Source organism: Oncorhynchus mykiss, chromosome 7 (assembly GCF_057628025.1).
Source record: "Oncorhynchus mykiss isolate SJ-2025 chromosome 7, ASM5762802v1, whole genome shotgun sequence".
NCBI lineage: Eukaryota > Metazoa > Chordata > Actinopteri > Salmoniformes > Salmonidae > Oncorhynchus > Oncorhynchus mykiss.
In genome coordinates this window covers 20,460,236-20,741,097 of record NC_143028.1, presented here as the reverse complement: position 1 = coordinate 20,741,097, position 280,862 = coordinate 20,460,236, and the positions used below count along the sequence as shown (strand labels likewise).

The window sequence follows — 280,862 nt, the reverse complement described above, 5'->3', positions numbered from 1 at the left end:
TGTGTGTTCTTGTAGTCACAGTAAGGTTTTGACCCGTAAGGCCTCACTAAAAATGGACACCTCTGTCACCTTCATAGAGTAGCTCCTCTTCCCTTAAGTCAGCGTATTCCTCATGCTCAAATGCTTTGCAGAAGCACCCACTTGTTATGATATTTTGTAATATTGCCAAAGCTGGATTTAGCATCCATCTGCTACACAAACACTTCTGCCCTCAGCAAGTAGCACAAGTCAGGGAGGACCATGTCAAAAATATTAGTGGAATGAGCAGGGCATGGATTTGGCTCCTCTGAGTCCTGCCCACGCCATGCCTAGCCTATTGAGTGAATGAACAATGAGCCAGCTAGCGCTAGCATGCACTGTGCTCAAGGCCAAAGGGCCAACATAGTGAAATGTGTGTGAATGCTAGCCTAGCACAGATGAAGGGGGAAGATTGACTCATCTTTAGGGATTGTCAAGGCTATTCTGTACAATTGTATAGTAAAGGCATGCTTTTTATGGTTAAGTAAATAGAATGAATTATATGGGCAAAACACTGAATATTCGTCAATTTAAGTAGGTTATGGAATTGTAGCCGATGGCGACAGTATAATGTCCCATGCGGGTCACGAACCCAGGTCTGATAGAAAACTTACTAACTGTTCCAATAGGGTTAACCCACTTGAGGGAGATCACAACTATCTAACCTAGATAAGGATTGCTACATTATCCCCTCCATTCAGGAGAGCATGTCCCTACATTTCCCTATAGCATGTCCTCCATATACAAGCCCCTCTGATGGCCACACGGCCACCAAATCCCACTTCTGACACCAATGTAGCACATGGTGCCAGTGTAATGCCATTGAAACTATGTGAGGGCCCCATGACGATATTTTAAGTCTTACACAATGTCTGCTCTTAATTTGTTGTGTAAACAAAATTAGAAAAATAATTTTGAGAAAGAGTCATAAGCTGCTTATCAGGCATGCGCTATTGCTTGGCAGACATCTTGTATTGTCCTGAGCATCTTGTCAAAGTTATCTTTGTTATGTTGTTGTCAGTTTGGATTAATTGGCGATACATCGCTATTCGGTTATCAAGCATATCTTAGATAATTAGGCACCACAGCAAGTGACCACAGCAAGTGACCGTCTCTGCCATTTAAGTAAGCCTAATTCACAAATGGGACCTCATTATTTATCAGCTTCTCATTGGAATTTCCTTAGGAAACAGAGCAAGTCAGCAGCTGTGTCCCAAATGGCACCATATTGCCTTTATAGTGAAATACTTTCGCATGGCACCCTATGGGCCCTGGTCAAACGTAGTGCACTACAAAGAGAAAAGGGTGCCATTTGGGACGTACACAGTACACAAAGTCTTTTACAGTAGTGCTAGCGTTTGAGGGTACTGGAGTAAGATGTAGTTTGATTCTGCTGACTGTGACCTCTCCCTTACATACCCTTACATACACAGCCTGTTACTTCTAAGTGTGCACTCTTAGGAAAAAGGGTTCCAAAAGGGTTCTTCAGCTTTCCCCATAGGATAACCCTTTTTCATTCCAGTTGGAACCCTTTTGGGATCTTTGTAGAGCCCGATAAGGAAAGGGTTCTACCTTTAACCAAAAGGGTTCATCTACCTGGAACCAAAAAGGGTTATTCAAAGGGTTCTCCTATGGGGACAGCCAAATAACCCTTTTAGGTTCTAGATAACACCTTTCTTTCTAAGAGTGTGCGTGTATTCAGTGTGTGTGCGTACGTGTGTGCGTACCTGTGTGTACGTGTGTGCGTGCGTGTATGTGTACCTGTGTGTCACAAGTTAAAAGGTTTCACAAATAATGTGCATAGAAACCTTGTCAGTTAAGGATTTCATGGCAGTGGAAAAATTACTTTGGCACAATGTGCTGAATTCACCTCTGAAAACTCAAAATGGGGCTCATGTGCTTTTACTTAAGTGGAAAGTGAAGAATGTCCGACAATGGAAACTAACAAATACACTCCTGACCTTTAACCCCAGAGATTTATGTTAGCACTTAAATGGTTGAATATTTGATATATATATGTTATTGCATGTCAGGTATGCAACTGCAAAGTATCAGCCTATGAGCATGGATAACAACACAACAAAATCCTATGTTTGTGTTCATGAATCCCATCTATACTGTACTTTTCTATTGTGTGTTACAAGAAATAAGTATATGAATGGCCTCATGGTATCATAGCAGGGAGTTATTGTAAGTACTTTGTTAAATTAATTTGAAGGTAGGTTTAAGGGTATCCTCTTCATCTCAGAAAGCCCCCTAGTGACAACTAGACCACCTACTAGGCTACCAGCTAGTGAGAGGAATCCTTTATACTGGAAGGTATACAGTAGATTCATCACAACACCTTCAATATCCATATGTTTGACATTGAAATGAAAGTTTGATCTTCAAATATTATAATGAATATAAACACAACATGTAAAGAGTTGTGTTTCATGAGCTGAAATAAAAGATCCCAGAAATGTTCCATATGCACAAAAAGCTTTTTTCTTTTAAATGTTGTGCACAAATGTATTTACATCCCTGTTAGTGAGCATTTCTCCTTTGCCAAGATAATCCATCCACCTGACAGGTGTGGCATATCAAGAAGCTGATTAAACAGCATGATCATGACACAGGTGCACTTTGTGCTGGGGACACTCTAAAATGTGCAGTTTTGTCACACAACACAATGCCACAGATGTCTCAAGTTTTGAGGGAGTGTGCAATTAGCATGCTGACGGTAGGAATGTCCACCAGAGCTGTTGCAAGAAAATTGAATGTTAATTTCTCTACCAACGTCGTTTTAGAGAATTTGGCAGTACGTCCAACCGGCCTCACAACCACAGACCATGTGTAACCACACAGGCCCAGGACCTCCACATCCGGCTTCTTCACCTGCAGGATCGTCTGAGACCAGCCACCAAGACAGCTGATGAAACTGAGGAGTATTTCTATCTGTAATATAGCCTTTTTGGGGGGAAAAACTCATTCTGATTGTCTGGGCCTGGCACCCCCATTGGGTGGGCCTAAGCCTCCCAGACCCACCCATGGATGTGCCACTGTCCAGTCATGTGAAATCCATAGATCAGGGCATCATTTATTTATTTAAATTGAATGATTTCCTTATATTATGAACTTTAACTCAGTAAACTCATTGAAATTGTAGCATGTTGCGCTAATATTTTTTGTTCAGTATATATTCTATTACAGTACACTCCAAAAATGTTATTTGATTGTCCCCATATGAGAACCCTTTTTGGTTCCAGGTAGAACCATTTTTTATTCCAGGTAGAACCTTCTGTGGAAAGGCTTCTATGTGGAAACCAAATAGGTTCTACCTGGAATCAAAGAGGGGTTTTCAAAGGGGGACAGCCGAATACCCCTTTTAGGTTCTAGATAGTACCTTTCTTTCTAAGAGTGTACTACACAGCATAGAATGTAAAAAAGACTCAAAACACATCGATGAGAGACAAAAACCTCAGGAGTAGTTTTATACTGACAGTGGCAAGACTGTAATAATGATGACGAAAAACTGCCTATGCCTGAGTCACGCTCATCCCTAAGGGTCTCCCGATCGATTTCACTGCAGAGGAGACTTTACCCTAGTTTTGCATATACCCCTCTGCACAGCTATAAGTTTTCAGGTGATTAATTGTAATTGTATGGGTATGGATAGACCATATAAATAAAAAGAACACAGAAGAGGAACATAGACCATATAATTTAAAAGAACACAGAAGAGGAACATAGACCATATAATTTAAAAGAACACAGAAGAGGAACATAGACCATATAATTAAAAAGAACACAGAAGAGGAACATAGACCATATAATTTAAAAGAACACAGAAGAGGAACATAGACCATATAATTAAAAGAACACAGAAGAGGAACATAGACCATATAATTAAAAGAACACAGAAGAGGAACATAGACCATATAATTAAAAAGAACACAGAAGAGGAACATAGACCATATAATTAAAAGAACACAGAAGAGGAACATAGACCATATAATTAAAAGAACACAGAAGAGGAACATAGACCATACAATTTAAAAGAACACAGAAGAGGAACATAGACCATACAATTTAAAAGAACACAGAAGAGGAACATAGACCATACAATTTAAAAGAAAACAGAACAGGAACATAATGTACAGTATCTCAATATCTAAATATCAAAATGAACATCGTATGGTTCTCCATAACTGAAATACAGCACCCGTGAATGATGGGTAGCACCCCTCCCATATGACATCCTGACATACAAGCCTGGACTACACCGGCTCCGACGCTTGTCGAATGTGGCAGGGCTTGCAAACTGTTACAGACCCACTCCAATTTGCATACCGCCCCAACAGATCCACAAATGATGCCATCTCTATTGCACTCAACACTGCTCTTTCACACCTGGACAAAAGGAACACCTATGTAAGAATGCTATTCATTGACTACAGCTCAGCGTTCAACACCATATTGTCCTCAAAGCTCATCACTAAACTAAGGGCCCTGGGACTCAACACCACCCTCTGCAACTGGATCCTGGACTTCCTGACGGGCCGCCCCCAGGTGGTAAGGGTAGGTAATAACACATCCGCCACGCTGATCCTCAATACGGGGCCCCTCAGGGGTATGTGCTCAGTCCCCTCCTGTAATCCCTGTTCACTCATGACTGTACGGCCAGGCACGACTCCAACACCATAATTAAGTTTGCCGATGACACAACAGTGTCACCGACAACGACGAGACAGCCTATAGGGAGGAGGTCAGAGATCTGGCCGTGTGGTGACAGGACAACAACCTCTCCCCCAACGTGATCAAGACAAAGGAAATGATTGTGGACTACAGGAAAAGGAGGACCGAGCACGCCCCCATTCTCATCGACGAGGCTGTAGTGGAGCAGGTTGAGAGCTTCAAGTTCCTTGGTGTCCACATCACCAACAAACTAACATGTTCCAAGCACTCCATGACAGTCGTGCAGAGGGTATGACAAAACCTATTCCCCCTCAGGAGACTGAAAATATCTGAGGCATGGGTCCTCAGATTCTCAAACGGTTTTACAGCTGCACCATCGAGAGCATCCTGACGGGTTGCATCACTGCCTCGTATGGCAACTGCTCTTTCTCCGACAGCAAGGGACTACAGAGGGTACTGCATCCGGCCCAGGACATCACTGGGGCCAAGCTCCCTGGCATCCAGGACCTCCATACCAGGCGGTGTCTAGCTTCAAAAGGCTTCTTAACAGCTTCTACCCCCAAACCATAAGACTCCTGAATAGCTAGTCAAATGCCTACCCAGACTATTTGCTTTGTTCCCCCCACCCCAATTTTTTACGCTGTTGGTAATCTCTATTTATTATCCAAGCATAGTCACTTTACCTCTACCTACGTGTACATATTACCTTAATTACCACAACTAACCGGTGCTCCTGCACATTTACTCTGTTCCGGTACCCCCTGTATATAGCCTCGATATTCTTATTTTACTACTGCTCTTTAATTATTTGTTACTTTTATTTCTTATTTTTTATATATTTTTCTTAAAACTGCATTGTTGGTTAAGGGCTTGTAAGCATTTCACTGTAAGGTCTACACTTGTTGTCTTCGGCGCATGTGACAAATAAAATTTGATTTGATTTGGATTTGATTTGGAGCCATCTTGATCGGTTAACTCAGACCTACCTACATCGCCATTTTTCTGCCCCTCAACAGAATGTTTCCTGCGTAAATTGTAGGCCCTAATCGATAACGTCCTTGTTTCCATGAGGTAAGCGAGGGCGTGGCAACAACGCTGAGTCAACCAGTGCATGCCCAGTGGGTAGGAAGGAGGGTTGTATTTCTGAACTATTCAAACAGGGCCTAACATCAGACAGGAGGATACAGCATTCTATTCTTAAACTCTAGAACCATAATCCAATCTCCTGAACCATAATCCAATCTCCTGAACCATAATCCAATCTCTAGAACCATAATCCAATCTCTAGAACCATAATCCAATCTCTAGAACCATAATCCAATCTCTAGAACCATAATCCCATCTCTAGAACCATAATCCAATCTCTAGAACCATAATCCAATCTCTAGAACCATAATCCAATCTCTAGAACCATAATCCAATCTCTAGAACCATAATCCAATCTCTAGAACCATAATCCAATCTCCTGAACCATAATCCAATCTCTAGAACCATAATCCAATCTCTAGAACCATAATCCAATCTCTAGAACCATAATCCCATCTCTAGAACCATAATCCAATCTCTAGAACCATAATCCAATCTCTAGAACCATAATCCAATCTCTAGAACCATAATCCAATCTCTAGAACCATAAAAAGAAGAAGATGCCAGGCTGAGGAAGCTGCAAACAAAACAACAAGCTACAGATCTCTTATGGCAGGCAACTCAATACAGTATGCATTGTGCTTTACATATGATGCCTGCTATCAAGGGAGGGTTATTGAGGTCATTTGAGGTGTTGAGCAGGATCTAGAACTGCACTCTATCCACATTATTAAACAGTGGGCATAACGTAGATTGGGTCTCTTGTATAGGGTGGTATTCATTGGAAAACGAAAACAAGTGTTTATTACACATTGTCTCTGTACCGGTACACCCTGTATATAGCCTCGCTACTGTTGTTTTACTGCTGCTCTTTAATTATTTGGTATTTCAATTATTTACTTAACATTTGTTTTTCTTGAAACAGCATTGTTGGTTAAGGGATTGTAAGTAAGCATTGTCACTGTCACTATATCCGACGCATGTGACAAATACTATTTGATTTGATTTGATTAGGTTTGGTGAAACGGTTCATGTGTGATATTGTGTGTTGTACTTAGTCAATTGAAAATGTGCTTAAAGTTTTGAAAGTTTAAAGTTTTTGATGATCCGAGTTTTGTAATAAGAATTGTAAAATTTGAACACAAACTTGTGAAAATAGTACCGAAGCGATATTTACCGGAAAGAGTTTAAGGGGGTCATACAGGGCAGAAGTGAGAGGTGTGTGTGTTTGAGTGTGTTTGCATGTGTTATGTGCATTTGTCTGTGCATGCATGCTTGTTTGCATTTGTGTTTGTGTGCATGCGTTTGTGTGCATGCGTATATGCGTTTGAGTGTATATGTGTGTGTGTGTGTGTGTGTGTGTGTGTGTGTGTGTGTGTGTGTGTGTGTGTGTGTGTGTGTGTGTGTGTGTGTGTGTGTGTGTGTGTGTGTGTGTGTGTGTGTGTGTGTGTGTGTGTGTGCGTGTGTGTGTGCGTGTGTGTGTGTGTATGTGTGTGTGTGCGTGTATCTATCCTCTGTCAGTCACTTTGATTGATTGAGCCTAGCTCACCTGGGTATTCCACATCTTAGTTTTGCTATTCATGTACATTCCCCTAATCACAATGTCTAAGTAATGATGGATTTGCGATTTCCCCATAGTCATTCCTTATACTCGAACGATAGCTGATGTGCTGAGTGTTAAATTCTTGTCAAATGGCACCCTATTCTCTATATTAATTGCACTACTTTTGACAACGGCCCATAGATAAAAAAAATATATATATATATATTAAAGGGAGAAAGAAAATGAGCATTTCTTATTAGACATTTCTAGGTTGTCCTTCCCTGCTTCAACACATTTTCTTCCGTCTACTGCGTGCTGACATGACCCTGGTGAATGAATTAAAGAACATAGTGTCACAGCAGACGAGTTTCAAGTATGGCTGCCTTCCTCCAGGCTGTTCTTCATACTTTTTCTAAGACCTCCTCTTCTATGCAGTGTGTGTGTGTGTGTGTGTGTGTGTGTGTGTGTGTGTGTGTGTGTGTGATTGTGTGTGTGTGTGTGTGTGTGTGTGTGTGTGTGTGTGTGTGTGTGTGTGTGTGTGTGTGTGTGTGTGTGTGTGTGTGTGTGTGTGTGTGTGTATGCATTCGTGCCTGTGTGCGTGTGTAATGAGTACTGACATTTACAAGATGCTAGCTGGGCAATTAGACTGGTGTAATTGGAGGAAGACACTCTCTCGCCCCCAAAATGTTAGTGAAAAATGACGCATGCTAATGTCAATAAAGGGAAGTCTGTATTGTTTTTGTCGCAGGGTCGTTAGTGGAGCGAAATGTCTGGTCTCAGTATGGCACCCCTGATGCTGCATGACCACCAAGAAATGTCACAACACACAGCTCAGAATCAGGGCCTACAGTATATTACCGTGAAGGACGTAAATATATCACTAGCCACTTTAAACAATGCTACCTTATATAAATGTTACTTACCCTACATTATTCATCTCATATGCATACGTATATACTGTACTCTATATCATCGACGGTATCCTTATGTAATACATGTATCACTAGCCACTTTATACTATACAATGCCACTTTGTTTACATACTCATCTCATTTGTACATACTGTACTCGATACCATCTACTGTATCTTGCCTATGCTGCTCTGTACCATCACTCATTCATATATCCTTATGTACATATTCTTTATCCCCTTACACTGTGTACAAGACAGTAGTTTTGGAATTGTTAGTTAGATTACTTGTTATTACTGCATTGTCGGAACTAGAAGCACAAGCATTTCGCTACACTCGCACTAACATCTGCTAACCATGTGTATGTGACAAATAAAATTTGATTTGATTTGATTTGAATTCATTTGATTGGGTAAGCACTTTGAGCTCAGGAAAAACAACTTTTAAATCCAAGAAACAGGAACATTTGATTTGATTTGAATTCATTTGATTGGGTAAGCACTTTGAGCTCAGGAAAAACAACTTTTAAATCCAAGAAACAGGCAATATGTGTACTTGTCACCATTATCAGTGCCCACTACTGATAGAACTCAATAGTAAGCTGTACAAGACACAAAGAAATCTATGGCCGTTGTTGAGTTCCCCTCTCTTTTCCCAAAGAGGTTCCATCCACACTTTACAGTAAACCTCTTTATATTATGAGCGTATCAAGGTTGCATTAATCGTTGAGAGCCTGGAAGTAAGAGAATTGGGCTAATTACAATCTGTCGACGTCACGCTCACTCTGCTCAGCCAAACAGCACACTATGATGTAGTACAGTTAGACAGCAAATGCTGACTGGCGACATGGGGTTTTGTGAATGAAAAATGAATGGATGAGTGGCTGAGGTTATGCATAATGAGTGTGTGTGTGTGTGTGTGTGTGTGTGTGTGTGTGTGTGTGTGTGTGTGTGTGTGTGTGTGTGTGTGTGTGTGTGTGTGTGTGTGTGCGTGCGTGCGTGCGTGCGTATGTGTGAGTGAGAGTGCACTTGTATGTGTGTGTTTGAGTGCACGTGTGTGTGCGTGTGTGTGTGTGTGTGTTTGTGCTTGAGTAGATGACTACTTACATGCCATGCACAGTCTGAGACAACAATATACAGTTGAAGTCAGATGTTTACATACACTTAGGTTGGAGTCATTAAAACTATTTTTTCAACCACTCCACTAACTTCTTGTTAACAAACTATAGTTTTGGCAAGTCGGTTAGGATATCTCATTTGTGCTAGACCCAAGTAATTTTTCCGACCATTGTTTACAGACAGATTATTTCACTAATAATTCATTGTATCACAATTCCAGTGGGTCAGACGTTTACATACACTAAGTTGACTGTCCCTTTAAACAGCCTGGAACATTCCAGAAAATGATGTTGTGGCGTCAGAAGCTACTGATGGGCTAATTGACTAAATTTGAGTCAATTGTTGGTGTACCTGTGGATGTATTTCAAGGCATACCTTCAACCTTGCTTGACATCATGGGGAAATCAAAGGAAATCAGCCAAGACCCCAGAAAACAATTGTAGACCTCCACAAGTCTGGTTCATCCTTGGGAGCAATTTCCAAATGCCTGAAGGTACCACGTTCATCTGTACAAACAATAGTATGCAAGTATAAACACCATGGGACCACGCAGCCGTCATACCGCTCAGGAAGGAGACGTGTTCTGTCTCCTAGAGATTAACGTACTTTGGTGCGAAAAGTGCAAATCAATCCCAGAACAGCAGCAAAGGACCTTGTGAAGATGCTGGAGGAAACAGGTACAAACGTATCAATATCCACAGTAAAACGAGTCCTATAGAGCTTGGTCGCAAATGGGTCTTCCAAATGGACAATGACCCCAAGCATACTTCCAAAGTTGTGGCAAAATGGCTTCAGGACAACAATGTCAAGGCATTGGAGTGGCCATCGCAAAGCCCTGACCTCAATCCTATAGAAAATGTGTGGGCAGAACTGAAAAAGTGTGTGCGAGCAAGGAGGCCTACAAACTTGAGTCAGTTACACCAGCTCTGTCAGGAGGAATGGGACAAAATTCACCCAACTTTTTGTAGGAAGCTTGTGGAAGGCTACACAAAACGTTTGACCCAAGTTAAACAATTTAAAGGCAATGCTACCATATACTAATTGAGTGTATGTAAACTTCTGACCCACTGGGAATATGATGAAAGAAATAAAACCTGAAATAAATCATTCTCTCTCCTATTATTCTGACATTTCACATTCTTAAAATAAAGTGGTGATTCTAACTGACCTAAGACAGGGACTTTTTACTAGGATTAAATTTCAGGAACTGTGAAAACGGAGTTGAAACGTACTTGGCTAAGGTGTGTGTAAACGTCCGACTTCAACTGTACTTGTCTCAAGGCGCTCCATCAGTTTGAAATATTAATGGCACTGCGGCTGCAAAGCTGCTGCGATAGGTTACATGGACAGTTACTATGACTAAGGGAATGAGAGAGGCAGCACCAAAGACTATGTGGGATGGACGATGTGCAAGAAATAGACTAGTGACATGAAATATTACAGTAGAGTGACCTTCATCCCTTTAAGAAAAGAAGAAAAAGTCTCAAATCGATCTCTAATGTAAGAGAATAGCTCAGTGAATAGAACCAACACAATTTTTTTGTGTGTGGCTTTACGTATGAAAATAAAATGTGTTCTCACAATCTAGCTCTCTATTCACATTACTGTAATGATTGATGGAGCTGTGCATTTCATTGCTCAGTGAACACAATAAACATGAATGAAATGAAAATAAGGTATGTTCTCTCACATAACTGCATCGATGTCGCTGCGCATTTAAAAGGTCAGTGAATGGAAAAATACAAAACATTTTCACAGTCATTAGTGTGTACTAGTCATCCATCAAGACATCATTAAAGTCCAGAAACTACTGTAGTGTATTACTGTTACTATGGTAATATGTAACAGGTGATGTGGACCAATAAAATGGCTATATTTGATTTAAAGATAAATGTACACCCTTGCGGCCACATAATTCTCTAGTTTTTCAATAGACATAATATGGACACAGTATACAGAAGCTAACGGATACAGTATGTATGTAATGGATATAGTAGCAAGTGTTTGCAGTAGCTAATGATGCATACAGAACCTTCAGAAAGTATTCACACCCCTTGACTTTTTCCACTTTTTGTTGTGTTAATTAAATTCAGATTTTGTGTGACTGGCCTACACTTGCCACATAATGTCAAAGTGGAATTATACTTTTTTGATATGTTTACAAATTAATTAAACATTTAAAGCTGAAATGTCTACAAAACATGCATCCTGTTTGCAATAAGGCACTAAAGTAAAACAGGAAAAAAATGTGGCAAAGAAATTGACTTTATGTCCTGAATACAAAGCGTTATGTTTGGTGCAAATCTATCAAAACACATAAATGAGAACCAGTCTTCATATTTCCAAGCGTGGTGGTTGCTGCATCATGTTATAGATATGCTTGTCATTGGAAAGGAGTAGGGATATTTTTAGGATTAAAAAAAAATGGAACAGAGCCAAGCACAGGCAAAATCCTACAGGAAAACCTGTTTCAGTCTGCTTTCCAACAGACACTGGGAGATTAATTCACCTTTCAGCAGGACAATAATCTAATACACAAGGCCAAAAAAATACACTGGAGTAGCTTACCAAGACGTCATTGAAAGTTCCTGGTGAGGCCTAGTTACAGTTATGACGTAAATCGCCTCAAAAATATATAGTAATACTTGAAATTGGCTGTCTAGCAATGATCAAGAACCAGAGTTTGAAGATCTAAAATAATAATAATATGCAAATATTAAAAATATACTTTAATTTTGCCATTATGGGGAATTGTGTGTAGATGATAAATATATATATATATATATATATATATATATATATATATATATATAAATAATAATAATAATAAAATAAAATAAAAAAATATGTATATATGTATATATACAGTGCCTTGCGAAAGTATTCGGCCCCCTTGAACTTTGCGACCTTTTGCCACATTTCAGGCTTCAAACATAAAGATATAAAACTGTATTTTTTTGTGAAGAATCAACAACAAGTGGGACACAATCATGAAGTGGAACGACATTTATTGGATATTTCAAACTTTTTTAACAAATCAAAAACTGAAAAATTGGGCGTGCAAAATTATTCAGCCCCTTTACTTTCAGTGCAGCAAACTCTCTCCAGAAGTTCAGTGAGGATCTCTGCATGATCCAACGTTGACCTAAATGACTAATGATGATAAATACAATCCACCTGTGTGTAATCAAGTCTCCGTATAAATGCACCTGCACTGTGATAGTCTCAGAGGTCCGTTAAAAGCGCAGAGAGCATCATGAAGAACAAGGAACACACCAGGCAGGTCCGAGATACTGTTGTGAAGAAGTTTAAAGCCGGATTTGGATACAAAAAGATTTCCCAAGCTTTAAACATCCCAAGGAGCACTGTGCAAGCGATAATATTGAAATGGAAGGAGTATCAGACCACTGCAAATCTACCAAGACCTGGCCATCCCTCTAAACTTTCAGCTCATACAAGGAGAAGACTGATCAGAGATGCAGCCAAGAGGCCCATGATCACTCTGGATGAACTGCAGAGATCTACAGCTGAGGTGGGAGACTCTGTCCATAGGACAACAATCAGTTGTATATTGCACCAATCTGGCCTTTATGGAAGAGTGGCAAGAAGAAAGCCATTTCTTAAAGATATCCATAAAAAGTGTCGTTTAAAGTTTGCCACAAGCCACCTGGGAGACACACCAAACATGTGGAAGAAGGTGCTCTGGTCAGATGAAACCAAAATTGAACTTTTTGGCAACAATGCAAAACGTTATGTTTGGCGTAAAAGCAACACAGCTGAACACACCATCCCCACTGTCAAACATGGTGGTGGCAGCATCATGGTTTGGGCCTGTTTTTCTTCAGCAGGGACAGGGAAGATGGTTAAAATTGATGGGAAGATGGATGGAGCCAAATACAGGACCATTCTGGAAGAAAACCTGATGGAGTCTGCAAAAGACCTGAGACTGGGACAGAGATTTGTCTTCCAACAAGACAATGATCCAAAACATAAAGCAAAATCTACAATGGAATGGTTCAAAAATAAACATATCCAGGTGTTAGAATGGCCAAGTCAAAGTCCAGACCTGAATCCAATCGAGAATCTGTGGAAGGAACTGAAAACTGCTGTTCACAAATGCTCTCCATCCAACCTCACTGAGCTCGAGCTGTTTTGCAAGGAGGAATGGGAAAAGATTTCAGTCTCTCGATGTGCAAAATTGATAGAGACATACCCCAAGCGACTTACAGCTGTAATCGCAGCAAAAGGTGGCGCTACAAAGTATTAACTTAAGGGGGCTGAATAATTTTGCACGCCCAATTTTTCAGTTTTTGATTTGTTAAAAAAGTTTGAAATATCCAATAAATGTCGTTCCACTTCATGATTGTGTCCCACTTGTTGTTGATTCTTCACAAAAAAATACAGTTTTATATCTTTATGTTTGAAGCCTGAAATGTGGCAAAAGGTCGCAAAGTTCAAGGGGGGCGAATACTTTCGCAAGGCACTGTATATATTGAATTCAGACTGTAACACAACAAATTGTGGAATAAGTCAAGGGGTATGAATACTTTCTGAAGGCGCTGCATACACATTTAATCAATTGATGTGAAAAATAGAACAGATACTATATGTTGATGTTGTTATTGTTGTCGTGTTTTCCATCTCTCTCTCTCTGGCCAGGCACAACACCAGTGAGGATGGGGTGGTGGGTGGCAGGTCAGTGGGAGAGAGGAGCCAGGAGCGAAACCGCCCACACACCTCCCACAAGCCCTGCCAGACCTGTCAGTCACACACACACAAACACACACACACACGCACACACTTACACACATTGAACTTATATGGTGCCAATGTTTCTGTTGATTTCTGTTGATTTCTGTTGAAAGTAATTAGGAAAAGAGAAGATGGTTTTTGATAGACAGTGAGAGGTAATCAGAGGGGGGGGGGGGGGGGGGGGGGGTGAGCAGAAACTAAAATGAGATGACCTTCCGACAAACAAAAACAATAAGAAACAAAATAGACTACAGTATTAATGCTATAGGTGCATCATAAAATCTACATGCAAAGTTACCATGTTAGCCTGTGGTACCTGGTACATTAATGACAATGTGTTACTTGTGATATGTAGACCTATCACCACTGAAATTAGGCTTATCCGCCTAGTGTTCTTCAAGTTAAGTGTTGTGGGATCAAATATTGAATTGTATCCAATAGTCAAATGTTGCTGTTTAATTTTTGTAATTAGAGTCTATTTAAATATACTGTTTCAGATACACACAATAGTTTAATTCTACTATTGAAAGATGTTTGCAAAATGATACAAAGCTGCAGAAAGTTTCAGTGAACACTTCCATGTTGACTGTTCCCCATCTAGTGGGCAATTCTGGTACTTCTTGTATTATATTGCAAGCGCTCGTTCAGGTGTCCCCAATTACATTCAGACTTGTGACGATTTTTCCTTGAGGGTATGGTTCAGGGGGCCTGAACAGAGTGCAAATTGTACAGTGCAAATGGACTGCCTCTCTATTTATGCGTGGGATTACTTGGGAATCACAGGAGGCTGCTGAGGGGAGGACGGCTCATAATAATGGCCGGAACGGAGTGAGTGGAATGGCATCTAACCCATGGAAACCAGGTGCTTGATGTTTTTGATACCATTCGACTTACTGTGCTCCAGCCTATTCCAAGAGGCCGTCCTCCCAAATTAAGGTGCCACCAACTTCCTGTGTTGGGAACAGATTTCCTAAATTAAAATCTATTTGAGCTAATTTCCTGATGATTTTTACAGTCTTCTAGTCCAAGAACAAAATGACTCCAAGAACGAAAATGTTAATAATATATAATAAAAATGGCACCGGAGGAGATGACTGCCATTTGAACCAATTGTGCTATTTATGTGTTTTTTCACTTTGTAACTTATTTTGTACGTAATGTTTCTGCCACCGTCTCTTATGACCGAAAAGAGCTTCTGGATAACAGGACAGCGAATATTCACCTCGAACTGGACTAAGATCTTTTCTTTAACAAGTTGGATGCGAAAGATTTACTCCAGATACCGGACCAGGCCCAAATGCCTGTCATTCAACATGAAGAAAAGACGCTGATACAGGAGACGCAGGTCCGGGTGCCTAGTGAGAATTTGTTGGCGAGTGGGTAACGCGCTTCTACCATCCGTCCTATTGGCCAACTTGCAATCAGTGGAGAATAAACTGGATAAATGTAAGACTATCCTACCAAAGGTACATTAAAAACTGTAATATCTTATGTTTCATCGATTCGTGGCTGAACGACGACATGGATAACATACAGTTGGCTGGTTTTTCCATGCATCGGCAAGACAGAACAGCTGCCTCCGGTAAGACAAGGGGTGGCAGTCTGTGTGTATTTGTCAATAACAACTGGTGTGTGAAATCAAATATTAAGCAAGTCTTAAGGTTTTGCTCACCTGAGGTAGAATATCTCAAAACCAGATGTAGGCTACACTATTTACAAAAATAATTTGAATCTATATTTTTTGTAGCTAGACCATAATTCTCTTCTCCTGAATCCTGCTTACAAGCAAAAACTAAAGCAGGAAACGGTCAGATGACGCAGACGCTAAGCTACTGGCCTGTTTTGCTAGCACAGACTGGAATATGTTCCAGGACTCATCCGATGGCATTGAGGAGTATATCGCATCAGTCACCAACTTCATCATTAAGTGCTTGATGGTTCATCGGAGGGCATTGCAGAATTTCTTATAAGCTTTCGTGTTAGAGTACAGCTCAGTACTACCCTTTAGCTCAGTGCGGATATTGCCTGTAATACATGGCTTCTGGTTGGGGTATGTATGTACTGTCACTGTAGGGATGACATCATCGATGCACTTATTGAGGAAGCCAGTGACTGATGTGGTGTACTCCTCAATGCCATCGGAGGAATCCCGGAACATATTACAGTCTGTGATAGCAAAACAGTCCTGTAGCTTAGCATCTGCTTCATCTGATCACTTTCTTATTGACCGAGTCACTGGTTATTCCTGCTTTATTTTTTTCTTGTAAGCTGGAATCAGGAGGATAGAATTATGGTCAGATTTGCAAAATGGAGCGTGAAGGAGAGCTTTGTGTGCGTCTCTGTGTGTGGAGTAAAGGTGGTGTAGAGTTTTTTTCCCTCTAGTTGCACAATTAAGATGCTGATAGAAATGAGGTAAAACGGATTTAAGTTTTCATGCATTAAAGTCCCCAACCACTAGGAGCGCCACCTCTGGATGAGCATTTTTCCTGTTTGCTTAAAGCCATATACAGCTCATTGAGTGTGGTCTTAGTACCAGCATTGGTTTGTGGTGGTAAATAGACAACTATGAAGAATATAGTTGAAAACTCTCTTGGTAAAAAGTATGGTCTACAGCTTATCATGACATACTCTACCTCAGGCAAGAAAAACCTTCCTTAGATTTACTTAGATTTGGTGCACCAGCTGTTTTTACAGATATACATAGACCGCCACCCCTTGTCTTACCAGATGCTGCTGTTCTATCCTGACGAAAAAGCGTAAAACCCGCTAGCTGTATGTTATTCATGTTGTCGTTCAGCCATGACTCAGGGCAACATAAGATATTACAGGTTTTAATGTCCCGTTGGTAGGATAATCTTGATCGTAGGTCATTGATTTTATTTTCAAATGATTGCAATAGAACGGATGGCAGTGGGGGTTTACTCGCTCGCTCACAAATTCTCAGAAGGCAGCCCGACCTCCACCCCCTTTTTCTCCATCTTTTCTTCAGCAAATGACGGGGATTTGGGCCCGTTCCCGAGAAAGCAGTATATCCTTCGCGTCGGAAAAAGCTTCTTCCAGTTCGAGGTGAGTAATCGCTGTTCTGATGTCTAGAAGTTTTTTTTTTGGTCATAAGAGATGGTAGCAGCAACATTATATACAAAATACGTTTAAAAAAAAGTTACAACCAACGTAAAAAAAATAAATAAAAATGTCACAGTTGGTTAGGAGCACGTAAAACGTCAGCCATCCTCTCCGGCGCCATTAACATTTGTTATGCCTAAATTCGACCCAAAAACCAACCAAGAAGTCCACTGCAGTGTTGATTGAAAGCAGTCACATGAAATCAACCCGCTCTTCATTTCTGTTCAGTTCGACGAGCCATAAATTTGACATCTGAACTGTGCGTAAGATTACCTTTTTTATATCCATTCCCATGTATAGATATTTCACCTCATGATTGCTGTTTTTGTCTAACTTAACAAAGCAAACATAATTTTATTAACTGAAATACACATTCAAATGAAAGCATTTCAAACGAAAAGAGGTGAACAAAATGCAAGAGCAGAGAACGCAGGAACACTGGTTGAATGACACATCTTTGGGTATTCAACAATGCAATGAATCTTCGTGTCTCCCCCCCCCCATCGCCTGTCCATCTATAGTATCTATATCGATTCTATCACCTTGAAGAGACATATGATATCGGATTCTGTTCTTCATCTTTACTAAGGGGAGAATCTTATCTTCCACTTTGGTAACATTTTTACTTAGTCTCCCATTGACATCAATGCATGACTAAGTGAAAATTCAACTAAAAGTTAGGATTGCGCCCCTAATATTTTTTTTTTAAAAACAGGACAGGTGAAAGCAATATGGAGGATCCCTACCTAGAAAGTGCTGTAACCTGTCCAATTTGTTTCCCATTACTGCAGATGAAGGAAAGTAGTGGAGGAGAGGAAGCCATATGGGGATGCATTCACGGTATGAATTTTGTTTTGAACACATAGTGCTTGAGCTGCAGGGGGCAACATTGCTCTTCTCTACAGATTTCAGTGCACTATCATCCCACACAGTTCTTGAGCTGTGAGGGAACAGTCGAGGTAAATCTGCCTTCACTGTATGGGAGGGATACGTTTCTTCTAGGCTATACCTGGAACTGGAAGAAAGACTGATAACCACTCAAATACAACAACAGAAATACTCATTTAAATATAGTTGACCTTACTCACTCACGTAAAACAGAGAAACACACTTGACAGGTAATCAATTGTGTAGACGAAACACTAAGTGTACAAAACATTAAGAACACCTGCCCTTTCCATGACATAGACTGACCAGGTGAGTACAGGTGAAAGCTATGATCCATTATTGATGTAATTTGTTAAATACACTTCAACCAGTGTAGATGAAGGGGAGGACAATTGAAACAATTGAGGCATGGATTGTGTATGTGTGCCCTTCACCCCAGAGGGTGAATGGGCAAGTCAAAAATAATGTAAGAGCTGTCAAACAGGGTATGGTATTAGGTGCCAGGCATACCGGTTTGTGTCAAGAACAGCAAAGCAGCTGGGTTTGTCACACTCAACAGTTTCTTGTGTGTATTAAGAATGGTCCACCACCCAAAGGACATCCAGCCAACTTGACAAAACTGTGGGAAGCATTGTTTACATAGGCCAGGGGGGGGGGTGCAACTCAATGTAGACTGTTGGAGTGAAAACTGATTATTTCATTTGAATTAGAGCAATCCCCCTACCGAGGGTGCTACAGGACGGTAATCACTGTGTTGTGTGCACATTTGTTTATTTTCTCTATGGAGCAGCGCTGTCTGGCTCTCACTCATCCTCACCGTTTCTCCCCCTCGCCTGAGAGATCGACATGTCCTCCAGCTCGTGTCTCCAGCCAATCGGACAATAGCCATGTGTCTCACTCCTGTGCACTCTCTAGCCATGCAGTCTATCTAGGCCTTGATTGGTTAGTAGCCTAACGCTTTCTCTCCAAGGGAGTAAATATTCCCCATACCGAACGGTCTTTTTCCATTCTGTGAGTGTCGGTGGACTTGTATACATGGGAGGCTTGAGAACATGTACATTTGTATCACCATTGTTATGCCTGTTGGACATGTTACTGGTGTGTTTACTACATACAGTGCCTCCAGAAAGTATTCATATCCCTTGACATATTCCACATGTTGTGTTACAGCCTGAATTGAAAATATATTATATATTTTTTACTCACAGATGACAAAGTGAAAACAACATGTTTTTGGAAATGTTTGCACATTTATTGAAAATGAAATACAGAAATATCTCATTTACACCCCTGAGTCAATAATTTGGAGAAGCACCTTTCTGAGAAAGTCTCAAAGAGCTTTCCACACCTGGATTGTGCAACATTTGCCCATTCATTTTTCAAAATGATTCAAGCTCTGTCACATAGGTTGTTGATCATTGTTAGACAACCATTTTCAGGGCTTGCCATAGATTTTCAAGTACATTTCAGTTCAAACTGTAACTTGGCCACTCAGGAACATTCACTGTCTTCAAAGTAAGCAACTCCAGTGTAGATTTGGCCTTATGTTTTAGGTTTTTGTCCTGCTGAAAGGTGAATTAATCTCTGTGTCTGGTGGAAAGCAGACAGAACAAGGTTTTCCTCTAGGATTTTGCCTTATCCTGAAAATCTCCCCAGTCCTTACAAGCATACGATTACAAGCATACCCATAACATGATGCAGCCACCACTATGCTTGAAAATATGGAAAGTGGTACTCAGTAATGTGTTGTATTGGATTTGCTCCAAACACAACACGGGAACGTCTTGGTGCAATTAAAGCCTTTAAGTCCGGGAAAACTCCAGGGCTGGATGGCATACCAGTTGAGGTATACCAAACATTTTTTAATGTACTCAGAGGACCGTTATTAGTATGTTTTAACCACTCCTATAAAAATGGTAGATTATCAGATACTCAACAAGAAAGTATGATTTCATAATTACTCGAACAGGACCCATGTGGTAAATGTAGAAATCCAGTCCATTAAAAAATGTTGAGTCCCCTTACACTTTAGTGTTGTGATGCAAATATTCTACCAAAATGCAAAGCGCATAGAATTAAAAAGGTATTGTCGGATATTATTCATCCTAATCAGACAGTTTTTGTACATGGAAGATACATTGGAGATGATATAAGACTCTGGGAAGAATCTGGGAAACCAGCCTATTATTCATAGCTTTTGATAAATGGATGGTTTCTCAAATGATTGCCTCGCTTGGTTCACCAACTACTTCTCCGATAGAGTTCAGTATGTCAAATCGGAAGGCCTGTTGTCCGGACCTCTGGCAGTCTCTATGCGGGTGCCACAGGGTTCAATTCTCGGGCCGACTCTCTTCTCTGTACACATCAATGATGTCGCTCTCGCTGTTGGTGATTCTCTGATCCACCTCTACGCAGACGACACCATTCTGTATACCCCTGGTCCTTCGTTGGACACTGTGTTAATTAACTAAACTCCAGATAAGCTTCAATGCCATACAACTCTCCTTCCATGGCCTCCAACTGCTCTTAAATGCAAGTAAAATTAAATGTATGTTCTTTAACTGATCGCTGCCCGCACCTGCCTACCCGTCTAGCATCACTACTCTGGACGTTCTGACTTAGAATATGTGGACAACTACAAATATTGACAGTGGGGAGAACAAGTATTTGATACACTGCCGATTTTGCAGGTTTTCCTACTTACAAAGCATGTATAGGTCTGTAATTTTTATCAAAGGTATTCAACTGTGAGAGATGGATTCTAAAACAAAAATCCAGAAAATCACATTGTATGATTTTTAAGTAATTCATTTGCATTTTATTGCATGACATAAGTATTTGATCACCTACCAACCAGTAAGAATTCCGGCTCTCACAGACCTGTTAGTTTTTCTTTAAGAAGCACTCCTGTTCTCCACTCATTACCTGTATTAACTGCACCTGTTTGAACTCGTTACCTGTATAAAAGACACCTGACACACTCAATCAAACAGACTCCAACCTCTCCACAATGGCCAAGACCAGGGAGCTGTGTAAGGACATAAGGGATTAAATTGTAGACCTGCACAGGGCTGGGATGGACTACAGGACAATAGACAAGCAGCTTGGTGAGCAGGCAACAACTGTTGCCGCAATTATTAGAAAATGGAAGAAGTTCAAGATGACGGTCAATCACCCTCGGTCTGGGGCTCCATGCAAGATCTCACCTCGTGGGGCATCAATGATCATGAGGAAGGTGAGGGATCAGCCCAGAACTACATGGCAGGACCTGGTCAATGACCTGAAGAGAGCTGGGACCACAGTCTCAAAGAAAACCATTAGTAACACACTACGCCGTCATGGATTAAAATCCTGCAGCGCACGCAAGGTCCCCCTGCTCAAGCCAGCACATGTCCAGGCCCGTCTGAAGTTTGCCAATGACTATCTGGATAATCCAGAGGAGGAATGGGAGAAGGTCATGTGGTCTGATGAGACAAAAATAGGGGTTTTTGGTCTAAACTCCACTCGCCGTGTTTGGAGGAAGAAGAAGGATGAGTACAACCCCAAGAACACCATCCCAACCGTTAAGCATGGAGGTGGAAACATCATTCTTTGGGGATGCTTTTCTGCAAAGGTGACAGGACGACTGCACCGCATTGATGGGAGGATGGATGGGGCCATGTATCGCGAGATCTTGGCCAACAACCTCCTTCCCTCAGTAAGAGCATTGAAGATGGGTCGTGGCTGGGTCTTCCAGCATGATAACGATCCAAAACACACAGCCAGTGCAACTAAGGAGTGGCTCCGTAAGAAGCATCTCAAGGTCCTGGAGTGGCCTAGCCAGTCTTCAGACCTGAACCCAATAGAAAATCTTTGGAGGGAGCTGAAAGTCCATATTGCCCAGCGACAGCCCCGAAACCTGAAGGATCTGGAGACGGTCTGTATGGAGGAGTGGGCCAAAATCCCTGCTGCAGTGTGTGCAAACCTGGTCAAGATCTACAGGAAACGTATGATCTCTGTAATTGCAAACAGGTTTCTGTACCAAATATTAAGTTCTGATTTTCTGATGTATCAAATACTTATGTCATGCAATAAAATGCAAATGAATTACTTAAAAATCATACAATGTGATTTTCTGGATTTTTGTTTTAGATTCCGTTACATGCTTTGTAAGTAGGAAACACTGCCGATTTTGCAGGTTATCAAAAAACTTGTTCTCCTCACTGTAGGTGTCTGGTTAGACTGTAAACTCTCTTTCCAGACTCACATCAAACATCTCCAATCCAAAATTAAATCTAGAATTGGCTTCCCATTTCGCAACAAAGCATCCTTCACTCATGCTGCCAAACATACCCTCATAAAACTGACCATCTTACCGATCCTTGACTTCGGCGACGTAATTTACAAAATAGCCTCCAACACTCTACTCAACGAATTGGATGCAGTCAATCACAGTGCCATCCGTTTTGTCACCAAAGCCCCATATATTACCCACCACTGCGACCTGTATGATCTCGTTGGCTGGCCCTCGCTTCATACTCGTCACCAAACCCACTGGCTCCAGGTCATCTACAAGTCTCTGCTAGGTAAAGCCCCGCCTTATCTCAGCTCACTGGGCACCATAGTAGCACCCACCCATATCATGCGCTCCAGCAGGTATTGCTCACTGGTCACCCCCAAAGCCAATTCTTCCTTTGGCCGCTACTCTTTCCAGTTCTCTGCTGCCAATGACTGGAACGAACTGCAAAAATCTCTGAAGCTGGAGACTCTTACCTCGCTCACTAGCTTTAAGCACCAGCTGTCAGAGCAGCTCACAGATCACTGCACCTTTACATAGCTCATCTGTAAATAGCCCATCCAATCTACCTCATCACCACACTGTATTTATGTATTTATTTATCTTGCTCCTTTGCACCCCAGGATCTCAACTTGCACATTCATCTTCTGCACATCCTACCATTCCAGTGTTTAATTGCTATATTGTAATTACTTTGCCACCATGGCCTATTTATTGCCTTACCTCTCTTATCCTACCTCATTTGCACATGCTGTATATAGATGTTTCTACTGTATTATTGATTGTATGTTTGTTTATTCCATGTGTAAATCTGTGTTGTTGTATGTGTCGAACTGCTTTATCTTGGCCAGGTCGCAGTTGCAAATGAGGACTTATTCAATCAATCCTTATCCCAGTCCGCTGTTCCCACATGCTTCAAGAGGGCCACCATTGTTCCTGTTCCCAAGAAAGCTAAGGTAACTGAGCTAAACGACTACCGCCCCGTAGCACTCACGTCCGTCATCATGAAGTGCTTTGAGAGACTAGTCAAGGACCATATCACCTCCACCCTACCTGACACCCTAGACCCACTCCAATTTGCTTACCGCCCCAATAGGTCCACAGACGACGCAATCGCAACCACACTGCACACTGCCCTAACCCATCTGGACAAGAGGAATACCTATGTGAGAATGCTGTTCATCGACTACAGCTCAGCATTTAACACCATAGTACCCTCCAAACTCGTCATCGAGCTCGAGACCCTGGGTCTCGACCCCGCCCTGTGCAACTGGGTCCTGGACTTCCTGACGGGCTATCCCCAGGTGGTGAGGGTAAGTAACAACATCTCCACCCCGCTGATCCTCAACACTGGTGCCCCACAAGTCTGCGTTCTGAGCCCTCTCCTGTACTCCCTGTTCACCCACGACTGCGTGGCCATGCACGCCTCCAACTCAATCATCAAGTTTGCGGACGACACTACAGTGGTAGGCTTGATTACCAACAACGGCGAGACGGCCTACAGGGAGGAGATGAGGGCCCTCGGAGTGTGGTGTCAGGAAAATAACCTCACACTCAACGTCAACAAAACAAAGGAGATGATCGTGGACTTCAGGAAACAGCAGAGGGAGCATCCCCCCTATCCACATCGATGGGACAGTAGTGGAGAGGGTAGTAAGTTTTAAGTTCCTCGGCGTACACATCATGGACAAACTGAGTTGGTCCACCCACACAGACAGCGTTGTGAAGAAGGCGCAACAGCGCCTCTTCAACCTCAGGAGGCTGAAGAAATTTGGCTTGTCACCAAAAGTACTCACAAACTTTTATAGATGCACAATCGAAAGCATCCTGTCGGGCTGTATCACCGCCTGGTACAGCAACTGCTCCGCCCACAACCATAAGGCTCTCCAGAGGGTAGTGAGGTCTGCACAATGCATCACCGGGGGCAAACTACCTGCCCTTCAGGACACCTATACCACCCGATGTCGCGGGAATGCCATAAAGATCACCAAGGACAACAACCACCCGAGCCACTGCCTGTTCACCACGCTATCATCCAGAAGGCGAGGTCAGTACAGGTGCATCAAAGCAGGGATCGAGAGACTGAAAAACAGCTTCTATCTCAAGGCCACCAGACTGTTAAACAGCCACCACTAACATTGAGTGGCTGCTGCCAACATACTGACTCAACTCCAGCTCACTTTAATAATGGAAATGGATGGAAATGTATGTAAAAAATGTATCACTAGCCATTTTAAACAATGCCACTTAATATAATATTTACATACCCTACATTACTCATCTCATATGTATGTACTGTACTCGATACCTTCTACTGCATCTTGCCTATGCCGTTCTGTACCATCACTCATTCATATATTTTTATCTACATATTCTTCATCTCTTTACACTTTTGTGTATAAGGTAGTAGTTGTGAAATTGTTAGGTTAGATTACTCGTTGGTTATTACTGCATTGTCGTAAGCACAAGCATTTCGCTACATCTGCATTAACATCTGCTAACCATGTGTATGTGACAAATAAAATTTTATTTGATTTTGAACTAGACTACCTGGTTAAATAAAGCTGGAATAAAAAATAATTAAATAAATAAAGTATTACTGTAATGTATATACAGTTGGAGTCATTAAAACTCATTTTTCAACCACTCCACAAATTTCTTGTTAGCAAACTATAGTTTGGCAAGTCGGTTAGGACATCTATTTTGTGCATGACACAAATTTTTCCCCAAAAAATTTACAGCCAGATCATTTCACTAATAATTCACTGTATCACAATTCCAGTGGGTCAGAAGTTTACATACACTAACTTAACTGTGCTTTTATACAGCTTGGAAAAGTCCAGAAAATGACGTCATGGCTTTAAAAGCTAATTGACAAAATTTGAGTCAATTGGAGGTGTACATGTAGATATATTTCAAGGCCTACCTTCAAACTCAGTGCCTCTTTGCTTGACATAATGGGAAAATCAACAGAAATCAGCCAAGACCTCAGAAAATAAATTGTAGACCTCCACACGTGCAGCAGTCATACCACTCAGGAAGGTGATGCGTTCTGTCTCATTGAGATGAGCATACTTTGGTGCGAAAAGTGCAAATCAATCCCAGAACAACAGCAAAGGACCTTGTGAAGATGCTGGAGGAAACAGGTCCAAATGTATCTATATCCACAGTAAAACAAGTCCTATTTCGACATAACCTGAAAGGCTGCTTAGCAAGGAAGAAGCCACTGCTCCAAAACCACCATAAAAAAGCCAGACTACGGTTTGTAACTGCACATGGGAACAAAGATCGTACCCTTTGGAAAAATGTCCTCTGGTCTGATGAAACAAAAATAGAACTGTTTGGCCATAATGACCATCGTTATGTTTGGAGGAAAAAGGGGGAGGCTTGCAAGCCAAAGAACACCATCCCAACTGTCAGGCACGGGGTGGCAGCATCATGTTGTGGGGTGCTTTGCTGCAGGATTGACTGGTGCATTTCACAAAATAGATTGCATCATGAAGATTGAAAATTATGTGGATATATTGTAGCAACATCTCAAGACATCAGTCAGGAAGTTAAATCTTGGTCGCAAATGGTTCTTACAAATGGACAATGACCCCAAGCATACTTCAAAAGTTGTCGTAACTGGCCGCGACCGGGAGGTCCGTGGGGTGACGCACAATTGGCCTAGCATCGTCCGGGTTAGGGAGGGATTGGTCGGTAGGGATGTCCTTGTCTCATCGCGCACCAGCGACTCCTGTGGCGGGCCGGGCGCAGTGCGCGCTAGCCAAGGTTGCCAGGGGCACGGTGTAGCCTCCGACACATTGGTGCGGCTGGCTTCCGGGTTGGATGCGCGCTGTGTTAAGAAGCAGTACGGCTGGTTGGGTTGTGTATCGGAGGACGCATGACATTCAGCCTTCGTCTCTCCCGAGCCCGTACGGGAGTTGTAGCAATGAGACAAGATAGTAGCTACTACAACAATTGGATACCACGAAATTGGGGAGAAAAAGGGGTAAAATTCAATCAAAAATAAATAATAAATAAAAAAAAGTTGTGGAAAAATGGCTTAAAACCTGTTAAGGATATGGCAGACATACGCCCCCTTTGGAGAGATTGGGTACCCCTAGTAAACTGGAAAAAAAATCTGTCAAAAATTGCTAATATATGCAAATAAAATTATTGGATAGAAAACACTCTAAAGATTCTAAAACCGTTGGAATTATGTCTGTAAGTATAGCAGAACTCACAGGGCAGGCATTCTTCCAAACTAGTTTTTGTGGCCATGAAAGTTGGAGCAACTTTGACGTCATGGCCCCCACCCTTCCCAACGAGCTATGATTCTGGGGACACTTTCTATCTCTTCCGCTAGATGTCCTCTTTCATTAGAGCTTCAAATCGTTCAAATCCCGCGAGAATTGACCCTATGGGAGTGAAATTAGTGCGTGCCACGAGAGAATAGGCTGTGCGTATGGGCGCGAATTGGTCCCAGCCATTCCTTTGTTTCCAGCACTCAAGAGAAGGGCAGACGATGGCCGATTGAATTGAAGTTTGTTTTGCATGTCTAAAACATCATAAAGCTTGCTTCTGCACTTAGTTTGACCTGTTTAGTCGACATATAATGTGTAATTTTGAAGTTTTGATGCGCAACTTATCCGGACCAGAGGACGTTTTGGGTGCATTTCAGCTGATGTTATTAGCAGTAGCTAATACAAAGACGCAAGACTTGAAACCAAACGATGTATTGGGTAAGTATGAAGCCTTCCAGAACATTCTGAACGAAGACCATCGAAGGTAAGGGAATATTTATGCTTAAATCTGTGTTTCTGTTGACTCCAACATTACGTGGAAATGTAGCTTGGAACTGAGCGCTGTCTCAGCATATGGAATAGTGTGCGATTTCTGTAACGTTAAAAATAAATCTAACACAGCGGTTGCATAAAGAAGCAGTGTATCTTTCTAACTATATGTAGAACATGTATATTTAGTCAAAGTTCATGATGTCTATTTACGTTATCTTGCCGCGCTACATAGATTTCCTGCGGGCATTTTTGAGTAATTTCTGAAGGTGAACTCACTGTAAATGGACATTTATGGATATAAATGGCATATTATTGAAAAAAAAAATATGTACTGTGTAATATGTCATATTACTGTCATCTGATGAAGATTTTCAAAAGGTTAGTGAGCGATTTATTTTTTAATCCTGCGTTTGTTGATTGCATGTTTTGGCTATTGAAATGAGCTGTGTCTGGTGGTGGTTTTACATATATATGTGCTATGTTTTCGCCGTAAAACATTTTAGAAATCTGACTTGCTGGCTAGATGAACAAGATGTTTATCTTTCATTTGAGCTATTGGACTTGTTAATGTGTGGAGGTTAAATATTTTTACGAATATTTTTGCGTTCCATGCGCCACCGTTTCAGCTGAACGTGGGAGGGTTGATCCCCAATTGGGAACCAGTATCGTAGACAGGTTAAGGACAACAAAATCAAGGTTTTGCAACTTCAATCCTATAGAACATTTGTGGGCAGAACTAAAAAAGCGTGTGCGTGCAAGGAGGCCTACAAACCTGACTCAGTTCCACCAGCTCTGCCAGGAGGAATGGACCAAAATTCACTCAACTTATTGTGGGAAGCTTGTGGAAGACTACCCAAAATATTTGACCTAAGTTAAACAATTTAAAGGCAATGCTACCATACACTCAATTAGTATATGTAAACTTCTGACCCACTGGGAATATGATGAAAGAAATAAAAGCTGAAATAAATCATTCTCTCTACTATTATTCTGACACTTCACATTCTTAAAATAAAGTGGTGATCCTAACTGACCTAAAACAGGACATTTTTACTCGGATGAAATGTCAGGGATGATGAAAAACTGGGTTTAAATGTATTTGGCTAAAGTTTATGTAAACCTTTATGTAAACGTCGACTGTGTAAATGCCTGGAATATTTCAATTTTGGAGAATCTCTTATAGTGGGTTAAAGTTATTTATATAAAACATATTTAACCTTTATTTAACTAGGCAAGTCAGTTAATTAAGAACAAATTCTTATTTACAATGACGACCTAGGAACAGTGGGTTAACTGCTTTTATTCAGGGGCAGAACGACAGAGATTTACCTTGTCAGCTCGGGGATTTGATATAGCAACCTTTCGGTTACTGGCACAACGCTCTAACCACTAGGCTACCTGACACCCCATAGTAAACCTAGGTGTAATATAGTAAATAATGGCTACTTCTCAGAAAGTATTAAACTGTCAAGAGGAGTAAAACAAGGTTGTCCACTATCGGTATATGTATTTATTATGGTCATCGAAATGTTAGCTATTGAAATCAGATCCAACAATAATATCAAGGGCCTAGAAATCCAGGGGATAAAAATAAAGGTGTCATTGCACGCTAATTATTCATATTTTCTTTAAATCCATAATTTGGATCCATCTACAGCCTCATAGAGGATCTAGATACATTTTCAAACCTCTCTGGATTACAAACTATTGTAAAGTTTACCAATAAAAAGGTCTGATGGTGAAATGGACATGCTTGATATTCATATCCCGAAAGTGATCTCACTAAAACACATTTTAATAGAAAGTTACCAAAAAATAGACAAGATCTTGCTACCGTGGAAAGAGAAATACCTGTCTATTTGTGGAAAAATTACCCTAATTCAATCTTTAGTCACATCCCAGTATTTGCTCATATCCTTGCCTACACCTAGAGACTTGTTTTTTAAAATTATATTTCATTTTATTTGGAATGGTAAGCCAGACAAAATTAAAATGGCCTATTTATAGAATTAATATGAATTCGGAGGGCAGAAATTATGAAATATTAAAGCATTAGACCTCTCACGAAGGCTTCAGTAATACAGAAGTTATACTTAAATCCAAACTGGTTCTCTAGCAGATTAGTAAAAATGGCTCACCCCATGTCCAAGAATGGCATTCTTCACAAAACTATGAAATAACACATATGGAATCATGTAGTTAAAAAAAAGTGTTAAACTTTATATATTTTATATTTGAGATTCTTCAAAGTAGCCATTTATTTATATAAAACATATTTAACCTTTATTTAACTAGGCAAGTCAGTTAATTAATTGCCTTGATGACAGCTTTGATCACTCTTGGTGTTCACTCAACCAGCTTCATGAGGTACAGTAGTCACCTGGAATACCTTTCAATTAACAGGTGTGCCTTGTTACAAGTTAATTTGTGGAATTTCTTTCCTTCTTAATGCACTTGAGCCAATCAATTGAGTTGTGACAAGGTAGGGGTGGTATACAGAAGATAGCCCTATTTGGTAAAAGACCAAGTCCATATTATGGCAAGAACAGATCAAATAAGCAAAGAGAAATTACATCATTATTTTAAGACATGAGGGTCAGTCAATTCAGGAAAAAAAGTTTATTCAAGTGCAGTTGCCAAAACCATCAAGCGCTATGATGAAACTGTCTCACATGAGGACCACCACAGGAAAGGAAGACCCAGAGTTACCTCTGCTGCAGAGGATAAGTTCATTGGAGTTAACTGCACTTCACATTGCAGCCAAATAAATGCTTCACGGAGTTCAAGTAACAGACACATCTCAACATCACTGTTCAGAGACTGTGAATCAGGCCTTCATGGTCGAATTGCTACAAAGAAACCACTACGAAACGACAGCAATAAGAAGAAGAGACTTGCTTGGGCCAAGAAACACGAGCAATGGGCAAAAGACGGGTGGAAATCTGTTCTTTAATCTGATGAGTCCAAATTAGAGATTTTTGGTTCCAACCGCCATGTCTTTGTGAGACACAGAGTAGGTGAATGGATGATCTCCACATGTGTGGGTCCCACCGAGAAGCATGGAGGAGGAGAGGTGTGATAGTGCTTTGCTGGTGACAGTGATCTATTTAGAATTCAAGGCACACTTAACGAGCATGGCTACCACAGCATTCGGCAGCGATACACCATCCCATCTGGCACTATCATTTGGTACTATCATCTGTTTTAAAACATGACAATGACCCAAAACACACCTCCAGGCTGTGTGAGGGCTAGTTGACCAAATAAGGAGAGTGATGGAGTGCTGTATCAGATGACCTGGCCTCCACAATTACCTGACCTCAACCCAATTGAGATGGTTTGGGATGAGTTGGACCGCATAGTGAAGGAAAAGCCGCCAACAAGTGCTCAGCATAAGTGGGAACTCATTCAAGACTGTTGGAAAATAATTCCAGGTGAAGCTGTTGGAAAAACATTATGAAGCTGGTTGAGAGAATGCCAAGAGTGTGCAAAGCTGTCATCAAGGCAAAGGGTAGTTACTTTGAAGAATCTCAAACACAAAATATGTTTTGATTTCTTTAACACTTCTTTTGTTACTACATGATTCCATATGTGTTAGTTCATAGTTTTGATGTCTTCACTATTATTATACAATGTAGAAAATAGTAAAAAATTAAGAAAAACCCTTTGAAGGAGTAGGTGTGTCCAAACTTTTGACTGGTGCTGTATATTTCCCCAACAAATATATGTGGAGTGGAAATGATGCAGACAACTACATTGATTGAAGCCTATCTGTAATATTAAAGCTGCTCTACCCCCTACAAAAACTAATGCAGGCTGTAACACAACAAAACGTGCGAAAAGTCAAGGGGTGTGAATAGTTTCTGAAGGTACTGTATGTGCTACAAGTCGAAATGAGCCCTTTTTGCCCGTTGATGTTGCCTATTTGGGTGTAGCTTCACTGTCTCCATTGAATGTCATTAGGTAACCTGTGTATTGTTAGCATGAGTGCCGTTTGTGAATTTTGTTACTATGCAATACATGGTTATTAGATACAGTCCTTTGCTCAAGTTGTTCTATTCATTATCGTTCCTTCACGCATAACTTATCCCACTCTATTGCACTCTGCACATATCGATGCAGTGTATTTACATCCTGTGTATTATATTCATCATCTCTGTCTCTGTACGCTTGCAGAACAATCCCCATCTTCATCTTCCTCAGTGTGTTTAAATAAAGTTCCTGTGTGTGTTAACTACTTGATTCCCCTCTCACGCGGGGGGCGGTGTCAGTGGGTCACAAACCAGTAAAACACATAGAGCCAGGGCGCTCTCTTTTGGTCCAGGTCGGGATACTGTAAAGCAATTTGTGACATCTGCTGCTGTAAAAATAATTTGATTATACACTGTATTGATTGATTGACAGATGGAAGTTGTGGTTGTTATGAGGAACAGATTGTTTTAGAAGGTGTAACCAAGGAAAATCCTGTTTTCATACTTGGGTCCTTCAGCAAGGCCGTAGATTTATCAACTGGTGAAAGATATACCAGAAACACAGAAACGGGCATTTCGCTAAAAGGTGACTTTAACGTGGGACTGGACACACACACACACACACACACACGCACACGCACATGCACACGCACGCGCACACTCACGTGTACAAACACTCGCACCAACTCACACACACACACACACACACACACACACACACACACACACACACACACACACACACACACACACACACACACACACACACACACACACACAGAACTCCCTTGGGGCAGTGAACCAGGAAGATGAAGACGGGGCTCAGAGATAGGTTTCCCATCATCTGCCTTCCTCCCATCTCCCCAACACACACTCACTGCAAACACAGAAATACAGTACACGTTTTGTATACGTACACAGACGCGCACACACACATACACTACCGTTCAAAAGTTTGGGGTCACTTAAAAATGTCCTTGTTTTTGAAAGTAAAGCACCTTTTTTTGTCCATTAAAATAACATCAAATTGATCAGAAATACAGTGTAGACATTGTAAATGACTATTGTAGCTGGAAATGGCAGATTTTTTATGGATCATCTACATAGGAGTACAGAGGCCCATTATCAGCAGCCATCACTGGTAGGCTTGTGTTACTGGGTAGCTCCCGGCTGCGCTTCCCTTTGTAGTCTGTAATGGTTTGCAAGCCCTGTCACATCCGAAGAGCGTCAGAGCCGGTGTAGTACAATTCGATCTTAGTCCTGTATTGAAGCTTTGCTTGTTTAATAGTTCATCGGAGGACATAGCGGATTTCTTATATGCTCCCGGGTTAGGGTCCCGCTGCTTGAAAACGTCAGCTCTACCCTTTAGCTCAGTGCGGATGCTGCCTATAATCCATGGCTTCTGGTTGGGGTATGTACGTACGGTCACTGTGGGGACGACGTCATTGGTGCAGTTATTGATGAAGCCAATGACTGATGTGGTGTGCTAGCAAAATAGTCCTGTAGCTTGGCATCTGCTTCATCTGACCACTTTTTTATTGATCTAGTCCCTGATGCTTCCTGCTTTAATTTTTGCTTATCAGCAGGAGGATAGAATGATGGTCAATTTGCCAAATGGAGGGCGAGGGAGAGATTTGTATACGTCTCTGTGTGTGGAGAATGTGTGGAGTATAGGTGGTCCAGAGATCTTTTTCCTCTGGTTGCACATTTAACATGCCGATAGAAATTTGGTGAAACGGATTTAAGTTTCCCTTCATTAAAGTCCCCGGCCACTAGGAGCGCCGCCTCTCGGCGTGAGTTTTCTTGTTTGCTTGTGGCGGAATACAGCTCATTCAATGCTGTCTTAGTGACAGCCTCTGTGGTGGTATGTGTTGGTATGTAAACAGTTACGAAGAACACAATGAAAACTCGGTAGGTAGTGTGGTCTACAACTTATCATGAGATACTCAACCTCAGGCGAGCAATAGCTTGAGACTTCCTTAGATATGTGCACCAGCTGTTATTTACAAAAATACATAGTCCGCTTTCCCTTGTCCTACCTGTACATCGTATAACCAGCCAGCTGTATGTTGATTTTGACGTCGTTCAGCCATGACTCCATGAAGCATAAGATGTTATAGTTTTTACTTTCCCGTTCGTAGTTTAATCCTCCCGTAACTCATCGATTTTATTCTCCAAGGACTGCACGTTTGCTAGCAGAATGGAGGGAAGTGGGGTTTTATTCGATCGCCTACAAATTCTCAGACGGCAGCCCGCCCTTCAGCCCCTCTTTCTCCGCCTCCTCTTCACGCAGATCACGGGGAACGGGGCCTGTTCCCGAGGAAGCAGTATATGCTTCGCGTCGGGCTCGTCAGAGTCGTGAAAGAAAATAAAGTATTCTGCTAGTCCATGGTGAGTAATCACAGTCCTGATGTCTAGAAGTTATTTTTGGTCATAAGACACGGTAGCGGCAACATTATGTACAAAATAAGTTACAAATAACGCAGATAAACGAACAAAAAACACAATCGGCTGGGGGCACGTAAAATGTCTGCCTTCTTACAAAAAAAAGTAATACAGGGTGTTATACGAGATGTTCAGTTTTTTGGCAATTTCTCACATGGACTAGCCTTCATTTCTCATAACAAGAATAGACTGATGAGGTTCAGGACAAGTACATTAGAGTGTCTAGTTTTAGAAAGCCGTTTCCAGCTATAATAGTCATTTACAACGTTAACAATGTCTACACTATTTCTGATATATTTGATGTTATTTTAATGGACAAAAAAATGTGCTTTTCTTTCAAAAACAAGGACATTTCTAAGTGACCCCAAACTTTTGAGCGGCAGTGTACATATATGCACGCACACACACACACACACACACACACCTGGGATCAAAGGAACATTTGCTACACTTCAATCCACCAAAGGAAAAACAATTGTAGACTTTATTGCCCAGTGTTTAATACCACATAAAACCACATTAAAAGTAAGACAAACAGTGCTTTTGGTAGAGGTTCTTCTCATAGCGGATGGAGGCAATGTGCCATGTTTGCTTTGGGATGGATTTCTGCTTTGTCAGAGGAGAAAACCATCTGCTCCAGAGTAAGAGATATCTGTGTTAAGTTCCCTGTTGCAAACAGTTCCTTGGGCCAACCATTTATTTGTATCGTAACGCTGGCTTCGAGGTGAGCGAGAGGCCTCCACCTCATGCTAGCACAGCTGAATATGGGAAAATAGGGAATCATAGGAAAATAGTCTGTCAAGAAAAAGGTTATTCTGTCTTCAGCTGAAGTCTGTGATGATAGATTTACTGCCCAATTGAAACACAAGGAACATATGCATGGCATGTCATCGATAGTCAAAGTAAATGGATAGGCTATTACTTTAACACTTCTCCAGGCATCGGGGGGATCTGATCATATGTGCAGCCCAACTGCAATAAAGACTACCTGGAACATACCCAATAACAAAGATATAAGAAAACTAGCAAGGCTGTAAGCTATAATACTGAGGTTATGTGCTACTGAGGTAGGTTTTATTCACTAAGAGAGTACACTGTGACACGTTGCTCTGGGTTAGAGACTAGAGAGAGAGAGAACAACCTCTGTCAAATGATCTCTTCCGACGATCTCCATCACAGCCCATAATGAACTCCGTTAATTAAGATCCTGGTCAAGGAAGAAAAAGAAAACGGGGTTGATAATGGAGGAAGATTATTTAATTAGCCTCCTCCGATCCAGACTCACAGGACATAATTAAGGATCTCTTATCCTGCCTTAATGGGCTTCAGGGAGCCAGAGCCCCTCATTCATTCCCTTATTTAGTCTTTTGCTAACATGCTGATGACATGCTACCACTAACCTCTTTTAGAGCAACACAACACGGATCGAAATGTGTGTCAGAAGTTGTGGCTAAGTCTATCGGTAGAAAAACGAAAAGGTTAGAAAGAACGGTTTTGAATACATTGAAAGTAGTTCTTCGTGGAGATCACTCTGCAACAATAGGTTCCCCTCAATCGGTCTTTACTGTCATTTCCATATTTGATTCATAATCGTGGGTTGTTTTCAGTTCTTCGTCTGGAGGAAATTGATATTACTGTCTCCAGAATGGAGGGTTTTGTGTGGAGTTAATAGAGGGGTGGCGAGCTATCCTGTCTCCGCATCTTCCAGTAAATCTGTCTGATAATCTCCTGATGTTCTTGTCCCTTTCGCCCATCCATCTGTGTGCGTGTGCGTTCACGTGTATTTGCGTGGTGTGTACGTATGTGTGTGAATGTGTGTGCGTTTGTATGTGTGTGCGTTTGTGTGTGCTTAGGAAGAGAGAAAGGCTGCGGGACAACCTTCGCCTGCTATAAGGTCACTGTCCCTCCCAATGGAAGAAGGAGGGGTGACTGCCCTAAAGAACCATACCTCAACCCCCCCCCCCCCCCCCCCCCCCCCCCCCCCACCACCACTCACTCCAAAACGTCCCCAAAGGGAGCTGCAAGAATTCCTGTGATCTTTTTTTTGTTTTGTACCCTAGGGTCAATTGATGCTATTGTGAGATTTGTTTTCCCACTCATGTTCAAAGCCATCCATGACCACTTGGTGTTAACTATCCTTTGTTTGGAAGAAATCCTTCCTACTGACAGCAACTTGCAGATCCACTTCCTATGTCTCAACCACACTACGCCTCAGGATGACAACTAGGCCTAAAGTGTGGAGAGTAAACATCTCAGGAATCACATTGATGTGCAGCATGACTGCAGTCAGAAGAAGACCTGTAATTACGACAGGTCTTCTTATTTTCACATTTGCCATGGCCATTACCAAACTAGCGCTGTCACAGGGTTAGCCTCGGCTAGCCTGGTTAGTCTTAAAATGGACTGGCGAAGACTAATTCCACTGTTTTTATTAGTGTACGACAATCTAGAGCTAGGATTCCTTTAGAAACCAAAAAAACGACAGTCCAACAAGATGGGTCTTCCTTCTCGCGCCTGGCCTTCTCACCGTACCAGCGGCGGTGAATTCATGAAACCTGGTGCTCATCAGGAACTGTTGCTTACCAGCCTCGGAAGATGAATAGACATGATTAAAAAGACCATTGCAAGCAATACTGTGAGCCTTTATTAGAGTTATAAGTAACGCCCCACCTTCATAGGGTGTTTGCTCCCATGTGCAGGCCTGGCGGCTGTGTGTGTGTGTGTGTGTATGTGTGTTGTGTGCGATACACGCGTGCTTTGTGCCTGCCGGCTGGGTATTTGATTGGTGGGGTAGGGGCCTACAGAGGGCGCTATGGGGTAATGAAAGACATGGTTAATAGAGCGTGGGCAGGCCACATGACAGCAGTTCCCCCACATGACAGAAGTTCCCCCACATGACGTCAGTTTCCCAACATGACGGCAGTTTCCCCACATGACGGCAGTTTCCCCACATGAGGCAGTTTCCCCACATGAGGCAGTTTCCCCACATGACGGCAGTTTCCCCTCATGACAGCAGTTTCCCCACATGACGGCAGTTCCCCCACTTGACGGCAGTTCCCCCACTTGACGGCAGTTCCCCCACATGACGGCAGTTTCCCCACATGACGGCAGTTCCCCCACATGACGGCAGTTCCCCCACATGACGGCAGTTCCCCCACATGACGGCAGTTCCCCCACATGACGGCAGTTCCCCCACATGACGGCAGTTCCCCCACATGACAGCAGTTCCCCCACATGACAGCAGTTTCCCGGATCTCTCTCAACCCGGGAAGTTTCACTGGAACGGGACAAAAGCAGGGCCCGAACGAGACTTTAGATAGTGTGTGTCCTACAACGTTCACCTTTCCAGTCGTTCCATACGTGTGAACACAGACCCTCCTACATCTTCTAAGGCTTAAGCCAAGGAGTGGGCTAGGACCAGGCCAGAGAGAAAAGAGAATTTGAACAATTGAGAATAAATTCAGTGCATCCTTCTACTGTTATTGCCCGAATGTGTTCACAGATGTCTAACTGTTATTGTTTTGTGGGGGCGCAAATTGACAAGTTAAACAGTGAGAGTGTAAGAGTGCGTGTGAGTCTCAATTTGAATGAGTGTGTATCAGCCATTTTGCCTGACAGGATACATGACCCGGAGGGTAGCCACACATCAAACGTAATGGCTGTGTCCCCAGCTACGGAGAGAGGCTTGTCACATGTCTAGCACACAGATCGAGTGTGATGTTGAATATATATTGCTCCATGACATTGGTGTGCAACGGCCATATACACATACTTTCATACCACAGCCGTGTTCGATGACAGCACCGAGCATGAAACATCAGACGGCATGTAATTGTGATGACTGGGATCAGGGCTGGCCTTAGCTTGCTTAAACCAGACTGAATGTTGTTCTCACCATTGAGTGAGTCTGGTTCAGTCAGTGTTAGCCACGCTAGCCAACAGTAGGCAATACTTGGTTCAGAATGTAACCGTTTTGTAATGGTCGTGGCAACTTTGAATACGGTTTATGTCAGTGATTTGGGGAAGTAAATGTTATATTGCGTTCAGGGTTGGGTAGGTTACTTTCTAAAAGTAATCAGTGAGTTACTAGTTACCGGTCAAATTGTAAATCAGTGACGTAACTTTTGGATAACCCAAACGCAGTAGCATATTCAGATTACTTTTAGATTACTTTCCCCTTAATAGGCATTAGAAAACTAAAAAGGATCCATCAAACGGCATTTAGTGTGTCAGTGGTCTCAGGCTTACGGTCAGACTCGCTCAGATGGAACAAACTCAAACTCAATGCTGAAATGAATGTCATTGAGAAAACAGAACAATGTCATAATGTATTTATTTTTGCGAACATCCTTTCTGAATTTAAATGTAATCCATTAAGTAATCTAGTTTCCAAAATGATCTAATTACAATATTTTAACTGGTAATGTAATCAGTTACTCCCCAACCCTGATTGTATTTTATGTGAATAGATAAAACAAATTTAATGGTTGAACGTGTTACCAAGGAGCTGTTACTGCTCACTGGCTCGTTGATTTAGTTTCCGTCACAGAGGGCTGCAGTATATGCTGTTTATTGTTCTCAAATCCCGCCTATTAAATGAGAAACCGAGCCGGACACCACAGCCTCAATTACATTAATTAACCAGATAAATTGGTATTCCAGGTCATCTTCCTAGCGACCGGGCTGCACATCTTGCCACATCATAATAATGGACTTCAATTGTGATCTGATCATCTGCCTCGGCGCAACTACGATAACGATCTGGAACCTACCCTATTCCAAAGATAGTAAATAAGACTGCAGAGAACTGGAGTCAGTTCACAACAGGTTCATTGTCATCTACATGGTTGCTTGCCTGTGGGGTTGGCGTAGCCTCGAATACAGCAATGTCGCCAGTGCAAGTGAGTGAGACCACTGCCACAGCAGCCAGCAGTATCCCCATGAGAGACACGCCTGAGGAAGGAAGTTCAATTATTTCACTCGGAATACCATACAGCGTTATCATAAACCCGAGTAATACAACATTTCTGTCCAAATGTTTACCTACAAGCTCTTGCTTATAGCAGGGTTTTTTTAGCAGTTTCTCAAAGCGTCAGTTAGTGGAAAAGATTTTGAAATAGGGAGGTATCTTAACTTGTCCAATAAGGACGCAGATTTTTACTCACCATTGCTAAATGTTTCCTTAAGGTGTGCCCTTAGTGAACAACTACAGCTAATGCAAAAGTCCTTCACCTGTTGTGCTCTGGTAGTTGACCTCTAGTTGAGACGCCTGCTCCTCAGGGAACTCATTCATCTGTAACCAGTCAGAGTCCTGGACTAAGATGGAACCCGAGAGCAGCCTCCGCCTCCCATCTATCTGTTGTGAAACAGTGATCCGTCAGTGTACAGAATCGGATGGGGAAGAGATGCAAGCTAGACACCACTTGACAGAAAAGCACCACCGGCATAGATCAAAATCATAAACTTCAAAGCTTACTCAGGTGAAATACATTGTCAGGTCAGCAGACTCCTCCCCATTCTCAGGCCACAGGTGGAGCCCCAGCAGCCACACACCAGGTCATCCCGACCTGCTGAAACCCACCTTAGAGGAAAGAAAACAGGACCCCAGTTCAGAAAATGCAAACCAATGAAAACCATGTATAGCTTTGGGTCCTAGCTCTACACAAATCCAATAAAGAAACATCCATGTTTGCAGAATTATAGTTTTGTGCAGTATAAACTCGATCCCCATAGACAAACCGGTTTGCCTCTGTAGTAAACGAGCAAGCCTCGTGTTCTGGGTCAATGGAAGCAGAGGCCGACCTTGCTCTCAGATGACATGCGATGTACATTTATAGGAAGGTAGGAGAGATATGACTTGTACAGGGTTGTGTCCATTAGAGTAAACAACAGAAAGTCAAAGTCAGTGTTTCTTATTGGAAAAGTCCAGGTATTCCCTGTTTGTTTCTTCCATTTAGTGCCTAATGAACATGACAGGTGAGTACAATACATACAGCCTAAAAAATAAAATGGCCTTCAGGTGAATGCGTCGTTACTCACAGAGCTCCTCTCATCTTGGTTGAACCTGAAGGTCTCAAGCTGAAACTGGAGTTTGTCATCCTGGGTTTGCTGCAGGAAGTGGGACTTGGGGCCTGTCTGTCTAGCATCAGTCAGACACCTAATGGGATGAAATAAAAACAACGTTTAATTTACATTCACAATATACAGAAGTATAGTAAGGGGAACGCACACGCACCGCTCACGCACCCATGGTTCTCAATGAAGGAATATCCACTATTTAGAGGCCATTTCAGGGGCCAGCGTAGCCACACAGCTGTCCACGGAGACACAGAGAGTTGTGTGGTGGGCTTGGATAATGGAGGCTTCAACCCTCATGACATACCCCAGAAAGTAGACACTGGAGGGCCTCTCAAATTGCCAGTCATCTGAAAGAGAAGAAAAGCTAAAGCAGCAATAGAGCCCTACAGTGAAGGTGTCATAATACCCATAAAACCTAGCGGTCAAACAGGGAAATGGTTCCAGTTGTTTTTCCACCATTCATTTTTTTTCCCCATAGGGGATTTTAGAAACTCTTAAAACAAGGTCTGTGTGATGTTTTGATGTCCAAGAGAGATTTGCATGGCTACGGTTACTTTTATCAATATGTTCTGCTCTCTTTACTCTCAGATTCTAAAATGCTAATTAGCATCCCTGTCGACATCATGCAAGACTCATGCAAATCCCTGCAAGGTCCTGTATGTCATCTCTAGCTGACGCCTTTGCTAGCAGGTATTGTGTGAATTTCAAACTTGCACAAAACAGTACAGAGAATTGTCAATTTAAGTAGACTTTGCCAATTTATCCATTACTACATTTAGCCATCATTAGATAGTTAATCCAGAGACTCTTACCTTTGCCTTGATTTGGCAGTCTCGTCCAGATCATCATGGAATTTGTAGTGCTTTATGATAGCAACATTAGCATTTCATGCTAATCATCAAACACAGCACTCACTATTTTATATATTTTTTTAAAGCCCAACCTGTTTTGAGCCACAGATTTTTAGCAATAAAAAATACAATTGTATTTTATGGGGCTTGCCTGTTTTGTAAGGGGGGGGGGGTAAATACAGGATAATACATTAATAAAAGTGACGGTCCTAGAGAGATTGACACAGTTATCAAAACATCATGGCAGAGTAAGCCTACCTAACAATGCCCTATGGGGAAAATGAGTGGAACCACTTCCCTGTTTGACTGCTAGGTTATGGGTATTATGACTCTATAGCCCAAAATGGCAGAGGTCAACTTTAAAGGTGTAGCCTCACCTTTATTTCCAGCCAAATATGCGGCCCCTGCGCTTGTTTTCAAAGTTTGAGGGCGGGCCTTGGGGATTAAGAATTTGCTGTGCTTCTTGGCCAAATGTGTTCACAGTATCTCAGGTTTCTACTGGAGTGATGAAAGTTACAGATTCCACCTTTAAACCCTATGTTCTATACCCACCTGTCAAGAGCCTGAGAGATAAGACCAGCTGCTGCTCTGAGACCTTGGTGGAGGCCAAGGGAACCCAGGTAGGCTCCAGAGAATTACTGGTCACATTGTGCTTCCTGATGGATACAAACGTTTTGCAGCCAGAGCCAGGGTTGTGTTCATTAGAGCATGACACGGAAAAAATGTGAAAAGTGAGAATGAAATAAAAGTCCTTAGCTTTGATAATGGCATTCAACTCCAAACTCATTTTTTCTTACAATGGGAGTGCCTTTCCCAAGGAAATCCTGCTTGACCTCCACCCGAACCACGTCCTCCCTGCACTGGACCGCTACACTGGTGGCAGACACTGGATTCTTCCGCTCAAACTTCTCCGGCTCTTTTGCTTCCTCCTTCACCATATGGTTTAGGACTCGGCCATGCACAGGCGGTTTCCCTGGTTGAAACGCCGGTTGCTTTCTGGCAGGCTGTTGAGGTTCATGTTTTACAGGCACCTGGGTTGGTTACTGAACAGGGTTTCTATGTTCAAACTGTACAGGAGATGGTGCAGGTCTCCCGTGCTCAGTTTGCACAGGGACTTGAACAGGTATCCTTTGTTCAAATGGCATAGCGGTCTGAATAGGTATTGGGTGGGTATCCTTGAGTCTGTGCTCACAGGCTCTTCGGCTTGCTGCTGTGGACCATCGCTGGCAAAGTTAGATGTTTCTTGACCACGTAATGACATTGGAAAACAACAACTCTGAACATAACTAAATGACCTGAATGAGACAAGCACAACAAACCCAACCAAATCTACTCGCAGCCCCATTCTGATTTTTTGGACATAGTGTCCATTGTGGATTCAATGACATTTCATTTTAAAGCAGAATCTGTGAGCTTGCTCCCCGACTCCTCCCGCTTGTCGTAAGTGCAACTGCTGCCCGGAGAGTTGCACAAGATTATGGGTGTGTCTCAATACTCTTTCGTGGTTTTCTATCCTTGTCTCCTGTCACTCATAGAGGGTAGGGCATGAAAGGACTCTACACTTCTGAGATGCACCCTCAGTATAACTGACTTTTGCTTATAAGCCGTGTTCGAATTCTCATACTAACCGTACTATTTGTGACGTGAATTGAGTATAAAGTATGCTTATTGGTTATAGTATGGATATAGTTAGCATGCCAAAAGTACCCGGATGTCGTACTAAGTACTTTTTGGGCCCAGAATGCAATTTTTCAGAAAATGGGCGTGGCTTCACAATGTTATCATATTTGATGAAAATGTCGGAAAATATGCAGCCAAAGTCCGACAACGCATTGAAGATTGGGGCAGCAGGTAGCCTAGTGGTTAGAGTGTTGAACTCGTAACTGGAAGGTTGTAATATCAAATCCCCAAACTGACAAGGTAAAAATATGTAATTCTGCCCTTGAACAAGGCACTTGACCCACTGTTCCTAGGCCGTCATTGAAAATAAGAATTTGTTCTTAACTGACTGCCTAGTTAAATGAAGGTAAAATTCTATAACTGAATGATATTTATAGTTTTGGTTATGACAAGAGGACAGATAATTAGGGCTTTCAAAAGATTCAAAATGTAATCAAGTTAATCACAGGATTTGCTGGGATTAAATTCTGAATTTGCTAAAATGAAGTTGTAATTTAGGATTTTTTTTTTTTAGAGCGAGTGCCCTTTTATAAGCCCTATGAGGAAAAGCCATCACACCCTGGGGGTTTGAAGCTTGGCCTCTCTACGGGGATCTTAAACGTCCACGTGAGATTATCAAGTGGCTCCAGTGGCTTGAAGAATGTGGACTGTGGCTGTGTGTGTGTGTGTCAGGTGATTTATGATCGTTCCCAGTGGTGCGTCAGATGGAGGGGAGTGTGAGGGACAGTGAGCAGGCCTCATCTGGAGCCTATATGAGCTGTCAACAGGCCTGTCAATCACACCTAAGGGGCGGGGAGACAGAGGGGCAGGAAGTACATGGCTCCAGTCTTTATGGTTGAATTACAATATGAAAACGTCCTCACTTACTGACCTCTACCCTTGTTGATTTTCTTGTAAAGAAATAGAAAAATGCTTGGATGGGTATCAAGAATGTGGCAATGTAGTAGAAATGCTGTCTAGGCTTCAGTTCAACAGGCTAACCCTCGATGACTCGGGTTTAAACACACACACTCACAGCCACACAAATAGACACACACAGACATCCACCTACTCATCTGTGGAAATTCTGAAAAGAAACATCACATATTAATCTGTAAGGACTATTCTTGGAAGTATCAGCAAACCCATCTCCCGTAACTCATAATACAATACCCTAGCTACCTTTGCGTTGAAATACTGGAATACATTAACTAACTTTCCTCAGCCGTTTTTTTCCGAAATACATCCCACCTGAAAACCCTCCATTGTCAGGAACTGCCTGTTATCTCCCGATCAGCAGTCAAACAAAAGACAGAGGAGAGAATAGAGACTATAGCCCTGAGATGAGTCTGAAGTCGCCCCAAATGGCACCCTGATCCAGTCTGGCAGTGCACTATGTAGGGAATAGGGTGCCATTTAGGATGCAGTCTGAGCCCCGGTCTGTCAGTCAGCTCCCTTGGTCAATTTCTCCATCTAACTTAGTTAACAGGCTTTAATGTGGCCTATGGGGAGCCCTAATTTGGCCCCCGAGGGCCTCCAGATAGGGCCTGGCAACCTCTACGACTCTGTTTCCAATAAGCCTGGCCCATCTGGAGCTGAAGGGGAGCACAGGAAGAAAGGTAGCCATGACAACAACCCCCCTCACACACACACGCACGCTACACATACACTTGACACATACAAACACCCACACTCTGCCACACCAGCAAACCAGCTGCTCATGTGTTTATTAAATGAGAGGGCAGGGACTGGGGAAAGCTGTTGACTATAGGAAGGGCACTGTGCTTTTCACTTGACCCATCTTGTCTGACTTTGCACTCCAAGGGATGCAGTCACCGACACGAAGTTTCAAGTTAAACATTTTTTTTATTAGTTGTATGGCAGACACCGTCCAGCAAAAACGCTTACTTGCAGGTTCCTTCTCGACAAAAATCAATTAAAAAAAAGACAAGAATAAGTTGTGTCTTTGATTGAGATCCTAAAATTCACCTACAGTGTACGGGTTCTGTACTTAACTCTGTTACACCTACTCAGATTTCACATGGACACAGATGAGCACTGTCCTGTTATGAGCCTCGTCAAAAAAGTGTTGTCTGTGTGAGGTAAACGGGATGGAAGCCAGCACAGATGTTCTATAACACCAACACACTGATATAGACCAACACAAATACACACGTATAATACAACCTCGCAGAGTCAGAAATGAGGTGATTTTGACACTGCTCCACAGTGGAACATATCGGTAACGGTTATGATGCTCAATTAGGATGTGTAGGAGACACAGAAGGAGTTATAGCCTTCTGCTTTGGGGAGAGAGAAGTGTTCAAGATTAGCAGGTTTATTGCTTGTTCATCATCATTCCGCAACGGTGATTGCAAAATGTGGATGGCTGTTTGGGACATGGTTGGATTCTGTGAGGATTTTATAACACCATCCTCTCCCAGTGACTGCCTTTGCAGTCTTGGCATCTGTGATTACGTTACTTTACAATCATTAGCATGATTCACATAGCTGCTTGCTTTATGGCCACTGATACAATGTACAGTTGTCTTGTATTGTTTTCCATTGGGGGGCGTTTTTAATTTTGATTTGAATCTGGTGGAGAATGAGAATAGATAGAGGAAGAAAGCTATTGAAGAGAGGGGCGGAGATAAATAGAGAGAGAAGGGAGAGAGAGAGACAGACAGACAGACAGACAGACAGACAGACAGACAGACAGACAGAGGGAAGAAAGAGAAAGAGAAAGAGAAAAAGTGAACAAGAGAAAGAAAGATAGAGAGAAGGGAGAGACTGCACAAACAATGGAGATACAGGAGGGATGTTTTACTCTGGGTGCAGAGAGACACACACACACACACACACACACACACACACACACACACACACACACCCCACCCCTGGTGATATCATACGGAATTATCCACAGAATCCACAGAATGATCCACTGTACACCGAGCGTACAAAACGGTAGGAACACCTTTCCTAATATTGACTTGCACCCCTTTCTGCCCTTCGAACAGCCTCATTTCGACGCAGCCATGCAATCACAACAACAAGGCTCTCTGATTCACGAGCCATCAGACTCAATTTCCAGCAGCTTAGCAGAGAAGATGGTCTGTCTGTTCCACCACAGCTCTAATGTACTGTTATTAAAGATATGCATCTCACCACATCCCCGCAGACCACACCAGGCCACACCAGACCACACACACACGGCCTCAGGCAGGCAGGAGCACACACACACACACACATGTCACACACTAAAATAACACTTTCTCCGGCATAGCTGCTGTATCACGTAGCAAAACGGTGCAATGACGTAACATGGTGCTGTCAGAGGCAGGTTGATAGTTTAGACTTGGTCTGTGTCCCAAACAGCACCATAGTCCCTATGTAGTCAAAGGTACTGTAGTGCACTGTATAGCAAATCGGGTGTCATTTGGTTTGCACCCTTGGTCTACTGTTACACATCTCATTCCTAAATGGTAGCCTATGTACAGTGCATTTGGAAAGAATTCAGACCCCTTCCCTTTTTATACATTTTGTTACATTATAGCCTTATTCTAAAATAGATTCAATTGTTTTTTCCCCCTTATCAATCTACACACAATACCCCATAATGACAAGGCAAAAACAGGTTTTTAGACATTTTTGAAAATTTAGTAAAATAAATTAACTGAAATATCACATTTACATAAGTATTCAGACCCTTTACACAGTGCTTTGTTGAAGCACCTTTGGCAGCGTTTACAGCCTCGAGACTTCTTGGGTATGACGCTACAAGCTTGGCTCCCCTGTATTTGGGGAGTTTCGACACATTCTTCTCTACAGATCCTCTCAAGCTCTGTCAGGTTAAATGGGGAACGTCGCTGCATAGCTATTTTCAGGTCTCTCCAGAGATGTTAGATTGGGTTCAAGTCCGGGCTCTGGCTGGGCCACTCAAGGACATACAGAGACTTCTCCCAAAGCCTGTGTGCTTAGGGTCAATGTCCTGTTGGAAAGTGAACCTTTGCCCCAGTCTGAGGTGCTTGGCTCTCTGGAGCAGGTTTTCATCAAGGATCTCTCTGTACTTTTCTCCGTTCATCTTTCCCTCAACCCTGCCACTAAAAAACATCCCCACAGCATGATGCTGCCACCACCATGCTTCACCGTAGGGATGATATTGGCCAGGTGATGAGCGGTCCCTGGTTTCCTCCAGACGTGACAAATAACATTCAGGCAAAGAGTTCAATCTTGGTTTCATCAGACAAGAGAATCTTGTTTCTCATGGTCTTTGAGTTCTTTTGAAGCCTTTTAGCAAACTCCAAGCGGGCTGTCATGTGCCTTTTACTAATGGGTGTCTTCCGTCTGGCCACTCTTCCATAACGGCCTGATTGGTGGAGCACTGCAGAGATGGTTGTCCTTCTGGAAGGTTCTCCCATCTCCACAGAGGAACTCTGGAGCACTGTCAGTGACCATCGGGTTCTTGGCCATCTCCCTGGCAGAAGGCCCTTCTCCTCCAATTGCTCAGTTTGGCCGGATCGGCCAGCTCTAGGAAGTGTCTTGGTGGTTCCAAACCTCTTCCATTTAATAATGATGGAGGCCACTGTGTTCTTGGGGACCATCAACGCTGCAGAATGTTTTTGGTACCCAGATCTTTGCCTCGACACAATCCTGTCCCGGAGCTCTACGGACAATTCCTTTTGACCTCATGGCTTGGTTTTTGCTTTGATATTATATAGACAGGTGTGTGCCTTTCCAAATCATGTCCAATCAGTTGAATTTCCCACAGGTGGACTCCAATCAAGTTGTAGAAACATCTCAAGGATGATCAATGGAAACAGGATGCACCTGAGCTCAATTTCGAGTCTCATAGCAAAGGGTCTGAATACCTATATAAATTAGGTATTTCAGTTTTTTGTTTTTATGGGGTATTGTGTGTAGATTGAAAGCAGGGTTGTCCTGGTCAAAATTAGTGCACTTCTATAGGGAATAGGGTGCCATTTGCGATGCAGCCTATGCCATTACGAGTGAAAGGTTTTCCGTCTGAACAGGTCATAGGCCAGATGTTATATGGAGCAGTAGACTGAGGTCACATTCTAAAGGTTTTCCATGCGATGACTACAGGTGAAGCAGTGGACAATCGCGTGGTCATACACTTCCTTGTGTGTAGCAGAGAGCTATGGAAAATGTTGTGAAAACCATACAAACCAAAACTTTTGTTGTTAAACGTTATTGTTTTCTCAGCTGTAACCTAGTATTGACAAATGAAAATGTAAATGATTTTACATTTAAAATGCAGGATATCATGAAAAAGATCCATTATATGGGAATTACTTTGATAATACACTATTGTGGTACGGTGCTGTATATAAAAATCCCTTGCCCTGCCTCCCGAGTGGCGCAGCGGTCTAAGGCACTGCATTGCAGTGCTAGAGGTGTCACAACAGACCTGGGTTTGATCCAAGGCCTGGTCGTGATCGGGAGTCCCATAGAGCAGCGCACAATTGGCCCAGCATCGTCCGGGTTAGAGGAGGGTTTGGCCGGAGGGGCTTTACTTGGCTCATCGCGCTCTAGCGACTCCTTGTGGTGGGCCGGGCGCCTGCAGGCTGACTTCCGTAGTCAATTGAACATTGTTTCCTTCAACACATTGGTGCGGCTGGCTTCTGGGTTAAGCGGGCGGGTGTTAAGAAGCCCGGTTTGGGGGGTTATGTTTTGGAGAACGCATGACTTGACCTTCACCTCCTGAGCCCGTTGGGAATTTGCAGCGATGAGACAAGATCGATATTGAGAGAAAAAGGGGTAAAATACCCAAAAATCTAAAAATGAATAAATACGAAAATCCCCTGCACTTACACACACACACACACACACACACACACACACACACACACACACACACACACACACACACACACACACACACACACACACACACACACACACACATCAGAGCAAGGTTTATGCCTCCTCTTGGTTGCTGTCATTTGTACAGCAACCAAACCCCTTTTGTTTAATAAACAATTTGTCAGTGATGTATCGAAAGCCAACTCTAATTTGATTTACCCATGAAACGGGGCAGTGTGCGGATGTGCATGGGACATTTTACTTTCTTTGTGAGAGTAAACATAAATGTTATAGCCAGTGAGTGAGTGAGTGAGTGCGTGTGTGTGTGTGTGTGTGTGAGTGTGTGTGTGTGCGAGCGCGAGCGAGCGAGCGCACACTGCCTGCATATGTGGAGAAGCGATCCTTAGGGGCTTGAAATTACATCTAAATGACATAATCAGTCAAGATGGATGACTGCCTCCCGTCCAGAGTGTTTTGAACTCTCAGCCGATCCAACTTAATCACGTCTGGAGGGAAATGATGGAATGTCTAATGGTTTCCCTCTGTGTTGCTCTTATCCCCTCCCCTTTTCACATAACTTGATTGTTATTGTGGTTTACTGACTCTGCTTACATATCTGAAGGAGGCTGACGTAACTAAAGATGGAATGTGATTTGTGTCTATAGTCTAGGGCAGTGTCTCAAATGTCACCCTGTACCCCTTTATTGTGCAGAACTTTTGACCAGGGCCTATAGGGTTCTGGTCAAAAGTAGTGGATCCTTCTATATAGGGCAGGGATGGGCAACTCTGATGGGGGTGGGGGCCACACAAAAAAATATACACATCCATACCCATACATCTAGTCAGAGCCGGCCCTAGCCTTTTGGGGGCCCTAAGTGAAATTTTGTTTCCCCAACCTTGCGAGTGAAACATTTTAGGGGCCCACCTCTTGACAGCGGAGAGAAAGAATTCAAGTTTTAGAGTTCATTTCCTGCAATTCTACACATTTTACCATGGGGCGTAGAAAACATGTTGAAGTTTTAAGCAAGTTTTTACTGCAAGTATACATGGGGAGGAGTGAAATGTAGAAATTGTATAACTCATTTCATGCAATTCTACTCATTTTGCCATAGGGTGGAGAGCAATATTTGCAGTTTTTAATATGATATATGAGTGAGAGTAACTAACAAAATCAAAGGGGGCCCCCTGGTTGGTAATTGATTACTACAAGTTTAGATAGCTGATAGCTGGCTGATAGCTGGCCGCTAATTTAGCAATCGGGAAAAAAATACTGACAAAAGATCTCTTTCCCAAGAGTAATACTACATAGCAGTGCAGTGAACAGTTAAGATGTCACGACATCCGCCGAAGTTGATCCCACTCCTTGTTCGGGCGACGTTCGGCGGTCGAAGTCACCGACCTTCTAGCCATTGCTGATCCACTTTTCATTTTCCATTGGTTTTGTCTGGTGGCGCCGGTAGTGTGGGACCTGGACACGGACATTGAGCAGGCCTTACGTGCAGAGCCCGCGTCTGTACGTCCCGTCTGCTGTTCGTGACCGGTTGATCGATTGGGCCCACACGTCACCCTACTCTGGTCATCCTGGGATCGGTTGGACATTGCGCTGTTTGAGCGGGAGGTACTGGTGGCCTACCTTGGCTAAGGACGTGAGGGTTTATGGTTCCTCCTGCTCGGTGTGTGCCCAGTGTAAGGCTCCTAGACACCTGCCCAGAGGTAAGCTACACCCCTTACCCGTTCCACAGCGGCCTTGGTCGCACCTGTCGGTGGATTTTCTGACTGATCTCTCACAGGGTAACGCCGCGATCCAGGTCATTGTGGATCGTTTCTCTAAGTCCTGTCGTCTCCTCCCTCTGCCTGGTCTCCCTACGGCCCTACAGACTGCGGAGGCCTTGTTTACGCACGTCTTCCGGCACTACGGGGTGCCTGAGGATATTGTATCTGATCGGGGTCCCCAGTTCACGTCTAGGGTCTGGAAGGCGTTCATGGAACGTCTGGGGGTTTCGATCAGCCTTACTTCAGGGTTTCACCCCGAGAGTAATGGGCAGGTGGAGAGAATGAACCAGGATGTGGGCATTGTTCTGCGGTCCTATTGCCAGGACCGGCCGGGGGAGTGGGCGGCGTTCGTGCCCTGGGCCGAGATGGCACAAAACACGCTTCGCCACTCCTCCACTAACCTCTCTCCCTTCCAGTGCGTACTGGGGTACCAGCCTGTTCTGGCGCCTTGGCATCAGTCAGACCGAGGTTCCTGCGGTGGATGACTGGTTCAGGCGCGCGGAGGAGACATGGGAACCTGTCCGTGTTCACCTTCAGCAGGCCGTGACGTGCCAAAAGGAGAACGCAGATCGCCACCGCAGTGGGGGCCTGATGTGCGCACCGGGGGACCAGGCCTGGCTCTCGACTCGAAACCTGCCCCTCCGCCTGCCCTGCCGGAAGCTGGGTCCGCGGTTTGTGGGGCCATTTCAAGTCCTCAGGAGAGTGAACAAGGTTTGTTACAGATTACAGCTTCCACCCGATTACCGTATTAACCCCTACTTCCATGTGTCTCTCCTCAGGCCGGTGGTGGCTGACCCGCTCCAGGAGTCTGAGGTGCGGGAGGTTCCTCCGCACCTTCTAGCCATCGCTGATCCACTTTTCATTTTCCTTTGGTTTTGTCTTGTCTTCCATCACACCTGGTTCCAATTCCATCAATTCCATGTTGTGTATTTAACCCTCTTGTTCCCCCCCATGTCCTTGTCGGTAATTATTTCTTGTAGTGCTTAAGCAACAGCATGCTGGTATTTACCGGGTTTTGTTTGACCCATTTAGTGTACTGTTCTGTAGACGGTGGTTTATGGATATTAAACGGCACCGTTGTAAATCAGTTTCCGCTCTCCTGCGCCTGACTACTCTGCCAACAGTACGCACCTCACTACATAAGAGCTGTCATCTGAATCTGAAGGGAGCATACAGTAATAATCAACACAGTGCTTCATTTGCAACCCTTGTAGAGACGTCAATAAAACATATTTTTTTTATCAAGGTGTCGCTGTCATATTATTTTCAAATCATAAATTGATCGGTTGAGAAACCTTGCAAAGGCTATAACCATGGTTGCCTTGTTTTTTGGCTTCCGTCCCCCAAAAAAACGTTCAAGCGCGAATTGTTTGTGTCCCCTCCCGACGCTGTGACATCATCAGAACCTCTGGTACAGTGCCACATCCACTTCTCCCATGGGAGCCTCATCATTACCCACAATTCCTGGGCCGGCGAAGAGGAGACCCTCTGCCTGGCGAAGCCGCCGCTGCTGCCTTCCTCGCCCTGTGCCACGCTGTCTGTCACACGGGAGACCAAGACAGATGTTTCAGGTTACGAAAAACAAACATACAACAAACAACTTAAAAATAGACATCTGTGGTAGGAAAAACAAATCTACGTGTCAATGGGTGATACTTGAGATGATATCGAGTGTGATTGGCACATTTCCTCTGATCTTTTGATTACCCTGGAAACGGGATGAAACACTAACGCAAGTACTTTCCCAGTAGATTTTTGTCAATATTTTTTGTTTCCTTATGATCCTGTCAATGGTGAGTACGGGAGGCGAAGTCATGTGCAGGAGAGCAGAGTGTAGTGAACAGGCGCACTTTAATTCCGTTCCACAATGTACAGCACATAAAAACAACAACGTGCCAAAAACACAGAACATGGCAAAAGTAAAGCTCCCGACAATAATCCATATCACAAACAATTACACACAAAGACATGTAGAATGATTAGGGAATGAATACCAGGTGTGTATGGGCTAGAAAGCCGGTGACGTCGATCGCCGAACGCCGCCCGAACAAGGAGAGGAGCCAACTTCGGCGGAAGTTGTGACAGATCCAGGCTAACCTACCTGGGCCAGTTCAAGACCATTTTCACACTACTGTGACGACCCAAACCATTTTTTTCCTTCATATGGTCCTTTCCAGAACTTTCCAGCTTCTATGGTGGATATGTAACCAGGCCACCCCAGCTCGGCTTGATTTGATGGTATAACATACTGGAAATGACCATCTATGCTTATGGCCAGACAAGTTCAAGTTTAAGTTCAAGTTGAATTCTAGTTCCATGTAAGTACAAGCACATACATCAGGGAATGAATTTTAGACTATAACCTAATCCAGGCTTGTCGACCTACCCTATCCCACCTGCCTTACACCAACCTATGGCCTATAGGATGTGTAATAACCACGAGTTGCCTTAGGCATTGCCTATTTTCCGTCCACTGTCTGTGATCTCCACTGCCACATAGTGTTTGTGTGTATTTCAAAGCCTTCTCAAAGCCTCCACAAGCATAACAGTCCTCTCTTGACCTCCTCTCCTGCAACACAACAGTCATTAGAATGCAAACACCCACGCCACAACGCTCAGTGAAAATACGACAGAAACAAATGACTCTGAGAGAAGCACCCATGGCAGAAAAATCATTCATTCCTAATGTCAGCCCCGATCTTGACAATGACAAACAGAGAAAGGACTCAGAGGAGGAAAATAATTTCGGAAACCCTCCAGGTGACATTTGAGAGATATTTACCTTGTGAAGATCTTGACATTTCACTGTGGCTGTCTAATAATATCCTGTATATGAATAACAGTTTGTGGGGAGTGTCTCGGGGTCCGAGGTAGCTGTTGTTGGAAGATATTGATCGTTCCTGCAAGAGTGAAAACCGCCACCAGCATATAGACACCTCCGAGGGGTTTTACCGTGTGTGTGTGTGTGTGTGTGTGTGTGTGTGTGTGTGTGTGCGCCTACCAGACTCAATAGACTAAGCTATTGACATGATGATTTAAAATGCTTCTCTTATAAGTCAGTAACAAAGAATTATACTGTCATATTTTATGATGAATAGGGCATAATGCTCATTAAATCAATGTGTGGCTTTACATACTTTAGTAAACTTTATTCTACTTTCAGAGATGTAATTAAATTGTTTAGATAGATTTTTAAAAATATATACTTTACTGCAGTCAATGAATGTTGCACGGTTTTCTAAAATTGCCGCTATTGATCACTGGTTGTCATTCATTTTAACTCAATTTTAATAGATTTTTTTAAAAGAGGACGGAGGAGAATACTGCCAGGGTTTCTTTGTTGGAGAAAATGTCTTATTGTTCGTTGACTGTACTGCTGGGGGTAAAATGAAGAGGCTTGTCGGGGAAAAAAAAGGCTTGTAAGGAAAACCCAGATCAATCATCCAAGAAAACGATTAAATATGTGTTTGCATCGATTCACTAAGTGGATCCGACTGAGACAGAAATGTTGTGAGTTTGAGTGAAAAGTTCAGCATCTTCAGTGAATTTTCTGTGTAAGTGGCGATGCATTCAAAGATTTTCAAATGTAGTCTGCCAACCAGGCGGTGGAAGAAGAATAAAGGACTATTGCTAGTGTTTTTAGTTGACCAGCAGTGCACTTTCCACCGATATAGAAACAGAATGTTCTTCTATCTTCGAACAGCTCTATTGCCTTCTCCTTATTTGCTCACATACGTACAGTACAGGCTCACCAACACTCCAGTCTTAGTCTGCATTCCAAATGGCATCATATTCCCTTCCCATAGGGCTCTGGTCAAAAGTAGTGCACTATATAGGGCATCATGTGCCATTTGGGATGCAGACGTAGCCTCGAAGAATGGTATTAGACAGGTGTATTATGGTCTGGATGTTGCCATGACTGTTGCCAGGTAATGCACAGGTTATTGATGTGTTGTAATGGAGGCCATACTCCCTCCTCCACACTCCCTCCTTCCTCACACACAAATCCACCCTTTAGGGAGGATAATCCAATGACATACAATTTAGCTGGAGGGATTGACATTATTTTATTCTTTATTTATACATCTCTTTTGTTTTTACAAGGCAATTGTTTTGGTGGCAGATAGGTTATTAATTCTTCCCCCACTCTCTCTATCTTTCCATTACTTTTCCCTTCTCTTCTTCTCCTCCCTTCATCCCCCACCAACCACCACCCCCTTATCCTTTCTAGATCAAGCTGACCAAGAGAAAAAAAAGGCTGTGTCACAGTGTCACATTTCAGCTGTGGAGGAAAGACGGTGAGGTGGGCTTTAGGGTTACAAAGTCTCTCTCTCTCTTACACACACATTCTCTCTCTCTCTCTCTCTCTTGCTCTCTCTAACACACATTCTCTCTCTCTCTCCCCTTTGTGATTAGTCTTGGCGGGGGGGATAATCAGAGACGGCAGTAATGTATACAGTAATCAGAGACGGCAGCAATGTATACAGTAATCAGAGACGGCAGTAATGTATACAGTAATCAGTGAAGACAGTAATCTATACAGTAATCAGTGAAGGCAGTAATGTATACAGTTATCAGAGAAGATAGTAATATGTCCAGAAACCAGAGATGGCAGTAATGTATACAGTAATCAGAGAAGCCAGTAATGTATACAGTAATCAGAGATGGCAGTAATGTATACAGCAACCAGTGAAGGCAATAATGTATACAGTAATCAGAGACGGCAGTAATGTATACAGTAATCAGCAAAGACAGTAATGTATGCAGTAATCAGAGATGGCAGTAATGTGTACAGTAATCAGAGAAGACAGTAATGTAGACAGTAATCAGTGAAGGCAGTAATGTATGCAGTAATCAGAGACGGCAGTAATGTATACAGTAATCAGAGAAGACAGTAATGTAGACAGTAATCAGTGAAGGCAGTAATGTATACAGTAATCAGAGACGGCAGTAATGTATACAGTAATAAGAGACAACAGTAATGAATACAGTAATCAGTGAAGGCAGTAATGTATACAGCAACAAGTGAAGGCAATAATGTATACAGTAATCAGAGACGGCGGTAATGTATACAGTAATCAGCAAAGACAGTAATGTATGCAGTAATCAGCAATGGCAGTAATGTGTACAGTAATCAGAGAAGACAGTAATGTAGACAGTAATCAGTGAAGGCAGTAATGTATACAGTAATCAGAGACGGCAGTAATGTATACAGATATCAGAGACGACAGTAATGTATACAGTAATCAGTGAAGGCAGCAATGTATACAGTAATAAGAGACAACAGTAATGAATACAGTAATCAGTGAAGGCAGTAATGTATACAGTAATCAGTGAAGGCAGTAATGTATACAGTAATCAGAGACGACAGTAATGTATACAGTAATCAGTGAAGGCAGTAATGTATACAGTAATAAGAGACAACAGTAATGAATACAGTAATCAGTGAAGGCAGTAATGTATACAGTAATCAGTGAAGGCAGTAATGTATACAGTAATGAGAGACGACGGTAATGTATACAGTAATCAGAGATGGCAGTAATGTGTACAGTAATCAAAGAAGACAGTAATGTAGACAGTAATCAGTGAAGGCAGTAATGTATACAGTAATCAGAGACGGCAGTAATGTATACAGTAATCAGTGAAGGCAGTAATGTATACAGTAATAAGAGACAACAGTAATGAATACAGTAATCAGTGAAGGCAGTAATGTATACAGTAATCAGTGAAGGCAGTAATGTATACAGTAATCAGAGACGACGGTAATGTATACAGTAATCAGAGACAGCAGTAATGTATACAGTAATAAGAGACAACAGTAATGAATACAGTAATCAGTGAAGGCAGTAATGTATACAGTAATCAGTGTATACAGTAATCAGTGAAGACAGTAATGTATACAGTAATCAGTCAAGACAGTAACGTATACAGTAATCAGAGACGGCAGTAATGTATACAGTAATCAGTGACAACAGTAATGTAGACAGTAATCAGAGACGGCAGAAATGTATACAGTGATCAGTGAAGACAGTAATGTATACAGTAATCAGAGACGGCAGTAATGTATACAGAAATCAGAGATGGCAGTAATGTATACAGAAGTCAGAGATGGCAGTAATGTATACAGTGATCAGTGAAAACAGTCATGTATACAGTAATCATTGACGGCAGTACTGTATCCCTAACCAGTTTGTGGCCAATTACCCAGTCAGAGCCACGGACTCTCACCTCCGCTGTGACTGGCAGGATTAGTGGCTAAGTCCCTTCACCTGTCAATCCAACATCAAAAACCCTTTTGCCTCATGACTTCTTCATGAGTCAATACAGAAATACACTACAGAAAAAGAAGGAACAATATGTCAGAAATCAGCTCAATATAATTGAAGACTCTACTCCACTTCTGGGAAAATTGGAAAACACAAAACAAACAACAACACAAAGAGTTATCTATCCAAAATAGAGATGTGTGGGTAAACCACTTTTTCAATCTTTACAGCCCTATAACAAAGAACAAATAGCAAAAACATAAACATGATCAAATACGAATCTTAGAATCAACTATTAATAACTAGCAGAATCCACGGGATTCTCCAATTACATTGAAAAAACTATAGCACAAAATACAAACCCTCCAACCCAAAAAGGCCTGTGGTTTTGATGGTATCCTCAATTAAATGATAAAATATCCAGACCATAAATTCCAATTGGCTATACTAAAACACTTTAACATCATCCTTAGCTCTGGCATCTTCCCCCATATTTGGAACCAAGGACTCATCACCCCAATCCACAAAAGTGGAGACGAATTTACAAAATAACTACTGTGGGACATGCGTCAACAACAACCTTAGGAAAATCCTCTGCATTATCATTAACAGCAGACTTGTTAATTTCCTCAGTGAAAACAATGTAGTGAGCAAATGTAAAATTGGCTTTTTACAAAATAAACGTACAACAGACCACATATTCACCCTGCACACCCTAACTGACCAACTGGCAGGTGTCTTCACTGACATTTTCAACATGTTTGAGTCTGTAATGCCAACATGTTTCAAGCAGACCACCATAGTCCCTGTGCCCAAGAACACAAAGTCAACCTGCCTGAATGACTACAGACCCGTAGCACTCACGTCCGTAGCCATGAAGTGCTTTGAAAGGTTGGTAATGGCTCACATCAACACCATTATTCCAGAAACCCTAGACCCCCCCTAATTTGCATACCGACCAAACAGATCCACAGATGATGCAATCTCTATTGCACTCCACACTGCCCTTTCCCGCCTGGACAAAAGGAACACTTATGTGAGAATGCTATTCATTGACTACAGCTACTACAGCATTCAACACCATTGTACCCTCAAAGCTCATCACTAAGCTAAGGATCCTGGGACTAAACACCTCCCTCTGCAACTGGATCCTGGACTTCCTGACCGGCTGCACCCAGGTAGTGAGAGTAGGCAGCAACACATCTGCCATGCTGATTCTTAACACTGGAGCTCCCCAGGGGTGCGTGCTCAATTCCCTCCTGTACTCCCTGTTCACTCACGACTGCATGGCCAGGCACGACTCCAACATCATCATTAAGTTTGCTGACGACACAACAGTGGTAGGCCTGATCACCGACAACGACGAGACAGCCTATAGGGAGGAGGTGAGAGACCTGGCCGGGTGGTGCCAGAATAACAACCTATCCCTCAGCGTAACCAAGACTAAGGAGATGATTGTGGACTACAGGAAAAGGAGGACTGAGCACTATCCCATTCTCATCGACGGGGCTGTAGTGGAGCAGGTTGAGAGCTTCAAGTTCCTTGGTGTCCACATCAACAACAAACTAGAATGGTCCATACACACCAAGAAAGTCATGAAGAGGGCACAACAAAGCCTATTCCCCCTCAGGAAACTAAAAAGATTTGGCATGGGTCCTGAGCTTATGCAGCTTAAGCCCCACCCTGCTCAACAAAAATGTCAATGAATTGGCGAGGGCACTAGAACCGTCTGCATGCAGCACATAATGACAATTGAAATGTCTTTATTCTTTTCGAACTTTTGTAAGCGTAATGTTTACTATGTAATGTTTACTGTTAATTTTTATTGTTTATTTCACTTTTTTTTATTATCTATTTCACTTGCTTTGGCGATGTAAACATATGTTTCCCATGCCAATAAAGCACTTAAATTGAAATTGAAATTGAGAGAGAGCGAGAACGAGCGCGAGAGACCGTCTTCAGGTTGAGGAGGGGGAGGAAGAGAGAAAAGGGCAACTAGTGAAGAACAAACACCACCGTAAATACAACCCGTATTTATGTTTATTTATTTTCCTTTTGTATTTGAACTATTTGCGCATCGTTATAACACTGTATATAGACATAATATGACGATGGAAATGTCTCTATTCCTTTGGAACTTTTTTGTGTAATGTTTATAAATTTTTTATTGTTTATTTCACTTTTATTATCTATTTCACTTTCTTTTTTCAATGTAGACATATGTTTCCCATGCCAATAAAGCCTTTTGAATTGAATTGAATTGAGAAAGAGAGGGAGGTCAGTGGCAACTCTCTGTGGCTACTCTCCAAAAAATCATCCCTCCATCTCACAAAAGTATACACATTTTAAACACAAGACTGAGGATCTGCCTCTCACAACAGATTGGTTCAAAGAGCTTGAATTGCTCTTGGCTTAAATCCCTTGTGTATCTCTCTTTCTCATTTCAAATGGCCTTTATTGGCATGGGAAACATGTGTTTACATTGCCAAAGCAAGTGAAATAAACAAGCAAAAGTGAGAAGAGAAGACAACATCAACAAGAAACGATTTGAATTTAACAGTAAATATTGCACTCAAAACGGTTTCAAAACTCTCTCTCTCTTTCTCTCCTTTTGAATTGTTCTCTGAAGTTGAGGGAGGGAGAGTATTGGGTTGAAAGGAAAAGCAGACAGTCCCTGCTCAAAAGTAGTGCACCAGAAAGGGAATTGGGTGCCATTTGGGACGCGCGGAGGAAAAGCAGACAGTCCCTGCTCAAAAGTAGTGCACCAGAAAGGGAATAGGGTGCCATTTTGGACGGACAGAGAACACGTCCTCTGCATTAAGAGGTCTAGCTGGTTGGAGACGCCGAGTCTAGGCCTTTGAACTTTGTGACACGTCCAAACTGAGGAGAGCTTATCCCTATCACTTCAAAGCGGAGGACAGTTTATCCGTATCACTTCAAAGCCTCGAGAGGTGAGGCAATGTTACGTCAGTGTCAGTATCTCCATGGCCTCGTTGAGACCGGCTGCATGCTCTCGGACCAAAAACCGAAAGCTAAGAGAAGTGTCAGACTTTTAATCTTCGTTTACAAAGAGCCTTTCATGTGTGATAGAATGTGTCTCAAATGACACCCTATTCCCTATAGATTGCACTACTAGTGACTTTCTAGGGAGTTTTTCCTAGTCACTGTGCTTCTACATCTGCATTGCTTGCTCTTTGGGGTTTTAGGCTGGGTATCTGTATAGCACTTTGTGACAATTGCTCTTGTAAAATGGGCTTTATAAAGTACATTTAATTTATTGACTAGGGAATAGGGTTCCATTTGGGATGCACACCTAGAGCTGTAAAAGCTTTGGGTCACCTCAGTGTGGGAAGTTTGGGTCATAAATATATTAAATTCATTCTATTTCTATGGTTTGGGTTTTGTTTGCAGTCTGAGTGCTACTGTGACTGTTCAAAATCCTATGGTCTCACACTGTGCAAGTGGGGATTTTCTCCAGAAATTGCAATACGTGTTTTTTGGTGTGTAAGACAATGCATTTATTTTTACCACTGAAATGTCAAGCATCTCAGTCTCTCAAGGCAAAGTTAAGTTTTCCCTTTGTTGGCATCTTTAACACACCAGCCCAATAGCCTGGTTAAAGGTCCAATGCAGATGTTGTTGTTTTTTATCTCAAATCAAATCAAATCAAATGTATTTATATAGCCCTTCGTACATCAGCTGATATCTCAAAGTGCTGTACAGAAACCCAGCCTAAAACCCCAAACAGCAAGCAATGCAGGTGTAGAAGCACGGTGGCTAGGAACAACTCCCTAGAAAGGCCAAAACCTAGGAAGAAACCTAGAGAGGAACCAGGCTATGTGGGGTGGCCAGTCCTCTTCTGGCTGTGCCGGGTGGAGATTATAACAGAACATGGCCAAGATGTTCAAATGTTCATAAATGACCAGCATGGTCTAATAATAATAAGGCAGAACAGTTGAAACTGGAGCAGCAGCACGGCCAGGTTGACTGGGGACAGCAAGGAGTCATCATGTCAGGTAGTCCTGAGGCATGGTCCTAGGGCTCAGGTCCTCCAAGAGAGAGAAAGAAAGAGAGAAAGAGAGAATTAGAGAGAGCACACTTAAATTCACACAGGACACCGAATAGGACAGGAGAAGCACTCCAGATATAACAAACTGGCCCTAGCCCCCCGACACATAAACTACCGCAGCATAAATACTGGAGGCTGAGACAGGAGGGGTCAGGAGACACTGTGGCCCCATCCGAGGACACCCCCGGACAGGACCAAACAGGAAGGATATAACCCCACCCACTTTGCCAAAGCACAGCCCCCACACCACTAGAGGGATATCTTCAACCACCAACTTAGGGGGGCAACCCAGACAGGAAGATCACATCAGTGACTCAACCCACTCAAGTGACGCACCCCTCCCAGGGATGGTATGAAAGAGCCCCAGTAAGCCAGTGACTCAGCCCCTGTAATATGGTTAGAGGCAGAGAATCCCAGTGGAAAGAGGGGAACCGGCCAGGCAGAGACAGCAAGGGCGGTTCGTTGCTCCAGAGCCTTTCCATTCCTGGGCCAGACTACACTCAATCATATGACCCACTGAAGAGATGAGTCTTCAGTAAAGACCTAAAGGTTGAGATCGAGTATGCATCTCTTACATGTGTAGGCAGATCATTCCATAAAAATTGAGCTCTATAGAAGAAAGCCCTGCCTCCAGCTGTTTGCTTAGAAAATCTAGGGACAATTAGGAGGCCTGCGTCTTGTGACCGTAGCGTACGTGTAGGTATGTACGGCAGGACCAAATCAGAGAGATAGGTAGGAGCAAGCCCATGTAATGCTTTGTAGGTTAGCAAAGCAACCTTGAAATCAGCCCTTGCCTTGACAGGAAGCCAGTGTGGAGAGGCTAGCACTGGAGTAATATGATCAAAAAATGTTGGTTCTAGTCAGGATTCTAGCAGCCGTATTTAGCACTAACTGAAGTTTATTTAGTGCTTTATCCGGGTAGCCGGAAAGTAGAGCATTGCAGTAGTCTAACCTAGAAGTGACAAAAGCATGGATTAATGTTACGTAGATGGAAAAAAGCTGTCCTTGAAATGGTCTTGATATGTTCTTCAAAAGAGAGATCAGGGTCCAGAGTAACGCCGAGGTCCTTCACAGTTTTATTTGAGACGACTGTACAACCATTAAGATTAATTGTCAGATTCAACAGAAGATCTCTTTGTTTCTTGGGACCTAGAACAAGCATCTCTGTTTTGTCCGAGTTTAAAAGTAGAAAGTTTGCAGCCATCCACTTCCTTATGTCTGAAACACATGCTTCTAGCGAGGGCAATTTTGGGGCTTCACCATGTTTCCCTGAAATGTACAGCTGTGTGTCATCCGCATAGCAGTGAAAGTTAACATTATGTTTTCGAATGACATCCCCAAGAGGTAAAATATATAGTGAAAACAATAGTGGTCCTAAAACGGAACCTTGAGGAACACCGAAATTTACAGTTGATTTGTCAGAGGACAAACCATTCACAGAGACAAACTGATATCTTTCCGACAGATAAGATCTAAACCAGGCCAGAACTTGTCCGTGTAGACCAATTTGGGTTTCCAATCTCTCCAAAAGAATGTGGTGATTGATGGTATCAAAAGCAGCACTAAGGTCTAGGAGCACGAGGACAGATGCAGAGTCTCGGTCTGATGCCATTAAAAGGTAATTTACCACCTTCACAAGTGCAGTCTCAGTGCTATGATGGGGTCTAAAACCAGACTGAAGTATTTGGTATACATTGTTTGTCTTCAGGAAGGCAGTGAGTTGCTGCGCAACAGCCTTTTCTAAAATGTTTGAGAGGAATGGAAGATTCGATATAGGCCGATAGTTTTTTATATTTTCTGGGTCAAGGTTTGGCTTTTTCAAGAGAGGCTTTATTACTGCCACTTTTAGTGAGTTTGGTACACATCCGGTGGATAGAGAGCCGTTTATTATGTTCAACATAGGAGGGCCAAGCACAGGAAGCAGCTCTTTCAGTAGTTTAGTTGGAATAGGGTCCAGTATGCAGCTTGAAGGTTTAGAGGCCATGATTATTTTCATCATTGTGTCAAGAGATATACTACTAAAACACTTGAGCGTCTCTCTTGATCCTAGGTCCTGGCAGAGTGGTGCAGACTCAGGACAACTGAGCTTCGAAGGAATACGCAGATTTAAAGAGGAGTCCGTAATTTGCTTTCTAATAATCATGATCTTTTCCTCAAAGAAGTTCATGAATTTATCACTACTGAAGTGAAAGCCATCCTCTCTTGGGGAATGCTGCTTTTTAGTTAGCTTTGCGACAGTATCAAAAAGGAATTTCGGATTGTTCTTATTTTCCTCAATTAAGTTAGAAAAATAGGGTGATCGAGCAGCAGTAAGGGCTCTTCGGCACTGCACGGTACTGTCATTCCAAGCTAGTCGGAAGACTTCCAGTTTGGTGTGGCGCCATTTCCGTTCCAATTTTCTGGAAGCTTGAGTACCTTAGTTTTCAAATAAAACTGTAAAAAAGGGAAAAAAAGCTTCTAAGCAAAGAGCAATTTCTCAAGCAAGAATTTTGCTTGGACTGTCTAGGAGTGGTCTGAGTGGGAAGTGGAAAAAAGACAACTAGCTGTTATTGGCAGAGGGGTTTGGAACTCTCTTTCTTATTGGTCTATTAACTCATTTACTGCCTGGTGGTGTCACAAGGCAGGCCAAAGCTCCATCCCACCAAAACAGGCTGAAATGTCAGGCAGTCTTTTCAAACAGCTCTTACACTAAAAGGCATTATCATCATTTTCACAGTATTATTCCAACCTCAAAAGCGTGGAAATATAATAAAACACAGGAAGTCACATTTTTGACTGCACTGATCCTTTAAACCAGACAGTGTTCCACTCACTATTGCACCCATCACCCCAAACCCCTTGTCTGTGTTCTCATATCATTTATTCATGATCCTAAAACTAGAGAGGACCTCCACAATACCCTTGGCTGCTCCTGATCACCATTTATTTATTTTTTACACACCCCTACTCAGTTTCCACATTGAGAAAGACAGACAAGGAGATTGAGTGCAGTAGATCCAACATCGCCTCCACTGGCAGTGAATATGACTCACAGGAACAAGCCCCCAATCTGCAGGTTTCCCTTCACACAGAATAAACGAGAGAGAAAGAAAGAAAGAGTGGATGGAAACGGGGGTTCAGGAACACCCCACCACCTATTGTTTCTCCCCAGCCGACCACTAGCGTGCCATCTCGGGGCAGAGTGTGCCACCGTTCCTTCGCTCCTCCCCCTCTCCTTTCCCCCAGGTTTCCATGGCCCCCCCTGTCCTCTCACCCCCTGGCTCAGAATGAAAGTGCTGGGGTCAGGGAGGAAACGACTACCCCAACTCCTCTGGTTCTCTCAGAGGAAAGACACAGGCAGAATAGGAGACTACAGGAAGTCAAAATTAAATAATAGGAAAGGGAATAAAATGAGTAAAAATGTCACCAAAAAAAGTATTGTTTTTATTTAACCTTTATTTAACTAGGCAAGTCAATTAAGAACACATTCTTATTTACAATGACAGCCTAGACTATGTCTCTGTCATCTAGATAATCAGCATTTTTGTCAGTGAAAGATAGTCTTCATTCCTTCCCAGACTAGCTATTTTTGGGCAATTTCCTTTACCATAATTTTGCAAGAATCAAGCAATATCTTTATCCCCCTCCTCCTCCTTTCTTTTGCTGAGGAAAAACACTGGTATCGATTGAATCACGACAACGGCAGTTTCTCCAAGTGATTAAGTCAATTACAGCCCCAGCATGCTGTGAAGGTTGGGAGTCTATGGATTCACCCCACCGCCCAAATTACAGAGGAGCTGCAGACAGAAATAGCTTGAGCTTTCATCTAAACCTTGAGTTAGAATGCATCTCAAATGGCCCTCTATTACCTATATAGTGCACTACGTTTGACCAGAGCCCTATGAGTTGGTCTTATGGACAGTGGTGTACGGGAGGGTAAATGCATGTAAACGCCGATTATGCACTTTTCCTTTTTATTTTGGCCGAGTGTTCACCCACCTTTTGTGGAAAAGTGCATTGAAAGTATAGGGAGTGTTTCTTCTCTAATCCCGATCAGCATTTACCCATGTATATTTCGACCACTACATCACTGCCTAAGGGCCCTAGTCAAAAGAAGTGCACTATGAAAGTAATATGGGGCCTTTTGGGGTTCAAGCAAGCTGTGTAGACATGGTTTCAGCTCTGTAATCAACACAGCTATCAGGTACGAAGGTACGAAGGTAAGACCCATGTGCAGACGGTGTGAAGTAACAATGCATATTGTAACACCGGGACAGGCAAACGGCAGGTCAAGGCAGGCAGGGGTCGATAATCCAGAGTAGGAGCAAAATACAGGACGACAGGCAGGCTCAGGGTCAGGCAGAGTTCAGTAATCCAGAGGTGGCGCAAAGGTACAGGACAGTGGTCAGGGACAGGCAGAGAGGTCAGGCAGGCAGGTACAGGGTCAGGACAGGCAAAGGTCAAAAACCCGAAGCACGAGAAAACAAGAGGCCGGGAAAAGACAGGAGCAGACAGAACAAACACTGGTAAGCTTGAACAAACAAGACGAACTGGCACAGACAGACAGATAACACAGGTATAAATACACAGGGGATAATGGGTAAGATGAGTGACACCTGGAGGGGGGTGGAGACAAGCAAGAGGACATGTGAAACAGATCAGGGCGTGACAACGGTAAGTAGACAATACTATTGCATGGTTATAGCCTACATATCAGTTGTCTTGAGAAGGGAAAATGCACACCTACAAGAAACACTTAAAGACAAAAAAAATAAGGTAGCCACAAATTACATAATTGGTTAGAGTAGACAATAAAATCACAGTTTTCTAGGATTGTATTCCCTAGCACCAAATGGAAGAAATCAGACGGAAACAGGCAGCGACTACCTAAACTTGTCCAAATGCAGATTGGATTTTTGGTTGCGAAACACTTTGCTACTGTGTGCACAGTAGCGCAGTACATGACTAGGTAGTACCTAGTTGAATGGATCAATGAGAGAAAGGACCACTGAGAACGGGAAGTCATGTGCTGCGTGTAATGAAGAACACACCTTTGGGGGGCAGTGTTCATCCTCTATGAGAAGCGAGAGACTGTTTCCATGATGTGATGACAGAGCGATGCAGCCAAGCTTCCTCTAACAGGTGAAAAGAAAACAGACACATTTTCTTATGTCTTCCCTTGACACCAGTCGGAACTGTTTCTTAAAGGCTTCTGAGAAAAGTAGCAATCAATTGGCAACGTAACCATGTGGCGAGGCAGCGCCTGGGTAGGGTTAGGAAGCAGATCGACAGACGGACAGACAGACTGCACAACCATCTGTTCACACCTCCATGGAGGTAATCAGATATCCTCAGCTGTACAACGTGACTCCGGACAAGCCCCGACTGGTTCCACTTATCCCTCATCGACCAGTGTTCCCCCACCTACCATCTCCACAGACACAGGGGATGTCCGCTCTGCTCCAGTGAACAGTCAGCCTCACCGGTTATTTGTGTGAAAGACCTTTTTAAAAAATATATGTTTTGACTAGGCAAGTCAGTTAAGAACAAATTCTAATTTACAATGACGGCCTAAGAACATTGGGTTAACTGCTTTGTTCAGGTGCAGAACGACAGATTTATTTTTGACCTTGTCAGCTCGGGGATTCAATCTGGCAACCTTTCAGTTAGCGGCCCAGCGCTCTAACCACTAGGCTACCCTGCCTCCCCATTTAACCGGGAAGACAGAGAGCTTAAAGCTCAATAGTGGATGGATGAGACACACTCTACCCCAAGTCATGTCTCTATGAAAAGCTGCCGTGTTCATTACTGCACAACGTAGCTAAACGCCTTGCAACGGACAATGAAAACAAGAGTTCACTTTTTGGACGAGTTTGGGTAGCCCCTCCCTGTGTCCGTTTGTTGTCTTCAGTTTGGTGCCTAGTGAATACGACCCTGGTCCCCGTACAAGGCCTTGTGACAGACTAGCGTCCTGTCCAGGGGACGCCTCAGGCTCCTGCTCTATGGGCCATTCCGGCTCGGACAAGGCTTACCCTCGTTCAAGTCCAAAACAAATCTATTGAGTCCATTTGCTGCTGTCGCATCAATTTCAGTGGCACATCGTTCTCTGACCATCCAGTGTTTGGATCCAGCATAAAAGTCAAAGTCAGGTGAATCCGAGTTGGTCTGATGAACCAATTATACAGTAATTGTTCTGGTCTAGACGAGCGATCCATTATGTGAAAAGGTTGCATTGTGCCTGTCTCCTACAGATTTGGAATGATTATTGTTTTTTGAATGGCAGTAGGGCCATATTGATCTCTGTTATTCTCTTTTCTTACTATTTTCGCTGTCTCCAACCCCCCATCCTTCTCTCCATTCTCTCTCTATTGAATATGGCCATCAATGTGGGGGTGGGGGGGTGGGGGGCGTAATACAGACAGGGAACCAACCGTACTCTTATGCACTCTAAGCTCAGCGTATAGTACCTTTTGGAGGGGGCTATTGCGGTTAAATGATGACGTGTGATGGGTGTGGATTTGTATTTAGTGCATATTTACATGACTTATTTGACTGTGTTTGGTTGAGTTCTGGTACCGCCGTTGACACGTGTGAATGTGGTGTGATGTGATGACGAGTACCACACACACACACACACGTACGAATGCGCTCACGCACACACCAACAAGCTCATCTTGACAGAGAAAACTGCCTTAACCTACAGGGCCTTAAATGAGTTAACACATTTACGTTTACACTCTACCGACGAACTTGACAGATGTTAGCTTGAATGGAGCTTGATCAGTGCATCCAAACTAAACTATCCATTATGCTAATAAGATGGCCTTTTATAAAAGTTACACGTAATTAGTTAGTTGTCGTTAAAGTCACTCTGATCAGGAGTGTCTTTAAATCAGCTTCAATCAGGAAAGTCTCCTGTCACCCATTAGAGATTCCCTGGTACTTTTGTTTGCTTTTTAGCTAGTAGTTTTGAAAGTAGCGCTCCTGAGCCAAAAGTGGCCCCCGAAAATTGCGTATGACCATACACTGAGTGTACAAAACATTATGAAAACCTGCAACCAGGTGGACCGGGGACGGGGACAGCCAGGAGTCATCAGGCCAGGTAGTCCTGAGGCCATGGTCCTTCGGGCTCAGGTGCTTCGGGAGGGAGGAGAGAGGGAGAGAGAGATGGGGAGAGATTAGAGGGAGTATAAGTTCACACAGGACACCAGATAAGACAGTAGAAGTACAGCGGATAGGAAAGACTGATCCTTGCCCCCCCGTCATAGACTATTGCAGCATACATACTGGAGACTAAGACGGGGGGGGGGGGGGGGGGACGACACTGTGGCCCCGTCCGACGATACCCCCGGACAGGGCCAACCCGGCAGGATATAACCCCACCCACTTTGCCAGAGCACAGCCCCCACACCACTAGAGGGATATAAACAGACCACCAACTCACTACCCTGAGACAAGGCTGAGTGTAGCCCACAAAGATCTTCCCCACCGCAAGAGCCCGAGGGAGCGGCAAAACCCGGACACAAAGATGGCAATGAAGCGGAGGAGACCGGTTAAAGAAGGATTGTTAAGCCTTGACACATGGATTGTGCATGTGTGCCATTCAGAGGGTGAATGGGCAAGACAAAATGTTTCAATCCCTATGGTAGTAGGTGCCGGGCTTACCGGTTTGTGTCAAGAACTGCAACGCTGCTGGGTTTTTCACGCTCAACAGTTTCCTGTGTGTATCAAGAATGGTCCACCACCCCAAGGACATCCAGCCAATTTGACACAACTGTGAAAAGAATTGGAGTCAACATGGGCCAGCATCCCTGTGGAATGGTTTCGACAACTCAATATTAGGAAGGTGTCCTTAATCTTTTGTACACTCAGTGTATACGCACTGTATTCTTGACATAGCTCATCCTATACAACCACATATCTTTTTCCTACTTATATTTTGTCCAAATTGTCTATATACACCACATATTTGTATTCTGCGCCAGGGAAAATGGCGGAGAACATCTTCCAGAAAAACAAAGGTTTTCAAAACACAGGAGGTTGGTGAAGAGGTTGGTGGCACCTTAATTAGGGAGGACGGGCTCATGGTAGTGGCTGGAGTGTAATCAGTGGAATGATATCAAATACATCAAACATGGTTTGATGCCATTCTATTCGCCATCCTCCCCTCAGCAGCCGCCATTGCTTTAAAATTAGGGGTTTGGTGACAGTAATTCTGCTCAAAGATTATACATTGACCCATCCAGCTCAAAGCGGAACGTTTAAATAATACTCAGTAGTCACACGTCACAGTGTGACAGGCTCTATCTCAATTCATTTCCTGGGATTCCTTGCATCCTAATTTCTCGCCTTCTTCCCAACCCTATTGGCCTTCTTCTCCAATGGGATTTGAGAAGGAGGCGAGTAAATAAGTTCAAAGGAAATACTGATAGAGCCACTGTGTGTGTGGCATCAATCTCTTCACTCGAGGAAACTATATCTAAGCAAATCTTTGTAGCTACTGTAACAGAAAAGCTCAAGACTGAATGATATCACCAAACGTATCCCTCCGCCCCTTCATAAACTGGACGCATATCAAGATGAAATAGAGAAACCACTTGAATATGTGAACGTATAGTATGACTCTCAAGCTACAGAGGTTTATCTCGACTGTGCAGACAAGCAGGATATTTCGAATGACAAGGAAAAAGGTGCCATTTAGGCTCATTAAAAGTGTGAGATTCACGGCAGCGTCAAGCCAGTTTCCCTCTGTCCCCTTGCTCTTTCATGTCCACCTCGTTTGCTTTTGTTGTAAATACAGCACATACTTGCCCAAATCAATGTTAGACGTCGCTCTCGCCATGATTAGGCAGAAAATGTGGTTATGCTGCAGTCGCCATGGACAATTATATTTTTTTGAAAGATCTCCCGCAAAGAGAGTGCATAGTGGTGAGGGTAGGCAGCAACACATCTGCCATGCAGATCCTCAACACTGGAGCTCCCCAGGGGTGCGTGCTCAGTCCCCTCCTGTACTCCCTGTTCACCCACGACTGCATGGCCAGGCACGACTCCAACACCATCATTAAGTTTGCAGACGACACAACAGTGGTAGGCCTGATCACCGACAACGACGAGACAGCCTATAGGGAGGAGGTGAGAGACCTGGCTGGGTGGTGCCAGAATAACAACCTATCCCTCAACGTAACCAAGACTAAGGAGATGATTGTGGACTACAGGAAAAGGAAGTCCGAGCATGCCCCCATTCTCAGACGGGGCTGTAGTGGAGCAGGTTGAGAGCTTCAAGTTCCTTGGTGTCCACATCAACAACAAACTAGAATGGCCCAAACACACCAAGACAGTCGTGAAGAGGACACAACAAAGCCTATTCCCCCTCAGGAAACTAAAAATATTTGGCATGGGTCCTGAGATTCTCAAAAGGTTCTATAGCTGCAACATCGAGAGCATCCTGACTGGTTGCATCACTGCCTGGTACGACAATTGCTCTGCCTCTGACCGCAAGGCACTACAGAGGGTAGTGCGCATGGCCCAGTACATCACTGGGGCTAAGCTGCCTGCCATCCAGGACCTCTACACCAGGCGGTGTCAGAGGAAGGCCCTAAAAATTGTCAAAGACCCCAGTCACCCCAGTCATAGACTGTTCTCTCTACTACCGCAGTGCCAAGTCTAGGACAAAAAGGCTTCTCAACAGTTTTTCCACCCAAGCCATAAGACTCCTGAACAGGTAATCAAATGGCTACCCGGACTATTTGCATTGTGTGCCCCCCCCAACCCCTCTTTTTACGCTGCTGCTACTCTCTGTTTATCATATATGCATAGTCACTTTAACTATACATTCATGTACACACTACCTCAATTGGGCCAACCAACCAGTGCACCCGCACATTGGCTAATGGGGCTATCTGCATTGTGTCCTGCCACCCACCAACTTTTACTATACTGCTACTCTCTGTTCATCATATATGCATAGTCACTTTAACCATATCTACATGTACATACAGTGCCTTGCGAAAGTATTCGGCCCCCTTGAACTTTGCGACCTTTTGCCACATTTCAGGCTTCAAACAACTGTATTTTTTTGTGAAGAATCAACAACAAGTGGGACACAATCATGAAGTGGAACGACATTTATTGGATATTTCAAACTTTTTTAACAAATCAAAAACTGAAAAATTGGGCGTGCAGAATTATTCAGCCCCCTTAAGTTAATACTTTGTAGCGCCACCTTTTGCTGCGATTACAGCTGTAAGTCGCTTGGGGTATGTCTCTGTCAGTTTTGCACATCGAGAGACTGACATTTTTTCCCATTCCTCCTTGCAAAACAGCTCGAGCTCAGTGAGGTTGGATGGAGAGCATTTGTGAACAGTAGTTTTCAGTTCTTTCCACAGATTCTCGATTGGATTCAGGTCTGGACTTTGACTTGGCCATTCTAACACCTGGATATGTTTATTTTTGAACCATTCCATTGTAGATTTTGCTTTATGTTTTGGATCATTGTCTTGTTGGAAGACAAATCTTCGTCCCAGTCTCAGGTCTTTTGCAGACTCCATCAGGTTTTCTTCCAGAATGGTCCTGTATTTGGCTCCATCCATCTTCCCATCAATTTTAACCATCTTCCCTGTCCCTGCTGAAGAAAAGCAGGCCCAAACCATGATGCTGCCACCACCATGTTTGACAGTGGGGATGGTGTGTTCAGCTGTGTTGCTTTTACGCCAAACATAACGTTTTGCATTGTTGCCAAAAAGTTCAATTTTGGTTTCATCTGACCAGAGCACCTTCTTCCACATGTTTGGTGTGTCTCCCAGGTGGCTTGTGGCAAACTTTAAACAACACTTTTTATGGATATCTTTAAGAAATGTCTTTCTTCTTGCCACTCTTCCATAAAGGCCAGATTTGTGCAATATACGACTGATTGTTGTCCTATGGACAGAGTCTCCCACCTCAGCTGTAGATCTCTGCAGTTCATCCAGAGTGATCATGGGCCTCTTGGCTGCATCTCTGATCAGTCTTCTCCTTGTATGAGCTGAAAGTTTAGAGGGACGGCCAGGTCTTGGTAGATTTGCAGTGGTCTGATACTCCTTCCATTTCAATATTATCGCTTGCACAGTGCTCCTTGGGATGTTTAAAGCTTGGGAAATCTTTTTGTATCCAAATCCGGCTTTAAACTTCTTCACAACAGTATCTCGGACCTGCCTGGTGTGTTCCTTGTTCTTCATGATGCTCTCTGCGCTTTTAACGGACCTCTGAGACTATCACAGTGCAGGTGCATTTATACGGAGACTTGATTACACACAGGTGGATTGTATTTATCATCATTAGTCATTTAGGTCAACATTGGATCATTCAGAGATCCTCACTGAACTTCTGGAGAGAGTTTGCTGCACTGAAAGTAAAGGGGCTGAATAATTTTGCACGCCCAATTTTTCAGTGTTTGATTTGTTAAAAAAGTTTGAAATATCCAATAAATGTTGTTCCACTTCATGATTGTGTCCCACTTGTTGTTGATTCTTCACAAAAAAATACAGTTTTATATCTTTATGTTTGAAGCCTGAAATGTGGCAAAAGGTCGCAAAGTTCAAGGGGGCCGAATACTTTCGCAAGGCACTGTAGTACCTCAATCAGCCTGACTAACTTACCTATTGTTCACCTAATACCTTTTTTGCACTTTTGGTTAGAGCCTGTAAGTAAGCATTTCACTGTAAGGTCTACTACACCTGTTGTATTCGGCGCACGTGACAAATAAACTTTGATCTGGTATAAATGACTTAAATTAAAGCAACTCTCATCAATGTAGTTTTACTATTACCCACTTACTCTTTCCGGCGGCGGCTAGGGCGAGGAGTAAAATACAAAAAAAAGAGGAAGAGAAAGGAGAAGAAAAAAAAAACAGGATGAGAGGAGTAAGAAACACGTTAGAGAATGTGTGCATGTGTGTGTGGGCGTCTGGTACCTATCTGATTTTTACAGCTTCCCATTTACCCATTGAGGTGAATAGAAAATAGGGAACAGGGTGAGAAACTCAGACTTCAATTGTTATACTCTTCTATTCACCACCGTTGCATGGAGATATGACTCTTATTGTGGTAGGCATGTATAGAGTGTTTATTGACCATGTTTACTGGCAAGGAATATATCCGGGCCCTAAAGCCTCATGAAAACCTGATCAGGTCACATGGTAAAGAAAAGCTCCTGACCACATACACCTATTTTCTTTTATAGATTCCCCATAGGAAACAATGAGGAAACGTAATTGCATCCTTGTAATGACGAGACACACACACACATACACAGGCACAGACACGCATACACACACACACACACACGATAACACATGCACTCTACACACGTACACGTGAATTTGGTGTTGTAGATATGTGGTAGTAGAGTAGTGTCCTGAGGGAACACAATGTGTTGTGAAATCTGTTGTGAAATGTAATGTCACATTTTTAATTGTATACACTACCGTTCAAAAGTTTAGGGTCACTTAGAAATGTCCTTGTTTTTGAAAGAAAAGCACATCTTTTGTCCATTAAAATGACATCACATTGATCAGAAATACAGTGTTGTAACGGGTGTCGTCTTCTGAAGAGGAGGAATCGGACCAAAGCGCAGCGTGGTAAGTGTTCATTACTTTTTATTTAAACTGAACACTAAACAAAAATGACAACGTGAATAACCGAAACAGTCCTGTCAGGTGCAAAACAGAAAACAACTACCCACAAAAACCATGTGGGAAAAAGCTACCTAAGTATGGTTCCCAATCCGAGACAACGATAGACAGCTGTCCCTGATTGAGAACCATACCCGGCCAAAACAAAGAAATACAAAAGCATGGAAAAAGAACATAGAATGCCCACCCAAATCACACCCTGACCAGGGCGTGACAAGTGTAGACATTGTTAATGTTGTAAATGACTATTGTAGTTGGAAACGGCTGATTTTTTATGGAATATCTACATAGTCGTACAGAAGCCCATTATCAGCAACCATAACTCCTGTGTACCAAGGGCAGGTTGTGTTAGCTAATCCAAGTTTATCATTTTAAAAGGCTAATTGATTATTAGAAAACCCTTTTGCAATTATGTTAGTACAGCTGAAAACTGTTGTCCTGATTAAAGAAGCAATAAAACTGGCCTTCTTTGGACTAGTTGAGTATCTGGAGTATCAGCATTTGTGGGTTTGATTACAGGCTCAAAATGGCCAGAAACAAATAACTTTCTTCTGAAACTCATCAGTCTATTCTTGTTCTGAGAAATGAAGGCTATTCCATGCGAGAAATTGCCAAGAAACTGAAGATCTCGTAACCCACACAACAGCCTTCCTTCAGGATATGGAGGATGAGAATGGTTCCATATTTTTTTTCATTGTGGAGGTTTTGGGCCTGGAGAGAATAGTTGAATGGAGAGAGAATACTGTACTCAATGCATGTCAACATTACTAAAGCCATTTACCCACGAACCCGCCTCTTGATACATGATCACTCTGGTGCCCTGCCAAAAAAGACGCATTCACATGCACACGCCCATGGATAGACACACACGTGCATGCAAGCACCTATACACACACTATTTAGATCCCAGACAGTGTAAAGTGGCTGACATTAAGAGTAGGTAGACCTTAACCATTGGTCTGGGTTGACATATTCTCCTACCCTTCTATTGGTTAAGGCCAAGATTGGGGACTGGTTAATATAAAGGCTGAAGGTCCTGCATTAGCAGTTAGGGGCAACTTTGGGCCATTATACTTAAAACTTACATTAACACAATGAATTATCAATGACATAAGCGCATGAAATGTGCAGTTACGCCATCCTGTTTCTATCTACCTTGTCTCCACCACAACAGTGGGAGTTCAAGAGATGGCCCGAGGCGGTTCTGACACATAATCCCGCCGTTGTTTGGTTACCAGCTGAAATTGAATTGGGGTTGTTAAAACATTGCTAGCTGCCCGCCGAATCCTCAGCTGAAAATGAAAACAGAAGACCTGGCGCTCCCTCTGTTTGCACAGCTCTATGTGTGTTTGCGTGTGTGTGCAACTCTCTCACTGTGAGTGAGTGAGTGTGTGTGTGTGTGTGTGTTACATTCTGATTCCCGCGGCCTTATCTCCCATAACATTTATGGAGAGAGAATATCCCTGGAAAAACAATACATCCAAGGCAAAGGCATCCTTTGATTTATCGGCACACACACTGTATGCTTAACCTCTAATAACAGTGACGACAGATCAAATGCATTGGATCTATGTCTTCCAGTTGTTGAAAGGAGGATGACAAAACCCTTGAGAAAGAAGGATGTGGATATGTTTCACACACACACACACATGCACACACACACACACACACACACACACACACACACACACACACACACACACACACACACACACACACACACACACACACAAACAAACATGACGGTCCCTCTGTGTGTCTCTTGAGTAATCCGTGTTACTGTTTTAGCCTGTTATTGTAAGTAGGAGGACGGCTATTGACAAAACCTGATCCCACACTGAGCTAAAACACAGGGGTGGTGGCACGACTGCTGAGAACCAGTCGATTCTGCTCTTTAAAAAACTGCCACTGATCGAAATCTGAAAGCAAATCAACAACATTATTGACCGTGACAACTACCCTCAAAATTGCACTCCCAGAAAGTTAGACACAAAACCATCCTGCGATTTTTACTGTGTAATATAGCAGAAGTTCATAAAATTCAAAATGCACCCGCGCACACACACACACACACACACACACACACGCACACACACACACACAACCGCTCTTTCGCATTCTCTGTAGGGATGGATGACAGTGGGAACTATTTTGTGCTGAGCATATTGCCCAACACATACACTAATGTTTTACCTCTACCTGCCAGACCAGTGGGACAGGTGGATCAGCAAACAGCTACACTGGCTGATCAAAAGGGAAGTGACATAAGAGAACAAAGAGTCAACAGGACAAAGGACCTTATGAATGTGCTTTCTATTGTTCTTCCCCTTCTAAAAGGTAGGTATTGTGTGCAAAAAGGATCCATATTGAGAAATAAAGGAACTATGGGTGGAGGACGTTCCTCTTGCGCCCGAAAAGTGTAACAGTAGAATGAGGTATGTGATACTTTGTTTAGCGTTTCAATCAGGATGTATAGACTCCCACTTACCTCTGGTAGCATCTATGACGTCGACTTGCTCCTACTTACCTCATCTCTCCAATTTGGTACTGCCGTATATACCTTCACATACTCTACGGTCACAAGACACAGGCCTCCTTATTGTTCCTAGAATTTCTAAGCAAACAGCAGGAGGCAGGGCTTTCTCCCATAGATCTCCATTTTTTAAGTAATGGTCTGCCGATCCATGTGAGAGACGCAGACACGATGGCGTGAGTCATCCCATCTAAAATGAAATACATCAAAAACAAAGGACATGGTGATTGACTTTCGAAGGAACACTGCCATGCACACACCATCACTGATAAAAGGTGAGCCCATTGAGATAGTGGAGTACAAATACCTTGGGCTTGTCATTGACAACAAGCTGTCCTGGTTGTGTACTGAAGCTATTTTTAAGAAAAACCAACAGACTGTATTTCCTACGGAAACTGCACTTTAAAGAAAATGTTGATCTAACCATCATGGTTCTCTTTTATGAATTATTCATAGAGAGCATTCTGTCCTACTGCTTAACCCGCTGGTTTGGGAATATCAAGGTTGCACAGAAAAATTGGTTGGGCAAGATAGTCAAAACTTGCGGGAAAATCATGGGGCAGCAACAGCAAGAACTGTCATCTCTACCTGGACAGATGGAGAATAAAATAGCGGTTGACTCTTTCCATCCATTCCACCCTGAATTCAAGCTCCTTCCCTCTGGCCACAGGTACAAACTACCTAAGGTTAAAAAAAATAGGGCCAAGTACTCTTTTATTCTGAATGCAATTCTGCAACTTAACAAAATTTTAGACTCATTGCACTTAGCCCTTGCACTATGAAACTGCACTTACCCTGCCCATTTACTTACAAATATCCTTAGCTATTTATTTTTTTATATTTGTGATATGTTTTATGACTGCTGCAAGATGAATTGCCTCTCTGAGGACATTACAGTTTTCTGACTGGCTTGCTCGCACTTACCCATGCAGTTCCTAGGAGGGTCAGGGAGCATCATGTCATGCCAGCTATACTCAAATTGAATGGCTTGAGTCACTGACGTGATCTTCCTGTCTGGTGTTGCGCTCCCTCAGGCTTGTGTGGTGGGGAGATCTTCGTGGGCTATACTCAATCTGGTCTCAGAGTAGTAAATGAGTGGACTTGATATCCCTTTTGTGGTGTGGGGGCTGTGGCAAAGTGGGTGGGATTATATCCGACCTAACTTGGGAGGGGGCCACAGTGTCCCCCGACCCCCTCTGTTTCAGTTCCCAGAATATATGCTGCAATAGTGTCCTATCTGTGTCCTATCTGTCCTATCTGGTGTAATTCAATTCAATTCAAAGGCATGGGAAACATATGTTTACATTGCCAAAGCAAGTGAAATAGATTATAAACAAAAGTGAAATCTCTCTCTCTGTCTCCCCTCCCAGTGGACCTGAGCCATAGGACCATGACTCAGAACGACCTGGCTTGACGACTCCTGGCTGTTCCCGTCCCAAGTCCACCTGGTCGTACTGCTGATTCAGTTTCTGCTGTTCTGCCTGCGGCTATGGAACCCTGACCTGTTCACCAGATCTGCTACCTTGTCCAGGACATGCTGTTTCAAGCCTCCCCACATGAAAAGAATACATTTGATATTATGGCATAAATACTATAGTATTCACGGGCCGGTGTTCCCGTGAATACTATAGTATTTATGCCATAATATCAAATGTATTATTTTCATGTGGGGAGGCTTGAAACAGCATGTCCATCTGCATGTCCTAGCGGCACAGCTAGTACTGCATCGCAGTACTAGCTGTGCCGCTAGAGATCCTGGTTTGAGTCCAGGCTCTGTCGCGACCGGGAGACCCATGGGGTGGCGCACAATTGGCCCAGTGTCATCCAGGTTAGGGGAGGGTTTGGCTGTCAGGGATCTTCTTGTCCCATCACGCTCTAGCGACTCCTGTGGCAGGCCGGGCATAATATATGTTGACACGGTTGCCAGGTGTACGGTGTTTCCTCCGACACATTGGTGCGGCTGGCTTCTTGGTTAAGCGGCATTGTGTCAAGAAGCAGTGCGGCTCGGCTGGGTTGTGTTCCGGAGGACACGCGGCTCTCGACCTTCGCCTCTCCCAAATTGGTACGGGAGTTACAGCGATGGGACAAGACTGTAACTACTAATTGGATAACACAACATTTTGGAGAAAAAAGGGGAAAGAATTTTTTTAAATGCAAAATAAAAACTTGTAGGGAACACAATATGTGGTCTGTACTTGGCATGGAGGATTCTCACTTATGTGTGACACAAATTGAGATATGGGGAGGGTAATGAGCAGGGTATCTGCAAATTAAATACTGTAGTATTTACTATAATAAAAAAAACTGTAGTGTTTCTGCAGACTGTAGTGTTTTTGTGGACATTACTGCAGTATTTAATACAGTTTTTTTTTTGATAATACTGTAATATTTACTATAGACAATATGGGCAACTTTGATTGGCGTGGGGGTCACAGAAAATCTGAACTCATCATGAGGGGCCGCAGTGGATCATAGATCTGTGTACAGAAATGTTTGCAGTGAGAGTGACTAACAAAATCAATTGGGGCCCCCGGTCAGTAACTCAACCAAGATTACTACAAGTTTAATTAGCTGGCTAGACAAATTTACCAATCTACAAAATGTTAGCTGACTAATTGAGTGACAGTCAGTGACTGACATAACAAGAGAAAAACTACTGCTGATACACAACCACATTTCAAAATTGCACCTTGTGTATCCTATTATTCTAACTCTCAACAGTAAGTGGAGACCCTGACTGAGTTCCAAAAATGTATCCGTTTGCCTACAAAAGGGGAGCCGCCAGTTGCCCATCCCTGTACTGCATAGTATTCCATACTGCAAAATGCTATAGTAAGTACTACAAATAATTGAGGGATACTATACAGCGCCTGGTTCCTCTCTAGGTTTCTTCCTAGGTTCCTGCCTTTCTAGTAGGTTTTTTCCTAGCCACTGTGCTTCTACATCTGTATTGCTTTCTCTTGGGGTTTTAGGTTTGGCATCTGAATAAGCACTTTGTGACAACTGCTGATGTAAAATACATGTGATTGATTGATAGAGATAAAGGAAAGGACAGCAAGATTAGTGTGTGTGTGTGTGTGTGTGTGTGTGTGTGTGTGTGTGTGCGTGTGCGTGTGCGTGTGTGTGTGTGTGTGTGTGCCATAGTCAACTGAACCGCTCTCACTGAGACAATAGTGTAGCTCTTTCTTTTGTGTTGAGTCTTAATGCATGACCACACTGAAGCACCAATGTCTGTGTAATGGCTTTCATCCTTCACCTGCCACTGCTCCAGTATGGACATTGACAATACCGCAGCACAATAATGCCCCTACAATGACACTCATTTCATGTAAGTTGAATGGGTTTGACCACTGCCAAGTCCGTGCACAAAAACCAAAGTCCCACAGTACTATACAGTTAGTCCGCCTCCTACTACAATCACATTGTGGGGGAAAACACCAATTGAATCATATTTCTCCTCAATGGCGATGCAAATGCTAGGTGTAACACTGTGTAATCCAACATACATTTTTATTCTGAGTGAGGGTGGGATAGACAGACCACCAGAGAGGAGGAGGACAGGACACAATGCAGGATTGGCTAGCTTGGCCTGGGCTACCTACACAGATGGCTTTTCTCTCTCTCTCTCTCTCTCTCTCTCTCTCTCTCTCTACTGATGAGATGAGCAGAGGGAAGGAGGCATTGTTCAGTATCTAGAGGGGGATTACAATGCCAGAAAAAGTAATTGATTGTTGTGATTATGACTGCGTCCCAAATGACTGCGTCCCAAATGGCACCCTATTCCCTGAATGGGGTGCCATTTGGAACGCACCCTATATGAATCCATCAGTTTGCGCTTTTGGGGTAGATGTGGCCAAAGAAACTCCCTTTAGAAAAAGGAAACAGACAGAATAAGAGGGGGAGTCTGTCTATATGCATTAATGTGCTATTTAAAATGTAAAAGCAATTTACCAGCTGTTTACAGTAGTAATGAGTTGACAGAATAATTCTATGATTATTTTGAGGGTGAGGTATTTATGGGATCTTTTCAGGAATGGGAGGAGGGGATGAGTTGAGTGGATGTGATAGAAGAGACGAGGGTAGTGAGTTATGGGTGCGCTGAAAATGGGGCGAGGGAGTGGACTAATTCTGAATTCCAAATAGACTGCAAACAAGGGAATTGGATAGGTGGAAGCCATTTTTTTATTTCACATTTATTTAACCAGGTAGGCCAGTTGAGAACAAGTTCTCATTTACAACTGCGACCTGGCCAAGAAAAAGCAAAGCAGTGCGACACAAACAACACAGAGTTACACATAAACAAACGTCCAGTCAATAACACAATAAAAAAACCTATATACAGTGTGTGCAAATGTATTAAGGTTAGGGAGGTAAGGCAATAAATAGGCCATAGTGGTGAAATAATTACAAATTAGCAATTAAACAGTGGAGTGATGGATATTGCAGTGCAAGTAGAGATACTGTGGTGGAAAGGAGCAACAAAAATAAATAACAATATGGGGATAAGGTAGTTGGGTGGGCTATTTACAGATGGGCTATGTATAGGTGCAATGATCGGTAAGCTGCCCTGACAGCTGATACTTAAAATTAGTGAGGGAGATATAAGTCTCCAGCTTCAGTGATTGTTGCAATTCGTTCCAGTCATTGGCAGCAGAGAACTGGAGGGAAAGGCGACCAAAGGTCGACTTGGCTTTGGGGGTGACCAGTGAAATATACCTGCTGGAGCGCGTGCTACGGGCAGGTACTGCTATGGTGACCAGTGAGCTGAGATAAAGCGGGGCTTTACCTAGCAAAGACATGTAGATGACCTGGAGCTAGTGGGTTTGGCAATGAATATGTAGCGAGGGCAAGTCAACGAGAGCATACAGGTCACAGTGGTGGGTAGTATAGTGGGCTTTGGTGACAAAACGGATGGCACTGTGATATACTGCATCCAATTTTCTGAGGAGAGTGTTGGAGGCTATTTTGTAAATGACATCGCTGAAGTCAAGGATCGGAAGGATAGTCAGTTTACGAGGGTATGTTTGGCAGCATGAGTGAAGGATGCTTTGCTGCGGAATAGGAAGCCGATTCTAGATTTCATTTTGGATTGGAGATGATTAATGTGAGTCTGTAAGGAGAGTTTACAGTCTAACCAGACACCTAGGTACTTGTAGTTGTCCACATATTCTAAGTCAGAACCATCCAGAGCAGTGATGCTAGACGGGCGGGCAAGTGCGGGCAGTGATCAGTTGCATTTAGTTTTACTGGCATATAAGAGCAGTTGGAGGCCACGGAAGGAGAGTTGTATGGCATTGAAGCCCATTCCGATTAATCGGAATGGCCGATTAATTAGGGCTGATTTCAAGTTTTCATAACAATCGGAAATCGGTCATTTTGGACTATTTAACTAGGCAAGTCAGTTAAGAACATTAAGAACACATTCTTACTTTCAATGACGGCCTAGGAACGGTGGGTTAACTGCCTTGTTCAGGGGAAGAACAACAGATTTTTACCTTGTCAGCTCGGGGATTCAATCTTGCAACCTTATGGTTAACTAGTCCAACGCTCTAACCACCTGCCTCACGAGGAGCCCGCCTGTTACGCCAATGCAGTAAGAAGCCAAGGTAAGTTGCTAGCTAGCAATAAACTTATCTTATAAAAAACCATCAATCAATCAATCATAATCACTAGTTATAACTACACATGGTTGATGATATTACTAGTTTATCTAGCGTGTCCTGCGTTGCATATAATCAATGCAGTGCGCATTCATGAAAAAGGACTGTCGTTGCTCCAAAGTATACCTAACCATAACCACCAATGCCTTTCTTAAAATCAATACACAGAAGTATATACTTTTAAACCTGTATATTTAGCTAAAAGAAATCCAGGTTAGCAGGCAATATTAACCAGGTGAAATTGTGTCACTTCTCTTGCGTTCATTGCATGCAGAGTCAGAGTATATGCAACAGTTTGGGCCGCCTGGCTCATTGCGAACTAATTTGCCAGAATGTTACGTAATTATGACATAACATTGAAGGTTGTGCAATGTAACAAGAATATTTAGACTTATGGATGCCACCCGTTTGATAAAATACGGAACGGTTCCGTGTTTCACTGAAAGAATAAGCGTTTTGTTTTCGAGATTATAGTTTCCGGATTTGATTTGATTTCCGGATTAATGACCTAAGACTCGTATTTCTGTGTGTTATTATGTTATAATTAAGTCTATGATTTGATAGAGCAGTCTGACTAAGCGATGGTAGGCACCAGCAGGCTCGTAAGCATTCATTCAAACAGCACTTTTGTGCGTTTTGCCAGCAGCTCTTCGCAATGCTTCAAGCATTGCGCTGTTTATGACTTCAAGCCTATAAACTCCCGAGATTAGGCCGGTGTAACCAATGTGAAATGACTAGCTAGTTAGCGGGGTATTCATTTGCCTTGGCCAGGTCGATGAATACGGCTGCTGAGTATTGTCCTTTATTGGTGGTGGCTATGATATCGTTTAGGACCTTGAGCGTGGCTGAGATGCACCCATGACCCGCTGGGAAACCAGATTGCATATTGGAGAAGGTACTGTGGTATTCGAAATGGTCAGTGATCTGTTTGTTAACTTGGCTTTCGAAGACTTTAGAAAGGCAGGGTAGGAGAGATATAGGTCTGTAACAGTTTGGGTCTAGGGTGTCTCCCCCTTTGAAGAGGGGGATGACCACGGCAGCTTTCCAATCTTTAGGGATCTTAGACGATAGAACAGGTTAGTTATACGGTTTGCAACAATTGCGGCGGATAATTTTAGAAAGAGAGGGTCCAGATTGTCTAGCCCAGCTGATTTGTAGGGGTCCAGATTTTGCAGCTCTTCCAGAGCATCAGCTATCTGGATTTGGGTGAAGGAGAAACGGGGAGGCTTGGGCAAGTTGCTGTGGGGGGTGCAGAGCTGTTGACCTTGGTAGGGGTAGCCAGGTGGAAAGCATGGCCAGCCATAGAAAAATGCTTCTTGAAATTCTCAATTATAGTAGATTTGCCGGTGGTGACAGTGTTTCCTAGCCTCAGTGCAGTGGGCAGCTGGGAGGAGGTGCTCTTATTCTCCATGGACTTTACAGTGTCCCAGAAATATTTGGAGTTTGTGCTACAGATGCAAATTTCTGTTTGAAAAAGCTAGCCTTTGCTTTCCTAACTACCTGTGTATATTGGTTCCTAACTTCCCTGAAAAGTTGCATATCGCGGGGGCTATTCGATGCTAATGCAGTACGCCACAGGATGTTTTTGTGCTGGTCAAGGGCAGTCAAGTCGAGTGAACCAAGGGCTATTTCTGTTCTTAGTTCTACATTTTTTGAATGGGGCATGCTTATTTAAGATGGCGAGGAAAGCACTTTTAAAGAATAACCAGGCATCCTCTGATGGAATGAGGTCAATATCCTTCCAGGATACTCGGGCCAGGTCGATTAGAAAGGCCTGCTCTTTGAAGTGCTTCTGGGAGCGTTTGACAGTGATGAGGGGTGATTGTTTGACCGCGGACCCATTACGGACGCAGCCAATGAGGCAGTGATTGCTGAGATCCTGGTTGAAGACAGCAGAGGTGTATTTCGTGGGCAAGTTGGTCAGGATGATATCTATGAGGGTGCTCGTGTTTACAGATTTAGGGTTGTACCTGGTAGGTTCCTTGATAATTCACAATATGGCAACATTTCCTACTTAGCAGTTAGAAGATGCAGAAAACCTGAATTTAAGATTAAGTAATAATGTTCCATCTCACAAAATTAAACAGACATTTTCAAGGATTTCAAATTAGCAAAGTTGGCTTGCTTGAGGAATGAATTTCATAACCTAAACAAAAATATTCCTTATCAACAAATCTCTTAGGCGAAGGTTGAGGCTTGAATACCATGGTTTACATGGTGACCACACCACTCGCCCGCGTGTGCCATCACACGTGTAACAGTATAACTTTAATCCGTCCCCTTGCCCCTACCCGGGCGCGAACCAGGGACCCTCTGCACACAGACAACAGTCACCCACGAAGCATCGTTACCCATCGCTCCACAAAAGCCACGGCTCTTGCAGAGCAAGGGGAACCACTACTTCAAGGTCTCAGAGCAAGTGAAGTCACCAATTGAAACGCTATCTAGCATGCACCATCGCTAACTAGCTAGCCGTTTCACATCAGTTACACTCACCCCCCCTTTGACCTCCTCCTTTTCCGCAGCAACCAGTGATCCGGGTCAACAGCATCAATGTAACAGTATAACTTTAATCCGTCCCCTCGCCCCTACCCGGGCGTGAACCAGGGACCCTCTGCACACATACAACAGTCACCCACGAAGCATCGTTACCCATCGCTCCATAAAAGCTACGACTCTTGCAGAGCAAGGGGGACTACTACTTCAAGGTCTCAGAGCAAGTGAAGTCACCAATTGAAGCGCTATTTAGCACACACCACCGCTAACTAGCTAGCCGTTTCATATCCGTTACACAAGCTTGTTGATTTTGTCCACCCCACCAGACATGATCAGGACACACAGGTTAAAATATCAAAACAAACTCTGAACCAACTATATTATTTGGGGACAGGTTGAAAATCATTATACATTTATGGCAATTTAGCTAGCTAGCCTGCTGTTGCTAGCTAATTTGTCCTTGGATAGAAAGGTTGAGTTGTTTTTTTAACCTGAAATGCACAAGGTTATGCCCCCGACAATGAATCCACAGATTAAACCCAGTTCATTTCTAGTAATCTTTCCTCCTTCAGGTTTTTTCTTTGGACTTTATATGGCAGTGGTTAGCATATTAAGCTCTCAATCCCTCGCCATAAATGACGTATTGGCCCTTTAATAAAGTTTAGGCAGTGATTTGCTCGTGGTTGTTTGGTAAGCATGTCGCCGCTTTGAACTTGTATATTTTTAGGGTATAAAATCAAAGCAGGGTTTATGGTAAACTGGCTCTACATAGTTTACAATCATTGTCATGTTAAAAATAAAATGGTTTAAAGTAGGAAAGACGACGAAGTTGAATCTTTGAGAAGATAAATATTCGAAGCAATCGTTGATACGTTTATCAACAGCCTAAAATTGGGTCGTCACTAGTTACCACAGCCACAGTCATAAACCATGCCCATTTCAAAAATGTATCTTCTTAAAATCTGATTTTAGACCTAACCACACTGCTAACCTTTTCCCTAACCTTAAATTCATTTTTATTTTGATACATTTTTACGATAGGACAATAGCCAATTTTGACTTTGTGTTTGTGGTAACTAGTGGAAACCTACCATGACGTGATTTATGTTGATCAACTTCCGGATGTCAGTGCAATGACCAACAGGTATATTTCAGCCGACAAAACAATGAAGGCTACTTCGTTTATTAATTTGACCGATAATTGAGAAAAGCTAATATTTTTTATTATCGTAAATTGTAGTTTTGAGTAGTACTTTTTAATGCACGCGTGTCATTTTGTCATTGTAAATTTGTCCAGTGACTTCTTTGCTCCGGTTTCGGTTGAGGCTTGTGCGGTATCAAGCGCTTCGCAGCCTCTCGCATGTGAAGGAATCACAGAGGAATATACAGATCATCAAAGAAGGCTGTTCTTCAAATAACTTTTTTTCGGATTACAAGGACAACATGAAAGTCACTGTAACTTTTGGAGCAACTGCAGTGGTCGTTCCGTGTAAAGGAGAATGGACAGTTCGGGAGTTGGTAGACCAAGCCAACCAGAGGTATCGAAAGATTCTGGAACAGGTAAGCAAAATGGGCTCTTTTGAAATATATTGACGTATTTTACTTTGGCTGGCATTTGTTTTTATACCCTCCCCTTTAATCCGGTTTGTTTGTCGTTTAAATTATTATTTATTTAATTTTTGAACAATAGTCTACTACATATTTTCCTACATTAGGTCATATTCATTAACTTTTGAAACCGTTTACCATTAACCAAGCGGAAGCAAATGGTACGAAACGGGGAGGGACTTACCTGCATTTGTCCAATAGAAACTTGATTTCGTTGCAAAATAATTTCCAAGCCATAGATACACAGATACTTGAAACCCCCATTTTATTATTCTGGACAGAGTGTATATGCCAGGCTACAAATCAACGGGACACATTGTAAATAACTTTTAATCACTTTCTTTGTACGCACCAGAAAGCCAGGTGTTAGTGGTCTATATGAGTATCATGTGCCCCAGCTAGCATGCAGCTGTCTAGAGATGTTCTATGTGGCTCTGTTGAAACGGTCAGTATCTCCCTGTGCAGGTGGGACTCCGTTTGATGTGCTCTGCATCGTTTCGCCTAGCCTGTGTGGCGGACAACAGCCTTTGTCCTCTGATTGATGGGGGATTAGGGTGGCTGACAGCTCAGTGTTATCAGCTGGTTTTTCCCTGGCGCGATGGCAGGAGGCCGGTGATGGACAGGGTTATGCCAGGCAGGCAGTGGGGATGGATGGCTTCCCATTAGAGCTTCCACCCAGGCACCCACCTGCGTTGGTGGGCTCTCATCTGCCAGGTCTCCCCAGGCCCGGGCTGACTGGGTTTGCGTCCCAAATGGCATCCTTTTCCCTATAAAGTGCACTACTTTTGACAAGGCCCTAAGTTAAAAAAGTAGTGAGCTATAGTAGTGAACTATATAGGAAATAGGGTGCCATTTGGGACGCACACTGGATTTCAGTTGCAGCACAACATCCAGGCAAGTTTTCCCCCTGCCATTGGTTATAGGACCCTGAGTTTGTCCTGATCAGGTCACATGGAAAAAAAAACTCAGGGACTTACAATATGTGGCTGCCTAGCTACCCTTGTCTAAATTATGTTTGGCTTCAATTGGTAGAATTAGTAGAAGCCTCTTTGTGGCCAATTATGTGTGAAACACATCTCACTGACTGAGAAATCCCTCGAACATAATCAAAACAAACCCAGGGTCCCACAAAGTGAAATTACCTGCGTCTAGTGAGATTCATCCTAGGAACAATCAAGGGTTTGGCTGGCGATCCACTCTATCGTAAACCATGAACTTTGCAGCTCTCTAATTGCCTGCCACTGGTGTGACAGAATTCATAGACAGTGTCCAGTGTCCTTGGCTTAAACAGAGATATACTGGGTCTGTGTGGAGAAGGCACACAGAGGAATGTCAGTCACCCTCTCTCAGTGGAAAAGGGAAGGTAGTGTAGCTGCATGGTTTGTCCCTGCCACTCAGGTTACAGCCATAGCCCGTGCCAATATGGTAAGACTCAGACAGCCATGAGTTCTCTGTAGCTGTGTGTCCATTAATGTTATATATTTTTTGAGCAGTGGAGGCTCCTCAGAGGAGAAAGGGGAGGACCATCTTCCTCAGTGAACTTCATGAAAATATAAATTGTGAAACATAAAAAGAATATACTAAATATATTTACTTGTCACCAAATAATTGATTAAAACACACTTTTCTGCAATGAATGTCAATAGTAGCCTCAGCAGCACACACAGCTAGCTTCTGTCCTCCACTGGGTACATTGACTTCAATACAAAACCTCGGAGGCTCATGGTTCTTAACCCGTTCCATAGACTTGCACAGTAATTATGACAACTTCTGGAGGACGTCCTCCTGTCAGAGCTCTTGCAGCATGAATTGACATGTTTTCCACTAAATCAAAGGATCTGAGAATGAATCTAGTACTGAAAGCATAAGCTACAGCTAGCTAGCACTGTAGTGTGTAAATTGTGGTAAGTAGTTGACTCAAAGAGAGAGAGAGAGAGGCAATAGTTGAACAGTTAACAAATGCATTTCTTCCAAAATTAAGGAGAAGCAAGCAAGAGACGGCAAGCTATATATATTCACTTAGCTAGCAAATGCAACTAGCTAGTTTAGCCTACTGAAACACCCGGCACAACACTGGAACTCTTCCTAGTCGGAGGTAAGCTTTTGGTTTTATTAATTTATTGCCATCGTGGCCCGCCTGTGTAACTGCTGAAATGATTTCTGACTGTACACTGTACTTCATGATTGTAGCGGGTTTACTAACGCCTTAGTTCAAGTTGACTATGACATGACGACATTGTAGGCTCTGTGTAGTGGTTAGCTGTCATGATATGAAGGTTTGGCTTGGAAAGGTTTTTTCACCTGTTCACAAACAGCTGATGTGTTGTGCGCTGAAGGTAAAACGTGGAAGGAGGAGAGCGCGTAGAAGGAATTATATATGTGACCGACCGGCTCAATTTGGTCTTATGTAGCAAAATTTGAAATTGTGTTTTCTACATTGGATAAAAGTAGAGACTTGGTATATCATACACTACAGTTGAGGAACAATGGGAAAGTAATTCTGCTTTGAAAGTTGATAAATTTGTAACCTCACTTTTTGAGGAAATGGCCCTTGAATGTTTTGCTACACCGACTAGAGAGCTCTTCTTTGTCTGCACCCATTCAGCATCGTTCACACCCTCTTAAGCCTTAGCCCGCCCATCTCATTAAGGATTCACATGTGAGGCCATGTACTAAACAATCAAAGTTGTCAAGAGTGAAGGTGGGTTTATACTACGGGTGTGTTGTAAGTTCAACAGCAGTCAAGCACCCAAGCTAACTGGCTAGCTTGCTAGCTACTTCCAGACACATGAGGGAACAGCTCACTTTTACCATTTTACTCGCCCTAGCAGAGTTGGTTAGGCTGTTTTTATGTTATCCAGAGCGTTGGTGACTGTACCTGTGCTTCTGGCAACAATTTTATTATGCTTTTTTGCCAACGTTTACTGACCCCGGCCATATTCAATGGGTGTTGAGCATTCGTAAATTCATCAGTTATTCTGCGGTCTGGCACACTCCGACGTGAGCGCTCTGAAATCGGAGTACATAGTCAGAGCAAATTTACCAGCTACATCTATCGACAGTTGTCACATTGACATCATGAACATTCTATTGAAATGGTTACTTGCATAGTGGCGTATATTGTTTAGACATCTAGCTAGCTAAACAATTAACCATAATCCCAACTCATAACGTTACTACCCTGCATGAATCTTTAGGTAGCTAACCAACCAGGTTCAATGTTAGCTAGGTAGCTAATATTAGGCTATAACTAGCAATGCAAATGGCTCTGAGATACGAATAATATTACCACACAGATCATACACGTACCGTTAGCTAGCGAGTCAGCCAACTAATGTTAGCTAGTTAGCTAACAGTACGCTTGAACTTGAACTGAAAAGTTGCAGTGTACTGTGGCACAGCTTGCATGGTGCCACAGAATTCTATGGCACGTTATTTAACTGCCAACCACTGGTACCATTAATGTTAGTTAGTGCTAGAATTACCACCAGAGGGCATCTTTGAGAAGCATTTGATAGCCTTCAATAGTGTCTGTACTAGAGAATTTTAAAAACGTAAAAAAAAATAACATAGTACATGGGACTGATTTTAAGAAATTCTGCTTAATTTGATTAATATTATGGTGTTTCCGTTAGAATGGAACAGAAAATATGGCACTGTACAATGTGATGGTCACGAGTCGGCTACAGTACTTGGTTATTTAGCTAAAGAATCCCTGTGACGTGCGGACACGTGGAGACCAGGGTTCAATTCCCTGACGGGGAGGAAGGAGTAGGCTGTCCTTGTAAATAATAATTTTTTCTTAACTGACTTGACTAGTTAAATTCAGGTTACACTAAGAGCATAGCGTTTCTACACCCTAATTGTATAATTGTAGTCTAACCAATACCCAAATGGAGATTCAGTAGAAATAAACATCTAATTGATATATCAAGACCAAAATAGTGCTAAAATAGTTGTAGGTTATTAAATAAATAAGACCTACACCACTCAACACTAGTGAGACTCATGTCGCCTACGGTTGGCCTACAGAATATAAAAAAATATGACCTGACTCTCCACCAATACAGTGCCTTGCGAAAGTATTCGGCCCCCTTGAACTTTGAGACCTTTTGCCACATTTCAGGCTTCAAACATAAAGATATAAAACTGTATTTTTTTGTGAAGAATCAACAACAAGTGGGATACAATCATGAAGTGGAACGACATTTATTGGATATTTCAAACTTTTTTAACAAATCAAAAACTGAAAAATTGGGCATGCAAAATTATTCAGCCCCCTGAAGTTAATACTTTGTAGCGCCACCTTTTGCTGCGATTACAGCTGTAAGTCGCTTGGGGTATGTCTATCAGTTTTGCACATCGAGAGACTGACATTTTTTCCCTTTCCTCCTTGCAAAACAGCTCGAGCTCAGTGAGGTTGGATGGAGAGCATTTGTGAACAGCAGTTTTCAGTTCTTTCCACAGATTCTCGATTGGATTCAGGTCTGGACTTTGACTTGGCCATTCTAACACCTGGATATGTTTATTTTTGAACCATTCCATTGTAGATTTTGCTTTATGTTTTGGATCATTGTCTTGTTGGAAGACAAATCTCCGTCCCAGTCTCAGGTCTTTTGCAGACTCCATCAGATTCTTCCAGAATGGTCCTGTATTTGGCTCCATCCATCTTCCCATCAATTTTAACCATCTTCCCTGTCCCTGCTGAAGAAAAGCAGGCCCAAACCATGATGCTGCCACCACCATGTTTGACAGTGGGGATGGTGTGTTCAGCTGTGTTGCTTTTACGCCAAACATAACGTTTTGCATTGTTGCCAAAAAGTTCAATTTTGGTTTCATCTGACCAGAGCACCTTCTTCCACATGTTTGGTGTGTCTCCCAGGTGGCTTGTGGCAAACTTTAAACTACACTTTTTATGGATATCTTTAAGAAATGTCTTTCTTCTTGCCACTCTTCCATAAAGGCCAGATTTGTGCAATATACGACTGATTGTTGTCCTATGGACAGAGTCTCCCACCTCAGCTGTAGATCTCTGCAGTTCATCCAGAGTGATCATGGGCCTCTTGGCTGCATCTCTGATCAGTCTTCTCCTTGTATGAGCTGAAAGTTTAGAGGGACGGCCAGGTCTTGGTAGATTTGCAGTGGTCTGATACTCCTTCCAGTTCAATATTATCGCTTGCACAGTGCTCCTTGGGATGTTTAAAGCTTGGGAAATCTTTTTGTATCCAAATCCGGCTTTAAACTTCTTCACAACAGTATCTCGGACCTGCCTGGTGTGTTCCTTGTTCTTCATGATGCTCTTTGCACTTTTAACGGACCTCTGAGACTATCACAGTGCAGGTGCATTTATACGGAGACTTGATTACACACAGGTGGATTGTATTTATCCTCATTAGTCATTTAGGTCAACATTGGATCATTCAGAGATCCTCACTGAACTTCTGGAGAGAGTTTGCTGCACTGAAAGTAAAGGGGCTGAATAATTTTGCACGCCCAATTTTTCAGTTTTTGATTTGTTAAAAAAGTTTGAAATATCCAATAAATGTCGTTCCACTTCATGATTGTGTCCCACTTGTTGTTGATTCTTCACAAAAAAATACAGTTTTATATCTTTATGTTTGAAGCCTGAAATGTGGCAAAAGGTTGCAAAGTTCAAGGGGGCCGAATACTTTCGCAAGGCACTGTAATTACATATAGAGGATTGGAGGATTCTAAATTAAAACCAAAAGCCGCCTCATGGGTCTCCCGGTGGGGGCCGGCACATGTATCAAACCTGCATCTGTAGCAATGCATTTTGCGCTGTGGGAGCCCCCATTCACTCCGGAGCCACCATCCACAAGGTATCAAAATACAGAGGGGTGTTGGTAAAGTTATATTGGTTTCCAGGCATGTCATATTTTTTGATAATACTGTACATGGTGTCCAGGTCAGGATAACCAAAACATTTCTTTATTAAAGACTATCAGAAAGCATGTTGGTACTTATTTATTTTGATACAAATCCATGAATGAGTGAGTCACTCAGCTGTATGTAGGTGCTGGGCTATATGACTGTGCCATCAACTTGATAATATATAATGATATTTTTGAGGTTATTTCATTTAAAAAAAACAAAAGTGAGCGATCGTAATCTGAAATAATGGCCAAAACATTTATTTCTGTTTTTAGAGGGAGTGAAACGCTGGGCCAATTGTGCGCCCCCCTATGGGACTCCCAATCACGGTCAGATGTGATACATAATAATAATAATAATAATTTTTGTTCTATTTTTTGTTTAGTCTTTTCTGGTGGATTAAACTGAAATTGTAACCCATCACTGCCGGTTGTGATACAGCCAACCTAACTAAGAAATACATTTGATGATAGAATTCTCCCCTTCCCTCCTAGGCAAGTCTATTGTCCAGTTACCTGCTAATAAATTTAATGGTGTTGTACAACGTGTGTGGTTGAAAGAGTATTTTCCGGTAAGCAACAATTTGTTTGCCTTCATTAGACAAGTTTGTTCCAATATTTCTGTAATTCAGTGATGTTTATTCCCATAGTAATTCGTTATGTATCCATCACTAAATTAACATTGGCATTTTGAAAGAGTATTTTTATCATTATTTTATTAACGAAAGCATAAAGATGCCATTATCAGTTACATTGTGTTGGTTTGAACGTGCAGACTGGCACTAAGAACAACGGGAACGTTTCCCTAGTCAGCGCCATTATTAGTGCAATGCCCCTTAAAGTGTTGCTCTGTGCTACCCAGTGTGGCGGGGTGGGGGTCCGCCCCTGCTCCCCTTTCCACCTCCTCCCTTCCCCAAGGTCTAGGTCTGTCTTCTCTGCGGCCCATCCCGTGCCCCCTCGCGCCTTGAACCTCACGCACTTTCAGTGGATACAGCTGGAGAACTGCAAGGCAATCCCATTGCGCGCCACTCGGGAGCCATGACCAATATATATTGTCCTGCTAATAACAGGGTTAATAATATATTTGTGAGAATATCCAAGGGGCTTTTATATAATTCTATAATAATATTAGCTTTATTTAAAAAAAATATATATATATATATTTTGGCGATTTTGTTTATAAATAATGTAAAATTAGCGAGGAAAAAGGCCATTCTTAAACATGGGTTGAGACATTGTTACTAATTTGTAAATAAAACCAGTTTGTTATTTAGAATTAGTTATTTCTGTTTTTAGAGAGAGAGAAACACAAAACTTACAGTCAACTCATGGGTCTCCCAGTCGAGGCTGGCACGGGTATTGAACCAGCATCTGTAGCAACACCAGCCTTTCAAAGCAGTTCATGGCTACTGATGTGAGTGCTACGGGGAGGTAATCATTTAGGCATGTTGCCTTCGCTTTCTTGGGCACAAGGACTATGGTGGTCTGTTTGAAACATGTCAGTATTACAGAGTCGGCCAGAGAGAGGTTCAAAATGTCAGCGAAGACACTTGCCAGTTGGTCCGCTCATGCTTTGAGTACACGTCCTGGTAATCAGTCTGTCCAGGTCTCACGTGGAGAATCTGTAATTCTGTCCACAATCATGTTGTTCTGCTGTGATTGTCCCTTGAGCTCATCAGATTTCTCTGTCATTGTTATCATGGATTCACATACAGAACGGATGCCCCTTCTCAATGACTTACAGATTGCTTTCATCTTGCCATTCTCTTGTTTTTAAACTCAACGAGCTGACCCTGGGGGAACTGCAAACTGCTCTTCAGGTTCTGGACCGCTCCGGTTAGTTCATACATTCTTTTATTAGTTGACTCCACCAGTATTTGGCCAAAACACTATTTTCTTGTTGCTTTTTTCTTGTTGTAACAACTGCATCTGTAACACTTTATTATAATTTTTTAAAGATCCTTCACCTTATGATACCACTGTCCTCAACGGTACTCCGGTCGGCTTTGGTCTTCGCCGTGGTAACAATGTAGGTTACGCTCTTACTCCTCGCAGTTCCAAACAGGGCAGGTTGCAGCAGGGGTCTAGACAACCACAATCCTGGGTCAATACGCATTTCCATCCACAATGGCTAACCGCTTCGCGGGCTGTGTTAAAGCCCTCAACAAATCCATGCTTGCTTGATGGGTAGCTAGCTTGCAGCTAGGCTGCCTCCTCAGACCCTGCCTTGGTTGGCAGGATCACTGGACAGATGGTAGTGGTCCCAGCAACTGATCCCAAATGCGTTACGGGATCCAAACTCATAAGGTAGCTAGCTAGAAATGAACTTTTTCAATAGACTTTCAATCCTCACAAAGCAACAAACTGAGCTATCCCTCATTCCGCATTCATCAGGAAGTGATGTTTGTGTCACGGTCTGTCACCTTGATTACTGAAAATGATCTTGACCTGTGCACCTATGTTGTAAGCATTCATTCATAAGCTAGGTTGTAGCAACCTCACGATGGGTGCAAGGAAAATTTGAGTCATGTAGTAGCCTAAGCCTGTTACAGATGTTACATTGAGCTGGGTGAATGGAATATGCTTATAACAGAAATAAGGCCATGCTCATGAAAAAAAAATATTGTCCTCCCTTATCTTAAACGGCACCGAACGCCACTGTTGTCAAAAGTTATGAAGTTTGCATAGAAAATAGATTTGACAATTGCCTGCTATTGTGCATTTCCATTTAACAATCTTGTCCATAAAAACAGCTGGAAGTAATGACGTCACACCTAATTTAAAATACAAAAATAGTCTAGAAAAAAAGTGGTTGAAGTGTTTCCAGGCAAATTCTGCATGATTAAATTGGCAACAGCTTGTATACCCTCCCACCTATCTGTTTCATGTCTCAGGTCGCCCGCAAAAGCCAGCAAGCATAGAATGCAAATTGAGTAATATTTGCCATTATTCTAATAATTGCCATGGTGAAACTTGCACTCCTGGAGATCTGTAATAATTGGATGGTGACCAGAAACGCAAGGCGATGCAATTTAGCATTTCTTGAAAGTCAGTACAAGGATCCGGCAAAGAAACATTCTATTTATAGTTGAAACATTGATTTAGCAGAATGAAATGTGAAGTGGAGCTTCACAGTTATGTGTTGACATCACGTGCCCCGCCTAACAAATTTGAGAATCACAGTTTCCATCATTTGTCGCGATACATAAACAAAATAACTGCACTCCTGTCGAACGGATCCCAAACAATTTGGGGAGACATTGCTTTTGTCGAATAAACCAGAGTCAATTGTAACCTGCCTTGTGTTGACATTTGACAGCGTGGCATTTTCCTCTCTCATAAAGTTGTTGCTGTGCGAAAAGTGGGCATCCAAAGTCTTTTACGGGTTTCTCACAAACTCAAGCATTCTCCAATATCCTTTTGATGTTGTCGTGCCGACACTTCTATAACCATTTTCACTGTCTGTACTGTAGCTAGAGCAAAGCAAGAGCAAAGCACTACTTCCTATGTACAGTAGCTACTGTAGCTAGAGCAAAGCACTACTTCCTATGTACAGTACCTACAGTGGGTAGAGCAAAGCACTACTTCCTATGTACAGTAGCTACTGTAGGTAGAGCAAAGCACTACTTCCTATGTACAGTAGCTACAGTAGGTAGAGCAAAGCACTACTTCCTATGTACAGTACCTACAGTGGGTAGAGCAAAGCACTACTTCCTATGTACAGTAGCTACTGTAGGTAGAGCAAAGCACTACTTCCTATGTACAGTAGGTAGAGCAAAGCACTACTTCCTATGTACAGTAGCTACTGTAGCTAGAGCAAAGCACTACTTCCTATGTACAGTAGCTACTGTAGCTAGAGCAAAGCACTACTTCCTATGTACAGTAGCTACTGTAGCTAGAGCAAAGCACTACTTCCTATGTTGTACAGTAGCTACTGTAGCTAGAGCAAAGCACTACTTCCTATGTTGTACAGTAGCTACTGTAGCTAGAGCAAAGCACTACTTCCTATGTTGTACAGTAGCTACTGTAGCTAGAGCAAAGCACTACTTCCTATGTTGTACAGTAGCTACTGTAGCTAGAGCAAAGCACTACTTCCTATGTTGTACAGTAGCTACTGTAGCTAGAGCAAAGCAATACTTCCTATGTTTTACAGTAACTACTGTAGCTAGAGCAAAGCACTACTTCCTATGCTGCTGTTCCTCTCCCTTCTAATAATACATTGAAGTGCTATGTTCATTACAGTTCCCTTTCTCTTGTACTTCCTCTGAGGTACTCCATAGCTTTCTATTGGCTTGTTCATTAATGCTTTTTCTTCCCTTATGCTAATCCAACACATTTCCCTTCAGCTGTATAATTGTGTTGGGAGGATTAAAGTGTGAAAAACCAGCGCCCCGAATTTAGCGACGAAGCGCTTCACTAATCGTTATGCGCTTCAACGCTCTCGAGATATCGCTTCAAATGGGCGACTTAGCGGTGTAATTTGTCGAAATGTACCCTCTGACTGTCACTGTTAGGCCTAATTCTATTGTGTTGACTGATCCACCATTGCCACATGTCCCGTTGGTTTGAAGGGGACCCAAGAAATGTGAATGTCCATGACACATGGGAATTTATGGAGTTTGACAACAAGAATTTAAGACAGATTTTTCTGTCCCAATTTTGTTTTTCAATGTACTCTCTTGAAGTGTCACGTAATGAGACAGGATTAAGGAAGAGTGGTAGAAACTAGGCAAGATAATAATTCAATTTTTTTTTTAAGTGCCTTGATAATCTACATACTAACCAGATGGGAGTATGCATATATCAAGAGAGCTAGCTGAAATACTGCCAATTAGGCTAAATCCTGATGCGTAGTAATATGCACCGAGTGATTTGAATGAGCAGTCAGGTGCAGTGTCTCTCTAGTGTTATGGGTGTTTCCTTTAATTCCTCTGTCACTAGGAGAGAGCCAATCGGCAGTCTCCATTCCTGAAGGTTGGCTGGTGAGGTTGCCCTCATATGCTGATCTGGGGTCACTTTTGGTATTTTACCCACTAATGGTTAAGGTTTGGATTGGGGGAGGGGAAGGGGATCCTATATCTGTACCTAAGGGAAACTTCACCCTCTTACAACTGCGCCATGCACCTGCTCAGGGAGAAAAATGTGCAGGTCTTCCCACAGGTGAAACCTGTTTTTCAAGGGAGGTATTCGTGCTATGCCTGGAGATTAGATGTGCTACAGTTGGGTTCTTGTTTTGATGTGGGAGAGAGGATCTGTGTAAGCCTAAGTCCGTTTCTCTGCTCCAACAAGGTAACACTGGGTACCCTCGACGACGTGTGTGTGTGTGTGTGTGTGTTGAGCCAAACACACACATAGCTTTTCGTTATAATTCACAATCAATTTAGACTTGTACATTTGATTATCTCTTTCTCAAGTGTTCTATTTTACACCACTATCAAGTGTGGTTGTATCGTTCTGGTACCCATACAGTACCACTCAAGGAAAGTAGAGGCTGGCCCTGTGTCTAGCATTGAGATTACAGCTTGACTATTTGTTTTAAACAAATGGACTTTTTTTTTCTCTGTCATGGGCCATTGTTAAAGCCAGACCCCTATTGATAGTGTAAGCCTGACTTTGATGCAGCAGAGCAAGATGCCCATTCGTAACATGATGATGCTCCACTGACGCCGGGTTACCAGTCTGGTACCCAGGCTAGCTCCACTAATGATCCACTAAAACACTGAGACTGTTGGCCGAGTAGTTGCCGACACACTTGCTATTGTAAATATCATTGAGCTGTTAGCAGGTGAATCTGAGCAGGGTCAATCTGATTTGATCTGTCTTGCATGAAGCTTGATACTTACTCTTTGCGTAACATTAGGGACTCTATTGTAACAAACCTAACACAATGGTAACTCTAAGCGCAGGCGGTAGCACTATAGGTTCAGGGGCGTGTCAAATATTTTTGCTATTTTCACGATCACAATTATTGGCGCATTATTGCTGATGTTGGCGCAAAAGGGATGGGTTTTGATAAATTAACAAGCCAATCAGGACGTGATCCACGGTGAAATATGTGGTTGCTTCAGGTTGTGTATTTATGGTCTTATGTATTGCCTAGGAATGAAATCTATTTCCAATGTTAGTCCATTTATAGTTTAAATGGCTTACAGAAACGAAATAACAAAATGTAGGCCTAACTTGTGTAGGCCTAACTTGAACACATTTGCAGTCCACATTGTTAAGTATGTCTTCAACAGCATTCACACTGATATAGGGGCTAGGCCTACTGTAAATTGCATTATGGCTGAGCATGGACATGCCAAACATTGTCAAACAAGATTAAATTAGTTTTTGATAAGGCCTAACAAATTCTAAACAAAACGAAACCAATAATTTTCTGCCAAGGGTGTATAATATTAAAACAATGCAGACGATGGAGGGTTTTACGCACATCCAAAATGGGGCCTGCTTGGCTAAAATAATGTGGCCCTGCCTACAATGCATAGCTAAAAAGTCGGCTCACTGTTTTACTCCTCTCAAACATTATATATTTTTTATTTTAAATACATTTTACCCCCTTTTCTCCCCAATTTCGTAGTATCCAATTATTAGTAGTTACTATCTTGTCTCATCGCTACAACTCCCGTACGGGCTCGGGAGAGACGAAGGTCGAAAGTCATGCGTCCTCCGAATCACAACCCAACCAAGCCGCACTGCATCCAACCCGGAAGTATAGAATCAGTCTTTAGGATGTTTTTATCATAAATGTTCAATAATGTTCCAACCGGAGAATTCCTATGTCTGTAGAAAAGCAATGGAACGAGAGCTCTCTCGTGACGGCGCCTCAGAGCCTGTGGCACTCTGCCAGACACCTAGCCCAATCAGCTCTCATTCGCCCCACTTCACAGTAGAATCCTCAAACAAAGTTCTAACGACTTGACATCTAGTGGAAGCCTTAGGAAGTGCAATATGTCCCCATTTACACTGTATATTGGAATGGCAAAGAGTTGAAAATTTCCCATTTCTTGGTTGGATTTTTCTCAGGTTTTCACCTGCCATATGAGTTCTGTTATACTCACAGACATCATTCAAACAGTTTTAGAAACTTCAGAGTGTTTTCTATCCAATACTACTAATTATATGCATATATTAGCATCTGGGACAGAGTAGGAGGCAGTTCACTCTGGGCACGCTATTCATCCAAGCTACTCAATACTGCCCCCCTGTCACCAAGAATTGAAACCCTTTACAATGAAGATCTGTGAAGTTATTTGGATTTTTACGAATTATCTTCGTGGTATCCAATTGTTTTAGTAGCTACTGTCTTGTCTCATCGCTACAACTCCTGTAAGGGCTCGGGAGAGACGAAGGTTGAATGTCATGCGTCCTCCGATACACAACCCAACCAAGCCGCACTGCTTCTTAACACAGCGCGCATCCAACCCGGAAGCCAGCCGCACCAATGTGTCGGAGGAAACACCGTGCACCTTGGTTAGGAGCCGCTGGTGCGCGATGAGACAAGGACATCCCTACCGGCCAAGCCCTCCCTAACCCGGACGACGCTGGGCCAATTGTGCGTCGCCCCACGGACCTCCCGGTTGCGGGCGGTTACGTCAGAGCCTGGGCGCAAACCCAGGGTCTCTGGTGGCACAGCTGACCCAGCGCCCTTAACCACTGCGCCAGCGCCCTTAACCACTGCGCCAGCGCCCTTAACCACTGCGCCAGCGCCCTTAACCACTGCGCCAGCGCCCTTAACCACTGCGCCAGCGCCCTGAACCACTGCGCCAGCGCCCTTAACCACTGCGCCAGCGCCCTTAACCACTGCGCCAGCGCCCTGAACCACTGCGCCAGCGCCCTTAACCACTGCGCCAGCGCCCTGAACCACTGCGCCAGCGCCCTTAACCACTGCGCCAGCGCCCTTAACCACTGCGCCAGCGCCCTGAACCACTGCGCCAGCGCCCTTAACCACTGCGCCAGCACCCTTAACCACTGCGCCAGCGCCCTTAACCACTGCGCCAGCACCCTTAACCACTGCGCCAGCGCCCTTAACCACTGCGCCATCGCCCTGAACCACTGCGCCAGCGCCCTGAACCACTGCGCCAGCGCCCTTAACCACTGCGCCATCGCCCTGAACCACTGCGCCAGCGCCCTTAACCACTGCGCCATCGCCCTGAACCACTGCGCCAGCGCCCTTAACCACTGCGCCAGCGCCCTTAACCACTGCGCCATCGCCCTGAACCACTGCGCCATCGCCCTGAACCACTGCGCCATCGCCCTTAACCACTGCGCCAGCGCCCTTAACCACTGCGCCATCGCCCTGAACCACTGCGCCATCGCCCTGAACCACTGCGCCATCGCCCTGAACCACTGCGCCAGCGCCCTTAACCACTGCGCCAGCGCCCTTAACCACTGCGCCAGCGCCCTTAACCACTGCGCCAGCGCCCTTAACCACTGCGCCAGCGCCCTTAACCACTGCGCCAGCGCCCTTAACCACTGCGCCAGCGCCCTTAACCACTGCGCCAGCGCCCTTAACCACTGCGCCAGCGCCCTTAACCACTGCGCCATCGCCCTTAACCACTGCGCCATCGCCCTTAACCACTGCGCCATCGCCCTTAACCACTGCGCCAGCGCCCTTAACCACTGCGCCATCGCCCTGAACCACTGCACCAGCGCCCTTAACCACTGCACCAGCGCCCTTAACCACTGCACCAGCACTTTTCCATTTTTTAAAGATTTTTTTTAAAACCAGTTATTTTTTTCATTTCCCTTCACCAATTTGGACTATTTTTATGTATGTTGATTACATGAAATCCAAATAAAATCCATTTTAAATTCCAGGTTGTAATGCAACACAACAGGAAAAATGCCAAGGGGGATGAGTACTTTTGCAAGGCACTGTACATAATTAAATTGCCTGCTATTGTGCATTTGACGCTAGTGCCACCTTAACGCCAGCCAGAAATAGAGCCCTACATCCTAAACTTCTCCAATTTTTTATTTTTGTGCATTTGACCTGTTGGCCACAAAAAGGGGAAGCTAGAGTTGTGTGGCCACCTCTCAGACAATACTGTTTAGTAGTGTTATTATTATTATTTTTAAACGACTAATTGACCAATGTCAGTTCAATTATTTTGAATTCTATTTTGTTCATGATTTTCTGTGAGCTAGATGCACACATTGCTGAGTTTCTCTAGAGATAAATCAGATCAAGCCTGAACTGTGTGATGTCGTCGGGAGTTGTAGTTTCCAACAGGCCAATATTCGACATAGTTTAGCTCAGAAAAACGTGGTAATTAACTACAATGACCACAACGCATTGCGCACCTACTTGTCCGGTCTGTCTCTTTTACACCTGCTACTGATCTGTAAAAGGGACAGAAGAATGTGCGATCAAGGGGATAGACTTGAAAATACATGAGCGAAGGTTTTGGTAGTTGGCATTCAACAAGTATGCCTTATTTACTTTGAAGAACTACTACGATAGTGATTTTGTCAGACAGCATAGGCAGCAGCTCTATAGAGATGAGATGACTTGGAATAAAATAATAATAAAGTCATCAAATAAAACAAATGTAATAAACACAACTGAAATATTTTAGTAAAGATCTATATGAATAAATGATGGTTAAGTGATAAGCAGTAATGGACAGTCAGTACCGTCACGGGACTTTTTATTAATTGTTTTATTCTGTGTTACAGCATTCAACCCACAATGCATAGGGCATTTACTATAAAAAATAATATTATCGAAACCGTAATCGAACTGAATCCGAACCTTATAAAAGCACTAATCGCTCAGCACTACTGTTCAGTAAAATGGCACAGATTTCAGATAATGTCCTGAACAAAAGATACCAGGAAGATGGTGTCCTATCTGTTCTCAGACCTGTGTTGCTATAGTGACGCTTCAGGAATGTGCCCACCACTCTCACGGAGTGGAGGGGGGGGGGGGGCATTTCTAACCCCCCCCCCAACACCACTTACACAAACACAACTACTCTAATTGGCTATTGTCATACATTGTTAGGAAATAATAATGAGGTAAGTAAACAAAAACAACACACACAATGTGTTATCCTCTTCTCAACCATATTTCTGAATCTGGAAAGATGAAACAGTGCAGCCATTTGGCGCTTCATAACCCAGTTTTGTCTTACGAAGGTTTGAGGAAATTACGCTTTTGCTGCAGTTTACTGTATTCATATTAGCAGGTTGCAAAAGGTACCATTTCAACAATAACTGCTTTTCAGAAGTGTAAATGTATACCATTTAGCGGCTGCTTTGATCCAAAGCGACTCGGTCAGGCGTGCATACATTTTATGCATGGGTGGCCCCGGTAATCGAACCCACAAACCTGTCGTTGCAAGCGCCATGATCTACCAACTGAGCCATACAGGACCATTATAAAGTGTGTTTTTACTCAATAACCACCTGATCAGGTTCTTATCAGGCTCATGTCTCCATGTTTTCTGTGTGCCTACCAGAATGGGGAGGACTTCCTGGTTCGGACCCACCGCATGGAGTACTGTGATGGGGGCATCTTGGACCTGGATGACCTGCTTACTGACCTGGTGGAGGACCGAGACAAGGTAAGGCCCAATGATGTCAACATTAATATACATCATGAAAATATCTACGTTTGGGTGGAGCCTGTGTCTGGGTGGACAGGGGCAGGGTGAACTTGCCCCTAGACCTAGACCTCTGGTCAGTTATGCGTTTTCCCCGCTAATGGTTAAGGTTATGAGTGTGGAAGTTGATCCTGGATCTGTACCTAGGGTACACTTCACCCCAGAGCAGGTGAACAGAGTAGTACAACTCGGTGCCTGGTATTAACACAACACGCATGTAACCTCTCACAGGCGGGATTGGAGAAAGTGGTCATATGTCTCATTGCCTAAACACCTTTATCAAGTGTCATGAAGGGATGACAGCAAGATGCAGAAATTAGTTACTGGCTTTCAAATGAAGGCAAACAACCCATACCATGTACGTACATACAGTCATTTGTGAACTATGACTGTAGTGTGTGCTGACGACTCTGTGGACTTGCTTATCTGGTCTGGCCTGTCTGATAATGGTTGGTTGGTGCATGATGGATTGCGTCATACATCTCACTGAGAGGCAGGGTTTAGTTATAGTCACTTAGTGTTTTGCTGTTAATCTTGTTCACGCTTTTTGTTTTTCCCTCTGAAACAACTGAACCATGAGGGAAGGGAGTTCCTCAGATAGGGAGCAATGGTTCGGTGTGAGAGTCAGTGGATGGGCAACCATTGTTAGTGTATCATGCCTTTACCTGTGTGGTCTCCTTCACCTGCTGTGTACGCACGAACCCACACAAACTGCTCCACTTTCTAGGAAGAAAAAAAGATTTGTCATTATACATTCCTAAAATGTGCTAATAACTGCTTGTAAGCGGGAAGCAGAATAGAATGATAAATTACCAACACTTACTCAGCAAGAACGGAATACAGAATGAAAATGGAATATTCATGATTTATTCGGTGGCGGTGCTGTGTTCTGCGACAACAATTTATATTTAAACTTACTGGGCGAGTGGAACGCGCACTGTGCTTGTCCTGTGCCTCCAGGACTGAAACTAAAAGTATAGTTAGTTCTGAATATTAAAGGGACAAAGGGATAAATAATAGATGCTTGAACTCGGTTGTTAACTTAAAAAAAAAAAAAAAAAATCTTTCTTTTGTGAAATGCTCTGTGGTCATTTTTATCGAGATGTTAAAGTCTCAAGTTTTATTAGTTGTATGTAGGGGATGCACATGGTCTACACCGTCCAAGGAAATGCTTACTTGCAGGTTCCTTCTCGACAATGCAACAACAATAAGAAATAATGAAAGATAAGAATACAAACAATAAAGGAAATGTAAAAGGTAGGGGAAGTGTGTTGCATCATTGTTTTACAAGGCTTTGTTTATGAGTGAGTGGAGGGTTGGTGGCGATTATTACGGCATAACCGAATGCCGGTAAAAGCTTGCATGGCCTGCTATAACATTCTCACAAGAATGATATTTTAAAACAAAATGTAAAACTCTAAACATACTGTTGGTGTTGCATGTGCTTTTACTATTAGTACTAGAGGATATCCATGTGTTAGCCACCTAGGTGATGACTTGAAAGCTTTCTGTTTGCTGTAACCTATTGACTCCTCATCACAACGTTTTTCATTGAGGGATGTTTGTTAAATTGTTTAGCACATTGTAAGCGGGATAGCATAGAAAAGATGCACTTGCTTTTCTGTTAAAAACACTCAAATCCTAATTAAGAATATGAAATTAAGCTTGATTACATATGATTTATTTCTGTGACTATGGATTTGTCCCAAATTGCACCCTATCGGCAAGCCATCAGACTGCTGAACACTTGAACTGACCCCCTGTCTGATTCTCTGCTCCTTAGCATACATGCACTCACTCATACAAACAAGCGCACAGACGTACGCACACATGTATACCGAGTGGACAAAATATTCTGAACATCTTTCTAATATTGAGTTACACTCCCTTTTGCCCCCCGAATTCGCCAGGGCATGGACTCCACAAGATGTTGGACGCGTTCCACAGGGATGCTGGCCGATGTTGACTCAAAGGCTTCCCACCGTTGTGTCAAGGTGGCTGGATGTTCTTTGGGTGGTGGACCATTCTTGATACACACGGGAAACTGTTGAGCATGAAAAATCCAGCAGCGTTGCATTTCTTGACAGACTCAAACCGGTGCGCCCGGCACCTACTACCATGCTGCGTTCAAAGACACTTAAGTCTTTTGTCTTGCTCATTCATTCACTCTCTGAATGGCACACATACACAATCCAGGTCTCAATGCTTAACAATCATTTTTTAACCTGTCTCTACACTGATTTTGAAGTGGATTTAACAAGTGACATCAATAAGGGATCATAGCCTTCACCTGGGGCAATCTAAGTCATGGAAATTGCAGGTGTTCCTAATGTTCAGTAGCAGTACATTCATGCAACACACACATCACAACTGCGGCCACCACACTCCTATTATACGGCTCAATTTATACACTTGCCCCCCCGCCCCCTACCTAATACACGTGTAAATATTGGACTATAAATTCTGCTGCCATTTACTTTGTTTGTATTCTAATCTTTTATTATTTGTTATTGCTGTTACATTGTCGAGAAGGAACCTGCAAGTAAGCATTTCGTTGGACGATGTATACCATCCATATCCCGTGCATATGACTAATAAAACTGGGCCCTGGTCAAAAGTAATGCTCTATAAAGGAAATAGAGTGCAATTTGGAACGCAGCCCATGTCAATGGTTTATTATAACTCCTCTCTGTGATGGGAAAAAGTTTTTATCTTTATTGCTTTTGTCCTCTCGTTCCCAGCAGCACTCCTCTCTCCATCAATGATCTATGAGGCGTCCATTGTGAGATCGTCCACTGCACAGTATGTGTGCCGCGTTAGCCACGGATGTTAATGGTAGATAATGACCGTCTATTTGTCTGCCAGCGTAGCGACTAGCGAGCCCTTCACATCCGAGGCTCTCCTACCTGTGGAGCCGTGGACAAGCAGGTTAGCATGGCGCTGTATGTGTGTAGCGTAGCTCCCGCTCCACTGGTGGGAGATGAGGGGCAGGAGTGATTTGATTACAGCACACACACACACACGCCAGAGGCTCCATTAACCCCCCCAGTCAGGAACACAGGCCAGAAGTCTCCTCATGAATATTCAGGCCTGCCTGATGAATAATGATGGGAATGCAGAAAGATGGAGGGAGGGAGGAGTGCGGCTGTATCTGTAACCCCCTGGAGCAACAAGGGGCTGGGGCCACACCACAGAGGAGAGGGAGCTACCTGCTCAGTCGTTTAAATGCTTACATGTTTATCACCCATCAAACAATGTCCCACAGTTTGTCTCTGTGTCTATAGTAACAGAAGCAGGGCCTTCCTAGGAGGCAGCTGGTGGTACCCATAAAGAATGAAATTCTACATTCATTCTATGTCTATGGTGGTATCAAATTATATTTGTCACATGCGCCGAATACAACAGGTGTACAGTGAAATGCTTACTTACAAACCCTTAATCAACAATGCAGTTTTAAGAAAAATATGTGTTTTAGTGAAAAATAAGAAATAAAAGTAAAAAATAACTAAAGAGCAGCAGTAAAATAACAATATCGAGGATATATACAGGGGGCACCGGTTAGTTGAGGTAATTAAGGTAATATGTACATGTAGGTAGAGGTAAAGTGACTATGCATGGATAATAAACAGAGATTACCAGCAGTGTAAAAATGGGGGTGAGGGGACAATGCAAATAGTCCAGGTAGCCATTTGATTAGCTGTTCAGGAGTCTTATGGCTGTTAAGAAGCCTTTTGGAGCTAGACTTGGTGCTCTGGTACTGCTTGACATGCGGTACCAGAGAGAACAGTCTATGACTAGGGTGGCTGGTGTCTTTGACAATTTTTAGGGCCTTCCGCTGACACCGCCTGGTATAGCAGGAAGCTTGGTGGCCCAGTGATGTACTGGGCCGTACGCACCATCCTCTGTAGTGCCATGCGGTCAGATGCCGAGCAGTTGCCATACCAGGCGGTGATGCAACCAGTCAGGATGGTGCAGCTGTAGAACTTTTTGAGGTTCTGAGGACCCATGCCAGGTTTTGTCCTGCCCTCTTCACGTCTGTCTTGGTGTGCTTGGACCATGATAGTTTGTTGGTGATGTGGACACCAAGGAACTTGAAGCCTCTCAACCTGCTCCACTACAGCCCTGTCGATGAGAATGGGGGCGTGCTTGGTCCTCCTTTTCCTGTAGTCCACAATCATCTCCTTTTGTCTTGATAACGTTGAGGGAGAGGTTATTGTCCTGGCACCACACGGACAGATTTCTGACCTCCCTATATGCTGTCTCGTCATTGTTGTTGATCAGGCCTACCGCTGTTGTGTTACCGGCAAACTTAATGATGGTGTTGGAGTCGTGTCTGGCCATGAAGTCATGAGTGAACAGGGAGTGCAGGAGGGGACTGAGCACGCAGCCCTGAGGGGCCCCCTTGTTGAGGATCAGATTGACAGATGTGTTGTTACCTACCCTTACCACCTGGGGGCGGCCTGTCAGGAAGTCCAGGATCCAGTTGCAGAGGGAGGTGTTTAGTCCCAAGGTCCTTAGCTTAGTGATGAGCTTTGTGGGTACTATGGTGTTGAACGCTAAGCTGTAGTCAGTGAATAGCATTCTCATATAGGTGTTCCTTTTGTCCAGGAGGGAAAGGGCAGTGTGGCGTGCGATTTAAAATTGTATCTGTGGATCTGTTTGGGTGGTATGCAAAGTGGAGTGGGTCTAGGGTTTTTGGGATAATGGTGTTGATGTGGGCAATGACCAGCCTTTCAAAGCACTTCATGGCTACATACGTGAGTGCTACGTGTCAGTAGTCATTTAGGCAGGTTACCGTAGTGTTCTTTGGCATAGGGATTATGGCGGTCTGCTTGAAACATGTAGGTTTTACAGACACCGACAGGGACAGGTTGAAAATGTCAGTGAAGACACTTGCCAGTTGGTCAGCGCATGCTCGGGGTACACGTCCTGGTAATCTGCCTGGCCCTGCTGCCTTGTGAATGTTGACCTGTTTAAATGTCTTACTCACATCAGCTACGTAGAGCGTGATCACACAGTCACCCGGGAACAGCTGATGCTCTCATGCATGTTTCAGTGTTACTTGCCTCGAAGCGATCATAGAGGTAATTTAGCCCGTCTGGTAAGCTCGTGTCACTGGGCAGCTCGTGGCTGTGCTTACCTTTTTGTAGTCTTTAGTTGTCAGCAAGCCCTGCCACATCCGATGAGTGTCGGAGCCGGTGTAGTACGATTTGATCTTAGTCCTGTATTGACGCTTTGCCTGTTTGATGGTTTGTCATAGGTCCTAGCGAGATTTCTTATATGCTCCTGGGTTAGAGTCCCGCTCCTTGAAAGCGTCAGCTCTACCCTTCAGCTCAGTGAGGATGTTGCCTGTAATCCATGGCTTCTGGTTGGGGTAAGCACGTACAGTCACTGTGCGGACTATGTTTTTGATGAAGCCCGTGACTGATGTGGTGTACACCTCAATGCCATTGGAGGAATCCCGGAACATATTCCAGTCTGTGCTAGCAAAACAGTCCTGTAGCTTAGCATCTGCTTCATCTGACCATTTTTTTATAGACCGAGTCACTGGTGCTTCCTGCTTTAGTTTTTGCTTGTAAGCAGGAATCATTAGGATAGAATTATGGTCAGATGTACCAAATGGAGGGTGAGAGAGAGATTGGAGTGCATTTCTGTTTGTTGTATAAAGGTGGTGTAAAGTTATTATTTTTTTAAGTACTCTGGTTGCACATTTAATATTCTGGTAGAATTAGGGAAAATGGATTTAAGTTTCCCTGCAGTGAAGTCCCTGGCCACTAGGAGTGCCGCTTCTGGATGAGCGTTTTCCTGTTTGCTTATGGCGACATACAGTTCATTGAGTGAGGTCTTGGTGCCAGCATTGGTTTGTGGTGGTAAATAGACCACTACGAAGAACATAGTTGAAAACTCTCTTGGTAAAAAGTGTGGTCTATAGCTTATTATTAGGTACTCTACCTCAGGGTAGCAAAACCTCGAGACTTCCTTAGATATAGTGCACCAGCTGTTGTTTACAAATATACATAGTGTCACCCCTTGACTAACCAGAGGCAACTGATCTATTCTGCCGAAAAAGTGTAAATCCGCCAGCTCTGTTATTCATGTCGTCGTTCAGCCCTGACTTGGTGAAACACAAGATATTACCCTTTTTAATGTCCCGTTGGTAGGGTATAAGTTCTTGTAGTTAGTCTTTTTATCATCCAATGATTGAAGAGGACCGATGGTAAAGTCAAATTACCCACTCGCCACCGAATCCTTACAAGGCACACGACCTTCGTTCTCAATATCGCCGTCTCTTTCTCATGCAAATGACGGGAATGAGGGCCTTGTCGATTGTCTGGAGAGCGCCTTGTCCGACTCGTTTAAGAAAAAATTGTCTTTCAATACGAGGTGAGTAATCGCTGTCCTGATTTATAGAAGCTCTTATCGGTCATAAGAGACGGTGGCAGAAACATTATGTACAAATAATGCCAAAAAATACACACAATAGCACAAATGGTTAGGAGACCGTAAAACGGAAGCCATTTTCTCCGGTGCCATCTGATCAATTATGACTGGACTTGATAGTAGGGGGCAGCCAGGTTACTATGATGTGGTCACTGCCAAAGCAGCAGCTGCTCTTCTTGGGGTCCAGCAAAATTAAGGCAGTTTATACAATTTCAAAACATTACCGTAACATTCACAGATTTCACAACACACTGTGTGCCCTCAGGCCCCTACTCCACCACTACCACATATCTACATGACTAAACCCATGTGTATGTATTGTGTGTGCGTGTGTGTGTGTGTGTATGTGTCTGTGCATGTGTCTGTGCAAGTGTTTGTGTTGCTTCACAGTCCCCGCTGTGCTAGTGATTAGCCAGCTAATCTTTATATTTCAAGTTCAGCCAACTTGATCTAAACTAAAAGTATGTGGACACCCCTTCAAATTAGTGGATTTGTCTATTTTAGCAACACCCGTTGCTGACAGGTGTATAAAATCAAGAACACAGTCATCCAATCTCCACAAACATTGGCAGTAGAATGGCCCGTACTGAAGAGCTCAGTGACTTTCAATGTGGCACCGTCCGTTTGGAGGGTGTTGTTTGACAAACAAGTCCATTTGTCAAATTTCTGCCCTGCCCAAGCTTCCCCGCTCAACTGTAAGTGCTGTTATTAAGTGGAAACGTCTTGGAGCAACAACAGCTCAGCCACGAAGTGGTAATCCACACAAGTGTACAGAACGGGACCACCGAGTGCTGAATCACAGCGCGTGAAAAATCGTCTGTATACTGGTCTGAGGCTGTTTTTTGTGGTTCAGGCTAGGCCCCTTAGTTCCAGTGAAGGGACATTTTTAACACTACAGCATACAATGACATTGTAGATGATTCTGTGCTTTCAAATTTGTAGCAACAGTTTGGGGAAGGCCCTTTCCTGTTTCAGCATGACAATGCCCCCGTGCACAAAGCGAGGTCCATACAGAAATGGTTTGTTGAGATAGGTGTGGGAGAACTTGACTGGCCTGCACAGAGCCCTGACCTCAACCACATTTACACCCTTGGGATGAATTGAAATACAAATACTGTGAGCCATGCCTAATAGCCCAACATCAGTGCCTGATCTCACTAATGCTCTTGTTGCTGAATGGAAGCAAGTCCCCCCAGCAATGTTCCAACAACTAGTGGAAAGCCTTCCCAGAAGAGTGGAGGCTGTTACAGCAGCAAATTGGGGACCAACTCCATATTGGTGCCCATTCTTTTGACCATTTAGTGTATTTGCTAGCTAACAAGGTTGAGCAGTTGAATTGTTATGAACATACCCGTAGCATGTTGAAACCGTTTGTCAGAGAGGAAGTTGTGATCTCTTAACTTTGTTTGGGGGGGGGGGGGGCTTAGAAGAAGAGGCTAAGCAAAGTTCTCGCTAAAATTGGTCCAAAATAAGGCCAATGCATTTCTTTGGGCTTATTTTGGACCGAAGCTTGTCACCTGCCTTCCCGCCTTTGGGACAATGACTCCCATTGTTAGGACGGAGACGTACATCTCGTCATTATGCACAGATCTCTGGTGTAAATGGGAAGGTGCACAGAGGAGCGGAGACGACGAGACTAAAAACACACCATGAGTATAAAGCGGACAAGGCATTTGGTATATCGTGCAAAAACATACATTCAAATGAATCGCCCAGCCCTGCTTATAGTATTTGTAGCACACACACACACACACACACACACTCCCCTCTACACACCCACACCGGCACCCTCTCTTGACAGAACCTTTTTGTGCTAATCAGAGCTCCAGCTCTCTACTCTCCCTGTGTGACTAATCCCCATAATCAGCCCTCCGTTCCTGATGAGTGCCCATGATTATGTGAAAGTAGTCCGTTTCTCAATGTAAGGGGATATGCAACGCGTTAGAAGAACATCCCCGGAGAGCCTCTCTACTCCTCGTAATAACTGGTGGCAGCACTTTTTACCTCTCCCCGACAGTCATTTACCCAGGTAGACCTGTCATTCACGGCATTCAACCACCAGAAAGGCTACATTATCACTGCAATTAGCCTACTCTCTAAGTCTCGGGCTCTCCATATTGAAGTCCTGTCATAATCATTTAGCATTGGGATAGTGCATCATTCAAATGGAACTAGATGGTAGCATATGTTTTCTGTAGGCCATTAAGTCTATAGGTAGTTAGGAAGTTGATCATTTTGCTGGTAATAAGTAGGATTTCATAAGTGCACTATGCTTGGTTGCTGTACTATTTTACCAATTCGTATGGATCGACCCATCAGAAATGGCTTGAATTTCTGTGTGTGTGCGTGCGTGTGTGTGCATGTGGTATACTCGCTGTGTATGTGTGTGTTTATGCATGTGTCTTTGTGTGTGTGTGTGTGTGTGTGTGTACACTCACTGTCTTTCCCTTCTCATGTGATGGTCTTGTCAACCAATGTAATTAAACCCAGGGAGCATAGCTGTCCTCATGAATGGACTGTCACTCCTTATTACACATATGCACGCACGCACAACCCCTAACCCATACGGACATCCACTCTTCAAAAAGGAAACACCCCCACACTATCAAACGTGGCCAAATTAGAAATCTAATTTCATGGGAAATGTAATATAAAAAAACAACTAATGATTCAATCCATCTCAACTAATTTGCCTTTTTAATTGCTGAGTGTACAAGTCATCAAGGGCCCCGGCTCTGTTTACACTGTGGTACCCTATTTCCTATTGAGTGCACTACTTTTGATCAGGACCCATACAAATCAAATAACATTTGTCACATACACATGGTTAGCAGATGTTAATGCGAGTGTAGCGAAATGCATGTGCTTCTAGTTCCGACCATGCAGTAATATCTAACAAGTAATCTAACCTAACAATTTCACAACTACCTTATACACACGCGTGTAAAGGAATGAATATGAATATGTACATAAAAATATATGAATGGGTGATGGCCGAACTGCATTGGCAAGCTGCAGTAGAGTATAGAGTACAGTATATACATATGAGATGAGTAATGTAGGGTATGTAAACATGAAATTAAGTGGCATTGTTTAAAGTGGCTAGTGATACATTTATTACATCAATTGTTCCGTTATTAAAGTGGCAAGAGTTGAGTCAGTGTGTTGGCAGCAGCCACTCAATGTTAGTGGTGGCTGTTTAACAGTCTGATGGCCTTGAGATAGAAGCTGTTTTTCAGTCTCTCGCTTTGATGCACCTGTACTGACCTCACCTTCTGGATGATAGCAGGGTGAACAGGCAGTGGCTCGGGTGGTGGTTGTCCTTGATGATGATCTTGGCCTTCCTGTGACATCGGGTGGTGTAGGTGTCCTGGAGGGCAGGTAGTTTGCCCCCGGTGATGCATTGTGCAGATCTCACTACCCTCTGGAGAGCCTTACAGTTATGGGCGGAGCAGCTGCCGTACCAGGCGGTGATACAGCCCGACAGGATGCTCTCGTTTGTGCATCTGTAAAAGTTTGAGTGTTTTTGGTGACAAGCCACATTTTTTCAGCCTCCACGCTGTCTGTGTGGGTGGACCATTTCAGTTTGTCCGTGATGTGTATGCCGAGGAACTTAACTTTCCACCCTCTCCACTACTGTCCCGTCAAAGGAAATAGAGGGCTGCTCCCTCTGTTTCCTGAAGTCCACGATCATCTCTTTTTGTTTTGTTGACATTGAGTGTGAGGTTATTTTCCTGACACCACACTCCGAGGGCCCTCACCTCCTCCCTGTAGGCCATCTTGTGGTTGGTAATCAGGTCTACCACTGTAGTGTCGTCTGCAAACTTGATGATTGAGTTGGAGGCGTGCATGGCCACGCAGTCGTGGGTGAACAGGAAGTACAGGAGAGGGCTCAGAACGCACCCTTGTGGGGCCCCAGTGTTGAGGATCAGCAGGGTGGAGATGTTTTTACCTACCCTCACCACCTGGGGGCGGCCCGTCAGGAAGTCAGGAACAGCATTCTTACATAGGTATTCCTCTTGTCCAGATGGGTTAGGGCAGTGTGCAGTGTGATGGCGATTGCGTCATCAGTGGACCTACCATAAGGCTCTGGTCATTAGTAGTGCACTTTATAGGGAATAGGGTGCCATTTGGGACATGGACTTTGTAAATGGTCCGTGGATGTCTCGACCGATGTCATTCATGCATATATCAATGGTAAAGCATTGGTGCCGGTCAAACGTGATCATATGTATGGGCTCATCTATGGCTGCGTCCCAAATGGCACCATATTGCTTATTTAGTGCACGCATTTTGACCATGGCCAATAGGCATCTGGTTATTAGTAGTGCACTATGTCGGGAATGAGGAGCAATTTGAGATGCAGACTATGAGTAGATGTGAATGTTGGGTTAGGTTTGGAATGGATCTGATAAAGGGAATGGGGAGGTTGAATGGATCTCATTTGGGATTGTGATAACTCAGGAAATGGAGAAGGATATAGGTCTATGTATTATTCCAAGGATAATCATTCGGATGCATCGCTCTGTCCTATGGAAAGATTATTAATAAACCCATTTATTGACATACGTTTATAAAATTCAAAATTCAGATTTGTACATTTCTTTCAACAAAAGCTAAAGCTTTTCAGATTCCATGAAAAGTATAGATTTGTGAGTCACAGAAAAAGTTCACTGAATGAAGACTTCAGGAAATAGGCACCATGCATGACGTGTTGATTAGCCAGTGACGTTGGCTACATTGGGCTTTGAGAGTCATTCAATCCATTCAGTTTGCACAGATGACAGTATTTGACTGGCATCTGATGAGGAATATTCTTCTACACATGTAAAAAATAAGTAGTGATGAATAGGGTTGCACATTTTGGCGGAATATTCAGAGGTGGAAACTTTCCGTGGAATTAACGGGAATATATGAGAACATATGCAAATTAATATTAATACCATTTAAATGTGGATGTGTTTTTGCATTGGATGTATTTACCATATCATATGGAGACAGAAACATTAACCTTTTACCTTGTCATAAGTAGACATAATTGTAAATGATTTAAATCCTTCCTATAAAAAAACTATTTAGTTACAAATGTAACTTTAATTAAATGAGTTGACTCTTCACATGGGATGATTTCACTGAACAGCAAAAGAAAGGGAATATTGAATGATCCCCAATGATCCGTCGCATCTCCCAAAAACGTTTTCAATATACATCTGTAAAATGATGGTTGTCTTCCTCTCAGGCTTCCACATCTTCTCCCTGGACCTCCTCAATGTCCACCTTTTGACCATCAGACTCTGAGGCCTCATCTTCACCGTCACTTTCCAACCTTGTTGATGATGGCTTGTTGTCAGGCTCAAAAAGCCTCACATTTACCCGCATGGCCACCAATTTTTCAACCCTTGTATTGGTCAGCCTGTTGCGTGCTTTGGTGTGTGTTCCCAAACAAGGACCAGTTGCTCTCTGAGGCGGCTGATGTTGGTGGGATTTGGAGGATAATGGAGGCAACAGGGGAAAGAGCCTCAGATCCACAAAGTCCCTTCCACCAGGTGGCTGATGAGATCTGTTGGCACGACTGCCATATTGCATCTCCATCCCAAAACCCTTGCTTGGAAGTGTACTTCACCAGACGGCAGACCTTGGCTCTCTTGTAGAGTGTATCCATTGTTTTCAGTGCCATGATGTCCTTGAGGAGCAGATTCAATACATGAGCAGCACAGCCAATGGGTGTGATGTGAGGGTAGGACTCCTCCATTTTAGACCAAGCAGCCTTCATGTTCGCAGCATTGTCTGTCACCAGTGCAAATACCTTCTGTGGTCCAAGGTTATTGATCCCCAACCAGTAAACAGAAGGGGCAACAGACACACCGGTCTCTACGTTGCAATGTAGAGACCGGTGTGTTGGTTGCCCCTTCTGTTTGTGCTCTTGTAGACTACTGGTTAAGGGGTGAAGATGATGTAGTTAATTATTCCTTGCCCATGAACATTCGACCACCCATCAGAGATGATTACAATACAGTCTGCTTTCTCTATGATTTGCTTGACCTTCACTTGAACTCTGCATCCATGCCTGGTTGGAGGGCTGTATGCTGGGCGAAGAACATTCAGCAATCTCTTCCAATACACATTGCCTTTGCGCATCAGAGGTGAACCAGTTTCATGCACAATTTGTGCAAGACATTCATCAGCATTTCTCTGACTATGTTCCTCCATGGAGTCAAAAAAAACTTCTGATTCCAGGAGGACCATGATCTGTTGCTATCGATAAGGTGTCTGATTCATAATTTTCACCTCAAATAGAAGTAGAGGGACTTTTGTCAGAGGTTACTTGTTGTGAGCGCTGAGAACTTTATGCACTTGGCCAGATGTTTCTGCATCTTTGTTGCATTCTTCACATATGATTTGGCACAGTATTTGCAAATGTACACAGCTTTTCCTTCTTTAGCTGCAGTGAAATGTCTCCACACATCAGATAGTGCTCGTGGCATTTTCCTGTAAAGATTATTAAAAAATTAGTTAAAAAAACTAACAAAAACAATTCCATGTTCAGATAAATAGTTAAGCAGTTAGATTAAACAACTCCAAGCATTTCGCTACACTCGCATTAATAAAATTGGATTTGATTTGGTTATCAAATGAAACATGTATGGAAACAAGTGAATTAACACTCCTCAGTTAGCAGACTCTAGCAAGCTAAATACCCAAATGGTAGCAAAAACTAACTAGCAGAAATTGTTAAATTGTTAAACACACTTTGCTGTAGGCTACTATTTACTAGTTAACAGAAAATAATGTATGTCATATAAAATATATTCACCCACCCTGTATTGTAATCAAAACTTACCACGAAGCATGTACAGTGCCTTGCGAAAGTATTCGGCCCCCTTGAACTTTGCGACCTTTTGCCACATTTCAGGCTTCAAACATAAAGATATAAAACTGTATTTTTTTGTGAAGAATCAACAACAAGTGGGACACAATCATGAAGTGGAACGACATTTATTTGATATTTAAAACTTTTTTAACAAATCAAAAAATGAAAAATTGGGCGTGCAAAATTATTCAGCCCCTTTAGTTTCAGTGCAGCAAACTCTCTCCAGAAGTTCAGTGAGGATCTCTGAATGATCCAATGTTGACCTAAATGACTAATGATGATAAATACAATCCACCTGTGTGTAATCAAATCTCCGTATAAATGCACCTGCACTGTGATAGTCTCAGAGGTCTGTTAAAAGCGCAGAGAGCATCATGAAGAATAAGGAACACACCAGGCAGGTCCGAGATACTGTTGTGAAGAAGTTTAAAGCCGGATTTGGATACAAAAAGATTTCCCAAGCTTTAAACATCCCAAGGAGCACTGTGCAAGCGATAATATTGAAATGGAAGGAGTATCAGACCACTGCAAATCTACCAAGACCTGGCCGTCCCTCTAAACTTTCAGCTCATACAAGGAGAAGACTGATCAGAGATGCAGCCAAGAGGCCCATGATCACTCTGGATGAACTGCAGAGATCTACAGCTGAGGTGGGAGACTCTGTCCATAGGACAACAATCAGTCGTATATTGCACAAATCTGGCCTTTATGGAAGAGTGGCAAGAAGAAAGCCATTTCTTAAAGATATCCATAAAAAGTGTCATTTAAAGTTTGCCACAAGCCACCTGGGAGACACACCAAACATGTGGAAGAAGGTGCTCTGGTCAGATGAAACCAAAATTGAACTTTTTGGCAACAATGCAAAACGTTATGTTTGGCGTAAAAGCAACACAGCTGAAAACACCATCCCCACTGTCAAACATGGTGGTGGCAGCATCATGGTTTGGGCCTGCTTTTCTTCAGCAGGGACAGGGAAGATGGTTAAAATTGATGGGAAGATGGATGGAGCCAAATACAGGACCATTCTGGAAGAAAACCTGATGGAGTCTGCAAAAGACCTGAGACTGGGACGGAGATTTGTCTTCCAACAAGACAATGATCCAAAACATAAAGCAAAATCTACAATGGAATGGTTCAAAAATAAACATATCCAGGTGTTAGAATGGCCAAGTCAAAGTCCAGACCTGAATCCAATCGAGAATCTGTGGAAAGAACTGAAAACTGCTCTTCACAAATGTGCTCCATCCAACCTCACTGAGCTCGAGCTGTTTTGCAAGGAGGAATGGGAAAAAATGTCAGTCTCTCGATGTGCAAAACTGATAGAGACATACCCCAAGCGACTTATAGCTGTAATCGCAGCAAAAGGTGGCGCTACAAAGTATTAACTTAAGGGTGCTGAATAATTTTGCACGCCCAATTTTTCAGTTTTTGATTTGTTAAAAAAGTTTGGAATATCCAATAAATGTCGTTCCACTTCATGATTGTGTCCCACTTGTTGTTGATTCTTCACAAAAAAATACAGTTTTATATCTTTATGTTTGAAGCCTGAAATGTGGCAAAAGGTCTCAAAGTTCAAGGGGGCCGAATACTTTCGCAAGGCACTGTAGTCCTTGGCTTAGACAGTGTTGTAGTGTGGGCTCAATAGCATCTCATTAGTGTGCAAGATCTTTAGAATCAGCTGTACATGTGATGGAAGAGTGCATTGTCCATGTGATAGAAGAAAAGGTTCACTGTTGTAAGCTAACTTTGTTTTTGATGAATTTAAGCAAAATTACCCAAATTCCAGGGTTTAACTTCCCATTAAAATGTTTGGAAATTTACCGGAGTATTTTCGACCCTTTAAAAACCCTAGTGATGAATATGAGCTCAACTTAAGCCAGTATCACAATCGAGACATGTCTGTAACCATTTATTGTGATTCAATTTTCATTGATAAAAAAATGGATTGTGATTTAATAGTGTTTATCAGAATGTCTAGGCTTATGTGAAGTCTAGGCCTTTAAAAAGATCTGTTATTTTTTTCCCCATATTGTTAGAGCCCACCGCGTGACGTCTTTCCTCTCACCGATAACAAAAGCATTCATTTAGCCTACGGTCAGGTTCTGCCCCTACTGTGGAAACCTTTCGACAACAGTTTGGACAAAATTGTGAAGTGGCCATCAGGTTTCGTATGGTCGTGAAACTCCTGGAAAAGTCATGGAATTTTAAAATGGTGTCCTTGAAAAGGATCAAATCCTAAACGTTTTGGAAAGTCATGGACATGTATTTCTGTTAATGTCATTTATTTAGTCTCGGTTTAAAAAAATATTTTATCAGCTGGGATCGGAATGAAGCTTTACCGCGTCACATGACCTGATCACATGACCTGCATATGTGCGGCTGATTCTCAATGAGAGAGAGACAGTCAGACATTGCTGCATCAGGTAGGCATAGGCTATAAAATAGGATAGAGTACAGACTTACTAGGGTACCCTGTAGTTAACTGTTTAGCCATTATTAACATGTAGGCTATTAATGTTTTCTTCATGTCATGTCCCAAAAATCTTATCCCTTGGACACTTGTGAATAAGGCCATACAAAGTCAATTTACTATTTTGAACAATTCGTATGATTTAATTTAAACATTTATTTTTGACCAAACAAACTGTTCACTTAGTTGGTATTCGGTTCAATCGCATTGAAACAAATCATGTGAATCGAAATAGGAATTAGTCAATCGTGAACATTTTAATTTTAGGGGAAAAAAATTGATGTAGCCTTTCTTTTGGATTATGTGGCTTCAAACATTTTTGTAGATTGATTAGGGCATCCAACGTATGTGACATTGCAGGCTGACTAACATCTATTGAGTTGCAAAGTAAACACTTAAGGTAGCTAAGATACATTTGACTAAACTAGAAAATGTACATTTCATGACAAAAAAATTATGTGGGCATGCTTCAGCTGAATAAAAAGATTTGTAGCCTTCCATATTATTTGATTTTTGATATATTGAATGAGTGAATTATTTCAAAAGCCATTAAATGTATTTGGTTGGAATGTTGCAGGGTTTTACATCAAGGGTGGTCCACCATCCTCCCAGGAGAGCTAATGCCTGTGCAGGCTTTTATCCCTGTCCCCCTCTAACAAACCACATTTTAGAAATGAGCTGCTCAACCAGACCTTGATCAACTGGTTTCATCAGACCAGAGAATCTTGTTTCTCTGGTCCTTTTAGGTGCCTTTTAGCAAACTCCAAGCAGGCTGTCATGTGCCTTTTACTAAGGAGTGGCTTCCGTCTGGCCATTCTGCCATAAACGCCTGATTGGTGGAGTTCTGAAGAGGTGGTTTTCCTTCTGGAAGGTTATCCATCTCCACAGAGGACCTCCTTGAGCTCTGTCAGAGTGACCATTGGTTTCTTGGTCACCTCCCTGACCAAGGCCTTTCTTCCCTGATTGCTCAGTTTGGCTGGGCGGCCAGCTCTAGGAAGAGTCTTAGTGGTTCCTAACTTCTTCCATTTAAGAATGATGGAGGCCACTGTGTTCTTGGCAACCTTCAATGCTGCAGACAATTTTTGGTACCCTTCCCCAGATCTGTGCCTCGGCACAATCCTGTCTCGGAGCTCTATGGACAATTCCTTCGACCTCTGACGTGCACTGTCAACTGTGGGACGTTAAATAGAGAGGTGTGTGCCTTTCCAAATCATGTTCAATTAATTTACCACAGTTGGACTCCAATCCAGGATGATCAATGCACCTGATCTCAATTTTGAGTCTCATAGCAAAGGGTCTGAATACTTATGTAAATCAGGTATTTATGTTATTTATTTTTAATGAATGTGCAAATGTAGTTTTTGCTTCGTCATTATGCAGTATTGTGTGCAGAATGAGAATAAACATGTATTTAATCCATTTTAAAGTAAGGCTGTAACGGAACAACATTTGGAAAAAGTCAAATGGTCTGAATACTTTCCGAATACATTGTAATGTACCCTGCTGCGTGTTCCCGCCCCATCCAGCCTCCCAGCTAATTGCTCCAATTAACTTGAAGTCAAACATCTCTATGTGAGACCGGTGAGTGTGAAGGGGTGTGCGTGCTCTGTGCAGCATGTGGACCCGAGCCAGGGGTTGTGGGGTTAACAGAAGGAGGGAGCAAAACACACGGGGGGGGGGGGGGATGCTTTACCGTGTTCCAGCCGCAATTAAACGTCTGAAACTGCACCTGCGTCCTCTCTGACAGGTCATTGGCACCGTCATCATTATTTTTTTAATCATCCGTCACAATCAATTTACACCAGGCGCCACCCGCCCGTACAAATGAATTGATGGTCTTAATGAATGGACATCTCTTGATTAGACGGTAATGCATCTGAATGGCCCGCTTGAGTTGTTATTGTGACTTTCCATAAGCCTGACATGGAAGTGACAGGTAATACCATAGACCTCACAAAATGTAGGAAATTAATGGATTTACATGAAACCCTTGCCAAGGTTTGCCACTACTCTTTAACAGCTGAAAAAAAATAACCATATCTCACCATTTCTAACAGTGATTTTTCTATACGCTCTTCTGTCTTTAAACCCCCCAACATTATCTTTTATATTTTTCTTTTTTTTTTACATGTTCTATTTACATTCTTTGAAGTCTAAACATGACCAACCACCATCCAGGGTACAACATGACACTCTATTCCATAGAGTGCACTACCTTTGCACAGAAAGTAATTAGCAAATAGGGTTTCAGATTTAACCACAGTCTTAGCCATTCATAATTCCCGTTCGACATTCATACTTCCGTCTTGGAGATTCTAGAAGTCTCTAAAATATTTGAAATCCTTAGCCATAGCTGCGAGGGTTAGCTCACCATGGCAACAGTAAGTATGGTGAAGCCAGTCGGCTGAATGTACTGCACGTGACCTTATTATGATATGAATGGACAGAGTGCTTTCTGAGCCTTGGGTCAACACTGTAAGGAATGATGATATTAGCAGGGTTGACAACCAGAGGCTACAGGGAGTATAGTGACTCAACTGTAAGCCTTGATCACATCTGCTATTTGTGACACTTATGAGTGGTGGCAGAAACAGATGGGCCAAAGGGCAGTTTAGGCAAATGCCAGATAGGCTGGTCCATCTTTAGCCCAGTGGGCCAGTCTAAAAAATGTGGGCTAAAAATGGGGTCTTGAGGAAAATAATGGATCGGTACGGGAAATGCGTGTTAGAAATGCAGAGGCCGATTTCTATTCCCTGTCCGTCCTTGAGTCGTGGAATGGAACAATACCTGTGGCATGGAAAAATATTCTGTGCAGCATCAGTCTGATTAAAAAAATGTTTTACTCAACTATATTTGTGTCCCAGGTGTTTCCAACACCCACTAGTATTATTCTGCTGTGAGCTTGAGAGAGCACACCCACTCACTACTGCAGAGGTTGAGATCACCAAGACACTGTCATTGTTCTTATTGCTTATTTGCAAGGTGAGGTTGGAACAAACATTATATGAAGCTGAGCCTGCTTCTCTTTTACTTTCTCCTCCTTTCTCCCCATCTTTCCCTTTTCTGCTGTCTCTCTCCTCCCTCCTATTTCTATCTCCTCCTCTCTCCCCATCTGTCCCTTTTCTGCTCTCTCTCCCCATCTTTCCCTTTTCTGCTCTCTCTCCTCCCTCCTATTTCTCTCCTCATTTCTCCCCATATTTCCCTTTTCTGCTCTCTCTCTCCTCCCTCCTATTTCTCTCTCCTCCTCTCTCCCCATCTTTCCCTTTTCTGCTCTCTCTCTCCTCCCTCCTATTTCTCTCTCCTCCTCTCTCCCCATCTTTCCCTTTTCTGCTCTCTCTCTCCTCCCTCCTATTTCTCTCCTCTCTCCCCATCTTTCCCTTTTCTGCTCTCTCTCTCCTCCCTCCTATTTCTCTCCTCTCTCCCCATCTTTCCCTTTTCTGCTCTCTCTCCTCCCTCCTATTTCTCTCCTCTCTCCCCATCTTTCCCTTTTCTGCTCTCTCTCTCCTTCCTCCTATTTCTCTCTCCTCCTCTCTCCCCATATTTCCCTTTTCTGCTCTCTCTCTCCTCCCTCCTATTTCTCTCTCCTCCTCTCTCCCCATCTTTCCCTTTTCTGCTCTCTCTCTCCTCCCTCCTATTTCTCTCTCCTCTATCCCCATCTTTCCCTTTTCTGCTCTCTCTCTCCTCCCTCCTATTTCTCTCTCCTCCTCTCTCCCCATCTTTCCCTTTTCTGCTCTCTCTCTCCTCCCTCCTATTTCTCTCTCCTCCTCTCTCCCCACATTTCCCTTTTCTGCTCTCTCTCTCCTCCCTCCTATTTCTCTCTCCTCCTCTCTCCCCATCTTTCCCTTTTCTGCTCTCTCTCTCCTCCCTCCTATTTCTCTCTCCTCCTCTCTCCCCATCTTTCCCTTTTCTGCTCTCTCTCCTCCCGCTTTCTCTCTCCTCCTCTCTCCCCATCTTTCCCTTTTCTGCTCTCTCTCTCCTCCTCTCTCCCCATCTTTCCCTTTTCTGCTCTCTCCCCATCTTTCCCTTTTCTGCTCTCTCTCCTCCCTCCTAGTTCTCTCTCCTCCTTTCTCCCCATCTTCCATTTTCTGCTCTCCCTCTCCTCCCTCCTATTTCTCTCTCCTCCTCTCTCCCCATCTTTCCCTTTTCTGCTCTCTCTCTCCTCTCTCCTATTTCTCTCTCCTCCTCTCTCCCCATCTTTCCCTTTTCTGCTCTCTCTCTCCTCCCTCCTATTTCTCTCTCCTCCTCTCCCCATATTTCCCTTTTCTGCTCTCTCTCTCCTCTCTCCTATTTCTCTCTCCTCCTCTCTCCACATCTTTCCCTTTTCTGCTCTCTCTCTCCTCCCTCCTATTTCTCTCTCCTCCTCTCTCCCCATCTTTCCCTTTTCTGCTCTCTCCTCCCTCCTATTTCTCTCTCCTCCTCTCTCCCCATCTTTCCCTTTTCTGCTCTCACTCTCCTCCCTCCTATTTCTCTCTCCTCCTCTCTCCCCATCTTTCCCTTTTCTGCTCTCTCTCTCCTCCCTCCTATTTCTCTCTCCTCCTCTCTCCCCATCTTTCCCTTTTCTGCTCTCTCTCCCCATCTTTCCTTTTTCTGCTCTCTCTCCTCCCTCCTATTTCTCTCTCCTCTCTCCCCATCTTCCCTTTTCTGCTCTCCCTCTCCTCCCTCCTATTTCTCTTCTCCTTTCTCCCCATCTTTCCCTTTTCTGCTCTCTCTCTCCTCCCTCCTATTTCTCTCTTCCTCTCACCGTCTTTTAAAAAATTATATCTTTCCCCCTCCGCTTTCCCTCGTCGCCTTATCTCTTTCCTTTTCTGTCTCTCTTATCCTCTCCTCCTCCCCCTCTCCTCCCTCTGTTCCTCTCATCCAGTCGGCACACATCAGTAACGTAGTTGGCTAGTCCAAGGCTTTGTTAAATGAGGAGTATAGGAGGAGGTGTCTGTTATTAAGTGCCTATTATGAGGTGGTTTAGTGTCTATTAAAAAAAACTAAGCGTGTGCCGGTGGTAATTAATTAAGGAAAGGAAACGTCCTTAATTAAAGAAGAACAATTTAGGAGATGATTAACAGAAGTGGTCTTGATTGACAGCAAACAATGAAGTGATGGGGGAAATATAAAAACAGAGGTGGCGTTATGAAGAGAGAACAAGTGAGTGTGTGACTGGAAGAGTGGGCAGCAGATCTCCACAGGTGTCATGGTTGCTCCAGCCTGCCAGCTTCCAAGTTAATCACTCCTTCCATTTCTCTCCCTGACCCTCGGGGGTGAATGTGGAAAAGGAGGGATGAGGAGGGGAAGGGTGGTTGCGGGGAGCAGCTGGCCTTGTGTTCGCCACAGGGTAAAAAGAACCCGGTTTTATTAGCTTCTCACAAGGACTTTTGGGAGGAGGTGGATGGTGGAAAAGAGCAGGGGAGATAAGTCAGTGTGACCATTAGTGATGTGTTTGCGTTGTTGGGGTGATAAATTCATAAAAAAAAATTTAAAAAATGTCTGACTTTGTGTTGTCACAAATATATGAAGCCTCAGGCCCCCCCCTTTCCTCCCTCCCATCATAAATTGACAAAGACACACACACATACACACTTACCCTCCTGTTCCCCTGGGCACCACGTGATTTATGAAGAGTTTACCCTCTGAGTGTGCATAACTAATAATAAGGCCTGTCACAATGCACAGCTAGCAAACAGTACCTCAGCTGATTGTTTGTGTGTGGGTTTTTTTGTGAATTACAATCATCAGTCAGAAATGAAATGTGTGGGTGGAGTGGGCACACACCAGAGAGAGCACTCCGTCATCACAGTGGTTGATGGACGAGATCAGGCATGGGAGAGGGAGACAGCTTTTACACCTGGAGAGAATGAGACATCCAGAGTAACCCTTCAAATCAACGTTTATATGTCGCGTACACAGATTAGCAGATGTTAAAGCAGGTGCAGCGAAATGCTTGTGTTTCTAGCTCCAGCAATGCAGTACAATGTCTAACAGTACAATACTAATAAACAAGTAATCTCCCCAAAAAAGCAACAACAAAAAAGGAACAAAGAATTATCAGCGTGCGACGTCGGAGTCCGGAATATACATTTTTAATAAAAATTAAAAAAAGAGTTTTATTTCACCTTTATTTAACCAGGTAGGCAAGTTGAGAACAAGTTCTCATTTACAATTGCGACCTGGCCAAGATAAAGCAAAGCAGTTCGACACATACAACGACCCAGAGTTACACATGGAGTAAAACAAACATACAGTTAATAATACAGTAGAAAAATAAGTCTATATACGATGTGAGCAAATGAGGTGAGATAAGGGAGGTAAAGGCAAAAAAAAAAGGCCATGGTGGCAAAGTAAATACAATTTAGCAATTAAACACTGGAATGGTAGATTTGCAGTGGAAGAAAGTGCAAAGTAGAAATAAAAATAATGGGGTGCAAAATAAATAAAATAAAATAAATACAGTAGGGAAAGAGGTAGTTGTTTGGGCTAAATTATAGGTGGGCTATGTACAGGTGCAGTAATCTGTGAGCTGCTCTGACAGCTGGTGCTTAAAGCTAGTGAGGGAGATAAGTGTTTCCAGTTTCAGAGATTTTTGTAGTTTGTTCCAGTCATTGGCAGCAGACAACTGGAAGGAGAGTCGGCCAAAGAAAGAATTGGTTTTGGGGGTGACGAGAGATATGCCTGCTCGAGCGGGTGCTACAGGTGGGTGCTGCTATGGTGACCAGCGAGCTGAGATAAGGGGGAACTTTACCTAGCAGGGTCTTGTAGATGACCTGGAGCCAGTGGGATTGGCGACAAGCATGAAGCGAGGGCCAGCCAACGAGAGCATACAGGTCGCAGTGGTGGGTAGTATATGGGGCTTTGGTGACAAAAAGGATGGCACTGTGATAGACTGCATCCAATTTATTGAGTAGGGTATTGGAGGCTATTTTGTAAATGACATCCCCGAAGTCGAGGATCGATAGGATGGTCAGTTTTACGAGGGTATGTTTGGCAGCATGAGTGAAGGATGCTTTGTTGCGAAATAGGAAGCCGATTTAAGTTTGGATTGGAGATGTTTAATGTGAGTCTGGAAGGAGAGTTTACAGTCTAACCAGACACCTAGGTACGTGTGTGTGTTTGTGTGTGTGTGTGTGTTTGTGTTTGTGTGTGTGTGTGTGTGTGTGTGTATAGACAGTATGGACAATATATACCGTAAATATGGAAAAGCTCTGTACAGCAGTAGTTGTGTAACATGAGCTTACTGTATGTTGAATACAGTATGTACACTGGGTGTACAAAAACTTTAAGGACACCTTCCTAATATTATTTATTTTGTCCTCAGCCTCCATTCATTGGGGCATGGACTCAACAAAGTGTGGAAAGCGTTCCACAGGGATGCTAGCCCATGTTGACTCCAATACTTCCCACAGTTGTGTCAAGTTGGCTGGATGTCCTTTGGGTGGTGGACCATTCTTGATACCGACGGGAAACTGTTGAGCGTTGCAGTTCTTGACACAAACTGGTGCGCCTGGCACCCTACTACCATGCGCCGTTCAAAGGCACTTAGACAAAAAAATATATCTCAAGGCTTGAAAATCCTTCTTTAACATGTCCTCTTCATCTACACTGATTTGAAGTGGATTTAACAAGTGACATCAATAAGAGATCATAGCTGTTTTTCAGTGTCTCGGTCCCAGCTTTGATGCACCTGTACGGACTCTGCCTTCTAGATGGTAGCAGAGTGAATAGGCCAGGGCATAACAGTTTCTATTTGGTCCTCCAGCCACAGTGGTAGGTAGATTTAAAAATCTACCAGCTACTCAGATTTTGTACTAACAAAAATATTTTTTCCCACTAAAATTACAACATCAAAACCAAAAAAGATTAACCTGCTTTATAATGTTTCAAATACAAATGTATAACCAGTAAGAAGTAATGTGGTATATTGTTTAATTACGTTTTTTGTGGCCTGCATCTTTTAACCTAAATATCACAGATGAGACAAACATGGCAGGTGGTTACCGTGGTAGCGGGACTCCAGACGTGTTTGTGCCTGCTGTGAGATTGAGTATGAATAGTAGAAGCATTGTCTTCTCTTCCTTAGCCAGTTGAAACTCAAACATGGAAAAACAACCGAGCATGTGAATAAAACGATGTAGCTAGCCAAGAAACACAAGGACAAATTCTCACTTCAGTAGACTTTCGTTTCAAGTAAATTAGACAGACTTTTATGCTTGTGAGCTCCGCTGCTAAAAAATGAATCTTTCACTCAGCTCTTCACGTATCCACAACCCTCAGCCAGGCAGTGTTGCTGCACCAGGTGAAATAGCCTATATAGGATTCTTAGTTCTTTGACTTTGTATGATTTCATTTACCAGCTATGAAACGAAAAGGCAGAAATACTTTGAAAACACCTTCTGCAGCAATCATTTTACTGTGGTCATATTTGACACTTTTTGTATTCACAAATGCGATTGAAATGCTCCTGTTGAGCCCTGACCACCTTCCAACGTGGCTGGTGAATAGACATCTTACCCACCAATGCCAAAATCTACCAGCGTTTGGCAGGTGGCGGGTGTTCATTTTAGGCCCTGGAACTGGATTTGGCTCGGGTGGCTGAGGTCGTTGATGGTCTTCTTGGCCTTCCTGTGACACCGGGTGCCGTAGATGTCCTGGAGGGCAGGCAGTGTGCCCCCAGTGATGTTGGGCTGACCGCACCATCTCCTCTGGAGAGCCCTGCGGGTAGCGGGCGGTGCAATTGCCGTACAAAGCGGTGATACAGCCCAACAGAATGCTTTCTGGTGCATTCTGTAGAGGTTTGTGAGGGTCTTAGGGGCCATGACCAATTTCTTCAGCCTCCCACCACGGTGTCGGTGTGGAAGGACAATGTCTGGGTATTTACGTCTCCGCCGAGGATCTTGTGGATGTTGTCTCCTGTAGTCCACGATCAGTTATTTTGTTGACGTTCAGGGAGAGGTTATTACACCTCCCTATAGGCTGTCTTGTCGCTGTTGTTAATCAGACCTCCCCAAGACCCATGTAGTAGGGGTGTGTGTGTGTGTGTGTGTGGTTATTCATGGAGTGCGAGAGTTGGGTTGGCTGATGCTCACAGCCATGTCTGTGCGTTAGGAGTGTCTGTGTGTGCGTTTTGTACTATGTATGCATGCATTTGTGTGAGACTGGGGTATGCTGAAACCCAGACGTGTGTTTTCGAGGAGGGCTCCTGAGTAGCGCAGCCGTATAAGGCACTGCATCGCGGCGCTAGTAGGCGTCGCGGCAGACACGGTTTCAATCCTGGGCTGTAATCACAACCGGGCCGTGATCGGGAGTCCAATAGGGCGGCGCACAATTGGCCAAGCCTCATCCGGGTCAGGGGAGGATTTGGCCGTGGAGCTTTACAAGTAGGCCATCATTGTAAATAAGACTTTATTTACCATGTTAAATAAACAAAACGTCTGGATGTATGTTACAGACACACAGGGAAGTAGACGTAGTATACTTAGTCCAGATGGTAATCGGTTCAATTCCCTACTTGCTTTAACAGCATTGTGTGTGAGACTGACCACGTGTGTGTGTGTGTGTGTGTGTGTGTGTGTGTGTGTGTGTGCACAGATGCATAAAGCGTTGCATCATTGGAGTACATTTGGGTATGCATGTACTTTTAGCATTGCACCGCATGAAATGATAACCTGCCTACTGATGTCATGAGTCTTCTTCCATTCATCACATCCTCAGATACCAGAGTCGCCTGACACTGGAATACAAAATGCCAATCAGGCAACGCTCAAATGCCTTCTTTCTTCCTCCCTTCCTTGATGACTTGATTAGTGTAGGGTTAGGAACGGTTCTATCATATCCAGTAAGTAGCCTTTCACCAATCTAGCAATGTCAGATCAGTGATTGCTTCAAGGAAGGAGCAAGGAGGGATGCAATTTTAAGGGCCCAGCACTTTTTTTCTTCGTTCTATTTTTTCACTATTTTGACACGTGATTCCACAGGCATTTCAGTATCTGAAAAGCGTCTTCCATCAGGTTTGACATCTGATTCAACCTATGACTAAGGCTGTGTACCAAATGGCACCCTATTCCGTATGGGTCCTGGTCCAAAGTAGTGTACTACCTAGGAAATATGGTACGCTTTTGGCAAGCAGACTGTGTGCTGACAGAGGTGTAAAGTGTTCTACTTCTGTCAGAGGTTTAGGGGAGACCCTATATTTAAGAGAAGGCCCTCCCACACTAAGCTGAACAGTTTCCTGGCAGTTTGTGCGTATGGGGGGGGGGGGGGGGGGCCGAGATGATTGGATAACTGTATTACCATCAGGATGCGGCCCGCGCCTCGCTTCCCGCATTATGCATGCTAGGAGATTCAAAGGAGAGGAGGGGGGGAAAATAGGGAGAGAGAGGTCGACTCTTAAGATACATGACAGGCAGACGAAAGCACAGCGGCCCCATAGATGTGGCACACACCAACGGAGAGGATGAGGAGAAGAGAAGGAATGGTTGGAGAGAGATTAACTATGTATGTGGGGAGGGGCAGGTGTAGGGTATTGTGGTGCAGTGGTTGTGACTGTGTGGGGGTGTGTGTGATATGTTTGAAAGACGCTGAGCTGTAGTTGCTGTTGCTTCGAGCTAGGTGGCACTGTTCATCTGTTCCCCTGTAGGGTGTGTGCGCAAGCATGTGTTCCAGCAGCTCCTATATGTGAACCTCGAGACTGAAATGAACAATAGTGGAAACTCCTTCCAGCTAATGATTCACCAATCCAATGGTTTTAAGCACATGATGCCCGTCCACACTTTGGGTAACGGGTGGAGAATCGGGATGGTGAGACCGTGTCCCCATCCAACCATCGGGCCAAATAGGACCCGCCTGATTCAGAGACTTTTATATCATTGAGTTGAGATGGCATGGTATGGTTGACACCGCGTGTCACCTGTCAATAGGGTTGGGCGGTATACCGTGTATACCGGGGTATTTGGAAATGCACACTGGATGGTGTCTATACCGTCTATACCGTTGAAAGTATCTTGTTCAGGTTTTTTGAACACATTTGAATATTTGTAACTACTTTTTCAGTAGAAACCTACAGTCAACTTGTCCAATGCGTTAGGAGATGAAAAAACAGACCGCGTTCTTCATTTTTGCCCATCACACAATTTTTGTCGATTGAAGCTTACCATAGTTCCCCAGAACAGCAGCCAGTCGAGTGTTGGTTGTGAAGTGCACAATGGGAGAACGCGGGAGCTGCTGAGTCCACCTGCGTTCTGTATCTATGGCCGAGTCTCTCTCTGCTGTGCGTCGCACAGGAGGTGATGCACTTGTGTGCAATTCACGACTAAATGTCTGCTGTCGGATATCTTCTAACTGTCTAAGATGTGCTACGCTCTCCAACCGGGTTTTCGTTAGTTAACTAAGTAAGTGGCTGAATTAATAAGGAGATGGGGTGTTAGCTTTCTGCTGTGTTTGAGAAGTCAGAGGTCTGGATGAGATATCTGTACAGCTGCCATTTTTCCCCCCCTGTGCTTCCCACTAGCGTTTTTTCCCCTCTCCTCTCTGCTCCGTGTACACATCAAATCAAGCTTTTATTTGTCACGTGCCGAATACAACAAGTGTAGAACTTACCACGGGATGCTTGCTTACTTCGCCCGTAAATAACAGTGCAGTTCAGGAAGTTAAGAAAGTATTTACCAAATAAATAATAAAAAAGTGACACAATAAAATAACAACAACGAGGCTATATACAGGGGGTACCAGTACAGAGTCAGTGTGTGGGGGTACGGGTTAGTCGAGGTAATAATGTACATGTAGGTAGGGGTGAAGTGACTGCATGGATAATTAACAGCGAGTAGCAGCAGTGTACAACACAAATGGAGTGGGGTGGTCAATGTAAATAGTCTGGGTGGACATTTGATTAATTGTTCAGCAGTCTTATGGCTTGGGGGTAGAAGCTGTTAAGGAGCCTTTTGGTCCTAGACTTGGCGCTCCGATACCGCTTACCGTGCGGTAGCAGAGAGAACAGTCTATGACTTGGGTGGCTGGAGTCTCTGACAATTTTTGGGCTTTCCTCTGACACCGCCTTTTAAATAGGTCCTGGATGGCAGGAAGCTTGGCCCCAGTGATGTACTGGGCCGTACGCACTACCCTCTGTAGCGCCTTACGGTCAGATGGCGAGCAGTTGCCATACCAGGCGGTGATGCAACCGGTCAGGATGCTCTCGATGGTGCAGCTGTAGAACCTTTTGAGGATCTGGGGACCCATGCCAAATCTTTTCAGTCTCTTGAGGGGGAATAGGTTTTGTTGTGCCCTCTTCATGACTATCTTGGTGTGTTTGGACCATGATAGTCCATTGGTGATGTGGACACCAAGGAACTTGAAACTCTCGACCCGCTCCACTACAGCCCCGTCGATGTTAATGTTCTTCCATCAGACAAGCATGCATCACAATTTTGTAATCTTTCACTTTCGCTTGTCAATGTCCACGCTCTAGCTATAGCTATACTTGTATAACTTCATGAGCTGGATTTGCCCCTCATTGCATTTAGTGCACTCGTTAGCATTTTAGTTAAAAGCTTCCATAAACATTTGCACCGACTGCCTGTACTTTTGACTCATTTGCTGAGCCGAGCGTTAGATAAACAGTAACACTTACACACACACACACACACACACACACACACACACACACACACAGAAGACTCCAGCGTTTTCCTAACAGAGTATAAAGAGGTTGGGACTATGTTGAAGTCCACTACCTACTGTTCCTACTAAAACATGGCTATTGGCTAGACAACCTGTATAGCCCTCTACTACCAATTTACATGCTACTCTAGGCTATCCTCTGCGCTAGTGCCCAGAGGCAAGACTAATTGAGGGCTGTGTGTGTGACACTGACGACGTTTGTATCAAGGAGTAGAGATGGCTCTCGCTCTCTACAGGTGCTTGTTTTTCAGCTCTTCGTGACACTGTGGGGTTTCTCTGACTCTCTCACCTCATCACATCCACATTGGTCAACTCTCTCTCATCCTCTCTGAGGGACAAGGCCATCTGATTTAGAAAGCGGTAGAGAAGGAAAAGAGCAGGAGAACTGAAGGGACCGAGGCATCCATCAATCACATAGTGGATATGCTTTTCTCTGATGGCCCCTCCCTCCCTCCAGCTGATGCTCTGATGCGGCCAATTTCCTCTGGTTTGGGGCGTGGAGGTGTCAGGGTATTGAATCATGGCAGAAAGGGAGAGTGAGAGGCGTGACATTCACACGGTGATGTATGATTGATTTCTACCCACCGTGTTATTGCTTATTGTTTTCTTCCCCCCCCAGTTATGGGTGCATATGATTTTGAAAAATTCCCCCTCTCCCTCTCTTTCTCTGTGATTCTCTTCCTCTTTCTCACTCATTTCCTCTCACTCACTCCCTCTCGCTCTCACACACACACACACCTCCCTCCGATTCATCTCTGGCTCTCTCTTTCTTCATGCATTAATGTCCCAGTGTTCTTCCTCTCGGTCTTGTTTTCTTCCCCCTGTTCTGATTGTCATTCTCTCTTTCATTAAGTGGTCATTTCCTGTGCTAGCACTGTTTAATGAGAGCGTCACGCCACAGTGCTAATTTGTCAAATGACAAATTCACGGCAGCGTATCGGAGGAGCGCTACCCTCTAATCTCTGTCTCTCGATCTCTCTCATTTTCTCTCTCTGTGTCTCTCTTTCTGTGTCTCTCTCTGTCTCTCTCTCGGTCTCTCTGTCTCTGTCTGTCTCATTTTCTCTCTCTTCACCCTCTGTTCTCCATCCCTGTCTCCATCCAGCTCGTGGAGGCAACTATGTCATTGTGTTTGACAGGTTCTGATTCTCCTGTCAGATTTAATTTGACTATTTATTCCGATGCGTACACACCTCAAATCTTGTGTGTGTGTGTGTGTGTGTGTGTGAGAACACAGTTTACCAGTAGCGATTAACACACGGGAACACAGACAAACAGACACACACTGTGCATATGATTTTGTATGTCTAACTGGGTTTACTGAACTGGCCTCATGGAATGCATTTTGCTGCCACGATAAGACAAATTAGTCCTAACTTCAATGTAGTTTTATTATTTTGGAATGCACAGATCACATTCGTATGCTGCTCTTGTTGGTATACACTCACGCACCGGCTTGGGTTGACAGAGAGCGATAGAGCCATTTTGATCTCTATAAATCACATTATGTGGGAGGGGAGTAACGGTAGAGTTTGGCTGGCATTCACACACACACACACATTATTTTTCTCTCTCTCTCTCGCTCCGCTCTCTCGCCATCCCTCACGCTGTTGATTGATGGTATTTGCGGAGCGCCACGCACTCCTCCTGGCCTCGAGAATGCACAGCCCTCTCCCTACTGTTTGGTAGATAAGTCTGTTTGTGCGTTTGCGTACGCGGAAGCGGGAGACAGTGTGTGTCTGTCAGGCTTATGCTAATGTTAACTGCATTTCCCACCTGTTTTTCTTCCCACAGAGATGAATCGCAGCTGTATGTGCAAAGAGCATGAACATGAGCATTGACTGGTGTGACACCACTACATCCGTAAAAGGGTCTAACTAGACCAGGTTGCCCCCCGCTCTCTCTTTCTCTCTCTCTCTCTCTCTGTTGACGGTCCGAACGCTTTCACACATTCTGACACCCACCCACTCAGGTTTGACTTGCCATCCATTTGGAAATGGGCCATTTGACTGTGTGTGTCCGGTTGGTGTACAGTATTGTATTTAAATGAAGAAAATGCATGTTTTATTGTCACAGACAACGGCTAGGTGCAGTGAAATGTGTTGTTTTACAGGGTCAGCCATAGTAATAGCCCTGGAGCTCAGTTATTCGAACCAGCCGACCTTTCAGTTACTGGCCCAGGCACTCGAACTGCTAAGCAACCATACCGCCCTATTGTTTCTCCTCCTGTATGATTCCAGTCCCGTTGTGCGTCTGTGATTGTATTTCAGCTGGTGGCAGTGTTCGAAGCACAGGAGCTCCAGAGGGGGGCGACAGTGAGCCCAGCGGGCAGCGGCGGAGGCTCCACGGGCCACTCCAGCCCCAGCCCGTACTCCGATCCTGACCCCTACGAACGCCAGCCCCCCTACTTTCAGCCACCAAGAGGAGGAGAGATAGAGGTCAACGCTTACACCCTCAAGGCCAGTACGTACCACAGTACAGCACCACAGACTGATTTTAAAGTTCAGGGCTATATGGCATAAACAGTAAAATAACACCCATGATTTGGTGTTACATGTTGGTTTGGGCCAGTACACAACTCAAATGTTCAACTGCTTGAGTACCGGCACCTCTTATGGAATATTGTCTTTTAAAAATACCTAAATAAAAAGACTAACTGCAGTCAAAATGTGTACTGGCACATAGAGTATTTCAGTCCACTTAAACTATTGGTATAGGATAGGAACACTGTTGGGTGGTAACATAGTAATTCATAAAAAAAAAACATGTATATACTTTTACGCGGTGCCCCCCCCCCCCCCACATTCTGAAAGGATGTTTTTGTCCCCCTCCCCCCAGTTTTATCATTGGAATGCGAAAACAAAACAAGGCAACGATGTGCTTTAGGACCATGCGGATGCATCCGAGCGGTCTGGTAGTCTGTTTGTAGTGTTTATCTGACTGGAGAACTAAATGTATGTATAGGAATTATGTTCCCCCCCACTTCTAAAACCAAAGTTGCTCGCCTGCTTTTACGTGTTCCTTGTATTAGTTAGTGGTGTTGCTCGGCCCTAGCCTATTGGTCGGGGAAACACCACGGCCGTGTCCGAAATTTGTCTTGCCTACTACTTACTAAAACGACATCATCTGCATCATCTGCACTATACATACTATTTAGAGCGTACTGTTTAGTAAAAATGTATGCTGTAAGTAACAAATATCAACATTGTCTGCTCACACACACTGAGAATGTCATATTTTGCTAAATTGTTTAGTAAATTCTCTTCCTCCATAGCCTGCAGTGGATTTGTACTAAATGAGTGTAGCATTCTGGCATTTAAGCATACTCAATTTCACATATTATACATTTCACATACCCATAGTTGCATCCTAAATAGTAGGCCGCTGGGGTATCTGGACACTGCCCACATCTCATGTTTCGTCATATGTCGTTTCACTGGCTGTGTGACAAATATGAGCATCCGACAGCGAAGTATGGCTGTTGAGCCAGAGGCTCTCCCTGTATATCCCAGCTTGGGTCCCTCGTAGACAGCTGAGCCCTTTTTGGAGGCTCTCCAGGGTTAAACAAACACTACGTTTCCCAGGGCTCCCCGGGTGGGTTTCACTTTAACTGACTGCCAAGGCCAGGCTGAATGCAGGCACACGCACACGCACACTCACTAGATGCGGCAGGGTAGCCTAGTGGTTAGAGCATTGGGCTAGTAACCGAAAGGTTGCAAGTTCCAGTCCCTGAACTGACAAGGTACAAATCTGTCGTTCTGCCCCTGAACAAGGCAGTTAACCCACTGTTCCTAGGCCGTCATTGAGCTGACTTGCCTAGTTAAATAAAGGTAAAATAAATAAAAATGGTAAAAACATCAGGGGTCTGTGTGTGTGTGGGAGAATGTGAACGAGTGTGTATGAGACGGCGCAACAATGTATGTTTGTGAGTATACGTGTGCAGTTGTAGGTGAGTGGTTGCATGACTACGCGTACTTGCTTGCATGTTCATTTAACAACCTCACATAATTTGAAACTGCTATGTAAAGCTGAGCTTCTAGCTTTTAATTCACTGCCTTTGAAAGAGGATTTAAGTGCGGCTCTGGCATTCTTTGGGATAAGTCACGTCCTTTAATGTAAACATCTAGGCCAAGGTGTACCGTTACAGAAAAAACGTAACCTCTCACACTTTTCCCTACTCCACTTTTCCCGGCCGCCCCAAGTTCTCTCTTCTCCTTTCCCTATCTTCCCCCCTTTCTCCTCATATTCTATGCTTTCCTTAGTCCCCTTTTTCTCTCTTCCTACTCCCCCTTTCTTTCTCCTCCTCTCCCACCATCCTTTAGATGTTCCATGACCCAGAGCAGAGTGCCAGCCCCTCTGACCCCCCCTCCCCCGTCTTCTTTCTGCCACCCCCTACCACAACATTCACCACCTGCAAGTCACTCACCCCCCCCCCCCCCCCCCCAAATCCCTCTCACCGCGTCCCCCCTAACCCCTGCTGTTCTGGGGCACAGCTCCTCGCTAAACTCCTCCAGCACTCTGGGATGGGGCTCGGCCACTAACTGGATTAGCACTGTAGCCTGTTAGCTTGCCCAGGGTCCAGCCGTGCATGAACACTTTCTTCAATGCCTCTCTTTTTAACCCTTTTTTAAACCTTTTAGGACCCCTTCCTGCCACCCCTCAACCCCTTACTAACCAAGTTAAGACGTGACCCTGTGGAGCTCCCCCACATCGACTGAGACTAATTCAATAAGGCTGCTTTTGTCATCTCCACCTACTAACAAAAGCCTGGGTGGAGAATTCACTTAAACAGGCTCAGCCTAAACCCGATCATCCAGCCACTGCTATGACTGTCTGGCGGGGACCACTCTGTATGTGTGCACAGGGGCCTTTTTTTGTTTTCTTTATCACTTAAGTTAAGCAGATTGGCTGTTAGCTGCATATCGTATCACATGCAGCTGGTGGCCGGTGTGGGGGGGAGAGAGAGATGCTGGGAGACGAGAGAGGGGCAGAACACATAGAAATCTGGACTGAAAGTCAGTTGTTCTACCAGTAGCCATTCTACTAGCTCTGTGCGTTATAAGTATGTCCCACTCGTTATATATTCATGTGTTAGGCTACTTCGCCTACACAGTGCTACACTCAGCAAAAATATAAATTCAACATGCAATATACCATAACCCCACCGCCACCATGAGGCACTCTGTTCACAACGTTGACATCTGCGAACCGTTTGCCAGGTACAGTTGAAACCGGCATTCATCCGTGAAGAGAACACTTCTCGAGTGTGCCAGTGGCCATTGAAGGTGAGCATTTGCCCACTGAAGACGATTACGATGCTGAACTGCAGTCAGGTCAAGACCCTGGCGAGGGCCACAAGCACGCAGATGAGCTTCCCTTTGTGCAGAAACCCACAGTTTCATCAGTTGTCCGGGTGGCTGGTCACAGACGGTCCCGCAGGTGAAGAAGCTGGATGTGGAGGCCCTGGGCTGTGATCTGCGGTTGTGAGGCCGGTTGGACGTACTAGGAAATTCTCTAAAACGACGTCGGAGGCGGCTTACGATGGTGAAATTAATATTAAAATCTCTGGCAACCGCTCTGGTGGACATTCCTGCTGTCAGCATGATAAATAAAATAAAATCAGATTGTATTTGTCACTTGCGCGGGATACGGGTAAGGTTTGGACCTTACCTGTGAAATGCTTACTTTCAAGCCCTTAACCAACAATGCACTTAAATAAATAGATTTTCTTGAATTTAGTAAATATTTTATTAACTCTAAGGTAACACAATAAATGTTCATAACAATAACGAGGCTATGTACAAGGGGTGCCGGTACCGAGTCAGTTCGTGGGGTACAGGTTAGTCGAGGTAATTTGTAAAGTGAGTATGCATAAATAATAAACAGCGAGTAGCAGCAGTGGAAAAACAAAGGGGTGGGAGGGTCAATGTCAATAGTCCGGGTGGCCATTTGATTAGTTGTTCAGCAGTCTTATGGCTTGGGGGTAGAAGCTGTTAAGGAGCCTTTTGGTCCTAGACTTGACGCTCCGGTACCTCTTGCCATGCGGTAGCAGAGAGGACAGTCTGACTTGGGTGACTGGAGCCTTGGACAATTGTTTGGTGCCTTTCTCTGAGACCGCCTAGTATATAGGTCCTGGATTGCATGAAGCTTGGCCCCCAGTGATGTACTGGGCCATACGCACTACCCTCTGTATTGCCTTAGTCAGATGCTGAGCAGTTGCCATACCAGGCAGTGCTGCAAATGGTCAGGATTCTCTCAATGGTGCAGCTGTAGAACCTTTTGAGGGTCTGGGGATCCATGCCAAATCTTTTCAGTCTCCTGAGGGGGAAAAGGTTTTGTTGTGCCCTCTTCATGACTATCTTGGTGTGTTTGGACAACAATAGTTTGTTGGTGATGTGGACACCAAGGAACTTGAAGCTGTTAATGAGGGGCCTGTTCGGCCCTCCTTTTCCTATAGTCTACGATCAGCTCCTTTGTCTTGCTCACATTGAGCAAAAGGTTGTTGTCCTGGCACCACACTGCCGTGTCTCTCACCTCCCCCCTATAAGCTGTCTCATCGTTGTCGGTGATCAGGCCTACAGCTGTTGTGTCCTCAGCAAACTTAATGATGGAGTCGTGCTTGGCCACACAGTTGTGGGTGAACAGGCAGCACAGGAGGGGAATAAGCACGCACCCCTGAGGGGCCCCAGTGTTGAGGATAAGCGTGGCAGATGTGTTGTTACCTACCCTTACCACCTGGGGGTGGCCCATCAGGAAGTCCAGGATCCACATAGTGGATGCAGTGGGGATGTTTAGTCCCAGGGTCCTTAGCTTAGTGACAAGCTTCGTGGGCACTATGATGTTGAATGCTGAGCTATAGTCAATGAACAACATTCTCACATAGGTGCTTCTTTTGTCCAGGTGGGAAAGGGCAGTGTGGAGTGCAATAGAAATTGCATCATCTGTTGGGGCGGTGTGCAAATTGGAATGTGTCTAGGGTTTCTGGCATGATGGTGTTGTGAGCCATGACCAGCCTTTCAAAGCACTTCATGGCTACCGGGGCGGTAATCATTAAGGCGGGTTACCTTCGCTTCCTTAAACAAAGGGACTATGGTGGTCTGTTTGAAACATGTAGGTATTACAGACATGAGAGAGGTTGAAAATGTCAGTGAAGACTCGGGCCAGTTTGGCTGCGCATTCTTTGAGTACATGTTCTGGTATTCCGTCTGGCCCTGCGGCTTTGTGAATGTTGACCTGTTTAAAGATCTTGTTCACATTGGCTACAGAGAGCGTGATCACACAGTCCTCCGGAAGAGCAGGTGCTCTCATGCATGCTTCAGTGTTGCTTGCCTCGAAGTGAGCATTAAAGGCATTTAGTTTGTCCTTCTAGGCTCGTGTCACTGGGCAGCTCGCAACTGGGATTCCCTTTGTAGTCCGTAATAGTTTTCAAGCCCTGCCACATCCGATGAGTGTCAGAGCCGGTGTAGTAGGATTCAATCTTAGTCCTGTATTGATGCTTTTCCTGTTTGATGGTGTTCTTATAAGTGTCCGGATTGAAAGCGGCAGCTCTAGCCTTTAGCTCGGTGCGGATGTTGCTTGTAATCCATGGCTTCTTTTTTGGGAAATTTACACACGGTTAATGTTGTGACGACATCGTCGATGCACTTATTGATGAAGCCGATGACTGAGGTGGTATACTCCTCAATGCCATTGGATGAATCCCGGAACATATTCCAGTCTGTGCTAGCAAAACAGTCCTGTAGCATAGCATCCATGTCATCTGACCACTTCCGTATTTAGTGAGTCACTGGTACTTCCTGCTTTAATTTTTGCTTGTAAGCAGGAATCAAGAGGATAGAATTATGGTCATATTTGTCAAACGGAGGGTAGGGGAGAGCTTTATATTTCTCTGTGTGTGGAGTAAAGGTGGTCTAGAGTTTTTTTTTTTTTTTTTTACTTTTTTTTTTTTTTCTCCCCTCTGGTTGCACATGTGACATGCTGGTAGAAATAAGGTAAAACGGTTTTAAGTTTGCCTGCATTAAAGTCCCCGGCCGCTTCTGGGTGAGCATTTACTTGTTTGCTTACGGCCTTGTGCAGGTCGTTGAGTGCGGTCTTAGTGCCGGCATCGGTTTGTGGTGGTAAATAGACGGCTACAAATGATATAGATAAGAACTCTCTTGGTAGATATTGTGATCTACAGCTTATCATGAGTTATTCTACCTCAGATGAGCAATAACTTGAGACTTCTTTAATATTAGACATTGAACACCAGCAGTTATTGACAAATAGACACACGCCCCTCATCTTACCAGACAGTCGTTTAGCCAAGTCTCGGTGAAACATAAGATATTACATTTTACAATGTCCCGTTGGTAGGGTAGTCTTGATTGTAGATTATCCAGTTTGTTTTCCAATGATTGCACGTTGGCCAGTGACTTAGAGGGTATTCTTCCCCCTTTTTCTCTGTCTTTTCTTCACGCTGATGACGGGTTTGGGCCTTGTCTTGATAAAACAATATGTCTTTTGCGTCGAATTCATTGATTTAAAGAAAAAACGTCCAGTTCGAGGTGAGTAATCGCTGTTCTGATGTCCAGATGCTTTTTTTTCGGTCATAAGAGTTGGTAGCAGCAACATTATGTACAAAATGAGTTACAAACAATGCAACAACAAAAAAAATGAATAAAATAGCACAGTTGATTAGGAGCCTGTAGAACGACAGCCCTCCCGGCGTCACGCTCCCTCAAAACATGAGACATCTGTGGCATTGTGCGGTGTGACAAAACTGCACATTTTAGAGTGGCCTTTCATTGTCCCCCAGTTCAAGGTGCCCCTGTGTAATGATCATGCTGTTTAATCAGCTTCTTGATATGCCACACCTGTCAGGTGGATGGGATTGTCTTGGCAATGGAGAAATGATCACTAACAGCGATGTAAACACATTTGTGCCCAGATTTTGAGAGAAATAAGCTTTTTGTGCGTATGGAAACATTTCTGGGATCTATTGTTTCAGCTCATGTTACATGTTGCGTTTATGTTTTTGTTCAGTGTCCATGGTCTTGTGTTATGATCGGTCATGATGTCCTACTTATGTGCCTGAGTGGAGTTTTTTTTTATCTGGTCATAGTTTTTTCCTGTGGTGAGTACGTTTTTCACTTCAGTTTGCTCCTCAATTCATGTACCTTGATTGGAAAGCAAGATAGCGGCAGACAGCAGTGGTTCCTTCGCTAGGCTCTGTGGTGAGGAAATCCGCCCGCCCCTAGTCATTACACTGGGTGTTGTTTTTAATGGTACAATTTGACAGCTGTGTGTGGATGTGCTATAGCGGTGTCGAGCAGGTAGAGGACAGGATTGGAACTTGGTTGTTTTAACAGTGTGATTGAGCCCCACCAGAGCCCCAGTTGGATGATTAGACCTGCATCGATCGCTGTACTGCACTGAGCACACACTGGTGTCTGCGCACTCCCGTCGACACACACACATACTCCTGTCGGCGAGAGGGGAAGACGGTCCTTATCACTGCGTCCCACGAGCACCCTGGGCAGGAGGATTCTATTGATCTGACGAGACAAGATCATTCTGGGCACACACACAGACGTGCCGCACACTCACACACATGACTGCATGCAGCCAAATGGGAATGGTTATTTCATTTGTGGCTGTCCCCTAGTTTAGCCATTTTGAAGAGCAAATTTAATTTCCGATATTATTTTTCTGTTACAGATTGCAAACTGAATTAGCTGTCCATTTAGGATACGTACTCCTCAATGGATTATCATTAAACTAAACATTGTGACAAAGACAGAAGACTGACCAATCTACTGCCCTCCTCTTCTGGGCCATGATCTCCCATGCACGTCTGCGCCTAGGGTCAGAGGTCGAAGACGTTTATCTGTGTGGGGCGGGACCTCTGAGAATTCTACTTAAAAGTGTGTGTTTAGGATTTGGGAGCATTGAAGAGAGACATTTAACTGATCTGTAGTTAACCTCTACCTTGGTGATCAGAGTTTTTCCTGGTCAAGTCAGGTGAGGAAAAACTCGGCCCTAATTATGTGTACTCAGCCTCTTCACATAACCAAAGCATTGGTACTTTTCATGACTGAGCTGGTATTTGGTAAGTCTGGCAATTGCCAGGGACCTCTTGATACGATGTTATCATGATGCTTACTTGCCGATTATGATACTGTGCCTTCAGAAAGAATTCATACCCCTGGACTTAATTCACATGTTGCTGTGTTACAGCCTGAATTCAGAATTCAACTGTGTTTTTTTTTTTTACTCACCATCTACACGTTATAATGACATGTGAAAACATGTTTTTTTTCCAATTTATTGAAAATGGAATACAGAAATAACTCCGTTTACATAAGTATTCACACCCCTGAGTCAATACTTTGTAGAAGCGCCTTTGGCGACGATCTCAGCTGTTTGTCTTTATGGATAAGTCTCTTAAGAGCTTTGCCTGGATTGTACAATATTTACCCATTATTCTTTTAAATGTTCATCAAACTCTGTCAAGTTGATTGTTGATCTTTGCAAGACAGCCATCTTTTCCAAGTCTTGCCATAGATTTTCAAGCCAATATGAGTCCAACTGTAACTCGGCCACTCATGAACATTCAATGTCGTCTTGGTAAGCAACTCCAGTTTTGGCCTTGTGTATTAGGTTAATGTCCTGCTGAAACTATAATTAATCTCCCAGTATTCCGCTTCTTTTTATCCCCCCCCCCCCCCCAAAAAAAAAAAACCCAGCCCTTGCCGATGACAACCAAACCCATAACATGATGCAGCCACCACATGCTTGAAAATATGAGGAGTGGTACTCAGTGAATTGTTGTGTTGGATTTGCCACAAACAACCCTTTTCCCCCAGTATTACTTTAGTGCCTTGTTACAAACAGGATGCATGGTTTGGAATATTTATATTCTGAACAGGCTCTCTTCTTTTCAATCTGCCATTGAAGTTACTACATTATGTTAACCTAAATGTTGTTGATCCGTCCTCTGTTTTCTCCTCTCACAACCATTAAACTCTTAACTGTTTTATAATCACCATTGGCCTCATTGTACCGGTCTTTTATATGCACCGCAGAAGAACCAAGAAATGAAGAGCGGCACCATGGCTGTCTTTTTGGCATTTTATGTCGATCTGCAAATGGTATTATGAAAAGTCAGTTTAGGAACACATCAGTATTCAATGCACCATCCGACAAGTTGTTCTTTCTGTTTTCACGGACCCACACAATCACATTTATAGCTAAAGCAATAATGTATAGAATACAATAATGAGCAAATTTCAATACAAAGACTGTATAACAGTTATTCTTAGACAAGATCCCCATACCTGCAATGGTATTATGAAAAGTCAGGACAGGAGGAACACATCATTCTTCAATGCACCATCTGACAAGTTGTTCTTATAGAGGAGCATGAAGGAAAGTAAAACGCATATCCTCTCTCACATCTCCATGCATTTGTGTGCTTAATTTAACACGATGGACTTCGACACAGGAGTAATCAGCGACACATACATTTCTCTGTGTGTTTTCACGGACTGAGGAGAACGGGAGCTACGGGTAGTACCAGGGTGTTAGTAGGTGACGTAAGCGCCCAGATGAAATAAAAATAAAAACCGAATATGTTAATATCATCCTTCTATTATAGCTAGCACCTTAACATCAACAGGCAGTGCTAGTAGTGCAACAAATGAAAATATAAATCAAAAGTATGACTCCTAGCGATCTGATTCCCCCTTCTGTCTGTACTTGGAACATTCTTGTTCGCGAGCTTGGGCCCTCTGAACCTTAACCTGGATGTTCCGTTCTGTTTTGTGTACTATTCTAAGGCACTGCATCTCCGTGCTAGAGGCGTCACTACAGACCCTGGTTCGATTCCAGGCTGTATCGCAACCGGCCGTGATTGGGAGTCCCATAGGGGGTGCGCACAATTGGCCCAGTGATGTCCGGGTTAGCGTTTGGCCGGGATAGGCTGTTATTATAATAAGAATTTGTTCTTAACTGACTTGCCTGGTTAAATTAAATACTAATAAAACATATCCAGGTGTGTGTGTGTGTGTGTGTGTGTGTTAATTCATATGTGTTTTAGTTTGTGTTTAAATCATATTGAGATGTCATGCAGGTAGGTCCACCAGTAAGAGACACTGGGCCAATATTGCTTGTACAGCCCATCCATTAAGGTTTTACTAGGATACTGCTTCTATATACAGAACCCTTTTTAAATCTACCCTAAGTGTACAAATGGAAATCTGGGTTTGGGGTGTACCTAGAGTTGTTGCCTGGTCTCAGCGTCTAGATGTCATAAGACACTTTGAGACATTCTGAAGTATTTAAAAAATATATATAATGTTTAGTTAATTTAAGCATCAGTCACGGAACCTAGAGTAATTGAGAGAGAAAGACACACACACACACACACACACACACACATGTACAGAGTAACAGACAAAAAGGCTGTGACAGTGAGACAAATGGGACACAGATCCAAGTGACATAGAGAGGATTAAACACAGAGCTTTACCACAGACAGACAATACATCATCCCATAACAGCAGCAGTGTTGGGTTAAACATTGGGGACACTATTCTAAGGTGTCTGTTTCTATGTACATCCTTGGAAAAATGGGCTTCCAGATGGTAGACCTATTATAGGAGCATGGCACTGTAGGGGTTTGGAAAGTGGTCGTTGAGGTGGATGTATTTCTGGATTCCTTTACTTCTGTGAGTGTGTGTGTGTGTGTGTGTGTGTGTGTGTGTGTGTGTGTGTGTGTGTGTGTGTGTGTTTACTCGAGTAGAGAGCACCTCCTGGTAGGTCTGGTCTGAGGTTGTCTGCCCTCTGTCAGACAGCCAGTATGGTTGAGCGTGACTTGCTTTCCTGATGTGGTCAGCAGCCCGGGTGGGTCAGCGTGGTCAGCAGCCCGGGTGGTCAGACATCCTCTGTAGAGGACAGCCGCTACCACCGGGACGGAGCTTCCATCATGGCCCAAACGTCGAAGCAAGGTCTAAGGAGCCAAGTGGGACTGGCCGATACAGTGCCGTAACACTTCTCCCATGAACTGTTTTCGAACCAACCCTCTTTAGGTTACAGTTGTATAAAAAGCTCAGCTGCCCCTACAAACTCTTAGATGTGATTTCACATGATGGCACCCTATTCCCTATGTAGGGCACTACTTATGACCAGGGCCCACCCTGTGCCCTGTATAGTAGTGTACTATATAGGGAATAGGGTGCCATTTGGGAGTTTGCCTGTACAGTCTCGGCTCGGGCCTTTTTGAGGTCTGGCTCTGATGCCGCTTTTAAAAATAGTCAAAACGTTATTCCTCCCCTGTAGGTCAGTGTACCTCTCTGGTACCCCAAGCCGTTTCATGTGGTGTAATTGTCTTGACTGCGTAAGGGGGAGTGGGCTAGATTGCAAGGCATGGGTGGGATGTACTTTCCATTTAAGGAGGGGTTGGGGGCTCTCCCTCCCTCCCTTCTGCCCTCTGTCCCTCCAGTACTTATTTCATCCTCTTGTCAAAAAGCTACTAGGACACCAACAATGCTCCTCTAGGACTCTTTGAAAACTCACGCTACGATTTCAAACAGTCACCAGGTATCTGGACGATTTGAAGTCTTGGGCAGATTTACAGGGGATTTGTGTTGTTGGAGCTTTAATTGGGAAAACAGTGCCTAACTTAATACCAGGCGTAGATCGGTTTACACAAACACAATCAGTGTACTACTGCATGAGGCTCACATTTGCATTGATGGGAAACATTCACCTCCTCTCTGTCTGTCTTTTCCAGACACCCCTCTACTGGTGAGGAGCAGCAGTGACTCTGCCCTGGCTCCGCCACTGGAAATTGTGACGCCTCCCCCTGATGACCTCAATGCCAGACCAGCCGAAACGGTGAGAAAGACTTTGTCTTAAAGTACAACCTGTGCTCAGCTGAGTGAAATACAGCAAGCCTAGAAAATGTAACACAAAGACAAACAAAACAAAAAAGTCCATGAGTCTGTTTGTGTCCAGAGATGTGGTTGGAGTCTAGTGGCCACAAATTCAAATCTGTACCTCAAAGACAGTTCCACTGACTAATCAGGGACTGGTTGGGGACTGATTTAGACCTGGGAAACCAGGTGGGTGCAATTAATTATCAGGTACAACCGAAACCAGCAGTAATTTGGACCTCCTGCAGGGCCTAGAATTTAATTTACTAATTCATTTCTACCGTTTTGTTTAATTTCTAGTAATGCACAAAGAAATCTGACTCCTGCCGTTATAGCTATCCCACCTCGCAAAGCAATACTGCCTGTGAGTGAAGTGCTGAAAGTTGGTTTTCGAAGCAATGCGCACAGGCATAAAAGCTGGTCTAATTTACTCTAAAGTGAGACTTTGTCCTCGCGTTTCTTGGCAATTTACTTTTGTTTTGTTCACATGGTTGTTTTTCTAATGTTTTGATTTTGCTTCCACTGCTCGCAAAAAGAGACATGGTCAGCCTCTACTAGTGAGATTCTCACAGGCACAAGTGATGACTTGAGTGGCCCTCTTACCAAAGTAACCTTAAAGGGTCAGCTGAACATTTTTTCCTCTGTGATATTTTGGTTAACTCAGGTTATAAGAATATTAAATTAAATTGAGCAATATACCACATTTTGAACTAGTAATTCACTTCTTGTTTTAAAAATAATGGTAAGCATTCTCATCTTTTTTTTTTTTTTTGTAATTATGCCAAAAACAGTAGCTTGGCTGGTAAAAAATCTGAGTGGCTGGTAGATTTCTTTATCTTCCTGCCACAGTGGATTTGAACACTCCTGGTCTAGAGGTTAGTTTATTTATTCTCTCTGTTTGAGACTTGACTATGTTTCCACCACCTGACAACTGACGTCCTGTAACCCAGACAAATCACCATGTTGCCCTGTCCCTGCGTTGGAGGACTTGCAGTTTTACTCTTACCCCTATACCTCCTATCTTTACCTCACACCTGTCCCCTCTTCAGAAAGCAGACTCCTACAGTCACTCCTTATAAGAGGCTGCCGAGCGCGTATGTACACAAACAAACAAACAATTGTTCCCTCAGCCTCCCAAACAGTCCTTGACCGGGGCATGGAAGTATGATCTGTCTGGCTTGAAACGTCTGTCTCCATTGTCTTTACCCGTCACCCTCTCTTCCCCTGTTTGGGAACGCTCCCTGTATCACCTATTGTATCCCTGTCCTCTCCTCCTAGTCTGCAGGCTATTGCTACCTGTAACTCCTCCATGCCCCCCCCCCTTCTCCCTCCCTCCTTTTTGTCTCTCCTTCTCTAGCACACCCTCTCCCTCCTCCTTGCGCCCTCTAGCTCATTCTGCCCATCCTTTTCTCCCTTCCGACCTCCTTTCCTCCGAGCAGCCCTGTGGTCTCAGTAATTTCCTCTCTCTGAGGTTGTTTTTAATCCTCAAGGCTAGCAGCACCTGCGGCCCTCTGTGAGACCTTACCACCAAGCCCCCCCCCCCCCCCCTCCAACCACAGAGTTATTTTTGTCTTGGGTCTCACAGCACACTCATAAAATATGTCTCTGTGTGATCATGGGACGTGGCTTGTGTGATTTTATTTATTTATGCCCATTTTCCTCTGAGACAGTGCTTCCCAATGTTTTTTTCCCCCCACATTTTACATTGGTGTAAATGAAGGTACAGTGCCTTGCGAAAGGATTCGGCCCCCTTGAACTTTGCGACCTTTTGCCACATTTCAGGCTTCAAACATAAAGATATAAAACTGTATTTTTTTGTGAAGAATCAACAACAAGTGGGACACAATCATGAAGTGGAACTACATTTATTGGATATTTCAAACTTTTTTAACAAATCAAAAACTGAAAAATTGGGCATGCAAAATTATTCAGCCCCTTTACTTTCAGTGCAGAAAACTCTCTCCAGAAGTTCAGTGAGGATCTCTGAATGATCCAATGTTGACCTAAATGACTAATGATGATAAATACAATCCACCTGTGTGTAATCAAGTCTCCGTATAAATGCACCTGCACTGTGATAGTCTCAGAGGTCCGTTAAAAGCGCAGAGAGCATCATGAAGAACAAGGAACACACCAGGCAGGTCTGAGATACTGTTGTGAAGAAGTTTAAAGCCGGATTTGGATACAAAAAGATTTCCCAAGCTTTAAACATCCCAAGGAGCACTGTGCAAGCGATAATATTGAAATGGAAGGAGTATCAGACCACTGCAAATCTACCAAGACCTGGCAGTCCCTCTAAACTTTCAGCTCATACAAGGAGAAGACTGATCAGAGATGCAGCCAAGAGGCCCATGATCACTCTGGATGAACTGCAGAGATCTACAGCTGAGGTGGGAGACTCTGTCCATAGGACAACAATCAGTTGTATATTGCACAAATCTGGCCTTTATGGAAGAGTGGCAAGAAGAAAGACATTTCTTAAAGATATCCATAAAAAGTGTTGTTTAAAGTTTGCCACAAGCCACCTGGGAGACACACCAAACATGTGGAAGAAGGTGCTCTGGTCAGATGAAACCAACATTTAACTTTTTGGCAACAATGCAAAACGTTATGTTTGGCGTAAAAGCAACACAGCTGAACACACCATCCCCACTGTCAAACATGGTGGTGGCAGCATCATGGTTTGGGCCTGCTTTTCTTCAGCAGGGACAGGGAAGATGGTTAAAATTGATGGGAAGATGGATGGAGCCAAATACAGGACCATTCTGGAAGAAAACCTGATGGAGTCTGCAAAAGACCTGAGACTGGGACGGAGATTTGTCTTCCAACAAGACAATGATCCAAAACATAAAGCAAAATCTACAATGGAATGGTTCAGAAATAAACATATCCAGGTGTTAGAATGGCCAAGTCAAAGTCCAGACCTGAATCCAATCGAGAATCTGTGGAAAGAACTGAAAACTGCTGTTCACAAATGCTCTCCATCCAACCTCACTGAGCTCGAGCTGTTTTGCAAGGAGGAATGGGAAAAAAATTCAGTCTCTCGATGTGCAAAACTGATAGAGACATACCCCAAGCGTCTTACAGCTGTAATCACAGCAAAAGGTGGCGCTACAAAGTATTAACTTAAAGGGGCTGAATAATTTTGCACGCCCAATTTTTCAGTTTTTGATTTGTTAAAAAAGTTTGAAATATCCAATAAATGTCGTTACACTTCATGATTGTGTCCCACTTGTTGTTGATTCTTCACAAAAAAAACAGTTTTATATCTTTATGTTTGAAGCCTGAAATGTGGCAAAAGGTCACAAAGTTCAAGGGGGCCGAATACTTTCGCAAGGCACTGTACATGTGTTACTGGCCTCTGTCCTGTAAAACCTATATGTTTTATACCAATAGTAATAACAGCATTGGACTGGTGGAGGCATGGGCTTTCTTATACCAGTCATGTCCTTTCAAATCAGTGAAGGGATGTGAACAAGAGAACACTTTGGGATGAAGACGAGATAATTTGGACACAATCATGGATAGATAGAGAGAGGGAGAGAAAGGGATGCCGCCCCCTCTCAAAATCAAATCACATTTTATTTGTCTGTCCTTCTCCTGGCTCCTGTATGATGGGATGGGGTTTTTGCATAATATTTGAGTCACTCTCTCTTTCTGATGGATGGGAGAGAGGGACTGCCTCCCTCTCCCCCCCAAATACAGACCCAGAGGCAGGAGTTTGAAAGGGTTCAGCGTTTCAAGAACTCTCTCCTCTTGAAAATAGGGAACCGTTAAGGAAGCCCTCCACTGTCTTTTCTTTTCAGCGGTGGTTTTGGAGAGACAGGTTGAGTGGGGCCAGAGTGTTTTGGCTCATGTGTGCAGGGTTGGGTAGGTTACTTTCTAAATGTAATCAGTTACAGTTACTAGTTACCCCTCCAAAATTGTAATCGGTACTGTAATTTTTGGATTACCCAATCTCAGTAACGGGATATTACTGTTTTCAGTTACTTGTAGATTACTTCTCCCCTGAAGAGGCATTAGAAGAAGACAAAATTGAATATTACCAATTAAACAAGATCTATTGCAAGGTAAATCAATGTTTAGAGTTAGATAGCTGGTCATAAATTGATGTTGCATTTTACGTTATGGGCTGGTTATGTTGGCTTCTTCTAACCCATTGCTTTTAACTATAGATAATAATATGATTAAACTATATCTTTACATTAAAAACCAAAGTCTATCCGAATTCCAGTCATTACAATTCATTTAATACCCCTTGATCTTCAATAACCCCAAAAGGACTTACAGTGCCTTGAGAAAGTATTCAGACCCCTTGACTTTTCCCACATGCTTTGTTACAGCCTGAATTTAAAATGGATTAAATTGACGTTTTGTGTCACTGGCCTACACACAATATCTCATCATGTGAACGTGGAATTATGTTTTAGACGTGGAAATGTTTACTAATTAATAAAAAATAAGTATCCAACCCCTTTTGTTACGACAAGCCTAAATAAATGCAGAAGTAAAGATTTGCTTAACAAGTCACGTAGTGAGTTGCATGGACTCACTGTGTGCAATAATAGTGTTTTAACATGATTTTAGATTTGACTACCCCATCTCTGTACCCCACACATACAATTATATGTAAGGTCCCTCAGTCGAGCAGTGACTTTCAAACACAGATTCAACCACAAAGACCAGGGAGGTTTTCCAATGGCTCGCAAAGAAGGGCACCTACCTACACTTTGGATGGTGTATCAATACACCAAAAGATACAGGTGACCTTCCTAACTCAGTTGATGGAGAGGAAGGAAACCACTCAGGGATTTCACCATTATGCATGCCAATGGTGACTTTTTAAGAGTTTTTAATGGCTGTGATAGGTTAGTATTGTGGAGTAAATCCTAAATGAGTGAAAAGATGGAAGCCTGTACAAAATAGAAATATTTCAAAACATGTATCCTGTTTGCAATATGGCACTAAAGTAAAATGTGGCGAATAAATGAATGGCTGCATCATGGTATGGGTATGCTTGTCGTCAGCAAGGACTAGGGAGTTTCTTTTACAAAAAAAGATCTAGGGAATAGAGCTAAGCACAGGCACAATCGTAGAGGGAAAAACTGGTTCAGTCTACTTTCCAACAGAGACTGGGAGACAAAATCACCTTTCAGCAGGACAACCTGAAACACAATGCCAAATGTACCCTTAAGTTACTTACCAATAATACATTAAATGTTCCTAAGTGGCCAAGTTACAGTTTTGACTTAAATTGGCATGAAATTCTATGGCAAGGCCTAAATGGTTGTCTAGCAATGATCAACAACCAACTTGATAGTTTAGAAGGGAGGAACTCCCTCTGACATGTATTCCATCAGCTGGGATCCGCACCATACAGCTGTTGCAATAGCACATTTTTCACTGGCTGTCCACTGGTCACAAAAACAGCGATTGATAGGCAGCTTAAACTTTTAAATTCAACCATGATTGGGTTAAAATACACATAAACATTTGTGAACAGCCATCCACAGCAATCAAGATCTGTAAAGCGCAAATAGCTAATAGAGAGCAGCAGTGTGAGTCACACCAATGTGGTACAGTATGTAGATATCAATAAAAGTGATCCGTATCGCCCATAGGCTACACCACGGCTGTCGTCCTTACCAGTTGGAATAGCTTGTATCTGGTGGCAACCCTACCTCCCTTACTGTCATGCCCCTAAACCAGATTGAGGCACCAGATTGAGGCTGCAGTCCAAATGGCACCATATTTCCTATGGTGCACATCTTCTGGCCAGAGCCCTATGGGGGACCTTGTCAAAAGTAGTGCGCTATGTAGGGAATAGGGTGCCATTTGGGACAGACTATTTTTTTCCCCAAGGATCGATGCACTACCATCTCATCCATACTCATCTACTGCATCCTTGGCTTCCCTCCTTTTGATCCAGCTCTCTCTCTCTCCCTCTCCTTCCTTCCCTCCCACCCGTCTTCTCCTTCACTCTCTTTCCTTGGGAAGATCTCTATTGCATACTCCTCACGTCATCTCTCCTCATCTCCTTCTCAAAACTCATTGGATGCGAAATCCAGAGGTTCCTCCCATCTGACCTTCTCCTCCAATGGGTTTTGAGGAAGCGAGGAGTGTGCAATTGTTTCTTCCCGCCCTCCCTCCCTCCCTCCCTCCCTCCCTCCCTCCCTCCCTCCCTCCCTCCCTCCCTCCCTCCCTCCCTCCCTCCCTTCTTTCCCTTCCCTCCCTTCTTTCCCTTCCCTCCCTTCTTTCCCTTCCCTCCCTTCTTTCCCTTCCCTCCTCTCTTTCTGAAGAGGGTGAAAGTAAGATTGTGTAATTAAGGTCAGTGCAGCGATAAACATCCCAGTTCGTCCCGTAATACAGTAGATGTGTCTGCCACGGTGACGTTCTGGGACGATGGACAGATTGCGGTATCAAAGTGTGCGATTTTTATGAATTGTTCAGCAGTCTAATGACTTGGGGGTAGAAGCTGTTTAGGAGCCTTTTGGTCCTAGACTTGGCACTCCGGCACCACTTGCCGTGTGGTAGCAGAGAAAACAGTCTATAACATGGGTGACTGGAGTCTCTGACAATTTTCTGGGCTTTCCTCTGACACCACCGAGTATATAGGTTCTGGATGGAAGGAAGCTTGGTCCCAGTGATGTACTGGGCCGTACTCACTTCCCTCTGTAGTGCCTTACGGTTAGATGGCGAGCAGTTGCCATACCAGGCGGTGATGCAACCGGTCAGGATGCTCTCCATGGTGCAGCTGTTAGAAACCCCCCCCCCCCCCCCCCCGAGTTATTACGAAGGTCGAAGCACCATTGTTGCAGCCATTTCAGCTGTGAATCATTTGGAATAAGACACTACCAACTTTACTCTTAGGGCAACATATATCCATTGTTTTTGTCAAAATTGCTCAATCTTATTCAATTTGATTGGGAATCATTAATGGACAGCAATATTCAATTCATGTCTCTGATTTTTAAGCAGATTTAAGTCAGGACTGAGTCTAGACCACTCAGGAACACTCAGCACCTCTTGGAAGGCCATTCTGGTGTGTCTTTTGCATATAAAAATGTGTATAATTGTAAATAAAAAAATAAACGTTTTATCTGGTCTTTGATCCTTTCGTATTTATTTTGATCTGAACAAACTCCCCAGTCCCTGCCGACAATTATACACATAACATGATGCCACCACCACAATACTTGAAAACACAAAGGGATCAACAACATTGCATTCATTCCATTTTACTGGCCTGTATGACAAAGTCATACAGACAAATAGTGACCCAGACAGACAAATAGTGACAAAGTTTAAAAAAGTAAAAAAATCCACTCCAAATAATCCATTCTGTTTGCAACAAGGCTGTTATGTAAATCTGCACGACAACAAAGGAAATAAATTAACTTTTTGACCTAAATTAATAACTACAAGGTTGGGTCAAATCCAATTCAACACGACAGTGTTATTTTCAAATATTGTGGTGGCAGCATCATGTTATCAGTATGCTTGTCATCGGCAGGGACTGGGAGTTTGTCAGGATCAATCTAAATCTAAAAGGAGCAAAGCTTAGGTTAAAAAAAATGAGGAAAACCCAACCCTGGGTTAGTTTTATTTTTCAGCGAGACAATTACACAGATGTATTTTATTTTATTTTTTACCTTTTTATTTAACTAGGCAAGTCGGTTAAGAACAAATTCTTATTTACAATGATGGCCTACCCGGACGAGGCTGGGCCAATTGTGCCCCGCCCTATGGGACTCCCAATCACGGCCGGATGTGATGCAGCCTGGATTCGAACCAGGTACTGCAGTGTCTTAGACCATTGCGCCACTCGGGAGCCCAGATCTTTATGCCAAAGACACACCAGGTTGTCTTTCCAAGAGGTGTTGAGTGTTCCTTAGTGGTCTAGTCAAGGTTTGAATATTGCAGTCCATCACTGATTCCCAACTAAATGTAATGGAGAAATTTTGTCAAAAGAAATGTACACTGAACAAAAATATAATTTTTTTTTACAGTTTCATGAACTGAAATTAAAGATCCCAGAAATCTTCAATATGCACAAAAAGCTTATTTCTCTCTAATTTTGTGCAGACGTTTGTTTACATCCCTGTTAGTGAGCGTTTCTCCTTTGCCGAGATAATCCATCCACCTGACAGGTGTGGCATATCAAGAAGCTGATTAAACAGCATGAACATTACACCGGCACATCTTGTGCTGGCCACGATAAAAGGCCACTCTGAAATGTGCAGTTTGGGACTTGTCCAATTGTGGGAGGGTGGGGACTTGTCCAATTGTTGGAGGGTGGGGACTTGTCCAATTGTGGGGGGGGTGGGGACATGTCCAATTGTGGGGGGGTGGGGACTTATCATATTCTGATATTTCAGTTTTTAGGTTCTCTCTTAATTTGGAACATTTTCTACAACTTTCTTTCACTTTGAAAATGTGGAGTAAGTTGTATAGATCTGTAGGAAAACAATGTCATTGAATCCCTTTTTAGATTACATTTTAAGGCAGCAAAATGTGAAAAAAGTTCCAGGGAGTGTAGACTTTCTATAAGCACTGTATTGGGACGTAAAGCCATATTTCACCTCCAAACACTAAAGCTGACATGTTTTACCCTGCATGTAAAGAAGGGGAGCGAAGAGCGTGAATGTAGTGAAAGATTTAAATGGCGTCAATTTTGGTTTGGTTTTACTGCTCATACCCTGTAATGTTGAGTGAGAACTGTACAGAGGAGGTCACGTCAGTTTTTGTGTGTGTGTGTGTGTGTGTGTGTGTGTGTGTCCTGACCCCTTCCCTTGAGGGGTAATGCTTCAGCTGTGAGTAAGGGGCAAGTCTGTGATGGATATGACAGGGGTCAAGGGTCACAGGAAAGTACACCCAGCCCCACACACATCATTTCTCACCACATCTGACTGGTAGCAGATCACAGTAGCGTTCCCAGAGAGAACACACTCACACCTCATTTCTCATGCGCATGACAACAACCACACAAACACACACACACACCTCATTTGTCATGTACGTTGGCATTTATTTGACCACAGAATACTTAATGCCTCCTGAGGGGAAAAAAAACAGTCACATGAAAATAAAAAAACACAGCAGCATACTATTATATTCTTTACCTTATTAAATTCAAGCCTCAGTGCGTTTTCATTAGAATGTATTAGATACTAATCATGGGAGATAATTAATAACGCAGTTGGATATTTTGGTCAATGGTTCTGAATTTGAGTACCGCAGCAACAAAAAGTTGCCCACATCCTTCCCGCTAATTGGGCAACTTTTGCTAATGTTTTGTTGTCTGAGTGAGGGCAATGCTGTAATTGAAGAGAACTCGATGTGTTTGGAAAGATGAGACCTTGAGAATTATAATAAATATACCGCTTTGATGTCATACAAGCAAGCCAAACAGTCCAAATGTGCATTTCACATTGCCGTTTCAGAAAACTCATGTGTCAACGTTTATGATCACAATGTTTGTTAGTTACAAGATGACATGCCGTCATACCCTGGTTTGCTCTGAACAGAATGAACCGATGTTAGTCTATTGTTGTGAAAATTCGCTGTGGAACACTCACCTGAATGCACTCAAATAACGATCTGTTTCTCTGAATTGCCTTGTGAAAACCTAACACTGTAAGATAGTAGTTTTTTTTAAACGTAGCATGTTGGCAATAGAACAAGCTTTCAAATGATGCCCACCTGACCCAGATAGTGATTTTAAAATGGGCTGTTTTTGGATTGTGGAAACAACAAAAGTAATTGTGGTATGGCGAGGATGCTGGATTTCTGTTCCAAACAAAACAACTACAAGTGTACTTGCTCTAGTTCCTCAATGACACAGCGAGGAGAGCTAAAAATATAATAAATAATATGTATTGTTGACTGTTCTTTGAGTCATAAAACTGCATTGAAATACCTTAGGAACTGTGTACACTTTGGAGGTGTGTGTGTGTGTGTGTGTGTGTGTGTGTGTGTGTGTGGGGCCACTTCTTATGATGTTACTGAATGTATCCAGAGTATTTTCACATTTTGTTATCAAATGTACACAATGTAAAATGCACAAAACCAACAGTGTAATGTTTGGTTTCAGGCTGTTGTGTCCTCGACTTTGGTCTAATAATTTTCCCATATTCTCCAACACGTCCCCTTTCAATTGCTACCATGCTTATGCACATTTCTTCTGTAAGAAACATTTTAATTTTATCCTTTTACATATAGACCAATTCCCACGAGTGTAAAGGTTTAAACCCAATCTTAGCCTGTCGTCATCTCTCTCCCCCTCCTCCTCTCTCACTCGCCCTGTCCCCTTCTTTCTCTGTTTCTCTGTCCATTTCCCCCTGGGCTGTGTGAATATAGCAGAGCTCTTAATGGATGAGATAGAGGAATAGAGGGGCAATGCACAATAACAATGGAGACATGGTAACATGTGGCCCATTGTGGATAACCGCTTAGCGGCCTAATAACTGGGTCACCATTTGTCTATCTGTGCACGGAGCATCATGTGCGTCGTGGTGGTGTGGCGATGTGTGTGTGTGTGTTTAAGGGGAGGAGAAGCAGGGGTTGGACCGAGGGTCCTGGCTGGCCAAGGGCGTAGGGATCGGGGGAGGGGTGAGGTAAGTGGGAGGCCCCCCTGTATGTGTTATTACGAGGGGGTTGAGACAATGGAGGAGGGGGGTGACACAATGAAAGTGACAAGGCAGAAGGACGTAATTGGGACCCTCCTTTTGTATTGGCCTTTTTTTTCCTCATTCAATTATTTTTTTCTTCCGTCAACAGTCTGATTGCCCCATTTTTATTTATTCTTTTCCTCTTTCCTTTACATTTCACCCCGAGGCTGTTGTTGTGGCGCTAGCATGCGTGACTTAAAAATAGCCTCTCTCTCCTGAGAGATACGGTAGGAGAGCAAATCAGAAAGAAGAACCGATAGTTGACGGAGGAGAGAGGGAATCTCACGGAGGAGGTTGGAACCCAGGTCCTTCTGGCCACTGTCTTGTCTTAAAGGTCCTTGACTAGGTGGTTGATATCAACTGAACATCTTGTTTGATTCATTACTTGATTGTTCTCCCTGTTAGTGGACTAATGGAGAGCGAGTGACTGAGATACCAACAGTAGACTTGGCTAACTGTGTGTGTGTGTCTGTGTGTCTGTGTGTCTGTGTGTGTGTCCGCATTTGTGTGTATACACAGGATGCCAGCCATGCACTGACCAACAGAAGAGAACCCAAAGACCGATTGAGGCTTGACATCCCCACTACAGCCAAGATGAGCCGGGTCACACTCAGGTAGGTGTGTGTGTGTGTGTGTGTGTACACGCACACCTACATATTCACATGTGTGCGTGGGTTGATATGTTTACAGGGTTTGTTTGTTTGTTTGTTTCATAAGCATGTTTATGTGTTTGCATATCTGCAACTACTTGTGTCTCTTATGTGTGTGCATCTCGCTCTCTCTGGGCTTGACTGGGCTGGACTGACGATATTGAGAGGGATTACAAATGCCTCCGTTCTTTGTTCTCCTGCCGCGACTAGATTAAACTGCTTTGTGTGTGCACGTGTGTGTGTGTGAGAGTGCCAGTGAGAGAGAGTTTTTAGTCCACCATACCTTTGACTCCTGCCCAGTAGCCGACCAGAGACTTCTCACTCTGCAAGCTTGTAGAGACCTGGCTGGAGAGGGAGGGGGGGTCTCTCTCCATGGCAACCTCGGCTGTCTGTCAGTGCCTCCCATGGCTAGTGCCCCAAGGGACCATAACCACTGATAGACTGGGATATTGTGTGTGTGTGTGTGTGTGTGTGTGTGTGTGTGTGTGTGTGTGTGTGTGTGTGTGTGTGTGTGTGTGTGTGTGTGTGTGTGTGTGTGTCTTCACTCCCTGTAGTTGTCACAGTCCCAGGAGCCAGGATGCACAACCTAAACTGATATACAACAAACCGTGACCAATATATTGACCGTGTGCTCCAGTATTCCTTATAATTTAAGAATGGATTCGATGCGTACAGAGTTTAAAGAGCTTTACTTTGTAAATGGAGAGAACTCACCTAGCTTACTAGCAGTGAAAACACGTTCTACACCAGCAATTGGCTTCGTTTAGCACCAATAATTTGCCGTTGACATGGCGACAAGAGAAAAGGAAAGCAAGTTTGTTAGTAAGGAGATTCATCAGACCAAAGTTGATCTATGACTACTCAGTAAAGAGTGGGTGTTCCATCTCTTTCTCCTCTCGCTCTTTTCATCCCCCCCCCTCCCCCCCTCTCTCTCCCGCTTTGCCTCCCTCCACCACCTCAGAGGATGTTTGTTTGTGTATTCACGGGATGCTAAAAAGGGAGAGGAACGTAAGCATGCATGTATTATAGCCTGGCGCTAACAAGCTCTGGCTTCCTCTGATGAGCTTGTTTGTGCCAGCGTTTGATTTTATGAATGTAAATGTGTTGCAGAGAAGGTTTTTGTGTGTGTGTTCCTGACCCAGGGATGCAGGTGTACTCTATCTATGAACTTCCCCATAAACAAAAAGGACAGAGGAGAAAGGCAGGAAGAGGGGGAAGTAGAATAAATGACAGTGATGAGTTTGAGTCCCTCGTTCACCAGTTTCTCTCCAAAGCAATGAGCTGGGGCTTTCAACCAGAGGTGAACAAGGACAACACGGCCCGATACTGCGAGAGCATGGCCTTTGATGGAGATAGAGGTCCCGTGGATGAGATCAGAGGAAACCGCAGTTTGTATGTGTGTGCGTTTTCACATGTGCGTGTGTGCGTTTGCGCAGTGTGTGGGAGTTTGCACAAGTGTGTGTGTTTGTGTGTGTGCGCGTGTGTTTGTGTGTGTGCGCGCATGCGTGTGTGTAGAGCTCAGGGACAAGACTAATGTATGAGGATCATTATGGTAGTCATTAGTGTGTGCAGTATAATGACTAGTGAAGGGTTGTTGTTCTGAGAAAGGACAGAACAGAAGACAGTCGCTGTGGGAAGTCCGGGGATATGTTAGAATTGACTACCTGTTGTATCTGGGTGGAATGGGTCAGGTTTATTACCTGCATGGCTGGCATCATTTGAGGAGAGGACTCCTCTGTCTCTGTCACACTGTCCTTTTTAACCTCCGCAAGGGTCACACACACACACACAACCAAACTGCATACATACGGTACTGGATTGTACTGTGCACAACCTCAATCAAATGACATTCACACCAATTATGTCCACTATACATTCAGGCGAACACACATTCACACAGCCTTACCTAAATTGTATGCATGCAAACATGCATCCATACTAGTGCATGTACAGTACCTTTAAAATTATAAATATTCACCTACCTACCTTTTAATTTAGTTGTCTAAATGCACAGTTGCTGACAAATCACGCGCGCACACATGCATGCTTTCTCTCTCTCTCTTTTGCTCTCTGTCACTAACGCGCGCACACAAACACACACACCCTTCTTTCCTCCGTTGTTCCTCCTTGGCAGACCTACCTTCAAGCTCATTTGTTTGTCTATTAATGTAGCCCTCAGGAAACAGCAAATGGATCTGAAGTGGATGCTGGGGAGAGGGCGAGTGTGTGCATCTGTGTTTCTCTAGTGTGTGTGTGCCACTGTGTGTGTGTGTGCCACTGTGTGTGTGTGTGTGCCACTGTGTGTGTGTGTGTGTGTGTGTGTGCCACTGTGTGTGTGTGTGTGTGTGTGCCACTGTGTGTGTGTGTGTGTGTGCCACTGTGTGTGTGTGTGTGCCACTGTGTGTGTGCCACTGTGTGTGTGCCACTGTGTGTGTGTGCCACTGTGTGCGACATGTTCTTTCTGCTCTCCACTAACACATGGTCCTATGTTGTTGACCAAGGCTTATACGATAGACAGTTGATTACCTTGCTCATTCAGGTTGATTTGCTTACGTCTAATTTTCCCTCGTCCTCCCTTTCATCCTTTTATTCCTCTTTTGCTGACTTGCCTAATGCTCCTCCCTCCCTCCCTCCCTCTTACTTTTTCTTTGATGCATAACCACTGTAATCAGGCTTCTGTTCTCCTCCTCTCTCTCCCTCTTTCTCCCCCTTCCTTCCCTCCCCCTCTCCTGTCTGTGTGTATGAGTGACAGTCAGTTCTCCTGTGTTCGTAGCAGACCCCCCCCCCCCCCCCCCAGAGCCACACAACTAATTACACTGCCCTAATGAGCACAGTGCAGGACAGGCAGCCAGCCAGCAGGTCATCCCTGGTGTGTGTGTGTGCGCGAGAGAGGGAGAGTGTTTGCGTTTGCGTGATTTGATTGGATTTATTTGTATTATAGTGGCATCCATCTTCAGGATGCCCAGCCCACATGGGCCTATAAGACAATGAGTACGTTTCCATCACACCAGTCATTTGATATTGAACTGATTATGGCTGTAGGCTGAGTATGGTAAGTCATTTAAACACTTTACTCTGCTACACTTCAAAGGTCAAAAAATGTATCAAAGAAAGCATACACTGATTAAAACACCTTGTTGTCTGAGCTAGTTTTCAAATGATTAGGACATGTCAACAGCTTAATCAGCGTTCCAGCTGTGTATTTGATCTGCGCCTGTGCCGGCAATGGTAGCGCAAGCCTCGCTCTTATGTGCGAATGACGAGAGTTAAAATAAGTCGGAAGTTTACATACACTTAGGTCGGAGTCATTAAAACTCGTTTTTCAACCACTCCACAATATCTTGTTAACAAACTATAGTTTTGGAAAGTCGGTTAAGACATCTACTTTGTGCATGACACAAGTCATTTTTCCAACAATTGTTTACAGACAAATTATTTTACTTATAATTCACTGCATCACAATTCCAGTGGGTCAGAAGTTTACATACACTAAGTTGACTGTGCCTTTAAACAGCATGGAAAATTCCAGAAAATTATGTCATGGCTTTAGAAGCTTCTGATAGGCTAATTGACATAATTTGAGTCAATTGGAGGTGTACATCTGGATGTATTTCAAGGCCTACCTTTAAACTCAGTGCCTCTGCTTGACATCATGGGAAAATCTAAAGAAATCAGCCAAGACCTCAGAAAAAAAATTGTAGACCTCCACAAGTTTGGTTCATCCTTGGGAGCAATTTCCAAACGCCTGAAGGTACCACGATCATCTGTTCAAACGATAGTACGCAAGTATAAACACCATGGGACCACGCAGCCGTTATACCACTCAGCAAGGAAGAAGCCACTGCTCCAAAACCGCCATAAAAAAGCCAGACACTACGGTTTGCAACTGCACATGGAGACAAAGACCGTACTTTTTGGAGAAATGTCCTCTGGTCTGATGGAAACAAAAATAGAACTGTTTGGCCATAATGACCATCGTTATGTTTGGAGGAAAAAGGGGGAGGCTTGCAAGCCAAAGAACACCATCCCAACCGTGAAGCACGGGGGTGGCAGCACTTCACAAAATAGATAGCATCATGAGAAAGTCAAATTATGTGGATATATTGAAGCAACATCTCAAGACATCAGTCAGGAAGTTCAAGCTTGGTCTTACATGGGTCTCCAAATGGACAATGACCCTAAGCATACTTCCAAAGTTGCAAAATGGCTTCAGGACAAGTAAGTCAAGGTATTGGAGTGGCCATCACAAAGGTCTGACCTCAATCCCATAGAAAATGTGTGGGCAGAACAGAAAAAGTGTGTGTGAGCAAGGAGGCCTAGAAACCGGACTCAGTTACACCAGCTCTGTCAGGAGGAATGGGCCAAAATTCATCCAACTTATTGTGGGAAGCTTGTGGAAGGCTACCCGAAACGTTTGACCCATGTTTAAGAATTTAAAGGCAATGCTACCAAATACCAATTGAGTGTATGTAAACTTCTGAACCACTGGGAATGTGATGAAAGAAATAAAAGCTGAAATAAATAATTCTCTCTACTATTATTCTGACATTTCACATTCTTAAAATAAAGTGTTGATCCAAACTGACCTAAGCCAGGGACCTTTTACTAGGATTAAATGTCAGGAATTGTGAAAAACGGAGTTTAAATGTATTTGGCTAAGGTATATGTAATCTTCCGACTATGTCCGAACTCCGAATAGGCTTCGCAAAAATAACATTGTCGCTGTGGTCAAATTTAGATTTTGGTTGTTGATTTTCTGCATTTATTTAAGTCCCATCAGTAGCCTGATTTCAGATGCGTCCATGTAAACAGGATTATTAGGGGAATCATTGTTCTTGCAAAGCCTGTAAACGTTTTAAACTATTTAAGTATTTATTTAAGTTCACCTCTGTGTATTAATGTAGTCGTAAGTTTGGTATTTAAAATTGTCATTTTGGAGTCACTTTTATTGTAAATAAGAATTAGAATGTTTTCAACACTTCTACATTAATTTGGATGCTACAATAATTACGGATGATCATTAATTAATTGTGAATAATGAGTGAGAAAGTTGCAGAGGAACCAAGGTCATACCCGCAAAAAAGTTTAACCTCCCCTGGTAATGGTAATGGTGAGAGGTTAACCTCCCCTGGTTCTGGTAATGGTGAGAGGTTAACCTCCCCTGGTTCTGGTAATGGTGAGAGGTTAACCTCCCCTGGTTCTGGTAATGGTGAGAGGTTAACATCTATTGGGGGCATATTTGTGCCTCTAACTTTCTCACTCATCATTATTCACGATTCGTTCAGGATCATCCGTAATCTTTTGATGCACATTTAAGTGTGTACGTGTGTAAATTTGTGGTCAGCCAGATCTAATCATTAGCTCCATACCCTTGCTCAGTGGTGTGTTGGTAAATCTATGCAGGTTCTCTGTGGGAATCCTTCCCCACTTGTCTACTAGGGTCTAATGGCAGCCTGGTGTGTGTGTGTGTGTACCCGATAAAGAGGGTGTGTGTGTATACAGTCTTGGAATGCTTCCCAAATGATACCACATTCCCTCTATAGTACACTACTTTTGAACAAAGTCATAGGGCTCTGGTCAAATGTAGTGCACTATAGAGGGTGCCATTTGGGACACACATTAGGTCTAAGGACAGCCTGCCATGTGGCCTGAAGCCAATCATGTTCGAAAGGCAAGCAGCTAAACCTAGCGTCACACACCTCTCCGCTCCACCACGCTCCAGCGCCGTACTTACACAACCTGACAGGGCAGGTTTCACACGCTTGCATAAACGCAGCTGGACCATGTAAATGGCAGTTAATTCACCTTGACCTTGTCCACTCAACAACTGTCTGTCTCAGAGAGCTAGTGAAGGGGGAGAGAGAGTGACTGTATGTTTCTGTCTTTGTGTCCCAAGGGTTAAAGCTCTGTCACTGAGACGGATATCCATCATATGGATTCTGGAGAGGTCGTTTTTGCGATCTGTGTAGATAAATAAAAATCTCGGGGGGAGGGGGGTCTGGTTTGGAGATGACAGCTTAATACAGGGAAGCATGTCTGTTCTACACAATAAATGCTGTAATAAATGTATTCTCAAACATGTCATTTTTTCTGTTACGCTTTGTGTACTGAACTGACATGCATGATTGTTGCTGACACTGATGTCCAGACGAAGGGAATGAAACGGTCGATAATGTTCCACCACCACCACTGCGGCGCTCAACTAAAACGGTGGTGCGTGGCTCACTGCGACTGCTGGGAAAGTCATTAAGACTCAACTTGATCACTCGGGATTTAACTTTCCAGTGCTGCTATTTTTTTTTGCCATGTAATGTTATGAAAACAAAACCAGACAACCTACTAGTAGAAGAGTTGACCTATTTACCTAGTTGACTTGTTGTGTGTCCTATGAGAGAGAAATAGTCTTCCCAAGGCACGTTGAAGTTGTCAGTGGGAGGAGACATGTATTCTGACAAGCAATCATTATAACAATCAGGATGTTGTGTCCAATGGGGTAAATGCAGATGGACCAACCCCATGTGTCGGCCTATATTTACTGCCACGGTGCTGCATCATTTGGGGTACAGGTGATAATGCTTATGGCTAATGGCACATCTGATAATATAGCCTATCCATATCAGATGTGCTAATGGCTCAAATTTAAACATAATCATTTGTACGTTATTTTTTTTACCAGTATGTTCTTGGGCTAATTTCTGAAGGTGGAAATGATATTTTTTGAATGTGTCAGTATAATTAAATGTTTATTCATTTGGGAGTAGAATGTCCCTTTAAAAACTCACCGGGCCCCCTAAACAATGGGATTGGAATTGGTCTAACGTGCAGGTAAATACATGTACAAAATGATCCTCTTTCCCTAGAAGCATGATGGTCTTTACTTACTGAACGCACTCTAGATAAGTGATGTGGGTGTGTTTGTATTACTGTGTGTGTGCCTATTTGTGTGTTCCTGTTAACATTTTTGTGTGTGAGTGAGAGAGTTTGTGTTTTGTCTCTGCAGCCCCCTGACCGAGACGGTGGAACTCTCTGGAGAACAGGGGCCGCTGGGGATCCACGTCGTCCCTTACTGCTCCTCACTGAGTGGACGGTGAGGAACACACACATTTACTTTCTGTCACTCACTGTAACTCACTCACTTTCTAGCACATTCTCTCCCCATACATTGAAGACTGTTTGTGTGTGTGTTCAAACTGTATTTATCATCCATTCTCAGGACCCTGGGCCTGCACATTAAAGGTATCGAAGCGAACAGTCGTTCCAAGAGAGAGGGCATATTCCAGGAGGATGAGTGCATCGTTCAGATTAACGGCACCGAGCTAATGGACAAGACATTTGCCCAGTACGTACCTCGGCTCTACGCTATCGCAGGAAGAGTCTCAAATGTCTCCGTAATCCCTTTATAGTGCACTCCTTTTGACCAGGCCCGTAAGTCCCTGGTCAAAAGTAGTGCACTATGTAGGGGAATAGGTTGCCATTTGAGACTCATCCTTGTATCATTTTGGATGCAAGCCTGCGCTACACTATCCCACATCTACCATTGTGAGGCCGGTCTGTCACTCAGTTTCCCTTTTCTTAGGAGCCCATAATCCCTGCTCTTACAAATCCTCCGTATTTCTGGATTTATCTCGCACCACATCTCCACAGCAACAAAAGAGTGTGAGAGAGAAAACGAAAGCGAGAAACACTCATTCTCTCGCCTCACTGTTGTCGGGAATAGGTTAATTTGGTACTATCACAACATTGGTTAGGCTTCAAAAAGAGTGGGACAGTAGCTGTGAGGGCTAGTGAGTGTGAAAGATAAGGGAGAGACAAACAGTAAAAAGAGAGAGAATTGGGGGTGTATCAAGGAGGATTGTCTAATGCCCTAACTGAATGAAATGCCCAGTAAAAGAGGTGGACCTTGTTAGGTCTGATAATTTAGCCCAGAAGAGACTTGACAATAGGTCTGACACTGCTAGCCTGGTCCTGGATAACCAGTTGCTACTAGTGACTACTACTATAGATTACTTGTCTAAAGACTACCTGTCTCTAGCAAATTGACTCTTGATGGTCTAGTCTGTGACCGTTAGTCAATGCGGGTGTTGAACATAGTAAGCTTGAGTTTGTACTGGTGTTGATACCTCTGTGGTGTTGAAGCTCTGTGCTTGGTGAACTAGTAACTACTACTAGAGTGACAGTGTGATCTTCCAACACATTTCCATAAATACATAGGGAAAAACTGTACAATCAAGTCTGATGTCACAGTATTCTCAACCTTCAGTCATGTCCTCCGAAGACGGACATTCATGATGTCTCTTCCTCCCACACCCACAGGTCACAGGAAGTGTTCCGTCAGGCCATGTGTTCCCCTCTGGTGCGCCTGGAGATCCTGCCGCTGGACAACAAGCAGCGCTACGAGAAACGCCTCATCGGGCAGCTCTTCACCGACGGTCACGACTCCATCCCCAAAGCTAAGAGCCCCCTCATGATCCACCAAAAAATGGACGCTAAACCAGAAGGGAAACCAGAACAGATCAATCCCAAACTGGAGCCGAGACGTCCAGACCTCCATGTCCTCCGCTCCAAGAACCCCGATCTGCCAGCCTCTCTCACCCCGCTAGGGGAGCACCAGACTGGGCACGTCCCAGAGGAGATGCCCCTCACTGTGTCCCCAGCCCCGGTGGTCAGGGATCGGGATGGGGCCTCCCCTACGGCGGTGGGGGGCAGCGAGAGCCCTCTGCCCCGGGGAAAGAGTCCCACGGGGCTCCCTAACCTGGCCAACCTGACCAACCAGAAGGGAGGCCGGAAGCTGAAGATTGACCTGAAGAAAGGTATGGAGGCACTATGGAAAAGGGGGACACTACAGCTGTGTTCAAATACCCATACTAACATACTACATACTTAATGAGTATATACCATTAGTTAATTTTTTAGTATACAGGAAATGAACAATATCGTATCAGTTGAGTGTAATAGAGCTTCGATTTGGAGTGCCAGAGTGCGCTCTCGACCAGAGTTCAGAGCGCACACTGGACACTCTGGTCGAGGAGTAGGGTTGATCAGAGCGTTCAATGGCAGTCAAGCACCCAAGCTAACTGACTAACGTTGTCTAGCTACTTCCAGACACGAATGAGAGAACACTTCACTGACCATTTTACTCTTCCTAGCAGAACTGGTTAGGCTGCTGCTGCTGGCAACAATTTAATTACACTTTTTTTTTTGCTTAATTACACAGGCCATATTCAACGGGTGTTGAGCTTTCGTAAATTCATCAGTTATTCTGCGCAATAGTGTTCTGAAATTGGAATAGATAGCCATTGAATCGCACGACTATACCACTTAGCAAAGAAGGATGTGAATAATCAAGTCAGTAAATGTTGGTTAGTTAGTTAGATAGCAGGTAGTTAATTTACTACCTGGCAAGTTCGATGTATTAGTAACCAACTAACGTTAAGTAACTAGCTAACATACCGGTACATACTGCTGTAATGCTATGCGGTTTGTAAGGATAGCATAGCTAACAAATATTCATCCAACATAATGTGTAACTTAACTTATTTACTTTATTACATTTTCTGAACATTTGTCATAATTAGTTTATATCCTCTCTCGTCGGACTTCCATTTTCTTCAAATCTGAAAAGTTATGAAGCCATGCCCATTTTCGGAAGAATTGCATTGTGGGGCGACAGGTAGCCTAGTAGTTAGAGTTTTGGACCAGTAACCAAAAGGTTGCAGGATCGAATCCCTGAGCTGAAAAGGTAAACATCTGTCGTTCTGCCCCTGACCAAGGCAGTTAACCCACTGTTCCCCAGTAGGCTGTCATTGTTAATATGTTCTTAACTGACTTGCTTAGTTAAATAAAAATACTACTAATAAAAAAGAAATATGGGCCCTAAATAGTGTCCACTGCATGTATACTTCATCTGGGAACTTTTGGCATACTAACTACAGTGCCTTGCGAAAGTATTCGGCCCCCTTGACCTTTCCGACCTTTTGCCACATTTCAGGCTTCAAACATAAAGATATAAAACTGTATTTTTTTGTGAAGAATCAACAACAAGTGGGACACAATCATGAAGTGGAACGACATTTATTGGATATTTAAAACTTTTTTAACAAATCAAAAACTGAAAAATTAGGCGTGCAAAATTATTCAGCCCCTTTACTTTCAGTGCAGCAAACTCTCTCCAGAAATTCAGTGAGGATCTCTGAATGATCCAATGTTGACCTAAATGACTAATGATGATAAATACAATCCACCTGTGTGTAATCAAGTCTCCGTATAAATGTACCTGCACTGTGATAGTCTCAGAGGTCCGTTAAAAGCGCAGAGAGCATCATGAAGAACAAGGAACACACCAGGCAGGTCCGAGATACTGTTGTGAAGAAGTTTAAAGCCGGATTTGGATACAAAAAGATTTCCCAAGCTTTAAACATCCCAAGGAGCACTGTGCAAGCGATAATATTGAAATGGAAGGAGTATCAGACCACTGCAAATCTACCAAGACCTGGCCGTCCCTCTAAACTTTCAGCTCATACAAGGAGAAGACTGATCAAAGATGCAGCCAAGAGGCCCATGATCACTCTGGATGAACTGCAGAGATCTACAGCTGAGGTGGGAGACTCTGTCCATAGGACAACAATCAGTCGTATATTGCACAAATCTGGCCTTTATGGAAGAGTGGCAAGAAGAAAGCCATTTATTTAAGATATCCATAAAAAGTGTTGTTTAAAGTTTGCCACAAGCCACCTGGGAGACACACCAAACATGTGGAAGAAGGTGCTCTGGTCAGATGAAACCAAAATTGAACTTTTTGGCAACAATGCAAAACGTTATGTTTGGCGTAAAAGCAACACAGCTGAACACACCATCCCCACTGTCAAACATGGTGGTGGCAGCATCATGGTTTGGGCCTGCTTTTCTTCAGCAGGGACAGGGAAGATGGTTAAAATTGATGGGAAGATGGATGGAGCCAAATACAGGACCATTCTGGAAGAAAACCTGATGGAGTCTGCAAAAGACCTGAGACTGGGACGGAGATTTGTCTTCCAACAAGACAATGATCCAAAACATAAAGCAAAATCTACAATGGAATGGTTCAAAAATAAACATATCCAGGCGTTAGAATGGCCAAGTCAAAGTCCAGACCTGAATCCAATCGAGAATCTGTGGAAAGAACTGAAAACTGCTGTTCACAAATGCTCTCCATCCAACCTCACTGAGCTCGAGCTGTTTTGCAAGGAGGAATGGGAAAAAATGTCAGTCTCTCGATGTGCAAAACTGATAGAGACATACCCCAAGCTGTAATCGCAGCAAAAGGTGGCGCTACAAAGTATTAACTTAAGGGGGCTGAATAATTTTGCACGCCCAATTTTTCAGTTTTTGATTTGTTAAAAAAGTTTTAAATATCCAATAAATGTCGTTCCACTTCATGATTGTGTCCCACTTGTTGTTGATTCTTCACAAAAAAATACAGTTTTATATCTTTATGTTTGAAGCCTGAAATGTGGCAAAAGGTCGCAAAGTTCAAGGGGGCCGAATACTTTCGCAAGGCACTGTATATCCATACTATGACTAATAGCATAGTGTATATACTCAATTCACGTCACAAATAGTATAGTTAGTGCTGTTGGTATGAGTATTTAACACAGCTTATGTGTTATAGAGCACACCGAGATGATCCACCACGTTATTGGTTCACAACATTTCGATCAAAACAGATCTTCAACAGGTTTTTGTTCTTTTGTAAAGGTAGTGGGTTGAATTTAGTTTTCAATCCAGTCGATTGAAATTTAAATCATGAATTGAATCATCGTAGAGAACAACGGACAAATCAGAGTTTTTTTAATTTAAACTGAATTCTTAGGCTGCGTTTACCCAAATCTCTTATTTTGTCATAATATCAGATATTTTTTTTTATTTATCTTTTTACCCCTTTTTCTCCCCAATTTCGTGGTATCCAATTGTTGTAGGAGCTTGTATCTTGTCTCATCGCTACAACTCCCGTACGGGCTCGGGAGAGACAAAGGTTGAAAGTCATGCGTCCTCCGATACACAACCCAACCAGCCGTACTGCTTCTTAACACAGCACGCATTGCGCCGGAGGAAACACCAAGCACCTGGCCACCTTGGTTAGCGCACACTGCGCCCAGCCCGCGCTGGTGCGCGATGAGACAAGGACACCCCTACCGACCAAGCCCTCCCTAACCCGGGCGATGCTAGGCCAATTGTGCGTCGCCCCACGGACCTCCCGGTCGCGGCCGGTTATGACAGAGCCTGGGCGCGAACCCAGGGACTCTGATGGCACAGCTGGCATTGCAGTACAGCGCCCTTAACCACTGCGCCACCCGGGAGGCCATAATATCAGATATTTTGCCAAAAGTTCAGAATTGGGCTGCCTGTGTAAACCCAGATTTAGAGATTGTGGTTGTGCTCTTCCATGATTAAAGCGGCACTCAGCTGAAGAAACAATAGCAATTTGGCATGGGGCTGGAGAAATGTAACCACTCTCAAATCGATAGTTTAGGTAGTTTTAACCATGTTTTGAGGCTATGTAGTGTTGTTGTACATTTACTTTGTTTACGAACATTTGAGTACATACATTTAAAAAAAAAAAAACTTTTATTTAACGAGGCAAGTCAGTTAAGAACAAATTCTTATTTACATTGACGGCCTACACCAGCCAACGCTGGGGCAATTGTGCATCGCCCTGTGGGACTCCCAATCACGGTCAGTTGTGATACAGCCTGGATTCGAACCAGGGTCTGTAGTGACACCTCTAGCACTGAGATGAAGTGCCTTAGACCACAGCGCAACTCGGGAGCAAACAAGCTTATATTTTGTGATCTGATGAGGTACGACAGTTGAACTAAGCTCATGAGGCATTTATAAATTATGTTCTTCAAGAATCAATGGGTACATAGCAGTAATTTAGAAGTCCAAAAATGGATGTAGCAACTAATGATTACCCCTTTTAAAGACTTCTCTCCCAGCGTGAGTGACTGCAAGGAGGTTTAGAAGCATTAATGGAAGGTAGGCAGAAGCTTAGCTGCCAGATGAGATTTGATCACTCGCTATCTTTTAGTATGCCTCTTTTGGCTTTTCTCCACCGCTCACCATGGTGGCAGTTTTCACTCATTGCTTGGAGGCACGTACACACACAGGCTTGGAGCTTGGAGCTTGTGAGAGCTTGGACACACACACACACACACACACACACACACACACACACACACACACACTCTTGAAATCACCGTGTCCACAGGGAGAGGAGCCATGGGAGGGAATGATATCTCAGGATACCTCTCTCTCTCCCTCCCCTCTCCTTCTTTCTCTCCCTTCACCTTCCTCCATCAGGCAGTGTGAGGCCTGCTCACACGTGAAATTGAAGGCAGCCCTCCTCTTAATCCACATAAGAAAACAGTTGTCTCTGGCTTTGAGGCTGAGGTCGCGTCCAGAATAGCACCCTATTGTCATTGTAGTGCTATACTTTTGACCAGGGCCCATGTGCACTTTAAAGGGAATAGGGAGGGGAGGGAGCAGAGAGGGCTCCACAGCAGACTGGTGGAAGTTGATCACCAGTTTACTCAGGAGGAACCCACTAAGCCCCGCACAGAATGCAGGGTGAGTGGAGAGATGTCGCCCTCCATTTATTGGCACACCAAGTGACCTTATTGCGACGTGATGGGATGATGTGGGGTCATGATGATGGGGACAGGTCTGTCCGTATTGAAGAAAGGCTCTGCTTTTTTGACTCCACAATGCAAGTCCTGCAGCCTGTAGTTTTATCTGTTCATTTTAGTATACTGTAAACGAACAGTAACCTTTCAGTTGTGCGTACTTGCTCTTCACCTGTCTAGCGAAAGTTGATGCTCTTGCTAGCTAGTTAGCATAACAAATGACTAGTTAGACATTTTGCGAATTTGGGTGTGTTCTTAAATTCAATCTGGATTGCTAGAGTGCACTCGTAAATTCAGAGCGTTTCGCACTCGGAGCGCACACGGGATGCACAGGCCGAGGAGTAGGGTTGATTGGAGTGTTCTGGCCTTATAACGGCAGTCAAGCACCCATGCTAATGTTGGCTAGCTAGCTAGCTACTTCCAGACACTGACCATTTTACTCTTCCGAACAGAGCTGGTTAGACAGTGTTCATGTTATCCAGAGCGTTGGTGACTGTAACTGTGCTGCTGGAAACGATGTAATTATGGTTTTTTTTGCCAACGTTTACTGACACCAGCCATATTCAACCGGTGTTGAGCGCTCGTAAATTCATTATTCTGCGCTCTGGCACACTCAGACGTGAGTGCTCTGAAATCGGAGTAGATAGCCAGGGCGAATTAACGAATGCACCCGAATGTCCATTGAGAGCGCACAATATATACCATTTAGCTACGCTAAGAATGACGGGAATAATCAAGTCGATAAACATTGGGTGGGTAGTTAGTTCGCCTATAGTTAATATACTGGCAAGTTTGATGTATAAGCAGCCAACTAACGTTTGGTATTGTAATGAAACAGGCAGGGAGCAGGTCTCGAACCCTCGACCTTCGAGCCTGAGGTCCGGCGCGCTATCGACTGTGCCGCAAAAGCATGCTCGTGCGGCAGAGTCGATTTCCGCGCTTATAAACCCAGGGTCGCGGACATAATGATGTAACGATCTGTTGTGTGGTTCGTAAGGACAGCGTAGACCTTGAAGTAGTGGTTCCCCTTGCTCTGCAAGGGCCGCGGCTTTTGTGAAGCGATGGGTAACGATGCTTCGTGGGTGACTGTTGTTGATGTGTGCAGAGGGTCCCTGGTTCGCGCCCGGGTATGGGCGAGGGGATGGTTTAAAGTTATACTGTTACACATGGTCTACACACAGCACTGACACACACACACTTACCCCACCAGACATGCCACCAGGGGTATTTTCACCGTCCCCAGGTCCAGAACAAATTCAAGGAAACATACAGTATTATACAGAGCCATGATTCCATGGAACTCCCATCCTTCTCATATAGCGCAAGTAGCACAGCAAACCTGTTTTTTTTTTTGTTTTTTTTTAACGAATAAAGCAACACCTCTCGGCACAACACCCCTCCCCATGTCACCTACTTGTGTATGTACTGACATATGTGTAACTGATAGATGTGCACACACTACATGTGAATATTTTTACATGTATTTAAATTGTGAAGTATTTTGAGTGCAGTCTCTTTTTCATTATGTCGGACCCCAGTAAGACCCCAATGGGGATACTAGTCAATCAACTCAAGGATGGGAAAGATAGTATAGCAAAGACGATCAGGATAACTGATCAAATCCATCTCTGTCCCCCACTCTATCTCTCTCTTGTTTTTTCATCTCTTTTCCTCTCTTCTTCATTCTCTCTTTCTTTCCCTCTCTCTCTGTCCCTCTATCGTTCCTTTAAAAATATATATATATTTCACTCCCTGTTTCTCTCTCCCCTCTCTTTTACTCTCCAGGTACCGAGGGGCTAGGTTTCACCGTGGTGACCCGGGACTCGACGGTCCATGGCCCGGGGCCCATCCTAATCAAGAACATCCTCCCCCGGGGCGCCGCCATCAAAGATGGCCGCCTGCAGCCCGGCGACCGCATCCTGGAGGTGAAACAGTCATTTGACCTTTTGAATTCCTTGAAAGTGCATCCTTCTTTCCTGCCATCCTTGAAGTAATGACTGATTCGGCATGATTCGATAGGTGAACTCAAGTGTTCCACCACATGGCATTCACCTGTCCATTCATTTCTAATCATCAGTGATTGCTTCATGGAATGGAGGAAGGAAGCACCTTTTCAAGTATTCAAACAGTGCCGTCTGTGGCTGATAAACGAGTTGTATTTTTGTTCCCGGAAGGTGGTCATTTTAAACCTTTTAAATATCTAGGTGGAAGTAAGTATTCTATGTATTTATAAGCATTGTGAAGCACATTGTGTATATACTGTACATATTTGAATACTTTCCTGTGATGTGTGTGTCTAGGTGAACGGTGTAGACATGACTGATCGAACTCAGGAGGAGCTGGTGGCCATGCTGCGCAGCACCAAGCAGGGGGACTGTGTCTCTGTGGTGGTGGTCAGACAAGAGGATCTCTTCCTACCCAGAGAGCTGGTGAGAACACACACCTTTTATCTCTCCTAGCCACCTCCAATTGCTCTGGACTCTGCATGATCTTTGATGCAGATAGGTTACCAGGAATTTCCACCTTTCCCCTCTTTGTCTTAAAAATGTTGTTACCCCTCAAAACGCCTTTCTCTTTCTATTACTATTGAAGGGCGTTCAACCTCTTTTGATCTTCCCTTTTGCCCCCTGCATGTCCTCACCTCCAAACAAGCACTGACACCCACACACCCAGCCGCAGCACACGTACCCAGCGCCCCATTCCTCTTCCTGCCCTTATCTGGGTTTGTTGACTCAGAGGCTGACAGGAAGTCACACGCACGTCCCTGCGGCCTCGCAGGAAGTGGTGCGTGTCGACACACACGGGTGTTAAGTGACCGTTTAGATGTGGCCAGAGACCTCTCTGACTCCTCGCCGAGTGGTGTGTTTTTACCCCTTTATCTAAATAAGCTGCCCGTCAGCTGCCCAGGTGGTACCCTACAGCAGCATGTGTGTGTCCTGTGTATAACTGTGTGTGTGTGTGTTGGTCCTCTCCGGAAACAGCGCTCTGTCCTTGTGTGCCACTCACTACTCCTGTGATTATTCACATTATTCCGTTTCCTCAACTTCAAAGCATTCAGGAGGGACAACTCCGCCGCTTTGTAGTGAACGATGCATATTCACATGGAACACGCACACACACGCACACACGCATGCAAGCACACACACAAGCATGCATGCACGCAAACATACACACACATGTGCACACACATGAACACACACACACAGTGCTCACATTAGCCCTCATTAAAATACCCTACATTTCCACAACATCCACACTAAAGTGCTTCTTCAATTCCTCTTTTGTCTTGTTCTTTTGAACTCTGTCTTGATCTGGGCTGTTGAAGTTAGAGGCCCTTAAAGATATACTCCTTATCGTCTCTGCAGGCCTCTTCCTCAAAGATAGTTTCATGTCCCTCAAGCTCATGTACATGTTCACACTCACTCAAGTTCAGCAATGCTCGCACACAGAACTTATGCAGGCAGCCACGTGCGCACACATGCACACACATGCACACGCACACACAATCAACCGCAACTCATTCCAATACCTTAAACTTCCACATTTAGATGCAATGGTGGTCCGTTGTCCAGTTGATGCATACATGTATAACACTTGTCTTCTCTCCTTATTATGCCTCAGTCACAACCCTAATACTGCAGCTGCACTCACAAAGCCCCCAACACAAATACCCATCTATTTAGCCTCAGAACATGACACCAGGCCTGAATACATGTTTATGAAAATTAAATAATCCTCCCCAACCCATTCTAATGTCATTGGGTTAGTATCTCCCAGGGGCCAATTATAGCTGTGTGTGTGCATATGTTTCTATAGGCTATAGTAGTGAAGGCCAAAACACATAAAATAATTCATACCTAAAGGGGACCTACAATTTCAAAATCAAATATCTAAATGATCCATGGTATGCCCCCCAGACGCCTCATGGGTCTCCCAGTCACGGCCGGCTGTGACACAGCCTGGGATCAAACCCAGGGCTGTAGTGACACCAAGTTTTGTTCACTCGGGAGAAAAAAAAAATGTAATTTTTTTTTTATCTGCGTTTCTTTTTTTTTTTGTAGGCCAAAAGCCGCCATTTACTGGCTAGCGAAAAACCTGGTGCGTGTGTGTGTGGACCATACTCAGGAGAATGGCTTCTTCTATGAGCCCAAGATTAAAATATGAAAAGACCAAATGATGAGATTGCAACGCATTTGTGTGAAGATGTGCATGTGATCAGAATTTGACTTTAAAATGCCAGTTAGACTCAACTACATTACATCCCACACTATTGTAATCAAATATCCTATCCACCCAAAGAACTGCGATCTCCGCTTTTGTGTGTGTTTGGTGTAAAATAACATGGCGTAGTGGAGCGACGGATTGACAGCTGCATATCCTGTCATTCACACAGAGACCGAATGACTCCCACTGTGCTGTTGGAAAAGGTTCAAGGCCATATCCTAGGACCTTAGGATATATCCTAGGACCTTAAAAGGCCATTTTAAAGAACAATTTTTAAGCCTTGAGACAATTGAGACATGGATTGTTTATGGGTGCCTTTCAGAGGGTGACAAATATAAGTGCCTTTGAACGGGGTATGGTTGTAGGTGCCAGGCGCAACAGTTTGAGTGTGCTGAGAACTGCAACGCTGGTGGGTTTTTCACGCTCAACAGTTTCCCGTGTGTATCAAGAATGGTCCACCACCCAAAGGACATCCAGCCAACTTGACACAACTGTGAGAAGCATTGGAGTCAACATGACGAACCCTGACAAATTCAGGCCCTTCTGAGGGCAAAAGGGGGGGGGGTTCTTAATGTTTTGAACACTGAGTAAACTGCCATCTAAATTACTGACACTTGCTCATTAATATTGTTAGGGAATATTCAATCAAATCACAAACTGGGCTGTCTGTCAGATGATCTGAGACCCTTGTTTAGAAGTAAAATGATTACAATTTCATTTGACATATGTGCGGAACGGGACTTTGGTTACTTAGACAATAAAAATAGGCGATCGGGTCCCGAAAGCGAAGCCTGGGACTATACTTAGGTGTGATCCTCGCCTTTCCAGAAGAACTTGATGATAAAACCTGATCTGGACTTGATTGTCAGTGTTTAGTTTGTCCCTCGGATTGGATTGGATGTGATGTGGATTTTTGGTTGGGGAGGTGGATGGATGTGCCCCCGGGCAGGATCGAGGGGTCACGTCACACAAGGCTAACCTGGAAGTGTGGTCATGAGACAGGAAGCGTAGTGGCCTTGCATCTAGCCAGACCTGTATGTTTGGTCGTGTTGGAGATAATTAAAACCGTGATGTAGCATGGATAAATTGAGACGGACTGATTTTTACAAATAATACGGAGTAGTAATTTGTGATGCAAGGTGATTTGTAGGACAACCAGTCTGGACTCGCCTTTAAAAGTGGTCCAACGCTCCATTTGTCTTTCTGTCCATCCATCCATCTGTCTACGGACGAGCTCAGCGTGGCGGTCACCTAATACGTCTGCCCACCCATCACGCAAAGACCTGTCAGCTCCCTCTCCCTTCTCCACTCCACTCTGCACTTCTTTTCTCATTGTTGGATTGGCACCAGGATGCTTGTGTCCTGGAACCGTGGTAGCTTACCACTCAAGGTGACAAACGCATCACATGCGCGCGCACACACACTAAAATGATCCCAAACATCAGCAATTTGGCTTTTCTCTCCTCCCCTTACCGAGGCACAGGTACAGAGAACAGAAAAACTCAACATTACTTCCCATAATTGGAGGACTTTATCCGTCTCCAATCGAGCGGTGGCGAGAGATACCTCATCTTAATTGAATGTCGCTCTCGTCGCTAATCTGCATCTTTGAAAGCGTCTATTTAGAAGCCCGGTTGACAAAAGAGTGTGTATTAATCGGTCTCCTTACACCCCCACCTCTTCTTCTTCCCCATGGGTAGAAAGGCTCCTTTTGTCTTCGGCGTTCCTCTGATCAGGGGTGGTCTCCCCTCCTCTTAAAGCCTGTTAACAAGCACTTGAGGAGAGACAATGAGGCGTGTTGTGCGCCAGCGGAGCCACAGGGCTCAGGAATGGAAGGGTCTGGCTCTGCCCCTAAGGAAGGTATTACGAGATATTAGTGCGGGGGGGGGGGGGGGGGGGGGGGGGAGATTGTGTGTGTGTGTGGACCACCAGGGGTGTGTCTCACACCGGGAGATTTAGTTGGCTGTATAAATGTGTTTTAGTCCCTTAAGGACATGTCTGATATTCGGTGGTCATATCTGATGTGTGTGTGTGTTTTGAACTCAGCCCCACCACACAGTGACTGCTCTTTGCATCAACAGATCAAACCAAAGGCATTCATCAAAAAATGTAACGCTTCTTTGGTTACAAAGTGCTGCTGGAAGATCTCTCCCCTCACGCTGACAATGGAATATCCTGCAGCTGTTACGTCTCTTTAGATTCCACCTCTCCTCTTCCCGTCCTCTCCCTTATGGATGTGTGTCAGGGATAGAGATGCCCAACGAGACCTGTCCATCTGTCACGTCTACTGTCAGTGTCAAGCCTGAGCTGGATTGCTGGATCCTTGCGTCTCACTGAGTCCGTTGAATAAAGACTCAATGGCGCCGCAGTCAGAAGGAACGCTTCCCATCTTTACTACTCAGTGTACAATGGAGCTTCCACAATAGCTTGAGGTGATTGAGCCTCATGAGAGTGGAGGCCCAGACTAGACTGCCCATTTGCCTAGGGGCTCTACCCAGGAAAAGAGAGGGTTGAGGGCGTAGGCTGAGGACCCAGGGGAGGGGAGGGGGGGGGACAGTGGGACAGTGGGGCTGGTTCTGTTGGCTAAACAAGGGCATCCTCAGGACTCGGGTGCATGTCACCCAACACCAGTGGGATTATAGTGAGAAGCCAGTAAAGCTACACTGAGCCGCTCTTTCCTGCCTCTGTCACTAGAGCGCTGGCCATATTGTATGGCAACCTGGGAGGTTCAAAATAAATCTGCTTCCAGTAACAGATAAGGTACGAAGGAAAGCAGCTCAATTAGTTTTTTTTTATATTGGGCAGCTGTGAAAAAAAGAAATCACAGACACTTCACATACACACTCTTGTGTGTCCCTTAGTTTAAAACACACACAATTATTGTTAACAAATGTAAACATATACAGTACACACAGTATTTTTTTCCTGACCTGCGTTGTTCGCTCTTCTCCTCACAGGAAAATAGGCCGGCGACGTGAAAGAGCCTCAAAGCACCTCTTTACAGGCCTGTTTCCCTGGTGACAAAACCCCAGCACCACTTTCTCTCTCACCGCTCTGTCATAATGACAGACATTTTTCTTTTGTCTCCATTTCTTTGTCTTCTCTTTCTTTCATTTGGTAGCCAATTCTCGCTCCCCGAACCACCGGGTCATTTTGTTCACGTTAAGAGTAGGAGGAAGGAGGAGAGAGAAAAGAGAGTGAATGGGAGAGTGGGTATCTCCAGGGATGGGTTATTACTTTTAAATGATCCCCCTGTCGCCCTCCCTCCATCGCTCTCAAGAAGGATGTATAAAAAGGTTATTATGTTTCCTTTTGAAATGGCACGCGCTCGGTCTGCCTTTCATGTTCAAATGGAGTTACCTCTCTGCCTCCCCCGTTCTCTCTTTCTCACCACCTGCTCCTTCTCGCTTCCCATCTTCTCCCTCTTTTTTTGTTGTTGTTCTTCCCTCCCCTGTTTTTCACCACCTTCGATCCGTAATGCAAATATCCCTCTTAATTTGTTTTGGTTTCTCTTTCTCCCTCAACCTCTCATCGCCTATTTTCTTTCGTCCTCTCCCCCCCCGTCATCCTCATTGGATGAGTTCTCACATCGATGAGGGGTTTCTCTTTCTGTGTCTGTCTATTTCACTCTCAGCATTGTATTTTTGAATTTGTATTGACTGCACTATGTTTGTTTCAATATCAAAAACAATCCCTCTCTCTGTCCTCCTCTCCATCCTTCTCTATCCCTCGCTCAGAAAGGGGAGGAGGCAAGCCCCCTGGTGCTGGAGGATGGGCGGGAGCAGCTGATGTTCGAGGTGCCCCTGAACGACACGGGCTCGGCCGGCCTGGGCATCAGCCTTAAGGGCAACAAGTCCCGGGAGAAGGGCGAGGACCTGGGCATCTTCATCAAGTCCATCATTCACGGAGGGGCCGCCTACAAGGTACAGGCGCAGGAATGAACTATCTGATGTGCTGTTTTTGCTTCCATCTCACTGTTTCTGTTCTCGGTCTGTCTCCAGTTTCTCTGTTGTCTGTCTTTTCCACTTTCCAATTCTCGCTCAGCTTGCTCTCTCTCGCTCTTTATCTCGTTCTGTCTCCATCTCCACCCTGGTTCCCTTTCTACTGTCTCTTTCCTTCCTTCTTCTGCTCTCTGTGCCATCTGTTTCTCTTTACTCTGTAAACCCCAATACTCAGCAGTCCTGCGCAGTCTGAAGCCCACATCGGTTTCAGTTCCCCCTGACCTTTGACCCCTGGTGACCCCATTGACCTCGTCCCTCTGGCAGTGTGCTCAGACTTTTGTGGATCGGAGTAGGGGCCCTTTCTAGCATCTTCCACTGAAGGGCACACTCCATCTCTGTAGTGACACTTGGAGTGGATAGACACTCTCTGAACTCCCCTGGTTCCCATCTTTTTCCACAGGTGTTGTGTCCCTGTGTAAATATGGTCTGCACTGGGAACAGGGTGATTAGGTACTTAAGCGATACTAGTACATCCGAGCATCGACGGAAGCCTCAAACTGGACTTATAAACTTGTCTCTGAGGTGTTTGGTATTTATGAGGATCTCCATTTCACAGTCCCTTTTGTGCAGCAAGGTATTCTTTTAGCTGTTGTTTAAAATCTGGTTTTATGGCTAGCTTGAGTTACCTGGTTTGGCAGAGAGTTCCGTGTAGTCATGGCTCTATTTAATACTGTGTTTTTCCCCAGCCTTTGTTCTGGACCTGGGGAATGTGAAGAGACCTCTGTTTCCGTGTCTTATGTTGTACCGATGAGTTTCCGAACTGTGTGCCAACTGCTTAAACAGACAGTTCGCTACCTTCAACACATCAATCCCTCGCACCAAGACCAATATTGATGCTGTCAATCTCTCCTTAACTTTGAGCCGGGAGAGATTGACATGCACGTTACTGACAATTGCCATCCGTGTCCATCAAGGCTTGATATGTGCTGCTTTGTTCTGGACCAAATGCAATTCACCTACAGTACCACTCAAAAGATTGGACACACCTACTCAGTCAAAGGAGTTTCTTTATTTGTACTATTTTCAACTTTGTATAATAATAGTGAGGACATAAAAACTATGAAATAACATGCATGGACTCATGTAGAAACCAAAAAAGGGTTAAACAAATAAAAATATATTTATATTTTAGGTTCTTTAAAGTAGCCACCCTTTGCATTGATGACAGCTTTGCACACTCTTGACATTCTCTCAACCAGCTTCATTCTCTCAACCAGCTTCATTATCCAAAAGTCTTGAAGGAGTTCCCACATGCTGAGCACTTGTTGGCTGCTTTTCCCATCTCAAATCTCTAATGAACTTATCCTCTGCAGCAGAGGCAACTTGAAGGAGTAGGTGTGTCCAAACGTTTGACTGTTACTGTATGTCCCTCCACACATCTGGACAGTAATCCAGGTGCGACTGAACTAGGGCCTGCAGAACAACGCCCTATCATGGACAGACCTCTTCCCATTTTATGTTTTGACTATGACAGCTTGGCCGTTACTCCCTCTATCCTCCATATCCTCTTCTGGTTGCCTTCTCAAAGAGTCTCAGTCCAACCCTTTTTTTCAAAAACAATCAACAGGGAAAAGGGAAGATTGAGAGACCGAGAGAGATTTAAGAAAAAAAAGAAAGGCCAACTTGGAGTGAAAGAAAGTAGAGATATTTTAGCATAAATTGAAAGTGCGTATGTGTGGGGGGCCGAGGTGTTGTGTGCGCGTCTCTCTCTCTCTTCTTGTGTGTTGCCTGTTGTCGCAGGCCCCCTCCCTGCGCTGTGTGTGTGTGTGTGTGTGAATGCTAATTAAAAACTCTTAAGAGGCTAGCTAATGAGCGTGTGCAGGGAGGGCTGAGACGCTCTGTCTGTCCCCAGTGTCTCTCTCTCTGGCAGTCACAGTCTCTCTACAGGCAGCCAGGGGAGGAGAAGCCACAGCCTCACACTGAAACTGGGACCTAACCCCAATTCTGACAGTGTTTGTGTGTGTGGAGGTGGGGGTTACTATCCTTGTGGGGACTAGAAGTCATGTAGAAGTCAGTTTCCTTGTGGGGACCAGAAGTGGGGACATTTTCTTAGGGGTTAGGGGTTAATTTATTTATATATATTTTTATTTAACCTTTATTTAACTTTAGGGTTACAATTACGGTTAGGTTTAGAATTGGGGTTACGTTTGGTGTTAAGGTTAGGAAAAATTGGATTTGAAATGGGATTCAATTATTTAACCCCACAAGTATTGTGAAACAAACGTGTGTTTGTGCTTGTCTTTCTAGGTGTGTTTGTGCATGTGCGCTTGCTCGCACACGTGTGATTCTGTGTGTGTGTGGGCTTCTGCTTGCCCATACGTAGTGTGTTTCTTGGGAATTGTGTGTGATCTGATAGGATCAGAAGGTTATTGGCGGTGTGAGAGGTCAGGGCCTGGCGGGGGCTGCTTAATGACTGAGGTCAGAGGTCAGTGGTGACTAATGGCGTGATGGGGCTGGTGGGCACTAAGGACTATTTAGTACCTCTGGCCATGTCTCTGTGTTTCAGTGTCTGTCTCTCCCTCACTCGCTCTCTCAGATCTACAGGTGTGTCTTGGTCTGTAGTAGCTGCTACATACAAATGTTCTCCCTCTCTCTCCAACTCCTTGTCTCTCTCTTTCTCTCTCCTTCTTAATCTCTCCATACCTCTTTCTCTCCCTCTCACTCTATCATTGTTCCTACCCCTCGCTCACTGCTCTCCACCATTTCCCACCGACTTTCCTCTCCAGGACGGCCGCCTGCGGGTCAACGACCAGCTGATTGCGGTGAACGGCGAGGCGCTGCTAGGCCGCTCCAACCACGTCGCCATGGAGACCCTACGCCACTCCATGTCCTTGGAGGGCAATGCCCGCGGCACCATCCAATTGGTGCTCCTCCGCCCCGCCCCCTCATCTGGCTCCGCCCACAACACCAACGCCCAGGTACGCTACCAACGGGACAACGATCACCGTGGTTCACTACTTCGCCGGCGAGCCTCTGACCCGAGGGGTCTCCGATACAGGCACAGATATATGCAGGGGTCAGCGCAAAGCTATACACTTAGTGATACACGCAGGTACACAATGCAAGGGAACTTGCGTAGTCAAACACTCGGTAACATACACGAACACACGCAAGGCGCAGCCCACAGCGAGGTACACAGCAGCACACACAGATACTCTGAAGGCCTGGTGCAGGTATACACACAGGAGAACACACACAGCTACACGGATGACACCATGCAGAAACACACACTCGGCAATGTGCCACACAGCCACACGACAGGCGACGTAAAGAGCAACGCGCACAAGTTTAGGTCCTTAGACGACAATGTCGACAGATACGCGCGGGAATGCACGCGCAGGCACACACCCGACACCATACACAGACCTATACGCAGCCACACACCCGACAACGTACACAGCCACACAAACCGTTCCACACACAGTCAAACGCATGACAACACACGCAGTCACACACGTAGCCACTCACCCGACAACATACACATCAGCAACACACATGCCTATGCAGAGAGCATAAGGGCGCTGACAGGGGCAATGTACGGTGACTTACACAGACACGCCAAAACACACCACTTAGACATAAACAGAAACGCACACGGATCCAACTACACACACAACCAGGACCTGAATCAACATCACCACCACAGGCTCTCGGGACTCTGAGAGAACACATACATGTTTGTGCGTGTATGTATGTATGTGTGTGTGTGTGTGTGTGTGTGTGTGTGTGTGTGTGTGTGTGTGTGTGTGTGTGTGCGTGCATTTATTGACATGTGTATTTCTGTGAGTGTGTGTGTGTGCAGCATTAACTCTTTCCCCTGCCCAAAACTGTTCCCTCTTCCCACAACGACCACCTTCATACAGGCAATGACTGTTAACTAAAACTCAGGAGAAAATGTCTGTGCACTACGTATGAATCTTTAATTGAGTGTTATTGATCATTATTAAAAAGTTACCACTCATTCTGCCGACAATAGTTGGGCACCAAAATGGCCACTGGTTGTTTCACTGTCTTCAAATCTTTGTCCGCAATGCTACTGACAATCTGGCAATATTGCCAATATCCCTGAAATGCTTTTTAAACCTATTCTGTTTCTTGTGTTTTACTAACTTATTTATTTACTTTCATTATTTTTTTTGTATCGTTCACCTGTCACCAGACCAGTCACTCAATGTTGTTGTTTTTAATCTCACAAAAAGTCCTTTGTTGAATAAAGAGTCTTCCTAAAGTCTTCCTCTTGCATGCTGTCTGTCTGTTTCACTGTGGTGGTGGTGGTGGTGATTCCCTGCTTTCTACTGGCTAGTACTCCTGTCCTCTCTCTTTATAAACCGCTCCATCTCTTTTTGGAATGATTTGTTTCTATCTTTCACTCTCTTTCTCTCTCGGGGCTTGTTCTTCTCTCTCTCTCCGCCGGGTATCGTCCCTATCCCCCCCCCCCCCCCCCCCCCCCCATACTGACCCCTAACACACAGTCAAGTGGCTCACTCAAGTCTCATCTAAACAGGCCAAAGAAGTTTGGAAAAAACATTTTTTTCCCCCCCGTTTAGGGATGATCACGTTTTCTACTATGGTAGTTTACTGTGCTGTCCTCGTTCTGTAAGTATATGCACTTCAGAATTCCACAGTCAGAAAAGGAAAAGCATTATATAAATGGTCTATAGCAATGTGACAGCAAAGCAGACTCATGGCAATATAATACAGACAGACTTTCCATACTCGGCTGTTGTTTTTTTGCACTAATACCAATTATTTACAAGGTTTTGTTACTGATTTGTACTCATTCTCAGTTAATAAAGACGTCAACGTTTGTGATGTTCTCTAGTGCAGTGGTTCCCAAACTGTGGGGAAACCTCAGTCTTGTTTTAAACGTGAAATTGTAGTAGTAGAATGCCTCAAAGGTGCAATTTGAAAATTGGGTAGTGTATCATCAGTTCCTCTTGTCATGTCAGTCATTGTATACCTTAGAGCTAGCTACAGTTGAAATTGGAAGTTTACATACACTTAGGTTGGAGTCATTAAAACTTGTTTTTCAACCACTCCACACATTTCTTGTTAACAAACTATAGTTTTGGCAAGTCGGTTAGGACATCTACCTTATGCATGACACAAGTCATTTTTCCAACAATTGTTTACAGATTATTTCACTTGTAATTCACTGTATCACAATTCCAGTGGGTCAGGAGTTTACATACACTAAGTTGACTATGCCTTTATACAGCTTGGAAAAGTCCAGAAAATGATGTCATGGCTTTAGAAGCTCCTGATAGGGTAATTGACATAATTTGAGTCAATTGGAGGTGTACCTGTAAATGTATTTCAAGGCCTACCTTCAAACTCAGTGCCTCTTTGCTTGACATAGGAAAATCAAAAGAAATCAGCCAAGACCTCAGAAAAAAAATGTAGACCTCCAAGTCTGGTTCATCCTTGGGAGCAATTTCCAAACGCCTGAAGGTACCACGTTTATCTGTACAAACAATAGTACGCAAGTATAAACACCATGGGACCACGCAGCCGTCATACCGCTCATGAAGGAGACGCGTTCTGTCTCCTAGACATGAACGTACTTTGGTGTGAAAAGGGCAAATCAATCCCTGAATAACAGCAAAGGACCTTGTGAAGATGCTGGAGGAAACAGGTACAAAAGTATTATATCCACAGTAAAACGAGTCCTATATTGACATAACCTGAAAAGCTGCTCAGCTCCAAAACCGCCATAAAAAATCCAGACTATGGTTTGCAACTGCACATGGGGACAAAGATTGTACTTTTTGGAGAAATGTCCTCTGGTCTGATGAAACAAAAATAGAACTGTTTAGCCATAATGACCATTGTTATGTTTGGAGGAAAAAGGGGGAGGCTTGCAAGCCAAAGCACACCATCCCAACCGTGAAGCACAGGGGTGGCAGCATCATGTTGTGGGGGTGCTTTGCTGCAGGAGGGACTGGTGCACTTCACAAAATAGATGGAATCATGAGGAAGGGAAAATTATGTGGATATACTGAAGCAACATCTCAAGACATCAGTCAGGAAGTTAAAGCTTGGGTCTTCCGAATGGACAAGGACCCCAATACTTCCAAAGTTGTGGCTTAAGGACAATAAAGTCAAGGTATTAGAGTGGCCATCACAAAGCCCTGACATCAATCACATAGAAAATGTATGGGTAGAACTGAAAAAGTGTGTGCGAGCAAGGAGGCCTACAAACCTGACTCAGTTACACCAGCTCTGTCAGGAGGAATGGGCCAAAATTCATCCAACTTATTGTGGGAAGCTTGTGGAAGGCTACCTGAAACGTTTGACCCAAGTTAAGCAATTTAAAGGCAATGCTACCAAATACTAATTGAGTGTATGAAAACTTTTGACCCAATGGAAATGTGATGCAAGAAATAAAAGCTGAAATAAAATTCTCTCTACTATTATTCTGACATTTCACATTCTTAAAATAAAGTGGTGATCCTAACTGACTTAAGACCGGGACATTTTACTGGGATTAAATGTCAGGAATTGTGAGAAACTGAGTTTAAATGTATTTGGCTCAGGTGTATGTAAACTTCCCACTTCAACTGTGTCAGAAATGCCAAGATCAACTAGCCCATGGCACTTTAAAAAAGTTCTGTTTTTTTTAGATAGATTTATTTTTTTATTTTTTTTTTATTTCACCTTTATTTAACCAGGTAGGCTAGTTGAGAACAAGTTCTCATTTGCAACTGCGACCTGGCCAAGATAAGGCATAGCAGTGTGAACAGACAACACAGAGTTACACATGGAGTAAACAATTAACAAGTCAATAACACAGTAGAAAAAAGGGGAGTCTATATATACATTGTGTGCAAAAGGCATGAGAAGGTAGGCAAATAATTACAATTATGCAGATTAACACTGGCGTGATAAATGATCAGATGGTTATGTAAAGGTAGAGATAGAGATATTGGTGTGCAAAAGAGCAGAAAAATAAATAAATAAAAACAGTATGGTGATGAGGTAGGTGAAAATGGGTGGGCTATTTACCAATAGACTATGTACAGCTGCAGCGATCGGTTAGCTGCTCAGATAGCAGATGTTTGAAGTTGGTGAGGGAGATAAAAGTCTCCAACTTCAGCGATTTTTGCAATTCGTTCCAATCACAGGCAGCAGAGAACTGGAACGAAAGGCGGCCAAATGAGGTGTTGGCTTTAGGGATGATCAGTGAGATACACCTGCTGGAGCGCGTGCTACGGATGGGTGTTGCCATCGTAACCAGTGAACTGAGATAAGGCGGAGCTTTACCTAGCATGGACTTGTAGATGACCTGGAGCCAGTGGGTCTGGCGACGAATATGTAGCGAGGGCCAGCCGACTAGAGCATACAAGTCGCAGTGGTGGGTGGTATAAGGTGCTTTAGTGACAAAACGGATGGCACTGTGATAAACTGCATCCAGTTTGCTGAGTAGAGTGTTGGAAGCAATTTTGTAGATGACATCGCCGAAGTCGAGGATCGGTAGGATAGTCAGTTTTACTAGGGTAAGTTTGGCGGCGTGAGTGAAGGAGGCTTTGTTGCGGAATAGAAAGCCGACTCTTGATTTGATTTTCGATTGGAGATGTTTGATATGGGTCTGGAAGGAGAGTTTAGAGTCTAGCCAGACACCTAGGTACTTATAGATGTCCACATATTCAAGGTCGGAACCATCCAGGGTGGTGATGCTGGTCAGGCGTGCGGGTGCAGGCAGCGAACGGTTGAAAAGCATGCATTTGGTTTTACTAGCGTTTAAGAGCAGTTGGAGGCCACGGAAGGAGTGCTGTATGGCATTGAAGCTCGTTTGGAGGTTAGATAGCACAGTGTCCAAGGACGGGCCGGAAGTATATAGAATGGTGTCGTCTGCGTAGAGGTGGATCAGGGAATCGCCCGCAGCATGAGAAACATCATTGATATATACAGAGAAAAGAGTCGGCCCGAGAATTGAACCCTGTGGCACCCCCATAGAGACTGCCAGAGGACCGGACAGCATGCCCTCCGATTTGACACACTGAACTCTGTCTGCAAAGTAATTGGTGAACCAGGCAAGGCAGTCATCCGAAAAACCGAGGCTACTGAGTCTGCCGATAAGAATACGGTGATTGACAGAGTCGAAAGCCTTGGCAAGGTCTATGAAGACGGCTGCACAGTACTGTCTTTTATCGATGGCGGTTATGATATCGTTTAGTACCTTGAGCGTGGCTGAGGTACACCCGTGACCGGCTCGGAAACCAGATTGCACAGCGGAGAAGGTACGGTGGGATTCAAGATGGTCAGTGATCTGTTTGTTGACTTGGCTTTCGAAGACCTTAGATAGGCAGGGCAGGATGGATATTGGTCTGTAACAGTTTGGGTCCAGGGTGTCGCCCCCTTTGAAGAGGGGGATGACTGCGGCAGCTTTCCAATCCTTGGGGATCTCAGACGATATGAAAGAGAGGTTGAACAGGCTGGTAATAGGGGTTGCGACAATGGCGGCGGATAGTTTCAGGAATAGAGGGTCCAGATTGTCAAGCCCAGCTGATTTGTACGGGTCCAGGTTTTGCAGCTCTTTCAGAACATCTGCTATCTGGATTTGGGTAAAGGAGAACCTGGAGAGGCTTGGGCGAGTAGCTGCGGGGGGGGGGGAGCTGTTTGACGAGGTTGGAGTAGCCAGGCGGAAGGCATGGCCAGCCGTTGAGAAATGCTTGTTGAAGTTTTCGATAATCATGGATTTATCGGTGGTGACCGTGTTACCTAGCCTCAGTGCAGTGGGCAGCTGGGAGGAGGTGCTCTTGTTCTCCATGGACTTCACAGTGTCCCAGAACTTTTTGGAGTTGGAGCTACAGGATGCAAACTTCTGCCTGAAGAAGTTGGCTTTAGCTTTCCTGACTGACTGTGTGTATTGGTTCCTGACTTCCCTGAACAGTTGCATATCGCGGGGACTGTTCGATGTTAGTGCAGTCCGCCACAGGATGTTTTTGTGCTGGTCGAGGGCAGTCAGGTCTGGAGTGAACCAGGGGCTATATCTGTTCTTAGTTCTGCATTTTTTGAACGGAGCATGCTTATCTAAAATGGTGAGGAAGTTACTTTTAAAGAAAGACCAGGCATCCTCAACTGACGGGATGAGGTCAATGTCCTTCCAGGATACCCGGGCCAGGTCGATTAGAAAGGCCTGCTCACAGAAGTGTTTTAGGGAGCGTTTGACAGTGATGAGGGGTGGTCGTTTGACTGCGGCTCCATAGCGGATACAGGCAATGAGGCAGTGATCGCTGAGATCCTGGTTGAAGACAGCGGAGGTGTATTTGGAGGGCCAGTTGGTCAGGATGACGTCAATGAGGGTGCCCTTGTTTACAGAGTTAGGGTTGTACCTGGTGGGTTCCTTGATGATTTGAGTGAGATTGAGGGCATCTAGCTTAGATTGTAGGACTGCCGGGGTGTTAAGCATATCCCAGTTTAGGTCACCTAACAGAACAAACTCTGAAGCTAGATGGGGGGCGATCAATTCACAAATGGTGTCCAGGGCACAGCTGGGAGCTGAGGGGGGTCGGTAGCAGGCGGCAACAGTGAGAGACTTATTTCTGGCGAGAGTAATTTTCAAAATTAGTAGTTCGAACTGTTTGGGTATGGACCTGGAAAGTATGACATTACTTTGCAGGCTATCTCTGCAGTAGACTGCAACTCCTCCTCCTTTGGCAGTTCTATCTTGACGGAAGATGTTATAGTTGGGTATGGAAATCTCAGAATTTTTGGTGGCCTTCCTGAGCCAGGATTCAGACACGGCAAGGACATCAGGGTTAGCAGAGTGTGCTAGAGCAGTGAGTAAGACAAACTTAGGGAGGAGGCTTCTGATGTTGACATGCATGAAACCAAGGCTTTTTCGATCACAGAAGTCAACAAATGAGGGTGCCTGGGGACATGCAGGGCCTGGGTTTACCTCCACATCACCCGCGGAACAGAGAAGGAGTAGTATGAGGGTGCGGCTGAAGGCTATCAAAACTGGTCGCCTAGGGCGTTGGGGACAGAGAATAAGAGGAGCAGGTTTCTGGGCATGGTAGAATATATTCAGGGCATAATGCGCAAACAGGGGTATGGTGGGGTGCGGGTACAGCGGAGGTAAGCCCAGGCACTGGGTGATGATGAGAGAGGTTGTATCTCTGGACATGCTGGTTGTAATGGGTGAGGTCACCGCATGTGTGGGGGGTGGGACAAAGGAGGTAACAGGGGTATAAAGAGTGGAACTAGGGGCTCCATTGTAAACTAAAACAATGATAACTAACCTGCACAACAGTATACAAGGCATATTGACATTTGAGAAAGACATACAGCGAGGCATACAGTAATCACAGGTGTTGAATTGGGAGAGCTAGCTAAAACAGTAGGTGAGACAACAGCTAATCAGCTAGTTGTAATACACGTTAGACAATTTCTTTGCACCCCATGACAAAATGTGTAGAATTGCAGGAAATAAACATTAAACCTGCAAAATTATCTCCGCCAACAAGAGGGGTGTGAACAGTTTCTGTCAATCACAGTGCTTGTGCCCATAGACGTAGACGTGTCACGTGCGCACAGGTGGCGCGGGGTGTTCCCCAATGCTGGGAGGGGAGGCCCCCCCCGAGTGAAAACATTGTGAATCCCTGCCCTAGTGGACAGCTGCATCTTGGGTTATCACAACAGCCACTCAGAAGCAGTGTGAACCGTGACGGGGTAGCTATTGGTGAAGGAAGAAAGACTAGAAAAAAATGAACTATTGCGGTGTTAATGTCTGATGGTAGGGTATAATGGAGGGACAGGGTGGAGAATGAGATGAGACAGCAAGGGGTTATGGGATTAAATGGGTGTGACCAATGACCCTCCCCTTTTGTGTCCTCCTGTCAGTCTCTTTGGCCACAGCCCTTCTGGATGTCAGGCCTGAGGAAAGGGCAGTGGTGCAGTCTTAAGAAATTGCCATGGAAAAGTGTGTGTGTGGGTGCTCCCTCAGAGCCTGTAGAAAAATTGTATAACTGCCAGTGCAGTTCTCACTGCATATCGCCGTAGGCCTCAGCCTATGTTCACTCAGCAATCCACACACACACACATACACACACACACACTCACACTAGGTCTAATCTTATCAGACAATGAGACCCCAAGATGAAAGCCCAAAGCGTTGAGGGTAGCTCCAGGACCCCCACCTCTCTCTCTAACCCTACCAACTCAGAGGGGTGTTTCTCATATCCTCATTGTGTTGACCAGCAGGTTCTTATTGTTCTGTGGATTAGGAAGTGAGCTCCTCTCTGGCTGCTTTGATGGCTCTGCCTGGCTGTCAAAAACCCATGAGACAGATGGGTGGATGGATGGAGCGGTACTGTGTGTGTGGGTTGGGTGGGTGTTGAGCCATTCTGACAGACGAAGATGTGTGTGACAGTAATACATGTAAAGAGCCGTGGTTGCCGCTAATGATACCATTGGGAACGTGTGTGTGACTGCACGCAGGAACAAAAGCACAACGGACACCCCTCCCCAAAAGCCGAACTCACACACTGTGCTACCGAACGCACACAATTGAAAATCCCCTTTGATATGAGGATAATGGCTTAATGAAAGGAGTTAGCACATAGAGACTGTGAACGCATTACGCCACTATTGCTCATTACGTATAATGTGACAATGATGCAAAGCCCATAGCCACACACCCACAGAGTTGGAGAGAGACAGGGTGTGGGTGATTTTGTGTCTATCCATTTATCTGTGTGTGTGTGTGTGTGTGTGTGACGGCTGTAGATCCCACCACACCATTGCTCTCAAAGGAGAGGCTTTCATCTTTTATCTACAGTACGTCTCACTCTGCCACCAGCCCTCTCTATCTGTCTGGTTGCATCCCAAATGGCATCCTATTCCCTACGTAGTGCACTACTTTTGACCGAGGCCAATAGGGTGCCATTTGGGATGCCGCCTCTATCTGCTTCTCCATCTGCTCCTCTGTGGCGGTGGAGACTGTCCGATAACATGCCTGTCGTCAGCATGAGGGATTAACGTAATTACTCCATTTCCAACCCTCAACCAATCAGCGAGTCTCAGTGGTGATACTGTCCTCTTACTGATGAAGCACACTCAAAACACAATGTCAGCCAATGGGAAGCTGTCTGTTATGATTTCAATATGAATTAGGTAGAGTTTGTGCACAGTGCATTAGGTCGAGTTTGTGTATAGTGCGTTGATACTGTGCAATAGCCGTTGTTGACGCTGATACTATAAACATGCGAGCCAGTGCATGCTATTGCCAGATAAGCTTGAAAATCGATCGACTCAATAAGTGATTTGATTACTTCCTGAGGTCTCCCATGTGCATGAGGAAGATTCAGGCTGAAGTCAATGGAAGAGTGGCACATTCTTATTCACTGGCGTGTTGAGGGTCTCGGTTTTCAAGCTTCTCTGACGCTAGCCCACTATGGCTCGAACGGAAATAGAACGTTAGTGGGTTAGTCGGCTACTGTGTCTCCGGCTGTAGTCATAGATATAGTGCTCTGATACTCAAAGATATTCTATGATCGTAAGTACACTTCAACACAACATATGGGCATCTATACTATGCACTTATTTTCCCCATAACTTTTCAATTAAGGAGCACGTATATATATTTTTCTCACTCAATGATTTAATGACCAGTGTCATCCTTCACATATTTTACATGCACCTCTCACATGAAAACCTAAAAACACATTTGATGTGCATCCAATGTAGGAAAAACTCTGGGTCATTCCAAATCAAGTGATCAGGAATAAACTCTAGGCCCTAATGCAATTCACTGACCTCTGCTCCTCTCCCCCTGGCTGTGACAGGAGAGCCAAGAGGCGGCTAGCCACCATGTCCTAGACGGCCCCTCCGGAACTCCGGCTCAAGCTGCAGCCCTGGTGTCCCACCACCACAGCAACGGCCCCAGCCCCAAGCCGCCCAGCCAGCCGCACATGGTCCCCAACAACATCTACTCCAGCTTTAGAGGTGCGAGGACACAGTAGGGCCTGAACTAGAGAAGAAATGGACACACTCATAGTGGTGCTTGACTTACACACACACAGATGAATATAGTACACACACACACACACACACACACAAACAAACATTCACACTTGCTTTTTAAAAAAACAAACATTGTACAGCGTCTTAATCACAACTGTTATATACACTGAACAAAAATATAAACACAACGTGTAAAGTGTTGGTCCCATGATTCATGAGCTGAAATGTTCCATACCCACAATTTTTTTTTACATTTTGTGCACAAATTTGTTTACAGGCATGTTAGTGAGCATTTCTCCTTAGCCAAGATAATCCATCCACCTGGCAGGTGTGGCATATCAAGAATCTGATTAAACAGCTTGATCATTGCACAGGTGCACCTTAGGCCTTAGGCCACTCTAAAATGTGCAGTTTTGTCAAAAGTCCTACATATGGATCAAGTTTTGAAGGAGATTGTAATTGGCATAAGCCCCCTCCGTCGTTTTAGAGAATTTGGCAGTAAGTCCAACCGGCCTCACAACACCAGACCACGTGTATGGCATCATGTGGGCGAGCGGTTTGCTGATTTAAACTTTGAACAAGTTGCCCCATAGTGGCAGTGGGGTTATGGGCAGGCATAAACTATGGACAACGAACACACTTGCATTGTATCAATGGCAATTTGAATGCACAGAGATTCCGTGTTTTGTTGTGTATGTATGTGTGTGTTGTGTGTACATTATATATACACTACCATTCAAAAGTTTGGGATCACTTAGAAATATCCTTGTTTTTTTAAGAAAAGCACATTTTATGTCCATTTAACATAAAATTGTTCTGAAATACAGTGTAGACATTGTTATTGTTGTAAATGACTATTGTAGCTGGAAACGGCAGATTTTTAAAATTGAATATCTAAATAGGCGTACAGAGGCCCATTATAAGCAACCATCACTCTTGTGTTCCAATGGCACGTTGTGTTAGCTAATCCAAGTTTATAATTTTAAAAGGCTAATAAATCATTAGAAAACCTTTTTGCATATACGTTAGCGCAGCTGAAAACTGTTGTCCTCATTAAAGAAGCAATAAAACTGGCCTTCTTTAGACTAGTTGAGTCTATGGCGCATCAGCATTTGTGGGTTCGATTACAGGCTCAAAATGGCCAGAAACAAATAACTTTATTCTGAAACTCGTCAGTCTATTCTTGTTCTGAGAAATTAAGGCTAGTCCATGCGAGCAATAGCCAAGAAACTGAAAATCTCGTACAACGCTGTGTACTACTCCCTTCAAATGTATTTATATAGCCCTTCGTACATCAGCTGATATCTCAAAGTGCTGTACAGAAACCCAGCCTAAAACCCCAAACAGCAAGCAATGCAGGTGTAGAAGCATGGTGGCTAGGAAAAACTCAATAGAAAGGCCAAAACCTAGGAAAAACCCTAGAGAGGAACCAGGCTATGAGGGGTGGCCAGTCCTCTTCTGGCTGTGCCGGTGGAGATTATAACAGAACATGGCCAAGATGTTCAAAAGTTCAAAAATGACCAGCATGGTCAAATAATAATAATCACAGTAGCGTGTCGAGGGTGCAACAGGTCAGCACCTCTAATATTCCTGCTGTCTCTAGAGAGTTGAAAACAGCAGGTCTGGGACAGGTAGCACGTACGATGAACAGGTCAGGGTTCCATAGCAGCATGCAGAACAGTTTAAACTGGAGCAGCAGCACGGCCAGGTGGACTGGGGACAGCAAGGAGTCATCATGCCAGGTAGTCCTGAGGCATGGTCCTAGGGCTCGGGTCCTCCGAAAGAGAGTGAGTGAGTGAGTGAACTTAAATTCACACAGCACACCAGATAAGACGGGAGAAATACTCCAGATATAACAGATTGACCCTAGCCCCCCGACACATAAACTACTGCAGCATAAATACTGGAGGCTGAGACACTGTGGCCCCATCGAATATACCCCCGGACAGGGCCAAACAGGCAGGAAATAACCCCACCCACTTTGCCAAAGCACAGCCCCCACACCACTAGAGGTATATCTTCAACCATCAACTTACCACCCTGAGACCAGGCCGAGTATAGCCCATAAAGATCTCCGCCACGGCACAGCCCAAGGGGGGGCGCCAACCCAGACAGGAAGACCACGTCAGTGACTCAACCCACTCAAGTGACGCACCCCTCCTAGGGACGGCATAGAAGAGCACCAATAAGCCAGTGACTCAGCCCCAGTAATAGGGTTAGAGGCAGAGAATCCCAGTGGAGAGAGGGGAACCGGCCACGCTAAACTCAATCATATGACCCACTGAAGAGATGAGTCTTCAGTAAAGACTTAAAGGTTGAGACCGAGTCTGCGTCTCTCACATGGGTAGTCAGACCATTCCATGAAAATGGAGCTCTATAGGAGAAAGCCCTGCCTCCATCTGCTTGCTTAGAAATTCTAGTGACAATTAGGAGGCCTGTGTCTTGTGACCGTAGCGTACGTGTAGGTATGTACGGCAGGACCAATGCTTTGTAGGTTAGCAGTAAAACCTTGAAATCAGCCCTTGCCTTAACAGGAAGCCAGTGTAGGGAGGCTAGCACTGGAGTAATATGATACATTTTTTGGGTTCTAGTCAGGATTCTAGCAGACGTATTTAGCACTAACTGAAGTTTATTTAGTGTTTTATCCGGGTAGCCGGAAAGTAGAGCATTGCAGTAGTCTAACCTAGAAGTAACAAAAGCATGGATGAATTTTTCTGCATAATTTTTGGACAGAAAATTTCTGATTGTTGCAATGTTACGTAGATGGAAAAAAGCTGTCTTGATATGTCTTGTCTTGATATGTTTGTCAAAAGAGAGATCAGGGTCCAGAGTAACGCCGAGGTCCTTCACAGTTTTATTTGAGACAACTGTACAACTATCAAGATTAATTGTCAGATTCAACAGAAGATCTCTTTGTTTCTTGGGACCTAGAACAAGCATCTCTGTTTTGTCCAAGTTTAAAAGTAGAAAGTTTGCAGCCATCCACTTTCTTATGTCTGAAACACAGGCTTCCAGTGAGGGCAATTTTGGGGCTTCACCATGTTTCATTGAAATGTAGAGCTGTGTGTCATCCGCATAGCAGTGAAAGTTAACATGATGTTTTCGAATGACATCCCAAAGAGGTCAAATATATATAGTGAAAACAATAGTGGTCCTAAAACGGAACCTTGAGGAACACCAAAATGTACAGTTGATTTGTCAAAAAACAAACCATCCACAGAGACAAACTGATATCTTTCTGACAGATAAGATCTAAACCAGGCCAGAACTTGTCCGTGTAGACCAATATGGGTTTCCAACCCTTCACAGAACGGTGCAAACTGGCTCTAACCAGAATAGAAAGAGTGGGAGGCACCGGTGCACAACTGAGCAAGAGAACAAGTCTATTAGTGTCTAGTTTGAGAAAAAGACGCCTCACAGCTGGTAGCTTCATTAAATCGTACCTGCAGAACACCAGTTTCAACATCAACAATGAAGAGGCGTCTCCGAGATGCTGGCCTTCTAGGCAGAGTTGCAAAGAAAAAGTCTTACCTCAGACTGGCCAATAAAAAGAAAAGATTAAGATGGGCAAAAGAATACATACACTGAACAGAGGAAGATTGGAAAAAAGTGTAATGGACAGACTAATCTAAGTTTGAGGTGTTCGGACCACAAAGAAGAACATTCGTGAGACTTAGAAAAAATGAAAATATGCTGGAGGGCTGCTTGACGCCATCTGTCAAGCATAGTGGAGGCAATGTGATGGTCTGGGGATGCTTTGGTGTTGGTAAAGTGGGAGATTTGTACAGGGTAAAAAGGATTGTGACGGAAGGCAGGCTATCACTCCATTTTGCAACGCTATGCCATACCCTGTCGACGGCACTTAATTCGAGACAATTTCCTCCAACAGGACAATGACCAAAAACACAGCTCCAAACTATGCAATAACTATTTAGTGAGAAAGCAGTCAGCTGGTATTCTGTCTATAATGGAGTGGCCAGCACAGTCACCGGATCTCAACCCTATTCAGATGTTGTAGGAGCAGCTTGACCGTATGTTACATCAGAAGTGCCCATCAAGCCAATCCAACTTGTGGGATTTTCTATTTGAGATTCTTCAAAGTAGCCACCCTTTGCCTTGATGACAGCTTTGCACACACTCTTGGCAAAATATATTTTGATTTGTTTAACACTTTCTTTTGTCACTACATGATTCCATATGTGTTGTTTCATAGTTTTTGATCTCTTCACTATTATTCTACAATGTAGAAAATAGTACAAATGAAGAAAAACCCTGCAATGAGCAGGTGTGACCAAACTTTTGACTGTGTGTGTGTGTCTGTGTATTTATATCATCACAGCTTTGAACCACCACATCTCCTCATGACCAACCACATACTACAAACATTATGCCTGCTGTTTGCAAATGTACCATTCCATTTCCCTTTTATACTTAACTTCATCTGCGCCTATTTATAGAGGGGGGGGGGGCTCATTAGCCATGTTTTTCCCTGTACGTATCTCCCTCGCTTTCATGTGCAAAGTTCTGACCTTGGAATCATTACGCTGATGAAATGGCTTCTAAGTGGGCCGGATTTGCATACGGACTATTGTGCGAGCAGCAGAAGTGAGGACTGCAAACTGTTTTACATGTATTATTTGGCTTTTTTTCTTTACCTCCCCGGAGAGTGCAGGGAGCCCACACGAAGCCTGTGCTTTCAGAGGAAGCACTTTGGAAATGGAAATACAGAAGTGACTTTTTGCTGTGGCAGTGTGCGAGGTATTGTCGTGTGTAGTCAGTCGTACCTCGTGGAAATGCTCACAACATTATACGGGCTTAACTTTTATCCACTGATATTCACGTACTGCTCAATTTGACACACTTTCGACATATATCGCTGTGGCTTGTCACTCTCCTACTCTAACTGACTTAGGGGGGTGTTTGTGTGCTGTGTTTGTATGTGTTCTGTACATGTTTCATGTGGCGTACAGAGTTGTGTGTGTGTGTGTGTGGGTGCGCACGCAGTTGGAAATCCATCCCTCAATACCGTTTGCCTCTGTCAGATGATTGAGTGTGTGTGTCACTGCATCACTGTCCTAGGCAGGCAGTCTTACAGACAGCTAGCATTGACACAGCTTCCAACGCAATGGCTGTATACCAGAAGTATTGCACTATATAGGAAATAGGGTACCATTTGGGACACATCCAATGCCTCCTGTCTCAGTGGCCCTTCAGGAAGGAAAGACGACTGCTTTAGTTCTAGCCAGAGGAAGATATATTTTCTCTATAACTGGACTATCACTTTGGCCACGTGATCCTGCATTTACATGGCACAGACCTTCTTCGTGTGTCTGAGATTTCATGTGTGCTTGACACGGTAGTATTGGAGTAGAAGTTGCCTGTCAGCTCTGATCTAGGTTCAGCTTAACCGCCCTCAATCCTAACTGTAGTCTTTAGGGCGATAGCCTCAAAACTGACCTTAGATGAAACACTCCGTCCTACTCTATTAAAGGCGCTCGTCACTGGTGGAATTTCTGATTGATGTGTGTCTGCCTGTGCTGTTTGTCCCCATCCTCTCCCAATCCAGCTCCTCCCACGAATGGTGGCCACGCCCATTACGAGGAAGAGGAGGAAATGGAGGAGGATTTCCCCTCGCCGCCTTCGCCTGGCTGCATGGAGGAGATGAACGCTAAACTTCAATACACAACACATCCTCACCGGAGGTAATTACACTGTGGCCCCGTTTTGAATTCCAGACCAGGTCAAAAGTAGTGCACTACATGGGGGATAGATTGCCATTTGGGACGCATTCCTTAAAGGGGTGCGTGCGCAACTCAATATTAGGAAGGTGTTCCTAATGTTTGGAGTAGTCAGCGTATTTAGCTTATGTTGTTGAACGCTGATATTCGGGATCATATTTAGAGTTATTATACCAGTAAATTTGTATTCATGGGGAATGTTGTAAACGCACTCAAAAGTCACATTTGTTGTCAGCCAAGGACGCATTTGTTTTTTACAAAGCTATTTCACTATCATTATGGATAATGAGTTATGAATAATGTTGAGTGAGAAAGTTAGAGGAAAAAAGGGCGGCAGGTAGCCTAGTGGTTAGAGCGTTGGGCCAGTAACCGAAAGGCTATCTTTGTAAATAAGAATTTGTTCTTAACTGACTTGCCTAGTTAAATAAAGGTTGTTTAAATTTCATTTAAATGTTGTGCTAGAGGTGATTACAATCCTCTAACTGCTAGTGTGTTCCGAAGTTAGGTGGTGTCCGATGTTGGGGGGGGGGAATGATCTAATACATTGGAACATGTGTAAGATTAGTATACATGCTTGGAAATATGTTTCCCCTATATTCATTTAGGTGGCCCACTGCTGCTATATGTTTGCCACCGGGACAAAAAATATTTTGTAGATGTTGTATAATAATTTTTGCCAAGACGTGCTTTTAAATGGACTGTCGTTGGCTCAATGACTGGCAGTCTATGGAAACCGCTACAATGGTATTGCTCTAATGCTAGTAGCATGACCATCCTTGCCAACACTGCTGGAAAATAAACAACACCAAGTATATTTACATAAAATACCCTATAAACGAGTTAAACATTAAAATAGGACATAACAAAAGCACAGGCTACAATGTTAGCAGTGTTGATTATAACTTTGTATATTTAATTTTCTCAGCGAGTGGAACAAGGCCCCCACGATTCCTGAGGGTCACCTTCACCCGGACACACAGACGGCACAACAACCCGGGCAGACTGACAACCCTCAGACAAGGAACTCTAAGAGCATGGACCTGGGTGAGTTCACACATGCACACAGTGTTGGACGAGCACACAGTGTTGCACGCGAACACAGTCCAATATGGAGGGATTTCAGTGCCAACAGAGATTGTATTTGAATTCCATAGTTTTTAATTGGTATTAAAAATGTGAATTTGAATTTATATATATATATTTTTTTTATTGGTAATGCACAAATTGAATAATTTCATTCATAAATTCAATATTGTATTTTCTGATTTGAAACTGACTGGAATGAGTATTGCATTCAGTTTAAAAATCACATTTCAAAAAATAGTTGTGTATTGAATTTCAGTATGGTAGATATTGCTTTCATGATCTGTTTCAAGTGTTCAAACTATAATTTCAAGTTTACCAACGTTTCATACAGTGCCTTGCATAAGTATTCACACCCCTTAGATTTCTACACATTTTATACACATTTTACTGTATAAACATATACACTGAACAAAATATTAACTTAACATGTAAAGTATTAGTTTCATGAGCTGAAATTAAAGATCCCAGAAATTATCCATACCCAGAAAAAAATAACTTCTTTCAAATTTTGTGCACAAATGTGTTTACATCCCGGTTAGTGAACATTTCTCATTTGCCAAGATAATCCATCCACCTGACAGGTGTGGCATACTAACAATCTGATTAAACAGCTCGATCATTACACAGGTCCACCTTGTGCTGGGAACAGTAAGAGACCACTATAAAATGTGCGGTTTTGTCACAAAACACAATGCTAAAGATGTCTCAAGTTTTGAGGGAGTGTGCAGTTGGCACGCTGACTGCAGGAATGTCCACCAGAGCTATTGCCAGAGAATGTAATGTTAATTTCTCTACCATAAGCCACCTACAACATCATTTTAGAGAATTTGTCAGTATGTCCAACCGGCCTCACTACCCTAGACCATGTGAATGGCGTGTGGGTGAGCGGTTTGCTGACGTCAATGTTGTGAACAGCGTTCCCGATAGTAGCGGTGGGGTTATGCTATGGGCAAGCAAAACCTACAGACAAGGAGCACAACTGCATTTTATCGATGGCAGTTTGAATGCACAAAAATACCGTGCCGAGATCCTGAGGCCTATATATATATATTTTTTTTTTTAAGGTGTCTGAGATCAACAAATGCATATGTCTTCCCAGTCTTGAAATCCATAGATTAGGGACTATTGAATTTATTTCAAATGACTGATTTCCTCATATGAACACTCACTCAGTAAAATCTATGAAATTGTTACATGTTGTGTTTATTTTCTGTTGGTTAAGGGCTTGTAAGTAAGCATTTCACTGTCAGGTCTACTACACCTGTTGTGTGTCAAATATAATTTTATTTTATTGGAAATACAATTTGATTTGATATACAGTACCAGTCAAAAGTTTGGACACACCTACTCATTCAAGGGTTTTTCTTTATTTTACTATTTTAGTGAAGACCTCAAAACTATGAAATAACACATGGAATCATGTAGTAACCAAAAAAGGGTTCTTCAAAGTAGCCACTTTGCCTTGATAACAGCTTTTCACACTCTTGGCATTCTCTCAACCAGCTTCAGTCTTAAAGTAGTACCTACATATGCTGAGCAGTTGTTGGCTGCTTTTCCTTCACTCTGCAGTCCTCATCCCAAACCATCTAAATGTTCTATATTTTTTTAATAAGAAGAATTCATAATAAGTATATGTATTCAACTTAACAAATCACATAAGTTACATGGACTACCTCTGTATGAAATAATAGAGGTTGACATGACCCTTCCACTGTCCACCGTGCATGCAACATCTGTAAGTTCCCTAGTGAAGTATTGAATTTCAAGCACAGATTCAACATTATTATCACATGGGCCCATTGGAATGGTTTCCTAATGCTATGTTAACACACACACGACCATGAAGGGTTTGCCAATTTAAAAAAAAAATATATATATATATATATATATATATATATATAGTAGTCGGCCCGAAAGTAGTCGGCCCCCTTGAACTTTGCGACCTTTTGCCACATTTCAGGCTTCAAACATAAAGATATAAAACTGTATTTTTTTGTGAAGTATCAACAACAAGTGGGACACAATCATGAAGTGGAACGACATTTATTGGATATTTCAAACTTTTTTAACAAATCAAAAACTGAAAAATTGGGCGTGCAAAATTATTCAGCCCCTTTACTTTCAGTGCAGCAAACTCCCTCCAGAAGTTCAGTGAGGATCTCTGAATGATCCAATGTTGACCTAAATGACTAATGATGATAAATACAATCCACCTGTGTGTAATCAAGTCTCCGTATAAATGCACCTGCACTGTGATAGTCTCAGAGGTCCGTTAAAAGCGCAGAGAGCATCATGAAGAACAAGGAACACACCAGGCAGGTCCGAGATACTGTTGTGAAGAAGTTTAAAGCCGGATTTGGATACAACAAGATTTCCCAAGCTTTAAATATCCCAAGGAGCACTGTGCAAGCGATAATATTGAAATGGAAGGCCTGAAATGTGGCAAAAGGTCGCAAAGTTCAAGGGGGCCGAATACTTTCGCAAGGCACTGTATATTAACTCAGCAAAAAACCGTCCCAGACCATGACGGACCCTTCAAATCGATCCCGCTCCAGAGGACAAGCCTCAGTGTAATGCTCATTCCTTCGACGATAAACGTGAATCCGACCATCACCCCTGGTGAGACAAAACAGTGACTCGCCAGTGGAGAGTACTTTTTGCTAGTCCTGTCTGGTCCAGCAACGGTGGGTTTGTGCCCACAGGTGATATTGTTGCCAGTGATGTGTGGTGAGGACCTGCCTTACAATAGGCCTACAAGACCTCAGTCCAGCCTCTCTCAGCCTATTGCGGACAGTCTGAGCACTGATGGAGGGATTGTGCATTCCTGGTGTAACTCGGCCAATAGTTGTTGCCATCCTGTACCTGTCCCGCAGGTGTGATGTACCGATCCTGTGCAGGTGTTGAGTTTATATATATTTTTTGTGTATTTCTCTCCCAATTTAATTTCTGATCTTGTCTCATCGCTGTAATTTCCCAACGGGCTCGAGAGAGAGAGAGAGAGAGAGAGGCGAAGGTCGAGTTGTTCGTCCTTCGAAACATAACCCGCCAAACTGCGCTCCTTAACACCCGCCCGTTTAACCTGGAAGGCAGCTGCACCAATGTGTTGGAAGAAACACACCGAAGTCAGCCTGCAGGCGCCCGGCATGCCACAAGGAGTCGCTAGAGCGCGATGAGCCAAGTAAAGCAACCCCCTTGCCAAACCCTCCCCTATCCCGGGCGACGCTGGGCCAATTGTGCGCCGCCCTATGGGACTCCCTGTCACGGCCAGTTGTGACACAGCCTGGGATCAAACCCGGATCTGTAGTGACCCCTCAAGCACGGCGACGCAGTGCCTTAGACCGCTGCGCCACTTGGGAGGCCTGACCTTTTCAAGTCAACGGTTCCTGAACGAGACTGTCTAGTCAGTCTAGCACTGCTCTGTGTGCGTGCATATGTGTCCACACTCATACCCAACTTGTTCCCTGAAATGATATTGCTCTAAACAGCTTATTTCCTCATATTAGCACCTGGGTGACCCTGCCAGCCTCTCTCTCTGGTTTTCTTTTCGCTCCCTTCTCTCATTCTTCCCCCATCTCTCTCTTTTCTCAATCCCCCACCCGTCTCCCTCCCTTTCTCCCTCTCCTCTGTTTCAGAGTGAGGTATATCTTACTCTGTTAATTATTTTTTGCCTGTCGCTGGTTTCCAATCCCAGTTCATTAGGGCTGTGGATTGGTTTCCCCCTTCTAAACTAGTCGCACGCCGCTACTGCACATTGATTGGCTTTTGTTAGGAAGAGACCCCCCGCATCCTACTCGCTGCTTCTCTTGTCTTTCTCTTTTTTGGTAATCTCTCTCTTTCCTCCTTGTTCTCTTTCACTCCATTTCCGTCCTTCTTTCTCCTTTTCGCTCTCTCTCTCCATATTTCTCCCTCACTTCACCTTTCTCCTACTCCCCCCCCCCCCCCCCCCGAGGTTGTTATCTGAGGGTGGGGGAGCATTACCAGAGGCATGGGGACTGTATGACACTGTGACCCTGTGCTGTGTGTCACATTTGTAGGGATCATCCACTTTAATAGGGGGTAGTTTCCCATTTCCAAACGGGGGTTAAGCCAGGGTGAGTCAAGTCTGAGGGTTTATTTTTGCACTAAGCAGAAAGTAATAAGCAATATAAGCTCTGGTGCTTAGCAAATGTTTTCCTACGGGGACTGTAGGGTGCGGTGCACAAGCAAAACACGGGCTTGCATCTCAAATGGCACCCTATTCCTTATTCAGGAACTTTTTGACCAGGGCGTGTACTTATACATCAAGCTGCCTCATGCTACAAAGCGATTTATTTGTGTAGGGAATAGGGTGGCATTTAGGACGCACACATGACTTGTTTAGCGTTTCAGAGGTATCCGACGTTGGTTAAATGGGCTTAGCCAAGACTGTGGTCCTACCCGCTCACTCTCAAGTCTGTCTTAATGGCTGCACCTGGACCCGTATTTATAAAGCCTTTCAGAGTAGGAGTGCTGATCTAGGATCAGCTTGGCTTTTGAAATCATAAGCAATATAAGGTGGGAACTAAGTCAGCACATCTACTCTGAGACCCGTTTTGAATTCAGACCCAGGAGTTTTTCCCCCTGACGACATGACCTGATCTGACAATAGTTGAGTCATGTATATGAACGCACACACGTGGAGAAGAAACAATGCGGTTCGCTGAGCTGTAGTCATAATGATCTCACCAACACCAGCAGCAAATTCCTGTCCCAGCTGCAGAACATCTATTTATCTCTGTGTGTGGGTGTGTGTGTGTGTGTGGGTGAGAGATTGTTGATGCTGCTCTCCGTCTCTGTAACAATAGAAGCAGATTCATATGCACATTATTTTTAGCTTCGAGCCACACAGCTCACACACACACACACACACACACACATCCGCCACCACAACCTTTTTGTGGCTACTGTATTTGAGGGAAAATGCAACGCATGAAGCCAGCAAATATAACAGCCAGTCTAATCCATTGTCCCCTCCGTCACAGCTGCATTTTCTCTCCCTCTCTTTTTAATTTTTCTTCTGCTCTCTCGTTTCTCTGCCGGGAGAAAGTTGACCTCATAAAATATGAAAAGGGATTATTTCAGAGAAATTGCGACGTAATGAAAACCTATTATTGTGTCCTGTGGCGCAGTGCCCCTCTGGCAGCTGATGCCGCTCCCTGCCTGCCTCCTCAATCCTGTTGGTGTGGATTAGAGAGAGGGAAAGACTGATGCGGGCGAGAGAGAGGGGGGAAGGTAGGGAAATAGGGGGGGGGGAGAGTACCCTGTTCTTGCCCTCCCCACCCACCCTCTCTCTCCTATACCATATCTCTTTCCCTCTCGCTCTTCTGTCCGTGTCTTGCTCCCTCTCTCTCTCTTTCTCCATCTCTGCTCAGAGAAAACAGACAAAGGCTACCCTTATGGTGTTCCAATATTCACTGTGTGTGTTTTCTGTGTTTCAGTGGCTGATGAGAGCAACATGAGATCCCTGGCAGAGCAGAGGCCAGGTGAAGAAACGTTCTCTTCCCTCTATCTGTATCCCCAACACACAACACACCCACACTCTTCAGACACACACAAACACACACCTTCTCAAACAAAGAAGGTGGGTAAACATTGAAAAAAATGTATGGAAAATAATAATAATTTTAAGTGTGCTGTTACACTGACTTGCACAACACATTACGACCTGTTCAGGACTCCTCTAACTCCTCTAATGGTTAAGGAAAGGATTGAGGGAAGGGGAAGCTGATCCTAGATCTGTACTTGGGGGGGGGGGGACTTCCCCCTGGAACGAACAAACTTCAGCGGGGAGGTGCTTTGTGTCACTGAACCTGATTTATATGTTCTCCTTACTCAGCTGCAAGCAGCAGGAAGTGATTTGTCAAGCTACCTCTTTGCTCCGACAGCCCTAGATTGCATTAGACCGGGATGTTCTTAATTTGTCTTCTTTCACTTAAGTGAGAAAGAGGGTGCAGGGATTGAATGAAAGGCTTGTACGCACGCCCCCCGCAGACACACACACACACACAGAAACACACACACCTTAAATCTACCACAGCATAAACTGTTGCCGCATAACGACGACTCTACAAGTCCCACCCCCACAGTAAAGTACCACACTCAGCCCCCCCCCCCATACACTCAAACCTATTTTTACCCATATGATTTCCCTCAAAGGCCATTTCTGATCGGTAGTCACAATCACCCTTATGGGCTATGATAAATAAATATTCATTTTCTACATCAGCCTCTAACTGATGTGGACGCTAATGCGTATTGACAGGCTGCACTGAGTCCAGTTTGCTGACGGGGCCGTATTTGACGTGGTCCCCGTGCATGATTCTTTAAATGGCCCATGCTTCTTTATAGGCCTTGACATATTTCATTAGTAGGATGGTCTTTAAGAGGGGCTCCGCCTCCGGCTTTAATCTGGCTAAAACCGCTGTGTGTGCGTGTGTGTGTGCGCAAAGAAACACTAACGCGTAGACACATGCACCTGAGGATTACACATGTGCATGTGTGTGACATAGAAAGAGGGATAGCTCCAGTAATCCTCAGGCCCTCTGAATAGACTAGAGTGTGTGTATCAACAGCCAGAGGAGAACATGCTCATTTAGGAGAGGGGGATAAATGGATGTTTGGAGGGAGCCTCTCTCCATCTCCCCACTGTGGTCTCTGTCTCCATCTCTCCATCCTCCTCTGGCTGTCCCCCGGCTCTTAACATCTTTCCCTGGCAGCTCTACTCATACACAGGTCTGGGAACGCTTCCAGCGCGCGCACACACACACACACACCACTTAGTAGCCCTGCGCACACACAGCTTCTAACAAATTTTGTCTCAGCTGTTTCAAGCGTTTGGTGCGTGCGTGCGTGTTGTGTGTGCGTGTTGTGGTGTGTGTGTGTGCGTGTTGTGGTGTGTGTGTGTGCGTGTTGTGGTGTGTGTGTGTGCGTGTTGTGGTGTGTGTGTGTGCGCGTGTTGTGATGTGTGTTGTGATGTGTGTGTGTGTGTGCGTGTTGTGATGTGTGTGTGTGTGTGTGCGTGTTGTGATGTGTGTGTGCATGTTGTGATGTGTATGTGCGTGTTGTGATGTGTGTGTGTGTGCGTGTTGTGGTGTGTTTGTGTTGTGGTGTGTGTGCATGTTTTGCTCCACTGATGCCTGGTTTAGTTTCTGTTGGAGATGGGGGGATATCCACCCACGCTGAAGCCCCGTTAGATGCGGCAAACACTGGCTAGCTTCTGGCCCGCTGGGCAACTGGCAGTGCCCGTTATTTAGTTTTGTCCCCTTCTGCAGTTAGACTTTGAAAACATGTAGCCTTCCCTTTTCCCCTGCCAACACGGAACCCTGCTTTGTTGTAGTTCGTATCGCTCTCTCTCTACCCAGCCCCGCTCTCCCTCATCTCACTGTTGTTGATTCAAGTTGAAAGTCACCATGTTGGGCTGATTTGAATTGATGGATCACTCTGTAGCGGGAAGGGCCATCTGTCTGTGTGTCTGTGTGCTCTGCCCACACTACATGCTTTGTGGTCTATCGCAGTGTAGTAGTGCATTTATTAAACCTAGCTTTAACAAATGATACATGTCCCATCTCTAGTCCCTGCCCCCCCTCTCCCCCTCCCATCCCTCTACGTGACTAATCCACTGAAGGTGAGTCTGTAATTATGAAATGGCCTTTTAAGTCTCTGACCATTATTAGAGCCATACGTCTAACTGAGCAAATATGCAGCCATAGGCTCCATCTATACATCTAAACACGATTACTGCCTTCTGCCTGCATCTGTGTCCCGTCCGGGGATGCATTGTTAGTGATTTATCAGAGTGCACTCGGGGAGCAGATAAGCTATGATTGGTTGCAACGTTAATTGGAACTAAATTGTGATTGGTAGGGACCTTAATTGAACTGTACTTTGATTGGATGGAACTTTTGAGTTAAGTTAATTATTTCACAAAAGTTAGTGGACACTTACAGTTGAAGTCGGAAGTTTACATACACATTAGCCAAGTACTTTTTCCACAATTCCTGACATTTAATCCTAGTAAAAATGCACTGTTTTAGGTCAGTTCAGAACACCACTTTATTTTAAGAATGGGAAATGTCAGAATAATAGTAGAGAGATTTATTTATTTCAGCTTTTATTTCTTTCATCACATTCCCACTGTGTCAGAAGTTTACATACACTCACTCATTAGTATTTGGTAGCATTGCCTTTAAATTGTTTAACTAGGGTCAAACGTTTCAGGTTGCCTTCCACAATCTTCCCAAAAAAAGTTGGGTGAATTGTGGCCCATTCCTCCTGACAGAGCTGGTGTAACTGAGTCAGGTATGTAGGCCTCCTTGCTAGCACACGCTTTTTCAGTTCTGCCCACAAATGTTCTTTGGGATTGAGGTCAGGGCTTTGTGATGGCCACTCCAATACCTTGACTTTGTTGTCCTTAAGCCATTTTGTCACGACTTTGGCGGTATGCTTGGGGTCATTGTCCATTTGGAAGACCCATTTGTGACCAAGCTTTAACCTTAGTTATGATGTCTTGAGATGTTGCTTCAAAATATCCACATAATCTATAATCACATAATCTATTTTGTGAAGTGCACTCCTGCAGCAAAGCACCCCCACAACATGATGCTGCCACCCCCGTGCTTCACGGTTGGGATGGTGTTCTTTGGCTTGCAAGCCTCCCCCTTTTTCCTCCAAACATAATGGGCAAGCAGTTCTATTTTTGTTTCATCAGACCAGAGACCAGAGGACATTTCTCCAAAAAGTACAGTCCCCATGTGCAGTTGCAAACCGTAGTCTGCCTTTTTTTGTGTACGCAGTGTACGCTAGTGGCCAGGTGCACGGTGTTTCCTTCGGCGCATTGGTGCGGCTGGCTTCCAACCCGGAAGCCAGCCGCACCAATGCGCCGAAGGAAACACCGTGCACCTGGCCACTAGCGTACACTGCGTACACTGTGCCCAGCCCGCCACAGGAGTCGCTGGTGCGCGATGAGACAAGGACACCCCTACCGACCAAGCCCTCCCTAACCCGAGCGACGCTAGGCCAATTGTGCGTCGCCCCACGGACCTCCCGGTCGCGGCCGGTTACGACAGAGCCTGGGCGCGAACCCAGGACTCCGATGGCACAGCTGGCGCTGCAGTACAGCGTCCTTAACCACTGCGCCACCCGGGAGGCCCCAGTCTGTCTTTTTTTATGGCGGTTTTGGAGCAGTGGCTTCTTCCTTTCAGGTTATGTTGATATAGGACTTGTTTGACTGTGGATATAATACGTTTGTACCTGTTTCCTCCAGCATCTTTGCAAGGTCCTTTGCTGTTGTTCTGGGATTGATTTGCCCTTTTCGCAACAAAGTACGTTCATCTCTAGGAGAGAGAACGTGTCTCCTTCGTGAGCGGAATGACGGCTGCGTGGTCCCATGGTGTTTATACTTACGTACTTTTGTTTGTACAGATGAACGTGGTACCTTCAGGCGTTTGGAAATTGCTCCCAAGGATAAACCAGACTTGTGGTCTACAATAATTTTTCTGAGGTCTTGGCTGATTTATTTTGATTTTCCCATGATGTCAAGCAAAGAGGCACTGAGTTTGAAGGTAGGCCTTGAAATACAATTGACTCAAATGATGTCAGTTATCCTATCAGAAGCTTCTAAAGCCATGACACCATTTTCTGGAATTTTCCAAGCTGTTTAAAGGTACAGTCAACTTAGTGTATGTAAACTTCTGACCCACTGGAATTGTGATGCGGTGAATTATAAGTGAAAAAATATGTCTGTAGACAATTGTTGAGAAAATGTCTTGTGTCATGCACAAAGTAGATGTCCTAACCGACTTGTCAAAACTATAGTTTGTTAACAAGTCATTTGTGGAGTGGTTGAAAAACAAGTTTTAATGACTCCAACCTAAGTGTATGTAAACTTCCGACTTCAACTGTACATGTGCATTGCTTACTGTACCACTCTGAAACCTGTTTGTTTTGTTGTATCTGCCTCTCCTATACATTGCCCTATGAATACTAAGTTATTCTGTTTTCATCGGGTACAGCTCAAATGTCAACACCCAAAGGTTGTGGTATTAAAATAGGTTTGAAGGTGTCCACCCACCCACATTATATACCTTTTCCATTTATTGGAAAGGGGAAAGTCTAGGTTGTTTTTACTAGTTTGCATCACAGATGGGAGATGGAAAGGTAAACCGATAATGTCTATCCTTCATGATGATGAGAAGAAGAGCGAGGCTCACACACACACACACACACACACACCCCGACACGGACAGAGGTGTCTCCATGACAACTGACCTTTTTAAATCATCCACTGCAGGGAGAGGCTGCTTAAAACGTGGCATTTCTGTCACCGGTGGCGCCCTTGCTCAGTTGAGCTGCAGAAACGCTCGCTCTCGTCAAAGAGGGGAAACGCTCGCTCTAGTCAAAGAGGGGAAACGCTCGCTCTAGTCAAAGAGGGGAAACGCTCGCTCTAGTCAAAGAGGGAAAACGCTCGCTCTAGTCAAAGAGGGGAAATGCTCACGCTTACAAATGCATCAATATCTCAGGTGCCACCTACTGCCAATGTTCCCTTGAGCAAGTAACTTAACCCCCATAATTGCTCGTTGGTCGATGCACTGTGGCTGCCCTCCTGCTCCAGCCTCTCCAATCTAATGTGTGTTTGTGTATGAATATCAAGGGTTGGATTAAAGCAGAAGACAAATGTCCATCTTGCGTAGACTAATAAAGTATATCTTCTCTTAGTCTCTCAATCCTAGCGCTCGGTGTGTTTCTGCTGTCGGTTTGAAACCCTGTACCTTAGTGTGCTGCAGTATTCGAGTCGTGAAGGATTCCGGTGTGTGCTTCTCTGCATCGTACATGTGGTTCTAATGTGTTTTGATTTGTATAACGCAGGTGTGTGTTGCTAGAGGTGGTTGCATAACATTACTCCTATTGCTCAAAGTTGTATTCAGATGGGCAGTATTGGTTTGTGTGGGATCCCTTACAGCGTTCCTGTCTTGCGCTGCACTGTCAGAGGGTTGCACCGGTCACCAATGATTGTTGACCTGACATGATGAGTGAGTGAATGAACGAACCCACATTGAGCATCTGGTCCACAGCAGGCAGTGATCGTAGTCAAACGTTATTCATTTACATCTACATTCACCTATATATCCAGTGTAGGTATGTCAAATTGGTGAACGTATGTATGTGTATACATACATACACACATACATACATACACACACACACACACACACACACACACACACACACAGGTGGTGTTGTGCTTGCAAATGCACACAAGCGTGTACTGCACACACACACTCTGAGCCCAGCGTTCACTGCTGCAACCCAGCAGCAAGCAGCTTAATTCTATCAGGCTGCTAGCCGGACAGCCACAATTACATTTGTGACACAAATCCTGCTTCTCAAATTGAGCATTTTATTCCTGAACGCATCCGCTCTCTATTTATAACCCCTTATTTCACACAAATCCCACTTCTTCCTCAAAGTCAATTTAGGACTTAAAAGCCACTGCTGCAGCAGCCCTGCTCACTTTCCCTCCTTTCCCCTCGACTCTATCGCCCACTCTCCAAAAAATCAATTTCAAGAGGAATATTCTCAAGCTTTGAAGACTGAGTTGACAAAAGAGAGTCTAAAACGAGAACATTTTGAGCGTTTGCCTTCTCCGAGAACGTTTTGAAGAATAAATGTCTTGCAAATCCCTGGTGTGAGTTAGAAATAAACACTTAGAAATAGTCACTTTTTCAGTCGGTTTTAAACTATTTTCTGTACCTTTTTAGCAAAATAGCCAAATGAAGGCCAAATGAAGGATTGGGGAACGATTTGGGACTGACTGTGTGTTTCTGGCCACATCCCCTTTGCTTGTCTTTCTCTGCGGCCTACTTATGCATGCCCTGGTCCGGTGATGGACCTCTGTGACTAACCTACAACACTAGCCATTGGAGCGACCTTTTCTCCTTACAGAGCTATACCGTCCTGCAGGTTTTTTGCTCCAACCCTAATTTAGAACACCTACTGCTCTAGCTGCTCACCAGGACCTTTTTGATGTTTGTTACAGCAGGGTCGAAGCAAAAAACCTGTGTACCCAGGAGCTCCCCATGAAGAGGGTCTGGCCATGTGTTTGACACCTTTTCCGGCATGACCCTTTTTGTTGTTCCTTTTTCTCTTCTTGTTCCACTCCCTTCTTCGCTCCCTCTGTGTCCTCCCGTTTTTGTTTTTTCTGTTGGTTCTCACCCTCCTCACTTCTCTCTCTTTTTGCTCCGTTCTCTTCATTAACTGTGGTCTTCCTCTTGTAGTCTGTCCTATCGTCTTCATGTGCCTCCTCCTCTTGCTTTCTGTCTCTCTTCCTCCTAACTGTGGCCCATGCCTGTGTACTCACGGCAGTCCTTTGGCACTCCTCCACTCCCCTTCATCCTCTTCCTTTGCTTCTACATGAATGCATCCCTCTCTCTCGCCTCGTATCTTTTACACTCCCCAACTCCCCATTTTAAATTAATCCATTTCTCCCCAACCGCTCCTCTTCTCTCCCCCCCTTCCTCTCTTTCCACTTCCCGTCCTCCTTCCTTCTATCCATGCTGACCGGGGTCTCCCTCCCTGTCTCTCCCCTTCTCAGAGTCCTCATCCAGGGGGAGTGACCTGGGTCCCACCTTGGGGCTATGGAAGTCCTGCTCCTTGGAGAGTCTCCAGTCGGCCGTGTCGGAGGCCCGGCAGCTGAGCCAGCAGAGCCAGGTGCCCTTCCACCGCCCCAGGCCCCACATGGTGCGGGGGAGGGGCTGCAACCAGAGCTTCCGCACCGCCATCGACAAGTCCTACGATGGGCCCTCGGAGCCGGAGGACGGTAAGGGAAATCACCATTGTTAATACAACACTGAGCATGACTATGTTCCCTGGGTCCTATGTTCCCTCAGTTCCCACAGCCCAATGTTCCCTCTCCCCTATGTTTCCTTAGCCCTATCTTCTAAACCAGGGGTCGAGGGGGCGGGGTGGACACATACGTATTCCAATTTTTAGTATTTTGTCATTTGTATTTCACTGTCCTGAACTACAATACAATGTATTGTGTAATAAAATACAAATACTTTTCTATACCATTTTTATAGCGGTTCACAATTTTGTGGCCCCAAATTTACTACATTGGTGTCAGAAGTGTGATGGCACTATGTAGTGTGATAAAAGCATCTGCTAAATGACCAAAATGTCAAAAATAGACACTTTCCAAGCACACTGGGTATCATTCTAATTATCCTCATCCCCAAACAAGGCCACATCTCATTACTAAACCAATAATTTGTAAAACAAGCGTTTGTGCCAATTTTGATTGAAATTGGTCATTGGGTGCCGAGGGAACATACGTGGGGCCGAGGGAACGTCCGTGGGGCCGAGGGAACGGCCGAGGGAACGTCCGTGGGGCCGAGGGAACGTCCGTGGGGCCGAGGGAACGTCCGAGGGAACGTCCGTGGGGCCGAGGGAACGGCCGAGGGAACGTCCGTGGGGCCGAGGGAACGTCCGAGGGAACGGCCGAGGGAACGTCCGTGGGTCCGAGGGAACGTCCGAGGGAACGTCCGTGGGGCCGAGGGAACGGCCGAGGGAACGGCCGAGGGAACGGCCGAGGGAACGTCCGTGGGAACGTCCGAGGGAACGTCCGAGGGAACGTCCGAGGGAACGTCCGTGGGAACGTCCGAGGGAACGTCCGAGGGAACGGCCGAGGGAACGTCCGTGGGGCCGAGGGAACGTCCGAGGGAACGTCCGTGGGGCCGAGGGAACGTCCGAGGGAACGTCCGTGGGGCCGAGGGAACGTCCGTGGGGCCGAGGGAACGTCCGAGGGAACGGCCGAGGGAACGTCCGTGGGGCCGAGGGAACGTCCGAGGGAACGTCCGTGGGGCCGAGGGAACGGCCGAGGGAACGGCCGAGGGAACGGCCGAGGGAACGTCCGTGGGAACGTCCGAGGGAACGTCCGAGGGAACGTCCGTGGGAACGTCCGAGGGAACGTCCGAGGGAACGTCCGAGGGAACGTCCGAGGGAACGTCCGAGGGAACGTCCGAGGGAACGTCCGAGGGAACGTCCGTGGGAACGTCCGAGGGAACGTCCGAGGGAACGTCCGAGGGAACGTCCGAGGGAACGTCCGAGGGAACGTCCGTGGGGCCGAGGGAACGGCCGAGGGAACGTCCGTGGGGCCGAGGGAACGGCCGAGGGAACGTCCGTGGGGCCGAGGGAACGTCCGTGGGGCCGAGGGAACGTCCGTGGGGCCGAGGGAACGTCCGTGGGGCCGAGGGAACGTCCGTGGGGCCGTCCTTGGGGCCGAGCACGGCCGAGGGAACGTCCTTGGGGCCGAGGGAACGTCTGTGGGGCAAGTGAATCCAGGTAAAAGCTATGATCCCTTATTGATGTCACTTGTTAAATCCACTTCAATCAGTGAAGATGAAGGGGAGGAGACAGGTTGAAGAAGGATTTTTAAGCTTTGATACAATTGAGACATGGATTGTGTATGTGTGTCATTCAGAGGACGAATGGGCAAGACAAAATATTTAAGTGCCTTTGAATGGGGTATGGTAGTAGGTGCCAGGCGAACTGGTTTGAGTGTCAAGAACTGCAGCGCTGCTGGGTTTTTCACGCTCAACAGTTTCCCGTGTGTATCAAGAATGGTCCACTACCCAAAGGACATCCAGCCAACTTGACACAAAGGTGGGATGCTTTGGCGTGAACATGGGCCAGCATTCCTGTTGAACACTTCTGACACCTTGTAGGGTCCATGCCCTGACGAATTAAGACTTTTCTAGGACAAAAGGATTTGCAACTCAATATTAAAGTGTTCCTAATGTTCTGGACACTCAGTGTATAATTGCCTTTATTCAGAAATATCCACATATGAGTTGTATAAACTTTGGTTTATGAGTCATTTAGCCATTGCGTAACTCGCTGACGTTCGCTGCAAAACGCAGAGGTCGCAAAAGGACACACTGTTTAGCGGCTCAATGTACATGTAGTCAGCGTTTCTGGGCAGAGAACTTTTTTAATCCCACAGCTGCACATTTTTTATATAACATCTTTCATGTGAAGCCAAATATCTGTCTGTGTGTGAGCTGTGTGTGTGTGTGAGCTGTGTGTGTGTGTGAGCTGTGTGTGTGTGTGAGCTGTGTGTGTGTGTGAGCTGTGTGTGTGTGTGAGCTGTGTGTGTGTGTGAGCTGTGTGTGTGTGTGAGCTGTGTGTGTGTGTGTGTGTGAGCTGTGTGTGTGTGTGAGCTGTGTGTGTGTGTGTGTGAGCTGTGCGTGTGTGTGTGTGAGCTGTGCGTGTGTGAGCTGTGCGTGTGTGTGTGTGAGCTGTGCGTGTGTGTGTGAGCTGTGCGTGTGTGTGTGAGCTGTGTGTGTGTGTGTGTGTGAGCTGTGTGTGTGTGTGTGTGAGCTGTGTGTGTGTGAGCTGTGTGTGTGAGCTGTGCGTGTGTGTGTGTGAGCTGTGCGTGTGTGTGTGTGAGCTGTGTGTGTGTGTGTGAGCTGTGTGTGTGTGTGTGAGCTGTGTGTGTGTGTGTGAGCTGTGTGTGTGTGTGTGAGCTGTGTGTGTGTGTGAGCTGTGCGTGTGTGAGCTGTGCGTGTGTGTGTGTGAGCTGTGCGTGTGTGTGTGTGAGCTGTGTGTGTGTGTGTGTGTGAGCTGTGTGTGTGTGTGTGTGTGTGTGTGTGAGCTGTGTGTGTGTGTGTGTGAGCTGTGTGTGTGTGTGTGTGTGTGTGAGCTGTGCGTGTGTGAGCTGTGCGTGTGTGTGTGTGAGCTGTGTGTGTGTGTGTGTGTGAGCTGTGTGTGTGTGTGTGTGAGCTGTGTGTGTGTGTGTGTGTGTGAGCTGTGTGTGTGTGTGTGAGTGAGCTGTGTGTGTGTGACCATCTGAGCATCCAAACTGAACCATAAACCACTAGAATTGCCTCTGACTCATCCTCTGGCCTCACGGAGTGGTTGCCTCAGGCTTAGAGGGGGAACCAGTGATTCTGACTACAAGATCGGAGGCAGCACCCCCCACCTCTCCCACTTTCCCAAAAAGACATGTTGGTGAACCCGGCTGCAAAGTATTGAGTCACTGCAGGTGGGATGGGGAATGTATATGAGTGTGTGTTTGTCTGCCTGTCTACTTCATTGTGTTTATGGCATCTGTGTCGACTTTAAGGCTGTCCCGGCAAAAAAGAAAAATCTTGGTCGACCAAGAGTCGTCCTGTTCTTTAAATGTTGAAACGTTATTTTCCATATATAGACACACACCCAATGTGTTTGAACAAAAGCAACTACATACTACACTGTTTGATTAAATAATTAAGACACACAAATGACTCGAGAAAGAGCCCGATGTTAAAAAAATGACAGCGAGTGCCTGTGTGATTGGCACACGTTGTCTCGCTCTCCTCACAACTGCAGCGTGAAGGCTCCAGAGCACAGCAAGTGTTTATTGCACTGTGTTAGCTGCAACATCATTTCAGTCATTTAGTTTATTACTTGTTTCTGACTGAAAAGTTATGTTACCGAAATCCCTAATTTGTTGAGTAAAAACATTCCCTATTCCCTCAACCGTTGCTCTCTTTACTTGACACATGTAAGCATCTTAAGTATGTGGCCAATAGGGCCTGACCTATAGCTTTACATAATCACAGCAATAAATTGGTTTGAACAATCTCTGAACACAGTAACACGTGACAGCAAAATGGAGGCGGAGGACGTGAAAAACAAACTCGGAAACGGGTGAATGTTTACTGTTTGCTCAGGAGGGAAAGGGAAGTCAGATATGTGGAAGACATTTGACTTAGTTGTGGAAACTACTGGAAAGCCAGGAAAAAGGAGGGCATAGGAGCAAGCGCTGCGTGAGTATTATGTGTGCCAAACAGTTGCTGTTAGATTACAATATTATATAATTTTCTGACCATTTGGAACAGTGTAAACAACACTAAATATGTAAGTGTACCAGAGTCTGTGCTAATTACAGAAAACTAAAAACACTTGCATGCATTGGTGAACTGCCCTTTATTTATCGTTTAGGCTAATTATTCAGAGCTCCCTTTATTACATTATTAAACTAAAATGCTTGATTGCATTTCAAAGTATGACCGTCTCGTATGCTGTGTGATGGCATGAACGAATGAGTGATAAATAGAATATATTGAAATATAGGCCTAAATAAGTTATGGTATTAAGACTAAACTGGATGTGCTCTTAAGCCTACAGCTCCATGGTTGTTACTATACAAAGCCTACTAATGATAACGACATTGCTTATTATTATAATGACAGTGACCGTATCCAACGCAGGATAATTCGCATTTGTTATAAAATAATATTAGATTCATTAGTGTTGCATCGTTATTCTTTACATAATATAACCATATACAATTGTATGTCTTAGAGTGATGGACTGTGCCCTCCCCAATGGATAAGTCCACTGAGAGAGGCACGAAACAGACAGGTGTCTTGTGCACCATGAAATATATTTTTTTTCTTGCGAATGCTCGACTAAAGAAATCTTGGTCGACCATCAGTCTATTGACCAAACAATCGTCCAGTCGACGAAATGGGGTCAGCCCTAGTTGACCTTTTTTAACCTTTGCTACCTCCCTCTCAGATGACCTGTCAGAGCAGAGCTCAGGCCGAGAAACTCCCGTCAGTGGCTCATCCCGCCAGGACCAGATTGAATCAGAGGCAGGGAAGAAGAAGAAGAAGACCAAAGGGAAGAAGAAAGAGAAGAAAAGCAAAGAAAAAGTGAAGAAGAAAACCGAGGATTCTGAGGACCAGGAGAAAAAGGCCAAGAAAAAAGGATTTGGGCTCTTAAGGTAGGCAACCATTTACAATTTTACAATTCCGTAATTTAGCAGATGCTCTTATCCAGAGCATAGATTTTTGTACGGGTCCCCTGTGGGAATCAAGCCCACAACCCTCGCGTTGCAAGCTCCTTGATCTTCCAACTGAGCCACACAATGTTTCCACTCTTTACGTTTCATAATATGTATCTCTGAATTCTAGTTCCACTCTTGCCTCTTTTAGCACTCCCCTTTTCCAACTGTTCAGATCATTCAACCACTGCTTATTCCAGTATGACTGACCCAACGTTTTCACCATCCCAATAAGCACCTAACACAAATCTCACAATTTCTTTCACTAGTACAGGGCATTCCAAACCTGTTCCTGGAGAGCTACCCTCCTGTAGGTTTTCACTGTAAACTCAGTTGTAAACTAACCTGGTTCAGGTTATCAACTAGCTAATTATTAGAATCAGGTGTGCTGGACTAGGATTGGAGAGAGAACATACAGGAAGGTAGCTCTCCGGGAATAGGGTTGGAGAGCCCTGCACTAGTTCTAAGCTAAGAATGATCTTGCTGAGATTTAGGGTAAATGTGGTACTGTATAGTAAAAAGATGGTTATCGATCTAGTCTTGTTATTACACCGTAGAAGTTCAAAGATTTGTCATTCGATTGCGATGCGATCAATGTCTATCGATTTTAGGCCCTCGGATAAGAATCCAATCGTCCAGCATGTCAGTGGTAATGGTGGGGAGATGTACACAGTTAACATCTGGCTTGGTAGCAGGATGGACACACACACACACACACACACACACGCACAACCTTTTACTTGGTTTGTTTCTGGGAGGGTTGTTGGTTGCAGGTGGGAGATGGAGAGGTCACAGGACAGGGCTGTTGTTATTGGACCTCTTATCACACACGCACACAGATATGCATGCACACACATGCACACACACACGTATGAATGCACGCACATTGGCACAGTGTGCATACAAACAATTACAGGAAAGGGCTGTTGAAATCCAATTGGTAGTTACGATCTTGTCTCATTGCTGGAACTCCCCAACGGACTCGGGAGAGGCGATGGTCGAGAGTCATGCATCTTAACTACTTCTTAACACACTGCTCGCTTAGCCCGGGAGCCAGCCACACCAATGGGTCGAAAGAAACAGTCCAACTGAAAACCGAAGTCAACGTGCAGGCGCCGGCCCGCCACAAGGAGTCGCTAGAGCACGATGAGATAAGGAAACCCCCCCCCTGCCAAACCCTCCACTAACCTGGACACTGCGTCGTCCCATGGGGCTCCCGGTCTGTAGTGGCGTCTCAGAACTCCGATGCAGTGCTTTAGTCCTCGACGCCACTCGGGAGACCCTTCACACACACACACACACAGACTTGCAAGTGCACACACACACACATCCATGCTCACACACTCACACACTAACCACACTCACACTTTCTCTCACTCTCACTTACACTCACCACACACACACTCCATCACACACTCTCTCGCTCTCCAGCTTGTTCGAGACATAGCCTAGTGCGCTCTCTGACTACTCACTGGGTTGAAGGCTTTAGCCAGGACATTCTTGAACCGTTTGACTGAATCAAAATTCCGGGAAACATTTACATTGCAATTCAACATCCAGCCAAGTGCAGCCTTAAGCGCAGAGTGCAGCTGGAGCAGAAGTGGAGGGCAAGACACTTAAACGCTCCCAGATTTCCCACCAAACACAGGCTCGGTTCACTCTGGCCTGATGATTGCATGTGAACTATGACTTAATTAGCTGGAATATGGCGTAGCTCCAAATCTGCATCCCAAATGGCACCCAAGTCTCTATATATGGCACTACTTCTGAGCAGGGCCCATAGGGCTGTGGTCAAAAGTAGTGCACCATATCGGGAACCGGGTGCCATTAGAAACACATCCAATCTAATTGTAGATCACAAATGTTGTTTTACTCTGAAGGCAGTATTTCAAACTGGGAAAAATTAAGACACGTGATTCCAATTCCCCTCTGATCGAAAGCGTGTAGCGGGACCGATGCATTTTTTTTCATGGCCGTTATTGTTGCTATGCATGTACTGTAGTATTTTTTGGGGTGGCCAGATCCTTTGTTTGTGTAGGCAGGACTTCCACAAGCCATTGTGTTATTTGGACTTATTTGGACTCAACAGGGCTATTCTGAAATCAAAATACTGACAGTGCCAATATTAGCTGGATTATTGCATGTTTCTCTTTATATTGCTCTTTCTTTGTCCTGAGTTTCTTTATTTCGCTCTTTCCCTCTTTTTTTGTTCCCTTTTCCTTTTAATTTCATCTGTTCTCTCATTCTGAGAGGACAACAGTATGGTATCTACATTCACAAAATCTAGTCGATACTTCCATCGCAGCTGCACTCCCCCCACCGCCATCCACGCACTCCTACACACTTCATATTCATACAACCCCCCCCCCCCCCCCAACCATAAAGACAGTCTTCGATGCGAGATGACTGGTTGTCCCTTCGGTACCTACAGTAGTAGAGATTGAAGTGTCCTTGCTGAGCGAACCGCCTGAGGGAGTTTCGGCATTGACAGGCCTTTTGAAGATCAGCCACATTACTCGTCAGCCACGTGAGACTCCTCACCGTGTGCATACATATACAGTACACTCTCTCATAGGCTCTTATGAAAGATGTGTACGGTATGTTCAGTACAGAGACTGGTGTGGCAGCTTTTTCAAAGTGCCGGTGGAGCCTAGAAATGACTACGTATTCTCATGGGTATATGTGCAAGATGTCTACATTTTCTGTATGTTGAGGTGTCTCAATGGTCCTGTCAACACGAGCCTGCCTGTTTTGAGGTCCTCTTCCTGACTGTAGCTGACTGGCAGGGCCCGAATACCCAACCCGTAATTGTGTTCTCAATAGTAGGCTGATTGGGTATGCGAAAATAGGACGTTTTATAGTAAGTGACATTTATAAAGTTTTGTGCGCTTCAAATGCCAAGATGTCATGCTCATTTCAGATTTTCATCTAGTACGATTTCGCTGCATGCTATTAAGGAAAGAAATCGTCTTTTCTGACCCACGTGTGTTTGACAGCAGCTGATAACGAGATAATAATCAGATGAGAGCAGTTCCACAGTTACATTTTAAGGTGAAAAATCTTTGTATGTTAAACCAAAACCAATCATTGCAAAGTCAAACAAACCTTAACTCTACGCACAAGGACTACTTTTAACAATTTCCCCCCATAAAATATATGTATATATTAAAATGACACGAAGAACAGCGCAGATGCAGAGTTGGGTAACAGAATGACAGTTTGTGCTGTTTGTGCCGTCATTCTGTTTCCAAACTTTGCATCTGCGCTGTTCTTCATGTAAATGTGTTTTTGTGAAACGTTCCGTGGAAATATGATGAAAGTCGTTCTTGTGTATAGAGGTACATGGTTCAACTTTCTTTTTCTTTTCCCCTTAAGGGTTGGATCAGCTAAATATTGAGGAAAGAATATTGGTTCCATCAATGTAATTGTCTGCATCATTTCCAATCCCCCATATATTTTTGGGGTAAATATATATATCCATACACACATGCATACATATACACATATAAACATACACATACCTATATAGACATACATACTTTTTTAAAGAATATACCTTTATTATTATTCCCCGCTAACCCTCCCACCGATCCCCCAAATGGACTAAACTAATAAACACTTCGGCTTTTACCTTCATTTTATACATCTTATACACATTTTACATACACAGTCTATTTTACAATAGTTATATTTTGTTTGTTTTTAGTCCTCCCTCTATTTCTGATGTCCATCCAGTTTGATTTCTATTTGGAACTATGCTATTTCACAAAAGTTCTGAACATATATACATTTTACAGACCCCGTATGTTTTCCATGTTTTATCTTGCTATTAGTCCCACCCTTCAGCTCCATTCAACCTCTCCCATCTATCTCTCAACATCATCCAGTCCCACCCTTCAGCTCCATTCAACCTCTCCCATCTATCTCTCAACATCATCCAGTCCCACCTTTCAGCTCCATTCAACCTCTCCCATCTATCTCTCAACATCATCCATTTTGGATTTCTATTTGCCATATATTTGTGCTGTGATGCTTCACAAAAGAATTGAACCTTCCTATTCGCATGGATTATACAGATTGTAAATTATAAATAAACATTTTTGGTAAAATAATGATTATATTATTGATTGATTGACTATGGCTTTTCAAATCACCTAGTATTGCTGTCTGCAGCGTTAGTTCTAGGCAAATGTTGCAATTCTTCATCCATTCCTGGACCTGTGACCAAAAACGAGCTGGACAATGGACAATACCAAAATAAATGATCTAATGTCTCTGCCTCCTCACAGCAGAATCTGCAGAGCTGGGACGATTGTATCCCCCATATATATAACATTCTATTAGTTGCAAGAATTTTGTATAGTAATATAAATTTTAAAAAATGTGCATCCGGCGTTGGTTCGTGGTTCAACTTTGCAATCATTGGTTTTTGTTTGGCTTCCATATTAAAGTAAAAAATGGGAGTCTCCGTCTCTTTGTGTTACCAAGGAATTACCCATAAGGAGACTCGTTGTGCCAAAAGGAATGAATGGCACCAGACCTCCACAATTGCGCATCAGTGGATGCATTCTCAGTATGGGTGAGTCTAGTATGATGATATTTGTTGTACCCAACCCGTCATTTTATGTGGTATTATAAGTACACAGTATTTTGTTTAGTAAGTAGTAGCAAAGACCGATTCCGGACACGGCCTGTGTGTATGTATGTATCCGTACATTTGTCTGTGTATTTGTGTGGCTGTATGTTAGTTGTATTTACTCGTCTGCCTGATCACAGCTTCCATAACAGGCACTTTCCTGTGAGCTGTGTGTGTGTGCGTGTCCTTATACTGTTGTGCACCCGGTCTTTCTATCCCATTCTGCTTCCCCTCTCTCTCCGTCACCCTCCCCTCCCTTCCCCACCTCTTCTGCCCGTCACTCCGGCTCAGAGTGGCTGTCACTAAGGCCTTCAGTGTGACAGACAGACAGGACACGGCCGTCCCCACTGCTATTGCCAATTTGGGGACATGAAAGCCTTGCGCGCTGATCCGCTGTTTACAAATCCCCCTCCGCTCGCGTCGATCCTCTTTCCTCTCTTTCTCTCCCTCTTCCCGGGGACGGATGAAATCCGACAGGGAGCCAAGCCAATTAGCGGGGCCTGTTTCCATCATTTCCATCAGAAAGCCCAGTATGTGGTTGTGTTATCCTAAAGGATGGGTGCCATAGACGGACAACACCCTCCTCAGACCTACTGTAAACCCCCCCCATATATGGCCTGCATCCCGATTTGCCACCCTTCTCCCGAAGTGTCCACTTGCACTTTTTCCATTGTGGATTTGACAATTGTGGAAAACTCCCTTCGGCCAATGCTTACACCAATCCAAGGCTTTTAAATCCATGACAGAGTGTGTGCAAGGGCACACCTTGGGTGATTTGGAAACTAGTTCTTGTAAGTGGACTAGAGTGATGCTGGAGTTGTAGGACGTGTTTAGATCTGTTTACGTGTCGGTGACATTAAGCTGTGACGAGCTGAAGCTGAGATGTTTCTCTTAACCGTAATGTTGTTAGCTAAGTTTGTCATGGTTTGCTCACGTCACGGGTTGACCTTGTTGACGCTTTGAAGGCCGGTGGCTTTTTGTCCTCACAGGAGGGGATTTGTTGACCTTGAAAACATGTCAAGTTGTCTTGGAGATGTTTTTGTCTGTATGTTTTTTTTTTGTGCGTCTGTTTGCAGGTTGTATTTACACCCAAGTTTGTCTCACCACTCATCCTGTGGGTAAAGGATTTACTATAACTATCATCTTTGAGTACTCAGGGCAGTAGTTCTCATTCCATAGTTTTTTTTTTTCTTCAGATTTATGGAATGTTAATTTAAAAACCAGTCCAATGTCCACCAGCAACCACCAGCCAAATTGCCTCCTCCCTGAAAATGTTTTGTCGTTCTGAGGCACGGCGCATCCTGTATCCTATACCTCTGACATGGCGCAATTCAAATTTCTAACTTTCCTATGGACGTCAACAGAGGGTCGCGCTATCGAGGTGCACAGCCCGAGAAAAACAAATGAGATGTATGTTTTGCCTCATGTTGGACTGCTTCCTGAAATGATTTGGTCATTTACTTGTTGCTGTGGTGACCTGTCAATCAAGCATTAGAGGGATTTTGGAAGAAGAACAAAAAAACAGCCGAAGAAAGGAAAATCCCCATGCATATATATCAGCTACTAAACAGGCAGGCTTCTTCTTTCCTGTAGAGCGTAGCTCCCTTAGTACAACACCATTTGTCTATGTCAAGAGGTTTGGACCTCTTGGGGTAATGGCTTGGGCTTTGGCCTGACAAAACAAAAGGCAGTGGGTTCAAGTCCTTTTATGTCTAATCCCGGATTCAGTGCAATATATTGGCATGTACGATGATAGATAACAAGACAAGTGGCTTCGGGATAAGTATATATGGACGTCTGGATATTCCAGACATATCGATATGGCTAGACGAAAACACCGGTCAACCTCAGACGACGGATGCTCATCATCGACCAATGAAAGCAGCTCATTGAGCCATCGGGGAGTTGTCTCCTGGTCATCTGATCTCCAGCACTTCAGGTCCTTCACTTATCTGGCTGAGTTTGACGTTGCAGGCGAGTCGAGACTGACTGATCTACGAGTCTCCTTGCATCATAAGTAGCTACTCAATATTATTTGTAGATCGGTCACAATTCACCCATGATGCATCACGGTTTTGATTCTATTAATCATGGCCTATGTCTTCATGGAGGCTGATCCACCAATGAAAGAAGCTCATTAGACCTCTTCAACCAATGTAAGAAGCCCGTTGACCTATCAGGAAGTTGTCTCCTGGTCATCTGATCCACAGACCTTCATCCAGCAACATGGAGGCTCATCGACCAATGGAAAAAAAGCCGATTGAGCCATCAAGAAGTTGTCACCTTTTACTGGTCATCTGATCTCATTGCTTCAGGTCATTCACTCTATCTTCATCCAGCAGCAAAGGATGCCAGGAAGCGATTACACCTCTTCCAATGGCCGCCATCCCGTCATCAAGCTCAATGTGATCGATGGGCTTCCTCTGCCATTAGGTGTCTGCCGGCCATCTGTCCGTGTGTGTGTGTGTGTGTGTGACATTCCTCCCTCACAGGAAAAGATTAAGTGGCTCTTATGAGGTCTAAGGAGAAGGGCAGGAGTGGTCACAGCACGTTAACCTCTAATCCTGCCCTTTTCATGGGGTAGGAATGCTGTCTGCAGGGGGGAGTTGGGGATATGGAGGGTCACACTGCTTTCTTCTCTCATTTTCTTCCTTGGACTACTTGTTTTGAAATCAAAGTGCAGTGCAATTATTGGCTGGCCAATGGTGCCTCTTTCTCTCGCTCTCTCTTTTCCCTTTCTCTGTCACACACATTCTCTCTTTCCTCCCCCTCTGTCTTTCATTACACCTGCTCACTGCTTGTTCGGGTCTATGTCATTGTTCTGGTGTGTCTGAATCCTCAACACCTTTAGTAGTCTGGATGGAGTCGTTCTAATTGGGACCTTTTGATCAGTCACTCTCACCCAGCGGTATCTCTTCATCCCGGATTCTGTGTGCTGTCCTGGACTCGATGACTGGCTCAAACAGTGCTTGGATAAACACACACACACACACACCAAAGATCACTTTCTCCCTCCCAAATGAGTGTGAAAGTAAGATGTGTAACTGACTCGTTAAATATTCATTTGTTTTTGACAGAAGTGGGGGGAAAAGGAGACAAGACAAATTGCCTGGAGCTAGTGCTTTGTGCATGAATCGTTAAAATATGCCAGAAATCAGAAACGCAAACAACTAAAATAAAGCCCATATTTCACGTGCCGCCCTTGGGTGACAGATGCATCTCTCACTCTGTGGCCGTCAGAGAGGGAGCGCCCCCCTCCCTCTCTCCTCTCATTCCTCTCTCGGGCTAAGCAGTCTGATTGACATGGCATTACACCCGGGACTGGCCAGACCCTGTTTAAAGATGCACACTCACATCTTTCACTTTTCTCACACACACACACACCTTTCACTTTTCTCACAGACACACCATACACCTTTCACTTCACACGTACACACTCTTCCCACATTAATTAAGACACTCCTGAGAACATTATCTATCACACCAGTCAGAACTCACACCCCGAAAACATCTTTCTCCGTCTCGTCTCGCTCAACTCACTATCTGCTTACTTCCCTGGTTCTTCGTCCATTCCCTATTCTCTTCATACTTTTGTGTTTTCATTTCTTCGACTGTGCATCGGAGGCTCCTGTATGTCTAGATTTGGTCTGGGCGTGCTATTGGATGTCCATGCAGCCGGATGTGTTGCGGGCGCACGCGGTGTGCGTGTGCTTGCATGCGTATTGCATCCAGCGAGAAACGGATAAATCAATAACAACACGGAACATTATTGGCCTACAGCTGAACTAATCGTCGTTTCACTCGAAGCTCGCTTCAACACCATCTTTGCTCGACAGCAGTGGCGGTTCTAACGGCAATAGATTGATCTGGGAGGGTGGTTATGATCTATTTGGTCGTATAACTCTTAATACGAAGTGTTAATGGGAGGTGATTTAGCCCAAATTGCCGCCTGCTGCAGTATGCATATGGAGAGAAATAAGATAAATAGATTTAATTATGCCCAGTGGGAATAGTGAGAGACGAGAGACTCTGTTTTAATTATTGAAGGGGGGGGGGCGTAGCTTTCTGCTGCCAGGAAGGAGCTGTGATTAGCTTCTCACGCTGTCAATCGGGGGAAGAAGAAGGTAGAGAGGGGTATAGTGAGGAAGTGTGTGGAGGGTGGCTGAGTTCTGTGTGCTTGTCTCTGTTTTCGAATGGAAGAAAAACAACAAATGAGAGTGATATGACCCCCTGCTTTTAGAAGGAGCGTTTTAATTCTTTCTCAACATACTTGTACACTTCGAGCTTCTTGACTGTCCTCTGCGTGATGTACACTACTGCAGTATTCCAGTGTTCTGTACCAGAAAACACCAAAGAGTCCCTGTTACATCACACCTCTTTATGTTGTTTCTAATTGAACTCATCCCTACTTGTCTCTCTGGCTTCCAAAACTTCCAACTCCACCGAGGTACCGGTAGAAAATACACACAGCAATCTAATTACCGTGATAACATTTATAGGCTGTGAGATGAAGTGTTCTCTCTCTCTATCTCTCTCGCCGCCTCTGGAAGCCTCACTGTTCTCTCTATTTCTAAGCTCCAGCCGTGCCACACTTTCATGGGAGCTTTGGCTTATCCCTCCCCCTCTCTCTCTTTCTTTCTCATTTTCTCTCTCTCTCTCATTCTCTCGTTCATTTTCCATTTGCTCTCTTTCTCTCTCTCTCTCTCTCTCTCTCTCTCTCTCTTCTCTGTCTTCTCTCTCTCGTTGTCGTTCTCGCTCTTTCTCTCCCATCTTGTTATTTTGGTACTCAAAGGCAGATTTTGCAAGGCATTATCCCTGCTTCTTCATGGGTGATCAACTCCTCATCCTCTGGAATGTGTAGGAATGGGTATATCATCATATGTGTATTTCTGTCTCTCTCTCGTGTGTGTGTGTGTGTGTGTGTGTGTGTGTGTGTGTGTGTGTGTGTGCTGCTTCAGCTGGCCTAAGAGGGCAGGCCTACCCACCTGGAACAATGTCTGTGTGTGTGCGCGCATGAAACTGGAAGTGTGCGTGTGTGTGTACACATGCTTGCATGCGTATTGCATATGTAACACCAGACGCACTGCGGGCACATCTCAGCTGTTAGCCTCAATCAATTCCATCATAGATGACAGGCGTCGTCAATGAACTCCCCTGACAGACCGACAGACAGACTGTAAAACTGTCTCCTGACACCATCACTCTTGCCGACTGAATGGCTGTTTAGCTAGTCGTTAGCGCTTCACCGGTAACCAGTTTCCCACTGGCTCCATCCAACAGCGCTGATGGAAGCCTATTTATTTACTGCTCTCTGCTCTCTGCTTGTTGTCACACGGTAAAAAAATAAAAACCAGCTTCATTTCCTGAGCTGCCAACCACGGATGATAATGGAGGAAATGAGTCTAGCACACATACTGGTAAATAGGCTACAGTATGTTTCCTTACTCTGTCTATTTCCCTCCCCCTCCCTTGTACCTCTGTCTCCGTCTCTGTTTCTCCCTCTTTTTCCCTCCCTCCCTCCCTCCCCAGGGAGCCTATTCCACAGGTCGCAGGGCAATTACATCACCCAGGCTGTCTGTGATCTCACTGTGTTTTGAGCCTCATTAGAAAGAAGACACAATCCTTTTATTTTCCTCTCCCCCCCCCCCTTCTCTCACCTACTTCCTCAGAATGTCATGTAATGAGCATGGAGAAGCTTCTGGAAGAGGTGATTAAGGTGATGAGGCAAGGCGCCTTCCAAAAAAGCAGATTTTCACTGGGACTCAACCGGACAGTCTTTTGTCTTGTCATACTTGGACATTTTGGGGATATTGGTTCTAGTTTCTTAATTTCCTCTCACAAGGAGTGTCACTGTCGTAGACCCAAGAGCCATTCTGGTGACTCTGGCGCAAAGGCAGACTAATGATGAGAGCGCTCTGCTACTAATGGTTCCGTTTGGCCCCTTGTGACAGTAGGATCACATTAAACCGCGACACCAATGACCCAGTAACCCAGAGCATCCATCTTACACCATTATGAGAAGGTAATGCAGCCAGTGCTATGATGTAGGTGTTGTGTGTTTTTTAAATGAGATCTCCCACTCTTTGTGCGGCTGTGTGTGGCTCCCAGTGAGCTTTCCCCACACAGAGTGGTGTCTCGGCATCAAACGAGAACAGGAAACGACAACGAGAAATTACATCCGTATTTCTGAACGAACATGATTGCTAAGGACAAAGTTACACAGCGAGATTGGTCGGAGCTGGATTCTGTCTCGCTCAATGCATTTCTGTTGTCGTTGTCTTAAAGCAAATCAGACTTCAAGTCTGACCACCAATTCAGATCTCCACACCACCTGGTTGTCTTGGGAAAATAAATGCTGAATGCTGTACCTTCCCCACGGCAGGTACATACACTGAGTGTACAAAACATCAGGAACATGCTCTCTCCTTGACCAGGTGAAACTATGAGCCCTTATTGATGTTACTTGTTAAATCCACTTCAATCCGTCTAGATGAAGGGTAGGAGACAGGTTAAAGAAGGATTTTTAGGCTTTGATGCACAGATTGTGTATGTGTGCCATTCAGAGGGGGACTCGACGATTCAAAAGATTTAAGTGTCTTTGAACAGGGTATGGTAGTAGGTGCCAGGCACACCGGTTTGATTGTGTCAAGAACCGCAATGCTGCTGGATAGGCTTGGGCGGTATACTGTATACCGGGGTATTTGGGAAAGGACACGGGATGGTTTTCAATACCTTCAAAAAAAGATTGATTTTGAAGTTTTTCAATACATTTTAAATTAGTACCTGCCGTCAACTTGTGCACCTGCCACATCATTTTACATTATGAAGCTTGCCGTAGTTCCTCAGAACAGTTCCGCCAGTTACGTGTTTGTATGCAATTCACTACTAAATGTTTGCCATCAGATATTTTATAATGGCTTTCTGCAATCTGTTTTTCTCCCATTTGCTCCATGTACCCATGTTGCTCTTCCTTTCAGGAAATAATGAATCACAGGTGTTCATTTGCACAATTTCTCTTGTTAACTTAAGCTTGAAAAGGTCTACACATTCAGTAGCTACTAGCTGTGCTTGTATAACTTTGAGCTGGATTTGCCTGTGTTTGCAATTGCTTTGTTCGTTTTCTCTCATTAGCATTTAGCTAACAGCGTCGATATGTAATTTCGCTATTAGATTTTTCACATTTTGTTAGCATTCTGGTAATAGAAGCCCAAAATGCTTTTCTTGTGATTTTAGTGCCCCCTTGTGTGCTATGCCAGTAATACCGTAAAACCCGGAATTAGAGAAGGACGGTAATGATGATATGAAAATCTGCAGTTTCCCGTGTGATGTGAAACGCTCGACAGTTTCCCGTGTGTGTCAAGAATGGTCCACCAGCCAAAGGCCACCCAGCCAACTCACCACAACTGTGGGAAGCATTGGAGTCGACATGGGCAAGAATCCCTGTCGGACGCAATCGACACCTTGCAGAGTTCATGCCCAGGCGAATTGAGGCTGTTCTGAAGGGAAAAGGGGGCGGGTTCTTAATGTTTTGTACACTCAGCATCTATCTAATTGTGAGTCTCTCTCTCTCTCTCTCTCTCTCGCTCTCAAACAGACAGTAGAAGTGGGAGATGCTCTAATTTATGTACACATAATGATCAGGCCAGATGTCGTCCTCCATCACACACGCACTACTGTGTGAAAGAGAGGGACGGGCTCACTTCTCTCATGGAGGGCCAGACTGCCAGTGTCATTGAAGTGTCTGTGAAATAGATACTACTGCCAGCACCATGCTAAGAATGGGCAATCATTTCACCCATTCATAGTACTGTTCTTCTGACAGTGATTCAGTGTCTGCAGGTTGTACGGGAAGCAATGATAGGCTATTTGGGCTTGAAGAAGTGTTTGAAGAAGTGTTGTCAAGCATCTTAGAGTAGTTCGCTGATCGAGGATCAGGTCCTTCCTGTCTATAATTTTAAAAGGTCCTATGGCTTAGGACTAACCCATGCACCTGGGTCAGGTGCAAAAGTGAAAAGGCTAAAATACTGTTACATTCCGTGATAAATTCCCCTCCAATCTGGCGATCCAGCAGCAGTGCACTGGCCCTCGGCTGATTTGAGTGTGTCCTCAGTCTTCCATCAGGGTTGCCATTCACACCATGTCCCCCTCGGGGCTGTAATGAGAAGAGCCAGTGACAAGAATTAAGACAGGCCCCCTTGTCCCTAATGAGCTGAACACAGACATCAGATTGGACTCGGCAGGGAGCTGAGTCCAATCTCACAGGCACAGGCACACACCAAACACCGCAGTCGCGTTCAGCATAAGCTAAAGTCGCAGATAGAAATGTCATGAATAGAGCTGATGGCGATCCCTTCTTCTCTACGTCAAAGAGGCCTGTTCGTTTTACATATATTTCTAGAAACGTCATGATTTCTTATTCTATATGTCACAAAGGTGTTGTTTGTTCTACAATCCTGTGTTTCTGTCTGGTTGTTTTCTGCTGAATGCGGCCCCCATCAGAAAGGGTTGTGGCAGATTTGCCCCCAGGCCATGCCCCTGGTAACATAAGACCAGACATACTCTACCTGACAGAACACCCATTGTGTAATAAAGATATGTGAATTCATCCATGGATTTGTATGTCTTGCTTGCCTGTGAAGGCCATTGGGGGAATAGTTAGTGGATCAGAGAACCGTGTTTTGGTTGAGTGTCCCTTCGCAAGCTTGAGAGCGACATGTGATTCAACTCCATGACTGGAGGGCAAAAACACTTCCGGGCCCGTAACCACAGTGTGCTGTCGAGGATCAGTTTTGCCTTTTGCGTCCAAATGATTGGAGGGCAGATCTGTTTCTAGATCAGCACTCCCACTGATGCTTTGTGAATACAAGTCCTGGTTTGCAACATGTAAAGTGTTGGTCCCATGTTTCATGAGCTGAATTAAAAGATACCATAAATGTTCCATATACAAAAAAAGCGTATTTCTCTAATGTTATTTCTCTCAAATACACTGAAACTATTTCTGATTGGCTGGGCCTGGCTCCCAAGTGAGTGGGCGGCACTGCCCAGTCATGTGAAATCCATGGATTAGGGCATATTTACCATGTTGCATTTTATATTTTTGTTCAATTTATGTGAGAAAATAAAATTTTAGGGGTCAGATAGATGCTGACCCTGGGTCCATTTTGCATTTTCCCCGCTAATGGTTCAAGTTAGGATAGGGGGATGGGAAACTGATCCTAGATCTGTACCGAGGGGAAACTTCACCCCGGAGCCTCACGCACTCACCTCTGTCTATCAGCATGTCGTATCACTTCAGAATACATACTGTATATTAATACCAGTTAACCTTTCTGATCTCCCCATCCCGGATCCGGGTTCGTGAATACAGACTCAAGCTCATTACCATAACGCAACGTTAACTATTCATGAAAATCGCAAATGAAATGAAATAAATATGCTAGCTCTCAAGCTTAGCCTTTTGTTAACAACACTGTCATCTCAGATTTTCAAAATATGCTTCTCAACCATTGCAAAACAAGCATTTGTGTAACAGTATTGATGGCTAACGTAGCATTTAGCATTAGCATTCAGCTGGCAACATTTACACAAAAAAACAGAAAAGCATTCAAAAAAATCATTTACCTTTGAAGAACTTCAGATGTTTTCAATGAGGAGACTCTCAGATAGCAAATGTTCAGTTTTTCCTGAAAGATTATTTGTTTAGGACAAATCGCTCCGTTTTCTGCGTCACGTTTAGCTATGAAAAAACCCCTGTATCCAGGATTGTGTAAATCTATCAGCAAGCTCATTAGCATAACACAACGTTAACTATTTATGAAAATCGCAAATGAAATGAAATAAATATGCCATCTCTCAAGCTTAGCCTTTTGTAAACAACACTGTCATCTCAGATTTTCAAAATATGCTTCTCAACCATAGGAAAACAATCATTTGTGTAAAAGTAGCTAGCTAGAGTTAGCATTTCGCGTTAGCATTTAGCGTTAGCATTAGCGTTAGCATCCAGCACGCAACATTAACAAAAACATAAAAGCCTTCAAATAAAATCATTTACCTTTGAAGAACTTCTGATGTTTTCAATGAGGATACTCTCAGTTAGATAGCAGATGCTCAGTTTTTCCAAAAAGATTCCTTGTGTATTAGAAATAGCTCCGTTTTATACATCACATTTGGCTACCAAAAAAAATCCATAAATTCAGTCCTCAAAACGCAAACTTTTTTCCAAATTAACTCCATAATATCGACTGAAAACATGGCAAACATTGTTTAGAATCAATCCTCAAGGTGTTTTTCACATATCTCTTCATTGATACATCGTTCTTGGACACATGCTTTCTCTCCTGAATCCCAGGAGAAAATGCCCGCACCTGAAGATTACGCACAAATTTAGACAAAGGACACCGGGCGGACCTCTGGAAAATGTAGTCTCTTATGGCCAATCTTCCAATGATATGCCTACAAATACGTCACAATGCTGCTAAGACCTTGGGCGAACGACAGAAAGTGTAGGCTCATTCCTTGCGCAATCACAGCCATATAAGGAGAGAATGGAAAACAGAGCTTCAGAAATTCTGCTAATTCCTGGGTGATGCATCATCTTGGTTTCGCCTGTAGAATGAGTTCTGGGGCACTTACAGACAAAATCTTTGCAGATTCTGAAACTTCAGAGTGTTTTCTTTCCAAAACTGTCAAGAATATGCATAGTCGAGCATCTTTTCGTGACAAAATATCGCGCTTAAAACGGGAACGTTTTTTATCCAAAAATGAAATAGCGCCCCTAGAGCTCTAAGAGGTTAATCATCATCTCAACCACATTTCCAACTCACACCCACTGCATTAACCCACTCTAGCAAATGATCACACTGCATTATCACCAACCTTTTAACCATTGTACCAGAGGAAAAGGCGCTAATAAACATGTGGGAGTGAGTTTGGTTCGTATGTGTGTAATAGTGTTTGTGTGAGCGATGGGCAGTGTTTCTCTGCTGTGAATTGCTAACGTGTGTGTACGCTAGTGCATGTGTGTGGTCGTCATGGTATCTGTGTGTGCACATACGTACAGTACCAGTCAAAGGTTTGGACACACCTACTCATTCCTTGGTTTTTCTTTATTTTTTACTACTTTCCACATTGTAGGGTAATAGGGAAGACATCAAAACTATGAATTAACACAAATGGAATCATGTAGTAACCAAAAAAGTGTTAAACACTTTATATTATATTTTATATTTGAGATTCTTTGAAGTAGCCACCCTTTGCCACTCTTTGCCTTTGACAGCTTTGCACAGTCTTGGCATTCTCTAAACGAGCTTCATGAGGTAGTCACCTAGAATGCATTTCAATTAACAGGTGTGCCTTGTTAAGTCAATTTGTGGAATTTCTTTCCTCAATGCGTTTGAGCCAATCAGTTGTTGTGACAAGGTAGGGGTGGTATACAGAAGTCCATATTAGTTCAAGAACAGCTCAAATAAGCAAAGAGAAACAACATCAAGGTCAGTCCATCTGGAAAATTTCAATTACCATCAAGCGATATGATGAAACTGGCTCTCATGATGACCGCCACAGGCAATGAAGACCCAGAGTTACCTCTGCTGCAGAGGATAAGTTCATTAGAGTTAATGGCACCTCAGATTGCAGCCCAAATAAATGCTTCACAGAGTTCAAGTAACAGACACATCTCAACATCAACTGTTCAGAGGAGACTGCGTAATTAGGTCGAATTGCTGCAAAGAAACCACTACTAAAGGACACCAATAATAAGAAGTGACTTGCTTGGGCCAAGAAACACGAGTAATGAACATTAGACTGGTGGAAATCTGTCCATTGGTCTGGAGTCCAAATTTGAGATCTTTTGTTTCAACTGCCGTGTCTTTGTGAGACGCACAGTAGGTAAACGGATGATCTCCACATGTGTGGTTCCCATTGTGAAGCATGGAGGAGGAGGTGTGACGGTATGGGGGTGCTTTACTGGTGTAAATCACTGTCAGTGATTTATTTAGAATTCAAAGCACACTTAACCAGCATGGCTACCACAACATTCTGCGGCGATACGCCATCCCATCTGGTTTGCGCTTAGTGGGACTATCATTTATTTTTCAACAGGACAATGACCCAAAACACACCTCCAGGCTGTGTAAGGGCTAGTTTACCAAGAAGGAGAGTGATGGAGTGCTGCATCAGATGACCTGGCCTCCACAATCACCTGACCTCAACCCAATTGAAATGGTTTGGGATGAGTTGGACTGCGGAGTGAAGGAAAAGCAGCCAACAAGTGCTCAGCGTATGTGAGAACTCCTTCAACTGTTGGAAAATAATTCCAGGTAAAGCTGGTTGATAGCTTTGCACATTCTTGACATCCTATCAAGGCAATTGTTTATTTAACCTTTATCTAAGTAGGCAAGTCAGTTAATAACAAATTCTTATTACCAACGACGACCTACCCTGGCCAAACCCAGATGACGCTGGGCCAGATTTGCACCGCCCTATGGGACTCCCAATCACGTCCGGGTGTAATACAGCCTGGATTCGGACCAGGGACTGCAGTGACGGCTCTTGCATTGAGATGCAGTGCCTTAGACCGCTGTGCCACTCGGGAGCAGCAAGGCAAATGGTGGCTACTTTGAAGAATCTCAAATATAAAATCTGTTTTGTTTAACTATTTTTGGGGTTACTACATGATTCCATATGTGTTATTTCATAGTTTTGATGTCTTCACTATTATTCTACAATATAGAAAAAGTAAAAAATAAAGAGAAACCCTTGAATGAGAAGATGTGTCCAAACTTTTGACTGGTGTACTGTGTGTGTGTGTGTGTGTGTGTGTGTGTGTGTGTGTGTACAGGGTCTATATGTGTAATCGATGCTGTGCAGTGTCCTGCTGTGTGGAAGTGTGAACACATGTTTGGCTGCGGTGTGAACTGGATTCTGCTGTTTGGTTCCAAACATGAAGCCTCGGGTCCACTCCTTCTCTCACCTCTTGTCTCTCCACTGCTATGTGGCCTGCTGCTCAACTAGTTCCTTTCATAATCTCTGCAGCCTCTATTGTCGCTTTACGAACTGCCACAATGTTTTGAATCCCAAATTAAACAACATCTTACAATTCTTTTCACTTTGTCTCTCTCTTTCGTTCTCTCTCAATCCCTCCAGGTTTGGCAAGAAAAAGGAGGAGAAGAGCAGGGTGGAGGTGAAGGCTGCCAAGCAGAAGTTGGAGGCTCTGAGCGAGGAGGAGTTGAACAAGATTGAGGAGGGAGTGAGGTGAGCTCACACAGTTTGCCCTGTTATCTGTGTGTAGACACCACGCTATCACATATATACAATGTATGCTGTTTTTTTGTCCAATCCCATCAAGTTAATGTGAGTTTGATTCAGACAGTGAGTGACGGTATCTATCCCCTCTTATATAACCGACAGACACGAGCTCCGATACATGGAGGTGCGGGACGGCCACGTGACCCCCGACCCCCTGCCACCCGACTTAGAGGACGATGACCATGACCCCAACTACGCCCGTATCAACACCTTTCGGGATCCCCCCAAGGGCCCTTCGCCCGCCTACCTCAGCCGCACCCCTTCTCCTCAGCGAGCCCTCGGGGGACCACCCCCCGGCGGACCCTCACACAGCCGCCAGCCCTCGGCAGAAGACTTAGAGGGGCTCTATGCCAAGGTTAACAAGCAGAGAGCCCCGCCCTCGACTTCCACGTCACAGCTTCAGCCCCCTCCGAGCGACAGGTGAGTTGATCCAAAAACCAAGAAATCACTCCTTCACAGTGCACTCCAATGTATGGCCTAGCGTTGCTGTAGTGGGTCATACTGTCACTATGGGGTCAGTGGGATTGGGCAAGCATGGGGGGATATTTTGTTATCTTCAAAGATCCATTTAAAAACATAAATATCCATGATAGATAATGTATTTATGTTAAAAGTTCTGTTTTTATTTAATTATTTAACTTATTTTTCTATACAAAATTTTGTATAATAAAAAATAAAAATAAAACTTATTTACATAAGAATTCAGACCCTTTACTATGAGACTCGAAATTGAGCTCAGGTGCATCCTGTTTCCATTGATCATCCTTGAGATGTTTCTACAACTTGATTGGATTCCACCTGTGGTAAATTCAATTGATTGGACATGATTTGGAAAGGCACACACCTGTCTATTTAAGGTCCCACAGTTGACAGTACATGTCAGAGCAAAAACCAAGCCACAATGTTTAAGGAATTGTCTGTAGAGCTCTGAGACAGGATTGTGTTGCAGATCTGGGGAAGGGTACCCAAAAATTCCCCAACAACACAGTGGCCTATTCTAGATGGAAGACGTTTGGATCCACCAAGACTCTTCCTAGAGCCGGCCAAACTGAGCAATCGGGGGAGAAGGGCCTTGGTGAGGGAAGTGACCAAGAACCCGATGGTCATGCTGACAGAGCTCCAGAGTTCCTCTGTGGAGATGGGAGAACCTTCCAGAAAGACAACCATCTCCGTATCACTCCACCAATCAGGCCTTTGTGGTAGAGTGGCCAGACGAAAGCCACTTGTCGGTAAAGGGCACTTGGAGTTTTCCAAAAGGCACCTAAAGGACTCTCAGACCATGAGAAACAAGATTCTCTTGTCTGATTAAACCAAGATTGAACTCTTTGGCCTGAATGCCAAGCGTCACGTCTGGAGGAAACCTGGCACCATCCCTACGGTAAAGCATGGTGGTGGCAGAATCATGCAGGGGGATGTTTTTCAGCGGCCGGGACTGGGAGACTAGTCAGGATTGAGGGAAAGATGAACGGAGCAAAGTACAAAGAGATCCTTGATGAAAACCTCAGACTAGGGCGAAGGTTCACCTTCCAATAGGACAACGACCCTAAGCACACAGCCAAAACAATACAGGAGTGGCTTCCGGACAAGTCTCTGAATGTCCTTTAGTAGCCCAGCCAGAGCCAGGACTTGAAGCCGATTGAACATCTCTAGAGAGACCTGAAAATAGCTGTGCAGCGACGCTCCCCATATGCAGAGAAGATACTCTTCAACAAAGTACTGATTAAAGTGTCTGAATACCTATGTAAATGTATGATTTAATTAATTTTTTTTGATTTGCTTAAATTTCTAAACCCTGTTTTGTCATTATGGAGTGTTGTGTGTAGATTGATGAGGGGAAAAAAAACAATTTAATCAATTGTAGAATAAGTCTGTAATGTAAGAAAATATGGAAAAACTTGAGGAGTCTGAATATTTTCCGAATGTGCTGTATCGCTAACAACCCAACACACAGCCGTGGATGCATCATTTATGAGAATACTGTGGCCATTTCTCAGCGCGAGGGTTTAGGGTCCGCAGACCCTCAAGCTTTGCCCGAAGCAAACATTTAAAGTACGCTGTTTAGAATCATTAAGTAGGTGGTGTCATTTTAAAGGGAAAGAGGTAACAAACAAAGTCTACACCAGGAAAAAATGTCAAAGCCTGTTCTCTTTGCTACCACACGACAAGCAGTACCAGTGCACCAAGTCTGTAACCAACAGGACCCTGAACAGCCTCTACCCCCAAGCCATACAACTGCTAAACAAGACTGCTACATAGCTAATCAAATGGCTATCCGGACTACCTGCATTGGCCCTTATTTGCACTAACTCTCTTGTGCTGACTCTGAACACACACTCGACCCTACCCACACACACTCACACATACTTACACTGAAACCCCAACACACACACACACACACACACACACACACACTACATACGCCCACACATAGAATGCACACACATGCATACTGACACCACACGTTCACACTCACCACATATGCTGCTGCTACTGTCTATTATCTACCGTGTTGCCTAGTCACTTTACACCTACCTATATGTGCATAGCTACTTCAAATAACTCGTATCCCTGCACATCAACTCCGTGCTGGTGCTCCCTTTATATAGCCATGTTGTTTTATACTCCTTATTGTCATTCATAATCCACTGTGTGTTTCTTCCTCATGTCACTTTTTTTAATATATTTTTTTTATTTTTTATCTTTATCTTAACTCTGCATTGTTGGGAAAGGACCCCTAAGTAAGCATTTCACTGTTAGTCTACACCGGTTTACGAGGGATATGACGAATAACGTTTTCATTTCATTTGAACGTTTGAGGGAGGTTGCGATAGAGGGAAGGAAAAGGGAGCGAGAGGGAAGGGAAAGGAACAGATTGACTGCTGTGAAGGGAACGAGTCGGACAGAGAGCGGGGGGACAAAAGGGGAGGATAATTAGCCACAGTCTAGCAGCTTGACAGACCAGTGAGGCTCCTCCCCTCTCGTCTAACTGGCCACTTAATTCTTTCTATTTCTCCGCCCTTGCTGTCTCTTCGTCTCTCCCTCTCCTCTCCCTGCTCGACTACAGCAGCATAATTTGAACACTCCATATTCTACTGACATTTGTAATGGATGACTAATTCGAGCTAGCAACAGCGTGACATGATCAATTTAGTCTGGTTGGAATTGACTGTATGATAGTTTAGTTACGCCACGTAGTCCTGGGTTCCAACCACACACACACACACACGCACACGTTTGCAGACTTAAAACACACATCTGCTTGCGAAAAGCACCCATTCATTGATTCATTCATGCATATGGACACACAGCTTTGCCCGACACACACTCAAACCCGCTCAGTGTTTTTTTTTTCAGCGAAGCCTTTTTGTAACCTAGCAACACTCCAGTCTAGAATCCAATGCCACTTTTAGAGGACCAATTTGGATAGGGGAGAATTCTATTATATTGTGGCTTCATTTGTGTGTGTGTGTGTGTGCATACAGACCTACGTGTGTGTTTGATGTGCACATGCTCAGTAGTGGTAGTTCTCCTCCCCCCTCACCTGTCAGAGAGGAGAAAGTTGACTCTGGAGTGTCTACATCATTTAGTGCTGGAAATGTTTTCATTAGGACTTCGATGGCAGGTGTGTCCATGGATGGGCGTCACATTTGATTACAGCGACACTAGAGGCTGACCTGTGGAGAGAAAAAACGTAGCTACGCTTGTCAAATATTATTAGAGAATAGGTCAGCCAGTCTCTCCACAGACCAGGGGAAGGAAGGAAGGAAGGAAGGAAGGAAGGAAGGAAGGAAGGAGAGGGAACAAAGAAAATAGTCACCTGAGGAGTTTCTTTTCAAGCCTTGTTGCTTATGTATTGTATTTCAATGTTGTTAAATAAAAAATATGAACGTCAGAATACAAAGTATATAGCCATAATTCTAGACAGTGTGGGTTGGACTTCTCCAGAACTATGCTGACCGAATCGTTGTACACACGCACCATTGCCCTCTCAGCCACCATAATTGCAACGTTCCTCAGCGGATGATCAACACAGCACCATTTCCGTTTCCTTAAATATTCCTTCGCCCTGTCCTGTCCTCTCTTTGATGTGGCCAGTCAGAGACAGTCCCAGTCCCGGTGGCCCTAGTTCATTGGCCAAGTCTCCCTAATTAGTCCTCCTGAGGTTGGACGTATACACACACAGGTTAGACAAACATCCCTGAGACCAAAGGGAATGGAAGCTTCTGAAAGTTCTGGCTCCCCCGACCCTCCCCCCTGGAAAAGAGGGAAAATTGATATCTTTACCCTTTACTGAACTTTCCACTGGCGCTCTGGTCTCCCTGGTGTCTGGCTGGCAAACAAGAGGAGAAATTAGCTTCTGATGACAACCTGGTCCGAGGCTCCAATAGACATACAGGAATGGACTTACACACACACACACACACACACACACACACAGACAAAGAAACACACGTGCCTGCATAGACATGGTGCGGGTGGGTGGACCTGACCTCAAAGGCCAGCTGAATCACCAGTTCTGTATCCAAAATAGCTTCGCAGTAATCTTAGTATTTCTGCTTTCTGCCTAAAGTGTATGCTTAATGGAGGAGATATAACCTCACATTATTCTGAAATGTTTGTATTCTCTTAAACAGTTGAACTAAGTACAGAACCCTCTGCCCAGTTCCCACTAGGGTTAAATATCATCCCAGGAAAATGTTCCATCCCGAAAATAAATCACTTTTCTCCCAGGTAACCCGGTATTTCCCGCCAAATCCGGAACTATCCTTCAAAAGCATTATAAAGCATATAATTATGCCTATGTCTTGGATTTGATTAGTGCCTGATGCTACCTGAGCCTGATGAGCCATACATGAAATAAATGGTATGAGCCCTACATTAAAGACATTTAAATGAGGCCAAGCCCAAATGATTGTGCCGTTACCCAATGCATATATGATATAGGCTACTGCACATTACGCACAGCAGAAAAACATGAAAGCCCAATAGATGTAGCTAGCTATATGCTCTCTTGGGTAAAACATGTTTTTTCTTATCTCCAGTAGTCTATATATAGATAGGGTGATTATATTGTATCACTCTAGAACAGGATTATCTGTTGTGGGGTGCAGTCTGAATGAAGTTGATGGAGGGCAGACGACTTCGAGAGAGTGCTCCCGCCTGCACCGACGTTCAAGCGACAGGCTGTTTTAAAACTCTGCAGCTGCAATATGTTTTTTTTTATATATATCATCTTTACAATAAAGTGACCCCCGAAAACCAATAAGGTGACCCCCGGAAGCCAGATAGAGATGGGTAAATCAGACACGCCCTCCATCTTTATGTTACTGCATAGACTATGCTGCAGAAAAAAAGCAGGCCTACTTGTCACAACAAAAAAAATACATTTACCATGGTTGGATGATAGGTCTACGCATTGTGAACTGTGCTCAATACTGAGATGGTGCTGTCTGTCCCCACCCTGAGCGTTGATTATCATGCAGAGGCTGCACCGAACCAATATTTAGACATGGCATATAATTGAACAGTTCCATTTCACACCATGTGTTCATATAAATAATTCATTTCAATTTACCGGGGTTATTTATCCTGGGAAAAGGGAGTAGTTTTGGGCGGCATATCTCGGTAGCCGGGGATCCCGCCATTCAACCATAGTGCCCACTACCACCTCTCTCTCTCTCTCTCTCCCTTGATACTTCAAAGTACTTTCAGTAGCAGTTCCTATAGGTGCACTGAATTGTTGAGAATTGAAAACTGGTCACGGTGTGGAGAAATGCTCGATGCAAGAGCAATATTTTTAAGTGTTTTATTAAACAAAAATGTGCACAGGGACACCAAAACTATATTTCTGCAAGGTTTGTAATAATCTTGCACCCTCAAGATGGTGGACACTCGAGTGGCGCAGCATCTGCATCCCAGTGCAAGAGGCATTACTACACTCCCTGGTTCGAATCCAGGCTGTATCACATCCGGCTGTGATGCAGTGCCTTAGCCAAAATTGTCTCCGCATCGTCCTGGTTTGGCCGGGGTAGGCCGTCATTGTAAATACTTGCCTAGTTAAATAAAGGTTAAAAAAAAATTTAACTACAGGGAGGGCCTAGTGTCTGCAGGTTTTCTCGCCACCCTTGTAGTTGATTGATAAATTAAGATCACTAATTAGTAAGGAACTCCCCTCAACTGTTTGTCTAAGTCTTAGTTGAAAGGAATAATCAAAAACCCGCAGACACTCAGCCCTCCGTGGAATGAGGTTGACACCCCTGCTTAAATACTCTTCCTTATCTGTTCGTTGTTTCATCCTTCCGTGCCGAGTTCCAAAACATTACATGAAGGCTGAGACCTGGGGGTTGAATAGGCTATTCATTTGAAACTTCTTAATCACTTAAGGACACCCATGGCCGATTTTTATGGCTCAGGGGCCCAGATACCAATTACTAAGACTTGCTTTACGGTAACCTCTGACCTTAGAGAGGGTACCTAGAGACCAAATTCCAATAGGGAATAATCATCAAACTAGGGTTCTTATTAACAGAATGAATGGGGAGTCATTTAGTTGGTACGGGCTGAACCTTCACATGGGCTGTGTCTAAAATGCAACCACCCTATTCCCTAAAAGAAGTGCACTACAAAGTGCAGGGCTACTCAACCCTCTTCCTGGAGAGCTACCCTCCTGTAGGTTTTTGCCTATCCCCAGTTGCAACTAACATGAGCTTATCAACCAGTTAATTGTTAGACTCAGGTGTGCTAGATTAGGTTGGAACAAAAACCTACAGGAGGGTAGCTCTCCATGTACAGTCTGCTGCCTCAGTTTGTATGATGGCAATTTGCTATACTCCAGAATGTTATGAAGAGGGATCAGATGAATTGCAATTAATTTCAAAGTCCCTCTTTGCCATGCAAATTAACTGAATCCCCCCCAAAAAACGATTCCACTGCATTTCAGCCATGCCACAAAAGGACCAGCTGACATCATGTCGGTGATTCTCTCGTTAACACAGGTGTGCGTGTTGACTAGGACAAGGCTGGAGATCACTCTTTCATGCTGATTGAGTTCGAATAACAGACTGGAAGCTTGAAAAGGTGCTTGGTGCTTGGAATCATTGTTCTTCCTCTGTCAGCCATGGTTACCTGCAAGGAAACACGTGCCGTCATCAATGCTTTGCACAAAAAGGGCTTCACAGGCAAGGATATTGCTGCCAGTAAGATTGCACCTAAATCAACCATTTATTGGCTCATCAAGAACTTCAAGGAGAGCGGTTCAATTGTTGTGAAGAAGGCTTCAGGGCGCCCAAGAAAGTCCAGCAAGCGCCAGGACTGTCTCCTAAAGTTGATTCAGATGCGGGATCGGGGCAGCACCAGTACGGAGCTTGCTCAGGAATGGCAGCAGGCAGGTGTGAGTGCATCTGCACGCACAGTGAGGTGAAGACTTTTGGAGGATGGCCTGGTATCAGGAAGGGCAGCAAAGAAGCCACTTCTCTCCAGGAAAAACATCAGGGACAGACTGATATTCTGTAAAAGGTACAGGGATTAGACTGCTGAGGACTGGGGTAAAGTCATTTTCTCTGATGAAACCCCCTTTCCAATTGTTTGGGGCATCCGGAAAAAAGCTTGTCCGGAGAAGACAAGTTGAGCGCTACCATCAGTCCTGTGTCATGCCAACAGTAAAGCATCCTGAGACGATTCATGTGTGGGGTTGCTTCTCAGCCAAGGGAGTGGGCTCACTCACAATTTTGCCTAAGAACACAGCCATGAATAAAGAATGGTACCAACACATCCTCTGAGAGCAACTTCTCCCAACCATCCAGGAACAGTTTGGTGACTAACAATGCCTTTTCCAGCATGATGGAGCACCTTGCCATAAGGCAAAAGTGATAACTACAGTGCCTTGCGAAAGTATTCGGCCCCCTTGAACTTTGCGACCTTTTGCCACATTTCAGGCTTCAAACATAAAGATATAAAACTGTATTTTTTTGTGAAGAATCAACAACAAGTGGGACACAATCATGAAGTGGAATGACATTTGTTGGATATTTCAAACTTTTTTAACAAATCAAAAACTGAAAAATTGGGCGTGCAAAATTATTCAGCCCCTTTACTTTCAGTGCAGCAAACTCTCTCCAGAAGTTCAGTGAGGATCTCTGAATGATCCAATGTTGACCTAAATGACTAATGAGGATAAATACAATCCACCTGTGTGTAATCAAGCCTCCGTATAAATGCACCTGCACTGTGATAGTCTCAGAGGTCCGTTAAAAGCGCAGAGAGCATCATGAAGAACAAGGAACACACCAGGCAGGTCCGAGATACTGTTGTGAAGTTTAAAGCCGGATTTGGATACAAAAAGATTTCCCAAGCTTTAAACATCCCAAGGAGCACTGTGCAAGCGATAATATTGAAATGGAAGGAGTATTAGACCACTGCAAATCTACCAAGACCTGGCCGTCCCTCTAAACTTTCAGCTCATACAAGGAGAAGACTGATCAGAGATGCAGCCAAGAGGCCCATGATCACTCTGGATGAACTGCAGAGATCTACAGCTGAGGTGGGAGACTCTGTCCATAGGACAACAATCAGTCGTATATTGCACAAATCTGGCCTTTATGGAAGAGTGGCAAGAAGAAAGACATTTCTTAAAGATATCCATAAAAAGTGTTGTTTAAAGTTTGCCACAAGCCACCTGGGAGACACACCAAACATGTGGAAGAAGGTGCTCTGGTCAGATGAAACCAAAATTTAACTTTTTGGCAACAATGCAAAACGTTATGTTTGGCGTAAAAGCAACACAGCTGAACACACCATCCCCACTGTCAAACATGGTGGTGGCAGCATCATGGTTTGGGCCTGCTTTTCTTCAGCAGGGACAGGGAAGATGGTTCAAATTGATGGGAAGATGGATGGAGCCAAATACAGGACCATTCTGGAAGAAAACCTGATGGAGTCTGCAAAAGACCTGAGACTGGGACGGAGATTTGTCTTCCAACAAGACAATGATCCAGAACATAAAGCAAAATCTACAATGGAATGGTTCAAAAATAAACATATCCAGGTGTTAGAATGGCCAAGTCAAAGTCCAGACCTGAATCCAATCGAGAATCTGTGGAAAGAACTGAAAACTGCTGTTCACAAATGCTCTCCATCCAACCTCACTGAGCTCGAGCTGTTTTGCAAGGAGGAATGGGAAAACATTTCAGTCTCTCGATGTGCAAAACTGATAGAGACACACCCCAAGCGACTTACAGCTGTAATCGCAGCAAAAGGTGGCGCTACAAAGTATTAACTTAAGGGGGCTGAATAATTTTGCACGCCCAATTTTTCAGTTTTTGATTTGTTAAAAAAGTTTCAAATATCCAATAAATGTCGTTCCACTTCATGATTGTGTCCCACTTGTTGTTGATTCTTCACAAAAAAATACAGTTTTATATCTTTATGTTTGAAGCCTGAAATGTGGCAAAAGGTCGCAAAGTTCAAGGGGGCCGAATACTTTCGCAAGGCACTGTAAGTGGCTAGGGGAACAAAACATTGATATTTTGGGTCTATGGCCAGGAAACTCCCCAGACCTTAATCCCATTGAGAACTTGTGGTCAATCCTCAAGAGGCTGGTGGACAAACAAAAACCCACAAACTCTGACAAACTCCAAGCATTGATTATGCAAGAATGGGCTGCCATCAGTCAGGATGTGGCCCAGAAGTTAATTGACAGCATGCCAGGGCGGATTGCAGAGGTCTTGAAAAAGAAGGGTCAACACTGCAAATATTGACTCTTTGCATCAACTTCATGTAATTGTCAATAAAAACCTTTGACACTTATGAAATGCTTGTAATTATACTTCAGTATTCCATAGTAACATCTGACACAAATATCTAAAGACACTGACGCAGCAAACTTTGTGGGAGTTAATATTTGTGTCAATCTCAAAACTTTTGGCCACGACTGTACAGGGTTGGGCAGCCCTGCACTTTGTAGTGCACTACTTTTAGGGCATAGGATGTCATTTTGCACGCATCCATGATCTCTCCTCTGAGGAAGAATGTCATGACTTGCTGCCCTGCAGTTTCAGCACAAGACCTAATGGTATTTATTTATTTCTGCAACACTGATATCTGGAGGGTCTCCGATGTGCCGGGGAACATCATTATAATAATTTTTTCATTACGAGAGACGACATGCACACTCAATCAAGATGGCAGCCCTAACGACGGATCGAGGACCGCATCAATGGGTTTTTGAAAATGGGTTCTTTCTCTGCTCTGAATGTCCCTGCTCAGCTGCTGTAGCTACGGGGGGGTGGGGTGAAAGGATTGCCAAAACATTTTTTTAAACATCCTCACCTTAAGCAGTGAAGTCCTCTATTTCAAAACAAACAGCATCAGCGATGCTACGTGAAGAACGAGGGTCTGTCTTCACGTGTTCCTTTCGGGCCGAGTCCTAATTTGGACCTTTTTGTAAATTGCGCATTTAAAGCAATGGAAGAATTAGGCGAGAAATACATTTATGTGCCCAAATTTCAAGTTGGTATTGCGCCCCGAGTGGTGGTAGCTGCAGGGTATTGTGTTGGTGTGTTTGTCTATGTGTTTGATTGTGTGGCAGGTGAGGGACTGCAGATCTGTTCCTCTGTGTGTCAGGCTGGGCTGGGTTGTGTAGAGAGAGAGAGAGAGACTCTGCATACAAATCGATGTCTGCCTCAGTCTGTCCCCATTGACTGGCAGTAGGATGATTTAGAACAACACATTCACATCCTCTTGTCAGCGCACCACCAGAGAACCAGCCAGGCCTGCTAATTAAGGCCATGGTCATTAAAGGAACTTTTAGCATGTATGCCTGTGCTGGTTCCCCTCTAATGAAGCTCTCACTCTTGCCCAAGAATCAATACCTGCCGTGGGTCACATCATTAGTATGAGTGGGAGAGGTTGGGAGTCTAGTTAGTTTGTGCATTATGTGGGTGTGTATGCATCAATTAGTATGTTTGTGTGTGTGGGTTACCGAACTTGGTAAGTTCTTTCTCTCGCTCTTCCTCGCGGTCTATCATCTTATATTGGTCTGTGGTCTCTTTCCGTGTAATACACAGTACATTTTACATACGGTCTGTATATGGTTCCTGTGTAATGGTTGATGTGTCAGCCTGGGATTTTATTGGAACTCTTTCTCTTTTTTTTTCTCTCTTTCTCTCAGTGAGCGTGTCCAGAAGCTCAGGAGAGAGCTCCAGCAGGCCCGTGCTGCGCCCGCTTATGAGGAGCTAGAGGTCATCCGCCGCAGAGCCCTCGACCACGACCCACCACGAGTGAGTGTGTGCGTGTGCACCCGCATGTGTGCACTTGGGCACATGATGCATCTGTGTGCGTGCTTGAATGCATGAGTGCGTGCATGTGTACATGAATGTGTGTGTGTGTCCTCACTTGGAGACCTCGGGCTCGCCTCCCGCTGTGCCTACGCAGATCACAGCGACGAGATGACCCACCACAAGTGGTTTACATGCATCTTCTCAACAGAACATGGAGATTAACTCCATGATAATCCATACTTCAAGTCCCTGTCCACTGCCTAGAGACACCAAGTGTCTTTCTCTGGCTGATTCACAAATGGCACCCTATTCCCTATAAAGTGCACTACTTTTGACCAGAGCCTGAGCTAGGGTGCCATTTGGGACAAGCACACTCTGGCTCTGAGAGAATGGAGATCCTAAACAGACTATATACTGAGTGTACAAAACGTCTCTTTCCATGACATAGACTGACCAGGTGAATCCAGGTGAAAGCTATGATCCCTTATTGATGTCAACTGTTAAATCCTCCTCAATCAGTGTAGGTAAAGGTGAAGGTGTGGCTAGTATGTGTTAAAGACAGGTTTTAAGCCTCGAGGCAATTGAGACATAGATTGTGTATTTGTTGCAATTCAGAGGGTGAATGGGCAAGACAAAAGATTTCAGTGCCTTTGAACAGGGTATGGTAGTAGGTGCCAGGCGCACCGGTTTGAGGGTGTGAAGAACAGCAACGATGCTGGGTTTTTATACCCTCAACCGTTTCTCCTGTGTCCACTACCCAAAGGACATCCAGCCAACTTGACACAAATGTGGGAAGCTTTGAAGTCAGCTTGGACCAGCATCCCTGTGGAACAATTTCAACACATTGTAGAGTCCATGCCCTGAAGAATTGAGGCTGTTCTGAGTGCAAAAGGGGGTTCAACTCAATATTAGGAAGGTGTTCCTAATGTTTTGTACACTCAGTGTGGATCATAATATGGATCATTCCATAGGATATCACCAGGCAGTATTATCATATGGGGATGTGATGGTGTACTTATTAATTTCCCTTTGTGCGTATGGTAAATAAGGAGGATTTTGCAACAGGCAATTGTAATAAAGCTGTGTGTGTGTGTGTGTGGGCGTTTATGTTTGTGTGCAGGCGTTGGCATGTTTTACTCCCAATTGTGGAGCCGAGTCACAGACGATCCATGTTGTCTTAAAGCCTGGCCAGGTTTATTTGGAGCTCTCTCTTGTTAGCATGAAGTTTTCTACAGTGGCAGCACACTCTTTCTCTCTCCATTTCTCTCTCTTTAAGTAAATAAACATTAAGGTGGTGACATTTTCATATGATCTTTTTTAGCACTACTGCTCAACCTAAACAAACATTCTCACTCCCACTCTCTCTCACTCTCTCACTCTCACTCTCTCTCTCTCTCTCTCACTCTCTCACACTCTCACTCTCTCTCTCTCTCTCTCTCTCTCTCTCTCTCTCTCTCTCTCTCTCTCTCTCTCTCTCTCTCTCTTTCACTCTCCCCTTTCTCTTTCACTCTCCCCTCTCTCTTTCACTCTCCCCTCTCTCTTTCACTCTCCCCTCTCTCTCTCTCTCTCTCTCTCTCTCTCTCTCACTCTCTCTTTCACTCTCTCTTTCACTCTCTCTTTCACTCTCTCTCTCACTCTCTCTCTCACTCTCTCTTTCACTCTCCCCTCTCTCTTTCACTCTCCCCTCTCTCTTTCACTCTCCACTCTCTCTTTCACTCTCTCCCTCTCTTTCTCTCTCTCTCACTTCTGGTTGCGTGTGTGGAACCGTCTTCTAACGTTGCCCAAGCACTGAGACCGTTAAAGCATCCTTCTGATCCCCGGTTCTGTTTTGATCCATTGAAGAGCATTATTCACACGCTGAAACAGCCTAACGATGCCTCTTGGAATCAGTTGTTGTGTGTTCCTTCGAATGCCCTTATTCAAACGTGTAGACAATTAGGAAGCAGTGATTGGGGAGGCAACTCGCCCTCTGATTGTTAGTTACAGTAGAAACAAATGCAGCGTCAACAGCACAGCTGTAGGTGCTTCCCCTGAGGCAGCTGCTTATGGAAAATGATCATTTAAACAGAGACTCCGATGAAATCAAAGGCTGCGACAGAAAGCATATGTTAAACCTATAAACTGGATAGCCCATGTAGAATGTGTGAGGTAAACCTTGAGAACAAAAATAAATACTGTAAGTTAAATGGAAAGAGACAGCAGACCAATAGTTACAACATATACAGAGAGAGAGAGAGAGAGAGTGAATCAAATGTTTCAACGTTTCATTCACTCTGGCAATTGTTGCGCCCGTGTCTCCCTGCGTGTAGCCTGTTTTGTGCCCTCCTTTCAGCTGTCTTTCTTTGCTCTTTTCAGCAGCCTGGTCTGGTCGCCTTGAATGTTTTCAAAGATTTAATGACACTTGAGTATTGCGCTGCTCATACAAGGTCACACGAGGCCCGTTCTTCCTTTATCTACCTCGTGCCACGCTGGGAAACATTGCTTCATTGAAAATATTATATGTAGCATTTCTCCATCTTTTAAAAAATATATTATTTTTTTCTACGTTTTCAGTTTCACAGACAGACAATAACAGCAAACATAAAATACAATAAGAGTAGTTTTTACGTGTCCTTTCTATTTAATTATTTGTCACTGGGAGTACACTATCCTGCTTAGTAACCTGCATACCTGATTCGTTTACTCCTCAATAACACGTATTTGGAACATTAAATACAGTAAGGGAATTTAACCAACAAGATATTAGATAGCCCCCCCCACCCCCCACCACCACTCTCCATCCCCTGTTAAAACATCTCCAACTTAATACAAATTAAACCATTTGATGCTTCATTCAAAGCCTTTATCCACACATTAAATACTTTTTTCTCATCAAGGTGTGTGTGTGTGTGTGTGTGTGTGTGTGTGTGTCTGATCCTTTTCTCATCTTTTCTTGCCTGTGACTCCTGCATACTCTCTCTCGTGTGTTCCCTCTCTCCTTTTCATCCCATGTTCCCCTTCATCTCTACCTTTTTGTCTGGACCATGTCAGTCTCAGTACACACCCACATATACCATCTGTCCAAGTGCAGGGGCTGCGTCCCAAATAACACCCGATTATCAAAATAGCTCACTACTTTTGACCAGGGCCCTATGGGGAAAGAGGATACCTAGTCAGTTGTAAAACTAAATGCATCCAATCTAAATGTGGCTTTCCCATTTAACCCAACCCCTCTGAATCTTAGATGTGCGGGGGACAGCCTTAATCGAATTTCACACCATCAGTGCCCGGGGAGCAATTGTTTTTAGGGGTTAACTGCCTTGCTCAAGTGTAGTGCACTATATAGGGAATACTGTGCCATTTGGGACAGGGCTCTATAGCTTTTTATCCTTTCGAGACATGATAATGATAGTGTATACGATGTCATGTGTACAGACTGGCCAGTTTCTGGTATTTTTAGATGTGGCTGTCCATTCGGCTGCCACAGTAGCTGGCAGTGATGTCCCCTACGCGGTAAGCCACATGCAACTGGCAGCCATTTTGGAGTTCCGCTCTACCACAAGCACGTGGCATAGGCAAGGAAAGGGTGCGTCCAAAATGAGCCCTGGTTAAAAGGAGTGCACTATATGGGGAATAGGGGACTATGTCAGAGGCAGCCATACTTGGTATAATCCAGACATCTTTGGTATTCGGTAAATGTCTAACCGACTGAAAAACACCCAGCTAAATGAAATAGAATGAAGTGTCCTTTTCTGAAACCTCCATGTACCAAAGCTTGCGATTTACAGTGGAAAATGCCCTTGACCATGGAGGATGGATAGAAGACACATTGGATTTGTCCCAAATGGCACCTTAATGCCAACACAGAGCACTACTTTTGACCAGAGACCTACTGTATGGGCCATGGTCAAAAGCATAGAACCATATAGGGAATAAGGTGCCATTTGGGATGTAACCATAATTGAAGCAATGAAAGGAGGGGAAATGAAGGCTTGAGGAAGTGAACTGGCTACAAGAGATGCTAACTCGGATATCAGGGCCAATTCGTGCAGGAGGAATATAATATTATCAACACCTTATCTCCAACTCATTACCCTGGGAATCACACACACACACACCACAGGGGCAGTGTGTGTGTGTGGCACATTAATGAACACAAATCACAGACGAGCACACACTCTATCAAACACATACACACACTACCCACACTCCACCATCCCACACATTAACACACTCCGCAAAAGATGTGACCCGTCAGCTCCAAAGCAGTCCACACCCCCCAATGTTGTCGGGCGGGCATCAATCACGCTGATGATGTTTTAATGTCAACTCCTGGGGGCAGATGATGCGAGCTGTGGCGGGCGCGGCGTTCGCTTCATAAACACCCTCCACATCATTAAGTAAGCAAAAACCACCGCCGTCACAGTGATGGATGGCTAGCATGCCTCTCGTCTGATGGTGATGGTCTACTCTACCCCCCAGGAGCACTGTGGGACGCCCAGGGGGCAGGAGGACCCCCTAGTGCCGCACAGGTGCCCAGGCATAACCATAATTGTGTGGTGGGTGTGTAGAGCCTAGTCTTTTTAGCAGGATGTTCCCTTTAGATGAGGGGTGGGCGGTGCAACTGAGGGCCACGGTAACCGCAGGCTTTTGTTCAGGCACTAACAACTCAAACAATGACTTGATCATGTGCCCGTTCAATTTCGACCTCAATAAGTTTGAATATAAATGTTATTCGAGCTGGAACAAAAGCCCGTACAGCACACACTACGGCCCTCCAGGACCGGAGATACTGGCCCCTACTGCAGTCTAGATGATCCCTGCTAGCAGTAGTCGGACCATTATCTTCTCCTTAATGTACCATATCAAAGCCTCATAGGAGGGAGCTAATGCTGTACTACAGAGAAGTGACCTGTGTTTAGATCAGCGACTGATCTACCACTGACCAGAGATCAGTCTTGTTTTGGGCCCGACAGCCCAGCAGCACCAACACAAAGGGATAATGGATGAGCTGGTGTGCTACCTCCTGCTGTGTGTTTGCTTACTGTTGGGGGCTGCTGACATACTGTAGCACAGTGGGTAGCCCTACTGCAGAATTATGTTGTGGACTGGAGGAGAGAGAGGGGGAGGAGAGGGAGAGGGGGGGGGGGGGGTAGAGAGGGGTCGAATGATGGGAAGCAGGGAGGGGGAGATTAAAAGAGAATGCTTTGTGGAGAGACTGGTGAAGAACAGGAAGGTGTAGCAAGAGAGGGAGAAAGGGGAGGCTTATGACCAGAGAGAGTAGAAGTGAGAAAGGGGAGGTTTATCAACAGAGAGAGAGTAGAAGTGAGAAAAGGGGAGGTTCATTAAGAGGGGGAGAGAGGGTAGAAGTGAGAAAAGGGGAGGTTCATTAAGAGGGGGAGAGAGGGTAGAAGAGCCATTCAATGTCCTTTCAGCAAGCCATGACACTGTTACTAACTACAGAAACGATTTCAGAACAATCTGAGATGATGGGTTTCGAAATCCTCTTTCTCTCGCTATTTGAGGTGGAACGACCCAGAAGTGAGAAAATCGAGGTTTATCAAGAGAGGGAGAGTGTAGAAATAAGGATAAATATTTCCCCAAAAATCGACAAAGTTTCAGTACCTGAAATAATTCATATTTATCCTGAGAGTCCCTGGTAATACTGCACAACTCGGAAGTGCCCATATAAAGCGTTTACAATCAGGATATGGCTTCTCCCAAAATAAGAGTGACTCTCAGGACGCACAGAGCGCACCCCGAGTAGGCTATAGCGTTGTCGAATCGTACAAATTTTGTAACGGCAATCAAACAAAAGTAAAATGACCAACGTTGCTAAACTTGCTAGATCACGTCATTCAACGAATGGGAGAATATCTCTGATACTTGGCAAAATTGAGTTGACGATTATACAGATAGCAGATCAGCTCATGAATAATGGGGTGTTGAAGAGTGGAAATAGTTTAAATATCAAGATATATGTTAATGGGGACCCAACTCTGTTTATGAAAATATCCATATCTACTCTCATACCGTTGATCACACATTCTCTACCGATGCTCTCATAACGGGCTGCAAGTACGAGACAGCGCAGAGAAGCTGGGGGAAATTTTAGAGCAGTATTTTGACATGCATAGGTAAGAGATGTGCTTAAACAGATTTAAAATTAGGAATTTTTCATGCGAGACATGAGTCAGGATTTTGGGTTTCATTGGAATTGGGACTGGATAGGAAAATAGCCTAGGCTCTATATAAGGTTACTACGTGAGTTGAGAGTAAAATAATACACTTGATTTAGGCAACATTATTGTATGCTAACTGTTTCTGGCCAGTGATAGATGAGCAAATGAATAAATGAGCTACCACTTCCACTTGTCCAGTAATGGATCAATTAACCAAATGTACAGACGGAGACACAGCTAACAGAATCACATTGATTGGGTGGCTAGGTGAATATTTTATCAGAAAAATGTAATTATTTATGACAATGCATAACTTTGTTTGGACCAGTACCATACTTCGACGTCCGAGTTCATGAACCGAATCGCGTTGGTGAAAGAGCCGTTAATTTGGCTCCCTGATTTTGCATATGTTTACTATTGCTTTTTCAGCTTCAAACAATGTTTTTCTGCAGATAAGTTACAAAATAATTATTTAAATAATAATAATAATAAAAAAAATTGAAGTGTCTGTCCTATATCTGAGAGATATAAGAAAGATCAGGAAGCTGTTTGTATCATTTTTTACATACTGAGTATACTAAACATTAGCAACACCTCCCTCATATTGATTGCCCCCCCCCCCCTCTTTTGCACTCAGAACAGCCTAAAATCGTTGGAGCATGGACTCTACAAGGTGTCAAAACCGTTCCACACGGATGCTGGCCCATGTTGACTCCAATGCTTCCCACTGTTGTCTAGTTGGCTGGATGTCCTTTGAGTAGTGGACAGCTTGATACACACGGGAAACTGTTAAGCGTGAAAAACCCAGCAGAGTTGCAGTTCTTGACACAAACCGGAGCGCCTGGCACATCCTACCCTACCTCGTACAAAGGCACTTAAATGTCTTGCCCATTCGCCCTCTGAACGGCACACATACACAATCCATGTCTCAGTTGTCTCAAGGTTTAAAATCTATAACCGGTCTCCTCCTCTTCATCTACACTGATTGAAGTGGATTTAACAGTTGACATCAATAAGGGATCATAGTTTTCACCTGGATTCACCTGGTCAGTCTAATGAAAAGAGCAGGCGTTCTTAATGTTTTGTATACTCAGTGTATACTTCCATTAATTTTATTTTTTTAAACTGGTACTGGGTTACCTTCAGGCGAGTCGTTTGAGGCTTGTGGGCGTCCTAGTTGCAAACTCTGCCCATCTGGCTCTCTAGGCAGGCTAAAGCAAATGCTACAATTATTTCAAGTATTTCAACCTAGGTCTGCTCTCTCCTTTCTCTCGTTCTCTCCCCTCTAAGCTCTTCTCATGTCAGCATGTCTATTGGACACTTTGGTATAACTGATCATAGTCTCCCTCCCTTTCCTAACTATGCCAGTCGCTCAGTTATTCCTGGAGTATTATACAAAAACTTCTAACAGACCCATATAATTACATAAGCTTCAGTATAATTGAGAAGTTCGGCCTGGCCCAAATCAAAAGTGGGGACAAACACTAGCCTTTAATCCCAGTAGCTATAGGCTGTAACTGCAGCCGGTCGGGACAGTGGCCCTCGCTTCAGGGGGGGGGGGGGGGGCTTGTTTCAGCCACACCTGTTGCTGACAGCTGTATAACATCGAGCAAATAGCCATGCAATCCCTGTAGACAAACATTCCCTGTAAAAATGGTCTGTCCGCGGTTGCAACACGGCTGAGTTCCAAACTGCCTCTGGAAGTAACGTCAGCACAAGAACTGTTTGTCAGGAGCTTCATGAAATGGGTTTCCATGTCCGAGCAGCCGCACACAAGCCTAAGATCACCATGTGTTATGCCAAGCGTCGGTGGTTTAGCTTGCTTACCTCACGTTGGCTTTGGAATGGCTTTTGATATTTCCTTTTTTCTCCTGTCCACTCTGAGGTTTCATTGATGAATGTGTTTGCAGACACCCTACATGTAATGTGCAATACACACACACATTTTTTTATGTGTCGCATCAGTTCTCTCAAGAGTTTTCCTCCACACTTTTCAAAGTCACAATGAGTCATTCCGAACACGGAACCCCCCCCCCTCTCCTCTCCGTCCTCGTTCCCCCGCGCCGCCTCCTCATCCCCAGACACAAAGCGCTTCACTTCTCTTCTTCTCTTTGTTTTATGTCGGTTCATTCTGAATTCCGTAAGCGCCGCCCCGACTAGGTTATCTCCGACGAAGGCTACCGGGACTGATTTGGGCCTCTTTATCCCCGAGGCGTCGTCTTTGACCTACAGAAAGAGTGTGTGTGATCTGTTTGCAGTTTAAACTGCAATCAAACACCATCCCCGATTCCCCGCACTCTCTCATTCCCTTGGGTTGGGACACATCTCCTCATCACCTTTCCCTCAGTTTTATTTTTCATGGGAGGTATGTGTGTGCGTGTGTGTGTGTGTGTTAAGGTCATCATAATTTCCCATCTTTAATGTTGGCAGGCTCCCTGGGGGTGCATGCTGCTATGACTTGACAGAATACTCATGACAGAATGACAGAATGCTCATAGAACTGGAACCACTCTATGTGAGTCTAGACTATGGGGGACATTTTCCTCTCACAAACACACACGCGCCGTGAGCAAAACGCACCGTAACATTATAAATAGACGATACTGCGGCTCACCTGGAGCCAGAGAGGCGGAAAATACCCCTTTCCTCACCACCTCCACCAAAATCATTGGTCAGACCCTTTGTGGATTTTCCTCACACCCCTACCTTTGGAATCAAAGTTGTAACCCTGAACATGAGGAGAACACCACTCAAACCCACAGTTGCCAATACTTCCTCCTGGAGATCTACCTCCTGCAGGCTTTTGCTCCAACCCTAATCGAGCACACTAATCAGTTGCTCACCAGGACCTTTTGAGGACCGGTATCCAAACCAGCTGTGTTACAACAGGATTTAGCTAGAACCCTGCATCCACATAGCTCTCCAGGGAAGGGCTTCTTCGGCTACCCCTGTTGTCGAAAAGTCAATCAGAGGCCGAGAGGACAGTGCACCTCCCCAAAGTTGATATGAACCTCACACTACCCCTGCACCCACCATCCCACCCCAATTTCCCAAAACAATTCAATATAATTACAGGCAGATTGTGCCATGTACTTGCACTGATCGTGCTGGCGCTCCGTTCCACTCTGTTTGGAAGTAACCTTACATGTCTGTAAGGGGAGGCATGACTGGGCCCCAAATGAGCCAGTCTTACCATCTGCTGCTAACTGCTAACAAGCTCTGGGAGTGTTTAGGGGGCATTGGGCGGCACGGGCCTGCATGACTATAGCAGTGAAGCATCAAACAGACCAATACCACACGTACTGTAGGGCCGGATTGGCCAACCATGGGGGATAAGATCCGCAGAGTGAGAGTTGATTAGAGGCTGACTGAGTTCGGGTTTGTTCGTTTTACAAAACACCAAGAACAGTTTGAGTTAGTAGCGAGACACAGTTTGAGTTAGTAGCGAGACACAGTTTGTGACTTCAGTCCCCCTGAAAGCCCCCACCCTCCTGCCACGGCTGAAACTATTCCCTCAGTGCTAGTTTGTTTCCCGAGCGGAAATCAATGGAATCTCATTACGGAAAATTATGAGGAATGGCAGATATTGGATGGATCTCACTGCCGCTGCTTCATGCCAGCCGACTGCAGGCGGGCGCGTCCGGTGCCAGCGGGAGGGGGTTCAGGGGATTCGGCGGAGGGGGGTGGCATGTGCCAGGCGCCAGGCTGTGATTCCTCGCTGAGAGATGCGGCTAATTAGCATCAGAGATGGATGGATGGCAGACAACACAAGCAATTACTCTTTTCAAAAAGAGAGGGAGCGAGAAAGAGAGGCTCAGAAGATGATTTTTTTTTACCCTCTCGTACCTCCGTTTTACCATGAAAGCATTGCTCGTATTTTATGTCAAGACATTCAGGCCCTCGTTTGAGGCTTATTGTGCGCACGTGTCTATAAATTGCGAGGAGAGCAAAGTGCTCCAGGAAATGCATTTCCTGGATATGCAGTGTATTTTTGATGAATGCGACAGCTGGCTTTAGCTACTTGATTGGTGTGTTTTTTGTGGCACACTTAGTGGCACTCCAGACGCTTAGTTTTCTGGGGAAAACGAGCAAGAAAGGGTGATTTTTCGAGCTTGAAAATCAACTTGTCCTTTACTCAAAAGCCCCTGTTCTTGCTGTGTGGTTCTCCATTGACTATGACGTTTTGTGTTTTACTGTAGTCAAGTCAAATCCGAAAAGTTTCATACGACAACAGGGTCCTCCATGGTGGGAAGAGTGGGCTGTCACATGGTACTGTTAACGTTCCCAGTGCAGGAGGGAAACCCCAGCCTCTCACAATGCCCCATGGGCTGCTTGTGGCCTGGCCTCGGCAGCTTAGTGTGTCCAGAGAAAGTCTGGTCCTCTGTAAGCTACCCTGCCTGTAGAACACATTAACACTGGCTCTGCGATCCACAGCAACACACACACACTTACACGACATCATCAGGCTCATAACCATAATGTCTGTGAGTTGTAATAGGAAACAAAATGTTATATGATCTTCTCTGTTTTGTGTCCAATAGTTGTTGGAGAGACTGCCGTGAATATCATTTGTCTGCTCGTATGTGGTTAATTCAAATTCACTGACTCTAGATTTATACTCTACCCTGTTGCCATGGTGAGCAGTTATGCCCCGGTTAGTGCATGTGTGGGTGTGGGTGGGGGTGTGTGGGTGGGTGTGTAGGATGGAGGTTGAGGGGTCAGACAGACTCTAGGAAGTGTTAACCACCACCAGCCCAGAGGAGTCCAGGCCTTTGGGCACACACACACACACACACACACACACACACACACACACACACACACACACACACACACTTATCAACTGTTCACTACTCATAGAGACTAACCCGCTCAATAGCTAAAACATGAACAAAATGATCATGTTATATTCTTGTTTGATAGTCCACTAGTAGTCCACTGCCAATCAAATTCACTCTTCCAACTCTGTTACTAAAATGTTTGGAGTGAATTTCATCTCTCTATGCAGACATTCTCTCTGTCCTCTCTTTTTTCTCCCCTCTCTCTCGTTGTCTTTCTTTCTCTCCCTCTATCTTTCCTTCTCTGCCTCTCTCTCTTTATCTCTCCCTTACCACTCCCTCCCCTTTCTCTGCCCCTCTCTACCCCTGCTTTCTCGCTCTCTCTCCCGCTCTTTCCCTCTTTCCCTCTTCTTATCTCTTTCTTTCCTTCTCTCTCTCCCTCTTATCCCCCCTCTCTCCCTCTCTCCTTCCCCAGAGACACATATGACCAGACTTAACATGCAACCGAGCGGCTCTAACCTGAGCTCTGGCCCCCGGCTTACCGCTCTCCCTGGCTTTGTCCCAAATAGCGCCTTATTCCCGGTAGTGCATTACTTTGACCTGGGCCCATAAGACCAGCTCATAGGGCACTGGAGTGCACTGTGTAAGGAGTAGGATGCCATTTGGAGCATGGCCGACGAGACAAATGGCACACAGTGACTACAGCCATTACCCCGCACCTCTTTGCATAATGCCTTTAACCTTCACACAAAGATGGAGCGGCTCAATACTCAATACCCAAATGGCCTACTCCTCGGCATAATGTGGTTTATGCTCATGGTTTATGTCTAGCTCGAGACATGGAGGGTTTCTACATACGTTTTCAGAGGAGAGTAGGCTACGGGTGTGGCGGTATGGTTAGGAAAGCCTTGTCGTAGCTAGTTACAGTATATTGGCACCCTTGCACTTTTAAAAAATAATTCAACCCATTTCTTCTTAAATAAGTTGGAGAAAAAGGATTGGTCTCCACACCTTATTGGATTTTCAACATTGGCGAACCAATTACATTTTAGTACATTTTTGTATACGATTTTAATTACAATTATTGGCACCCCAGAGCTACCAAAAACCAAAAAAAGCATTCCAATTAAAGAACACCCTCCCGACAATCAAACATTGGGGAGCTTCAATAATGTTGTGGCATTGCTTTGCTGTCTGTGGTTCTAGAAGCCTTAAACGTGTGCAAGACATCATGAAATCAGCCAATTATTAAGGTTTTTTGGAGTGCAATGTTCAACCCAGTGTCCAAAAACGGTTTCTCTGTTGAAGTGTGTGCACACGCACCCCTCAGCCCAGCCCTCTGGATAAATTGATAATAAACCGTACCAGTCAAAAGTTTGGACACACCAACTCATTCCAGGGTTTTTCTTTATTTTTACTATTTTTTACATTGTACTATAATAGTGAAGACATCAGAATGATGAAATAACACATATGGAATCATGTAGTAACCAAAAAAGTGTTAAACAAATCTAAATATATTTTATATTTGAGATTCTTCCAAGTAGCCACCCTTTGACTTGATGACAGCTTTGCACACTCTTGCCATGCTCTCATCCAGGTCCTCCTTGTTGTCCTGGCACCACACGGCCAGGTCTCTGACCTCCTCCCTATAAGCTGTCTCATCGGTGATCAGGCCACTGTTGTATCGTCGGCAAACTTAATGAGGGTGTTGGAGTCGTGCCTGGCTGTGCAGCCATGAGTGAACAGGGAGTACAGGAGGGGACTGAGCACGCACCCTTGAGGGTCCCTCGTGTTGAGGATCAGCGTGACAGATGTGTTGTTACCTACCCTTACCTCCTGGGGGTGGCCCATCAGGAAGTCCAGGATTCAGTTCCAGAGGGAGGTGTTTAGTCCCAGGGTCCTTAGCTTAATGTTGAATGCTGAGCTGTAGTCAATGAACAGCATTCTCACATAGGTGTTATTTTTGTCCAGGTGGGAAAGGGCAGTGTGGAGTGCAATTGAGATTGCATCATCTGTGGATCTGTTGGGGCGGTGTGCAAATTGGAGTGGGTCTAGGGTTTCTGGGATAATGGTGTTGATGTGAGCCATGACCAACCTTTCAAAGCACTTCATGGCTACAGATGTGAGTGCTACGGGTCGGTAGTCTTTTAGGCTGGTTACCTTAGTGTTCTTGGGCGCAGGGACTATGGTGGTCTGCTTGAAACATGTAGGTATTACAGACTCGGTCAGGGACAGGTTGAAAGTGTCAGTGAAGACACTTGCCAGTTGGTCCACGCATGCTCGGAGTGCACGTCCTGGTAATCCGTCTGGCCCTGCGACTTTGTGAATGTTGACCTGTTTAAATCAAATCAAATCAAATCAAATTTTATTTGTCACATACACATGGTTAGCAGATGTTAATGCGAGTGTAGCGAAATGCTTGTGCTTCTAGTTCCGACAATGCAGTAATAACAAGTAATCTAACTAACAATTCCAAAACTACTGTCTTGTACACAGTGTAAGGGGATAAAGAATATGTACATAAGGATATATGAATGAGTGATGGTACAGAGCAGCATAGGCAAGATACAGTAGATGGTATCGGGTACAGTATGTACAAATGAGATGAGTATGTAAACAAAGTGGCATAGTATAGTATAAAGTGGCTAGTGATACATGTATTACATAAGGATACCGTCGATGATATAGAGTACAGTATATACGTATGCATATGAGATGAATAATGTAGGGTAAGTAACATTTATATAAGGTAGCATTGTTTAAAGTGGCTAGTGATATATTTACATCATTTCCCATCAATTCCCATTATTAAAGTGGCTGGAGTTGAGTCAGTGTCAGTGTGTTGGCAGCAGCCACTCAGTGTTAGTGGTGGCTGTTTAACAGTCTGATGGCCTTGAGATAGAAGCTGTTTTTCAGTCTCTCGGTCCCAGCTTTGATGCACCTGTACTGACCTCGCCTTCTGGATGATAGCGGGGTGAACAGGCAGTGGCTCGGGTGGTTGATGTCCTTGATGATCTTTATGGCCTTCCTGTGACATCGGGTGGTGTAGGTGTCCTGGAGGGCAGGTAGTTTGCCCCCGGTGATGCGTTGTGCAGACCTCACTACCCTCTGGAGAGCCTTACGGTTGAGGGCGGTGCAGTTGCCATACCAGGCGGTGATACAGCCCGCCAGGATGCTCTCGATTGTGCATCTGTAGAAGTTTGTTAAAGGTCTTTCTCACATGCTTCATAAACAACAGGTGTAAACTAACAGTGAAATGCTTACTTGCTGGTCCTTTTTCAACTGTGCAGAGTTAAAGATTTATAAAAATATATATTAATTATAGTGACACGGAATAAATACACATGGAATGTGTTGTGGGAGGTGGAGGTGAAGAGCTCTCTTCAGGGGATTGCATGTTTTTGTTGTTGTCGACCACCCCTAACACTGCGAGTAAAATGGACACTCTGTAGAGCCCTCCCCTACCACTAAGCCATTCTGAGGCTTAACAAGTAGTTGTGGTGGTTGACAGATGTATTTGTAATACCATTATTTGTCCTGTCTCACTTGACTGTAGACTACAGCTACAACTAACCAATATTAACTCTTACCCGTATAACTAACTCTAACCCTTATATGAACCCTAACACTAAGCCATCCGCAGGCTTAGCCAGTGACGTTGGGGGGCGGGGGGGGGAGACAGAGACTGACAGACAGGTGTGTAATAGTAATAATAACATGAACCATTATGTGCCTCTCTCCTCTACAGATGGCCGTGAGAGGACCTGATACCGGTCCGGCACCCCGCTATGAGGACGTGGAGCGACAGTACGCAGCCCACGCCAGGTTAGGCTGTGTTTGCCTGTCGGGGTTGGGCTTAATTCGAATTGAAGGCAGTTCGTTTCAGGAAGTACATTTTGAATTACGATTCAATAATTAGAAAAAAAGGGCATTTCTTATTTTCAATGACTTTACAATAAATTTACAAATTAAAGCTATTTTATTTTTAAAGTTTTTACATTTCAGAATTTTTATTTCAAACCACTTCCTGAATTGACTGCCTTCGATTTTGAATTGAGCCCAACCCTGGCGTGTGTGTGTTCATGCAAATCTGTCTGTCTTATCTGTTTTAGGCCACCATCAACACGCGCACGCACACACGCACACACGCACACACGCACACACGCACACACACACACACACACACACACACACACACACACACGGCAGCAGAGCGAGTAATCCTCTTTAGAGCTTATAATTAAATCTGGAGTGTTTGCCTTGGGAGCGCCTCCTCATCCCGGGAGTAGCCCTGATCAGCTCCTGGGAGACAGAAAGGATAGACGGTGGATGGAGCCTTTCTCTGCGCCACAGAGGTCCACCTAGATTATGCATGAGCATGATGCGGTTCTGTGCAGCTCAGTTTAGTAGAGCACGGCCCAATGCCAAAGTCGTGGGTTCGATTCCGGCTGGGACCACCCATACGGAAATGTACGCACGCTCTACTACTGTAAGTGGTTTGGATACAGGGTCTGCGAAAATGGTATACATTATATTATATAACAATTACCATGTTACTCTATCCGTCTGACTCAATATCCTCATGTCAAATGTAACTTGCACACATGTCGACTTAGCACCTTCTGTACATATACTCAAACACTCACACGCTCTTTCCCCTCTACCCCCCCCCCCCCCCACACACACTCTGCTGTGTTAAAGTCCCCCAGCGCTAACCAGGAGAACACACCCCATAGATGGATACAGTGTGGTGGGCCTGGGAGACAACCAGAGCACACAGTGGAGCGGTGCGGAGAGAGCAATCATTTCACGGGTTATTGCTCCGGCTGATATGAGGGGCACCAAGGAGAAGGGAGTGGAGCCACACGGACTGAGATGCACTATGACTAAACGGAGCCTAGACTGACAGGAGCAGTGTGACTGATTGGGTCTGGAAAACGGTGTCTGTTCTCGTCTGTGAGCTCATGCTAAGATGATGCTAACACATGTCTGACTAACTCATGGTTACTCGCACTCGGCCCGGCGCCGAATCGCAAGCGGTGAAATGAACTGTCGAGAGAAATGTCCGAGCTGTCGCTTTGCCCTCTCTTCTGATTTTCAATGAGAGGTGTCAACCCCGTAAGCCTCTGTTCAAGCCTCAGTGTGAGACTACAGTGCACAGAGTTGCCAGGGCTTTAAACCGCTGGTGGGGAGCAGCGAGTTTTCAGCACTGGAACAAAGAGAGGACGAAGTGCCACACGCACTGCCTCCGAATGAGTCATTCCAAACCTTGTATGTTTGCTCTCTTGTTTGAGATGTTCACTCGAGGATGAAACACAAGCCCTGTACCCCAGAAACACCACATCTCCCCGAAGCGTCAATACCAAGATGGGGGGGGGGGGCCTACATTTATTCCAGGAATTTGACAAAACAAAGAGAGAGAGATTGGGGGAATATATTTCTGGATTTTGGAGGGGGGACAAATACAGAAAGAGGAAGAGCGATATGGAGAGAGAAGTAGAGAGGGAAGTGAAATGTGTTTTTCAAACCGAGCTGAACTTTGTGGCGAGATTCCCCCCCCCCCGGGCCCAGCTCATTGAAAGCCATTTCCTCTCAAATGAGTGTGTCTCTGCTGTGCGGCTGTGTTGCATTAGCATACATTTGGCCTGTCTTTTGTGAGGATGGAGCCGACACTGGCTGCGGAAGGGGCTGGGGCTGCAATGTCTGGAAGTCCAGTGCCTTAGGGGGGAATGGTAGTTACCCCTCTATTCTCCCCATCCCAGCCCCGGCTCCTGTAGCGGGGATCAGCTTTTCCCTAGACTGGGGTTTTGGTGCTGGGGGGGACAGGGAGGGAGAGGGAGAGAGAGGGAGGGGTAAAACACACACACACTATCCCATATGGAGCACATTAAGGTCATTACTGTTCTGAAGCACTGGGTCATGGGCTCCACGGCTCAGCCCCAGGTTAGCCAATCAGAACGGCCCATGACCCGTAGGTGATTGGATTAGACTGCTGATCCGGGGTTGTGTGCGTGAACGGTGGTCGCTGGGCTGATAATTGTGTGATTTAATGTGTAGCCGGTGGCCAGTGCTTCAGATAGAGGACTGATATTACCCTCATGAATTAGGGTGGGTGGGGGGTGTGTGTGTGTGTGTGTGTGTGTGTATGGTCTGAATGGCACATATAACTCCAGAACTACTGCAATAATGTAAATGTCTTCACAAAGTGCAAGGCTACACGATAAGCCTAGAAGGGTTGTCTGTGTGTCCTCCTAAACACCTGAGGACCATTCTGACCACACAAACACACTGCCCCTGACTTTAACCTTCCCCGGTCTCAGCTCAGTCGTTTTGTTCCACGGCACGTACACCTACAGTGTCTCCCGACCCACTGATCCGTGGTCCCTTCCCTCCTCCTAATGATCCGTGATTGGAGCTGTGTGTGGGTGTGCGCGTTTTCTCCCTTGTGAGCACACGGCTGAGCTCCCCGACAGACGGCCACATCAGCACTGTACGTCACTTAAACAGGTGCATGCTGGGCACAAATGTTTGATCAGCACAGGAGCGTTGGTCTCTCACACTCCGCCTCCCTTACTTCTCGTTTCAATCCAGATCATTTCAATTAATTGACCTTTATCGGCACGCCCCAGTCACAGTAGGTTTCTCAGGGACCCAAGAGACGAGTTGAACGGTCGACTCTCCATCCCGTCTTCCTCGTTCACGGCGCTCCTTGACACGACGGGACGGGATCTGGCTCTGTGTGTGTCAAGCGTCTCAGTCGGACAACAATCACATGGACAAGGGGTGAACTGATTCTAGATCAGCACTCCTACTGTGAGAAACATTGAATACGGGTCCTGATCGGTTCTTCAAGTCCCTGCGGAACCTGTTTAGAAGGGATTTGACCTTTTTTGTTTGGGGTCGCAGAGTCCTTGCTCCCTTTTTGCGGCCGTGTGTTGCCGTTTCGGTCCAGAGTAAATGCTTTCTTTCCCCCGCTAACTCTGTTTTCAATGAAACCGAAGGGCCCGTAATGAAATCAGTGGTTTTTTTTGGGGAAATGAAACTGGTTTAGCCGTTAGGCTTTCATAAAGGCATCGCGTCAGTGGGCCCTGGCTGCCTGGAGAGACTCCGCTCTTTCGGTCTCCGACAGTCACCGAGGCAGGCACAGGCTGCGTTGGAAAACGAAATCATGGCTTTATAAATAAAACAAAGGATAAACACTTTGAGTGAGTGAGTCATCGACTGCCGACCAATGAAGTCACAAAACAGACGGAAAGATCTAGTCAAGGCTGTCCATGTGTTTTAGCTCTGAACCAGTTGAAGTACCAGTAGTCAAATCTGGAACGTTTCTTTTTTACCACTTAGTAATTGGCCACCAGGATATCTGATAGAATTGTTGATGCTATTCAGTCTCATTTTAGTCCGTGTTACTCCTGTGTAAAGGTCTCAGTGGTATACAGTGCTGCAAAGTGTAATCCACGCTGTACTCACTGTAGAGTAGACAAAGCGATGGCAAACAGAGACATTTTGTGCGTGGCTGTGTTGCATGCTTGTCTGTGTGAAAGCCCTCTCCCCAATGTTTATCTAGACTGGTTTGATAAACATTAACCTCTCTCTATAGCAGCCTAATAGTTTTCGTTAAAGGGATAGTTTGGGATTTTGCCAATGAATACCTTTTATCTCCTTATCCGGAGTCAAATGAACTCGTGGATACCATGTGTATGTCTCTGTGTCCAGTACGAAGGAAACTAGAGGTAGTTGTTGGGACTAGCGCAGTGAATGGAAATCTATGGGTGTCTAGTTCTGGGGAAGTAGATAAAATGCCACGTTGCCAAATATCCCTTTAATGTGAAACCAGCCTGGTCTGGCCTCTGTCTCGAGCACTCAGCCTGCCATGTGTGTATGTCTATCCCTCCATCTGTCCGTTAGTTTGGAAAGTCCATAGCACAAACTGAAACACTCGCACGCATACACACACATTTATGCAGATTGTCAGTAAGTGCTATGGACCCTCCAGAGAATGGGTTAGATCCCCTCCAAGCAACCTCTCCATGGCCTCCATGGCTGCTAGCTACCAGCTGTGTTCCCTCCCACCAATGGAGTTTATTGGGGGTCAGATAAGAACCACAGGGCATAATTATCCTTCCGTTTCCTTGGGCAGGTGCAAATAGCCCTCCTCACTTACCAGGGCCAAATTCCTCCTTGTCGTAAGGTGGAAACTATGCCCAAATGTCATTGCGCACACACACACACACACACACACACACAGACAGCGCATAGACACACACACACACACACACACACACACACAATAAAACACGCCACATAGAGAGACACAGACCCCTTAAACACACACCCCAGCACACACACACACCATCTCCCCATTTTCAGGCCACATCTCAAGGGCTGTTTGCATGGTATAGTTTGTGTCCCAAAATGTAAATAGCACCCTATACCCTACATGGTGCACTACTTTTGACCAGAGCCTTATGGACCCTGGTCAAAAGTAGTGTGCTATATAGCGAATCGGGTGCCATTTGGGATGCAGCTATAGAGTGTTGACAGTTGAGAGGTGTGAGTCAGATTCATTACATGACCATGTTATTGGTTGCGTTCACTTGGCCCATGTGGATAGGATCACACCTCCCTCTGTCAGGTTGTATTACATGACCAAAAGTATGTGGACACCTGCTCGTCGAACATCTCGTTCCAAAATCATGGAGTTGGTCCCCCCTTTGCCGCTATAACAGCCTCCACTCTTCTGGGAAGGCTTTCCACTACATGTTGGAACATTGCTGCTTCCATTCAGCCACAATAGCATGATGTTGGGCTGCTCCCATTCAGCCACAAGAGCATGATGTTGGGCTGCTCCCATTCAGCCACAAGAGCATGATGTTGGGCGATTAGACCTGGCTCGCAGTCGGCGTTACAATTCATCCCAAAAGTGTTCGATGGGGTTGAGGTCAGGGCTCTGTGCAGGCCAGTCAAGTTCTTCCACACTGATCTCGACAAACCATTTCTGTATGGACCTCGCTTTGTGCATGGGGGAATTGTCATGCTGAAATAGGAAAGGGCTTTCCCAAAACTGTTGCCACAAAGTTGGAAACACAGAATAATCTAGAATATGCTGTAGCGTTAGGATTTCCCTTCACTGGAACTAGGGGGTCTAGCACAGACCATTACTCCTCCTCCACCAAACTTTACAGTTGCATTCAGGCAGGTAGTGTTCTCCTGGCATCTGTGAAGCGTGATTTATCACTCCAGAGAACCCGTTTCCACTGCTCCAGAGTCAAATGGCAGTGAGCTTTACACCACTCCAGCTGACGCTTGGCATTGCGCATGGTGATCTTCGGCTTGTGTGCAGCTGCTCGGACATGGAAACCATGAGCTCTTCAGTAAGGCCATTCTATTGCCAATGTTTGTCCATGGAGATTGCATGACTGTGTGCTCAATGTCATACACCTGTCAGCAACGGGTGTGGCTGAAATAGCCAAATTCACTCATTTGAAGGGGTGTCCACATACTTTTATGTCTATATAGTGTATATTACACACCTTACACATTCTCACAGACACAAACATGCACACATACACACTTCCATTATACTGACATATATTTAGATACACGCGTACATCCACCATCACCTTTACACTCACATACATGTATGCATGGAGTTTGAAAGCCCTCCTCTGTCTATCTCTCCTAGAGTTAGTGAGAGTAGAGCTCTCACTGTCCACTCACAGGCGTGCTCAGTGTGACGGCTCTGCACCTGTTGACTGTGCGTCGTAACAAGCCGTGTATGTGCTTCCCTTGGGAGATCTCTGGTGTGTGGGGCAGTGGACTAGGCATACCAGATATCAACAGCATGTGGTTTATGTAGACTTGACACCCTTGGTCCCTTCTCATTCAGCACAGGGGCCCCTATGATGTCACTAAGGGCCGAGAGAAGCGACAAGGAGGGAGAGAAAGAGAGCGAGAGATGAAGGCCAGCGGGGGTTTTGAGGGAGGGGAGAGCGCCTGAGCCTTGACCCCAGCTCAAGGCCTCCAAACAGGCTTTCACCTCCACATCCTCCTCCATCTTCCCACTAGCCTAAACATCTTTCCACCAGCTTACACAGGCCAAAGCTGCCCCGAAATGACCCTTTCACAGCATCACATCTATAAATCTATCCCTTTATCTGTCTCTCCATCCAGAGATTGAGGGATGGCTGGATTGATGAATAGATGAATAGATGGACATGTTATTGTCCTCAGAGGATGTGGTGGGTGGGATGTGGTCTATGGTCATGTGTGTAATGCGTGCGTGCGTGTGTGTGTGTGTGTGTGTGTGTGTGTAAAGCAAGTTGGTATCACAAATGCATGTATGAAAATGTACAGGGAATTTACCAGTGCAGTTACCCCTCTACTATCACCTCTATCTGACCTGGGAGAAGGCCTAGTTTTGTGCTTTGGTCCTGGTTTTTGGGTGTGTGTGTAACTTAGCCCAGGCAGAGCGTGAGTAGGGAAAAATGTGAATGGGGCTGTGAAAGGTGATCCATCCTGCCTCTGAGAGTCGCCCTGTGTGTCTCCTTACCCCAGGAGCTTAGCCCCCTAATCACCCCACAGTCACTGGGAGGGAATCAGAGACACCCAGCTGCCTGCAGCCTCCTTACTGCGCCCCCCCCCCCCCCCCCCCCTCCTGGGTCACACACTCACACACTCAATCAGATATGTGCATTTACACACAAGCGTATACACACGTTGACTGAAAACACATTTTTAGGGAACAAATGGTCTACACTCTCTAATGTTTCTGTCCTCTGTATGTGGGTGATTGTGTCGCAGGAGAACGGATCCGAATGACTACCCCACCCATTCTAGGACAGCTCCTGGTTACCCCGGCCGCGACAACTACTACCCCCCTAGAGAGGCCCAGCCCCGCCCCTCCAGCCTGCCCCGGGTCACCTTGCCCGCTGGGCCACCGCAGGTGGACCCCAGGTACTACCAATCCTCGCCCCACCGGGCTGCCCAGCGCCAGGATGTGCCCCCCACACAAGGCACCCGCGCCCCCCGCTATGAGACAGTGGGCAGGGGCGGTTACCGTGACGCCAGCCCCGAGCGCCACGGCGACGGCTACAGGGACGGCAGGCAGCCGGACCCACGCCAGAAGAACTCTATGATCGGAGCGGTGTAAGTGTGATAGCTAGATGGACTCAGACTGGGGTTGTAGAATTCTGGTAACTTTCCCAAAATTCCAGATTTCCCAGAAATCCCAGTTGGAAGATACCCGTGTTTCTGCCTTATTTGATTTGATTTAATTTCTTCTTGATTCGCTGGATCTTCCAAACTGGGATTTCTGGAAAACCTGGGAATTTTGGAAAGATTTCGGACTACTCCAACCCTAAATCAGACGCACTCGTTGCTTCTCTACAGCCCCCCCGTCTGAAAACATCCCCCCTACCTCGTTTGGTGTCTCCGGATCTGAACGAATCAGACTGGTGTAAGTAATAAGGCTCCCAACTAGACGCCCAATGGGCTTGAGCCATACTGCTTACACCTATCCAGGTCTTTGAGATCTACAAACATCAAAGCAGTAGGGAGGGGCTGCATCCCAAATGGCACTCTGTTCCCTATCTAGTGCACTTCTTTTGACCAGGTCAAAAGTAGTGCACTATGTAGGGAATAGGGTGCCATTTGGAAGGGGTAGTTTAATGGACCAGGCCATCATCGGAACACCACTCCTCTCAGCTGCTGGCATGTTTTAGAAGCAGTGAAGGTCTGTGTGCGTACTGTATGTATAGAGGTATGTTTAGAAATGTCTCTTTATGCATGTGTGGGGGGTGTAAATAATGACTTTAGATTCACAGGGGTCCAGAATGACTGGAGGTAGACATAATGTACAGATTGGAAAGAAACTTTTAATTGAATACCAGCCGAGCTCTTGCGGGGTTGCTGGCTTGCACAAACTTAAAGACAGCCCCCCCCTTCCGGAACAACAGTGAGAAAGAAGCCAGGGATGGTAAAATTAGGGTTTCGAGATAACGGAAGACAAAAGGACAACTGGACAAGAAGTTGTTCCTAAGAAACCAGGTCGGAGGAACAGGAAGTGAGGAACAGGAAATGAAGTCCACATCGAAGCATCTTTTCCCTCCTGCCGTGTCCCTTCCATTTGCCTTTTAGATGTGGGTGTTTTTTGCATTTGTTTTGATTTGGTTGTGGCCTTTTTGTTAAAAACCTTCCATTAACTGTTTGCCTGTAACAAAATTCTGCTGCCCATAATGTATTATTTTTTTAAAGTAAAGTATAATGTGTGTGGTGTTTATGATTAAAATGGCTATGTCAAATTTGGGTTATGTAATCATAAAGACACTGTTGAACAAACGAAATGTTCTGTGTTGACCTAACTATATTCATCACCACACCTGTCCCGAATGGCACCCTATTCCCTATATTCTGCACTTTTGAGCAGAACCCGTATGGGCTGTGTCCATAGCCTTATGAGGCCTGGTCAAAAGTCGTGAATATAAATACTAAATAGGGAATATGGTACCATTTGGGACACAGCCACAGTCTCCAGTGATGAAGGCCTAAGAGAGACACTTAAACATGTCACTCATATGCACCGGGATGATCCTTTCTCTCCATTGATATCATTTCCCTGTGATGTTCAAAAATCACAACGCTGACCGCTGATCATGTCATATGGTACGTTAATGATGATACAGTTTAACCTTTGTTTGTAAACGGATGTTTTTATATAATGCGGTGCATTAAATATACATTGTAAAAGATCATATACAGTATGCAAAGATGGATCCATTTATTGTTCACCAATTTAGCCGTCTCATTTTACAGGATGATGAAATTGCGAAGTTATGCCAATGATCCCGATTATCAATCGCCAATATGATGACTCATCTCGCCCAAATGATTCATTAAGATTTTCAACCCAGTTTAGCCTTCCCATTGGAGATAAATTAGCCCCCTACGATAACAGAGAGGCCCATGGTGCGTCCCAAATGGCACCCTATTCTCTACATAGTGCCATGCTTTTGACCAGGGCCCATTGGACCAGCTCATAGGGCTCTAGTCAAAAGTATTCCACTATTTAGGGAATAGGGTGCCATTTGGGACGCAAATCCAGTCTTACTTCTGATAAAGACTGAATCACCCTCAACAATTAAGACTGAGGAGATCTCTGTGCTGAAGTGATTACCTCCCAAATTGCTCCCACAGAAATGGGAGATCTGGCTGATTGGTGGAATTAGAGGTTGAAATTAGGATAATTAGAATCTGTTGAGGGCTCATTTTATCAGTTAGTGTTTAATTACTGCCGAGGCCAGTCAGTGTGTTTCAGACTTCATCCCAAATGGCACCCTATTTCCTACATAGTGCATTGCTTTTGACCAGGGCCAGTAGGGCACATTGGGGACGATTCTGACCCGAGTTAAGCATGCGTAAATGGAACGTAATTCCCTTTAATGCACTCTCTCTGCATAATCTGACCTTGAATTTATGCATGATAATAGCATACTGTTCACCCGCTATTCGTTTTGGGTGGAGATCTCAGAAATAAAGGTGTGTTTGAGGTATCTGCAGCTGTACGCGCAAGGAAACCATGAATAACATATGTATTGTGGCTCATTTTCCTCAGTGAATTAGGCTGTAAATAGCTATGCAGTTATTCAAATGTTTTATTGTGTGCCCTCATAATTTGTGTGGATGAAATTTGGAAAACCAAGCTATAGGTTTGTAGGGCTGAACCTGCCGAGTTAATGTATGCACTTTAAAATGTTTTAATTATATACCCAAGATTTGTTCAGTTTTATTTTACAATTTGTATCATGTTAAATATTAGCCACTATCAGGAGTCACTGTCAGTAATACCCACAGACATTTATACACTGAATAAAATATAAATTCAACATGTAAATTGTTGGTCCCATGTTTTGAGCTGAAATAAAAGATTCCATAAATGTTCCATTCTCACAAAAAGCTTATTTCTCAAAATGGTTGCAAAAATGTGTTTTCATCCCATTTAGTTAGAAATTCTCCTTTGCCAAGATAATCCATCCACTTGACAGGGGTGTCATATCAAGAAGCAGATTAAACAACGTGATCATTACACATGTGCACCTTGTGTTGGGGACAATAAAAGGTCACTCTAAAATCTGCAGATGTGTCACACAACACAATGCCACAGATGTTTAAAGTTTCAAAATAACGTACAATTGGTATGCTGACTGCAGGGATGTCCACCAGAGCTGTTGACAGATCATTTCATGTTCATTTCTCTACCATAAGCTGCCTCCCAACATCATTTTGGAGAATTTGGCAGTATGTCCAACCGCCTCACAACTGCAGACCACATGTATGGCGTTGTGTGGGCAAGTAGTTTGCTGATGTCAACGTTGTGAACAGTGTGCCCCATGGTGGAGGTGGGGTTATGGTATGGGCAGGCATAAGCTACGGACATCGAAAACAATTGCATTTTATCGATGGCGATTTGAATGCACAGAGATACCATGACAAGATCCTGAGGCCCATTGTCGTGCCATTCACCCGCCGCCATCACCTCATGTTTTAGCATGATAAGGATCTGTACACAATTCCTGGAAGCTGAAAATGTCCCAGTTCTTCCATGGCCTGCATACTCACCAGACATGCAGCAATGTGTATGACGGCGTGTTCCAGTTCCCGCTAATATCCATCAACTTAGCACAGCCATTGAAGAGTGGGACAACATTCCACAGGCCACAATCAACAGCCTGATCAACTCTATGCAAAGGCCATGTGTCACGCTGTATGAGGCAAATTTTCTGATCCTCGCCCCTACCCTTTTTTTTTAAGGTATCTGTGACCAACAGATGCATATCTGTCTTCCCAGTCATGTTCCTTATATAAACTGTAACTAAGTAAAATCTTAGAAATTGTTATTTCTTTTTGTTCACCGTAACAATGACTTTAGTGTTAGTTTTCTTAAAATTACATTTTGCATCATTCCATTCCGTTTTCCTTTAAACCTTATGATTCATTCATACTTTCCTAACCCTAACCTAAAATGTGCATAAATAAGGGAACCACACCTGCATAGGCTGTTATGCACCTGCATAAGGTAAGTCTAAACACCAATTACTGTGAAGTGTGTTGAAAAGGCATACATTTCCTAAGTCTGAATCGGGCCCATAGGGAATAGGGTGTCATTTGGGATGTATCCTTAAACTTCCACAGATCACTGTCTGTACCCTGTACCCAGACTATGGTGAGACACCTTGACACCCTTCACTCTACCTGGGTCTTGTTTATTAGTGCACACCGTATCAAAACTTTTTTGCAACAAAAAAAATAAATGTGCATTTTGTCCAGCCTTCCAGTTTCAATCTGTTTTCTTCTGTTTGATGCCTCGTCAATACAACCCAGACTGGGTTGAAACACCCTGACCCATTTACCTTATATGGGTTGTGTTCATTAGTGTTGTGTTCAAAATGTTCTGCAAAGGAAAATGTGAATGAGCGTTCTTATTGGACAAGACCAGGTAGTCCATTCGTGTTTGCAGGCCATTTTTCTGCATTTGGTGCCTAATGAACACTATTCTGACAAAAAAGAGATTATCCACACGTGGTATTATGTATTTGTAATGCGTGCAATCCATGCATGTTTTTGTCTCTAATCTTTAGGATATACCATATAGGATACAGAGATCCTCAAATATATTGTGGTAAGCATCAATTTAAGGGGAACTACAAAAAAACTTAAATATGGCTGCCATGCCTCACTCTATGCATTACTATAAATTTGAGTGTCTGTCCCATTACGCTCCTACTTCTGAGAGCCAGGACTGTCTGTCAGTTTGTGCGAGTGCGTTGTCTGTGTCAGTCTCTGTCTGTAAGAGTGTGGGTCTGTATCAACGTGTGTGTGTGTGTGTGTGTGTGTCTCACTCCCACTCAAGCACGGTCACGGAAGGACACAATAAATCCACTATCACGCCGCATGACAAATCCACTGTCACACCCCATTATATGGAGTCGGCCACGTTCACAGGGTCACGGTCCCTCATTTGGTGCCTCAGACATCTTTTCATGCTTTGTTGGGTTTGTTTCTAATCTTCATGTCAAGGTCTTATCATTTCCCCACTTTGAGACAGAAGTCGTCTCGCTCTAATAAAAGGTCTATCTGCTGAGTCACATTTTTACTCTTCCCCTGCCAGTTCTGAATACCTGGCCTTTGTCTTTTTGATATCCTAGAAATTCAGCTAATTTCTTTGCTTTTTTTTCTCTTCTACTTCTTATTTGTCAGTAGTGAATGTCTGGTCTTTGTCTTTTTTTGATCGCCTCAATTTGACAAATGTTTGACCTTTTTATAATAGATTTTTTTTACTGGTTTTCTTTTTCGGGGCTAGGTCGAAGGGGAGTTGTGAATTCATTTGAAACCTCATTTCACATTCTAATGTGAATCGCCCAAAAAACACGGAATCCTAAAAAAAAACAAGGCTCAGGGTGCTCTAGTCATTTCTCGAAAGCAGAAAATAGGCTGACACGGTATTCCCTTGATATGTTCCTGAGCTTCCCTATTCCACCAGCGCCTCCGCGCACACCAACATGTGTCAATCAAAGCCCTACTCTGGAGAGAGTGAAGCGGGAAATAGTTATCACTCCCATGCGGCGGCTAAAAAAAATTATAGAGCTGAGCGTTCAGGAGCGTGTAGGAGTCCCGTATACCCTCGCATTGCCCGAACCGCAATAACAGACCGATGCTCGCTCTCTTTATGACCTCACCCTCTTCATAAAACCACATTCCGATGCATTAAGCCTTATTCCATCGTCCATCACCGCTGTCCCGCATTCATTTCAACCCCTCCTTATCATGACATCATGAGCTCAGTATCGGAGCTAATCAGACTTCACTGCGTAGCCTGAGTGCATTTCCTCATTTCATTATACACTCCATTATAAAGCCAGAGACTCCTGGGCTTGGGTCCCAAATGTCACCCTCTACCTATATAGTGCAGCAATTCTGACCCGAGTTCAAAAGTAGTGCTCTATGTAGGGAATAGGGTGCCATTTTGGGATGCAAATGGTATTGGGGTTATATGGAAATAGGAAAGTGGGTGGGTAACGTGGAGTTAAAACTGGGATGTTTAAGTGGGTGCTTCAACGGAGATGGGAATGACGGGCTGATGAGTTAGTCAGTCGTTGACTGGACCTTCACCTGTCCTCGTACCCATTGGAGTAACACAGCAGTCTGCAGAAAGCGCTGTGGCTGTTTCAGCTGGCTCCGGAAATTTTCCCTAGGTACAGATCTAGGATCAGTTTACCCTCCCCTAATCCCCTAATCTAAACCGTAACTGAACTCGAGAACCAACTTCTCTCGTTGAAAATCGCATATGTGACATCGATAGTAGTCAGAAACATCTATTAATGCCAAAATTGACAAAGTGCAAGTAGGATCTGACCCTTTTTTTCAATTTTCGCCTAAAATGACATACCAAAATCAAACTGCCTTTTGCTCAGGACCTGAAGCAAGGATGTGCATATTCTTCATACAATTTGAAAGGAAACACTTTGACGTTTGTGGAAATGTGAAATTAATGTAAGAGAATATAACACATTAAATCTGGTTAAAAAATAATAATACAAAGAAAAAACTTCTTTTTTTTTTTAAACCATCTTCGAAATTCAAGAGAGACCACCGTAATGTATTACTCCAGCCCAGACGCAATTTAGATTTTGGCCACTAGATGGTAGCAGTGTATGTGCAGACTGATCCAATGAACCATTGCATATCTGTTCAAAACGTTGTATCAAGACTGCCCAAATGTACCTAATTGGTTTATTGATACATTTTCAAGTTCATAATTGTGCACTCTCCTCAAACAATAGTGTGGTATTCTTTTAATGTAATAGCTACTGTAAATTGGACAGTGCAGTTAGATTAACAAGAATTTAAGCTTTCTGCACGATCCTGTAGAGGTTCAGTTTGGTCGTAAAGTCAGTATCATCCAAACTGAGTTTTGTGAGATTTGTGTACAAGACTTCATCATGACTTACTTGAGGTTTGGGTTTTGATTTCAACAATGCCACCTACCACGGGATAAACAACTGCGGTGATTGTGGCCTATCCAATCGTACAGCAGAACACACAGTGAGACAGACCGCACAGCGGATTGGACTCACATTTTTTTACTTGAGAAATACTGCACCAAGCACATTAGCTACAGTTGAAATCGGAAGTTTACATACACCTTAGCCAAAAACATTTCAAAATCAGTTTTTCACAATTCCTGACATTCAATCCTAGTAAAGATTCCCTTTCTTAGATCAGTTAGGGTCACCACTTCATTTTAAGAATGTGAAATGTCAGAATAATAGTAGAGAGAATTATTTATTTCAGCTTTTATTTATTTCATCACATTCCCACTGGGTCAGAAGTTTGCATACACTCAATTAGTATTTAGTAGCATTGCCTTTAAATTGTTTCACTTGGGTCAAATGTTTCATGTAGCCTTCCACAAGCTTCCCACAATAAGTTGGGTGAATTTTGGCCCATTCCTCCTGACAGAGCTGGTGTAACTGAGTCAGGTATGTAGGCCTCCTTGCTCACACACGCTTTTTCAGTTCTGCCCACACAATTTCTATAGGATTGAGGTCAGGGCTTAGTGATGGCCACTCCAATACCTTGACTTTGTTGTCCTTATGCCACTTTGCCACAACTTTGGAAGTATGCTTGGGGTCATTGTCCATTTGGAAGACCCATTTGCGACCAAGCTTTAACTTCCTGACTGATGTCTTGAGATATTTATTCAATATGTCCACATAATTTTCCTGCCTCATGACACCATCTATTTTGTGAAGTGCACCACACCCTCCTGCAGCAAAGTACCCCCACAACATGATGCTGCCACCCCCGTGCTTCACGGTTGGGATGGTGTTCTTCAGCTTGCAAGCATCCCCCTTTTACCTCCAAACATAACTATGGACATTATGGCCAAACAGTTTTATTTTTGTTTCATCCGACCAGAGGACATTTCTCCAAAAAATATGATCTCTGTCCCCATGTGCAGTTGCAAACTGTAGTCTGGCTTTTTTATGGGGGTTTTGGAGCAGTGGTTCTTCCTTGCTGAGCGGCCTTTCAGGTTATGTCGATATAGGACTCGTTTTAGTGTGGATATAGATAATTTTGTACCCGTTTCCTCCAGCATCTTCACAAGGTCCTTTGCTGCTGTTCTGGGATTGATTTGCACTTTCCACACCAAAGTACGTTCATCTCTAGGAGACAGAACGCGTCTCCTTTCTGAGCGGTATGATGGTTGCGTGGTCCCATGGTGTTTATACTTGCGTACTATTGTTTATACAGATGAACGTAGTACCTTCAGGTGTTTGGAAATTGCTTCCCAAGGATGAACCAGACTTGTGGAGGTCTACAATGCTTTTGGCTGATTTATTTTGATCTTTCCCATGATATCTAGCAAAGAGGCACTGAGTTTGAAGGTAGGCCTTGAAATACATTCACAGGTACACCTCCAATTGACTCAAATTATGTCAATTAGCCTATCAAAAGCTACTAAAACCATGACATCATTTTCTGGACTTTTCCAAGTTGTATAAAGGCACAGTCAACTTAGTGTACGTAAACTTCTGATCCACTGAAATTGTGATACTTTGAAATAATCTGTAAACAATTGTTGGAAAAATTACTTGTGTCGTGCACACAGTAGATGCCCTAACTGACTTGCCAAACTATAGTTTGTTATTAACAAGAAATTTGTGGAGTGGTTGAAAAACGAGTTTTAATGACTGTAACCTAAGTGTGTGTAAACCTAATGACTTCAAATGTAGATGTAAAATGGTGCTACTGAAATCCCCACTGCAAAAATGTCACTTTATTAGAGATTTCTTCAGATTTCTGCTTTCAGTCCCTCTTTAATCATTAGTGGGCGAAAGCAAAACTGACCCAAGATCAAGGGCAAGGTTGTCCAATTCAGTTTTTTGTTTCTAACTGGTAGTTATTTGCACTCACCTGGTGTCCCCGGTCTGATTCGGTCCTTGATCAGAAGGAGAGGATGCAAATGAGTGTTTTGGGACCGACATTGAACAGCCCTGGTCTAGGGGCAACTTCACCCAATTTCAGACTTATTTTATTTCTTTGGCTGACTTATTTGTGAGATTTCTCCTTTGAATCAGACTTAGTACATGGTATACGTGTGCAATACTGTGCTGTGTCTATTCCTTCTTGTAAGTAACCTGGTGTAAATTTGTGCCACATTTTACCATGAAAGCACTGGCTACTTCCCCTACTTTCAGTCAGTCACACACGAGAACCAACCACCATCTTTTTCAACCGACCGTCGTCATAGCAATGCCGTGGCTCCTGGCACAGCATGCCTCACTGTGGTGGCAGGGGGCCAATGACATTGCCGTGGCAACACCGAGATGGGTTCCACATGCCACGGTTAGAGAATGAACATGCTAGTCTGTTTGTCATTCAATACCTCCGAGCAGAGTTATTAGCTCAGGTGTTAGCATGTGGCTAACATAACCTCTACAAGTTTACACTTTGACTCAGTGATATGTTTGTGGTATTTTACACCGAGTGTTACAACATTCACAACATCACTTTCAGGACTTTCCTCTTAACAGTTATAAATAGTTATCTGGAGGGAAAATACTCAATTTAAATACATGGGAACTAAAAGATGGGCTGTGTCCCAAATGGCACCCTATTCTTTATTTAGTGCACTACTTTTGACCTGGGCCCAAACACATGAGCAATGGTGATGTGGCCATGGTGTGTTGAAACTCAACAACTGGATTCCAAGGCTTGGGAGCCCCTCCATCTGCCTTTCAGCACCAGGCAGGATCCAGGTGACACGTTTCCGTTAGGTACAGATCTAGGATCAGCTACCCCTCCCTTAATCCTAACATTAACCATTAGTCTGGAAAATGATCAGCATCTATGGTAAACTTTAACTGCCAGACCCTTGCGCTGAAGGAATGTAAGCATAAAAGGTGTTTTTTTTTTAATGCATCTTAATTTAACTAGGCAGTCAGTTAAGAACAAATTCTCATTTACAATGACGGCCTACCGGGGAACAGTGGTTAACTGACTTGTTCAGAGGCAGAACGACAGATGTTTTATCTTGTCAGCTCGGGGATTCGATCCAGCAACCTTTTGGTTACTAACCACTAGGCTACCTGCCGCCTCAAGGAGATGCTTGAGTTGTGCCTGATCCAATCTCATACATTAGCATTCACACACCCACATAGACACACACACACACACACACACACACACACACACACACACACACACACACACACACACACACACACACACACACACACACACACACACACACACACACACACACACACACACACACAAATAGCCTACACACATACACTGCACTGTGTTCCATGTGAGTGACCGAGACTCCGCTGACAGCTTGGCACAAGGCGTGAAATTGGCGCCCTTTCCAGAAAAATGCCAGATGTTTTTGTTGGCAGTCACAGGGGTGCCAGGGTCAGAAGTACTAGGTTGCCCTGTGATGGTATGTTAAGTATTCCAGTTAGTTTAACACTCTGATTGATGTGCCTGAGTTTAGTTGAGCAGTTAAGGCTGCTGCCCTTGGTACACGTGGCGGCAGGATAGCCTGGAGGTTGGAGTGTTGGGCTAGAAACGGAAAGGTTGCTGGTTCCTAACCCGGAGTTGACAAGGTGAAAAAAAATATGTCGCTGTGCTCTTGAGCAAAGAAGTTAACCCTCCAAGGGCGCTGGAAAATGGTGACCCTGGTCGTGACCCCACTCTGTGGGTGTCTCAGGGGGAGTTGGGATATGCAAGATACACATTGTACAGGTGTGTAACAGGACAAATATAAGCACCCACCAATGTATTATGATAGGCAGACCTCTGCCTGCTTGGGATCGAGTCCTGGTCCCACAGCACTTCTACGCAGTATGTCCTCTATCGATCTCCCCCTCCTCATTTCATCTCCCTGTCAATACAACCCCAAAGAATGTAACACCACTCAAATTGACTTAGGGTGTGGGGGCATACCATCCCTTTGTTCCTGAAAGAAGTTTTGCAATGATTCCTATGTTGACGTAAAGAATATTTGTTGGTCCGTGGTGTGGAATGAGGCGCAAACAGGTGTTGCACTTGACACATTTATGAAATGACTTATCCCAGTTACTAATAAGCATGCAGCCATGAAGAAAAATACATGTTAAAACTGTTAAATCCCCGTGGATTGATGAGGAATTGAAACATTTTGTTGTTGAGAGGGATGAGGCAAAGGGAATGGCAAATAAGTCTGGCTCCACAACCGATTGGCAAACGTACTGCAAATTGAGACATCATGTGACTAAACTGAATAAAAAGAAGAAGAAACTACACAATGAAACAAAGACAAATGACATAAAGAATAATAGTACAAATCTTTGGAGCACCGTCAATGAAATGTTGGGGGAAAAAAAGGCAAACTCCGCTCCATCATTTATTGAATCAGATGGCTCATTCATTACAAAACCGACTGATATTGCCAACTACTTGAAGGATTTTTTAATTGGCAACAAACGCTGACGCTACACATCCATGTGTAGAATTGTCATTTTTAATTCTGTAAAGTGAGTGTGGAAGAAGTGAAAACATGGTTTATCACCAAGACAAGACACCGTGGTCTGACAACTTGGTTCGAAAATGACTGAGGATAATCAATTTACCATATCTTCAGTTTAATCGTACTAGAAAGTGTGTACCCTCAGGCCTGGAAGGAAGCAAAGTCATTCCGCTACCTAATAATAGTAAAGCCCCCTTTACTGGCTCAAATAGCTGACCAAATCAGCCTGTCACCAACCCTTAGTAAAGTTTTGGAAATTTGTTTTGACCAGATACAATGCTATTTTACAGTAAACAAATTGACAACAGACGTCCAGCACTCTTATAGGGAAGGACATTCAACAAGCACAGCCCTTACACAAATGACTGATGATTGGCTGAGATAAATTGATGATTAAAAGGTTGTGGGGGCTGTTTTGTTAGATTTCAGTGTGGCTTTTGACATTATCAATCATATTCTGCTGCTAGAAAAATGTATGTGTCATGGCTTTATGCCCCCTGCTATACTGTGGATAAAGAGTTACCTGTCTAACAGAACAGAGAAGGTGTTCTTTTAATGGAAGCCTCTCCAACATAATCCAGGTAGAATCAGGATTCCCCAGGGCAGCTGTCTTGGCACCTTACTTTTTTCAGTCTTTACTAACGACATACATAGATAGACACACTGGCTTTGAATGGGTGGCAAGGAATAAATTAATCCTAAATATTTCTATTTGGGACAAATCATTCACTAAACTAAATCTTTAATAAATGTGGAAATTGAGCGTGTCGACGTGACTAAACTGCTTGAAGTAACCCTGGATTGTAAACTGTCATTGTCAAAACATATTGATACAACAGTAGCTAAGATGGGGGCGAAGTATTAAAGCGCTGCTCTACCTTCTTAACAGCACTATCAACAAGGCAGGTCCTACAGGCTCTAGTTTTGTCGCACCTGGACTACTGTTCAGTCGTGTGGTCAGGTGCCATAAAATTGGGACTTGCAATTGGCTCAGAACAGGGCAGCATAGCTGGCCCTTGGATGTACACAGAGAGCAAACATGAATAATATGCATGTCTCTCTCTCCTGGCTCAAAGTAGAGGAGAGATTGACTTAATTACACACAAAAAATCCCCCCCCCTTTTTTTTACCCCCTTTTTTTTCTCCCAATTTTGTGGTATCCAATTGGTAGTAGTTACAGTCTTGTCTCATCGCTGCAACTCCCGTACGGACTCGGGAGAGGCGAAGATCGAGAGCCATGCGTCCTCCGAAACACAACCCAGCCAAGCCGCACTGCTTCTTAACACAGCGCACATCCAACCCGGAAGCCAGCCGCACCAATGTGTCGGAGGAAACACCGTACACCTGGCGACCTGGTCAGCGTGCACTGTGCCCGGCCCGCCACAGAAGTCGCTAGTGCGCGATGAGACAAGGATATCCCTGCCGGCCAAACCCTCCCTAACCCAGACGAAGCTGGGCCAATTGTGCGTCGCCCCATGGACCTCCCGGTCACGGGCCGGCTGCGACAGAGCCTGTGCTCGGGACTTAATTACTACTTGTATTTGTGAGAGGTATCGACATGTTGAAAGCACAGAGCTGTCTGTTTAAACGACTAGCACACAGCTCGGACACCCATGCATGCCCCACAAGACATGCCACCAGAGGTCTCTTCACAGTCTCCAAGTCCAGAACAGACTATGGGAGGCACACAGTACTCCATAGAGCCTTGACTGCACAGAACTCCATTCCACATCAGCTAATTGGTGCAAGAAGTAGAATCAGATTTTAGAAAACAGATAACAATACACCTTATTGAACAGCGGGGACTGTGAAACAACACAAACAGACAGACATGCGTGCAGACACACACATGACAATATACGCACTATACACACACGTACACATGGATTTTGTGTTGTAGATAAGTGGTAGATGAGTATGGGCCTGAGGGCACACACTTAGTGTGTTGTGAATTCGGTAATGAATGTATTGTGATGTTTTAATTCTGACGGACCCCAGGAAGAGTAGCTGCCTTGGCAGCAGCTAATGGGGATCCATAGTAAATGCAAATACAAATAAGACAGAAAAATATCTGTAAACTCTTAACCTTGTCAAATAAATATGTGGCACGTGTGTTGTGTAAAAAAATATGATTTGGTGGCTGCTGATTGCAATAAAGTTCAAAGGTCAACTCGAACATGTAAAACAAAGATACATGTGGGTAAATGCAGAGTTACATCTATGAAATTAGGCAAACGATGACGTTTTCATGCTCTGAAAACCTTACTCGATCATCCATTTTTAAGAAGCACAATATAACAGCGTCTGCTAATGACAAATGTTAAGACGTTTGTAATTGACTTTTTATTGATATGCTACGTTAACGTTCGTACGCATTTTCTCAATATCTGAAATTATTAGCGGAGAAACATTTAGTTTAAGCCTGGGGACATTTCTGAAAATGTTTGCTCTACAGTAAGCCTCTTTTAATGACATTAAGGTTGTGTTCCAATTGTATTATTTTCACCCTCTCAACCCTTTGCTCGACCCACTTGTTTCAGGTGGATACCCTTTTAAAACCCGGGTGTAGTTTCCCCACCATGTCAAAAGTGTCATTCAAAAACCTAGATGTGTGTTGTTATTCCCTCAGGCTGCAGTGAATGATTCATTTAAAACGACTGTGGGATGGTTTCACGGACACAGATTAAGCCTAGTACTTGTCTAAAAAAGAGAGATTTAATGGCGAATCATCATAAACAAAAGAAAGAGTGTCCAGCGCTTCATCTGTATCCAGGAAACCACCTTATAGGCATTTAAATCGCAACTAAACTTTCAATGCAATAAACATGTGGTGAATTTCAAATATAACTTAACACGTATGATGCATTTGTGTCCCCTTAATTGCATTTTCATTCACCACTGCCGACTCGGCTAGGTTTTTGTTTCGTGGTTTTTATATTACATAGGTTTAAATTCATTTTTACCAGTTAAGGTAAAAAAAAAGGAAAGTAAGGAAAGTTTGACAAAAGGAAAATCCATCCCTTTGGAGGGATACAAATGTTGTCAATATTTAGAACATTTCTCCGACAGAGGCCATTTCCATAGCACCTGTCGCAATATATATATTTTTGAGACATTGTTTTCAATGGAAACTTGCATAGTGTTCTCGTTTCACGCAGACATGCAGATATATAAATGATGATTGGTGGCTGTATCTAAACACAGTAGTCAATATGGATAATGCTTGGCTCCTGTATTATTGCAACCACTTTAGAGCTGGCTGGTAGTGATGAGAGAGAGTTGCTCTTTGGCTACGCACACAAGCGCTGGGTTTGATAATCAAATGAATCGTTCTAAATTGAGAATTGATTTGGCTTGGGCCCAGGCTTAGGTTTGCACAACA

At 44.2% G+C, this 280,862-nt stretch overlaps 1 protein-coding gene and 1 pseudogene across 4 annotated transcripts; one reads left to right on the top strand and one right to left on the bottom strand.

Moving 5' to 3' along the window:
* Positions 1-38,402: 38,402 nt before the first annotated feature.
* On the bottom strand, positions 38,403-41,456 carry LOC110528820 (zona pellucida sperm-binding protein 3-like; annotated as a pseudogene).
* A 42,643-nt stretch (positions 41,457-84,099) lies between these two features.
* Positions 84,100-268,860, top strand: pard3ba (par-3 family cell polarity regulator beta a). 4 transcript variants are annotated; one of them, XM_036983066.2, is made up of 23 exons: positions 84,100-85,006; positions 101,412-101,516; positions 132,262-132,454; positions 143,766-143,869; positions 155,097-155,191; positions 162,228-162,314; positions 162,441-162,566; positions 163,541-164,037; positions 170,674-170,813; positions 171,189-171,317; positions 176,850-177,035; positions 179,840-180,031; positions 189,902-190,061; positions 195,646-195,781; positions 196,743-196,861; positions 202,360-202,404; positions 209,511-209,735; positions 214,481-214,688; positions 232,528-232,635; positions 232,792-233,109; positions 243,857-243,965; positions 258,656-258,732; positions 265,711-268,860. In XM_036983066.2, the coding sequence occupies exons 1-23, from the start codon at positions 84,890-84,892 to the stop codon at positions 266,057-266,059; spliced, it is 3,825 nt and encodes a 1,274-aa protein (XP_036838961.2). In that variant the 5' UTR covers positions 84,100-84,889; the 3' UTR covers positions 266,060-268,860. The 4 variants fall into 4 exon arrangements, with proteins under 4 accessions (XP_036838961.2, XP_036838966.2, XP_036838965.2 ...); XM_036983071.2 differs by lacking the exons at positions 84,100-85,006; positions 101,412-101,516; positions 132,262-132,454; positions 143,766-143,869 and adding an exon at positions 154,552-154,870; XM_036983070.2 differs by lacking the exons at positions 84,100-85,006; positions 101,412-101,516; positions 132,262-132,454; positions 143,766-143,869 and adding an exon at positions 154,552-154,923.
* Positions 268,861-280,862: the final 12,002 nt, after the last annotated feature.

Coding starts and splice junctions, on each gene's coding strand:
- pard3ba (XM_036983066.2), top strand. CDS start 84,890: ATGAAAGTCACTGTAACTTTTGGAGCAACTGCAGTGGTCGTTCCGTGT. Junction 162,315..162,440: donor TGCTCCTCACTGAGTGGACG/GTGAGGAACACA, acceptor ATCCATTCTCAG/GACCCTGGGCCTGCACATTA. Junction 195,782..196,742: donor ACAACACATCCTCACCGGAG/GTAATTACACTG, acceptor TAATTTTCTCAG/CGAGTGGAACAAGGCCCCCA.